This window comes from Lissotriton helveticus, chromosome 3_1 (assembly GCF_964261635.1).
Source record: "Lissotriton helveticus chromosome 3_1, aLisHel1.1, whole genome shotgun sequence".
In the NCBI taxonomy this organism is placed as follows: Eukaryota; Metazoa; Chordata; class Amphibia; order Caudata; family Salamandridae; genus Lissotriton; species Lissotriton helveticus.
Window position 1 is genome coordinate 984,991,993 of NC_136061.1, and position 288,358 is coordinate 985,280,350.

Genomic DNA, 288,358 nt, shown 5'->3' on the forward strand with positions numbered 1-288,358 from the left:
TAACTCAAATTGAAACATCAGAGAGAATACGGGAAATTGACCGTATTAATTTGGAAAAATCACTTTCTGTAGTGGACAATGGGTTAATGACTCTGTCCTCCAGAATATACTCTTTGGACAGCATTGTCTTCAGCAATCGACATAATATCGCAAGACTTACTGTTGTTACAACACGGTCAGTCTCAATTGCGTTCTATTGTACAACTTGGCTGGACGTTAAAAAATCTGCGTTCAGGCTATGTACCTTGGCGTTTAATCAACACAACGTCACTGTTCAATATCTTTAACCTTACTGATAAACAAATCAGTATGGCACAGAAGGGTGCTGATTATACAATCCTAAGCATTGAGAAACTCAAGAGATTACCATTGACAATGTCAGAACGACCTGTCAGTGAATGGATAATACATGGAATAATTAATATTCCAATATCTACTTTCAGGTTTCAATATTGCCAAAAATATATACAGGCTGGCATGTACGAAAAATTGGGTAAAGGGTACATTAAGTCAACATGGAACTTGCCCTATTCACAGGCTTGTGTCAGTAATAAAGGCCGGAAAGTGTTTCTTTGTGGCAATAATTGTGCCATGTCACTAAGCGGTACACTTCTGTGTAATGGTATTAGTTTACACGGAGCCTGTGAAGGGTCCTCAAATAACCTTTCATGTCACCAGCTAGGCACACCTGCGACACAAATAGAACCATTCTTTAGGAGACTATCGAACGGGAGTTACATTATAATCGTAGACCGCAGATGTTGTAGCTTGGTGCCCGGAATAGCTTATCTCATAACTACGACTGCGAAGGTTATGTGCTGTGAACGAGTATTGTTCCCCAGCGCAATGCCAGACAGGGAGGCAAGGTTATGGCCGAATTTGAAAATTGCTTCCATTAGAGTTGATACTTTAAGCAGAATGAAAACAGTGCTCCTTCAGACGCCGACCAGGCTCACGTCATCAAAAGAAACGTATGATCTCCAAGTTGCAAGGACAACGGCAGAGATTCATTCATTGTTATCAACTAATTCCCCCATACATTTCGCAGAAATCCTGAATGAAATCTTAAATATTTCTGATACCAGTGGAGTCTCAAATGTATTTAAGACAGTGTTTTCGGGGGCTTTAACACCATTTAAAGCCATTCTGGGTATTTTTCCGGACTTTGTCCATTCCATCTTTGGTGGACTTCCTCTCCTTTTGGGACTAGTGGCAGGAATCCTATTTTTGATTCTGTTATTTCGCTATGGCAAACCATGTCACAGACAAAACACCTGCGACAAGGGAAGAAACAATCCTAGCCATTGGATACCGGGACCGGATATCTAAAATCCTTGGAATGTCCCGGCTTAGAGACCTAAACATGACTTGGTTTCTTTCATTTAGACCAATGTGGCAAAGCTGTGTTTTACCTGTATTAAGGTGCATGCTATGCGGAGAAGAATGCGTGTTAGACACCTGTCTGACGCTACAATCGGATGCGCCAATGGATGCAGAAACTTTGTTGGGTCCGGTCACGGCTCATGCATTGTGCTGTCCCCTGCGGCTACCAATCCTGATGACGGCATTCGTGGAGACTTCACCACTACGATTGAGGGGTAGTGAGGTTCAAGATGAAAGCAGCATTGATCAGGTACGACCTTCTGTCAGCTATGCTGATCAAAACATCAATGAAGGCAATCATGCTCATGAATGCATGGTAACATCTTTTTCCGAGTTAATGGAACTTTCGCAGGAAGCTGTTGACAGTTTTTTCGAGAGTCTAAATGATATGATGTTCTCACCAGAGCAGAAATAATGACTTTTGAGCAGGCTAGCACACGGCGTTCCCAACACCCTGAATTTGGCCTTCAACTTTGATAATAAAGTATCATGAACAATTTTTTCCAGTTTACGGACAGCGGAACATAATTTTTTCAGCGGCCCCAAAATATTTTGCAGTTTTTCGGGACACTTATCTTCTGCTTAAAGTAGAAACTATTCTTAGGGAACTAAATTTCTATTTTAGGAACTTTAGAGACATTAGCTGCCCTCTGGCATATTCATAAATATTTTATTTTGTGATGAAATGGTCTCGCATTTTTTTCTTCTGTATTAAGAGCCATTTCATGTGTTATTTTTCAATATTTTATTAATGATGTATGAATATGCGTGATTAATTTAAAAATTTTCTACTGCTTGAGTGCATATAATGCATATATTTATCTTTTAGTATACTTCATGGTTTCAAAATGCATATGAATGTATTTTGGGGTGGTACGGTATACACATGCTCTACTAGTATATTTACTATGCCTAGATTTGTAAATATGGACATAGTCTGCGTGGAGTGGGTGTGATGTATTCCTATAGGTTCTGTATCGATCCCCCTATTCCTGACCCTGTTCTGGTTAATAATTAACTAGCAGCCGTCCCACGGTACAAAAAACCGTTATCTGATTAAGCCACACCACGGCACAGGAACGCGTTATCTGATTAGGTCATAACGCTTGCCATCTAATTAGGCAAGCACTATTCCTCCAGCCCCTGATAAGGCATACGGAGTTCTCAAAACAAATCAAACCTATGACAACCTGGGAAAATCCCTGCGGCCATTGTTTTGATTTCACCGAGAACTTCAGCAAAAGAATGTGCGAACAAGCCCGTTCGTATGACATCCTTATTGACGTATCCATGTCCATCCTTACGTCAATCTCTGCACCTTACAGGTATAAATATTACCGACATTGCCTTAAGCAAACACACGCGGTGGTGACGAGATCGGAGCAGCGAGACGTGCTGAGGTGCCCAGCAGAGAGCGAAGCCCACACGCGCTGCCCCGCCTTCCTGACGCGCTGAGAACGAGACACTGCTTTTCTCCTACCGAGAAATCCAGCTCCGGCGCTTCCAAGCAGCCCTCGCAGGCAGCTGGAATATCAAGACCAGAGACGAGAGATACCAGCCCTCAATCATTCTAGACCTCAGGTACAGAACTGAACAACCCCTTGCAGAGAATTCTTGAGTCAGTCCCTTGGCAAAACAAACTTAACTTAAACTGCTACTTATCTACTCCCGCCCACGTATTAGGCCTAGGTCAGGTACACTGGGGTAGGCGTGGTTAGAAGCACCAGTTGAGTACGATTAGTCAAATGTATATATGTATGTATCTATTTTATCAGTTTTGGCTTAGAAACCATATCAATGCTTCTGCAGTATTTTATACTCCTGCTTTTATTGTATGCACTTTACTTAACCATAAGTATCGCAATAATATCGATTCATTTCTCTTGTACGAGAAAAGAGACTGATCAATAAATACCATCTTTTATTGAACACGCCCGTCTCTTCCTTTTCTCTACAATCTGGTGAAACTAAGAATGCACGTACTGACTGAGTGAAATAAGTTGTCTTTTGTTTTCACACGACTCTAGAGATACACTCTTGATTAGGGGAGAGCAAAGTTGTCATGTTCTATGGTTGTCAGAAACTAAATCCCTTCTTGTCTATCCAGGGAGGTTAAACTCCTCCTTGCCTATTCGAGAAAGTTTCTAGTGAACTCTGAGCTAGCTGGCAAAACCAAAAACTTTAAGTCTAATATCGTCAGTAGAAGACCTAGTTAACCTCTGCCCTAGGTCTATACTATTGAAGATATTATTCCAATGCGCAGAGCCTATTGGGATAATAGGAACTACACTACAGGGTTTTCTTTGAGCCCTATGGGTGTTGCACGCCTGCTAAGCACAGACTCGTAGCATATGTTTTTTTTAGCTATGCCCTTAATTATATTGGCCACGTCCCTTTGAGAGACCCCCCAGTTTTTTCATTCCACTGAAAGCCCTGCTTGCATGTGTTTGTGGTAGCTAATTGTACATTTTAAAGTCTTGCCTGAAAGCAGAGCCGTGGCCTTACCTTGGGGGATCCATAGAAAGAGCTTTAAAAAGAGGCACTGAGGGAGGCGGCTGCTCTGCCCACGCATTGATCTTTTCTCTACCAGCTTTTGATTGGCAGGAAGTATCATTCACTCCAAGAGTGTTTGTATTGCTCTTTCCACTTTGTGGGAAAGCTTAAGAGCAATCTGGTAGTCCTGAAAGTAGAGTTGGTGGCAAGCCAATGATCAAGACTTATCTGTGTATTAAGAAATGTTACGAAAATGCAATATCCATTTCGGATTTATTGTTATAAACGTTTACTAAAGCAGAAGGCCTTGTGTCGTTTTTGCTTTTGGTTACCTCCTCTGATAGACCCTGTTGGTAGAAGCTTTGACTGAGCTAATCATTGTAAAAATTCTATATTGTTTTGCCAAGTGCAATTGCGTACATATGTGTTTTTATGACTATGCCTGGTGGTTAGCTTGTGGGAAAACTAATGCTCAATACAGGTGTCCTATTTTGGTTATGGTGATAAAGGCTATATGCCTGACTGGTCCATTGGGAAAATATGTAACGTGCTATAGGTCGAATGTTGATCATGAAAAGTTATGAAAAGATAGTAGTGCCGACATCTTTATTGTGAAAAGCATATGCTAAAGCCAATAGGTTAGTAAGGAGTAGATGAATATTACACTATGTTAAAGGCCGTAGAGAGGTATTTTGTGACATGGTAGTTTGCAGATTACAATAGTAGTCCAATGTTTTGGTATTGGTTACCCCCCTGACAAACCATGCTGCTAGAAGTTTTGCAATGATAGAATCCGTGTTTAGCCCTATTAGTAGTAACATTGACTGTATACCTTATAGCTGCCTTGAGGGAAAGGTTATGCTCCTACCGGTGGCAGAAGTTGCTTCTGTTGATTGAATCATTGGGCAAAGTTATGTCAGATGGCATAGGTTTGACCTGTTAAATATAGCAAGTTATGCCAAAGGGACTCGTGCTGACTTGTGTATTGAGAAAAGTGTACGTTAAAGCCAATAGGTTTTTAAGTGTGGGCCGTGACATTATGTATTTTACCATTCCCAGATTACTGGCTGCTGCTGTGCTTAATTTGTTTACTTATTTTTTTATTGCAAACATGTGCCCACCTTCTTGAGACACCAGCATGTTTTCTACTTTCTTTTAATATATTTTGCATAAACTTGTTGAAATTGTGCTTATGTTTCATTGTGGCTCAGTGAGTAGGTGAACGCAAGAATGAGTCTGGGTGTGGCTGAACGGGTGCATTAGAGCAGGATTAATAACCGTGCATGTATCATGAGATATTAGGTGCCTTAAATTACCAATCAGTGAAGAGGTTCTTTGAGTTAAAGCCAGATCTGCTACATTGACGGTGCTAGTTGAATGTATGACGTTACAACGAATTCCGTTGCAACGCATGCCTTTACCACGCATGCGTTACAACGGAATTCGTTTACCAGGCATTACATTTACCACAATTACTAGCGTGGTGACGTCATACGTCATTTAGAGAAAGCGGAAGTTTATTTTCCGTTTTCTCTTAAACGACGCTGATACCAGACGTGACTTCAGATGAGTTTCTTTTTGGGGGGGGGGGGAGACCCCCCCAAGCCCCCCCTTTTTTTTTTTCTTTTCTTTTTACCTTTACCACATATACCTTTACTACAAACCTCGTAGTAAAGGTATGCGTGGTAAAGGCTTTCGTGTTAACCACGCATGCGTTGTACTGCATGCGTGGTTAACGATTTCGTTGTAAAGGCTTCGTTGTAATGGCCGTTTCCCTGCTAGTTTAGGTTCGGCATTGCAACTACCTTTTAGTTTTTAATACAAATATACACCAACTATGCACACATTTAGTCTGCCCTGTTCATCCATTGGTCTACTGTAGTGCTATTCACATTTTGTTTACGGCCATCATAGCATACATTGTGGGACACAGGGTCAGCCCACTTCACCCATTGGCTTACCTGACGTTGAGTGATTGCATTCTGCTGTTGCACAATGTGAACACAAGCACAATAAGTAATCCCTTCCTAGTACTGGAGTTACTGGTGCAATGTCTGCTTTTACATCAAAAAATATATACTGAATTTTAGACAATGTTTGTGTTCCTTGGACCTGCAACTGGACCACTCTTGTGTCAATTGTCATAAAAACAACATTCACAAACTACGTAAGCTAAATGATCAGCAGCCAGTGCCAGTTCTATTGTCCTTGCCAATGCTTATTTTTTATATTGTTTGTAAATGAAGGAAAATGTATCTTTAATGTTGCTTAACTAGATAAATAATGTATACACGTAGCGAAATGTGTGTTACGTCTGGTTAAAAAATTGTTTCATCTGTCTGCTAGAACGTGTAATGGTGGAACAAGAATTCAAAGAGGGGCTTTCAGTGTTGATTTGATCAGTTGTTCATTTTCTATTGTGCTTTTGCCTCCACGAGGAGGATGACGTAGTAGTCCTTTCCATGATGGCACTATGGAGTTTCTCTGACACACATACTATCTTATCTCTCTCTGTCACCTCAAGGGACATCCACAGCTTTCACAAAAGGACTGACCACCGCTGCCAGAAATGTGGGACCAACCGCAGTGATTAGAGTTATATTGATAGAAGGGACCCATGGAGAGACCACATGTCCCACCATGGCAAGAGCCTGAGCACTGGCCCTTGATGTAACATCAACAGCAGTGACAACCTCTGAACTTTCTGGTCTGATGAGGTCTTGGCTGCAAGTGTGCTATGAGAACTGACTGGGGTGGGACAAACTCAATGACAAGCCGCGCACACCAGGGTGCATCACTAGAGAAGCCACACTGGCAATAAGTAACTGAGCATCAATTGAATGCTTAGCAAAGACCAAGTTAGTGACTACAGCAAACATCACAATAGGGACAATAGCATAGAAAACAGTTGTCGGCACAGCAGCAACAACAGTTCCATCACAGTTGAGACCAAAACAGCACCCGCTGCAATGAAAACAGGGAATTACAGTAGGGACGACAACAGCCTCACAAATGGCCTGCAAGCTAGGGACAACAGCAGTAACGACAGATGTAACAAATGAGAAAAGCGAAAAAGTGAGTTGTCTGAATTTGTTTTGATTTATTCAAAGTTTAATCCATTAATCTGTGCATAGATAAATATGCAATCGATCATAATAAAAATACATCTTAAAGTACGAAAACCATAATAGGTATACAGTGCCCTCAGAACATTGCCACACCGCCCATATATAATGTGCCACTCCATAGTGCTCTAGAATAATAATTGAATCGTTAGACTATAATAACGGCTGACCATAAAATGACGGTCTAAGTTTCTTGAAAACTAATAATTGCACTTTTCCTGCGATCTGTGTAATATGGACAGAAAAATAAGTGTATCTGGCCCTTCTTAGAATATTCATCACACCAGTGGGGGTATCACATTTTCATTTGAACTTGCCTTAAACCATTTGTTGTAACCTATCTAGACAAAATTTAATAAACAATGATCTCAAGTGTCGTTTGGCATTGTCGAGATATGCTTCACTGTAATCCTGTAAATATTCATGCAGTACGGATTGCAGCAGTACATTACTATCTTAAAGGTGTCAGCAAATGAAGCTTCTAGCAGGCAGAACCCAATAAAGATTCAGTCAGGTAAGCAAGAATGAATTTACTCAGATGTCTAACTCTTTGAACAGGAGCAAAGTAAGACATCTAGTCTCACGAGAGTGGAAAAGGGCATCCAAATCTAACTAGGCAGCCATGCATTATTACAGCCTACAATTCTCAACAAACTGCAACACTCCCAGTGGGTCTCAGGCAGAGGGGACCAATCAGGATTGAGCATTTCATAATATCAGAGGGCCAACCCTCTTCCCAGCTGTCAAGCAATGGAAGCTTACAGCTGCATGGCCTTCAAGAGATATCTTGTAGCAGGAGTTTACATTGCGGTCATCTTGTCCCAGGCGCAGGTGTGATATTCACTCTCAGTGGAACATATACTGATAACATTTCTCACAGAAACCAAACCACCTGTATCATTTAATTTGTTCAACTACTGTAGCATGGCTCCAGTAACGAGAGAAAGAGACCGAGAACACAGCAGCCAAAAGTAACATTGTATATCCGCATGAGTCATTTAAACTGAGGCCTACGTGAACCATGGCTAAATTAGGGTGACCATTGCTAACTATAATCGATGTTATCATGAAAATCACACTATGGGTTTATGTGAAGCAAATTAGTATATATTTAGTGATAGGGCATCACTGCTGTGAAACATGCTTGCTCTATGCCTCCAATGTCTGTGCCATGTTTTTCATTATCCAAGCCTGCAGTGCAGTGCCATGGCTTTGCATAAAATAGGCTGTGCTCTATTGTGTATTTCTGTGTCCGACATTGGCACTTTAAAGCCAGAACTATTGGTTTTACGAAACCTACTTACTTAGGCTTGAGTTGTGTTTTAGGCTATAAACGATTGAAGAGGCTTCCTGTGCTAAAGTGACATGCATATTTGAATTTAAAAAACACGAATGTCGTAACACTTGTCGGAGTGAAAAGTAAATAATGTGGGTGGGCAGAAAGCCATGTGCGCACGTGTGCCTTTTGAAAAAAATATTCACAGAGAAATGGCCATCTCACACACTTTTACCTCTTGTCGTCCTTTTCACAACTTCCTACTGTCCCACGAGGGTGTATGGAGTTCCCTACCATAGTTTAGAAAGGGGGCTCCTTTCTCCTTAGCCAGAGGCTGGGTGGTAAAACTGCTCGCCGAACTGTAAATGTGAAAGACTTTTGTGCTTTGCAGTTAGTTAAAGAACAACTGCAGGAAACAAACCCGCATTAACAGCAAGTTTAATGTTTAAAAACATACACCCAGCACCTATTGTTCAGTCATTAAAAGCAGTTAAAAATGTATTTTACAAGTTCCACATGTCCGTTTAAAAATATTGTCACTTTCAGCCATTTCTAAGCTCAGCTGCACCTGTGCTTATGATTTTTAAAAAGTAAAACCTAAATGTTCTTTCAGTATTTCTTTGAGATTATTTTTGTTAAACAGGCCCTTGACCTTTTTAAGTACGGATTATTAAAAGGATGTAATTTCCAGTGTCCTAATCTATGTTCACTGTAGGGTGTGCGTGTGTGCCCCCCGCACCCTATTGTTTGCAGGCGCATAGGGCCTCTGAAGGAGCGCTCATGAAGAGACTTCCCCAGTTTTTAGGTCTCGTGCCTAGCATTGCGCTCGCGCGCAACACCTCTTGTACGGGTTTCAGAGAGCTACCCACACACTCGTGTGTGTGGTTTTGCTTTCCCCGTCTGCCATTGGCTTTTGCATGCTTTTTTTTTTTTTTAAACTGCACACGATTGGGCAAAGGTGGGCGCATGTCCTGCCTTTGCTCTCCCAGTCCCCTCTGTGTCTAGGACGCGCATCAGCGTGTGGCACAGACAGGCTACCTCGCTCCTCTGTGGTGCACGTGCACCACTGGTTTAGGGAGCTCACCCACGGCCACAGACTGAAGAAAAACAAGCATTGGCATTGCCAATAGGTCTCGCTTGTGGGACCTTATAAGTATTTAGTTTTGCAGCACAATATCCTTGTTGCACCAATGATATTGTGCTGCAAAACTAAATACTGATAAGGTCCCACAAGCGAGACCTATTGGCAATGCCAATGCTTGTACTTTTAATTACTGCTCTAAACCGCGTCATGGCAGTTTTAAAAAATAGAAAATGGTAAAATAAGAAAGAAAAAGAGAAATGCATAGAAGCATAAAAAGACAAAAGAGAAAAATATATGAGAAGATAAGAGAAATAAAAGAAAATTAAGGAACAAAAAAAAGAAATTAAACAGTGAGAGCAAAAAAGGACAAGGAAATGACGAGCAACGTGATGAGAAAGGGAGGGGGAAGACAAGAAAACGATGGGAAGCGAGCAAAGCCATTAAACACATGAGGAGGAGGAGCCAAGACAGCGACTGTGATGGCCGCTTGAGTCCGCGGCCCTTCTCCTCCCGCCTGGATATCCTGTAATTGATCCTGGACCTATTTCACACTCCCGCGTCGGTGAGGACGCCCGGTCACAGGTCGCGTGATCCCGAGGTCTCCCCCAGCCATACACCCGGAGAAACATCCATTTGCATCTTGCGGCCTGCAATGGCGTCGGACCCGGGACTGTGCGTTATAGATGGGGCCGGGTACTGAGTGAACAACAGCGGTCACCCGTGCCGGGGAGGAGTCGGTCAGCTGGAGCAATGAGATGATCGGCTTGCTTCTTGCCGAGGACAGCTAGCACAACTAGCGGAGCGGATCAGAGTATGCCCGGCGTGGTAATTTTGAGGGATTGTGTAATTATGTGCCTAATTGCAAGTGAGCCGATCGGATGCTGTCGGCCGCCCGGCCCGCTTTTGGCGGGCCGCTCCCGAATTTTCGCATGAACTGCTCCCTTTCACGGATGGCTCGCACCGGATGCTGCCAATTCGGCATTTATTGATACTGCCCTTACAGAATTGCTGCAGTACTATGGAGCCTGATGTGCCTTTGTTTGAGGCTCGGTCCCACACGTTAGTGGAGCGGCTTGCTGACCAACTCGATAATGTGGAGTGTAACACCCGAAGTGCTGGCTTGCAGCAAGGAGGGAAGTGCATGGACATGAGAAGCGTGGAAGTGTTTGCACATGGAGTTGGATTAACGTGTCGTGACCTTCTAGCGGCTCTTAGTGCCCTACACTCCGCCCTGGAACGTGGCACCCAAGCATTGGGGAATACATTGGATGCCATGGTGTCTACCTTGAGACTTTCGATACCAGACCGTCTTCAGGCTCACGATGACCTGCCTGGTTCTGTACCCGTGAGGAGCGTGATGGTTGCCCCTGTGAACATTGCAACATCGGAGGTCCCGGTTCGTGTGGTAACTTGTGCGCAGGCTTCCGGATGTTCGGACTGCTCGGTGGGACTAACACTGGATCCAGAGGTGGCCATATCGTTCTACGCTATGCTCCCGCAGACCCTAGTGCTGCCTCAGATGCTGTCGGACATTTTGTTTCTCCTCTCCCTCTCGGATATTGTGCATGTGACCTGGAAGATACGCTTCGGAGCGGTATTGGGATTGTTGGACTGCCATGCTGATGACTGTGTGTTCAGATATGTCGCCTCATTGTGTGTGGACTGCAGTCTGGGCTAGATTTGAGGCTCCGTTCCCTCGCAATATTCGTTATGGGAATGGGTCGACTGCGGTTGGACTCCGTTGGTGCATTAGATCGCACGGGACAGGGTTGAGGTCGTGTCCTGGATTGCTGGAGTTTGATTTCCTGGTGACTATGTGGGACATGCCTTCTGTTTATTGAAATGATGGTCGCCCGGGTGCTGATTTGAAGGGCTGGGGATCGGATGGGTGTGGTGGCTGGGGGCCAGTATAATAATTCTCTCTCCTCCTCCATTTTCTTTCTCTTTTGTCTTACTAAATTTCGGGTTCCATTTAGGGCGGCGGGCACACTGCTGGGGGGGTAGGCCATGGCCTTCTGCAGGGGTGCGGGGTGGGGGGTTGGAGGGGGGGGTTCTTTCTATCTTTTTGTTTCCTCCTTGGTTCTATGGCCCTTTCTCTTTATTCTTTTCTGCGTTATCGTTTCACAGGGTTCCTGTAGTGTACTCAGTTTTTGTGGGGTGGGACATCGGTTTATCACGTATAGTGATTGTAATGATGGCTACTTTGTATTGTTTACTTCGCCCTTCACTCCCACTTTAATTGTTATGCTGGATGCCGTTATACATTCTGATGGCCAGCTGTAGGTCCTGAAACGATCGCTTGGCATTGATCCTGTACTCTCTAGAAACCTTTAAAAAAGAAACCGCTTTCATCCTGGTATCGTTATGGTACGGTCACTATCCTGAGCTACAATAGGGCAATTGGAAGACGGACTGTTGCATGCTTATGGCTTTATTGATTTGCTTGCCCGTGATTGTAACTGCTTTATGTACAATAAAGGTTTAAAAAAAAAAAACACATGATACAAACGGTGCGAGGAGGTGGCTCAACATCTAACGCTGCTGCCTTTGGTGCAGGAAAACAGGGTTCAATCCTCGGGGTGGGCTGCATCATTCCAGTGCCTTTTCATAATGAATAAACTAAACGTAAATAAGTAAACAGCGTCGGGTAAGGGCAAGAAGCTGGCAAATGTGGAAATGCAAGCCGGGAAACTGAAAGTATGGCCGGCCACCGGCCAGCCATGAATAATTAGGGGAGGAGAAGCCGCAGAGCACACGCTGGGCGAAGCCCTTTGATGTGCTGTGCAGCGGCCGTTAAAAAAAATGCAATTAGGAGGGAGGGAGGCTGATGCGCGTGCTTGTTTGATCACGTGATTCACGTGAACTTAAACAAAACCGCAGCGCAAGAAGCCCTTGGTTTCACAAGGATTTCGAGCACTTGAATTCTCGCTCCGCTCGATGCGCTTGCGCGCATCGATATGTCGCAAGACCTAAAAAGAGTGAAAGACTGGTAAAACAAAGAGGGACACTCACCACGAGGAACGCAGCAGTCCCTGGGAGCCACGCTGGCTTATCACCGCCCCAGCGCAGTGGGTGCAGCAGAATACAGTACAGGAGTAGCCCCCCACGGGTCCCAGCAAGCGCGAGGTCCACAGCGTTAGGAGCCCACACAGGCTCGCGAGCTGGAAGAACAAGGCACTGCCACCTAGTGGCCAATTGTGAAATTGCACCTGCAAATCACAATAAACCCTGTAACAGGACTAGAGCAAGCCCAAGGCTGCCAAAGCACCTAACATGCCCAAGGACAAATGAGCAGCAGATCAAGGTATCTGCATAGTTCAAGGAGGACACGCAACAGTGGGCAGTTTCGAGATCGGACCGCAGGTGCCAGATAACACACAGCAGCACTAAACTGGCACAGCAACGCCAAGCAGCTGCGCAAGACTGGCGCACAGACACCACACAGAGAAAAATGCCACGACACCGACAAGGGAGTGTGCAGGAGTGCGCCAGGAGCGCAAGGACTATACACAGGTACCCGGACTAGCATAGCACTGCGATGCGCAGAAAGGCGCAAGGAGTGAAGGAACTCCAGACAACCTAAGAAGATAGGAGGCGATGGCGCAAGAAGCGTGCCAGAAGCACAAGAACGCGACAGAACCACAGAAACGCGCTTGAAGTCCCAGAAGCGCGTCAAAGAGTGCTGCAACCCCACGCAGGAAATTCCAAAGGGTCGCAACCAAAAACATAAAGAAGAAGCAAGACCAGAAGAACGTCAATGGAGTGGTGACACAACCCTCCAAGAAGCAACACTCCAGAAGCACCTACGCCACGCCGGAAAAGAACACGGCGATGCCTGGTGGCCACAGGCCATCGCTGCAGCAGTATGGCGAAAGTAGGAACAACCCCCTCATGAACAGACGATGGTTCTGAAACCCGGCACCAGGAAGTGCAAAGCCGCATGACACAAATGCGCAGCAGTGCGGACCGAACTAGCACAAAGGAGCAAGTCACAAGGGAACACCCGAAGAGCGCACCCAGTTGCGCACCAAAGCAAGGCAAACTGCGACGCAAAGAAAATGGTTGCGCAGACAACCCGCAGCATGCAAGACTCAACACAAGAGCAACCTGACCACTCAGCCTGGTCACAAAGCACGAATCTGACCAGCCAGATGGTCGCACCACAAAGCCTACCTGCTGGACATCGGCAGAAGGGACCAGAACGAGGTCCAAGAAGCTCAGCACCACGAATCCTACATGAAGGACATCGGCAGAAGGGACCAGCACGAGGTCCAAGAAGCTCAGCACCACGAAGCCTACCTGCCGGACATCGGCGGAAGGGACCTGCACGAGGTCCAAGAAGTTCAGCCAAGGCGCGGTCCGTGAACATGGACCAACGAACTTCAACACCACAAAATAACGGAAGCGACGGAAAGAAGATGTGAAGGTTGCGACGCTAACCCTGGGAGTTGAGTAACAAGAAGACAGTGTCCTAGGACTAGGACAAGACCAGGAGAACTAGTGCAGAGTGCGTGTGCTGCATGGGGAATCTTGGTCAGGGAAGATGAAAGAAGAACAGGCCAGGTTACGTCACGAGAAGGAGAGTGGCCACTGCCACTAAGAAAAGAAGGAAGAAGAAATCAGAATGGCACGCTGCCACTGCAAGAACAAGGAAGGAGAAATCAGTGGCACGCTGCCACTGCAAGAAGAAGCCGCTCCTGTGGAAAGAAGGAAGGTGACAGGCACTGGAATACCTGAGTGCGTTGGAGAACAAGGTGACGAGCACTGTAACATCTGAGTGCATTGGAAGACCAGGCCTGGCAAGAACACTGGCAGCGCAGACCGAAGACCGCTACCTACGAGCCATCCACATGGCGATCGCAGAAGAGAGCAAGCTAGACTGTTGGCGATACCTACCTCTGGGTTGAGCGGAAGATTGAATGGCGAGACTGCTCACTCCTCCAGAAGCCGAGGAACTGACCACCTCACACCAGCCCGTAGCAACCCAGTCCCGCACGGGAGACCGATCTACAGAAGCACGTCTGCAGGACCCACGGGGATGAAAGCTTCGTGAGCAAGGAAAAGAGTCGACAACCCAACCTTCAGTTGGAACTAGGACACAATGGTGAGGCTCGTGGAGCGCCCTGCTCACGGCCCGAAGGCTATGGTAGAGCAACACGACCGAAAACACCAGTCCAGTGGAAACCTGGCTAAGAGGTCCTCCCGGACATCTTGTGGCAGAAGAAAACCGGCGAGAGGGGCATCCTAGTGAGAGGGATGTTTGCACCTACTCTATTCACCTGCCAAGAAACACACCGAAGCCTGCCCGGAAACATCACGCACCCAGCATGGAGAAAAGAAGCCAGAAGACAGACAACACCCATGTCATCCATCTCTCTTTAACTATTCATAGTCACCAAGAGAGCAAAGCAAAAGGCAGGGCTGAGAAAAACATCCAGATGGCACAGACAAAGAATGAACTCTCCGAACAACTGCGAACTGTGCCACAGAGAACTGTTTGGTCCTGAATGCAAGAACTATACTGCCTGCGGCTTGCAAGCAGCCAAAGAGACCCGTTTGAAAACACAAGTCCAATGTTATATTTCTGTGTTTTCTTTCCCCCACAGGTTTTTGGACTTTCTCCGTTTGGTTTAATTTTTAACCAATTTTGGGAGGGTGACACAGGCTAAATAAAAGAGGCCGAGTCCACGTGCTCTGGGCCAGTTGCACCATGCATCCAGTGTGTTCGTGTCGCAGCCTTTATTAGCATGAGGGCCTAGGGCCCACAAGACTTTACAGAGCTGATGAACCAAGTTCGAATCTCGCCAGCGCTCAACATCCTGTTATTCTGGGCAGATCGCTTAATCTTCCGAGGATACAAAAACAATTTAACTGATGCTCATGTAAAATTTTCCAATGCCTTGCCCTAAATAAAAACAGCAGAAAAATGCATAGCATGGGAAAATCAAAGCATTAGAATGAGTTAAGACAAATCGATGCATTTTTAGTGGCTGATTTGTTCAAAGTTAAACCTGCTAAAATCATAGCTTCCCTGCTTAACTTTTGCAATCTTGGACAAATATTTTATTGTACCAAAACTCATTTTTCTTCACTGTTGCATATGAAATTCCTTTCAAATATGTGACTTCAGAATACCAGCTGTGCTAGTGGTTCGTGTTTAAAAACAATGGGCCTCATTTACAATATTTTGACGCACGGCAGCGCAGCAAGCCTTCCTGATGCACTGCCGTGCATTAAAAAAAGGGCAGGAATGTGCCATGTCTACAAGATACGTAGCATTCCTGAACTTTTACCCTTTGCTGGCGCACAATGGGCTGTCATGCGCCAATGCAGAAACCCTTGTGCAATGGAGCAGGGGTGTCTGCATTGTAGGCGTGATTGTTTTTGTGCAGGAAGGGACATCTTCTTGCATGCAAATGATCATGAGGAGTTTTCCTCTTTCTATGTGTGCTGCAGAGTGCAGCACACATAGAAAAAGTAGGAGAAATAAAGGTATTTATCCTTGTTGCGCCTCCTTTACGCCTTACCTGGGAAGGCATAGGAATCTGATGCATTGCCAGGTTTATGAAAACCTTGTAAATCTGAGAATGCGTCCGGTTCCATGGACGTTGTCTGGGAACATCCACCGCAACGCCCATGGAACCGCCGTTTCACGCAGAGTAATGTATGAAAGGGGGCCTTTTTTTACAAAGCCATAAAACCTGCGCAGGGTTAAAGGGTGAATGATCTCACCTCTGACAAATACCACTAATCCTGGTAGCACACTCTCTTGGTTAGTGAGTTGTCTCGTGTCTTTGACGCACATGACGTTGAATGCAGTGTACAGAGACCATTCACTGCAGCACACAGGGGAATACAATTAGAAGGAACATCGGTCCTAATTTGTGAATTGCTTATGATAATTAGCGCCCTACTATTTTCCTTTGGACTTCCATCTTGAATTAGAATATTTACAGCAAATTTCTCTGGATTTTCCTTTAAAAAAGAATCAATTGCCCTTCAGACAAAAAGACTTGGGTATTTGGCATCAAGTTATATGCTAAATTAATAACCGGCATGGTAACCAAGCGAGATTAATACTTATTGAGCACTAGGATAAGAGCCAGTTAAAGCTCAACCCCTAACCCTGGCTCTGGCTCAGCTTGAGTCCTCTTTGTCTTCCGAGCCCAAAACGAGCCGAACTTTAATTTGGCTTCTGCCAACCACCCATGCTCTACCAACATCGTATTCCTATGTATTTGTCAATCACCGTTATGTCCCCTGTAAAGCGCTCTGATACCCGGGTCTTGTACGCGATATACAAAACTAAATAAAATAAAGAAATAACTATCAAAAACAAAGTATAAAGCTTTGGTGTTCATTTTCATATAGAGAGAGAAGTAGCCATCTAGTGGTTGAATTGCATAATGAGAAACCATAAAACTTGAGACCAATTCTGGCTTCCAACTATGCCTAAAACGTGTGATCCTGGGTAAATATTTGATTTACAGAGTCTACTGTCTCCATTGTCACATATTGTACCTTCCAATACATGAGTTCAGGGTGTGCGCTATACCAAAATTATCTGATGTATTAAGGTGGAATGCTTCTGCATGTGAATGAAAAACCTTTTTAAGTTTAAAGATGCTATTCTAATTTCTCATGCTTGCCAAGTGATTTAGATGCCAACTATTTTCAGAGGTTGGCTTGTGCACAGACTCTTGGAGCCCAGCCAGACTGTTGGCGCGGCACGGCTCTACCTTTTAATCTGTTGGTTCCCCCACCTCTAGGTTCAGGTGTGAAAAGTCAGTTTATCTTTATTACATCCATATTTAGGCTCTTTAGAATGGTGTTTAGGCTTTCACAGTCAAGGTCTTAACCAATTGGAATTGAAGGTTGCTTCAATAACCTGTGGGGGAGGTGATGGCTCCTAACAGATGAGACAAAGCATACCCAAGATGTGGACCAGGGAGTCCAAATGATCTGAGAGGGGGGTGGAGGTCTGGATTGAAGGAGACTTGCAGGGACATAGATTAGTAAGTGAGATTCGGTGTGTGCGAGTATAAAATGCCGAACTAAACAAGCATTGCAACACCAACATGTCTTGCCTATGTGAGAGCTATTTATTTTGCCAATGTATTTTACCCATGATGTAGAGTAGTGTGGCTGCTGTGTAGCATGGCTAAAACTTAGAAAAAAAAGTGATGTTATCTGGCCAGTGCTGACCGCATTATAGTGCTTTTTACCATGGTGTCTGGGAGTGCACAGCATGGACAACGAGGATATGGGCAACACGGGCAAAGGAGGGTGGGAGTGAAGAAGCAAGATGGATAAAGCAACATGGACAAAGAAGCAGAAGAAAGAAAGAAACACAAGAATAGCAGTGCAAGCAGCAGAAGGACACTAATTGAAATATAGTAATCGTTACTTGCTTCATGCTCCACAAAAGACGAGGAAGAGAAACTGGCATGTGCTGGCCAATTAGGAGGCAAAAAATAAGAGTGACAATGAAGCCAATGAATGATAAGCTATGTGCGGGGTAGAAGCGCTTTGTAGTAAATAATCTCTCTCGCAAGTGACTGCGTATGTGGGCTGTCTTAGGCAAGACCTAAAAATCAGTGGGCCAGAGGGCGAACGTTTGAGGTGACCAAGGTTCAGGGTCAACTGCTCCCATGAGGAGCAGGGGTGAGTACGGATTAGGTGAGCCTATGGAGCTGAATTAAAGTTTAACATACAGGTACTTTGTTGCAACAGTGATGGATTACTTGGCTGTCCAACTCGAGGCCCGCACGCCTGATTTTGAGATGGGCAGATCACAAATTTTACCCTGGTGGAGTAAAATGTACTCCAAGTGTAAATGTTCCTTTCTTTGGTCAAAGCAGTAGGTGCCAAGGGAATTAAGCCAACCAACTGGTGGCAGTGAGATGACTTTTTTTATTTTTTATACTTTGCCCACTAATGCCAGGTATATCTTGGCGGCGAGGGTCAGTAAAAAAGCAAAATGCCCCCACACCATTGAGGGAAAAAAAAACTGGAGTGGTGGTTGGTCATTCATTCATTAGTTTTTTATTTTTCAATTAAAAAAACAAACTGCCTCTTTGGGAGTTTGTTTTTGAAAAATAAAATTCTTCAGGAACGTTTGGCAGCCAGCTGTCATGTTTGACAGAGTTTTCCTTTAACCTTTTCCTACATTGACATTAACTTCCATGAGGGTAGTTTCGCCCATGCATAAAGATGTCTGCCGGACATCTCTAAATTTGGCAGGTGGAGTACAGGCAAGAAAGTTCTCTGCAACCTTGTCTGTGTTTATTCTGTCTGCTAAATCCAAAATCGGACCATCTACTCCATTTGTTTCATCACCTTTTGGGTTTTTGATTCAGTAGTATGCCTGAATCTGAGACAGACGCAGCTTTCCAAGCCTACTAATGACAATGTTTGTGAATTCTAAAAAGCAGTACTTTTTTGACAAACTGATCACTACCCGGCATGTTTACAAAGTAGTGGCGCAACGCATTGCGTCACCTGAAGAGAGCAGAATGGCACCATATCTTCAAAGAAAGAAATAGTGCAGTTCTGCTCCCTCCTTGGGCTGGCACACTTTGGTCTGCTTTGCAGTAAAGCAGGCAACATCGCACCATAGTGCATAGGTGTTTGTGTTATGGCGAGGATAGTTTGCGGTAGAAAGGTGTACCTTCCTGCACAAAAACTAAGCTTGAAAGCTTTTTCAGCTTTGTATGTGTGGTGCAGAATGGAGAACATCTACAAAGAGGAAATAATGAGGAGAAATTAAGATATTTCTCTGTTACACCAGCCTCGGGCAGGCGCACCATTTTGGTGCAAACCTAGATCTACAACTCTTTGTAAATATGGGTCTGCTTCAAATCCATGTTGGATGCAAAGGAATGCCCATGCACCAACTATGGAACGCCTACCTGATGTAAATACTGCGAGGCAGCACGATGTGTTGGATTACTTTTTGTTAGATAACAAAGCAAATCGAAATTTGCGTGGCTTAGTAAATACCCCAAAAACTTGTCGGGCTGTGTCAAAGTGGCGCAACGTGGATGCTAAATCTTTGCAAATCTGAGGCTATGCAAATTTGGGTTTACGTCATGGGTGGAACTTGGGAACGCCCATTCACCACCCATAGAATGCATGCCTGATGCAAAGCAATGCCAAGGTAGCGCAGTGCACTGCATTGAGTTAATTTTGTTTACAATGCCTTTCAAATCAACATTTGCGTGACTTTGTAAATACCAAAAAAGATTTTGCATCTGGGCTCTGTCAAAATATTGATGCACTTCCAGGCAGGATGGGGCCAGAGTGAGTAGCACAGAGTACAGTCCCTAAACCACCTGCTGCTCAGGCCTGGCAAGGTCCAGAGGTGAGCTCCGGTGATATGCGAGGCATGCCAAACCCTTGGGACATCCTGAGACGCTGGAAACCCTGTGAGTTCAACACACAGCCCTAGATGTAGCAGCCATGAGAGGGAACCCGTTGAAGTGGAGCAGGAAACAAGGGACCATCCTCGGCTGCTGAGGAGAGCACCAGGGCTGCGCTCCTGAAACTCTAGCAATGGTGAGAATTAGAGGCTTAGTGTGTGCTCTCCTCATCCTAGGATGAAAGTGGCCACCGATAAGCAGCTGTAGAGACTTCCCCTAATCCACCTTTGCTTGGTGAAACACTGCTTTGAGCTTCCGCATTGCCTGGCACATGCTGAATCCCTCTGGACACATTGACACGCCGCATGGGTCTGTGTGTAACTACCACACAGCCCCCAGCACAGCTGTTGTGAAACACACAGGGTTGCAGAGGAGGGACTGCAAAGGAAACCAGCATTAAACATGCTGTAGGTCTCACAATTGTTTGAGTTGGATCTATGGGCATTGTAAATGACGACAATGTATCTTTATCCATGTGTTATGGATTGTATGTATATGTTGTGTAGTGGAATTATGTGGTTGGATTTGGTTGGTTAGTTGTGGAATTGTGTTGCTTGTAATAGTGTGATGTGGAGTTTGTGTCCTGGAATTCTGTGGCATGGTGTGCAGTGGATTTTTGTGCTATAGAGCATACTGGCATTATGTAGAATGGGATTGTGTTTTATGGAGGGTAATTATGTAGAATGTATTTTGTATTGTGGAGTGGTATGTAGTGGAGTTGAATTGTGTTGGGCTGCTCAATTTTGTGGCATGCTATGGAATTGTGTGTTGTGGATTGGATGTATGTGGTGTGTTGTGTAATTGTGTGGAGTTGAATTATGTGGTGGGGTTTGGAAATGTTTGGCGTTGCGAACAACCACCTGGGTAACCAAGAAACGACCCAGCGTATACCTAAAATATACGCCTGCTGCTTTGAGTTGCTTTTAGCAGAGTGCACCATGGTCAGAGCACATATTTGGACCTAAGCATATCACTTACACATGCACAAAGATCCACGGATTGTGGTGTACCTGTAGTACTTGTCCACTCAATTATTTTAATCTTTGTAATATTTTTGCCAAAGTTCCTTGCATTTGCATGGTTGCATAAATAATATTAATTTAAATGATGGCAAGCTTATTATAGCTAGGCCTATACTTTTTATCAATGCTTATGGGAATTTCAACTGGTTTTGTGAAAGTCTAAATCTGACCATGGACAAAATTGTCTGTTAACCACCATAAGAATATCTTTTAGGTTTCCCTGCTTCAAGTGATCGTTTGTAAACATTGTGGTTTATGAAATCCTTTCACTTTCTGTCAACTAAATATGAAAAATTTGGGTGGGGGTGTCGCTACTTTGCAGAATTCAGGCACAACTGTTTCAAGCAAGGTCACAGCTTCAATAATAAACAAGCCGCTGGGACACGATGCACTCGGCAATCCATGCGCTCAGCTAGCAACAATACACGCACTAGGAATAGATGCATTTACGCTCTCCCAAGAATGTCCTCTGTAGAAATGTATACACTAAAGGTAAAAGTCACAACAAGTGCAGCACTTTATCCGTTTATAGATTACATATATGCATCATTTGCACATTGGAGCAGACAAAAACCTAAGTGCTGAAAACAAACTAAATAAAAACATAAGCGCTGAACTATTTCATTATTTAAAGGCTCTGTTAAAGACATTTAAGTAATGTCCTGAGCTGCGGATTAATCTCCCTGTGTCTACAAAAAATATGAATGTCATTGTGCAGTCGGAGCTGCCTACTTGGGAGCTCGGCTTATGTGTTTGAATCTCTGCATTTGTTCAACATCCTTTGAATGATCGTGGGCACATCGCTTAATATTCCCCCTTGCTGTCCTAAAAAGCGCACTTTTTTTTTCTTCAAGCATCAATATGGGAGGGGTGGTGGGGGGTCAACAAGCACTATTGAGCGAGGGGTGGGGGTGGAGGGCACAGATATAAAGTGGGCAGGCAAATGGGAAGTAAAAAAAATGCTTGAGCAGAGGCAGGCAGGTAAACACAAGCCCAATCCCCCTTAAAAGGAAGCCCAAACCGATATCCTACCAAAAAAGCCCAACAGACAGTGGATATCAAAGTGCAAAAAGCCTTAAAAAAAATAGAATCAACTGGGCGGGAGACAGCAATAACACAACTGTGGCATTAAGAGGAGGTGGGAGGAAGAATGCTATATTTAAATGTAAGCAGCTAGGGCACTGAAGCTAAACACAAACAGTAACGGAGCAGGAAACCTAGGAAAAAATAATCTCCCAAAGAACATGAAGAACCATAGAGAGAAAGGAGGGACAAAGAGGCAGGACTGACCACTAGCAATCGAGTATTTTTAAAGGACACAGACATAGACAAATGAAAAGCAAAGGCAAGTAGGGGGATGGGCTTGAAGCCCACAGACTGATTACAGCAGGTCTTGAATAGACCACGCAGTCTAGCCCGACCTAAAAACAAATGTGGTAGATAAGGAGAGCACCTGGGTTGCACTTTAGAAAATTGAGGAGCAGTGAACTTCATAGGCTTGGTGTGCACATGCCTGATTTCGAGTGGAATGTGCGGAGGATAAAACACACAAGCGATAAAGAGATGCAACAGCACCAGAATCATGGAGCCCCCTCTATCCTGTGCCATCCTGATGTTATCTGTCACAGAGAGGAGCACTGATTCGGTGCTGTAGTTGGATCTGAAACCTGATTGTGTGTGGTCAAGCCCTCCCGATGCCTCAATGAAATTAGACAACTGGGTATTCACATGCTTCGCGGTCAGCTTGCTCAAGTATGGCAGAAGGGAAATTGGGCGGAGGTTGGATAGGTCTGTCCATAGTGAGGCCGAGTTCTTGCGAATAGGGTTAACTACAACTCTTTTCCATTCTTGGGGTACCCGACCTTCCCTAAGAGAAAGGTTTGTTACTGTTTGAATCGTAGAGCCAAGTAGGTTGCCTAGAGAAGCAACCATTTTGGCAGGCAGGAAATCTAGATGAGACCCTGCTTTAATATGACTTGTCAAAGAGTTGATGTCATCTTGACTAATCTCCGGAAAAACAGTGAATGTGGGTATAGGTATGCCACTATTATGTGAGCTTGATCATGGAGGAGTGCTAGTGGCATTACCCTTGTGGTTAGCTGCTTTTATGATTTTTTCATAGATCTACTCTATTTTGTTTTAAAAAAAAAAAAAGGAAATATCATCGCACAGGGATTGAGAGAAATCATCTGGACTCAAGCAGGCTATGGGTTTCACAAAAGTCTGTAGAATCCTGTAGAGTTCTTTGGAGGAATTGCCTGCCTCTGCCATCTGAAGTAAGACAACTCCTCCTAGCCAGCCTAATATTTTTATGGTATGAGGACAAGGCATCAGCATATTCTTTCCTACTTTCCTCTGTGTGGTTCTTCCGCCAAACTTTTTCCAGTTTCCTACATCCCTGTTTCTCCAACCTAAGTTGTTCAGTGTACCAAATCTCCTGCTTAGATATGGGATGCTGTTTATGCAGTTTCATAGGGGCCAACAAGTCAACCGCCTCTAAAAGGGTAGTGTTAAACTTGGATAAAGCAGAATCCACATTGTCCATAGCTAAAATAGTAGGTTCTAGCCACACTTTCTGTAGGTAATCCAGTGTCAGCTTGTGCCATTGTCTACGCCACTGGGGAAGAACAGGCTGTTTATTAGGTTTGTCCAGGCCAAGAAGGAAAAATTCCACCAAGTAGTGGTCAGAACTAGAATCAGGCAGCCAGGTTGATCTATGGCCTGCCAAGATCCACCCACACAAGCCTCTCCTCAGGAACCTTCATTGGCTCCCAGTTGCCCAGCGCAGCCTTTTCAAACTTGGCTGCCTAAATCACAGAGCCCTTTCCTCTCAGGGGCCCTCCTTCATCTCCTCTCTTTTACATCAAAATGTTTCCCAACGTGCCCTTCGCTCCTTCAACTACAATCTTCTCACCCCCTGCTCCTTCAGGAGTAAGAAACAAGGAGGTCTGCGATTCTCCACCCAGGCTCCTCTCCTTTGGAACTTCCTCCCCCCTCCACTCCGCCTTCTCCCTTCCTACGCTCACTTCAGGAAATCACTTAAAACCTGGCTCTTCTCGTTAGCTCACAACTAGTTTGCCTGTTATGTACCGCACTGCCCTCCCACTCCAGCGCCAATAAACCGTAGGTGAACGTGCGCTCTACAAGTCCCATATATCATATCATATCAGTACTCTGGCGTGTGGAGTTTAGGGTGAGATCTGCCTGGAAGACTCCTAGCTGCAACGCTAAGTGGTTGACAAAGGCATAGACTTGGACTCTGGTGCGGTGCATGGCCGTAGCATTTGCACAGGTACACCTCAACAGCCATTCGGTTCAGGTGAAGGCACCAGTGTTGAGAAGGGCCAAGACCAGATTACCTTGAATGTCCACCTGGCACATTGGGGTCGGCTATGAGAAGTTGGCCTGGTATATGATGTTCACTATTCTAGTGAGCACCTTGCACCAGTCCAAACAACCCTTATGGTGATGGTTGTAAAGTCAACCTTATAGACCGGCTATCCTAGGGGTAGCATGGACAAAAGCAGTCTTAGGCTAAACTCAAGAGGGCATGTGAAGCCAGCTGTTTTACCATATGCAAACCTTTTAATACCAAATGAAAGGACACCACACAGGTTATATATTCAAAATATATATGTATTTATTTCTAAATCAATCCCCTGAACTCTTCATGAGCACAGGAGCACAAGCGCATAACAAGTAACTTAATATAACATACAAAAGTTGCACAAATATGGATAGGCCCTGGTGGCCCGTAAAACCATATACTAAAATAATGGTATAAGAACCACGTCACGAACAATGGTAAGGCCTAGGGCCTTGGGAATCGCTGGGGCTACACTGGACTAACATTAGTTAGGGAGCAGGAGGCCCACGGGATGCGGGTGCAGTGTCTAAATGCACACGCGTGCACACATAGAAGTCAATGGGTGCGTAAAGTTAGAAAGTTAAAGTTTTAGAAGTCTTCCGACTGGACTAGAAACTAACCACTTGAAACTAGGACACTAGGAGTGTAAACCTTTACAAGAGCACCGCAGTACTCTCGTTACCTCACCCACAGGAAGCGGGTGCATAGGTGTCAAAGTGTCGGGTTTCGTTGTGGAGTTCTATGGAGCCTTGGAGAAAAGATGCTGCAGGCGACCAGGAGAGAAGTCTGTTGGATCCAAGGGCGGATCGAGGATGAAGAGTACCTGAAAGCAGAGGGGACAGAGTCTGGGTCACAAGCCAGTGACCAGGACGGAACCAGGCGATGTCGGGATGCGATCAGGTGCTGTCGTGAAGCTTGTCTCCACTGCCACGTGGACCAGGAGGTGTCGACGATGACCAGGAGCTGGGCACGGACTGTCCCACGAAGGCTCTCGCTGTCGGCGGTGTCGGTTCTCGATTCGGAATCAACAGGCCTTGGCAAATGCAACCCACACAGGAATCGAAGATGGCTCTGGATCAGACCAGCAAGGTCTGATGGGCTGCTCCTTTTCAGGGGAGCAAGGGCCAGTCTGGAGCAACCAGACCAGCATTGGAAATTCAAGGTTTTGTCATTGAGGCCAACTAGCCAACGGGCAAGTGACCGGACAGACGCGTCGAGCAGGAAAATGCAAAAGGGCCCCACGCAGCACTCGGTGAGTGTGGAGAGGTGATCTTCGGTGCAGTTGGTGCTCGGGGCTGGGGCTTCTCAATACCTAATGCACAACTTTGCGGGTGCCTCTGAAGTTGCACGGCAAGCAATTCGCTGGCTTTCCAAGATGGCCGGTCCCACGTCTCTCTTCGCCTCCACGGGTCTCAGCTTTGCTGTGGCTGTGGATCGGGCTGATGGATGTCTGCAAGTCCGGGTCTTGTCAGGCTCTGTTGTTCGAGCTCCGGCGGGAGCAACGACAAAGCAAACCATTGAGCGCTTGATGGTGCCTGCTTGCACAGGGTGGTCACTCCTTGACCACAAGGGAGATTCTTCAGTCTTCTACGTCGAGTAGGATGTCGAAGGATCCAGAGTTTCGTATCAGTTTCAGTCAGGATTATCTGCTAGGTCCCTCCTATGGGTGGGACCCAGGAAGGGGGTGGTTACACCCCTTTCCCTTTGTCCAGTTTCGCGCCAGAGTCGGGTCTGGAGTGCCCCAGCACCGGTTTGAACTGGCCTATCGATGGGACACCTTGTGTGCCCCAGGCAGTCTCGTTTCATTCAGCCCTCCCTGCCCCAATACACTATCTCCTGTCTGGGGTGGTGCTAGCACCTCCCTGTGACAGGAAACCTATTGTCCAAGCCTCCCTCGCTGGAAGGACTCCCAGCAGCAGGAGGTCCGACTTGTGTCTGTGACAGCAGCATCCATTTTGTGATGCTGAGGCTCTGGTTAACTTTAACCGGGATTAATGGAAGCAACAGGTCTTCTCCCTCTAAAAGGGTGGAATGCTACCCACGTCGCCAGCATTGGCGAGGGGGTAGTATTCCAAAGCGTATGACACCTTACACAACATGTTTTGATAAAGCCAAACCAAAGTTGGCATCTGACCGCGAGGTACATAATGCATTTAAGAGTATATGGTATGGCAATATCCTAGAACCGCTATAAGGACATGGTTCCGAAAGCTGCAGACAGGCTCAGCTCATGCTAGAGCACCATCTCACATAAAACCAAGCACTATGCCTTCAGGATTGTTAAGGCCTGCCATAGGAGTGACTTATAGGTGTATATGTGTCTAGATATAAGGTTAGACATAGGTATACTATATCTAAGCAAGGGGTGATTACACGACCTTGCCCCAGCTGAATGATCAGCCAATTGTCAGTTTGGATGGCCAGCTAGGGGTGGCAAAAGATATGCCGCAGCCCCTGGTAGGCCTTGGGTGCACCTATGCCCTGGGTACCTATAGTACACTGTACAGGGACTGAGTGACCCAAATCCCAATTGATGATGTACCTAAAGTACATGGTGTGAAATTTAGAGCGAGAACAGCAGGGCTGTGGGTCTGATTAGCAGGCCCACAGCCACATTAAGTCGAAAACCAGTGAAGCAAAAAGCAAAAAATGGGGTGACCATAGGAAAGCAGACCCTACTCATCTACATCGACTAGTGTGCTCTGCGGAGAGAGGCAATGGCTCTGACTACATGGACGACTTCAGCGTCTTCATGATCATCCATGACACTGTCTTCTGGAACAGGAGACTGAGATTCCACCATGCTGACTGTTTTTTTCACAGTGGATGGCTGTCGTTTCGAGGAGGAGGACTGGCACAATTTAGAGATGTGGTTGAACTTGCAGCTGGCGCTGCAAGATTTTCCCATGGCAGGAGCCACCTGTCTGGGCCGAGACTAGAACCACAGGAGTCGAAGATGGACCCAATGCCCTCCTAGCAGTCCGTCACCCAAAGCAATTGATTCCTTCTGGGCAGCACACTAGCACAGGGGAAAGGGGAAGTGGAAAGAAAAAGCGACAAACTGGTCTGGATTGTAGGCGATGAACACACGGTTGGATCAGTCGAGCTGGTACAATTCAGTATGTTGTGCCTGTATGAACGATAAGAACTTTTAAGCATGCATACAACACAATTTGGTTATTACTACTATTTTGGGATGATCTATAGAAACTTGTTCACCTAATTTTCACCAGGTTTTTGCTTCTCTCTATATTGGTGGTATTACATTAAGGTTTCTGCATCTACAGAGAGAGTACAATACTGTAAACAAGACCTCAAAATTTTAAGAACTCTTCTATGTATTTTTTTATGCTAGTCTTTCCATTACCTCTAATGAAATGAAACTCTTATTGATGGCATTCAACGAAATTGATTGTTGTAGAGTTAGTACGGTGTCTTATTAATATAGTCTCTATCAAAGAACCATAACAACAATAGACCACATTATTTTGTGGTGTATTTAACCAAGGGCAAATAGTTGGGTAGCGCAAATTGGTGTCACTGACACCTCTTACCACCGCAACGCCAGGAACTAATTACAAACTGCAGTTGAACTCTACAAACGTTTCTTGGCACACTCGTCCAATATTCTTATGAGGAGATTCATTGTCCCACGTTGCGCATGCGTGTTGAAATATCCTGAACACCGTAGAGGCTTGTTATTTCACCTCAGACAAACAGTCTCTTAGAGATGTTTCAGTAACCAAAATTGTATCGAATGCACTAAGTATCGTGAACAACTGAAAAGCGTAACTATCCTAGTCACGCTGACAGTTGAAGTACACAGTTCATTATCTAAACAGGCACGTTAAGCACCTACTCGGCGCGCGCTTCAAAAGTCTAGAATGCTGACTACACTCCCTGATGGTGTCAGCGTCAGCCATTTTGGATTTCTGCAACACCAAATACATCTCTTTAAAAAAAGTTTAGAAACCCTTAGTTTGTTCTTTTTGTGGTGACGTTTAAAACAAGTGTTTTCCTTTTATTTTACTCTCAGCAGTTTGTGTGAAGTCAGACAGATCGTGACAGTACCTCCCTCCAAAGGAGTCGTCTTCTCTTTTGGTTTTGATGGCTAATTTTTGTGGAAATGTTTTAATAGTCTGGGGGCGTGGACATTCTGAGATGGTTCCCATGGTTGTTCCTCTGGGCCAAACCCTTTCCATTCCACTAGATAGTACAACTTCCCTCTGGTCCATTTTGAATCCAATATTTTGCTAACTTCGAATTCCTCACCTGACTCGACTAACAGTGGTACAGGGGTCTTTTTTAATCTCACATGAGGAGGTTTTTTTTTTATAATAGTGAGACCTGAAAAGCGGGATGAATTTTTAGCTGTTTTGGGAGTTGTAATTTGACCACTTCTGGATTGATTTTTTTTGTTTATCTTAAAGGGACCAATAAATCTAGGTTGAAATGTCCTATTCCCTTTTAATTTCAAGTGTTTAGTAGACAGCCAAACGCGGTCTCCAATTTCATAATCAGGGCCTACTCTTCTTCTTCTTTTTTTTTTTTATTTTTTTTTATCAGCTTGCTTTTTGTACTACTCCTTGGCCTTTTGTAAATTTTCCTGAGCCTTTTTATGTGAATGTTCTAGTTGCAGTAATAACTGATTGAACACTGGTGCTGTTTCATCTTTTTTTCCTGTCATTAAACTAGGATGTCTTCCAAAGTTTAAATAAAACGGTGTGTAACCTGTTGAATCATGTTTTGCGTTATTATACGCAAACTCAGCAGTCCATAATAAATCCGACCAGTCTCCCTCCTGTTCCAACAAATGGAATCTCAGGTACTACTTCAATTCTTGATCGACTCTTTCAGTCTGACCGTCGGTTTCAGGATGGAAACTGGTAGAATACTGTGTGTCCACTCCCAATCCCTGCATGTATTTTTTCCGGGATTTGAACACAAATTGGGTTCCCCTATGAGGGACAAGAATTTGTGGAACTCCATGAGACCGAATGACATGTTGATTGAACAACTGAATCAACTGTAAGGCCGTAGGAACAGATACTAGGGGAACAAAGTGACTCATTTTAGAAAATGTCTACTAGAACTAAGATAGTTGAGTAACCATGACTGGGCAAAAAGTCTACTATCAGATCTAGGGACACAGTGTGCCATGGGTGTGGTGCGTTGGGAAGGGGTTGTAATAACCCTTGTGGGGCTTGTCTGTTTGGCTTTCCCTTTATGCAGAGTTCACAGGATGAGACAAACTGAGCTACATGACCCGCTATATCAGGCCACCAAAAATATCTTTTGATTAGACTTAGTCTTTTTTTTATGCCTTTGTGACCTGCCAATGGGTCATCATGACAGGTAATTAAGGCCACAAAGCGGTACAAAAGGGGGGGTGATGGACGGAGCATCTAAATCAATCAAACACTCACACCCAGTCAACAGATCTGGGTTTAATCCATCACCGTTCTTTAGCCCACTCTGCCACAGCAGTTCAGACATGGCCATATGCAAATCAGTCTGACCCTGTGCCTCATGGGAACAGTCCAGCCCGAACTGCCAAGTCATGCCTTTCCTGGACCAGATAAAAGCTTCCTAGGTCCGGTTTCTGGCATTACAGCAGTCTCCATATGTGGGAAGGGTATGCCCAGACGTGGGTCCCGTGCTCACTAAGCCACTGGAGTCCAGCTATCCTGGCTGAAGACGGCTGATAGCCAGAAACCGGTCCTAGGATGCTTGATTCCGGTCCAGGGAAGACATGGCTTGGCAGTTCGGGCTATACTGTTCCCATGAGGCACAGGGTCAAGACTGATTACGAGTGAGTGTGGTGTGTTGTGTTGGTCCTGAGGCGGAAGCCGGGACAGTGCTTAAAAAATTTGCCGCTTGACTAGAAAAGCCTTCTATAGTTTTTTAACGCGCACTTAGAATTTGTATCTTGAAGAATCGCACCTTTTAAAAATCATACTTTGTATATTTGCTACTTACAATTCAGGCCGCCGCTGAGTGAGAGCGGATCCTGTCCCCCCCCCCCCCCCCCCCTCCAGAAATCGTCCGAGCCTTCGGCTCTCCCGCCGCATTTGCAGTTCCGGGCCCGCCATCTTGGGTGAGGAACTCGATCACCTGTGCTAGGCCCCTCCCACCCCGAGGCCCTCGCCACTACAAAAGAACACCTATTAACACCATTTCCCCACTGATTACGAGTGAGTGTGGTGTGTTGTGTTGGTCCTGAGGCGGAAGCCGGGACCGTGCTTAAAAACTTTGCCGCTTGACTAGAAAAGCCTTCTATTGTTTTTTAACGCACACTTAGAATTTGTATCTTGAAGAATCGCACCTTTTAAAAATCATACTTTGTATATTTGCTACTTACAATTCAGGCCGCCGCTGAGAGAGCGGATCCTGTCCACCCCCTCCAGAAATCGACAGAGCCTTCGGCTCTCCCGCCGCATTTGCAGTTCTGGGCCCGCCATCTTGGGTGAGGAACTTGATCACCTGTGCTAGGCCCCTCCCACCCCGAGGCCCTCGCCACTACAAAATGATTCCCCTTCCCAGGAGGCGCAGCGGACGGGCGCAGCGCCAAAGGCGCCCCAAAGGCAAGCCCGTCTGCGCCCGTCCGTGACCAACTGGGACCAGGGGCCACGACCGCTGGCCAAAATACCCCCACCCATTACTCCTCCTGCGCGTTACATCAACTACGAGGCTACACCAATGATCTTTGCCTTGCATCATGGGATCCTACCACAAAACTCTTCTACTGCCCACACTGTAAGTATCAGAGCCACCCAACCACACCCCCCCCCCTCGTACCGCATGCTTCTGCTGAACTGCAGATCTCTTCCTAAACATGTCGTAGAAATATCCCTGTTGATCTCGGACAAAGATCCCGACGCCATTTTCCTCATGGAGACATGGCTCCAAACTGACTCCGACCCCGATGTCATTGATGCACTCCCTGCAGAATACCAAATACTTCGAGTTGATCGCTCTTCTGGAAGAGGCGGCGGCATAGCCATCATTTATAAAGATTGCTACACCTGCCGCTCCTCTCCAACTAACCTATCCAGCTGCGAACACCTTACTTTCTCGCTGGACTTCTCCCCCACCTGCACATTCTCAGGGAACTCTTATTTACCGACCACCCGGCACCCCGACCAACTTTATAAACCAACTCACACCAGAGGCAGCCAGTGGTATCTGCTCCTCACCTAATTACACCTTATTAGGTCACCTAAATGTGCACTTGGACGACCCCCTGGACTCGGCAGCCGCCGAATTATGCAATAATCTACTGGCATTAGATCTCTCCCAGCTAGTACTGCAACACACCCACGAAAAAGGTCATTTATTGGACCCAATCTTTAGTAACTGTACCCATCTCACAGTTGGTCCACCCTTCCCCCTCCCATGGACGGACCACTTTTTGATCTCATTTTGTTGGGCGCTGTCAGAATCTCGCCCTACACCACCCCCCGCCCCAAGCAGAGACCGCAAATGGTCACAACTCAATACCAACTCATGGACATCCACACTGGAAGCCTCGGTTCCAGAAAATAACCCCGATCCGATTGTCAGCAACGACAACTTTAATAACTGGATCACAACCTCTTTAGACCTTACTATCCCACTCAGGGACATCAAACCCAAAAAGAAACCAATAAATGCACCTTGGTACTCACAAGACCTGCGCACTCTTAAGAAAGAATGCAAAAGACTGGAACGGAAGTGGCGCCTTAATTATTCACACACTAGCAAAATTGAATATCGGGCTTCCATAAAAATCTACAAAATCGACATAAAAAAACTCAATCAACTTTCTTCGAAACTAAGATTAATGAAGCAACATCTAAACCCATGGAAATATATCAGATCGCAAAAAGCTTGCTCAAACTCCCCGACAAGCTACCAGATCCTCTGACCGCACAAACTCGATGCAATGAACAGGCCGATTACTTTTACAACAAAATAGCCACAATCTACTCCTCCTTCCCCCTATCCCCTCACCCCTTATCAGAACAGCAGTACACCATATCAAACCTACCTACCACCCTAGAAACCTTTCCACCTCTGGAGCCCACCAGCCTGGAAACCATAATACTACAGGTAAAGTCTGGATCCCCCAGTGACCCAGACCCAGCTCGTTTCCTCAGAACAATTACCCCCACCATCCTCCCCATCATCCGGAACCTAATCAACAACTCCCTCTCAGCAGGGCTTGTCCCCCTGAAGTGGAAACAAGCTAGAGTTAAAGCCCTCCTGAAAAAACCCAATCTAGACCAGATGAACCCGGGGAACTACCGCCTGATTTCCCTGTTACCGTGGATATCTAAAATCGCGGAAAAACACGTAAATCAATCCCTCACAGAATTCCTGGAAGCGAACAACTCACTGGACACCTCACAGACTGGGTTCCGCCCCATGCACGGAACTGAAACTGCTCTATTAGCAGTAACAGAAGGAGCTAGGAAGATTGTGGATCAGGGCGGCACTGCGGCCATTATCTTATTGGACCTCAGTGCCACCTTCGACACTGTGAATCATGACATCTTACGCCACAGATTGTCAGAACTAGGGATAACCTCCACAGCTGCGGCCTGGCTACAATCTTTTCTATCAGAGAGCTCTTTCCGAGTCTGTGATGGCAATACCACCTCGCCCAGCAAACCACTCAGTTGTGGGGTCCCCCAGGGCTCGTCCTTGAGCCCCACACTGTTTAACATTTATATGCTCCCCCTCGCAGAAATAATACGCCCTTTCGGCGTTCAAGTCGTGTCCTACGCAGATGACACGCAATTGGTGGTTACCCTCACTCACCCCTCATCCTACTCCAGTGATCTTAGAGGATGCATGGAAGCAGTATGTACCTGGATGAGCCAGTCCTACCTGAAGCTGAACGGCGAGAAAACAGAGCTAATGGTGCTGGGTAATTCCCCTCAAAAATCCATTGACTCTATGTGGCCGCCAGCACTAGGTCCAGCACCCCCAGCCAGGGACACCATCAAGAGCCTGGGCATTTGGCTGGACAACGCATTAACCTTCGGCCACCAGGCAACCAAACTATCTGCCACCTGCATGGGCATTCTCAGACTCATCCGAAAGATCCTCCCGCTCCTCCCTCTCAAGGCCAGACAGATCATGGTCCAGGGTCTAATCCTTTCCCGGCTGGACTTCGGAAATGCCCTATACTTAGGAGCCCCTGAATCAACCCTGAAAAAACTGCAAGTAATCCAAAACTGCTCCGCCCGTACTCTCCTGCGCATCCCCCGACGACAATCCGTGAAATCTGAACTAAGAGACCTTCACTGGCTGCCAGTTAAGGACAGTCCATTTCAAAAGCATGTGCATCGCCCACCATGCTTACTGGAGGAAAGGAGCAATCCTGAATCACACCTTGATCACCCCCTACCACCCCAATAGGCAGCTGAGGTCGACCCATGCCTTCCAAGTCATCACTTCCAGATTCAAAAGAGAAAGGAGTGGAGGAAGAATGTTCTCAACAAACGCGGCAAGACTCTGGAACTCCCTTCCGCTCTCCATCCACTCAGAACTTAACATTCTGCACTTCCGGAAAAAACTTAAAACCTTTTTCTTCAGTAGATAACTTCGACCCGCTCTACCCACCTGTATTCTGCTAAAGCGCTAGGACGCCTGCGGGTAGCTATCGCACTATACAAAAACCTATTCCATTCCATTCCATTCCATTTGCATATGGCCATGTCTGAACTGGGGTGGCTTGGTGAGCAAAATAACGATGGATTAAACCCAGATCTGTGACTGGGGGTGAATGTTTTGCCATTGTGCAACATTCCGTCCATTATCTTGTGTGTTTTGCTGTTCACCCTATGTGGGAAGGGTATGCCCAGACGTGGGTCCCGTGCTCACTAAGCCACTGGAGTCAAGCTATCCTGGCTGAAGACGGCTGATAGCCAGAAACCGGTCCCAGGATGCTTGATTCCGGTCCAGGGAAGACATGGCTTGGCAGTTCGGGCTGGACTGTTCCCATGAGGCACAGGGTCAAGACTGATTTGCATATGGCCATGTCTGAACTGGGGTGGCTTGGTGAGCAAAATAACGATGGATTAAACCCAGATCTGTGACTGGGGGTGAATGTTTTGCCATTGTGCAACATTCCGTCCATCTTGTGTGTTTTGAGGTAATTAAGGCCTTCTCTTGTAATTTCTTGGTAGGTAGATACAAGGCCTCTTCAAAATATGGAAGACCTTCTTTGATACTTTTCTTCTCATCGTCTTTAACCCATTCATTGAAATCTAAAAGTAAACAACTGTCTTTGATCTCTTTAGCAAAGTGTTTTAAATGGATAACTCCAACTATTTTGTTCAATGGAATGATTGGTTCGTCTGGAGGAACCCTCACATCTTCGCATACGTTCAATCGGGACAGCTAGTCAGCCTTTACATTCTTTGCTCCTGGTTTGTATGTGATCACAAAGTCAAACTCCGAAGTATAAGGACCATCTCAATTGACAAGGCGTGAGGATTTTTGCTGATTTTAAAAACTGTAAATTTCGATGGTCGGTGAACAGTTACACAATGTTTCTACCCTAGAAGGTAGTGACGCCAATCTTGGAAAGCTTCTTTAACAGCCAACAATTCCTTATCAGCTATCGAATAATTGATCTCCGGTTCTGACAGCTTTCTGGATCGATACGCCACTGGGTGAAGTTGGCCCGTCAGTTTGTTTCTCTGAGACAAAATTCCTCTGGTGGCAAAGTCTGATGAATCAGTTTCCACAAAAAAGGCTTGTTCCAGATTCGCCAGGATTGGTGCGGTGATGAAGGCCTGTTTAAGGAATTGAAATGCTGTCTCCGCATCCTCGGACAATTAGCATTTTTTCACTTTCTTCAAGAGCTGTGTGATAGGAGAAACTCTAGCGGAAACATTAGGAATAAATCTCTGATAAAAATTGGCAAAGCCAAGAAAACTCTGAATTTCCTTCACATTTCTTGGAGATATCCAATCTTGTATACTTTCACCTTAGGGATCCATGGCCACTCCATTTGCCGACAATACGAATCCCAGGAATTCTACCGGCTCTGCATGGAATGAGCATTTCTCTAGTTTGACAAAGTTGATTATCCAATAGTTTTTTAGAACAGCTCGCACATGTTTTACATGGTTTTCCATGCAATCGGAGAAAATCAAGATGTCTTTAATGTTAACAACGTCTACTCTGTCCAGGAATTTGCGTAAGACATCGTTGACAAAATGCTGAGAAAGCAGCTGGAGCATTGCTCAACCTATAAGGCATCACTTGGTATCCGAAAAGACCAAATTTGGTGCGAAAAGCCGTCTTCCACTGGTCACCTTCGGCCACTCACCAAATGATATGCCCCACAGAGGTCGAGTTTGGTGTATACTTTCGCCCCCTTGACTTGGTACAAAAGCTGAGAAATCAAAGGAAGGGGGTAACTGTTTTTAATAGTTACCAAATTCAATGCTCGGTAGTCTATAAAAGGGTGAAGGTTCCATCTTTTTTAGATCTAAAAAATAGTGAGGACAAAACTGGAGACTGATTGTCTAATAAAACCGATTCTCTGATATTCCTCTAAATAATCCTTTAGATGTTCGTTCTCTGCTTCTGTAAGAGCATATATGCGACTGCACGGCAGAATGGCTCCTGGCTCCAAATCGATTTTGAAGTCGTAATCTCGATGTGGTGGAAGGTACTCGGCGTTTAGTTTATCAAAAACACTGGCCATCTCTTAATACTCCTCCGGAACCTCCTTTAGTTCAACTACACACAAGTGATTTGTAAGTTGAGCCAACTCCGTGGCGGGTGATCCCACCAATTTCTTTTTGACACCAGAGAAACAATTTGTCTTACAATGTTCTGAGGTCATTTCAACTGTTCTTTTTTCCCAATCTTGGGGCTGTGCTCGGACAACCAAGGCAATCCCAATATCAATTGAAATTGTGGTGCATCTATTAGATTAAATCTGATGAATTCACGATGACCTTGTAACCCTATTAATTCTAAAGTTTCTGTGTCTTCAGTGATGGGACCAGAAGTGAGATCGGAACCATCTACAGCCTTTACCATCTCCAATTGTTTCTTTTTCAGAGCATGAATTTCAATTTCCTTGGCATATCTTTGATCACAAAAGTTTCCGGTGGCCCCCGAGTCAATCATTACCAACACACCTTTAACTTTCAAAGTTCCAAATGTTACTGTAAAGGACACTACCATGTGTGGTGTGGCTGATTGTAACGTGTTTGCTAATTGTTGTGATCCTTGAATTGACTCTTGACCATTTCCCACCAGGGCAACTCCCTCTACTGGTGGGATCTGTCTTTCAACCCTTGATTAGACTTGGGTTTTTTAGGGCAATCTTTCACGAAATGTCCCGATGCTCCGCAGTACCTGCATATATTTTTTGCTCGTCTTGACTCCTCCTCCTCTTTAGTAAGGGGACCTCGTACCGAATCTATTTTCATAGGCTCTTCTCCAGTAACCACTTCAGTCTTTCAATTTTCTGATTTGTCTCTATCGAATCGAGGGACAAAACCTCGATAATCTTTCTTTTCAGATTTCCTTTCAAAAAGGCGATGCTCGATTTGAAGTACCAGATCAATTAATTCTGATATTTCCTGTGGTCTCTTTGGGATTTGTGCTAATGCGTTTTAAGTTCGTCTTTAAGACCACAATAGAAAATTGCGGAAAGTTTGCTCTCTGGCCAATCCGTTTCTACAATTAATTTGTTAAACTGAGCAATGTAGGCCATAAGGTCATGATTTCCTTGCTTCAAGTCTAACAACTCGTTGTCCGTGGCTTGGTTAGCTGTTCTTCTGTTGCAAATCCTCAAAATCCTTCTTGAAGCGTTCAAAGTCAAATAGCGATGGATCATTGCGCGATTTCATGGGCATAGACCAAGAAGCTGCATCGCCACTCATGTAGGACAGCATGAAAGCAACCTTGGTTTGATCCTCCCTGAACACTGCAGATCTACATAAAAAATTTTGTGAGCATTGCGTGAGAAAGATTGGGCCTTGTGAGGGTCTCCGCTAAATCTTTCGGGTGAAGCTAAAGGAACTATGGGTGCTACTGAGTAGATAACTTGGGTCGCTACCTCTGAAGCTGTACTTCTGTCAGATCCCAATCTGGGTAAGGTGGAAGCTCCTGCAATTAATTCTTCCATCCTTCATCTAATTTGTTGACTTTCTTGTTGAGACCTCTTAACTTTGTCCCTTAAACACCTGTTCTTTTCAGCCGACCTAGTCAACTGGTTTTACAACCCATCTAATACACCTGCTAAAGACTTGAGGTCAAAACACTCCGCCACAGGTGGTACGTCAGGGCACTTCAATCTGTCAGGGCCAAGACCAGAACCACAGGAGTCGAAGATGGACCCAATGCCTTCCTACCAGTCCGTCACCCAAAGCAATTGATTCTTTCTGGGCAGCGCACTAGCACGGTGGAAAGGGGAAGTGGAAAGAAAAAGAGACAGACTGGTCTGTAGGCGATGAACATACAGTTGGATCAGTCGAGTTGGTACAATTCGATATGTTGTGCCTGTATGAACGATAAGAACTTTTAAGCATGTATACAACACAATTTGGTTATTACTATTTTGGGATGATATATAGAACACTTGTTTACCTAATTTTCACCAGGTTTTTGTTTCTCTCGATATTGGTGGTATTACATTAAGGTTTCTGCATCTACAGAGAGAGTACAATACTGTAAACAAGACCTCAAAATTCTAAGAACTCTATGTATTTTTTATGCTAGTCTTTCTATTACCTTTAATGAAATGAACCTCTTATTGATTGCATTCAACGAAATTGATTGTTGTAGAGTTAGTACGGTATCTTATTAATCTAGTCTCTATCAAAGAACCATAACAACAATAGACCACATTAATTTGTGGTGTATTTAACCAAGGGCAAATGGTTGGGTAGCGCAAATTGGTGCCGCTGACACCTCTTACCACCGCAACGCCAGGAACTAATTACAACTGCAATTGAACTCTACAAATGTTTCTCGGCACACTCGCCCGATCTTCTTAAGAGGAGATTCGTTGTCCCACGTTGCGCATGTGTGTTGAAATATCCTGAACACCGTAGAGGCTTGTTAATTTACTGCAGAAAAACAGTCTCTAAGAGATGTTTCAGTAACCAAAATTGTTTCGAATATACTAAGTTGAAAAGCGCAACTATCCTAGTCACGCTGACAGTTGAAGTGCGCAGTTCATTATCTAAACGGGCACATTAAGCACCTGGCTCGGCTCGCGCTTCAAAAGTCTAGACCGCAGACCCCACTCTCTGATGGTGTCAGTGTCAGCCATTTTGGATTTCTGCAACACCAAAATACATCTCTTTAAAAAGAGTTTAGAAACCCTTAGTTTGTTCTTTTCGTGGTGACAGTTTAAAACGAGTTTTTTTTACTCAGCAGTTCGTGTGAAGTCAGACAGACTTCACACGAACCACCACAGGTGCGGCAAGATGCTTCTGATTTGGCAAGGTCTGGCTTTTGTTTGCGTGTTTCCTTGTAAACTGCGTTGACTGGTTCTTCTATAGTGGCTGCTGGTTGGTTTAGGTACATATGGATGGGCTACTTTAAAGATGTAGGCTGCAGCACACGGCAACGGGTATCCAACACACCCTCGAGCAGCAGCATGCTGTAAACAGGAGACTGGCGGTGCAGGTGCATGTGTGGGTAGTGAGGCCCCTCGTTGCCAGTGTAATGGTGCAAGCAGCCGTGGCGGTAAAAGAGTGGAAACAACACAATGTGTGTACTTTGGTGATCTTCTTACTAACCACACCCGTTTCCAGACCAAACAAACACACTTGCGCCCTCTGGGTGACGAGCCTCATCTCCCCACACCCTCCTCAGGCACCCTAACATGGTAATGCCCAATGCATCGCAACACTACTACCCCTTTAGAAAAGGGTGGCTTAGCACTCCCAAGTGTGATTAAATATTACAAAGTGGGCTACATCAGAAAATTGGTAGATTGGTCGATGCGTTAATCGGGGAAAAAAGATGACTTTTCATGGACCGAGCCATCACGGGTAGAGATGATTATGATCTGCCATGGCTACTTGGGTCCCAGAGACCCAGGCTGCTCTACAGCTCAGAAGTAACCAGATTGGACTTGGAGACATGGGGCCACGTATTCACTACACAGGTTCTATCCCATCTAGGAGCATCATATACGCCGATCCATACAAACCCTTAGATCACACTGGACGGACGAGGGGAGATTTAAGGCTTGGAAAAAGGGATCGGTCTCAAGATGTGTGACCTGTTTGATAAGGAGATAATCAAATTCTTTAATTACTAATGTGGAATTTTGGGGTGACTGAAATAGACTCCAATATGCCCTACTACGCCACTGGCTTATGGAAGAGGTGATCAATGAGGCCCAGTTAGACCTCTCACCTTGTTCTAAAAAAAATGCTGGCTGCATATGATACGACAAAAGGCCTGATGGGAACACTATTGACTATTGTTAGAAAAGATGACTGGATCCAAGTGGCCGTGTCAAATAGCGGGGAAAATAGATCTGATGCAGACACACAGGACAAGATCTGTGCCTCTCATTGACACACTCTTCGCAACGATTTTAAAAGCCTGCAACACAGAGAAGCGGAATATAAAATGCACATGAAGTGGTACTTGACATCTAGTAAAAGTAAGACTATCGACCTGAACATATCAGATATGTGGGATAGAAAAGTGCACTTGCCTCCACATCTGATGACCATGCCCCATGCTTCAGCCATTTTGGCAGGACATGGTGAGACACATGAAGTCCTTTTTTTGCGGCCAAATTTCAGAGAGCCCTCAGTGGTATAGCTAAACATGACAAGTGGGCACACTTGGGGGTGGGGGGGGAGAGGGAGGATCGTGGGGAGGGAGGCCACAGTAGTAGGGCACTTTTAGGACATCTTAGGATTGGCCAAAGGCTAATCACACCTTTTTTGGGGGGAAAGGTGGCCTCACCACTGGAGCTATGGTTGTGCAGCCTGTGGCAAATAATGGCCCTGGAGAAGCTGACCTGTTACTTAATGGAAACCGTGTGAAATTAGAAAATATTTAGTCTCCCCTGTTAACCTGCCTCCCCTCCATACCAGTGAGGCACTTTATATCTGGGTATGCACAACCAATAGGGATGGGACCTAATTAAACTCCAAACTGACTAACTTGGGAAGGAGGTCTATTGGAGAAGGCGAGAGACTAACACCACAATGGATGTTAGTTTTCGAAATACAATTCAGCGTCGTGTGAAGAGGGTGATAGAACGGGGGAGGTAATCTGTGTTATTTTTTCTTTTTTCCTTAAGATACTACTCAAAGTACCTTTTGAACGGGGTGCCGGAGAGGCCTTGCATGGCCATTAATGGAAAATGCACCATGCAATGTGATCTATCAAGATGCCTTACAAAATATCAATAGAATTTGATACACAAAAAAAAATTATCATTCTTTGTAAATCTGGGCCTAAATATATTACGTTCCTGATCCCAAAAATGAACCAGTTACAACCTCTTAATGTAACCAGGATGACAAGAAAATACGTCTGACATAGCAGATCTGGCTTGGGCCCCCAGATCCAACTACCAAGCCAAACATGTTGCTATTTTGGGAGTGTCACACCACCCCTGAAGCTACGCCCCTAGAAACTTGCAGACATTGATGGGGTGAGGTATTTTAACATGTGGGAGAGTTTAGAGGATCCGTGGTGTTTTTGCCTTTGACTACCACGGTTTCTACACACTCATGTGCCAAGAACTTTCTTCAATGTTTACATAAAACTTGCACAAACCTTTCCCTTGACATTTGTGCCTCAGGACTCTGACATGTGTCTGCATACACACCCACCCACGTACGTACGTACGTAATATTCTGGGTGTTTTTATTGCTCAAAACACAACAGTGTAAAAAAACTATATTTTACAGGTCGAGAATGTTTTTTCTCGGATAGCCATTATTTCTAGATTATGACCTGTGAGGAGGCTATGTTTCAGTCCGCTTTCCTTTGCTCAAGTTTATTAGTCTGTAAGCATGGCCGTATAAGTGGATAAATACAATCTGAACCCACTCTGCAAAACGTAATCATTGGCAATTCTATAATTGGCACCTTTTTATGAAATCTAACACAAACCTGAACATTTTGGGCCTGAATCATAACGGTTACTTACGCTTTTGAGTAAGTTTACACTTTTGTATTTAGTTTACACTTAGTTCACTACTTTTCAGTTTTCACAAGCTGAGTGTAATTTTCTACTTACTATTATCATTATTATAAATATTTAAAGGAAAATTTAAGTCCAGCACTACAAATGGCCAACCACTGGTACTGCAACACTCTCCCATAGAAAATAATGGAGGTAGGGACTTCAAACAAAACTGCATAGGAAATAAGCTATTTAAAATGTAAATTAATGTTAACAAGAATTTATAAAAATAGTCTATATTTACTATTTAATCATAAAATGTTAATTATTCATTTAAAGTTTTCGAAAACAATGAAAAATTTTATAAGTTATATCTGAATTAATTCTATACATCACTTTTAATGAGTTAATGCACATTATAACATTTTAATGTAAACGTTAGACAAATAATTGTAATTTCCATTAATGAAAGGTTAAATTTACATTTAACAGTGCTGTAGCATTTTTTAATGTTCTTCATTTAAAGTAAACATTTAAATTATAATTGACATTAATAGTAAACATTATAAATATTTATTGATACTTTAAAAAAATCTTTATTTTCTCTGTACGCTACCATGCGGAGACCTTCACCTTGACTGCAGTTTCCCTGTGATAAAGTATAGGGAAAATGAGAAAGAAGATTACCTTGTATTTACTGTAATATTTAACAAATAAAATGTATTTTCATGTTATATATTTAACCCCTTCGGTGCATCGGACTGCCCTCGGCCGTCCGACGTACCAGTGCTCATGTGCTTTGGACGCCCCCAGCTGTCCTTGCACAGGGAATCCCTCTGGTGTGGGAACCAGAGAGATTCCCTCCCCCGCCCCCCCAAACAGGAGGCCAATCCCCAAGCAGGAAACCACCCACTAGCGAGGGGTAAGTGGCCCCTTGGGCATGGGCCTTTGCTCCCCCGAAATTAAATGGGTATCTTCAGTCTTTCTGCCACCCCCAGGGGAGGAGGGGGCGGAAAGTCCACCAGGGGTCTGCCCAAGATGAGAATGCCAATGCCCCCACCCTATCTCCCAAAGAAAACAAAAGACTTTCTGCCCCCCCCCCAGTATTTTTTTATATATACGTAAGGGTGGGGGCTGCCAATGCACCCCCCCAAAAAAATGCTAGTCTTTCTGCCCCTCACTGGGAGACAGAGGGGGCAATAGCCCCTTATGTGCCCCCACCCCGGGGGGCCAGAAAGCCCACTAGCCACCAGGGATTTTATTTTTTCCAAAGTTCGTATGTGGGGGATGCCCAGAATGGCCATGCCAATGCCCCAACCCCCAAAAAAGATGCCAGGCTTTCTGTCCCCACCAGGTGGCAGATGGGGGCAGTAGCCCACTAGGAGCCAGAGATTATGATGTTTTTTTTATATGTAGGGGTGGAGGCTGCCCAGAATGGGCATCCCAATGCCCCCACCCCCCAAATGGCTAGCCAGTCTTTCTGCCCCCTTTGGGGTCATACCTGGGCAATAGTCCCTGATTTCACCCTCTCCAGAGTGGTAGAAAGCCCACTAGGCACTGACTTTTTGTTCGGAATGTGCCTTCATGTGGATTTTGGGTACTAGCTCAGCCGGCACCTATGTAAACATAACAAACCTGTAATTTTTAAAAACTAGACACCAAGGGGAATCCAGAATGGAGGGACTTGTCTGGCTCTCACAAAGTTCTGTTACCCGGAATCCCTTTCAAACCTTGTAAAAAAAACAACACATTTCCTCACATTTCAGTGATGGAAAGTTCTGGAATCTGTGCAGATCTACAAACTTCCACCCACCCAGCATTCCCAGAAAGCTCCCGAGAAAAATGGTACCTCACTTGTTTGGGCAGGCTTACTACCTGTGACAGGAAACGTCCTAAACGCAATATGGACACACCACATTTTTACAGTGAAAACCAACCCTTTTTTTGCAAATTACCTAGCTGTATATTTTGAATCCTAGCTCTGCCGGCACCTAGGGAAACCTAGCAAGCCTATATATTTTTTTTAACTAGACACCCAGGGGAACCCAGGACAGGGTGACTTGTCTGGCTCCCACCAGATTCTGTTACCCAGATTCCCTTGCACACCACAAACTGTAAAAAAACAATCTAACTTTCCTTACATCTCTGTGATAGAAAGTTCTTGAATATGTATGGGTCTACAAAATTTCACCCACCCTGCATTTTCCAAAGTCTTCCGATAAAAATAGTATCTCACTTGTGTGGGTAGACTTAGTGCCCTTAATAGGAAATGGCGCCAAACGCAACATGGCCACACCACATTTTTGCAATGAAAACCTACCCTTTTTTTGCAAATTGCCTGGATGTAGATTGTGAACCCTAGCTCTGTCGGCACCTAGGGAAACCTATCAAACCTATATATCTTTGAAAACTAGACATGGAGGAGAATCCAGGATGGGGTGACTTGTGTGGTTCCGTTACCTAGAATCCCTTGCAAACCTCAAACTTTATAATAAAAAAAACACATTTCCCCCACATTTCTGTGACAAAAATGTTCTGGAATCTGCGTGGGACCATACACTTCCACCCACCTTGCATTCTCCAAAGTCTCCCAATAAAAATGGTACCTAACTCCTGTGGGTGGGTCAAGTACCCGTGACAGGCAAGGGCCCAAAACGTATTGTGGAGACATCAAAATTACCTATCACAAAACTACCTGGTTTTGCAAGGGGGGGCACCTAGGAGTTTGGCCCCGGGCTCAGCAGCCATCAAGGGAAACCTATCAAACCCACACATTTCTAAAAACTAGACACCCTGGGGAGTCCAGTGAGGTATGGCTTGCATGGATCCCCTTCTCTACCCAGAATCCCCTGCAAACCTCAATGTTCAGCAAAATTTGAAGTTTGCAGGGGGTTCCTGGTAGGGAAACGTCAGGGGATCCACACAAGCCATACCTCCCTGGACTCCCCCGGGTCGCTGGTTTTCAGAAATGCGTGGGTTTGGTAGGTTTCCCTAGATGGCTCCCAAGATCGGTACCAAAAACCCAGGTGCCCCCTGCTCCCGCAAAATCAGATTGTTTTGTGATTTTGATGTCTCCACAATACGTTTTGGGCCCTTGCCTGTTCAGGTACTTGACCCACCCACATGAGTGAGGTATCATTTTTATCGGATGACTTTGGGGAATGTCGGGTGGGGGGAATTTTGTGGAGTCACACAGATTCCAGCACTTTCCATCACAAAAATGTGAGAAAAATGTGTTTTATGTGGGTTTTTTTCTACACAAAGTTTGAGGTTTGCAAGGGATTCTGGGCAACAGAACCTGTGGCAGCTATACAAGTCACCCCATCCCGGATTACTCTGGGTGTCTAGTTTAAAAAAAAATGTTTAGGTTTGCTAGGTTTCACTAGGTGCCGGCACAGCCAAGGTTAAAAATCTACATCTAGGCACTTTGCAAAAAAAGTGTCAGTTTTCACTGTAAAAATGTGGTGTGTCCATGTTGCGTTTTGCGCCATTTCCTGTTGCGGGCACTAGGCCTACCCACACAAGTGAAGTATCATTTTTATCTGAAGACTTTGGGTAATGCCGATTGGGTGGAATTTTGTGGATCCACGCAGATTTCAGAACTTTCCACCACAGAAATGTGAGATTTGTTTTTGTTTTTTTACACATTTTGAGGTTTGCACAGGATTTTGTTTAAGGGAACCTGGTAAAAGCCACACAAGTCACCCCATCCTGTATTTCCGTTGAGTCTAGTTTAAATTTGTTTTATAGGTTTGCTAGGTTTCCCTAGGTGCCGGTAGAGCTAGGGTTCAAAATCTACAGCTAGGAACTTGAAAAAAAAAGTCTGTTCACACAAGCGAGGTACCATTTTTATCGGGAGACTTAAGGGAACACAGAATGGTAGAACAACTGTTATTACCTATTGACATTTCTGCTTTCCAAATGTAAAACCATGTGTAAAAAAGAAATCACTTTGAAAAATGTCCTATAATTCACATACCAGTATGAGTACACACAATTTCGGAGATGTGCAGATAGCTACTGTTTCTGAACTCTATCTTTTGTTCCCATTTTAAATACATAGGTGTCTTTCATACCAATTTTTCACTGTTTATATTTTCCCAAATGAATTGCTATATACCCGGTACACAATAAAAAACCATTGCAAGATGCTGCTCAGTTATTGGCTCCGGGATTGTCGGGTTCTTGGTGAACCTACAAGTCCAATATATCCCCACAACGAGAAGGGTCCAGCGGATGTAACGGTATTTGCTTTAAACAATCTGTTATACTTGGAAGACATTACAGGTGAAAATGTTGGCACGAATTACAGTTTTTTCCAACTCATTTCCTATTTTCAACTTTTAGTTTCTATAAATAAACCTTTAAGGATCTACACAAAAGGCCCCTTGCTGAATTTAGAATTGTCTTCTATTTGAAACATATTGCTTTCCATGATCCATTATTGCTTTCATACCCATTTTTACCATTAACTGGAAGGAGGCTGAAAGCACAAAACATAGCAAAAATAGGTTTTGTCCCTGTAAAATGCAAAAAACTGTGTAAAAACTTTGGTTTTCTGACAAAAGTCAGTCTGTCCCTGAAAGCTGGGAAGATGGTGATTTCAGCACTACAAATCCTTTGTTGATACCATTTGCAGGGAAAAAAACAGACGCTTTAATCTTCAGATCTTTTTTTTCTATTTTATCCTCCAAAAACAAAATTTGGCTGTATTTTGACTCATTTCTGGGTCCTCTCCAAGGGAATCGACAAACCCTGGGTACCTTTAACAGACCCATGATTTTGGAAGCAAAGGACGCAAATTTGGTGTGGATACCTTATGTGGTCAAAAAGTTACAGGGGCCTAAGCGCAGACTACCTCAAATTGCTAAAAAGGCTTGGCACGGGGGTGGAGGCCCAGCAGTGAAGGGGTTAAATGTGTTACAGAATTAATAATGCTACAGCACTAATAAATTCATTTTGAGTTAAAACATAATAAATATATTAAATAAAAATTATTTTTAGGAAGTTTAAAATAAAAATGTAATTCCCACCTAAAGAATGTTTTTAATGTGTATTGATTAAGTGATGCACAGAATTGATTTAAATATTACATTTTTTAATTAACTTTTTGTTGAACAATTATTTAATCCAAAATTAGTTATTAAAATATTCAATAATAAATGTACTATATTTATTTTAACTTTATTTATATTTAGCTATTGTAAATTTAATTTAACATGATTTCCTATGAGATTTAATTTTAAGTCCCTGCCTCCATTATTTTGACAGAGAGGGTGGTTCAGTACGAGTTATTGGCAATGTGTTGTGCTGCAGTTACTACTGTATTTTATTGCATTAACTTACACTTGGAGTTGTGAAAAGCAGTAGTAAATTTACTCAGAAGTGTAAGTTTTCCTTGGGAATCAGGCCCTACAATTGCAATGAGGGCCTATTTTTAAGACAAATTACCACTGGTAACCTCGCAGGTAAGGGTGCTCAAAATATCACCAGGGATTCACAATACAATCTCAAGTTGGTGGTGCAGCTAGGTGAGAAAAGAGTGGTTACAAGACTACCCTCAAGAACCACACCTAGGTGTGGACAATTAACATTACACAACGGGAGATCTCACCTGCGCTCCAATATATCTAAATTCAAAGTTAGCCTTGGAGACAGGTTGAATAGAATAATAAATGAAAATGCACATAACACAGTTATAACACCAATGGTGTAACCAAAAGTTACTGGTCACAAAAAGACAGTGTCCATTCCTCAGATCCTGGTTCAAAATCTCCAACACATCCAAAGTAAAAGGGTCCGAAATTATTGTCCACAAACTGTATATTTGATTGCAGAATTCTTATTTATTCTTAATTTCTTTGCTTGATGTATCAAACTTCAGTACATTCAGTCAACAGCCAACACATGTTTCGTCTGGCTTGTCACATTAGCCAATGACTTCATCAGGGATGTATTATAAACATTAGATAAATATATCAATATTCTGTTGTTACTCCAGAGTTATTCTTAGCAACAGAAAATAGGTGAAGAAAGTAAAAGATCACACTAGTACACCCCAGTGATTTATGAGGAATGAAAGAAAGTCTACTACGCCACCAAGGTCATCGGGTCACCATTGTGCACGCCTCATTACCCAAGATCTAGTTCAAATATGACCATAGTCACCTTTCAACGTAAAACAGAAAAACGTCACAGAAGATTCATCTCATCCTCTTGACTAAAAACGACCTTCTTGTCCTTTTGAATAACACAAATACATCAGGTCAATAATTTTTCTAACTTGACTACAATACCCTATCCTATTGTCCTCGCTACATTGTAGCCAAGTCCTAAATCCATCTCTTGCCCATAATAAGGGATCTTTCATATATTACATATATGTATCGTACTCATCTATCATCACTCTTGCACACCAAAAATTAAATCAAATATAATTTCTCCCTAAACTCACCGCTGCTATATATCACCATCACCTCCAATAGATTATAGAAAATGAACGTATAAATCGACTCTTGGTTGCACGCAGAAATAGTATATGTCTGTAGTAAAAATTGCAAATATCAGTCATGTTCCAGTATATCCACCAATATTTACAGTCATTATAATCTTACTGCCATTCAACCTTACCGGGTTTCTTTCTTAAGTTCTGTTTGATATCACATTAGTATAAGCAGTGCAGATGCCTGAGGACCTTTGAATTTACTTTACTCCACTGCTTATACTAATGTGATATCAAACAGAACTTAAGAAAGAAACCCGGTAAGGTTGAATGGCAGTGAGATTATAATGACTGTAAATATTGATTATGCTTGTGCCACTCCTCTAGCCCAGACCACTGTTAGCACTCATCACCCTACAGATCATTGCTATGACTTCTAGTGATGCGTCTCGCAGTCGGAACAATATAGAAAACTCCCTCATGACCTATATTTCTTTCACAGATCAGAAATTAAATTCAGCATGGGCTAACCCACTATATCATAACGACAATGTGATTCAAAGGAAAGACTTTTTATTATTTTATCATTTTGTCATTGTTTATTTGACTTCATTTTTATATATCAAAAAATATATTTTTCTTTACATGTGTTCCTCCTTTTTTTAATATAGAAATATGATTTTCAACATGTACGTACAGGTAGACACAATTATTGTATACAATTTAAATGCAATACATTCTACTATAATTAACCCCTAAATGAATGATCTTAAGAGATTCATACATACTAAATCACAAACATCCACCCTCATACAAATTCATACAACATTCACAAACACATATATCTGGAAAGTGGGAGACAAAAGATTGCAGTCTCCACAACCAATCAGAATGGCTGCGTTCAGCAGAAGCTGAACAGTATTGGTCGACACGCGTATTATCAGCAATATAATACGACCACAGTTGACTTTGACAGTCAGTGTCTTCCTCTGCTGATACACTTTTGTATTGACAGTATAAGTAAGTACCCTAGGATGAATGTATATCCTCAATAGTGGCAGTTATCAACAAACACAGGGTAGTCACAACGTGGAGTTCTGTCTCCCTTTTTGATTGTGGGGTCTCTTAAATTTTTTTGACTGTCCATCAAGGTGGTTGATGCACACCTCTATTTTGTCTGTATCCTTTCAGATTTTTTATCTATTGCTTCCATAGTAAGTATGGGGAGAGATACATTAAACTTTCTTGTTGTGTGCATGGCACAATATTCCTTGTCCCATGGTTTGGGTTTCTCTCCATAGTTCTAACCAAGATTTGAAATGTATGTCCAGTACGAAGGTACAATCTATCAACTTTGTCCTCTGCATGGGCCCTGAATACAATGGGTTTATTCCTTCCAGGTATCCCCTGGGTGTTGTGTTTTCTGGTATCTGGCTAAGGTCCTGAGTGCTACCATCCTTTATACCACTGAAACGCACGTCGACCAATACTGTTCAGATCCTGCTGAACGCAGCCATTCTAATTGGTTGTGGAGACTACAATCTTTTGTCTCCCACTTTTCAGATAAATATATTTGTGAATGTTGTATGAACAAGTAGGAGGGTGGATGTTTGTTTTGTAGTATGTATGAATCTCTTTTGATAATTCGGGGGTTATTTATGGTAAAATGTATTGCATTCAAGTTGTATACAATAATTGTCTATTTGTATGTACATGTTGAAAATATTTTTATATAAAAAAGAGAAATGCAAAAAAAAATTATATATAAAAATGAAGACAAATAAACAATGACAAAATTATAAAAGTCTTTCCTTTGAATCACATTGTCGTTAAGTTATAGTTGGTTAGCCCATGCTGAATTTAATTTCTGATCCGTGAAAGAAATATAGGTCATGAGGGAGTTTTTCTATATTTTTCAATTGCTTTCCCCTCTTCTCCTTGACCTCAAATTATCTCTTACAGAAGGGGTCCCCCATTTTTGCTTAAGCGTCTCGCAGTCAGGCCACTGATGCAATGTCTTGTTCCTCTATTTTCAGGATAGTGGCATTTCTGCTGACACCATTTCAATGAATGATGGTCCAGTGATGAAGCAATGGGAGTTTTAGAGTTCAATTGTAATGGCTCCTCTCTTTGCAGGTGATTGATGCCATCGCCAGTGCCATCTCACAGACAGAGGGTTGCCTCCTGCTGGATGTGGACCCCGGCCCTTCCACTAACCGCACAGTCTACACCTTTGTGGGGTCCCCCCAAGCTGTGGTGGAGGGGGCACTGAACGCAGCGAGGGCAGCATTCCCACTCATAGACATGACTCGTCATTCAGGTAAAGGCCGTTCCTAATGGTGGAGTGTCCATGTGGGTAGCCGTAACATGCCTTGTGTACGTAGGGCTTAATCGAAGGGGGTGGACCAGGAGGAGTGACCATCAGTTGCACAAGTGGATGATAAGCCAAAGGAAAGGAGTGTTCATGGACATGGTGTTTCTAAGCATTTGTTAGTGTGAGCCTAGTAGGAGGGAATTAACTAGTTCATGGTCATCACATGCTCTGGGCTCGTTAATGAGCACCCAAATGAAGGCAGTGTCTCAAAAAAGCAGCCATCACATGCAGCATACATGGTGGTCCAGTTCTATTATATGCACTCGTCCGGTTGGAGAGGGCCTTTGCAATGGATTAAGTGAGTTGATGACTATCCATCACATGTACAGTGTGGTTGAGGGAGTGTCATCGCATGTTCAGGGATAGAATGTGAAAGGTGAACAATTGCTTCTGTATCTCCTCCTCCAGGTGAACACCCGCGGATGGGGGCCCTGGACGTTTGCCCCTTTATACCTGTAAGAAATGTCTCCATGGAGGAGTGCATCTGCTGTGCTAATCGGTTTGGGCAGAAATTGGCATCTGAGCTGGGGGTGCCTGGTGAGTGAACAAGACTGTATTGCTTTGGTAGCGTTTATTGTAGTAACACTAGCTTGCGAATTCTGTATCACTGAAGAGTATGGCCAAGAGAACCCTTACAGATTACGGAATCTGTGATTAATAAGTGTGCACTTTATCCTTCCACCTGCCTATTAGGAGGCTTATTAAGCAGTAGGCATCTACATCTGTATCATTCATAAGACTTCCAGAAGACTCCTTGTCTCTAGGCATACAGTTTCCCAGTATTGGACTTTAAAATATCAACATAATACATACTGGGTGTTGTAGTGTTGATACAACTCAATCAAATAATTGGACGAAATTGTTTGTTCTAAGAAGCACTAGACTGGAATAATGTGTCCCAGATGAGATGCGGCCATCTATTGACCTTGCCCACTCGTGGTCTGTATGTCCAGAGCCTGTAGACTGCCACAGGGACAGATGTATAGGACCTTCGCAGGTACCAATCACTGGCTAGTTGCACTATTTTGGGTTAACAATTTTATGAAGAATCCTGAGTATAGGCTAGTACTGTCGTAGTGGGATAGTTCGTTAGGGTCCTGGAGTGGAGTCAGTAGGATCCCGATTAATGTTTATCCAGGATCCTGGCTGAGGCTGTGCTGGTGCCACAACTCTAGGTGGCAGGCTTTTTTGCAACCTGTGTTCGGTTTTGGCTCTCAACTCATCCAGTTACACTAGCTGAAAGTTTCTATTGGGTGTGCCTTGCTGGCCATTCTCAAGACCTAAGCTTTTGCCTTGAAAATCTCTTGCTTCATTGTCTTATGACCCGGACATGTGTTCAAGTGTATTCACTCTGTTTCCTCAGTTTACTTGTATGGAGAAGCTGCACGACAAGAGAGCCGTAGATCGCTGCCTGCCATCCGATCGGGTGAATACGAGGCCCTTCCGGACAAGGTAGGTTGACTCTTCCAACAAATGGGTTGGCTTGACACAATGGGGCTTAGCCTCTACTGTTTAGTTATGAGGTTGTACATGACAAAAAATATGCTCCTGGCATGCACTGGTGTTCACGTTTAGGCTTTTGTGGTTCTGGGATAGGCCAGAGTCATTAGAAGGGAGAAGAGCCTTACTGATTGCATTTCTGAAGGCTGATCTTCAGTTCTCACTTCCCAATATAAGCCTGGTGGGTTTTCTCTTGCCCCACCTCGCTCTCTTCCAGCTCTTCTGTGCCCAGTTTGAGACTGAGATTTCCATACCTGCACAACAATTACAGTAAGCCTTTGTTTCCGATCCGTTGTTAACCTTAATCACGATGTAAGCGAATATACATATGTAAGAACATTCGCTGGAGTACATAAACAACCATTGACTCACCCAGAAAACTCTACAGCATGGGTTTAAGACGAAAATCCAGTCTATTTACGTTGGACAATTACATTTATTTATTTATTTATTTAAAACATTTGTAGAGCGCGACTGTCACCTGGCAGGTATCCTGGCGCTGGTGGATTACTCCTGAGATATTGGGCGGGGGAGGTGAATAATGGGTGAGCGGTCATTAGGGGGGGGGGTGTGGGAAGAGCCATGTTTTGATTTGCTTCCTAAAGGGAAGGAGGTGTGGGATCTGGCGGATTTCGGCAGGTAGACTGTTCCAGAGCTTGGCCGCAGCCACCCTGAAGGATCTTCCCCCAATCCTGGCTTTCTTGCATCTGGGTATTTTCACAAGGCAGGCGGTTGCGGACCTAAGTGTTCTAGTGGGGATGTACCACGAGAACAGACGTTGAAGAGGTCTAGGTCCTGCACCGTGAAGAGCCTTGAAGACCAAGCAGAGGGCTTTGAAGGCGATGCGTTGCTTCAAAGGAAGCCAATGCAGCTCGGCCAAGGCAGCAGTGGCCGAGGATCTCCTGGTCCAACCCAGAGCCAGTTTGGCTGCTGCCGACTGAACTCGTTGGAGTCTGTCTAACTGTGTCGCAGGGGATTCAAACAGGAGAGCATTGCAGTAGTCAAGGCGACTAAGGATAGTGCACCTGACTATCAATGCTCGTGCTGAGGATGGTAATAAAGGCAGAATTTTACGCAGAGAGCGCATAAGGGCGGAGCAGGTGGCAACTGTTCTTGACACCTGCGTTTCCATGCTCAGTTGCTGGTTTAGCATGACGCCCAAATTGCGAACAGTGGTAACAGGTAGCGGATTGTTGGAGTTTTCCGGGGGCCAGAAATCAGTAGGCAGAGGGCGGGAGATGCGGCTCGCGGGACAGAACAGGACCTCGGTCTTAGAGGAGTTAAACTGGAGAGAGTTCCGATGCAACCAGCCTGCGGTGTCTCTTAGGCAGTTATGGAAGGCTTCAAAGGAGATGGAGTCTTCACCCTCCCAGGAGAAAAGAAGCTGGGTGTCGTCAGCATAGTTTACTGTGGTCATATTGTGTGATTTAATCAAAAGGACCAGAGGCTTCAGGTAAACATTAAAAAGAATTGGACTGATGGAGGAGCCCTGGGGGACACCGTGAGGGACAGGGGAGAAGGCCGATCGGAAAGGGGGAAGGGATACCGCCTGTTTCCTGTTGCTGAGGTAGGAGTGAAACCAGAGCAGAGCCGTACCATCAACACCTGCCTCTCTCAGCCTCTTAAGCAGAAGCCCATGCTGAGCAGGAAGTCGTTATTTGCTAAGTCAGCCTTGGTATTTTAAAGTTTTAAGTATGAATAGCGAATTGGGGGAGAACTAGTCTTGAAGTAGTTCTTAAAATCTTCAAAGCTTATTCAACTTACATATGGCGGTTCCCTTAACGTTTCAAATTTTCGTTCATTTCTTGAGTAATTCTTTAAGGTGAACTTTGGCTTTGGGGCCTCTTGACTTCGTTTTCTTCTCGTGTCCTGCTTCGGACTTTTTTCTAATCAGACGTAGAGATCTGACAGGAGGGGCGTCGAAATTCGATAGGGCCTGGGACTTATCGACTAATTCAAGAGACTGGCTCCTTTCCCTGTGGGATGGATGAATTGAAGGCTTATTTTTTAAACTAAATTCTTTCCCTCTCAGTCTACCCCAGGGCTATGTTGACAGGTTGTCCCTGCCCACACAGTGCCTCATTCCCCTCTTGGTAAAACCTCTGAGACCTTGTTGGTGTAATGTACAAAAGGAAGTCTTTTGTTTTTGGCTTGGAAAACAGTAAAGCCATGTGCAGATATGTTTCCTGTGACCATACAAGGAACAGTGTTTAGAGATGCAGCGAATACTTGGGGGAAACCTTTTCACGGGGCTTGCTCATTGTGGACAATATTGGTGGTAAGGTTGCCGGTGCCCCCCAGCAAGGTTATGAGAGCAGTCACAAAGCTGCCAGTGTTGAGAGAGCTGGTGAGGCTGGGTGTGTGAGCAGCCCAGGTCCTTAAGAGGCTTTGTGCTTAATGTGTGCCTGTGTTTGCCGGTGCTCGTCACCGACTCATTCCTAACCACCTGCATGTATTAATCCGAGTCTATCACATATCGTTGCTGGCTGTCCGATTTTTTTCATCAAACCACAATAGTTGCATGTTATACTTATGAAAAATATTATTAAACTAACACATCCAAGACACCCGTACTACCGGAGCTGACCAGGAAAATGGCTCCCTTGTAAGAGTGCGGTGATATGAAAGCGAATTCTTTCATTCGTTAACCGTGGCAGGGGCTGTGGGTGGTGCTACCTGCAGTGGTCTCCTGCCCTGGGCCATCGCACTGACATTCTTACTAAGTGCTACTTTGATATTCTGGTTGTGTACTCTGTTAAAAGAACGGTTTATTACCAACCTAAGTTTCACAAGGGAATTACTTGCAGACTGAATGTGCTTCTGAGGGAAACTAAGGCTGTTGCTGTCTCTACCCTAGAAACTGCTGCTCTTCAATGAAGGTTGCCGCTCTACTCTATCCATCACTCTGGAATCCCAAGCGCAACCTTCCACTCTTCCCGTGTGAGGTTATCTAGGGAGAGAGCAGTGCCTTACCTGCTATTGGTTGATAATGTGGTTGTGATTCTCAAACTGATAGGCTATCCATGGATTTCTGATCAACTTCAAGGGGTGGTTGGTTAGTGCCGGGGAGATTGCTTCTGCTGTGATTATCCTGGACAGTTAATGTCTTTATTTATTTTTTCTTTTACGTCTCACCAGAGTTGAATGACATTTGTCTGTGCACATTTAAACCAAATGTCCATGAAATAATTTGTATGCCTTTACAACCTGTGCGTTTCAGGGTGCGAGATGAGATTTCGGCAAGAGCAAAGATACTTGGGCCTCGTGACACTTTTTTTTTTTATCTTGTTCCAGCTCAAGAAACCAGAGTGGGCCCCAGATTTTGGACCGAGTACATTTGTTCCTAGCTGGGGAGCCAGTGTCACTGGAGCTCGCAAGTTCCTCATTGCATACAACATCAACCTGCTGTCCACCAAGGAGCTGGCCCACCGCATTGCCCTGGATATACGAGAGCAGGGCAGGGGCAAAGACCAGGTGAGAAAGGGGTGGTGGGACCAGAGTCTGGGAGGTGGCACCCTCTAGCAGTGCTTTTGCGACCCCTGGCCTCAGAGGTGGCTAAAGCAGAACCAAGAACAGAAGGTAGGTTTATTCTGATGAGCATTGTTTACCTTCTGCAGACTCCACTGGGAGATTATACTTGAAGTTAAATACATTCAGAAGTGGAATGGCTCTTTGTAGCACAAATACAAATAAAATAGAAAATAGACATTTTTATATATATATTTTTTTAATTGCGGGCATGCTACATTATTCTGAATACTTGAAAAAAACGTTTTTGAACAGAACGTTCATCTTTATGTTCAACATTTGTGATACTTTCTTACAAGCGATGCTGACTTGACACTTATCAACAAAAGGACTAAATGGAGCCACCAAGATCGTTTCTAGCCCCTACGAATTAGTACTAGGGCTTGACCTTTATTGTCAATCACTACTGTGTCATCAGGATTAAGGCCTTGTAGCCTTATTTCCTAGGATTCAGGGAAGAATCCTGTGATGTCATTGAGACCACTTGCGCTACCCCTGACGTTTTGGTGAATTGGCATTCATGGTTTGAGGATATGCCAATTGCCATCAGAGGGATAGTCTGGCACGGTGATGTAGAAGTATAAGAAGGAGGAGCAAAGTCCAGACGCAGGTACACAAGGGAATGGATGTTCGGGGGAAGAAGCAGGTTGGAGCGTGGTGAGGGAGGCACCCGATGGGAAAGGGAGCCTAAAGTCAAAAGGGGGTAGGACCCGGTTAGGGGTCCTGTACATGTCTGATGGGAAATGAAAACCAAAAGAGGCAGTCAAACATGGATTGAATACTGTAGCGGTCTAGTGTTTCTGTCCCCCTCGGGACAGAACCCCGGAAGCACCACTATACTTTGTAGCCCTATGGCCAGGCGTGGCCAGAGAGGGCTTAAATAAAGAGACCGGAGTCGCTCTGGACTTCCGGTCCATGCCTGCAAGATAACGTGTTGGTGTCTATTATTCCTGCATGCATGTGTGACCCAGCTGCCCTCATTGTGACGTAGAGAAGCGCCCTTACACTGGTGACGAGGGTGGGATGCGAGTGGTTTGCGTTGCGGAAGACAACCCCCTCTGACGAACCAGAGAGCCGCGCCTCACTGAATAACGGCAGTGGCGGCATATCCTGAGACCGCATAAAACACCGCAACAGATGTCAGGTAAGCAGCGCAGAGAAGGCCCGACCTGCACAAGTTACCTGCAGTAACTCCGGTGCCTGTTCGCATCACCAGAAGGCCCGCGGCGTGTCCCTCATCGATCCGCGGCACTACAGCAAGTGCGCGCATGCGCAGTGACACCAAAAACACAGCTCGCTCCAGGAACAGCATGAAGGGAGCGCGCGAACACGTGAATCAGCCGGCACACAGCCCCATACCAAACCTGAGCCAACAAACAATAAACTGCATCCCCATGGCACCTCTGGCATCAATGAGAGTACGCACAGAGAGCAGAAAGACTGACCACAAGCACAAGCTAATACATATTACTAGTGCCAGAGACAGTAGCAAACACTGAGAAAATCGTTAACCGAGATCCAAAAGGGCAAGAACCCTGAGTCAACAAGTATTGGCAAAAACAAGTGAATCAAATCAAGAGTGATCAACAAACACTAGCAAAGGAGAAAGCAAAGGACATCCGAACAAGGGCTTTCACCACAAGACAACGCGCCATGTCAAATCAACCAGCTCCAGCAGCACAACAAGCCGCACCCCCTGCGCAGCCGCCACCACATCCAGTACACTCCCAAATTCACGCGCTACCCCCGTTTAGTGAGCTAATTGACTCATCCACTGTGTCACGATGTGGACGGTATGGGTTGGGCGCCTCAACAACTACTTCGTGGCAACAAGAGAGATGGACGGAGCCGTTAAAAGATCATTACTCCTTCATTTTGCGGGAGATTAAATATACAAATTGTTTGCGCACCTCCCGAACACTGGCGCACCCACTGACTATGATGCAGCAGTCAGAGCATTGAATGCTCATTTTGATCCCCAGCTCAACCCTCACTACGAGTGCTTCAAATTCAGACAAGCCAGACAAAGAGAAGGAGAGACAATGGATGCCTTCCACAATGGATGCCTTCCACTTGCGCCACAGAGAGCTAGTAAGCACATGCACCGAGGATGATCCGACCAAAGAGGTGACGGCGCAACTCATCCAAGGCTGCCGCAACAAGACATTGCGAACACTCCTACTTCGACAGCCATGCATCACCCTAGAAGAAATTCTAATCCTTGCTATGTCGCATGAACTGTCTGACATCCGAGCAACCGCAATAGAGGCCGCATTTACACAACAGACGGATCCAGCTGTCAGCGTAAAACCAGAGCAGGTTCACGCCATCCGAACACCGATCAGAGGTGGGCGAGGAAGGTGGCCCACCAGAACGAAACGACTAACACCGTGCGCATACTGTGGGAAAGAAGAACACAACCCGGATGGATGCCCGGCGAGAGGGAAAACGTGCACCAAGTGTGGCATCCCCAACCATTTCACGAGCGTGTGTCGAGGATACCGAGGCAGAAATAATCCAGGAAAGAAGACACTGATGGGAGCTGTAAGACACCTCTCGCTTGAGGAGTCCTCAACTTCACATTCAACAAAGACGTTCTCTCGCCAACACCCGCGCCTAGACGATTCCTCAACAGAAGACGACGAAGAAGGAGTGACCTGAAGAAAAGATGAATACCGCAGCCGAAGTGCAACATTGAGATTGCTGGATCTTCAGTAACCGGCCTGATCGACATGGGAGCAACTGTTAACGTAATGGGTGTGCAACAATACAAAAACCTCAACCCGAGGCCACCACTCACTCCTTCCAAAATCAGAATCCTAACATATGGAAGTCACAAACCGCTTCCCCTGAAAGGCAAAATGGTGGTTCAGGTAAAATCCTAGGACCAAGAAGTCACAACAACATTTCACGTTGTCGATAGAGAGGCAGATATACTGGTCAGAAGCCATACCGCTGAGGATCTCAATCTGATCGCATTTGCCAACTCAGTGAAAATACTACAGACTGAGGACATACTAGAACTATTCCCCCAACTATTTAAAGGTCTAGGAAACAATCAAGAGACAACCAGTGAAGCTGCACATTGACAGGGCAGTTCAACCCGTAGCATTGAGACACTAACGAATCCCTTTTCATCTCCGGCCACTAGTTGAGCAGGAACTCCTGAAACTAGAACAACAAGGGTTGATTGAGAAGGTAACAGGGCCCACTCCGTGGGTGTCACCCATGGTAATAGCCGAAAAGCCGAAACCACCAGGAATAATTCGGATTTGCATCGACATGAGAATGCCCAATCAGGCCATAAAACGAGAGAGACACTTAACGCCAACAGTTGATGACATTTTAGCTGAGCCCAACGGATCGCAATGGTTCTCGAAGTTAGAATTAAATGCTGGATATCACCAGCTGAAGTTAGCTGAAGAGAGCAGATACATCACTAAATTCTCAACCCATCTCTGACTTCGCAGGTATAAGAGGCTTAATTTTGTAATATCGTCTGCCGCAGAAATATTTCAAAATGCAGTGAGATTTTATCCAGCCTCCAAGGCGTCCTCAATGTAAGCGATGATATTTTGATCCACTCCAAGACAATTGAAGAACACCACTGACGACTCCGAGCTACCTTGCAGCGGCTAGCTGTGCATGGCGTGACCCTTCACAAAGAAAAATCTGAATCTTTCTTAAAACAATTGACTTCTTTGGGTACGTGTTCAGTTCAGAAGGTGTCAAAGTAGACCCCAGAAAGTCTCAGGCAATTCAACTTGCTCCTGCTCCGACCAGCGCGTCCGAAGTAAGAAGCTGCCTAGGGATGGCAACATACTGTGCAAGAGTCATTCCAAACCTAGCAACGATCGCGGAACCTCTGCGAAACCTCACAAAGAAAGAAACACCATGGCAGTGGACATCCGATGAGGAAAGAGCATTTAACCAAATAAAATCAGCCCTATTAGACAGTACCACAATGGCATACTTTGATACTACTCGGCCCACTGAAGTACTGGTTGATGCCAGCTCAGTGGGTTTAGGAGCGTTACTCACCCAAGAGACTGAAACAGGAACCTGGGTCCCGTTAGCCTTTGCGAGCAAATCACTGACCGCAACCGAAGCTCGGTATTTACAGATAGAGCGAGAAGCACTAGCCGTCAAGTGGGCATGCAATCATTTTCACTTATGTGAGCGGCCACCCCTTCCGAATGGTGACAGATCACCAACCAATTCTACCATTGTTCAAAGAGACAGCTCCACACCCACCTCCTAGGATGGAAAGGTGGGCAATACAGTTGCAACATTACCAAATGGAGCTGATATATCGACCTGGTGCAAAGAATCCTGCGGATTTTCTATCTCTCCACCCGGCCGTCACAGCTGAAACAGACGTTGACCAAGAATCAAAAACCGAAGAGTTTGTCAACATGATCTCCCAGTGGTGGTGCCCGCGTGCTCTGTCACTTGAGGTAGTAAAAACACACATGGACACGGGTGTAATTCTCAAGCGCGTAGCCGAGGCCTTGAAGAATGGATCTTGGGAAGGTTTTCTAAAAAATGTCCACGGATGGAATGAGGCTGACAGAACACGCCTAGGAAAATTCTGGAGAGTTTGCGACGAGCTTAGTGCTGCAGAAAATGGCATCATCTTGAGAGACTCATGGGTCGTAATACCGAAAAGCTTACAAGAACAAGCCACAATCCTCGTACATGAAGGACACCAAGGCACTGGGAGAATGAAATCAAGGAGGAGGGAGAAGGTGTGGTTCCCTGATCTAGAAGAGTGTGGACATGGTAGTACGCAACTGTAGGGCTTGCCAGATCACCAGCAGTTCAGAAGCCCCAGCTCAGTAATCACAGAAGATCCGGCTCCGTCGCCTTGGTCGTGGGTGAGCCTTGATTTTGGAAGCTTCCCTGTTTGGAGAGTAACAGTGGCCCTTGTTGATAGTTACACAAAATATCAGATAGTAGAAGTATCACCGTCTACAAGTTTTGCAAACATACAACTGATCCTGGATAAGTAGTTTGCCCTATCCGGACTGCCTCACGTCCTCAAAACAGACAACGGGCCTCCGTTCCAAGGTAACAAATTCAAAGACTTTCTGAAAGGACTAGGAATAAAGCACCACTGAATTACTCCGCAGTGGCCACAAGCTAACGGAGAAGTTGAACGGTTCATGCGCACCATCAATAAAATACTGCGCATTGCAACGGCAGAGGACAAAGATCCGGAAGTAGCCCTTCAACACTTCTGAAGAGAATACAGGAGCACACCCCACTGCATGACGCAACGATCTCCCTGGTCGCTCATGCTGACAGGCAATTGGCGTGACATGCTACCCATGGCTGACAACTGGGCTCCTAATCCCTACAACCCGGCAGGTATACAAGAAAGAAGACGCAATAACGACAAGTTCAGTTGTCGAGGAAGGTCGCGCACACGTTTGATGATCCCAGGGAGTGCTGTGCTAATACAGAACAGGCGGACTGGGGGAGAGTTCCGCACTCCATATGAGCCTAGGCCATGGACTGTAAAGTCAATGAAAGGAACAGCCATCACCGTGGAACGCAATGGGGAAGTGATAACAAGAAACATATCCTGGTTCAAGCAAGTTCCACCAGTGGCTGGAGCACCTCCAGTCACAGAGCCATCACAGAGTGTGGATCTTCAGTTGGACACCTCTGAAGACAATCCTGGTGAATTCTCAGGAGCAAATCCCGCGAGGACATCACCATCCAAGATTACCAGCCCTGAATGCATGGCGAGTGGCAGATGATTGGGGAGTCCTCGACAAGAGCGGGAAGTCTGCCAGCGTCCGTATAACCTCAGACCGAATCCACGGCCCAGCCAGAGACTAGCAGATTTTGCATGTTAAAGTTTGTCATTAATTTTGTTAGAGGACTAATTTGGGATGGGATGTAGCGGTCTAGTGTTTCTGTTCCCCTCGGGACAGAACCCTGGAAGCACCACTACACGTTGTAGTCCAAGGCGTGGCCAGAGAGGGCTTAAATAAAGAGACCGGAGTCACTCAGGACTTCCGGTCCATGCCTCCAAGCTAACGTGTTGATGTCTATTATTCCTGCATGCATGTGTGACCCAGCTGCCCTCATTGTGACGTAGAGAAGCACCCTTACAAATACCATGAGCCGAGGCGGCCGGGACATGAGTGATCATAGACAAAATAGGAGAGGAGATTAGGGAAGTGGGGTGAGAATGGGGCAGGCGACATGTTAGTACTGAGGTGCAGGACTACTGCACAATGTCGAGGAGGGAACTGAACCGGTGGTTCCTCCTTAGGAGTGAAGGAGCGTACACGCCCCCCACTGCTGCAGAAAGAGTGAAAAATAAAATGGTAATAGATTTTATTTTTTACTCTCTGCTGAACTGAGTGCTGCGGCAGGTCCAGTGCACCATTGCTGTTGATTGGCAGCAATGAAGAGTGGCCACTTCAGTTTAAGTGCTCATATAGGTCTGGCCTGCTATCTTACTACGGCCAGCCCGACATGTGCAATTCAAATCTCTCCAACCCAGTTGTTTTAGGTAGGTGGGTTGACGAGCAGGCACAGGCCTCCAGTGCCTTTCGGAGCACTGAGGCAGCCTGCTCCAGCCAATCCAGACTCTTCACTCATGCTGCTTAACTTTGGTAACCTCATTAGAGCAGAGTGTGGATTGGATAAGGTATTGGCTGTGTGATGTCACCTCACGCTTGGAGAAGTCTGGAGCCAGGGACTGGATAGCATCGAGGACCTGCTGCGGTAGAAGGTAAGAAACTTGTATTTCTTCTTTCTTAGAATCTTATTTGTGTTTAAATGTAGTAATTTTTGTGTGTATGGTTTAATATATAAAGTGGTTTACAAATTGAGGCTGAGACTTTTAAACCACACCTATCATTTAGAGTGGATGCAATATCAATAAGTGGTGCTCGGATCTGGAGGATTAGCCTCCTAAACCTCCATATAGGGATATAAATCCCCAAATTATTTTACACAAATGATCAGCACTCACTATGCATTCCTTATGCAACAATTGAACATTCCATATAATCTGAATTAAGTAATGCACTAACTCCATTCATGTTTGTTTAAAAATCTTTCTTCATAGTCCTTTATTAGTGTTCTTCTTTTTCACATATTATCCATCCATGTAGCCAACTCGTTTAATCTCTTCCCAGAGACTTCTTCAGGGCTTTTCAATGTCCTCACACCCGTACTTATTTGTAGATAAACTTTCATAAAAAATGCAAACCCATTTTATTCAATTTTGTCGTTTATTTGTACACTTCCTAGTCGATCGGTTCATTCAGAGAAAGTTATCAGTAAATTTTGTTCTTGCCCATGTTTGCATCAGAATCGAAGTCACTCTTCTTTACATCCAATGCAGTTTCAAATTGATGGCTGGTGTACCATGTTGGATGTAAAGAAGAGTAACTCATTGCTGTTACTAAGACAGATGCAACCCCTATTCCAATGGCTGATGAAGTTTCTCAGTACTTTTGAGTTGAATTCAGGGTGCAGGCAAATTAGTCTCCTAATTCTCAATCCCAGATGGACATTACCAGTTTACTGTTTGGCCTTTGGTTTAAAGAATGCCCCCGTCACCTTCCAAAGGTTGGTGAACAAAGGCCTGGCTGTCCTGGAGTCCTTTAGTGCAGCATATCTTGATTATTTTGCTGTCTATAGCACCACTTAGCAGGATCACTTGCTCCACCATGGTAGGGTCCTTGAGGTTCTGCAGAGAGCTGGACTCGCTATCAAGGCAAGCAAGTGCCTGATAGGACAGGGCTCAGTTGTATCGGGCCACCTTCGAGGTGGAGGCCAAGTTCAACCCTTAGAGCCCAAGATCTAGACTATTCTGGACTGGGAGGCCCCAACAACCCAGGCTCAAGTCAGGGCATTCCTTGGCTTGACTGGGTACTGCAAGAGGTTTGTGAAGGGGTGTGGTACCACGTTGGCACTCCTCACAGAACTGACCTACAAGAAAAAACCCTGGAAAGTAAACTGGACAAAGATGTCCAAATGCTTTTGACACTCTGAAGGAAGCAATGTGCATAGCACCCGTTCTAAAAGTTCCAGATTATGCCAAGCGGTTCATTGTGCAGACAGATGCATCTGGGCATGGGATAGGAGCAGTCCTATCACAGACCAAAGATGCTAGCCAGGACTTGCCTGTTGCTTTTATTTGCAGGAGATTACTCCCCAGAGAACACCATAGGAGTGCCATTGAGAGGGAGGCCTTTGCTGGGGTTTGGTCCTTGAAGAAGCCGAGCCCATACCTGTTTGCTACTCATTCCCTTGTACAAACTGATCACCGGCCTCTTGGATTGCTAATGCAAATGAAAGAAGAAAATCTTAAACTATTGAGGTGGTTCCTCGCCCTACAGGAAATGGACTTTACAGTGGAACTATTGCTTAATTTGTAACAAAAAAACAAGAGTCAGGGCTCATCAGGAGGCCACAGCAGCTTGCACCACACATGTGCCCTAACATGCTGCCAATGATAATAAAAACACAGCTACTAACTGACACACTCCTACAAGTCTGATAATTCAGACTAGTCCAGCCCCCAAAGCGATAAGCATGGCTTGGTTGGCAGGCAATAGTAATTTCTAATGTATACTTCACTAATGTAAAACCATGTCCGCAAACTCACCAATGTCCAAACCAGCCTCGTGGAGCTCAACAGTGTGCCGATCAGATCGTCATGCCGGGAGGTGCAAGACCGATGTCTGTGGAAGTCTGCTTTGATTGTCTTTTCCTCTTGTTTCAAGATCATCCTTGCCAGCTTGAAGAGGAGCTCATTGGAATGGGCCAGTCTTGTTTACCTGCTCATGCACTTGTCAACTCCAATGATGATGTCCCATTCTAGAGGGTCATGAACAATCAAAACTAATGACATGCCCAGGAAATCTGCCAGACTGGCACTGCCCCCTCTTTGGAAAGAACTTTCCTGCAAGTTATTGGAATCAAGGTTATTGACACCATACTCTCCACCACTCTCCAATCAGCTCAAGTCCCTGAATTTAACTTTGCCAAGAGTGATTTTGTTTGATTGAACAATCAGATGCCCTCAGTGGTATACCACTACTTTTGCCTTCTTGGACACCACCTCCCTGAAACCTTCTAGTAGTAGTCCACTTTCAACTCCCGATTAAGTTAATTCCTTCTGCCATGACTGTCAAGACAGCCAACCTCCAAGTGATCCAGAATAATGCGACAGGACTGCTAGTGAGAAAGCACTAGAAGTTCTCTCTCCAACACTGAAATCTCTGATCTAGCTCCATTTTACCTCCTGCGCCACCTCAAAACTACCCAAAAGGCAAGTTACAGCGCCGCAAACCTAGATATGCCAAATACTTCTCTAAAGAAGGGAAGAGCCTTCTCCAGATCCCATGAACCTAAAGTAGAAAGCAGGAGGCCGATACTTTGCAGGTCAAGCATCTTTACTATGAATGCACTCTTAACTGAACCTCTTCAACAACCTCATTACAAAGTTGTCCACCCTGCAACAAAGCCATCCATCTTACGGAAAGATTGACCACCATGCAACCAAGCCAACCACCTTGAAAACAAGCACTTTCACCACCCTCCCCCTTTACTACTCCCGCTACAATGCAGGGAACCTCACAACAAAGCAGACCTCCATGCAACAAGACCAATTACATCAAAACAAAGATATCTATCTTGCAACAAGGATATGTACCACACTGCATAGCTACAGCAAGGATGACCACCTTGCTACAATGTTCACAACCTCTCACCGAAGTCAAAAACTACACCCTCTGACAACTTGTTTTAAAATTCTGACCCATCTTGAACCAGTGCAATAGGAAGACCCATGCTGCATCAGTTTTACATTGAATGAATGAGCAATTTATATAGCGAAAACACATGCCCTAAGGCATCAACACGCTAAATTACATTCATTAACTTATTGCCTAGTCATCCTCCAGGCTACTTCCTGGCCACAATAAGTCTTGCACCCACGTCCCCAGGTAACAAAAGTCACCACAACTTTAGTGACAAACATACAAGAGAAGGGAAACTGGAGAAAAAAGTTAGAATTTCAAAATGAAAGAACAAATGAAAATGCAAATTGTTCCGACTTGATATTAAACAAGAAACGGGAAGACCTCATGCAGTCAGGTTGACTGGATTCTCTATCTTTTACAAGACAATTGCAGGTGGCATTTCTGCAGTGAAAACCACCCTGGTGAGATTGAGAGGCATGATGCCAGTCGCTTTGCTGCTCCACTGGTCTGGTCTCATGCGGTCTGGGATCATTATTCATCAGTCCATTGTAATGATCGTAGATATGATTGTGAGTGTATTAGCTTTCTACCTTTAAAATGCTGGTTGTGATTTTTGGAATGTTGTACTTTTAAGGTCATAGAAGCCGAAATAGAGTTACTGACTGACTAAAAAGAGTCTACGATGCCTCTAACTAACCCCAACCCCAAATGTGCCATCGAATGAGCACAGGGCAAGCTGTGTGGAGACGGCTGGGATTGGCTAGGCAGTGCGACTTCTAAGCTAATCATAGCTCGGCTCATAGTTTGGCCTCCGAACATGGTGGGGACGCGCTCACCAGTTTTTGGCTTTCGCCGTGAGGGGAACAGCTTTCCTCAATTCTATCACCCACTGCCTTCTCTCCTGTCACCGGCCGTGAGGGAAATGGCTAGGTGACTGATTGCCCTGCCAACCGGGTCCTGCCGTAAGGGGAACTGCACCGCAAGGACTCCAAGCCCCAACAGGCATTGCCGGACACCTGCTGAAGGTGTCCTCTAGGTGCCAGGAGGCGCGGTGAATTGAGTTGCCCTCCTGCAGCGCGGGACGCACTCACCAGTTTTAGGCTTTCACCATGAGGGGAATGGCTTCCCTCAATTCTTTCACCCACTGCCTTCCCTCCTGTCACCGGCCGTGAGGGAAACGGCTAGGTGACTGATTGCCCTGCCAACCGGGTCCCGCCGTGAGGGGAATGGCACCGCAAGGACTCCAAGCCCCAGCAGGCATTGCTGGAAGCCTGCTGAGGGCGTCATCGAGGCACCAGGAGGCGTGGTAAATAGAGAGTGGCCCTCCCGCAGCACCAGTGGCATAACGAAACTTGAGGGGGGCCCCCCTGCAATGCACATGGAGGGCCCCCCCCCCCACGGTCTGGCGCACCACCTACCACTTTGCCTCAACACAAAAAAATCTGATCTATTTTGATCTAAAACCTCCAATATTTAATGAAATGCCTCTATTGTTGTGATCAAAGGTCTAATGAGAAAGTGGGAAACCCTCTTAACATATAAGCTACGCCATTTGCAACAATACTGTCAAAAGCAGAATATTTGACTGACGCAGCAATCAAAACAATGCCAAGGAGTGATCCTATCAGGCCCGGACTGGCCGTTGCGGGCACCGGGCAATCCCCCGGTCGGCCGCAAGGGTGGGGGCCGTTTTTGGGCCCAAGGGGGCCGTTTTTGTTACAGGGACGTTTTTGCAGCATAGCTGCAAAATCGGCCCTGTAACAAATTCGGCGGAAAAGCGGCCCTGGTAAAGAGCTCGGTGGCATCCCCCCCTCGCCCAGGGGGAGGAGGGGGGCCGGCCGAGCACTTTGCCAGGGCCGGTTTTGGTTCCCAGTCCGGCCCTGGATCCTATTGTCTCAGGAACTGTGTATGGCTGAAGAACAAAGAACTATGAAGGGTTTGAATTAGAATTTACATTGATGGACAATAACTTGAAACTTTGAAAGACAAACCCAAACCTGCAGTTCCATAAAAACTCGACTGACAAGATATAAAGAGGAAGCAATTTCAATTTCTATCAATGTCTACCATCAGGTCTTTATTAGTGAGCATTACAAAACAGGCAGGAAAACGAGGCGGAGGATGAACTGTTTATATGCTTCAGAACATTGATGCAGATGTTTGTCTGAATTTATCATTTCTGTAGTATCACAATGCTTAATACAAGATTGAAGGCACACGTATTACAGACAAGTGCAAGCAACACCATAAATCACACTGCATGTAGAATAAAAACAAACCATATCAGCAAGTACCTAATGACAGAACCTATACAAACTGTAGTTGGTAAAGCAAAACAAATGTGCAAATACTTCCAAGTGCATAATAAAGCAATCACAAGTCCAGCAATATAGTCAAACAATTCCCCGTTTGGTGTGTGTATAGGGCACATATATTTCCAAGCAACTGGTAAACAAGAACTACTGCACCATACAATAATCAAACCAGTTTACGTTAACAATTCCCTTTTTGAAGGCTCAAATATTTCAAAGTGACTGGCAAAACAGTAACAAGTACAGTAGGCGGCAGCCTACAAAAATTAAAGCACTTTAGTCAACCAATGCTCTTTTGTTTTGTGCACAAAGGTGCAAATATTTCAACGTGTCTGGCAAAATAATAACAAGATCAGCAATCAGCAGCATACATTTAGTCAAACTAATTACCCTTTTGTTTGTGCATGAAGGCATAAATATTTCAAAGTGCCTGGTAAAGCAATAACAATTTAGCAGCATAAACATCAAACGCGTCCAGTCAAACAATGCCCCTCTTATTTGTGCATACAGGTGCGGGAGACCACTTTGCCCATGCCTTAAATCGTCTCTGGATGGCATCTGCCTTTAAAGGATGCAACAATTGCCCATCCAGTAAGGGCAGCTTAAGAGGCAGCAATTGTGACCTGGGGAAAGTAAAGGAGGCCCTGGCAAGAGGCGATCCCAAGGATATGGCTCGACAAACGGGATACGTGGCAGAGCACTTAGAATAGGACATGGAACAGGAGCTGAGAATTTAATGTGCGTTAACCACATGTGCGCGGCGGTTTTCCCCGCTGCGCGCTGAAGTTTTTAAAAACCCGCGGTTCATGACGAGCTCAGCTCATCATGAGCGCACGACAGGTAAAGCTCATGACGAGCTGAGCTCGTCATCGGCGCAGAAGGGGTTAAAGAAAGTGTGAGGGAAGATGGTAACCCATCACGAAATGGTGGGCATATAAATGGAAGTAACAGGGTGGCCAGAGACAGTCCTGCAGGCAAAGGGGCACCAAAACCCACGAACCTAAATAATTTGAAATGATGTCTTGCAACCCCTCACGTTGGTTCGCAACTTGGAAAGGCATGTACATTTTAGTAAGAAGCATCCAAATCTGCTCAAGCGGCACATGATTTCAAACAAATAGTATCTAGTTGTAAGTTTGCTTTTAAAATATGTGCACACGTTTTTTCCAATATTCTCCATTCCCATATAAAAGCACTCCATCTGAGCAAGTCTATATTGAAGTGTTTTAGGATGTTCAGAGTGAAGTTGGACATGATAACGTGGTTAGTTGTTAAAGGGAAAAGTAGGATTCCGACCACTTTCCTTTCTCTTTTGCCGATGAATGCAATAGAATTTTAGAAGGGAGTAAAGCAAACTCTATTAAGTGGTTGGTTATGCAGAGTGATGGACACATCCTTTTTTCCACAGAGAGGTTATTGTGAAGATGAATCCCTGATCTTGATAAATGTAGATAAATATTGCACATTCGGTGAATAATTAAAATCAATACTGGGCGGAGTAAGAGACTTATGTGCCCTCACTTTATACAAACAGTTGTCTACAAAAAATATAAATTTTCGAGCAACTCGTTACTTTCAATATGGTTTACAATGCTGTATTAGCATAGCAGTATGCTTAGAAAAATCAAAGTCCATATTCCACTCCATGAGCGATCACTCGTGGTGTAAAACGCGGGTAGTACCATTTGTAATCGCTGTGAGTACAGGTTGAGCGTAAAAGTGAAGGGCAAGAATGTGGATTGAGTTGTCTGAATGCAGGGTGCATTCCCAGACACTTCAAGTAACTCAGCATGTTATTGATGGCGGTGTAGGGTTTCAGATCAACTATTGATTGCTATTATGGCATTAATAGGGATTGAAGGTGTAGGAATTAAATAATGTGCTGATCCTGCAACAAACTTCCAGTCTCATGATACGGGTTGACAGCTCACTTTTTTGATGTCCCAGACAGGACAAAAATAAGCAGTCACCTAAAGCCGTATTTTAAGCACTTATCTGTGCTTACTTTGAACAGCAAATATACATAGAAAGCACTTTTAATTGTGTTGTAGGGCTACCTGAATGATCCATGACTGATAATTAAAGGAAACAAAGACAGAAAAGTCAAATTTTACAAAAAAGTCAGGCTGAAGGTCCTGGGGGCTGCATTAAAAAAATGGATTTATATCAGAAAGAGTCTTAAAATCCCATACTACACATGCCAGGCTCCTATCTGGGACTCCCCAGACACCCCGGTTTGCCTTAGGGACCATCTCTGTCGGCCACTGAAATCGGCAGGGGTTCAATCTTGGGGTGATCTCCAGAAGGACCCACAGTTGTTGAGCTGGGAATCTCTTTCCAATATAACAGGTGGTACCCTTACTAGATTTAAATATTACCAACTGTCGGGGTGGTGGGCAACCCAGTCTTGGGATCATGAAGAAATGAGCGTAAGATTTGACTCTGTCTCTAGAAAGGGAGGCTGGGAACGGGAAATCTTTCTGGTACTGGGCCATGCTGGAAGATGAAAGACTGGCAACATCCGAAATGGAGCATCTCTGGGGCAATGTTTTTGGCCCCGATTTGCATAACTTAGGCGATATCTGGGGGGGACTCTTTCATTATGTTGCGGGCAGTAGTAAAACCAGCTGCCCTCAAGAGAAACCATCTCTATACGGCCTATAGGGATTATTGGACCCCAGGGAAACTAGCTAAGGTGATAGGGTCAGAATATCATTGCCCTAGATGCAAGTATCTGGCGGCCGTTGACATGCACATGTTTGTAGACTGTCCTAAGACCATCAGCTATTGGCTTGAGGTGAAAATCTTTCTTGAAGATGTTCTCCAGCAACAGGTGGAGGTTAACCCCAGGACAATCTTCGGTTTGACGACAGACTACTCCCTGAAAGATCTAGCAAATTCATCTTTTTTGTTGTAATCCTGGCGGAGAGAGATCTGTAGAGCCTGGAAATCAGCAAAACCCTCCAACGTTTGCAGAATGCCTGTCCCATATCATTTTTACCAGTCAATCAGACATAGCCTGTGATATACGAGCCTGGATAAGATATGGTCTGCCCTTGTGGCCTGGCGCAATAAGTAAAAGCGATCCCATGATTTTGCCCGGGCACTGTTGGCCCTTTTTCTCCTAAGTAACACATGGCCATGGAGCTGTGGTGAACAGGAGCGGACTAAGGAAACAGTTCTGACTTGAGGGAACCCCATCTCATTATCATTATTGGCCCAATACTAGGGTTGGAACGAGCTAGCCAGATGAGGAGTTGGAGGAATCCCTTCAAGAATGCCCAATATGGTGTATGAGGACTAAGAAAAAGATTTTTAAAAAAGTCACATTACAAATGAATGCCCTACACTTTTATTTTATAACCCTATTTAGTGTCAACATGAGGTCTTTCCAGGCTCTTTAAACACACAACTGGCATTTTTCTTTTGGCAACCCTACTTTATATTGCTTTTCATGAAATGCATTCTCAACAGTGATGAGATCACCTGCGATATCATCAATTATTTTATTTGTGATATCTTTATTATCAAGAAAGAGCTGGGGCAAATGTAGGAAATTATGAAGTAGAGGCACAATGTGATTTGCAGGAGGCATTGTGGGTAAAGTGTTTTGGAGGATTACAGAGTAATGCGCTTCAGTGAAGCGCTGGTTGTCATGCCTGAAGGGAACACTGTGTGATGTCTCACTGGAGGACTGGGTGTTGGGAAAGTGGTGTGGAATTTGGGACTGTGCATCAGAAGGGCACTGTGTGTTGTACAGACAGGGGGCATGCACATGGCTGTGTATTACAGAGCAGGTGATGTGCCAAGTGGGGGGGGGGGGGACAAATGCTGATGTTCAGTAACAGTTGTTGGTTAAAGGTTAACTTTAAAGAGGCCTGCAGATGTACTGGGTCAAGCATGAACAACTCATCCATTCCATTTTTTCTTTCCATTCTGTGATTCGGAGTTCTACTCAATTATAAATTAGGGAAAGCAAGTACTACAATACAAAGAAAAATATATGTTAGGGCTGGATAATCTACTGACCCGACAACCGGTACTTTGGAAGATTAAAAAAATGTCAGTCTTCTTTTTTTAATGCATTTCAGTGATTTGTTTTTAGGGTCCGGAATCTAATCATGGCAGAAGATCGTGTTTTAATATGTTGTGTTTTATACAGGCACAGATCTACACATGAAACATTAATGGGCACACATTCGTACATGCACAATTCACATACAAGAATGATTACACACCTGCTTAGGCGCAAAGGGCCCTATGTTTTCTACGACCTCTTTAGACAGTCCTGTTTTTTTGTACAACACTGTTTGGCATAATGGCACTTTCAACCCTTCGCTTATATTCGTAAAAGAAAACTTAAGCCCCCGAATGCAGTAATTTGTTGCTGGAAAAAAAAGGAACTGGCTGATGGTGTAACATGTGAAAGGGGCTACTTGGTACAATAAATTGACAGAAATGAAAAAAATAATACATTACCTCTTCATTGCATTGTTAAATATATTTCTTTTTGGTTTGTTGCTTTAAATATTTGCCTTCGATGCCTACAATATGGCCCAGAATAGTGTTGGAAGTATTAGTTTCCATTATTTTGTTTTACCCTGCTCCTCTTAAACATTTCCATTTCCATAGGCTGAGTTTAAATCATAACGTTTCCTTAGTTCTGCTTCTATGACCTTCTCCTTTTGGAGAACCTTCACATTTGTCAACAGGCTTACAGCCCTGGTTTTATTGGCCGGGGACGATGGGGTGCGTCTTGATTCACCTTAATACTCGTCAACCACGGATTCGCCACTGCTTAATTTATATTAGAATAATATTAATAATAAAGTGGAGTGCACAAAGTATTTCTTTCAGGAGCTAGCCTCTGACGCAGTCAGCAGCTTAGCAAAGAAGTAATGGGCCCATGTGCAAGCAAGGAAAATGCCACCTTTTACTGCAGTTGTGTAGTCAAAAACAGCAATTATCATGGTTCAATGGGCCCCTTGGAGTTCTAAGTCCCGGTGCCACTGTTCCTCCTGCGCAGATGGTAGCTGTGCCCCTGGACTCGGCAGAAGGTTGCCTTTCTTTCACTACTCAAACCCTCCTCTTTTTATTCTTGACATTTTCATTCATGCGATCTTCCTTTTATCACTGTTTTTCTATCATGCTCTTCCTTCTTTCTCCCTTTTCTGACAGACTCTCTCTTGCTCCCACTGAGCATGACAAATAAATGCATTGCTGCCAAGGTTTCAGATTTCCATGTGACATTTTCATAATTTCAGTGCTATTATGTGTGACTTTTCAACGAGTATGAGTGACACTTTATCGCAAGCAAAATAAAACAATGAAGACGAGGGAAATATTAAAATATTACAACCATTTGCGCAACAAGACACTATACTTGCTCCTCAGTGCGCCCCTGTTTCCCTCTGTTGCAGGGGGTGCAATGTCTGGCGGGCATTAGTGCACTGCGACTAGAGGTGGACATCAGGGAAGTTTGAATGGGGGCTTCTGAAGGCTGATAAAGGGCCGTAGGCAGCATTACTGTGCACCCTCAAGCTGAGAGACAGGAAAGACTGACACTGGGACACAGATGTAGTTGAGCACACTCCAATTGAGAGACAGGAAGGTGTAAAGGCATGCATTGACTGACACTTGGTCACAGATACAGTAACAGGCATGTATTTACGGACACTGGGATTTAGTTAGACACCGGGGCATAAAGACATGGGCAGATTGCCCCTACAACTTATTGCAGAAACGCCCCTACAACTTATTGCAGAAACAGGGAAGAAAGGCTCAGGGAACTCGCACTAAAACGCAGGGACATATAAAATGGGGCAGCTTAGTGTAATAGTGTGGGGCCCTAGGCCCACATGGTGGAAGAACTGCGACACTGACACCAGGGGTATAGTGGGTTAGTGAGCCACGAGCACGTGCGCTCGGCTCCTTTTATTGACTGATGTCACGTGCCTCGTGACATCAGTGGTGGGTGGGTGTTTAGTGTAGGCTTACATTGTTAACCCTTAACAGTGTCAGCTATGACACTACATTCCTCCCAAACTTTAATAAAAATTAAGGAAAAGCACAAAGTCCGAGCCTGTGGGAGGAAGTACATAAATATACAGTAATTACAAATTTACAGTGAGTCTCTTCAGCTGCTTGCTTGATGACGGAGATGGAAATTGCTGCTGAGACTATTTCTTCTTGGCTCGACGTCCTGGTTCTCGGTGGGCGTGTTCTTCTTTGCTTGCGCCGTGGACGTGTGGTGGTCAGTCCACGGAGATCTTGCTTTTGAGGATGACGTCAAACAGGATGACCAGAAGTTAGACTTGGATGATGTTGTCTTCAGCTGGTCCGTCGGTTTCTTCACTGTAGGCAGCTTGGCTTCACTTTTCAAAGGGTGGAGTGTTCGAAGGACATTCTTCTCACTAGGACGCCCCTCTCGCGGGTGTTCTCCTGCCACGAGATATCACCGGAGGCCCTTTTACCAGGTTTCCACTGGGCCGGGTATTATTCCACAGCGTTGCTCCAACTCCACAGTCTGCGTGTGAATGGAGGAGTTGATGGGGGTACTACCTCGCAAAGTCCGTAGCTCCACCTGAAGGGTAGTTGTTAACTCTTGCCTTTGCGCACAAGTTCCTCATCTTCCCGGGACGTGCAGGTTAGACGGCGATGGACTCATCTCTCGTGTTGGGACCCTCTGCCACCGGTGTCCCTGAGGCCTTTGCCCCTTGGATCTCCACGGGCTGGTGTGGATTGGTCAGTTCTCCTTGTTCAGGACATCTGAGCTCCCTCAGCTTCCAGACTTCCGCTCAATCCCAAAGGTGGGTGTTGCCAATGGTCCGGCCTGTGCTCTCCTACCGTCCACGGGTCATCGGGGTCTTGTGAATAGGTGCCTGTTCTGTTCTTGGTGCTATCCGTGTTCTCCAGGACGTGCGGGTCACTGTACACGATGTTGTGGTGTCACCTCTTCTTCTTCTTCTTGTAGGTGTGTGGACTTGTTACACCTCTCTTCACCTTTTCCAGAATTTGTTGATGATGGCGTCGTGCCACATAACTTCTTCTTCAGTTCTCTTCTTTATGGCATCGTGCCACTCTTCTCCTTTTCACGACACAGTGCGGTCACCTTTCTTCCTTTGTCTTGCTGACCAGGCTTCTTCAAGCAGCGTGCACTCCGGCTGTTTCCATCTGGTCTTGTCCTGTCTTTAGGACACTGTCTTCTCTCCACTCTTCGGTGACTGGACCTGTCATTACGATCTTCTCTCTTGCCTCCTATGACTTCCAGTTACTCTTGGTGTTGCGTCCGTCTCTCCGGGTCTTCTGATCTCTCGGTACACGGACGTCTTCTGGCAGGACGTATTCATCCTGACTTGGCAGAATTTCTTCTTTCATTTCTGGCGATCATTTTGGGTGATCGGCTTTTGTTTGGGCGCCCCTCTGGCTTGTCGGATCATCCTTTTTCTTGGGCGATCTTCTTTGCTACCAGATGGGGTGGACAGCTTGCTCTTCGTGAGTCTTCTTGCTATCCGCGACCGCTGGGATCGCTATTGGTTCTGCTGCAGTGCTTTTGCGTTGGCGCAGTTTCTCCTGCGCTCTTCGTGTGCTCTGCTTTTCCGGAGGGTTAACTTCACCTCTCCATGGGCCTTCTCCAGTGGATGCACTTCTCGTGCTCGCTTCCGGTGAGGTTCTTTAGCTTCTTGGGGCGTTCACCTTGCTTGGTTGTTTCGCCTCCTTTTGGCTGCGGGGTAACTTTGCGTTACTCTTCCGGTGCACGTCAGTGTGCAGTGTAGTGGCAAGTTCTTGCTTCACTTGGTACCGTCGGGATACATCTTCAGTGTAGCTTTGTTCCTTGCGGTTCATTGGATTCTTTGCCGTTGTCGCTCTTCCACTTGCATGTCGCACTTTTCTTCTTCACACTTGGGTACTTGCCTCGCACGTCTTCTGGTGCTTTGGGTGTGGCTTCCTTACTTTCAGGCGCTGTCTTGTACTGTCCGCGTCCGGGGTCCACTTGCGTTCTTCCAGTCGGTTGCCTTTGGATCTTGCTGCTTGCGGTAAACGTCTTGACTCTTCCTCTCCGTCCAGCGTGAGGTTGTCTTCTGCGATTGCGGTGAGCACCTGTGGCCACAGGCGTCACTACTGCCGTGATGATGGGTCTCCGTCTTCGGCCGCGTCGCTGCAGGCTTGCTTTACCTCTGTCGGCTTTCCCTTGTTGTGTCTTGTGCTTGTTTGGTCCAGTAGTCCTTTCTTTTTTTTTTTTCTTTTTCGTAGCACTTCTTGTCCCTCCATTCTGTTGTGCAGCGAACTGCGGGTCTCGCGTTGTTGCTGCTATTACCTCGTTCCGGTGGGACTTGGCTGCTTTACATGTCCAGCTGTGGCACTAGTGTCAGGCAGGTACAAACGCTTTTCCCCTGTTGCAGATATGCGTTACCTCCTCGCAGGGCTGATTCTCCTGCAATGTGCTTTTGTTTCTGGGTGCAATTCGCGGAATTGCCACACGGTGGCAATGTGTCCTTATTTCCTAACCTGCGAGCCTCGGAAAGTCCTCAGTGCTGCAGGCCTCAATGCTCACACCTCGCACGAACGGGGACTTTCTCTGATGACTGCTACCCGCGGCCATTCACCAGGACCCTCTCAGCTCGTGGGACAACTCCCCCTAATGCGGTGAGCATTTTGCTTTTCCTCTGGGGGCCTGTGTCTTTTCCTTGCTGGCGTCGGACAGAGGAGGCATTTCTGTGGGCTGCGCGCTGCAATACGCTCCTCTTGTGCTTTCGGTGCTCGGGGGACTTTAGAGCACTTTTCTGGTCGGCGCTTTCACAGGTGGGCAAAGTTAGTGGACACAGCGGGTAGGCTCCGCTTACAGCTGATAGGCGCCCGCTGCGGGCGCTTGCCTTTGAAGTCAATTCCCCCACCGCCGCACTTTGCACACGCTGCGCGGCGGGGGACGGCTGCAGGCAGGTGTAATGGTGTGCGGGCCCTAGGCCCACATGCTGTAAGAAGTGCGACACTGACACCAGGGGTATAGTGGGTTAGTGAGCCACGAGCACGTGCGCTCAGCTCCTTTTATTGACTGATGTCACGTGCCTCGTGACATCAGTGGTGGGTGGGTGTTTAGTGTAGGCTTACATTGTTAACCCTTAACAGTGTCAGCTATGACACTACATTCCTCCCAAACTTTAATAAAAATTAAGGAAAAGCACAAAGTCCGAGCCTGTGGGAGGAAGTACATAAATATACAGTAATTACAAATTTACAGTGAGTCTCTACAGCATGTGGGCCTAGGGCCCGCACACCATTACACTTAGCATCACTCCAGGCCTGGCCTCTCTCCCACGTCTGGGACCCGGCCCCAACAGGATATGCATATGTGAGGCCCCAACTGCAACCACAAACAAATGGCTGACCGAAAAACAAAACGCATATTATTGCCAGGCAAAGTGTGGCCTGCCTGACGGTAAAATCAATGTGGATAATAACCTCAGGACGACTCGGGCCTCTCTCTCTGTGACGTGAGGAAATGCCAGTCCCTAAAACCGAGTCTAAATGCCCACCACTTGCAGCTGCAATCACCGACATAAATAAAGCACCAAAACTCGCCTCACTCACTTCAAAAGTGAACGTCCGTTCGTTCCCCAAGGAAACCTCAAAGGACACGCAGGCAACAGTGTCTCCTCTGTGTGTGTGTGTGTGTGTGTGTGTGTGTGTGTGTGTGTGTGTGTGTGTGTGTGTGTGTGTGTGTGTGTGTGTGTGTGTGCTACAGAGCTGATGGGGCCCTGGAACACGAGGGCTGCTGCGAGACCTAAAAATTACGTTTTAATGACCCCATGATGCATCCCACCCCACCCCACCCTCTGAGCCTCCTCTCTCCTCCAACACTCACCTGATGCCTGCCCTGCAGCTCCAGTGGCAGGCGCGAATGGGCGGCAGGAAACAGGACAAGGCAAAATCACTTTTAATTCTGCTGAAATGCGCTTGACAATGGTTACCAGCCCCACGCCCCCACCCTAAAAGAGTGAAGACCCACAGATCACTATTTAATTTGTAAAAGAGGCCACAGCGAGGTGTAATGATGGGGAACCTATCATAAGTTATGTAAGCACTTTACATCCCAAACGGATGTGAAGTGCTTACTGGCTGCACGGCCGCAGACGGGGCCCCTGCGTGGGCCTGTGTTACGCCCCTGCGCAGCACAAGATGCACGCAGGTGTGCCCGGGAAAAGCCTGGGCCAAGGGCGGGCCCGTTAGAGGCCAGAGGAGGCTGGCTGGGCCCCAGGCGGGCAACTAGAGCCAAATTTCGGGTGGGCTGGAAAATATTTGGGGGGGGCTAATTCTTCCAACCACGGACAAAGTGGCTGTAGGAAGGGGTGAACACACTACAAAAGCCTCATTTACAACTAAATGGTCTTTTAAAGACATGTTAATAATCGGGTGCGGCTGCAATTAGGTGCTCGCCAGCTCCGCTCGGGCTGACGGACACAACTGGGGGGGGGGGGGCTGAAGCCCCGCGAGCCCAATGGGTGTTGCGCGCCTGCTGGCCCCCCCCGCTCCCCTCCCCCCCCCTCCAGCGGATTCCACTGGCTCCAGCGTGGCGTAGAAGATAGTGGGTAAGACTTTCAACACTATACCCACCTCTATGGACCCTGCGGCATAGAGTCTGAGACACTAACAGGCATGGTCCAACCCAGTGCTGTTTGACTTTGACGGTGATAGTCAACTATAGTATTGCCCTACCCATTGTTCAGATCGCAGCGGGCCAGATCCACAAAGCTACCAAATCCCCAGTTTTTGGTAGGGTTATGATCAAACGGGGGTCTGTTGTGGAAACGGATTAATGCTCTAATTGTGTTGTTGGGTGATTCCCCCTGGCCCAATCACAGGCTAAACTGGGTGTGGATGGGTTATAGAGACACATGTGGTTACAGTGGTTGACATGAAACATATTTACTTTGGTATCCCATAAATTGAGGGTCAAGGTGTGGTAGCAGAGAGGGGCTGGAGTGCCTAGGGGCAAAATCATGAAAAGTAGAGCTCGATAGTCAACGTATACATTTACTAAAAAGTGCTGCAATTAAATTGGCAAACAGGACAAATGTAACAGTATGTTTTGTCTCCCTTAATTGGTCACACATGGACCGCCTTCTAAAATATCTTAAGGAGCTACGGCACCTGCTGTAAAGATCTTTGTGTGCCCAGCAGTTTTCAGAGATAACTGTAAGATAACTCTGGTGGTTAATGCACATTCTGGGGAGATCTGTATTTTTCGAGTCAGTTTGGACTCACTATAAAGTAGCATGTATAATTAAAGAACCTGCTGCAAAGCACAATGTAGAACATACAGATTTATTATTTACTTTTTTGTGGATAGCACAGTGGGTTGCTGCTTTTGTCCGATCATTTTATTACTTGTACTTCACAAGTTAAAATCCATCCAATACAGCACTATGAGCCATTAACTGGCATCCGGGAGCTGCATGCAAACCGCGAGGCATGGGTTTGGGCCCTTATTTGTTCTCAATCTTGTTATTCTAAGGTTGAGAAATGGTTCCTTTTGGTGATAATAAAGTCTTATTTGTACAGACAAACCTCAACCACTGAGTTAAATTTTAAATTATAAATGTGTGGCTTTTCAGACAAAGCCCTTGTGACATAGAAGGCTTACTACTATGTATGTGAGACACCTACACTCCTCATTGAACAGTTCCTGTATATTGATTTACAAACTTGTACAATTCATTCATCGCTGCGCTATAATGTGTGATGGAAGCACTCTGGCGCTTTATAGTGGGATAAGTAGGGCTATAAAAGTTTTTTTTAAATACATGTTGGTGTTATTTATATTATTTGTGTCATTGCTGAGCGAGAAGCCACTGATATTCTTATAATGTATGATTGTCTCTAACTTAAAGGGATTGACCAAAGTAAAAAAAAAAAACTGCCTTCAAATCATTGTGTCTCATAAGGTCGCCTGAAGTTGATGACAAACTGCGTGCCTTAGTTTTCCTCTGTGCACTGGCATCTAGGTGCTAGGCTGCAAAATTCCCAGGCAGACATCCAGCACCACTCCACCATTACAACTACAGAATGGCTGCTGACCCTTTAAGTGAGGCCTACGTGCTGGGGACCATTTGGAAGTGAAAATGAGAACCCAGTAACGCTCAACAGACACTCGTCCGAAATCAGTGTAAAACAGACAGGTGGTCACACTGTAGGGCTGTCCATTAAGCCCAAGCCATTTTGTGGATATTTACTGTGTCTGTTTTCTTTGTTGACACGGTGACGTGTCATATATGCCTTTTGTTTAGAAATTGCTTGCTGTTTGGGTGCCTTACCCTTTCATATTAACGGTGCTATTTATGAATCATCTTTGCGTTGTCATTTGCTTTACCTTGCTGTCGAATAGTTTTGCCAATGCCTGTCTTATTGTTCCACTCCTTCCCTTAATGTCCATTGCGGCCGCCCTGACCAATGTGTGAACGCGGCAGAAAAAGCTCATTATGTCTAGGTGGCTTGTTTTCGGTGTCTGTTAACATTTTTGCTGCTGGCAGTTCCCTTTTCCTCGATTGTCCTCTTTTGGGATCTTGCCAATGAGATATTCGTTTTTCATGGGCATTTCATATTCAGCGCCCAGATTTACAGTTCTGCCTGATTACTACTCACCTGCGAAGTTGCTGTCAGGTGAATATAGCGCTTATGATACCAAACACATGAGGGGAGGGGTAGTGCTACACAAATGGAGGTAACACGAGCCCTGCTACACATTGGTTAGTTCAGATTATATTCTCCAATAAATTGAATGTACTCTAGCGAGCATCCCACGACATGTTTAAGAATTAGTTCGTTCAGATTCTATTACAGGACCGGAGGCTTCAGATTATGCTTCTCAATCTTTACTGCATAAAACACAGCAGCCAATGAAAATGGATATTTTCATAAAACATTAACAAAATTTCATTTCCCATGAACACACATGAGTATAGGCACGCCCCCACAGTCCATAAGAACCCCTTGCGTGCTCCCATCATCCTCTTTCTTTGCTGCTCACAAGCCAGAGTTAAGTGCACCTTCCCCTGTCCCCTCACTCTGCTTGTTGGTTTGGGGGTGCTTTTGGGACTTTGATTTATGTTACACTGGATTTTAATGCGGGATATTCCGCTTGTGATTGAGGACTCTAGGTGCTATGTAGCTTGTGTGTGTTGTTACACGATCTCTGTTTTCAGGTGTAATTCCGAGTAGCGCTCTGACCTTGTTCTGCGCTCGTTGCTTGGGCGAACGACTCGACTGGGGCTGCTACCGCTGTGGAGCTCGCGCGTGTCTGCGCGATCGATTTAACGGTCTCTGACCGGCGAGGGGCCGCCGCGCATAGCAGTAGAGCCCGGTACCGGCAGCCTGAGGGCGCGCAGGAGCTCCCTCATACGCCTTGACGTTAAGGCCGGGTGGCTCACGGCCGACGCGCCCGCCCAAAAACGCTAATCATTTGGGCTTGTTTTTGGTAGCGTTTTGGGCGGTGCGCCTCGGCGCGATCCCAAGACATACAGGAACGCGCATTTTGCACGTTCTACACACCGGCTTGCTTCTTGCGTGATCGCCAGTTAGTTGGTTGTAAAATTTATAAGGCCCAGAGTGTGCACACGCTCTAGAGATTGTTGGGGCCTGGATCTCTGATCCTAGTGATTACAGCATTGCTGAGGGGGTTTGGGTAACGTGACCAGTTCTTTCTGATATCAGTGTGCTGTGGGCTGACCCCCCCCCCCCCCCATTACCCCCAAGTGTGATCTGCCAAGGTTTATCCCTTGTATTGTTGGTGTATACCTCACCGGAGAATGGGGTTAAGTACCCTGAAGAGGAAGATGCAGATGGGGAGGAGAAGGTTGAAGGGCAGCAGGAGTCTGTCTTGGAAGATAATATTGTAGAAGCTTTGGATGCCTCGGTCCAAGCTTCAGTAAATCGAGCCATGGAGACTAAGGTCCCCCAGACAGTGCAAAAGGCACTCGCTGTGGCCCTACGCCCCATAAGAAAACAGCTGGAAGGTTTTGCTAAACGCCACGGCTATGATAAAAAGAAGCAAAAGCAGGCAAATCCTTCTCCCTCTACAGCAGGTTCGGACGTGCAAAAGCAATGGCCGCATGCTCAGTCCATGGCTTCCTTGCCGGCTCGAGAGGCTTTAGATCAGCCACGTTCTGGCGGTAAGGCAAAGAGTAAACGCCCAATAGTGGTGGACACAGATACCACCACCACCAATACGGATACCAATACAGACACTGACACCTCGGAGGAACAACCTCCCCCTCCTAAGAAGGCCAAAGCTGACCCCAAGACGGCAGAAGACAAGGCTCTCAAAACCTTTAATTTTGATCCATCTGATATAGTTCACCCTCGGTCTTCGGACTGGGTCCCGCCACCGGAGGTCTGAGTACCTTCACGAAAACCTCAGGAAGAGCTTCAACAGGGAAGTCCGCAACCGACTGCGGTCGGAGTGCCCGCGTCCAGATATACCGGACAATGTCGCTGACACTCCGGAGATTGATGCCAGTATGTTAACATTTTTGAAGAAGTTTTCAAGAGACCCCAAACGGGGACTGGACAGGGCTTGGCGAGGCTGTCAGGACAAAATGCTTGATGTTGTTGGTCCCCTAGCGAAGATCTTAGAGATGGCCCTGGCGGCTAAGGAAGGGGCGACACCGGTGGATCCGGACATCTTGGCTGGCTGGGCTCAGCGCGCGATTTGCCTTGTAGGGAACGCTAATTGCGCTGTCTCTTCGGAGAGGCGCAAGTCCTTGTTGCTCAGAATGGACAGCAACTTGACCGAACTTGCGGAAGCAGAGCCAGGTCCCCTGGCTGGTGGTTGTCTCTTTGGAGACCGTTTCGTTAAGGATGTCACCAAATATGTAGGGACTTTCACCGCCTTGGATAAGGCCCAGAGCGGTATCAAACGTGCTCTCACGCAGGGTGTTTTCAACAGGGCCGGGCGAGGCGGGGGTCGCTCGTCAGGCCGAGGATTCCAGAGAGGCTCCCAGAGAGGAGATTTTGGTCGCGGACGTGGGGAGTGGGACTCCACCCGCGGTGGCACCTTCTATCCGTCTCGGAGAGGATTCAACAAAGGACGTTTCCAGTCGGGAAACAACAGAGCAAATTTCAAGGCACACCAGAATTCCAGTGAGTGTAATAGATGTGTCTCATTTTCCATTGGGGGGTCGCACGCAGCATTGTCTTCTGCAGTGGCAGGTGTTGACTCAGGATGCTTGGGTCTTGCAGACCATTCAAGGGTTTCACCTAGACTTCTATTCTCATCCGACGCAAGCGTTCCCCCCGCCACCTCTCCATTTTTCCCAACTAGATCGCAGTTTCATAGAAGTAGAGGTGGCAGACTTGCTGCGGAAGGGCTCGATCGCTCCATGTCAGAGAAGCCCTCGCGGTTTCTCCAGCAATGTCTTTATCGTTCAAAAGAAAGGAGGTGGCAACAGGTTAGTGCTCAACCTCAAATAGTTCAACCAGTACCTGACGTACAATCATTTCAAAATGGAGGGTATTCACATGTTAGCGGATTTGTTACAAGAAGAAGATTGGATGGTCCGACTGGATCTGAAAGATGCATATTTTTCTATTCCGATTTTTCCTCCGCATCGCAGATTCCTGCAGTTTCTTTGGAACGGCCGATGGTACGAGTATTTGGCTCTTCCTTTTGGTCTCTCCTCGGCCCCCTGGTGTTTCACCAAGGTAATGAAACTGGTGGTAGCCTATCTCAGGGAAAGAGGAGTGCGACTGATCATCTACCTAGACGATATCCTGATCATGGCACAGGATCGGTCGGTTTTACAGCAACAACTGACCATGACTACTTCACTACTACAAGGCTTAGGGTTTGTGGTAAATCTGAAGAAATCCATAGTGATCCCGTCTCAGGTGATAGATTTCCTGGGGTTTACGGTCAACTCCCTGACGGCGCAGCTGTGTCTCCCACAGGCGAAGTTGAGGGAGTTGAAGAAAGAGATAATGAAGTTACTGGACAGTCAAGTGGTCACGCTCAGGACGTTGGCCAGAGTTGTGGGGGTACTAGCGTCATCGATCCAAGCGATCTTTCCGGGCCCTCTACATTACAGAGCCCTTCAGCGCCTGAAGATAAGACACATTCAGAAGGGTCTCTCGTATACGGACTCTGTTCCACTCACGGACGAGGTCCGAACCGAGCTTCAGTGGTGGCTGGGCCACGTGGATGCCTGGAACGGCAGGGCGATCTTCGGGTCGCGACCAGACAGTGATCGAGTCAGACGCCAGCAGATGGGGCTGAGGCGCGCGCTGTGGAGATGTTTCCACAGGCAGCAGGTGGTCCTCGCAGGATCTAGAGCTTCACATAAATTGTTTAGAGCTACTGGCGGGATCGTTCGCGGTCCGCACGTTATCCCCAAAGCAGACATCTTGCTGCATCCTCCTGCGTCTGGACAATGTGTCCGCAGTGAGGTATATCAACAAGTTGGGAGGCACGAGGTCGTCTCTTCTAGTCCAAATAGCCAAAGATTTTTGGCATTACTGCCTTCAGAATCAGATATCGGTAATAGTGGAGTACATTCCAGGACAGTCCAACCAGGTAGCGGATTGGAACTCCAGGCATTTGCGGGACTACAGCGACTGGAAGCTGCTTCCCCAAATATTCCTCTGGTTGCGGGCGATTTGGGGTCCATTTCAGACGGACCTGTTCGCCTCCAGATTGACTTACCAGATTCCCCGGTTCTTCAGTTGGAGGCCGGACCCGATGGAGACGGCGACCGATGCATTTCTGCAGGATTGGTCGCAGGGGATCCAGTATGCCTTTCCTCCCTTTTTGTTGATTCCCAGAGTGATGACTCAGGTGATTAGGCAAAAGGCGGAAATAGTCATGGTGACTCCATGGTGGACGTCACAGGCGTGGTTCCCCAAATTGTTGCAGTGGAGCTGCGATCGCCCCCGGTTACTACCGGACTTGAAGTGGCTGTTGCAGGGCCCTCGTCTGGAGCAACACCCGTTGCTGTTGGAGGGCAGGCTAACGCTGATGGCATGGAGGCTTTCCGGGAACAGTGGCAGCTGCCGGGAGTTTTGAGCAAGACTGCCGACTTCATCAAACAGGCATGGGCTCCTTCCACCAGGAAACGATATTCCGCGGCCTGGAAGAACTGGGTGGATTGGTGCGTGGGACAACATCTGGATCCCGTGGGGGCAGAGTTATCCCAAGTTCTGAGTTTTCTGTCAGAAAAAGCGGCCGATGGCCCGGCATATCGCTCGGTCAACAACTTTCGTTCAGCCATCTCGGCGGGGCATGCTCGGGTAGACGGTAGACCAGTAGGCATGCACCCGGTTGTCTGTGAGTTGTTGAAGGGTATCAGGGTAGCCAACCCTCCCAAACCCAAGTATACGGGTTTGTGGGATGTCTCGGTAGTGATTTCATTATTTAACAGATGGCCGGTTAATTCTCTCAGGTCCAGGAAGCAATTGTCGGCAAAACTGGCCATGTTGCTTTGCTTATCGTCTTGCAGAAGGTCTTCGGATGTGAGAGCTCTCGACGTAACAGGTAGAGTGTTTACCCCGGAAGGGGTTTCTTTTCATATCACAGATCGTACTAAAACATTGTCTCGACATATTTCTTATAATTCTTTTCCTGAAAATGAAAAACTGTGTGGTCCAATGTTTGAAGACTTACGAGGAATGTACGAAGGCCTTGCGGCCGCAGGGCTGTTCCCAATTATTGATTGCTATTCAAAAGCCCTTTAGACCGGTGGTGGCTGCCACTATTGCTAGATGGCTTCGCTTCATTATGAAAGAAGCAGGTGTTAATACACAGATTTTTGGTGCTCATTCAGTTAGAGGCGCTATGGCTTCCAAATCATATGGTTTAGGATCAAGTATCCAAGATATCATGCGTTGTGCAGATTGGTCCTCTGAATCAACGTTTAAAACGTTTTATTATAAGCCGGTGGGAGATATTACTTCAGTGGTATTTACTCAGCGTTAAACTAGCATAATCTGAAGCCTCCGGTCCTGTAATAGAATCAAAAATTTGCTAGCATTCGCGACAAGAATTTTCAATTCTATTAAGGACACGGAGGCGAGGATTATCCCACCCGGCTTAATGTACAGTATGTAATACGCTTACCCACCCTTTATGCAATGATTACGGTGGTGTTATTTCCTTTATTGCAGGTTCTGATAAGTCGGATTGATCGACATCGGATGTCAGGATGTTACACCTGAAGCTGTTCTTCCACGTTGGAGGATTGTGAATGTTCAAGTTTTGTTGGACTTGTTTCGCCTCAAAGAAAGAGGATGATGGGAGCACGCAAGGGGTTCTTATGGACGGTGGGGGCGTGCCTATACTCATGTGTGTTCATGGGAAACGAAGTTTTGTTAATGTTTTATGAAAATATCCATTTTCATTGGCTGCTGTGTCTTATGCAGTAAAGATTGAGAAGCATAATCCTCGCCTCCGTGTCCTAAATAGAATTGAAAATTCTTGTCGCGAATGCTAGCAAATTTTTGATTCTGGTCTGCAATAAATCAAATGAACGCTAGAGGGCATCCCACCACTTGTTTAAGAATTTACATCTATGTAGTTTTAGATAAGGGAGGACAAAGGCTCAGTGTTCCTGTGGAACGATGCTCCTGTGAAACTTCAAATTGGAGTTTAACACCTCTCCTCACTCGACTGAAGGCCGAAATTCTACGGCCTGCTAGCGGAGTATTGCAGGCAATGTAGTGGCATGTATATAGCACTTCGTAACCCTGACGAGGCAGCAAAACACTCCGATTCACATCGGTAGTTAGTTACAATCGCTTTAGCAAGAGAGCAAGCCCACGGATTGAAATGATTTTGGCAACACTGCAGATTTATAAAGTTTCCTGATGAACACAATGGCCCGAGCAACCAACACAATAAAAGAATCAAAGTATCCAAAGTTTTCTTCTTCTTTGCAGCTTTATTTTGTTATTTTCTCTCCATTTCAACAATCTTCGGCCGCTGACACGTGTTTTGTCAGAATGATGAGTAAACATCAGACTTCACCAGGGCCTTCCTCAGGAATAATGACTCGTATAGGCCCTGATGAAGTCATATGTTTACTCATCATCCTTACAAAACACGTGCCGACTACTACTACAAAGCACACAGTCAACGCCTCCAGCAGAGAGCGCTCTCTCGCTCTCTCGCTCTCTCGCTCTCTCGCTCTCTCGCTCTCTCGCACTCTCATGCACTCTCATGCACTCTCATGCACTCTCATGCACTCTCATGCACTCTCATGCACTCTCTCATCCTCTCTCGCGCTCTCATGCACGCTCTCTCATCCTCTCTCTCGCACTCTCATGCACTCTCTCATCCTCTCTCTCTCTCTCTCTCTCTCTCTCTCTCTCTCTCTCTCTCTCTCTCTCATGCACTCTCTCTCATCCTCTCTCTCTCTCTCTCTCTCTCATGCACTCTCTCATCCTCTCTCTCTCTCTCTCTCTCTCTCATGCACTCTCTCTCATCCTCTCTCTCTCTCTCATGCACTCTCTCATATCCTCTCTCTCTCATGCACTCTCTCTCATCCTCTCTCATGCACTCTCTCATCCTCTCTCTCGCTCTCATGCACTCTCTCTCTCATGCACTCTCTCTCTCTCTCTCTCATGCTCTCTCTCTCTCTCTCTCTCTCTCTCATGCTCTCTCTCTCTCTCTCTCATGCTCTCTCTCTCTCTCTCTCTCATGTGCTCTCTCTCTCTCTCTCTCTCTCTCTCATGCACTCTCTCTCTCGCTTGGCACTCTCACGGGACAGAGTCCACCACACACACCATTGCACACACTTACAGACACACGATGCCTCCAGCACACACACACGAGAGCCCCATTACATAGAAGGAGAGATCTTACAATTAACCATGCTCCCATTAGTGTAGCTTCACACGGACTTTTAACAAGTGGTAGATCTGATCTTGCACAAAGTGCTAGTTTTCTTATTTGTGGCTAGTTTCTTCTTCGTCCTATCAACCAGACCCCTTTGGTCAGCAACCTACTACCACTTCCTCCATGCTACATCATTTCGTTCCCTGTGTTTCCCCGTATTCTCCCCCTGTGCCCTCCTTTCCACTGCTTTATTCATAAGGCGCTTGGAGGTGACATGACCTGAAAGGAGTGCTAAGCACTAAAGCTTCAACCAGCATCACACTAAGTTTCACTGCATGCCTTGTCGCAGCGTAGCCAGTGTGTCATGGGTCCTTGAGCAATCGAGGAAATGGTCCCCCTGGATGCGGTTTGAATTATAAAATACAGCAATAATCAGGATTAAATGGGCCCCTTGGGCCTCGGTGCCACTGCACCTGCTGCACCAATGGAGGCTTCGTGCCTGGATATCTGTGCACAGGGGTGCCCTTTTGTCTACTAGCCTATGTACATGTGTGGTTGTAGGTGTCTTGGTCAGGGAGTGCAGATTAGTGTATTTTTTGCAGTTTTGTATTGTGCAACTTCGACCCGAAGCTATTGATGCGTTTTACATAAGAACCAGTTACATTACACAATGTCACATTCCTTTTATTTTTCGTCTGTTGCTTTATATGGATATTTTAATGTATTCATCTGTGTCAATGTGTGTGGATCGGGGCAGGCATAGTCTAGACCGAATTTAACGATTGGCTTTTGTCGATACTTGTTTTCTTTACGCTGCGATTACACCAAAAGTAAAGAAATAGAAAAATACATCTTTCTTTACTTTTGGTATAATCGCGGCACCCACTCTTTACTTTTAACGTCCAAAGTAAAGCGTGGGTGCCGCCCTTCTGCAACCAGACCGCTTGCAGCGGATGGTACGCTCGACCTAAAACGTGGTCTCCGAGGCATCGTCCATTAAGGCTGTAATTGCATGAAGCCAAATCAGATTTACTGAATGAATGAAACTAGCACAAACTTAAGATATCGCAAGTAACCTCGGATTACTGAAAATCTCTAAGGCGGCATCCATCCGAGAAAAGGAAGGGTGGCATGGAGGGCACATAGCCAACTCCGGTTTGGACTTCAAGTCAAAATATCATGCAGGCTGACTCACTGTAACCCTGAACAATTTACTCAACTGATACGCCAGCATGGTAGCTCAGTGACCTGAAAAGCCATGCGAAATGCAGTGATCAGCGGGAAGCAAGTTCGAATACTTGGAAACAAGGACAAGGACAAGCACTTCAATGTGTTTAAAGTGGGGAAAAAAGTCCTACTGAATCAGGAAAAAATATCCTCGGTTATCAATAGTGCATAGAAACAACAGAAGTGGGTGTTAAGCACCATATTAAAAAGTTAGGTTTGGGCTATTCTTAAACAGTTGTATGAAAGGGCCAATATAACCAAAGTGACAGCTCTGCTGTCTAAAGGCAATGCCCGTAAGATGTGTGTAACCAGAACCACAGTTCTGATTGAAGCTTGAGATGCAAATATTGAAGTCTGAGTGATATCTCTGATGTGAGAGTTCGGGAGTCTGTGCGTTCCACTGGAACTATTCACAAATGTATCTTTTGGCCATAAACTCATGTTTATAGTTAAAATTCATTGTCTACACCTGCTAGGATTTCACAAAAGGATTGCTGGCAGGTGTAAATGCATTCACTAATCTGTATTTTTCCGGAGGAATGCAGAGAAATCTGCAGTAGTAAATCCCATATGAAGAGTGAGAATTAGGCGTTACAAGGCAGGGTTAGCTTTGTAAGTTTGTGAACAGCCACAAATGTATGTTACTGGCATTCATTAACTCCTGTCCAACTCCTCCCCACCCTAGAAATAGTCAAAGCTACTGCAGCCAAATGGCTGAAGTAAATTCCTTTCAGGAATTAATCACCCCAGAATTGTAGAAGTTGTATGGGAAGGGTTCTCTATAGGGAAAAACAGTTTCCTGTTAAAAGGGGGAAAACAAGCATTTGCAATGCAACAGGTCTCACGTTATTAAAGTTTGAGCTATTGATGTTGCATTATTTAGCAATGCCAATAGCTCAAACTTTAATAATGTGAGGCCTATTACATTGCAAATGCTTGTTTCGATCTAGTGCCTTTTCCTAGGAAAAGTCAGTATTAACATGTACCAATTAGTATTAAAGACCCATTGAGCTAACCATGTCTGTCTCTGACCAAACCGCTCACATCGAACTCCTAAAATCACCCCTCCCCTACAAATCTGTTCCAGCCTGACCGTAGGACCTTTTCTGCCCTCTTTGACATGTCCTGGGTTAACAGCTGCCAAAAGCCTCTTATTCATAAATGTTGTAAGCTCTGACTGCACCACTGACTGTTGTTCCAGTATACATTTGTACACATGTTCTTTAGTAATATGAGCTTATGTATAATGCTCCCAGAATGCTCTTATTTGTAAATATTTGCAGACTTTTGAAAGCAAGTGTGATTATTCTTTGCTTTCACAAAAAATGCAAGTAGGAAAATCTTTGCAGCATTATTTAGTAACATGTTGATGTATGCTAGTATTTCCCAAAAATATTGATAATGGAAAATCAGTTTAAACAGTGTAAATACATTTAAAGAAAACAAAAATAAACAAGCGATGCCAAAGCCAGTAGGTCTGAAATTGGAGATCAGTCTTTTGTTTTTGTCAATGCATGACTTTTTTTAGGCATGGTTTTTGTAAAACCAGATCAGTGTTGGAGCTGCTGGGCCCTCACCATTCTAACTTGCATTGGCAAAAGCAAAAATCGTTTTTGGTCTCAAAGTACACATTGCCACAGGAGTTCTGGGCACTGTACAGAACTACTTTGTGTGTCAATATGCTCCTTGTGAAAGAGCAGAATACTGTCACTCACCTTTCTCATCATCAGAAAATATTTGAGAAGAATTGGTGAAAACCCTTAAACATGCAAGTTAGTAGGTTTGCACAGACTGAAAAGGGCATTCCAACCGTGGAACGATTGCTTACCACTAACTTCAGCCCCAGTATGTGGACCTGCAGAAACGTGGCAACACAAGGGAATTACTAGTATTCAAACCCTACTATGGTATGAACCCTGGCATAATCAGAGATGGTAAATAGAACTCTTATATAATGATATTGCTGCCATTATTTGTTGCCATTATTTGTTGCAGCATTACATGGCACAAAAGGGACAGGTGGATTTTGTTACAGGACAAGTAATATATGAAGCAACCTGCCTTATGGACAAATAGATATTTTATTAACTTCCACACCCCTGTTAATACATCAATTAGGCTAGAAACCAACACAAAATATCTTCTGTGAAATACAGGACAATGTATGCAAATCCAGTCTCCTTTTATACACTATACTTTGTTACTGCTTTACTGTCCGTAGTAGAGTGCAGCCACTTAACATATTTTCTATCATTCATATTCTTACCTTCATTTGAATTTTTCTCTCCTGACGGTTTTTTAAACCCCTTTCTAGTGAGCTTACCATGATTTTCATCTGAGATCCTGTCTTGAGAAATTTTGATTTTTTTTACTCCCAATGTGCGCATACACCCTGAAAGATAAATTCAAAAGGTCTCCTACAAGGGAAAAGTTGTTAGGCAGTGGATAGAATAGGTTTAAAAAAAAAAAGAAAATCTACAGTGATGGACCAGCCAGAGATATCACATATAAAACCAATTTCATTCTCTCATGCACTAACGCACTCCCTTTTTTTTAAATATAAATCAATGAAACAGAGGTCCAGTACTGAAGATCAATACCCTATTCCAATGCAGTGATTCATCCAAGACATAACTACGCATATTTCAGAATTATTCCCTGTGTTCCGGTGCAACCAGCAAATCAGAAGCTTCACTCGCTATATTCTGGGAGGGTTTCTTTTTGTGGGTAAAATCAATACCCCCTACTAGCATAGGGTCTCCTGAAAATGGATTTTATAAAACCCCCAAAGGGTCTAGCCATTTGTCAATATTTATTGATCTAAAGTAACTTGGTTACTTATCAGTCACCTGCTTCACTGCTTCTTATATATGTAGGTACACATACATTATTCTCTAACTCAGGCTCTCCTGTAGTGTATGCCACTTATCAATTAGTGTATTAATACAGAGAATATTTTCAAAAACATTCCCTACAGTCCTGTCTATTTTAAATGCCAGTCAATGCCCCATTTATTAATACTACGTTTTAAATGCACATTTGAAAGACTGAAAGGTCACTTGCAGCAAGGCAAATTAGTTATTTAGCTTACATCTCACTTACCAACTGGTGACATCAGTCCTCCAATGTTCCCACTTTCTGACACCGTTTTGATGGGGAAATACTGGCACCCTCCCAGGAGCAAATGAATGAAACTCACCAGACCTAGCAGGTTTGCTCAGAAACCGAGTGAAATGTATTTATTGGTACCAAAAGCATGCATCATTGCTAATCTGCAAGGAAGAAGTCAGATCTGCCACCTTAGGGGCTCTTAGACCGCTTCTTCCCAGAGTGACAAGTTTCTAGGTGTTATATACAGTATGAAATGCCAGATCAGCGGAACTAGAATAAGGCACAAAGCCAAATATGGCTAACATGGATGTGCAATGCCTGCACCATGCAAATTATAAACCACCAGATATGGGCAGACCAGAAAGGCTGGTCCGACACTGTGTAAGCAACTTGCACAACAAGAATAAGAAATCATGTAGTCAGGACAAGCAAGGTGACCTCTAAGGGGGTACAGAATAGCTTGTTCAGTCAAGGTCAGATAGGAAGCCCTTTTGAGCTCCAGGCCTCATGTTTCTTCAGTTCAAAAAAGAATTTTATTGATCAGAAGGGTGTCCATACAGAATACAAAAACAAAACGGAGCATAAGCAATGAACAATCAAGTAAGCAGTAGAGCAACATTAATATTTAAAATGGGCTTTAAGACCAGGTAAATGAGAACACATTTATAAATAAGAGAAGGTAAAATATTAATGGAACATTTCAAAATATTAGAGAAAAATGAGGAACGTCAAGGGTGATTAAGGGGATTTTGAGACTTCTTGTTGGACAGGCTGTAAATGAAATAAACGATTAGCACATATATCTAGGTATAGCGTAATGGGAAGCCATAGATCCATACGTTTCTTTGCCATATGAATGGGAAAAACAAAAGCAGTGTTCAATCTATGATTATAACCAACATTGTACCACCGTGCTCTAAAAGAAACATTCAAGAAGTTTATCCAATTAGCTGTGATCTGTTGGAATGCAACTGCTAATAATAAGTCAATAATTTTAACATTAAGTTTGATGTTCTCCCAGCAGGAAGAGAGGCTGCCTAGGAAAATGAGTGACAGAAAAAGGAATTTGAGTGTGGAAAATAGTGTTTATTTGGGACCATACTTGTTTCCAGAAATTGTGAACAGTCAGACATGAGAATAGCATATGAAATAGAGTAGCGTTAGGGAGGAGCAAGTCCAACAGAGATCTTGAATAGTGAAACATTTCTTATTTAAGTTGTGTGGTGTGAAAAGAAGTCTGTAATAAATGAAGAATAGGGATTGTGTAATACTAGCTGCTCTGGATGATGTGCGAATTTTGGTCCATATCTTATTCCACAAAGATGTTGGCCAAGCCGTGGCAAAGTCACATTCCCATTGCTCTTCCACTTCAGATTTTGACCTAATAGAATCTACATTATGAAGGTATTTGTAAATAGTGGAAGCTTTAGATGTGGTTCACAAAAAGGAATGAAGTTGTGAGGTGGAATTAAGAGGTAGAGGAGAAGCACGAGAAGTTAAGAATCGAGTATGGGTATCCATTACCGCCTCTTTAAGCAGAAGGTACTTGCGCGCAAAAGAAGCAGGTAAGTTGAAAGATTGGCTAAGTGTTGAGAAAGGTATGAGAGTAGAATGCGAGAATAGTTGGGAAATCCAGAGTAAACCTTTTTGCCTCCCGGTCTTCCAAAAGAAGGGTTTATTGTTAATTAGCAAGTTCTTATTGTGCCAAATGGTGGAGTTAAGAAAATCAGTTGCTGTGTTGAGAGGAGCAGGGGTGAAGGACAAAAGCAATTTGGCGGCGAACTTATGTATGGGATTGGATAATGTGTGTGGTTTACGGGAGAAAGAAAGATATTCAGCAAAGGAGAAGGGAGAAAGTGAAAGGTGTTCAAGCGTCACCCATAGAGGACAAGAATCTATGGGATCCTGTAACCAGAAGGAAGCTTGTCATAAAAGAAATGCTTTTAGATAAGCTGGGAAATCTGGAAAATTAACCCCGACCTCCGACTTGGGACGTATCCACCCGAGAATGGACATCCGAGGTTTTTTGCCATTCCAAAGAAAGGTAGAAAGGATGGAATTAATCCTCCTGAAAAATGTTGTGGGAATAGGGACTGGAATATTGGAAATAATATAAATGATTATGGGGGATAACATTTTAATGGTGTTGAGGCGACCCCACCATGACCGGTAAAGAGGGCGCCATCTGGTTGTCAAATCCGATATCTTCTGAATACATTTGTTGAGACAAAGTGAAACTGTCTGAAATTGAGGAGGTAACATGTAATCCTAGGTACTTGATATGGGTAGGACTCAAAGTGAAATTAGAAGCACTAAAATCAGGCTTGAAAGTACATTTTGTTAAGGGTAAAATCTCGCACTTGTCATTGTTTAGTTTGTATCCAGAAATGTTGGAGTATTCACGTACCTCTTCTAAGAAGGCAGGTATAGAAGCAACGGGATTAGACATAAAAAGTAAAATGTCGGCGTAGGCGGCAAGTTTGATGTGGGAATGTGGCGTTTGAAAACCGTGGATGTTAGGATTTTGGAGTAGTTTAGAAAGAAAAGGTTCCAAAGCCAAATTAAAGAGAAAAGGGGAAAGGGGACATCCTTGACGAATGCCTCTACCTAGTTCAAAAAAAGAAGATGCTAAGCCATTAGCACAAACCGCCGCACGTGGGTTGGAATAAAGAAGGGAAATTAAAGAGAAATTTAGGTACGAAATCAAACCATTTGAGGGCAGAAAATAGGTAAGTCCATTCAACACTATCAAATGCTTTTTCGGCGTCCAATGCAAACGCTGCAAAGGGAGATTGGAAACCAGAGGATTTGGACAGAACATTAAACAAGAGTCTAGTGTGGTCTGTTATAAAACGTCCTTTAACAAATCCGGACTGCTCCATACCTAATAAGTCTGGCAGATATAGATCTAATCTGGCTGCAAGTGATTTGGCGAAAATGTTATAGTCTATGTTAACTAGAGAAATGGGTCTATAATTTTTACAATATAGAGTCTTTCCCTTCCTTGGTTATAAGACAAATGTGAGCGTCGGAGAAGGAGCCGGAGGAACTACCTAATGTAACAAATGAGTCTATAAGGGAATGGATCTTTGGTAATAATAAGTTAGAAAAATGGAGATAAAATTCAACCGTGAAACCATCTGGTCCCGGGGCTTTATCTTTTTTAAGGTGTTGAAGTGCAGTGAGTAATACTTGCTGGGATATGTCCTATTCCAAAGAAGTTAAATCCATAGGAAAATTTTGAGGTTGCTGTATGCCAGAGAAGAAATGCGATAGGGATTGGGAGGAGGGTTGAGTGTCAGAAGAGTAAAGAGCTTTGTAAAAGACAGAAAATTCAATTAAAATGTCAACATCTTTATGTTTAAGATCAGAGTTATCATCATAAATAGATTCAATATTCAACTTGTTATGCTTAACTTTCAAATAATTAGCCATGATTTTTCCCAGCCTTATTTTTGCCCCTGTAAAATTTTGCACTGGACTTTAACAGATATAAAGAAGCGTCTTCTGTGGACTTTTTTTAAATTGCACCTTAGCATCAACAAGGGCTGTCAAACATTCATGGGAATGTGAAGTATAATAGGAGTGCTCCAATCTCTTAATCTTCTGCAGAAGATCTACAGTAAATTTGCGGCAATTTTCAGTTTTTTTGCGACAAAGCCAATTATTAAATCTCTCGCTGCAGCTTTGAAGGCATCCCAAATGGTATGCTTGGGTATCAAATGAATATCATTAAGCTAAAAAAACTCATCAAAAAAAGTAATAAAAGAAGTGGTAAACTTCGGATCTAAAAGAAGGGCATTATTAAAACGCCATCTACTTGGTCCCGCAATTTGAGGTAAAATATCGATGTTGATCGAGACAGGAGCATGATCCGATAGCAGAATGGGGCCAATTTCTGCGTTAGTGAGTTTGTGCAATGACAAAAATATAGTCAATCCTTGACTGAGAATGATGGGAGGGAGAGTAAAAAGTAAACTCTTTAGTAGTGGGATTGCAGAGGCGCCAAGCATTATTGAGCTTGTGTTGTGTAACTGCTTGAACAAAACGTTTGTGGGGTTTGTTGGGAATAAAAAGTTTTAGAGTGTATCAATAAAGGGATCAAGAGGTTGATTACAATCTCCTGCTAGAATGAAATTATCATCCATAAAATTGGTGATGTGTGTAGCCACCATGTGCCAAAAATTGGGGTCACCACCTGTGGGAGCATATACGTTGAGGAGAGAGATTGGAACACCCCTGATAGATAGTTTAACATATAACCATCTACCATCTGTGTCTGATTCTTGGGTTACTAAAGAATAGGTAAGGGATTTTTGGCATAAAATTACCACTCCATTACGTTTACCATCACCAGGAGAGTAAAAAACTTCTCCTACCCAGCCTCTCCTAAGTTTCAGAGATTCAACGTCTGAGAGATGAGCATCTTGCAAGAATGCAAAATCAACATTAAGTTTGGCTAGGTGAGAGAGAATTCTCTGTCTCTTGATGGGAGAATTCAGACCCTTAATGTTCCAGGTAACAACTTTTAACGACATGCAATATGATAATCAAATGTAACAAAATCACAAAGATAACCAACAATAAAAAGCCCAAAATAAAAAGAGCCGAAAACAAAATAACTATTGTAGCAGAAAGAAAGTGAGAAGAGATAAGAAAGTACCATAATACATAAGATATGATGAAGTAGAATATAAAAATCAGAAGAGATATGAATTAAGAAATAGTAGAGAATTGTGAAGAAATAAGAAACTGATCGTGAACGAGTGGGAAAGTCGATAGGGAAAAGAAAATAATGGAGAAGAAGAGAGAAGAGTGAGTAATGACAACTACTAAGAAGGAGTAACTAGAAGGAAAATAGAGAAGTAGGAAAACATGTAAGGAGACTAATATGTGAAACACGTGGAAGAAAAACATACCTACAACAAGGGGAAGGCGAGGGTACAGAATCAGGAACAAAAAGAGGAGGGGGTGGAACCACATGGAGCAGGCGGAACTCCCAGGGTCAGCAAGGCGCACAATCTGGAAGGAGACCACGGGACGAGGGTTCTTAATCTACGGAGACAAGAGGGTAACTGTGAGGAATAATATCAGAATATGAACCAACAATACTAGAAATCACGATGATATAAAGAAGAACATGAGAAACAGCAACTATATTATAAGTACTTCAAAAGTGGTCACAGAGCGCGGAGAACATAGAAATTGAGAACAAGAAGTGAAGAACATGCTCAAAGGAGCAAGATTAGAAAGAGTCACATAAAGAAACAAAGAAACTCAGGTAGGTAAGGAAGAAGAGGGACCAGAAAGATCCATGTCGGACGTCCTGCAGGAGTTCAGGAAACTTTCAAGACTCACAGGATCCTCGTACGTTGTTGTTTTATTATTGTATGTGACTTTAAAGAGACCGGATGAAAAAGTCCATATCTAGCACCTATGTATCGAAGATCAGCTCTCATGTCCAGAAAAGCTTTACGTCGGTTCGCTGTAGCTTTGGCGTAGTCCTGCGCGAAGAACAAAGAGGAACCTGACCACGTAATCCACGGAGAGGCTTTAACCGCTAATAGGACCTTCAAGAGATCTGTGTATTCCAAAAAATACAGAATAACTCCTCTCGGTCGTGACGAAGTTGAAGTTGAGGAAGGGACCTGACTTAGTCTGTGAGCAACTTGAATATTGATTCCAACAATAAAAGTGTCCAAGGGAAAATCAAAAATAACAGAAAGGAGCAACGGTATCAAACAAATACACGACCCCACTCAGGTGTGTCTGGAAAGCCCTCACTCACCAACCTGGTCGGTGACATGCCTCATCATTGGGCTCCACTGGAGAGGCCGAGTGCCTCCCCAGTGTGCTTCAACGCCAGGATTACTGCGGAGCAGGTTTTTTTTGTGAATAGACGTGTAGTGGGTGATTTAAAGTGATAGTGATGGTTAAAAATGTCTGTTGTGTATCAAAAAGAGATTTAATGTTTGATCACTCGGACATGTTAAAATTAAGTGTGGGAAATTAGGCCAAATAAAGTGTTTGGTTACTTCCCTAGTCAGTCAACATGTTTCTGCCTTAAAACAGTGTAATTTTACCAAGCATTCATCAGGACAAAAGTGGACTAAACCCTGGCGGTATGGACACACTACGGTCCACCCTCACCTAGGGACATGAAAGTAAAAGAGGTGTAAAAAGTGCAAAAGAATGGAGGACCAGCCTCCTGGAGTATGTTTGGGAGACCTCAAAGTTAGTGTAATGTGCACTTGAATCTTCGGGATCCGGTTGTCTAGGGCAGAAGCAGGTTTCCAGTGGGTGCCTGGCGTCGAGGGCCGTGTGCCAATTACGCCACCACCCCCCTTCCGAGATCCATGGTGTACTTTCTTCTCACCATTCAAGTGCACATTACACTAACTTTGAGGTCTCCCAAACGGGGAGTACTCCAGGAGGCTGGTCCTCCGTTCTTTTGCACTTTTTACACCTCTTTTACTTTACTTTTTGTTACGCCACTGTCACCAATACAGCCGTTCTAAGTAACACTGGATGGTGGAGTTAAAGGTTGGGCTTAGTCTGCCAGCAGGCTATCGTAGGTGGTGGTCCATTCATTACAGGGTCCCTGCTATCCGAACGCCAGGGAAGTTTGCCCAATTTTAGATGGGTTTCCTGATGCAGACTCCTGTCATGATCTACAACATCGGGCTCACTCATCGTTCAGTTTTGACAAAAGTGCATCCACTGCTCCTTCTCGTTTCTGTTTTAAAACATTGAACAAAGCGACAAGGCAGTATTTCAAAAACAGATGTAACTACGAAGAGCACATTTTGATAATAAATTTTTATTAGTAGACCATAGCAATCTTAAGAGGTATTGCATAGCTTCATACACACTGCGACCCCAATTCCATCACAGTCTCTCTCTCTCTCAATGAGTCAGTCTCTCTCTCTGTCATTCAGTCTCTCTGTCAGTTAGTCTGTCAGTCTCTCTCTCCCTGTCAGTCTGTCAGTCATTCATTCTCTCTCTCTGTGAGTCTCTCTATCTCTCTTTTTGTCTGTCAGTCAGTCTCTCTGTCAGTCTCTCGCTCTGTCAGTTTCTCAGCCAGTCAGTCTCTCCGTCAGTAATTTTCAGACTCTGAGTCAGTCACTCTACTCTCTCTCCACTCTCTCTCTCCCTCTCTCTCTCTCTCTCTCCATTCTCTCTCTCAACTCTGTCCACTCTCCCTCCACTGTCTCTCCCTCCACTGTCTCTCCCTCCCCTGTGTCTCCCTCCACTGTCTCTCCCTCCACGGTCCCTCCCTCCGCTGTCTCTCTCCTCTCTCTCTCCACTCTCTCTACTCTCTCCCCACTCTCCACTGTCTCTCTCTCCACTGCCTCACTCTACTCTCTCTCTGCTGTCTCTCTCTACTCTCCCTTCTCTCTCTCTACTCTCTCTAATCTCTCTACTCCACTCTCGCCACTCTCTCTCTCGCCACACTCTCTCGCTCGCCACTCTCTCTCACAAAGTAGTGTGCGTTGCCATGGGCGTCTGCAGAAATGTTTCCGGGGGGGGGGCACATTTTTTACTTCATCAGCATCCCCCGTGCACCCTTCTCCCCCTTGCACCCTTCTGCCCCTCCCCCTTCTCCCCCTCCCCCTTGCACCCTTCTCCCCCTCCCCCTTGCACCCTTCTCCCCCTCCCCCTTGCACCCTTCTCCCCCTCCCCCTTGCACCCTTCTCCCCCTCCCCCTTGCACCCTTCTCCCCTCCCCCTTGCACCCTTCTCCCCCTCAACCTTGCACCCTTCTCCCCCTCAACCTTGCACCCTTCTCCCCCTCCCCCTTGCACCCTTCTCCCCCTCCCCCTTGCACCCTTCTCCCCCTCCCCCTCCCCCTTGCACCCTTCTCCTTCTCCCCCTTGCACCCTTCTCCCCCTTGCACCCTTCTCCCCCTTGCACCCTTCTCCCCCTTGCACCCTTCTCCCCCTCCCCCTTACACCCTTTTCTGCCTTGCACCCTTCTCCCCTCTGCCTTGCACCCTTCTCCCCTCTGCCTTGCACCCTTCTCTGCCCCCCATTGCCCCCCCCAGGGACGTCCACATGGTGCTTCTAACAAGGGTGCTTACCTGAGGGCACCGTTTTGCCTCCTCATCCCTTCTCATATGAGCTTTGCCCTGGAGAATGCTCTCTGGGGGCCCCCACTCCCACCCTTGTCAGGGTCCCGAGCAGTGCTCTGTGCTGCCTCCTGCTCTCTCTGAGCCCCCACCCCTGTCCTTGTCAGGGCCCCGAGCAGTGCTCTGTGCTGCCTCCTCTCTCTCTGGGGCCCCCAGGCCCTGTCCTTGTCGGGGTCCTGAGCAGTGCTCTGTGCTGCCTCCTCTCTCTCTCTGGGGCCCCCAGCCTTCTCAGGGTCTCGAGCAGTGCTCTGTGCTGCCTCCTACTCTCTGGGGCCCCCAGCCCCCCCTCTCCTTGTCAGGGTCCCTGCTCTGTGCTGCCTCCTCTCTCTCTGGGGGCCCCCAGCCCCCTCTGTCCTTGTCAGTGTCCTGAGCCGTGCTCTGTGCTGCCTCCTCTCTCTCTGGGCCCCCAGGCCCTGTCCTTGCCAGGGTCCTGAGCAGTGCTCTGTGCTGCCTCCTCTCTCTCTCTGGGGCCCCCAGCCTTCTCAGGGTCTCGAGCAGTGCTCTGTGCTGCCTCCTACTCTCTGGGGCCCCCACCCCCACCCTGTCCTTGTCTCTTCTCAGAGGAACAGAGCCCTGTGGGGAATGCTGTCTCTGGGCCCCCACCCCATCCTCTTTCTGGCTTGGCACCTCTGACTGAAGAGAAACAATGTATGTTGATACTTTGTTTGGGGCCCATCGGGGGAGAGGGGGGAGGAGGCAAAAGCACCGACCAGAGACTCAAATTTAGGTGTGATAAAGGCCGCTTTATTGGAAGCAGGTGCACATTATACAATGAAAAACCATTGGCCTGCGCCGTACAAAACTATACCTCACTAAATATGCAATTTCCTGACAAAACCCCCCACCCCCTCCCCTAACCGGTTCCCCCATCCACAAACCGTAACCAATTAGCAGAAATGGCTAAATCCTTTATTCTGCTTGACCTACCCCCCGCTAATCCAACAACAGATCTCCTACACTTCCCCCATATATTAGGAAGAACCGCCACTCGAAAGGCGTGCTAACGGCTTTCGACCCCCACCCCCCCGTAGGACTCCTGCCCTTCCGGAAAACTGCGCCCCAATGTCCCGCTCCAGTGCCTCCCTCAAGTGTAGCACTTAACTCCATTCGTACCCACAAGTGAACCCCAACCCCTGCAAATTCACTGCCCCGTACCTCAGCTCTGGGTGCTCCCTCCGTTCCACCTTCTATCTCCCCCGAAACCTACACTTCCTAGGAAATTCCCTATGGGCCCTATCTATGGCCGCTGGCCTTTCAGCCCCCCTATCACCCACCTGGGACCGAACTCTGACCAAATGACCTGACACCCCCGCCTGCCTGCGCAGTATCTCTAACAGATCCCCCTTCACTTCTTTAACCCAACGCTAACACTTTGCACTGTACCAAGCCCACGTCAGGCACGCTCTCCCCTATTCCACTGCACACAAAGCCTGCCACAACGCCTGCCAACTCATGCCCCTTTTTCTTGCCGCTGACAATGACACAACCTGATGTCCGACTCCAACCACTGATCCCGGTGCTGGACCCAGGCCCCTTTTCCGCCTGCTTTACAAATGAGCGTGCACCAACATAACTCTCCAGCGCTGCTGCAGTTGGCCCCTACCCTGCACCTGAAAAGACACACATGTGAGAGGCGAGAAATGTCCTTCATGTACGTACCCTTCCCACCCCTGCAGCCTGACAGCTGCCCGCTAACAGTCGGGCCTCCAGGGCCCGCGGCCGTCCCCAACCTTGACGCGCTGCCTCCGTTGCCGCCCCCACTCAGAAGTAATGCCTCCGTAACACCCTCTGGTCCTCACCCATACCATAGGGCGAGCCGCAGGACCCCTAACCTTGTGCCGCATACACTCTGCCACCTCCTTCTCGACCAAACCCCCGCCCCACCTACCAGCAGCTGCGTCCCCCCATTCCCCCGCCAACTGCGAATCGTCCCCACGAAAACCCCCCGTCTATCAACTTCCACCCGGACCGCAAGACCCGCTCCTGTGGCAGCCGCCTATCCCGCTGCCCCCACTGCTCCCACCGCCGCGATTCCTCCCGTGTCCGCTCACCATGGAAATGCCCCAAGAACACCTGTCCCAAACCAATCCCCCTTTACTCCCCACCAACCACGTACTCGAGGATGCTGCTGCGCCAAATCGTACCACGTCAGACCCAAACGACAACGTGGCCGTCCCTTTGGCCTCCGGCAGGCGTGCTTCCATGGCCATGGAGTCGAGCTCTCTACCAAGGAATGGCAGCACCGAACTGGTACCGTGTGTCTTCTCTGGCGCTCGGGGCACCCCCAGGTAAGCCGCAGGCCCGGAAAACCGTCCAGCTCCGCTGGCAGTCCGTCGAAACCCGGCCGTCCCACCAGCAAGAAGTCAACCAGATAGTGCGTCACCGACGAGAGCCTGTCCGCCAGGAAAAAACCCACTGCAAAATTCACCGGATGGCGCAACCAGCGCACCCAAATTTTAACAACCCATGGGCAGTGCTGTCGCCCCCATGACAACCTTGCCGCCCCCTCGTCCTCTGCCAGGCGTGCTTCCATGGCCCGGAGTCGAGCTCTATACCAACAAGGACAGCACCGTACTGGGACCGTACATCTTCTCTGGCGCCAGGGGCGCCCCCAGGCAAACCACGAGGCCCATAACTGACCAGCAACCGCCGGCAGTCCGCTGAACCCGGCCGTCCCGCCAGCAAGAAGTCCTCCAAAACGTTCGTCTGTCTCAGAGCCTGTCCGCCAGGAAAAAGCCCATTGCAACAAGGAACTGAAACGCCCAAAACGCGCACGCGAAATCGAACCCCCATGCTATGAACCCCCACAAACCGGGTCCCCACTGACCAGTGACCCCCCGGATGCCTCCGAACCACCAGGACGCCAACCTAACTTCGCACTTTGCTCCAACAACCTTCACCCACCGCCGCCGGGCGCCTCCGCGCCATGTCCTTGATTTGTATACGACACCCCCGGGAGCTCCGCCGCCAAAGTCACCGACCGACTTACCCCCCCCCCCCCCGACCCCGCACGCTGCTGGGACAACCGAGACTGACCGGGCTCCCTCCTGAGCCCCCCCCGATAGGGGAAACACTCAGAACCCCGCCGCGCGGCTCCAAGCAAAAGAGGGGGGGGAACCCCCATCCCTGCCCCGCTCTCCTCCTTCCACACCTGCCCCGCGCTGGCCCTGTGATTGCATTGACGGCTCAACTCCTCCACCCTCACTGGCGATGAGCCTATGTCCAGAACCTTAGCCCCCTTTCCCCCCTCCCCTTTCCCCCCCCTGGCACCTCCTCCATACCGCGCCATTCCCCGGTGCCCCCCAGGATCCCCGGTATCCGCACCAACCGACAGCCGAGGCTTACTCAAACCACTCCCCTGCACCGCACCATCCTTACCTGGCGTCAAGGCCGGCGTCCACTGGATCCCGCCGCCTAACCAGCGGAGGCGGGGGGGGGCCGTCACACTCGGCGCTCCTTGCCGCGGGCATACCTGAAACACACTACCAACACCGTTACTTTGCTCCCCCCCTTTCCGCATCTCCCCCTCCTCCTCCGAATCCTCCACATAGGTCACTTGCCCCATGGCCTCACCCCTTATCCGCATCTCCCCCTCCTCTTCAGTATCCTCCACAAGTTCCAACGGCCCATGGCCTCCTGCCCAGCACTGGGCCCATCCCTTCCCCTTTCTCTTGTAACACTGTTTGCTACCCCTCACATTTTGTTTGCTTTAGATACTTGCACCAGTGCCACCATGGCCTACGTAATGCTTGTTCCTGACCCTGTATTGCAGTACTATACCTCTACTGGTCTTTGTACGTTTTGTAACCTGCACACATACCACTTCTTACTCCTGTAATGCACCGATTGCTACCTCATGTATTTTGTTGCGCACTATTGTCACCTTTGACCCATGTAACCCAACGTTTGCTTTTGCAATTTGTTCATGTGTCATTGTTTCCTCCTGTATCAGTACTGGTCCTATTGTGAAGCGCTCTGACACCTTCGGGTAAAGCCTGCGCTATATAAAATTGCATAAATAAATAAACTCGTCCCCCAACCCCCCCTGCATGGCTCCGTCCTACTCCACCCTGCCACCTACTGACACAACCACATCAAATCCCCCGATCCAAGTCCTCTCTCCTCTCGCCTCCTCCTCCACGCCTCCTTACTGTCTCCCCCCACTGGTGCAATCATGGATGGACCAGCCGAATCTGAGAGACGACACACCCATCAATGTCGACAGCGCAAAACCCTGGAGTCCCAATCGGCACCCATCACAATCCACCCCCCCCCCTATGACTACCATTGCCAAGCCTGCTCGACACCAACTGTCCCCTCTTAGTGGGTTCCCCTCCCTCGAAGCCCTTCCAAAATTAAATCATGCCCCATTATTACCTGCCAGCCAACCCTTTTGTATAGAAAATTCCTTGTCCCACCAACTATGGAAGTGCCGTTCCAGTGGGTACTCGTGGTCCGTGATACCGCCACAAGTGCAGTACCACTCAGCCCCCGTTATTGGGACTCTTGCTAACATGCACACGTCACAGGTCCAGTGTAACACCCCGTTTGACCCCCCCTACATTTGCTCGTTTCCAATACCTTCACAGGCGCCACCATGCACCCCCGCCCCACGTAACTCTCCCTCTTGTGTTCGAGTGTCCTCCATTAACTGCAGTATAACCTCTACCAGCACATCGCTTTTGTAACCCGCACACATGCCACTATCCCTCCTGTGACGCACCGATTGCTACCTCCTGTATTTCGTTTGCACACCCTTGTCACTTATGCCTCATGTACTGTAACCTTGCTTAAGCAATTCATTCACTGGTAATGCTCCTGTATCCGGTCTGGTCTTATTATAAAATGCATAAATAAATAAATAATAATCCACATATGATTAACAGTCGTATGCCTTCCTCCCCAACCCCCGGCGGCCGTCCTGACCCTTCGGGGTGGGAGTGGCGGGGGTGCACCGCCCCGCTACCACTCGCAGTCCAAGAATGGTCCCTCGTGGGAGCACGACCGCCCGTACCAGGCAGAGCCGGCCCATCCCCTCGGTCGAGTGGAGCCGCATGCTGCTCTCCCGAGCGCCTATCTCAGTGTCCCTGCCCAGAACAAGAGGTGTGGTACAGCATGCCGGGGAACCAACCCCCCTACACCCGCCCCCCCGAAAGCCCCAACCCCCTGCCGAAACCCCCCCTCCGCGCTCGCTGTGCCTCCAAACCCCCCCCCGCACCTGCTCAACCTCTGTTCTCTGCCGGACACCCTCCCCCCACTGAAAGGCCTCCCCCCACCCAGGCCCTCCCGCTTCCCCCACTCGCCCCGCACCCCTCCCCTCAACCCCCCCCCCCCATCGCACACTTGCCGCAGAACACTTCCCCGCCAGCCCCACCACCCTCCCAGCTCTCAACTCCTGACCCCCCCCCCGCCCGCATAGACGGAGACTCGCGAGGGCCCCACCATGCTCACCTCCCCCTCGGGTATACCCCCCCACACCACTCTGCCCCCCGTGTAAAACCAACTACTGAGATTCTCACATGACATGCCGTTTACGAACACTTCGTCACGCAGCAAGAAAATGGGGCTGATAAGGCTGTCCGACATCGCTCTGAGGTCACACATTGCAATATACAATCCACGTGTTTAAAATGGCATACATATGCCATACGGACACAACGAAATAGTTCGCACTTCCCCTTGCAAATAGCGTTTAATCCAATGCTAGCCCCTTGAATCCCTGATACTTGGGAGCCGCCTGGGTTCCACCCACGTTCGGTCGTGTCATCAACTTTAATCTTTGCCAAGGATAGGAAGACGAAATGAAGGATTGGCGGCCCAAATGTCAAGACTTGCTTGAGGAATGGAAGTAGAGACAGGCTCGCTGCGCGCCAGGCGATCTTAATGTACCAGTGCACAGGACTGCACTGCCGGTGCCATGCCGCCCCCTACCGGAGAGCAGCCAACCCGTCTCTCCGCCCGATGCCATGGCCACGGAACCGCAATGGCAAAACTCGTTGCTTTAGCATAGTGTTTGCGAGTTCTAAACTGCACTGGTGTGTAAGCGCGTGCTCTGCCTACTTCATACATGTACTGAATTGTGTTTGCAGAGAGATAATCTGAAAGCGTGTGAAAGGGCGAGATTTTGATCGATACCTTATATCTATTGATCCAAACCTCGTTCTGGTCGACTGAACCTTTGTTGCCTGTCTGTGAGGAAAGAAAGTGCACCTATTTCCAAATTAGTTCACCCAATAAAGGACTCTGCTCCCAAAGATCACAAACAACTTCTAGCTTTCAAAAGTTTATTGTAAAGATATGATAAGCTGCAAATACAGGCATCTCAGAATGAGATTCACGAGATACACAGGTCCAATTACATACATGTGCTCTCGGAAAGCCCTCAAACGAGCAACAGAAATCACTAACACAAGTTCTAAGAATAATAAAGCTATCAGCATAGACGCATATCTCTCCTTCATTTAGGTTGGAGGAAAACGCACAGGTTAGGCTGTCCCTGCCCTGCTCTAGATGGTATCCCTACTTAACCAAGTCCCAACCTAACAAAGGTGTCAGCAGTGAATGACCCCCAAGGGAAGTCACCCACTCTAAGTCTCTTGGTGAAAACCTATAGTTCTCCAGTCATGACCCCTCTCTGCCTACCCATCCGCTCTCTAAAGGGTCCTCAGGTATCTGCTCTAACTCCACCCAGGGGTGCTGTCCCTAATACAAAACAGTCAACAACATTTGAGACGCCCCTCACGTGATGTAGCTTCTGGCTTTTTCCATGATGCTTTGTATTGGGCCTCATACGTTAGAGTTGACCTTGCTTCTCAGACTCTTCTCCGGCCCGCTGATACCCCTCAAACATTCCGGAACCCTCCTCCATGTCTGGGCCGTCTACTGAACAGACCTCTATTCATTCATTTATAATTGGATCCCCCCTTTCCCTTTGCAGACAGATATCTGCAGCCAAGAACCCAACTCTCATAGACTTCCAAAAAGGCTTGCAACATTTCTCAGCCCAGACATGTACGTGTAAATCAACGTTAAAACATTTCAGGCCTACAATATTTCTCATAATGATTATAGCATTCAACTTCTTCATTAATTAAAGCATGTTAATACTCTTATTCTATTATTCAGTAAACATTTTTATAAATCCTGGCCCATTAATGCAATGACCAGAATATTAATACAATCTGTGTCGTGAAAAGAAACACCTTCCCTTTCCCTCCAACTCTGGCCCTGAGGCCTACCACATTCTGCGTTTAACCACCTACCATCTTACATTTTAACAGTTACACGACATGGATTCAGGAATATCACATCTAATAAAATCATATAGTGTCACACATTCTGTATTAGTTCCACTTCTACTTAAATCTCTACATTAGCTATACATTAGAATATAATTGCATATACTATTAGCACTCATGGCATTTCTCCTCATGATTTGTGCTTACTACAGGTAAGTGTGATGCACTCATACATTTAGATCAGTTTGCGCTCTCTCAGTTCCCCCCTTTGATGACCTCTCGGGGTCATCACTAACATTTAAACTGCAGTTATTGCTGGCATTCTCTGCGCTTCCAGAGCCCTCAGGCTCCTGTACTGATTATCTTGTATGGCAGCCAATCTCTGCAGCTGCTCTCTTTGGGCCCTTTCTGACCTTCTTGCTCTGTACCATTTGAATACCCTCACCAATCCCCACAATATAATCCCACAGATCAATATTATGATGATAGGCTTTAGGATATACCAAACAAAGCTTTTGCCTAAGGTGGAAAACCACCCTCCAACTGTACTCATTCCGTGGCCCACCTTTTCCCAGACATTTTCTCTACTCAAGTCTTCGATCTCCTTGTGAATATTAGTTATGTTCCTAATAACTTTCTCAAGGGGCTTCGAATTGTCTGGAATGTAAGTGCAGCATTCCTGGACCTTCAAAGCCTTACAGACTCCGCCCTCTTTTGCTAATAGGACATCTAACGCAAGACGGTTTTGAAGAACCATAGCCCTTATCGATTGCATCTCTCCTTCTACCAGCATTAAGGACTGAGCAGTGCTGGCAGACAACCTGTCGACAACTGTTGCCAGTCGTCTAATTTTAACATCATTAAGGATTACTCCCAAAAGAGGGAACATGGCTCCAAAGACATCTCCAACCATTTCTGCATCTCCTACATCTCTCCTTCCCCTCGAAGATGTCTTGCCCTCAATGATCACTAAGTCTTGTGCATGATATATTTTGGGGAAGACAATTGCTAGGTAACATGATCCATACCAGTTGTCAGGTAGTCTCACGTAGGCATTTCTTCCACATACAAAATACACATTTGGAATCACTTGCATTCCCTTCAGGAAATCTTTAGTATAGTACTCTATATTGAAAGCATGTTCACAGTCTACTTCTCCAACGTATACATTTTCATAATACGTTTTGGCTCGGTGAAGACATAGCTTTCCTCTCTGCGTTTTATCTAAAGCTATTGGACCACTACTACCCTTTCTCTTGTGTGCCTTCTCTTCCTCGGTCCAATCTGTTTTCCATTGTCCTGATTTTTTCAAAATCTTTTGTCTCCTGTAACGATCATCCACCTGCCCTATGAACTTCTTCTCGACTTCTGACACCTTGCATGTCAGGTTATTTCTACGGGCATGTGAAGTATCTAAGGTAATCCAAGGAATGAAGAACTTAGCCAATCTGTCTTCACTCTTCCAGTAATCCCATTTGTTCATCTGCTTATAATTTGGGACTTCTGGCAACACTGAATCATAATTGGAGAAATAGTATTCAAAGCTATCTCTCTCATAAAATATACTAAGCAATAAGCTACATGTAATGCCATATGTCAGCGGGAGGTGATGATATCGAATTCCTTCATCTACAGATGCCGGCAACTGCATGCAGACGTAGCAATCCTTAACCTCCATGGCATCCACGTATTCATATAAGAGTTTAGCATAAGCATTTGACCTAAAGTCTCCTTGGGACTCATCTACGTGTAACCTGCGGGCTTCTGCAGCCAATAACGCTTTCTCTTGAGTGTTTTCCCTTTTCTCACCAGCAACAGTAGGTGTAAGCGTTTCTACAGATTTCACATCAGTTACCTTTACCTCTTCCTCATGTCCCTTTACATAAGAAATTGTTACCACTAAAGCTATTAATATTATCACTCCTACTATTAGTGTACCTATCATACATTTAGCTCTGCGGTTCTGGGTGCCGGCCTCCATTTCGTCAGACAATATGGCTCTCTCTCTTATCTTTGCAAAAAGTTCTTTTCCTCTCGTTCCTTTACAGTCTCTTTTTAATCCTTTTGTCTTTAGAATCCACACAACTGGAGGCTGACAACCTTCTTCGCAAAAGTCCTTTAACAGTTCAAAAAGACAACCCTAGCCCTTCTCCATCAACTCAAGGGAAATTCCCTATATTCTCTGCTTCCTGGGCGCTAGGTAATCTTCTTTCTCTGCTTGCTCTATTTACAAAGTCCTTTAACAGTCTACTATCAGGTTTGTGGTTGCAGCTTCAATAGCATAGTTCAGTATTTCCAAACGAAGATTGTGCTCTTCATGTGTTGTTATCGTTGTACCAAAGTCGGGGAATTGCAATTCTGAAAGGAACATGTGTTTTAACTTGCTGAGGCGGGGAGGTCTGGGGAGCATGAATGTTAGTGACCCTTCTTGTTCGACACCGGGTACCAACAGTCGTATTTCCACGGTGATAATGGGCTCAGAACTGGACACCACCACCGCTCGGATCCTCCCTGTCTCCGGTTTCACAGACATTTGTCGCCAGATATGTCCACTCAGGTGTGGAGTATCTTCTGTTAGGCACACGCACTCTTCTTGACCTTCTTCGGTCCGGTGCTTCAGCGCCCTGAGCACCTTCTTCTGGGTCTGAGTCTTCGGATATCGGAGGAAGGGTTAACTCTGGAGTTGACCTCAGGCTAGAGCTCCTTCTTTGCGGCCAATTAGCTTCTCCACGTGCCCTTCTACTCCTTCTCCTTCTTGTCTGTTCTCGCTCTCTCTCAGACCTGTCAGGGTCTGACTCGTACTCCCAGCTACTTTCTCCTTCTGTAGCGTCTTCTGTTTCGCTGTTGTACTGACCGTCCTCAGCTTGGTCAGACTCGTTCCCTGCTTCCGCTGGCACCTCTACAGCTTGGCTAGCCCCCTCTATGGCTTCTCGGTCCTCTGCTGGACGTCTATCCGAGAGAGGAGCTGTTTCTTCCAGAGGTGCTGGAACCCTTCGCGTATGTGACGCGTGGATCCAATTGGGCAGGCCTCCCACCTTCACAGCTGTGTTCGTGATCAGGATGATCTGGAAGGGCCCACGCCAACGAATATCCAAGCAGCTTCTCCTCACATGTTTTTTCACCAGGACCCAGTCCCCAGGGTACAGGTCATGGCACGGGCCCTGGCACGCTGGAACCTCGGCAGCCTGCACCTGAAGGGACACAGAACGAATGGCGTCAGACAGCCCCTTACAATAGTCCAGGATCATATCATCTGTGATATTTAACAGTGCAGTAGCTGGGACGGATGGCAGCCTCATTGCTCTCCCCATTAACACCTCATGTGGTGACAACCCTGTCCTTCTGTCTGGGGTACTACGAAGGCTCATGAGAACCAATGGCAGGGCGTCAGGCCAACTCAGGGTCGTTGAGGAACAAACTTTGGCTATTCTGGCCTTGATCGTGCCATTGATCTGCTCCACAATTCCTGAGGCTTCTGGTCGGTAACTGCAATGCAACTTCTGGTCAATATTTAGCGCTACACAAACCATCTTCACAAGCTCGCTGTTAAAATGTGTTCCCCTATCTGATTCCAAAAAGGCCGGCACCCCGAAGCGCGGAATGATTTCCCTAAGCAGTAACTTGGCCACTGTGAGGGTGTCGCACCTACGTGTAGGGTATGCCTCAACCCATCTGGAGAACACACAAACAACCACCAGGACATAGCGGAGGCGGTTGCACCTTGGCATTTCAATGAAATCTATCTGCATTCGATTGAATGGACCTCCAGACCTTCCTATGTGACTTAGTGCAACTGGTGTTCTTTTCCCTACGTTCAGCTGCTGGCAGGTCACACAACGCTGGCACACTGCTTCTGCTGCTATTCTAAACTTAGGATTGTACCAAGTTTGTCTAAACACTCTCAGCATAGCATCTCTCCCTAAGTGTACGGGACCATGTATGAGTCTAGCCATTGGACTCACCATCTCATTGGGCAACACTGCTCCGCCGTCTGCTGAGACCCAAAAATGGGTCTCACCCATTACACATCCTGCCTTTTCCCATGTTTCTTTTTCAGAATCAGGAGCGTTTTCTTGCATGGTTGACAGTTCATCCCAAGTATCAACAGTTTCCAGTATCATGGCTAATTCAGTTCTTACATTTATTCCACCCACTCCCACCTCTGTGAAAGAGTAACCTTGCTCCGCGCAATACCGCGCAACTTCATCAGCATATCTATTGCCTTTCGAAACAAAGTCCTCATTTCTGGTATGTGCGGTGCACTTTACAACTGCGATACTTGCTGGGCATTGCAATGCCTCTAACAACAGGCGCACAAACTCTCCATTGCGAATGGGAGAGCCTGAAGAGGTCATGAAGCCTCTTTGAGACCATAACTGCCCGTAATCATGAACTACCCCATACCCATATTGGCTGTCGGTGTATATGGTGACTCGAATTTGATTGCTTGCCAAGCAAGCACGTGTCAGGGCAATAATCTCGGCTACCTGAGCGGAGTGTACTCCTTCCAGGCACCCAGCTTCCACAACTCCAGTAATTGTACAAACAGCATAAGCTGCTCTCAACTGCCCAACTTCGTCTCTTACACATGAACCATCGACAAAGAAAATTTCGTCTGGGTCAGTCAGTGGCTCATCTACGATGTCGGGTCTGGGTTTGGTGCATAGTTCAGTCACATCGAGACAGTCATGGTCTGTACATTCATCATCATCCTCGATATCATTTGGAAGTGGCATCAAGGTGGCAGGGTTCAAAACAGAGCATCTCTTGAGGGTCACATTCTCTGCAGCAAGAATAACTTGCTCATAGCGCGTGAGCCTGCTGTTGGTCAGATGCTGTGTTTTGGTCCTGGTCATCAACAGTTCAACAGAATGGGGCACGCACACCTCTAACGGGTGCCCCATGACGATATTTTCACATCTCTCAATGCTGACACCCGTTGCAGCAACGGATTTGAGACATCCGGGCAACGCTGCGGCTACTGGGTCTAGAGTAGCCGAGAAATAAGCAACTGGTCTACGGGCATTCCCATGGATTTGGACCAACACAGACAACGCACAACCTTCTCTCTCACAACAGTAAAGAAAAAATTGTTTATTGTAATCAGGCATTCCCAATGCCGGAGCACGACACAGGTCCTCTCGCAGCTGTAAGAACGCCATCAAACAGTCTTTGTCCCATGGTACCGGATCACTCACCTCTTTGTGCGTCAGTTTTTGCAAGGGCTTTGCTTTCAGTGAAAAGTTCACGATCCACTGTCGGCAATAACCCACCATCCCTAGGAACATCCTGACCTCTCTCTGTGTTTTAGGCGCATTCATTTTCATGATCGCCTCTATCCTGTCTGGTGACACCTTTCGTTTGCCTTTCTCTATTCTGTGTCCCAAGTACTGCACCTCTGTCAAGCAGTACTGCAATTTTCCCGGGGACACCTTGTGCCCATTGGCAGCTAGGTGATTTAACAAAGCAATGGAGTCCTCCCTGCAAGCTTCTTCTGTTTCTGACGCCACAAGAAGGTCGTCTATGTACTGGACCAGAACTGACTTCTGGGGCAGCACTAGACTTTCAAGATTTTTCTTCAAAAGCTGGTTAAAGATCGATGGACTCTCTGTATACCCCTGAGGGATACGACACCATGTTAGGACGCGATTTTCCAGCTTAAATGCGAAAAGAAAATGGCTTTCTTCGTCCAGAGGGATCGAAAAGAAAGCCTGACAAAGATCGATCACTGTGAACCACTCTGCTTGGAATGGAATCTGAAACAGTATCACTGATGGATTCGGTACCACTGGACAACACGAAACGACTATGTTATTAATCTTTCGAAGGTCCTGCACTATCCGAAATTTCCCATTTGGCTTCTGCAGACCCATAATCGGGGAGTTGCATGGACTACCCACGATTTCTTTCAGTATTCCCTGTTTAATCATGGACTCGATCACGGGTTTTATACCTGCAATCGTTTCTGGAGTCAATTTATATTGGGGTGTTCTTGGGAACTCAGCATGCGGTTTCACTACAATTTTCACTGGGTCCACCCCTTTGACCAAACCTATCTCTTCCCCAGTGAAATCCCATACTTCTGGTGCCACTGTCTCTCTCAAGTCCCAAGGGAGCTCATCTACTGTCAAAGTAGGGTACAGCTCCACGCATATTCTTGAGTTTGCAACTTTGAAATCTGCGTCATCATCATTGGTCAATACCTCCACTCCCTGAGGTGTACAATATATAGTACAATTCAATTTACACAACAGGTCTCTCCCTAGCAGACACACAGGGCTTGAATCGCAAACCACAAATTGGTGCTCATCGCTGTACTTCCCTATTTTCACCTGCACCGGTTCTGTCAATTGGCTGGTTATTCTCCTATTGGCGACCCCTACCACTTGTATGGTCTCTCCAGACATGGGCAGGTCTGGAACTGCAGCTGATCTGATCGTGGATCTAGTGGCTCCTGTGTCCACCAGAAATGTCGTAGGGCACCCTGCTACTTCTGCTTCAACATAGGGTCCCCTCTGGTCCACCTCCAAGGCTGCCCCGAGGGTGCAGTCTTCTCTTTCCACTCTCTGTCCGGTTAATGGGTCCACATAATAGCACTCTTCCCCTTCCACAAACAGGGGCATTTGTCTATAGGTCTTACCCATACTCCCTACTCGAGGAGGTTGCGGGAACTGGGCTCGGGGAGGAGCCCCCCCCCCTTTGAGCACCTTTCCTTGGTATGGCGTTACCCCTCTTGTAGGCGCGCTTTGGACCTCTTCTTCCTCCATCTCTTGCTCTCCTATCTCTACATTGTAGGGGCACTCGCGTTTCCAATGCCCCACCTCGTTGCACTGGTGGCACCTAGTCGTTTTCTTCAAGGCAGCTATATCTATTCTGGGTCTAAAGGTGGAACTCTCCTCATTGCCCTTGTTCTGACTGTACTGCTTCTTTCCTCCTGTACCTGTTCCTTGCTGCTGTTGCTGTTGTCCCCCCTTCCCTGCTGCCTGCATCTGTACCACCATCAACTTTTCTTTTAGTTTCTTAGCCTTAGAGTCTATCTCATCACAGCAGTACCTGGCATATCTCAGTATTTCATCTAGGGGTTTAGTTTGCCAACAAATCGAGTGTTGCTGAATCATTAAACTAATATCCGGTCTCAGTCCCAGGACGAACTTGGACACGAATTGCCCTATGTCTTTTGGATCCATTACATCCAAGCCGCTATACTGTTTAAACGCCTTCAGCAATCTCTCGTAATATTCGTGAACTGTCTCTTTGGGTTCCTGTCTTGTTCGGTCTATTCTGACCCAATCTATGTCTTGCATTGGCACTTTCTCTTTCAGCCAAGTCATCACCCTCTCGAATTTTGCCATCACAATCTCGGACGGCCCATTAGTCTTAGCATCTCTCTCTGGCTCCGTTGTGGGCCACTCAGCGCTAACCTTGCATGCTGTCCACAGATCTCCTGGTACTACAATGTCAAACAGCGTGTTCAGATCTATCCAAAGGACCTTTGAGATTTTTACAAATCTCTCCACTTGCTTGTACCACTCCACTGGGTTTTCACGTAATTTGGGGAAAGAGGTGGTAAAAGCAGCTAAATCTCCCCTACTCCAAGGGACATGGACATAGTTCCCATTTGCAACTTCACGCAAAGGGTAAGCTTCTATTCCCTGCTGTCCTGGTGTCATACCAAGCGTGCTTCTCCTGCCGGTCCCTTTCTTGGACCACCTCTCTTCCCACTTATCTAGTGCCCTCCATGTCCTTATTCCAGCGATCAGTTCCCTTATGTGCGTTTTCAGCCCAATCGTTCTCCTCTCATCTAGGTCTCGATCTGTATAATGTAGCCTGTGGTTACCCTGTAATGCTTTGGTTCTTGACAAGTCCACCATATATTTGCCTGCTAGTTCGACTAACTTCTCATGGACTGCTCTCGCTTTTCGAGTAATGTCCTTTGCCATATACAGTATTTCATCCTGTTCATACATTTCCATTCTTTCCAAAGGCAGGGTACCATCTACCATGTCATCCAGGTCTGACCTTAAACTGGTGACATCGAGTCTCTTGGCTTTTATCTCAGCTCGCAATATGTCTTTCGAAGGGGGCTCACTGGTCTCCCTACCATCCCAACTTCGAGCTCTACGTTTGGGCTCGGGAGAGTTAATGGGTGCCCTCCCTTGCTCCCATCTCTCCAGGTCCCATGCTCGGCCATCCGATCTTGGAAGGTGATGGAACACGGGCCTGTTACCCCCACTCTTTCTCTGCCCACACTCTTCTTCTTCTCTCCTCTCACCGCACACCTCTCTGTTATTTTCCCTCTGCTCTCTACTCTCTCTTTGCCTAGTATCGCTCAGTATCTGATACGATCCTTCCTGGTTCCCCATATTCCCTGGGCTGCGCTCATTTCCGTCATCACAGGGTCTATGGTGCGACCTCTCACAACTCCCATTCAGTTCTCTGGTGCCAGGCACACAGTGTGGACACTTAAAGCTGTTTCTGTACTCTTGTGCTCTCCTCTCCCCTTCACTGAGTATTGGGCGCGCCACCCCTCCACTCCCGGGGCCCCCGTTTTCCAGGTCTGTTCTATCTCCACTCCGGGCCCAATGGGTGACTCCCCTACTCTCTCTCTCTCTACAGTCCCACTCCGGGCTGCTCTCCCCAGCCCCGCAGTGAGTCCGAGCTCGGCTGTCCTGACTTTCCCTTTCAGCTTCTGCAGCTATGATGCACTTTTGAGCCTTCACTGCCTCATCCCACTGCTTCATGTACTCATTTAGCTCTTGAAAGGATTTTCGTCCCGATCCCCTCAGATCCATTGGCCATCTAGGGCCCCCAGGATCTCCTCCTGGGTCCCCTGCTGTGTGCATCGGGGTGCTCCACTCTCTGGGTATCGGCATCTGACTTGGGGAATTGGTCGTATCGTTCCTTCTTGCCTTCTCTGCTCTTTCTCTGTCCTTCCGTACCCGTTCTTCCCCTCTTGCTCTCTCTTGGTCATATATCGATATTATAGGACCTATGGTAACAGGTACCTGTAGTGCATCTGGTAATGGGTAGGATGTGGCGCTTTCCGTTTCCGGCGCTCTTTGTACCACAAACCTCCCGACTACCTGTTGCACCTGACTAGGCTGGGACAGCTCTTTCTTTGGCTCAGGATCCCACTCTGAACTGGGAAGCGGTCTATGCTCTCCTGCATTGCCCCCCTTGTCTCCTTCTGTATGCTCGACCTCTCCCCCTGCTCTATTATACGGGGGTGGCCTGTCTGTCAATAATCTGTTTATCAGGCTGTCCTCTGTTTCGCTCTCATCATCTTCTTCTAGGGGACTTTTATTTACGGGCACCTCTAACACTGGGTACAGTTTATTTATTTCCATGTTATGCACTCTCCATCTCTTAGCATCCGCATCCCACCTGGCATCCTGCACTGCCCTTACCGATCGTTTCACCCTTTCTTGTCGTCTGTTCATATTCTTTTCATGCGCTGCCCTAATCCATGCATCAAGAGCTTCAAACTGGGTTGGTCTAGGTAAGGGTCTCATTGAGGTCATGACTGATTTTAATCGATGTAACACCTCTAATCTGAACGTCCCGTACTTCGGGAACGTCAGTTCCTCATTTCCTTCAGTAATCTTACTCCACTCTGATATCCAAAGGATCGTATGCAGCCCAACATTCACTGCCATATAACGAGCTGGCGTACCCTCCGGCGGGGCTTCTTCCCCTTCATACGATCCCCGCTTCTCTTTTTTAAACACCGCTTTCAGCCATTTAAAACACTTCATAATTATGCGCACAATATCCAGCCTCGCTACTCTGTTTACTTCCTGATGACAATCCACCAATCCTGTCGCGGCTTTGCTAGCTTGGCCTATCGCAGCGCGGTCTTTCTCCGGTCGGCCAATCACGTCGCGACCCTGTCTGACGTCTTTGCTAGCTGGCCTATCACAGCGCGGTCTTTCTCCGGTCGGCCAATCACTGCGCGACACTTTCTGACGTCACTTTTCTCCGCTTCGCAGCAGCACCCCTCCTTTCTCAACTCGTCTCCCGGTTATGCATGCGTCCCATTCATACACCGAAAAATGACTACTTCCGACCAAGCGGTCACTTCTCTCGACTGTACGTCCACAGTCTATCTGTAATTGTCAACACAACTGACGAAATGTCTATCGTCTCTCTGATAGGTTGCTTACACACACAGTAACTTCCGACCAGCGTCCGTTACTCACGCACTCACTCTTACGGTCCCCCTATCTCGGTCCTTCGGGTGATCAATGGTACCTCATGACCCCCTTCACACTAGTTGACAATTACTCTGGGTGTCCGATACACCCGAACCACTTAAGCTCTCCTTGAACTTAAGATTTCCACCGGTTGCGCGCGCTCACAACCTGTTCCACAGTCACTCTACAGACATTCAACTCCGCCAGACATTACAACATAGATACAATACAAAACACCGCAATCTAACACGCATAACCCTTTATACTCACTCTCGACCGATACTGCTGCCTTTTCTGTCTCACGTCATCCGGATCTTCTTCAGCGGGCTGTTCTTCCGATCATCGATCTCTAGGGGCCTTGGGGTAAGCTAACCTGGCCTAGGTCACCGTCCTCAAGAAGGCAACCATCCTCTATAGCTACCAACTGAAAGGGCGAGATTTTGATCGATACCTTATATCTATTGATCCAAACCTCGTTCTGGTCGACTGAACCTTTGTTGCCTGTCTGTGAGGAAAGAAAGTGCACCTATTTCCAAATTAGTTCACCCAATAAAGGACTCTGCTCCCAAAGATCACAAACAACTTCTAGCTTTCAAAAGTTTATTGTAAAGATATGATAAGCTGCAAATACAGGCATCTCAGAATGAGATTCACGAGATACACAGGTCCAATTACATACATGTGCTCTCGGAAAGCCCTCAAACGAGCAACAGAAATCACTAACACAAGTTCTAAGAATAATAAAGCTATCAGCATAGACGCATATCTCTCCTTCATTTAGGTTGGAGGAAAACGCACAGGTTAGGCTGTCCCTGCCCTGCTCTAGATGGTATCCCTACTTAACCAAGTCCCAACCTAACAAAGGTGTCAGCAGTGAATGACCCCCAAGGGAAGTCACCCACTCTAAGTCTCTTGGTGAAAACCTATAGTTCTCCAGTCATGACCCCTCTCTGCCTACCCATCCGCTCTCTAAAGGGTCCTCAGGTATCTGCTCTAACTCCACCCAGGGGTGCTGTCCCTAATACAAAACAGTCAACAACATTTGAGACGCCCCTTGCGAGACGCCCCTCACGTGATGTAGCTTCTGGCTTTTTCCATGATGCTTTGTATTGGGCCTCATACGTTAGAGTTGACCTTGCTTCTCAGACTCTTCTCCGGCCCGCTGATACCCCTCAAACATTCCGGAACCCTCCTCCATGTCTGGGCCGTCTACTGAACAGACCTCTATTCATTCATTTATAATTGGATCCCCCCTTTCCCTTTGCAGACAGATATCTGCAGCCAAGAACCCAACTCTCATAGACTTCCAAAAAGGCTTGCAACATTTCTCAGCCCAGACATGTACGTGTAAATCAACGTTAAAACATTTCAGGCCTACAATATTTCTCATAATGATTATAGCATTCAACTTCTTCATTAATTAAAGCATGTTAATACTCTTATTCTATTATTCAGTAAACATTTTTATAAATCCTGGCCCATTAATGCAATGACCAGAATATTAATACAATCTGTGTCGTGAAAAGAAACACCTTCCCTTTCCCTCCAACTCTGGCCCTGAGGCCTACCACATTCTGCGTTTAACCACCTACCATCTTACATTTTAACAGTTACACGACATGGATTCAGGAATATCACATCTAATAAAATCATATAGTGTCACACATTCTGTATTAGTTCCACTTCTACTTAAATCTCTACATTAGCTATACATTAGAATATAATTGCATATACTATTAGCACTCATGGCATTTCTCCTCATGATTTGTGCTTACTACAGGTAAGTGTGATGCACTCATACATTTAGATCAGTTTGCGCTCTCTCACGTGTATATATTAATTGAATAAAAAACCGCTCATGCCGTTTCTCCAGAGCCAGGGCCCTCCCAGACGACGTAACCGAGGCCGAGCCCCCCAGCATCTAATCCATTCCGCCGCAGTCGACTGGAGCCACCATTAACCGCACACCCCGGCCACAAACATCACCACCGCGCCTCCCCCCGCACGAACACAACGCCGCAAGACCTACACCTCTCATGCTCAATAAATGCACAATTATCGTGCAGTAACCTTACGGCCGAAAATAATCGCCAAATGAATTACCTCCGCCACACCCCCGCCCAGCTGCTGTCACCAGCCACCAAATGGTGGCCTGTGACTCAATGTCCGGTTTTATAGGGAACAGCCCAAAACCAGCCCAAGGCTACCAAGTAGCCCAACCCCAGCCCACGTACGGTGCTGGCACTACCCCCCCCCCTCCCCCGGCCCCAAAACCTCCCGGGGGTGGCAGACCTCCCGCTGGTAGGCCGCCCCCCCAATGCCCTATTCTCTTCAGTCAGAGGGAGGGGCGAGGGGCTCAGAGCAGGCTGCAGACAGGCTGCACCTGTTTTCAAGGGAGAGAGGCTTGCTTTAGCGTAAGCCTCTCTCGTAGCTCTCACTGAAGAGCTGAGGGGGGGGGGGCGGGCCCCCTTCATTTACTGAAGAGAGTGGGGCCCCCCGCACTGCGGGGGCGTTTGTTACGCCCCTGGGGAGAAAAACACATCTGGAAGACGGACCGTCATGAAAGGAGAAGGCGAGGATCTGGAAGAGTGAGATGAGGGGCCAATGAGCATCTGGTAGTAAATTAAAGAGCCGTGGGGTAGATTTAAGTCTGCCAGCCTCGGTATTAGCGCATTAACGCTTAATTGTTCCGGCCCATGGCTTCTGAGCAATGCTTCGGGCACCAACACACTTTCTTTTACAAAATAAGCTCTGCCAAGGGAAAAATGACTGGCACTTCCTCTGCTGGCTGCATCTCGATGTGTAACTCCAACAAATGATGGATGGAGTGCTGAGTCATTCAACATTATCCCCCAGTCAAGAGATCTGGGTTAAATTCATGTTCTTTTGCCCACTATGCCACCCGTTTGGACCCAGCCATATGCAAATCAGTCTTGAACATGTGCCTCATGGGAACAGTCCAGACCGAACTGCCAAGCCAGGTCCTCCCTGGACCGGAAACCAGCATCCCTGGACCGGCTTCAGGGTATGTCATTGTTCATCAGCCAGGCTAGCTTGAATTCAGTGACCCAGTGAGCAAAGAACCAAACTCCGGGCATACCCATCCCATCTAGGGCGAAAAGTGTAACTGCAACAAATGATGGACCCAGCCATATACAAATCGGTCTTGATCCTGTGCCTCATTGGAACAGTCCAGGCTGAACTGCCAAGCCAGGTCTTCCCTGAATCGGAAACAAGCATCCTGGGACCAGTTTCATGGTATGTCGCCCTTCATCAGCCAGGCCAACTTAAATCTAGTGGCAGAGTGAGCAGGGGGCATCTCGATAACATTGTGTCCCGACACAAGCTAGAACATAAACAGAGCCATGATCTTTTAGGACACACAAATGAAATAAACAGGTTGTCTGGACATGGGAAACCCTGGGACTTGAAATGCAGTAACACCGAGTTGAAGGCTCCGTCACATTCTCGCATCTTGCTCATGATATTATCCTTTTAGCCAACTAAAATCAAACAGTGGAATAACGACCCTTCGTTAGATATTGAAATGTCAGTGGGAAAATATTGCCCTGATGTCATATGCAATTTAGGGGCAGATATTATTGTGGTAGTTGAGCATGGATTTTCCACTGCAGCACTGATGGGGTAGCCACTGTGCTACAAGTCTATACTAATAGCAGAAAGAAATGTTGATGATGTTGGATTTCTGATTTATCAAAATGGCATTCTGATGCAAAATGTGATTCTGGCCTTTAATTGAACCAGGTGCTACCATGAGTTTTTTTTTTTGGATATGTTGGCTTTCGCCACCATTCATGCCTCTGAATTCTGCTGCCTTTCTGCATATTTATAAGGGGACTGTCAGGATCTATACATTGCAACTTACGATTCATCTGACTGACCACTGGACTACTACATTGATAATATTATAATTTTTGTATTAAACATATTCCTAGTTCAACATGGCACGTTTTACCTGCTTCTTATAGGACAGGAATGTCAAGAAGCTGTTATCCTAATTCTCGGCCCTCTTTGTCCTTTCCACAGCCTGGACGTCTGAAGAAGGTGCAGGGTATTGGCTGGTATTTGGATGAAGTCAATCTCGCTCAGATTTCCACCAATCTGCTGGACTTTGAGATCACTCCTCTGCATGCAGTCTACGAGGAGGTCTGCAAGGATGCAAAGGTAATCGCCCCACTGGGAGAGGGTCTGGGATAAGGCACTGAAGGCATAGAGCAGCTGGCCAAACACGATCATTCAGTCATTGAGTGGGCTGGTTACACTGACCATGCACCTGTGGAGAGGGAGAAATTAGCTGCTGCATGTTGTCTGAACGTAGGTATTGTTTGCAGCATGCATTTGCTGACTGGTGAATCCTGTACAGTAGCGAGAAATCTCCTGCGGCGTGGGAGAACTTTGTGAGGAACTGATCCTTACCAGTATGGATTAATTTAAGGAATCTACTACAGCATAGATGCAGAGGCGCAGAAGAGGTTCAGTAGGATTCGGATCTGCCATAGACCATTCTGCACCAATACACTTGTGGACTGCTTTTATCAGTGGACTTGGACGCACACTCAGTCTTGCCAATGCTCAGCGATGCAACATAGGGTCAAGGATGATCTGTGTAGGTACCCCCTTATTGACTAGTACCGAGCACCTAAAGAACAATGCACTAGAATGCTTCCAGGAGGAATTCGCAGGTTACAGCTATTGACCTTAGCAACACATTAGTGATGAATGGTCATGCAGTCAGGATGTCAGGGCTTCCATGGTTCTACTCATGTTTGCTGGATTCTCACTTTAGGTATTGTCAGGTCAGTTTCCTATCTTTGTCCAGTATCCGTGGTAAGCAGTTCATCTTGGTTATTGTGGATGATGCCATCGTATAAAGGTAGTAAACTTAACCTAACCCTCACTACAAGTCACAGCGGAGCCTTTGCTGTGTTAGGTGTGGGATTCAATGCAAGTCTCTCAGGTTATGGCTGTCCATTCCGAGTTACTCCCTCTGTATGTATTTGGTGTGCCTAACATACCAAGCATTGTTTTTGATTCTCAGGTCACTTGCGTTCTTGTATGATCTACCTGTCAGATACTGACCAGCTAGAATTAGAAGAGATTTAGCCAACTTTTTTGATTTTGTCTACACCAGTGACACTCACAGTGCAGCCCAGGGGCAGCATGCGGCCCCCTGATCAACAGCAGCACTGGGCTGCTGTTCATTCCACTCAGCGCTGATATTAAAACAATGTTTACAGGCAAGCCTTTATTTAAAGGTTAATTGGAGCTAAAGAAAGGTAGTAATTAGGTTGTCTTGCACAACTTAACTTTAGGAACACCTTCGTTTTCAAAGTAATCTTGCAGCAAACATTTAAAAATATGATCAGGTTTCTTCAAAAGTGCAAAACGGGTAATTTCATTAACATGCAGAACCATTTCCCCTTAGCACATTGAGAAGTGTTTTTTTTTTAAGTTCTAGTTTTAATTATTAATTTAGAAGCTTCCATTCTTCGCCCACACTGACAACAATGCCAATCGTGAACTAAGAGGTAAGTCAGTTGTTTTGTGCACACTTTGGGTGGGCCCCTATTTTACATGAACATTATAGTTTATTAAAACATCCTGAAGTCCTGTATTTTGAGGTCCTGTTATATGTAATAATCCAATAAAAAGGAAACTATTTTCTAGGATCACACAATTTTGAAAAGTGGGGAATTGAGGATTACTCCCAGGTTTTGATTTCACACTGTGCAATTTAGATACTAAAGTAATTTGCTTCACTTCCCCTATACTCACCTTACAATCAATTTCCTCCCCTCCCCAAGGATCTCCACCCTGCTGGTATTGGTGAGGCCCTCGTTCAGATCACTGTCCAAACTTTGGACCCGTGGGAAAATGTTTGTGAGTACCCATGGTCTACGCGAAGGAACCAAGGAGAACCCATAGTTTATCACATTCAGACTGTCAGCAAGGTAACCTTCTGTGCTCTATTAGGGAGGTCGTGAGGACGTCTTTTGAAGAGGGGCTTAGGTTTCCCTATGCTTAGATCTTTAGGCAGAGCTTGGAATATCATATGACTTCCCATGCCACACATCTGAGGTCAGATAACCAAAGTGTACGGAGTATAGTAAAGCACTGGAAAGTAGACGCTCTTTTAAAGTTTTCACAAGTACATCGCAAGCGCTGTGCAGACAATTCCTTGTAAACAAAAAAAGCCTAAAACTGACTTGGAGCTCACCCATTACTCACTATTCGGTATTATTGGTTGGCTTCAACATCAATCTAGTGTCCTTGCTTCTTATTGATTGGCGGCTCCAGCTTCCTACTGGAGATTTGTTTGTCCTGGCCCTATACGAACAGTGTCGGTGCTTAATTTGAAAGGTAGTTGCTGGTGGGGGTCATCAACACTCATTTTTGGGCATTGGCACTTATTTTTCCTCTTCTGACTTTCAAGAGAGAGAGACACACAAACTGGAAAAAAGAAAGACCGAAAACCCATCAAAAAGGGGGAAAGTAGGAAACGGCAAGAGGGATATAGGCAGAGAGTGTCTGCTGAGGAACTGAAGAGGACTTGTGGATTTAAGACAACGGATCCTTGGTATTCAGCGCACCATTTTTTAATAGCCCTGGCCCGGTCTTCTGAACAGAGCTTGGGGCACCGGCACTCCTTTTACAAAAGCACTGTCCAGAATTCTTGCAATGGGAAGAAGAGTCTTAGTTCAATGTTTAACATGTACACGAAACATGGAGTTGATTTGGTAGATCTTAACTTTTCAAGAATGAAACAAGGTTGGACTTGGGTTGTACAATACACTATTTCAGCATTTCGAATGTTCTGATTGTACATTGTGCTTTTAGTTTTTGTTCGTAAGGGTCCAGCACAATTTCAGAATAAATGTGCATTTTGAAATCTGTATGGATTTTCGTCCTGTGTATTTATTTATCCTCTGTGATTTCAGAATTGTGCAATCTTTTTATTCCATATTCTAATAAACCTTAAGAATTACCTCTGGCCAAGGGATCAAGGAAGTTTGAAATTAAGAAAGCAACAGCATGGAAAGCATCCCCTACCCCCCCCCCCCCATTGCATTCCTCAATGGAAATGGTTCTGATAGAACATGACCATTGAATACATGTTATTGTGCATGATCTCTAGCAGCCTCTGCACCACAAGGTTCACGGTCTGCGCCACCCAGAACTCCTGTTTGAGGCCACGAGAAAGCCTTGTCTGCGTAGGCGACTTTACTGAACATAGGTACGTTTAGAAGATCTTGGTGGTCAGAGAGAAGGGCATGGTTGGGGAATATAGAAGAGAATTTTGAGATTTTCATTAAATAGCTTTGTGGAATATAACCAAGCTTGAGCTCTTGATAGGAATCTAGTTTAATAGTTTCAATATTAAATAAATGTGTGCATGCCTCGGTAGAGTGGTAATGAGCTGGGCCACCGCATTCTGCACTAATTATGTTTGGTGCAAAAGGCTCTCTAGGTTCGCCTGATAGACTGCATTGCTCTAGTACAGTCTTGATTGGATCAAGGCAGTAGTAACAGGAATGAGAAAATGTTCCTCCAAGATCTGAGACGTTTAAGGTTCCAGAACCATGTTTTAGCGACATTCACCAGCAGAGTTATTAATGAGAGGGTGAAATCTATATGGATCCTTCGTTATGAACCGATGCTGAAGGTGTCAGAAAGAGGTCATTGACAAAGGCCAGTCCAAAGAGTTAAGTGGAGCTTAAGACCGCCCAAGAAGAAGTCAATATGAGTTTATAGTATGATAGACCAACAACCTTAAGATTAAATCTATCAACCAACCATTGAGTGACAAACAGTCCTATGAATGAGACTGTCACCTGGAGAATGTTGCAGGACCACTGACCGTTCTGATGATCATTATGGTCAGGAAATGTCGATTTATGTGGTTCCTCATTGGGTACTGTTTAGTTTCTAACCACTAAAATTAGAATACGTGCTAAGTCTCCACAACTGTACTGCTCTTATTTGCAGTCTTGCAGAGCTAGAATGTCATGGTCCCTAGTGCAAGGAAGAGAAAAGGTCCCCTGGCTGCTGCTTGACTTGTAAAATAGAGCTATAATCCAGTTTCAGTGGGCTCTTGTGGGCTCTGCTGCCACTGCACCTGCTGCACCAGTGGAAGCTACGCACCCTAGTGACATCTCCCTCTTTCTTTTCTATTTCATTACAAATCTCTTTAGTCCTAGTTTGTTGTCAGCTGTGTGCTCGGGGCAGGAGTTTCTGTATTTTCTTGAGTTGCTCATTTAGTCTACTTCTGCCCTGCCTTTTCTCCACCTTTCCATTCGCACCCTCATCCTGTCTTGATTCTTCTCTCCTCCAGTAGCAGCGTTGCAACACAGTTAGCATGACAAATGTTGTCACATACTCTAATGACTGTGCAGGGTGTGGTATTTACACTATCGGGTTGCTTTCTAGCTCTGCCGGTTCTTTCTCTTATGTTCTCAGGGTGCAGTAGCCTCCAGGAATCCCCATTCATAACTCTCCACCTTTCAGTCGGTCTTAGTGCACCAGTGTGTGTAGGCCATTCTCTGCTTGCACTTGCTCACCTCTGTGCAGGCTGTGTGGTACAATGAGGGTGGCACCTCCTGTCTGTCACACACCTGTCCACTGATTCAGCTTCTCCTTCAGCAGGAAGCCAGTGCTGAGCTACTCTAAGCTGGTGAATATCAGTGAGAACCTTTCTTATAGAATCACCAACATTTATTAATCCACTGTGGATATCTTGCCTTACTGTGGGGAATGTGCATCTGCTAATGCGCATAACGTTATTCTGGATTGTTGTGTTTTGGGGGAGTACTGAGCTAGTAGCTGCTGTCAGGATGGGGGCACAGCTGGTGCTGTATGATTAAAGTTATTAACCGCTTATCTTCTCATTAGTGGCTATGATGGGGCACCAGTGTTTCTATCCACGTTTGTTTGTGGTGGTGACCAGTTTGGAGCAGTGTGTCCACACTGCAGATGGAGCATCGGCCAGCCAATGATGTGTGTGGTCTCTGTGGTGGTCCGAGACTTATAACGACATAGGTGGAATCCTCTTAGGAGAAGGTACTCCTGTAGCCCTCAACTTATCAATATTTTTTGAAGTGCGTCATTCGATGCTCCGTGCATGTCATTGTTAGACTGCGTCTGTGGTGATGCCATTTCAAGTCCTATTTCCTGCTGAATCATACCTGTTTGCAACCGCACTATACAGCATCAACCTGGTCACCATCCTGAGCACATTGTTTGTTGAGCGTAACCAGGCCCATTCCTACAGAAAGATCATCAGATGGGGGCCATCTTGAGTGCACATTTATCGTGTTCACAACCAGCAGGAGTGGTTCCTCCATGAGCGCGTAGGTGCGTTGCCCCAACAACTAAATTGCCCCCAATAGCCCCAGAGATGAAAAATAAATAAAGAAAATTAATTTATTACCATTTTATTTTTCATCCCTCCTGTCCTGAACCAAGGGTCAGGATGAGGTGGGGTTTGCACAGTGACAGGAGCAGGGAGGAGCTTGGGCTACCTGGGCACTTTTCAAAGTGCGTATGCCCCTTTGGCCGGCCGTCTTGCTACGGCCAGCCAGGCATGCACCCTTTTAAATCTCTAACCCAGCTGTCTTAAGACAGCCAGTTTATTTATTTTATTTATTTATTTTTGACATTTGTACAGCGCTCTGTTACCCGTAGGTGTCCTGGCGCTAAGTGTTACTCCTGAGATAGAGGCAGGTTAGGGAATCAGTTGGTAAACGGTCATGTCTTTAATGCTCTTCTAAAGGCCATGAGGTCCGTCAATTTTCTGAGAGCGTGGGGCAAGGCATTCCAAGCTCTGGCTGCGCCCAGCACAAAGCTTCTGCCTCCCCACCGTATCCTCTTAAAACGAGGGATCACAATCAACCCCATATCGGCTGATCTAAGATTTCTCGTCGGACGGTACCAACAAAAGTGTTGCTGAAAGAATAAAGGTCCCTTGCCTTGTAAGGACTTAAAAACTAGGCATAGGGCTTTGAAAATAATTCTTTCGCATTGGAAGCCAGTGCAACTTGACCAGCTCCTGAGACACAGACAAATTTAGGGATCCCCAAAATAAGCCTTGCCGCCGCATTTTGGAGTACCTGCAATTTGTTAAGTACCCCCTGTTGGGCACCAAGGAATAAACCATTGCAATAATCCAACTTTGCCATGACCAGCGTTGTAACCACTGTTTTCCTGTCACTGTCGGGGATGAATGGAAGGATCTTGCGAATGGATTTAAGCAGGTAGGCCACCGAAGAAGATAAAGCACTGACCTGAGGACGAAAGGTAAGTTGATCGTCGATCAACACCCCTAGATTTTTTACCTTCGCTACTGGGGTGGGGGCATTGCCCATCTGGTCTGGCCACCAGCTTGGGCTCCAGAAGTTGGTGTTTGAACCAAACACTATAACTTCGGTTTTAGCCGAGTTCAATTTAAGGCAGTTAACTGCCATCCAGTTCCCAACCGCCAGCATGCACTCCTGGAAATTCCTAGCTGCCACTTCTTCCCTCCCTGGTAATACCGACACCACAATCTGGGTGTCGTCAGCATAAGATGTGAGATCAAACCCTTGTTCCCGACTTATTGGCGCCAGTGAGCTAACGTAAACGTTAAACAACGTAGGGCTCCAGGACGAGCCCTGAGGCACTCCGCAGGGCAGGATAAAGGGTTTTGACTCATAGTCTCCAAAGGCCACCTTCTGGACTCTGCCGGACAGGAAGGCTTTAAGTGTCTCAAGCGCTTTCCCTTGAACTCCGCGGGCCTTCAAACGGTCAAGTAGAATCCCATGGTGGACCGTATCGAAGGCCGCGGAGAGGTCCAGCAGCACCAGGGCTGCCCTCCCTCCCGCATCGGCCACCGCTCTGATCTCCTCAGTTGTTTTAATGAGGGCGGATTCCTTACTATGGTAAGGTCTAAAACCATGTTGAGAGGGGTCCAAAGATTGAGTGGCAGCCAGGAAGGCTCTTAGTTGGGCGTTCAGCGCCTTTTCTATTAGTTTAGCTGGTAGTGGGAGCCTTGCAATTGGGCGATAGCTATTTGGGTCCCTAATATCCAGGTTAGGTTTCTTTAATAGTGGCAAAATTGATGCTTGTTTCCAACAAGCTGGAAAACCTCCTGTCCCAAGCATCATGTTGAAAACGGTCACCAGCGATGAAACTATCAAATCTGGGGCCATTTTCATCACAGCCACCGGACATGGGTCTGACAGAGCACCTGACTTTGCCAGTAACAATAGTCGCCTAATTTCATCGCCATTTACTGGTGAAAAGCTATCAAGGTTATGTCCTGAGGATGACTGCATAACAATTTCTGGGGTGGTCACCTGGCTATTCAGTCTCTCCTGTCTAGAGAAGGCTTTGAAAATCGTCTCCACCTTACTTTGAAAGAATCTGGCAAGATCTTCACATAGTTCAGAACTTGCGGGAACGGCCGCAGGGGCCGGATCTGCCAAGTCTGCCACCGTTGTAAGTAATTACTTCGCCGAGTTCTTAGCCAAGTTTATACGGTTGGTGTAGAACTCTTGTTTAGCCTTCCCCACCATTTTTTATATGTTAGGAGACTTAGTTTCAGACGACTTCTGTCACTTTCCCTATATTCCTTCCGCCAGACCCTTTCCAATTTTTTACATTCCAGCTTGTGGTTTCTTAGATCCTCCGAGAACCACGGCGCTTAAGGCTGTGCTCTGGTCAGGAGGCGTAGCTTGGGTGGGGCGAGAAAATTGCACGCTTTATCAATCCAACTAGTATGGGCAAGCGCCGCCGCTTCCACCTCTAATGGAAGGGGCTCCTTTGAGGAAAGCAAGTAGTCTTCCAGTGCTCTACCCTCAATTTTATTCCAGGCCCTACACACCCTGGCCATTTTAGATGGGCACCCCCCACTTTGGGATTTAGGCACAGAGATGACACATAGCAGTGCCCTATGATCCGACCAGGTGAGTGGTAAGGATTTAGTAAAGCCCAGAGTGGGGTGATTCGAAAAAATCCCATCCAGGGTATGGCCGACCTTATGTGTAGGACCACTAACCAGTTGTTTAAGCTGGGCCCCATCCATCAGGTCAATAAGAGCATTGGTGTCTGCATCCGTGGGGTTTTCTAAATGGAAGTTAAAATCTCCCAAGACCGTAAAGTCCTTGGAGCACAGTCCCTCCTCCAGAATTCTACCTACAGATTTCAGGAAAATGTTTTTAATACCCGGGGGTCTATAAACTAAGCATCCATTAAATGAATGATGGTTGCCTAAAGTAAAGTTAAAAGCTACCGCTTCACAGCCATCCACAATCAATGGATGAAAGAGCGTTAAGAGAATCATGATAAATAACTGCCAGACCTCCGCCTTTCCTCAGTGGCCGGTCTCTCGTAAAAGTAAGGTAACCAGGGGGAGTGGCTTTAACTAGGTCCGGGCCGGAAGCAGCGTCCGTCCAGGATTCAGTCACAAAAGCGATTTTAATATTTTCTTCCTGAATTAACAGCGCACACTCCAAACTGTGTTTTACCAATGATCTAGCATTCACCAGGAGGCACTCAAAGGTAGATTCCACAGTTTTATGATTTCCTCGATCTGCTCTGGATGTGACCTTAATGGGGGACATTAATACCGCAGGGATCGCTCTTGTGCAGCCTAAGCAAGCATGTGGGCTTAAGGGTTGGTCCTTATTCAGATTTAGGACAACACAGCTAGGTTGTCTCCCTGGTCCCATTAAGTCTCGCAATGTTTCTGGACTATATGTCACTCTCTGTAGATCTCTCCTGGTGCAACCGGCAGAGTGCGTGGCCCTAGGCCCGGGCCTAGCTCGGACGGGCGCAGCCGGGCTTTCCTTTGGCTTGCCTTCGGCGCGCCGCCGGCGGTCGCGTCATCGCGACCTTTATGCACCAGGGGGCAGGGTAGGAGAAAGACTGGACTGCTCGGCCTTGGCCCAACCCAAGATGGCGGCCGTCCGGCGAGCGTCCGATCGCAGTTCCCCTCCCTGTCTCCACCCTTGAAGCTAGGCTAGGGGCTAGAAGCTCGTGACTCAGCCTGCCCCTCCTGCCAGGAAGTCGGTGTTAAAACGAAGGGGTCAATTGATAAAATCGGGAATTTATAAAAAACGGGGTAAGTTGATGCAAATACCTCCGTTATATAGGCGCAGCACACCGGACCTAAAATAACACAATAACCGATATTAAAACTCGACACAGAGTGCAAATTCACTGATGTTTCCCTAGCTCCCGGCTCACGCCTCAGGAGCACTACAGTTTAGAGCAGGTGCAAGGCTCCAGTGTCCTCCGGAGTGGCGAGAGAGGCCCCTCCCTCCAATCCTGGTGCTGCTCTGCTGGTGAGAGCAGCACCGGGATTGGTTAAGGCAGCTGGGTGGGGCCCGCGTTGGACTACAGGAGTAGGATGATATATTTTGCGGAGGAGGCTGTGTTGAAGGTAAGTGAGTTTTCAATGTTTTTTTTACCCACCACCCATTTGCCCACCCCACCACCCCTCATAAATGCCAGCCACGACTGCATACCAGTTGCATTAAATAGTGTATATTTATCCTGGCAATCGGTGACCAGTACACAAGTTACGTTTTGTTTTCTGTTCACTGTACAACTGTTGTGTACACAAGTGAGGTGAGTGTAACGGCATCTTCTTTTGCCTGTACTTTATTTTGTTGGGCAGCAATTCCTCCCGTGTGCTTATGGATAGGATTGTGGCACCTGCTCCATTTATGTCCCGTCCATGATATTCCACCTTTGAGCTGGGAGCAATGACGTGAAGCTTTTGAAGCTGATTTAGAGGCCATTGATGGAGTCACTTTTATGTCTAAGAAGAAAAAAGGGTCTTCTGATTTCCAATTTAGGTTCAGAAGGCAGGACTATTTCGTGAATGTGCACGCTGACAATAATGACTATGCCAGCAAACGATGAGCGTGCTTCACTTTTGAAAACCCTGGACAAGAGAATTAACCCTAAGAAAAATGTGAGGTCACAGTTTGCAGTAGTCTGTAGATTTTGACGCAGCCTTGAGAATGCCGGCTATTGCATGCAATTACATACTCGAGGAAGAGATCATTAGAGATAAACCGTTAGATAAAACTAACAATGAAAAGATACAGGAGAGACACCTAACAATGAAAAGATACAGGAGAGACACCTAACAATGAAAAGATACAGGAGAGACACCTATCTACTGAAGACCCTGATCTAGAAACCACTCTTACTAGAAATATTAAACATTCAGAGACGTGTCTGTGGGTAAAATGGGTCAAACCAGTGTCTAGAATTGTAGAGAAGTGTAAAACTATCATGGACGTTGGGAGGGTTCAAAAGCGTCCTGACACTTGTTAGTCTGAAAGCGTTCAAGACAAAAATGTGTGTTTTTGGTGTGGGAACAAGATTCATATTTGCTATTCAAAGGCGTGTCCAGCTCTCAATGTTTCGTTATTCAAGAGTGGCAAGTACGGTAATTTTGTGGGCTTGTGCGGAGCTGCTGTCCAACCCAATCTTAATAGTGAAAGCACGGTAAAAGGGCTGGATGATGTGTGCACTGATGGGAAAACGTTGCCCTGATGGGTTTAAGCCTGAACAAATGCGAAGTAGTGGAAGTAACACCTGTAAGGGTTAGATCCTCATTTTTGTTCTGGTAACATGAAGGGTCAAAATGTTTCTAGGTCGCCCTTCACGTCAATCGGTGAGGAGGAGTTGTGAGGCTGGCGAAGGTACTATTTTTAAGTACCAACATTAAAACTTTTATGTATGGAGGCAAGAGTTGAAGTTGTGGGCAAGTTTGAAACTGAGCTGAAGTTTGAGGATCGTGTTGTCATGAATACTGTGGATGTTGCCAAGAATGGTTCTAATTTGTTGGGTTGGGACGATCAAGGTGAATGGAGTATGGTTTTAGATCTCGGATCAAGTGATTTACAGGAACATTATGCTGACTGAGGGGTGCATTGTGTGCCCCAAATTTAAAAATTTGTTAAAACATGTGAACTGGAGGAACATGGGTAGGTGCAGGATTACCCTGAGGTTTTCACAGAAACTTGAAAAGTTGAGGGGTTTTCAACATCACACCGCCTTGAAGGAGGGTGCTCGTCCCGGTTGTTCATGAACCAAGGTGCGTGCCCTTAAACTTCAGGAAGGATCTAAAGTCTGAGTTGAAGGAACTTTCTCGTTTAGGGATTATTGAACCTACTGACCATTCCGAGTGATGTAGCTGATCACAACCAAAAGCTGGGTGCAGTCTTGGATATCATCCAGAACAGTGGGTTGACTCTCAAAGTGTACAAATGCAAATTTATGCAGAGTGGTGTGGACTTCTTGGGTCATCTGTTTCTGGTTGCGGTCTTTAATCCAAGATGAACCTTTTGTTACCAGTGGGGAAGGCATCTGCTCCAGCAAACGCAGAACAACTTTTTTTCTGGAGCTTTAAGAATATTATGCTTAATTTGTAAATAATGTTGCTGCCAACACTGCTGTACTACGCATGCTTTTGAAGAAAAAACAAGTATAACTGAAATAGAGGTGCCTGCTTATCACCTCAAGCAGTTTGACACCAAAGATGTATCATTATGATTGCAAGAAATATAGGTTTGAATGCAATGTTACAGAAAAAAGCAGCAGGAAATGAGGAAATCATTGCTTTTGACTTTAGATTTCTACGTGGGGCTGAGGGTGCTTATTCTACCATTGAGAAGGAGTCTGATGGAATGTGGTGGGATATTCAACATGTCAAGAATTTTGCGTGGGGTAGTAAATTTGTTTTGTGTACTAATCATAAACCCTTAGTTGATCTGTTAATTATCAAGGTGGTGCAAGGGCAACGCCGCAAGTTGGCAAGTGGCAGTATTGTTTACTAGAGTTTCAGTACAAAGCGTAATATGTGAGCTCAATTAATTTTGCAGCTGCTTGTCCCTTCATGTTACCATTGAAGGTGGATAAGGACATTGAGATGGTGTGCACCATAGTGCTATTGGGCAGATTAACCAGAACGTTTTGGCTGAGGATGGATGGAGGAATTGTTGAAAGATATGATAAGGGAGGTCATTTTTTTTTTTATGGTCCGCATTGGCCAAGGATGAAGCAGGTACCTGACGATCTGACTCGTTTTAGACATGTTGCTGAAGAGTTGCCAGTTATTAATGGCCTGTTAAGACGCTAAGGTCATGCCACAGAGCATAGGAGCGGCATATTGGAATCCATGTCATAAAGCGTTATATACAGTGAGGATTTTGGGTGGTCCGGTGTTGATGAAGCCTTTGAACATAATATAAGAGATTGCAACTTGTGTGTTTTGAGTGACGAGATGCAGGTGACTGTACCATCGCCGGGGTCTCCTCTAGTATACTTTCGATTCGATGGAACAAGTCGGCCTTGTAAATTATGGGACCTTTCGGAGGGTTTAGAGGACCTCGCAAGTATGCCCTGGCATTGTTGGATTATTTATCCAATTGTCTCGAAGTCAAATTTGTCAATGTCATTACATGCAAAGTTATTTATTTTTCTCTGCGAGGTATTCAACAGGATTTTTCTTAAGAAATTGTAACAGGTAATTGCACCCTATCCGTTTCCTTATGGATGAAGGAGTTCTTAAGCAGTGTTGGTATCAGGCATGCCAAGACATCTTTATATCATCCCTGCAGCAATATTCTGGTTGAGAGGTTTAACGGAGTAGTTAAAAATTAATTTTAATTGACACTTATGAGGGAAGTTGTGTACAGAACACAATCGTATGTCCGCATGGGTGTGTCTCCCTTCTCAATGCTGAGGGGATGGGTCCGAAGCCGGTAGATGTGTATAGGTTGGGCAATGGGGTGGATGTGTGGAATTCTCTGCAGATTAAATATGTGGATAAAAGGTCTGGAAGGGTGTTTACTGAAGGTTGGCGATTTTGTTGGAGTCAAGAAACTGGTTTCCACTCCGAAAGAGTCGGCACACCTAAATGAGTCCAGGAGGCGAGAGGACATAGAGTGGTGTTGGACGATAGTAGAATGTGGAAGACGGTTGTGGTGTCTGTGGTTCTGGAGTCCAAATCTTCTTTTGTGTACAGTAAGCTTAGTGTTGATGGGCTTACTCCTCCACAGTCCGGTCTAAAAAAGGATGTTCTCAGGCGAAATCCTGTACATGGCCATAATCCCTGCACATTATAAGCAATGCATCATGCGAAGTGGTAAGTGCATGCATTGCTTTGTTTTTCTATAGTGGTGTTGGTTTGTTTTGACATGTTTTGTCTGTTTACATGTTGTATGCCAACATAGCATAGTCTGTTTGTTGGCTTTTTTTGAGCAGGAAAGGAGATATGTAGGGAATGTTCATCTGCAATGCACGCAATGTCATTCTGGAATGTTGTGAGTGGGGGATTCCTGCGCTGCCAGTTGATGCAAAGACAGGGTTGTGTATAATTTAAACTGTTAACCACCTACCTGGCTTATCGTCTCATTACTTACATTAGCCTACTGAAGGGAGAGTGGCTGATGGAATGTTCTTTGGATGCTGTCTCTAGGTAGAGATCTGGAGAAATGAATGAAAGGAACATTAACTGAAAAGTTCCGCGGACAGACCTTTCTCAGTGCTTTGTTGCCGGTGGCGTGGGTTCTTCACATGTATCCAAATCCACCTGTTTTGTACCCAAGTACCTTCTTGACCAGACATATAAAAGTGCCCTTTTATAGGTGTGCAGAGTTCCCAACATTTTATCTTGTTTATTGTTCTCTTTGGACTTTAAAGCGCACGATTGTCACCCAGATCACAAGTGTGCCTTGTGAAACTTTTGCATGCCTTCTTAATGGGGACACAGTTGGGAGACCACTCCACACCAGGTCATTGGGATTCTATCTCAAGTTCTTAATTTTTCACAAATAATTTTTATCTGATGTCTTAGTCTAATTAGTTCAATGGAAGCACAAATAAGGCTATAAAATCCATTATCCAGGAGGCTGACACAGAAGTCTTTTGGGAACAGCTTCTGTAATGACTAACAAGAAGGAGATCACCCACACAACTCTGGCATCTTAATGAGCTGCAATTCGTCACTAGAGTTGATTCATACCAGACTTTTTGGTGTTGCGTCTGAGGACTTGACCAATGTTTCTACCCGGCAACACTTTTCATTACACATTCTGCTTATCCACAACTTTCTCTCCTAGCAGGGCATGAAGAGCCTGGTGTGTTGTGTGGTCTTCTGGAGCTAATGTTTTGCCTTCACAGTGAAGGCCTCTCTGAAACATTTCCTCCCTGAACCCAAAGCCTCATCTATGGAGATACATGCTCTTAATATGGTGCACCTTCTTGCGTCTGTCGGAGTAAGATTTGTTTTACTTGTTTTTGTGTAACTCGAAGACCAGAAGGAACATACTTCCTCAGCCTGGCATCCTTGTAGTGGTATCTTACTTTTTATTTGTGTGTTGCATATTTGCATAATGTATTAAAAAGTGGAAGAGTGGGATGACGAGGAGCTATTGAGTTATGAGGTGGAAACTGGAAGGTTACGGATAAAGCTGGAGGTTGGCGGTGGTGACAAGGAAAACCCTTGCAAAGATGGAGATGAAGGGCGCAGGAGGGGTGATGAGTGCATTGGCAATGATTGAATGGCGGGTGGAAACGGAGCGAGATGCATGTGAGCGGACCGGCAGGAGCAGTGTGTAAAGGGCTAGAATTATAAAGTACTACCTCATGCAGTTCACTGCACATATTGGAGTGGAGGGAAAAGTATACAGCCAATAGCAAAAGGTAAATGATGAATGCTCCACTGGGCTGAATCAATTTGTGATTGACAAAAGTTCAAGCCAATATGTAAAATGGGCTAGTCGAAGTAATCCTACTACCATTTCTTTGACTACTATTGCTTTGTGTTTTGGGTTTTCTCTCCACACACCAGCCCATTCCTCCTTAATCTTTCTTGCCAAGCATTTTCCCAAAGCACTTGATGTTTCCATTTTTGCTTTGAGGAATCCTCCCTTAGTATTTTCTACATCCATTAGGCTGACCCCATTGTTTTGAGGTGTGTTCCGAAAACCTTTCTGGCGATGCCAGATCTCTGTAGGCTTCTACTTGATCTTTTGGATACATAGCCCAGTTGCCGAGTTCCATGTATTACCATCTGTCTGTTTCTTCCAATTTAAATTTGGTCTTTCATTGAGTAAACGTTGTAGCGTGTGTTTTATGGAAGAAATCAAAGTCATGCATTCTATAGTCTGCTTCTTTTAAACCTGTTACTTAGGAGGCTGGGGGTGAGGTGTGTTACTGTGGATTCATATGAAATGCGGTGGTGAAATGGTGAGGGCCCTTTCTGCATGAGTTTGTCCTAGACTACAAGTATGTTTTGGCTGGTGTTGAGAGGTATGTATTGCTCGGTCTTTGATCTTTGGCTAACCAAGGCAGTTCCTAAAAGCACCAACCCATACTGGTACAATCCATACATAGTATTTTATTATTATTAATTATTTTGTGACATTCCATCTTCTTGCATTCAGCTATCATTCTAATGCGGGTCGCATGGAAATATTGTGGCACTCTGCTTTCTCTGGGTTCCTTCAACAGCTATTTTTATTTCGTGCTCGACCACCAACCTGTATAAAATGTAGTACTTTCCATTGGACTGTGAGGTTCTGTAATTCTCGAGGAGTCTGACTCCATTTTGTTCTGTGCCACCATTTTGTGTTGCCCTCACGTAGGCCTGTAAAGGTAGCCTGGCGAACAAAGTGGCCTGGCCTTCTTAGTTCATATATACATTAACTAGGTTTCTTTTTGACTCTGAAATGAACTGTAAGAAACTGACCTCTTTACCTGAAACTGACCTCGCAAAGCCAATTTCCCTGATCGATCTGTGTCTGAGATTGCCAATCAATGTTCAGGACATCGTTAACTTTTTAGTTTCCTTGCACATGCCTTATCTTGTTCAGCATCTGTTACTGTTTCTTTTTTTATGTTTCTTCATTACATGGGTTATGCTTTCAATTATAGGTTTGTCCGGCTTGTGGAGATTGAATTTGGGACATTCCTAATAATTAACTTTTGGGTTGGGATACTGTAAATTGAGTTTTTGCTATGTGATACTTAGTTTGAAAAATGTATCTTATTGGCTAGAATTTTGTGCAGTGGGTGTAGATTTATAATGTGAATATTGGGTATAAAAGGAGACGTCTCGCCTTAGTAAAATGAGCAGTCTCCTGAGAATTTACACCATGAAGTATTTCTAGGACCACTGTTACTAGCTGCAGCTAATAAACTTGGTCTCTGATGCCATCCAAAAGTATTCTGTGTCTTTGAATACCAAGACAGGTGAACTCGAAGATCTTAGGCGTGCCCCTGACGCCGCTGGGCTAAACCCCGGTTCTTCAACTGTACCTAGTTTCCTACAAAGGTAATGCTACTGGTAAGGCCTGAAATAGGTAAAGCACTACTTATTGGTAGAAAATGGGTTTTAAACACATTTGCCCTGCCTATTCAGGAGATGTTTCTTTTTTTACATTCGCTAAGGTCCTCAAGAATGTGATTACTGGTGACTGGCTAGTAACCTGATGCCACTCCTGCTAAGTTAATTGAGACAAAGCAAACACAAGGAGATTATGGACGGAGTGCTAAAACTTTTCAGACACGCAGTTCGGGCTGGACTGTTCCCATTGGGCACAGGGTCAAGACTGATTTGCATATGGTTGGGTTCAAACTGGAATGGCATGGGGAGCATAAAAACGACAGATTTAGACCTAGATCTCTGTACTGGGGTGAATGTATGACATTGTTATGCATTCTGTCCATCAATTGTTCTTTTTGCAAATTAATTGAGAGGCATATTCTTAGGAATGTTATCAAGTTTGATGCCCACGGAGAACAGCTCGTATCGCTTATTCATCTGTTGACATCATCTGCAAGAGTAAGAGGCAGCATCATTGATCTCTGCTTGGTAATTTTATATTGGGGCACTTTTTCAAATTGCCCCACAACTGCTAGAATACAGTCCACTGGGTCCGTCAGGGTGGGCATGATTTCACCTCCAAGAGGTATATGTTAAGCTCCTCTGATCCACAAAGAATTCCTTTCATCTCTGCCCTCAAGCAATTTGTGTGCCAGTGGTTCCACCAATAAAGCGAACCAGAGCGGTGACAAGGGTCTTTGACTGGTCTATCTTTCGAAGCTAAATTGCTCAGATCTTCTATCATTTACCCTGACTCTTCTGATGAGTCTCTTATAGCTAACAAGCATCACATTTTTCATATTGGGAGCTAAGAAAATACAATCAAATAATTCCTTCAAAACATTCCTGCAGACTCTGTCAAACACTCTCTCTGCATCAAGGCTCATTGAAATCGAAGGTATATTGTATAGTTGTTTTTCCCTCCAGAGTTATCTGAGGCTTATGTTTCTTCGATAAAACTCACTTGTCGGACTCATTGAGGTAAGGCATCCAGCTATGTAATTTTTTTGTAAGAGTATTCATAAACATTTCTACTTTTGTGTTCAAAAGGGCAATCGTCGTCTGAGACTCGTTCTGCTGAGGATTTCCCTGGCTTCAAAATGTGGATGTCATCCTTCTTCATGGTGGAGAGACCTGTTGGATAGTGTAAAGGGATTGAAAAATTCACATGGGTGGCCTTTAATTTGAGGGAATGTTTTGTGAAAATATAGTTTTTTCCATCTGGTCTTGGTGTCTTCTATATATTTATTCCTTGAATGGTTGTGGCTAGTTCTAATACCTTGATTAGTTGAAGTACTCTGCACATTCTGTAGGATACGCTTATGGGCAACTATGTGGATGTTTTGATCTCGTTGGTGTTCTCCTGTCCCTGTGTGTATCGGTTCTTATAAAAGGTACTGAGCGCCTCATGCTTCTCCCTCTCCTTAACTACCCAGGCCCCAATTTCTCTCCAACTTTCTCTGTGTAGGTTTTCATTCATTGTGCCTGTAGTCTTTTCGGCGAGTGGGTTCCAATCTTGTTGCTTTTTTTGTAAAATAGTCGGCTTAGGTTCAGAATTATCGGCTCTATCGGAGATTAAGCTGCTATTTTATAACTGCAGTTTGACACCAGGTCTGTCTCATTCAATGCTGTTTAGGCATTCAGCATATTTTAATTCCTCCATAATCGTTGTTTCTTGTAGTTTGATTCGTGTACACATCTAGCAGAGAGAGATTGCTTTTGAATGCATCCCAATAGATGGGCGTAGAGGTATCTGCAACCGTGTTGTATGCAGAGTACTTTTCTATACCAATCACCATTTCAGACTTATTTGCTGGTTTTGGAAGTAGAGTATTGTTCATTCTCCAGTTGCAACTTCTCGAGGGCCTCTTGTATTTATGCCGTTCAATCTGAACAAGGGCATAATCTGAGATTTGATCTAGGATATATCAGTCATGCAGTGAGTGTAGAAGTAATAGTGTATAGAGTATGTCCAGTGTATGTGTGAATGAAATGTGTAGCCTTTGCTGTCAGGATGGATCATCCTCCAAGTATCTATTAAGCCCCACTCAAGAAGTTTATTCTGTGTCTTCTTGGAGGCCATTTTAGATCAACCTTCTACTATTTTGATTTCTTCAACAGTGGATCCTAGTCCATACTAAAATCCCTACCTAAGAGGGTTTCCCCTTGGGCCCCTGTCATTAATTTCTCAACAGTAGTGAGTAAAAATCTGTCTGCATTGTATTGTATTGGCATATCATGAATGGGTCTTGATTAAGTATATATCTCTCCATATGCAATGCCTTGTGTTTGTGGTGTTGTCGGAAGCCCTTCGGAGGGCCACAAGGCACGCAGGAGCTACTTGACCCAACGGTGGGAATTGAGGCCTCTTTTACTCCTGATGTTCTAGGGCTCACCCTACTTTGGAGCCTGAGCAACTGGGCTAAGAACCCCTTCTGCACTTGACTCTCAGTAGTAGATGAGAATGAACAGTCTAGGGCTCCCTGGGAACTGGGGGTGGGGCGGTGCAGATACAGATTAGTGAACATGGCTCCTAACTCTAAGAGCTCTCTGGCGCAATAAATCAATGCCCAGCCAAATACTACTTTTTATAGCGGAAAAGTATTTTATTTCTACCTGCTCATGCAAAGTAAAGTTACAAAATTCACAAACATAATTTCCCCCCTTGAGGTTGGGGGCTCTAGTGTTTCATTGGCATGTCCCTGTTCCACATGTTCCTCGCATTGTGATCTGGTATATTCACCATTCACTGGTTGTTGCATCCAGAAAAATGCTGACTATTAGGTCTTTAACTCTTTAACTCAATAGTCTACTCTGACTCTTCAGTTACAGTCAAAGTGTCTTAGCGTTGCAGCACTCCTTAGCAACTAGTCTCCCGAGGCCCTTCACAACTCTTATCCATTCTGGCAGAGAGGAAGCGTACAGCATCTTGGAAAATGCCCAATCCACAGGCCTTCTCCACATCTCCAGTACTTCACCGGTTAGCTGGCAGCAAGTGAGTGACACAGAAGCATTCAGCAGGCGCAAGCTCTCCTCTGAGCCTATGCGGCCGTGCTGCTGCAGCGAACGTATGATTTTCATGCTCCTTCTGCAGGGCTAGGGTCCACACTCTTCAAAGCGGGGGGGCTGTGTCGTGGCGATGCTCAAGATCTCGATCCCGTTGAGTCGGAGATACTTCCACAGCGTCTTCACTGGGTCTGGTGCAGTCCTCGTTGCTCATAGTGACTTAGAGGTTACTGCTGCTCATAATTCCTAGTCTTCTGCCCGAACCACATGGCACAATGACCCTCCTGGCATAAGGGGTTGCTGCGCCACTGTCACAAAAGGCTTCAGTCCTTACCACATGGTAGTCCTTACCACAGCTGCCCCTCCCGGCATACAGGGTCGAAGCTATCGCATTGCACAGAATTTGGCCCTTCTCTGTAAGGCAGTCTCTTCCACAGTGGCACCTCCTGTCAAATGGGGTTGCTGCAACAGTGCTGCACAGGCTTCCACTCTCACTGCATGACAATCTTTACACAACTTTCTTCACGGCAGCCCTGTCTGACAAATGGGGTCACAGAGTCAAGTCCGCACATGGGTAACGACCTGATCAGTGCATCATCTGTCTCCTCGCACCTTGCACCAGGAGTTCCTTTAACATGGCTCCCCACTGGATCACACTCCCTCCAACGCTGTCTTCCTCACAGGGCACACTGGTCTTCAAAAGCAGCCAGGTGCTGGCGAGTCATGCTCTAAAGCCAGTGTTCTTGGTTTCCCTGGGTAAAGTCCCCTCACCCAGCAGGGAGACTAGCAGGATTTGGCCCTCAGTCCTGGTCAGACAGAAGTCTTGCGGAGCTTCCCCTCCTCACACACTGTCTAGCCGCTTGGGATGACAAGTTTTGTGGTCTCCACCTCCCCTTATAGTCCATGTGCAGACACCAAATGTGATTTTGGGTCTGGGTCTTTGAAGCTTGATGTTGGACGTTCTGTTTCTTTTGAAGTGCATACTTCTCCTGTACCTCTTGAAAAGCCATCTATCACAGCAGTAGAGACTCCAAAACGGATAGTCACACAACATCGGTTACGGGAGTGGCTAGAGTTCATACCTGGATGTCCGCAACGGTGATATGTGCATCAAAAGGTTACTCTCTGGATCCCTGCCCCACTCTTTGATTCCCTTGTCATCCTCCTCTCCTTTCTTAAATGCTTCCAGGCACCGTCCTTGCTATTTCTCACTGAATCAAACAGCACCCTATATAGTTTACCTGGGGCTCGCTTTCCCTCCTCCACTGTATCTCGCCCAACTCACAGGAATGTGGCAATACAAGAATCTGTGGGGATTACTCTACCTCCACAAACCTTTACTATGCAAGCCTGGGACTCCCAAAGTGGAACCCAAGGTCTTCCATTTAATGTACCATTACAGGCACACGGTACACACACTAACCAGCACTTTTACCTTCATGTATTGTGCCACCACAGACACGCACACATTCTGTGTGCATTGCATAACACCATACCCTTCATGGTCTGTACTCCACGCAGGTACACATATACCCAGCACATGCATGCATGCACTGCACAGCGCTACATAGTTCATGTACTGTATCGCAGGTAAACATACACCTAGTACATGCACTCACATTTTTCCTGCATGGTCATTGTACGTGATTTCAGGGTGGAGATGATTAGAGGAAGACGTTGGTTAAAGGTTTCCTGTACATTTAACCTTATTCATACCAACTTTTATTCTCTGACCACATGTAATTTCTCATTTTGGCCATTCCACATTTCAGTTCTTCTCCGAGTTGAGGGCCCCTCTCTCCGACTTTTCAATCGCTGCTTAAAAATCAGCACTGCAGAAATTTAAGTCTCTTTTCATGAAGGAGGAAGGCATGTTTGCCGGCGGGTTTATACATACTGGTGCCCTGGCTGGTTTCGGAGTTTGGCTGAGATTTGTTTAGTGGGATCTTTATTACTGAGTGGGCTACGTCCTGACATGTGATGAAGTTGATTTGTCTACTACTGTGACGTTGCTTGCAAGTTTGAAACCATGGTCGCTCCTGTGGGGTCCATGTCTGGCCTTTGCATGCAGGAATGCCATCATGACATGGGGAGTATCCTTTCGGTCCCTACATGTGCCAAAATGTGCATGACCCGTCCTCCCCCTACCCCCACCCAGCCCCATCTCAATTAAGCCAGGGAATGTCCTTTTTAGGGAGGTGCTCAATTCCCAGGAATTATTGTCTCATTTTTGCTTCGGGAGTTTATCACAAATGCCTAACAGTTGGCTGCCACTTTGTTCCTCGAAGGTGAGTTTGTACAGATGTCTATTGTGTTGCCTCCTCTATGTATTATTGAGCTTTTCATTGTTGATATTGACATTCGCTACCCTACCTCAGTGGAGTTGGCAACTTTATTCTGCTCCTGCTTGATTCTGTGTTGCATGTTGTCACAGGCTAACTGTGCTTTATGTTCATTGCCCCGGAGGCCTTGTGTGTCGTGCTGGTCGTGCGGTTAGGGAAATGGATAATGGATCCCAGTCTTAGCCGGTTTCATACAATCTGTTACGAGCCAGCCTCAAACACAGAGTCCTCCTTGGATTCTACACCTACTTGTATGTGAGAGTTGTGCCCACCATTTTGGAACACCCACGTGCGCCTCCATGTACTACTGAACCTGTGGTCCAGCGGCGCCTCATATCAATCCAATCTCCGGTGCCTTCTCGGAATATGCTGATCTGACTGTGCAGTTATGAACCTCCGCAAGTAGTTAATGGGTTCGATTCTCACCCGATCAGGGAGTCGAGGAGTGGAGCTGCAGGCTTGGACGGTCTGCTCACCTCCCCCTTGGCGGGAAGTCTCAGTGATTGTTGTTTATGGTTTAGTTGCTCTACAATTCACACCCAACATCCAGTTATGCATTCCAGTGATTTCCTCCAGATTAATCCAGAAATATCCACACCGTACCCTTGAGCCTTCCATTTTTGTTTCGAGAAAAAGATTACTATGGGTCATTAAAACTCTGTGGATTCACTCTGTCCACGCAGCCTGACGTTCTTGATGTCTGTATCCGTTCTCACTTGTAGACCTATGAGGTTTACTATGGGGGATTGATGGAAAGGAATATTTCCAGTCTTTTCAATCTTTTAGCAACTATACTTGAACACACTCTCCCATAAGTAGCTGATGCAAGTGATTCCCAAACAATGGTAAATAGGTTTCTATTCCTTTTTACTAGGGTACTCATTCAGAAAAGGGGACTAGAGACACCATTTGGGGCGGTGCGGCTACTTTGTTTCCCTAATAGTGTTATGTCTGATTGGTGTGCACCTTGGCCTGCCCTTCCTCTGACCTCTGAAATAACTGTTGGTTGGAGATCTTGCCCGCAGTCACTGGAAACATGACAAAATGTGTTTACTTTGCTCCACCCACTTTTCCCTCGGTATGCGGGTCATGATTTATTCTATGTGTATGGTAAAATCCTCTTAACTGCTCCTCAACAGAACTGTATGTTGCTCATCTGAAATGTCTGCCCTCTGTCTGACCATTGCTTCTAAGTCTCTGGCTTTGAAATCGAAGTTCTGTAGAGATCTCTGTACAGCCTCCAGACCATTTTATTTCTTCCTGTATTCATGGTGGTAGCGAAATAAACACATGCCTTCCTTTTTTTTTTAACCTGTGTTGTCTATTTTAAGTGTTTATTGCATATGGGATCATGTGACACTCTAGTGCTAGACTTTTAGCCTTCGCCAGAAGTATAATAACGTCCTAAAGTGAGTGTAAAGAGGGGTGCGGTATGAGTTGCAGAGGAGAGCATTGGGGTTTTACTTGCAGCCCATGATGACCACTGAAGGAAGCCACTGCCATGAGCGTGTTTCAAAATGCATGTACATCAGTTCCTTTCTGGGTGCTCTAAACTGCCCCCTTGCTGCCTCCTTGAGGCATTGAGAATTTTAGGAAAGATGCCATTGACGGGGTTGAAGAATCTCTGAAGCATCGGTGTTGCACTGAAAAGTGAAGAATGTCTTCTAAACCCCGTAATGATACCCATCATCCGTTTTCTAGCATTCACAATCCTTTCCTTGTGACCTGTTTGTGAGGCCCTTTGTGTGGAATGGGCCTCGTTTCATGACTGTGCTCTGCAGAGTTCTGAATGCTTGGAGGGCTTATTGGCAAGCAGGGGTACTCTTGGACGCTTTCTTCTTGACCAGGGCCTTAACAGCACCATTGGAAGGGTATTTTACCAAATTCACGCCTTTCCAGTGAATCTTGTTTATGTTCACTGTCCATCAGTCTAGGCTCTCTAGGGAGATTTATTGTGATATGAACTTTATTGATGCTTCTAAATCTGCCGAGCCCCACATGTTCTCTGCATCTTGGTCCTCTTTAATTCTGTCTTCTCTCCACAGGACCTGGACCTGCCGGTGGTCGGCTCGCAGCTGGTGGGTCTCGTTCCCTTGAAGGCCCTCCTCGACTCCGCAGAGTATTATATCCAAAAGGAGAATCTCTTCATTCTGGAGGAGGAGCACAAGATACGACTGGTAAACCGATTAGGCGGGAGGGTTGGGGGTGCGTGTGGATCTAATGAGTGAGATCTGGTGGAATACCAGGAACTGTCAGGAGTGTAGGGGTTGTGGAAGACTGTGACCTGAGGTGGAAGGAGAAGGTCATTTAGTGGTGGTAGATATACTCTGTATTGTAAAGGGAATACATGTGAATAAAAGCTTGTCTTGTCAATAGAGGGGGCAAGCAAGGTTGGTTTGGAAATACGAAGGTTGAAGAACCAACTTTCCTTATTTTATTATTTAAATGGAGATGTATCATATTTGGTAATGACGTCAATTCTATGATGCAAGTTCCAACTCTCTTGACTAGTTGGCTGGTGCTTTGGCACTTATAACCAAGTCAGACCCCTGCTTTGGCTCTCCCTATGAATTTGCTGGGTCGCCCATCTCTGCTGATTACCCTAGTTTAGTGTGTCTGTCACTTTGAGAAGGCTTTGTTTGGTGACACATTGTCAAATCTTCAGTGGACAGTGGTGCCTGGGCCATAAAGGCTGGAGTGCAGGAACACCAGAGCCTGTAGGGGGCGATGTTAAACATTGGCTAGGCCAGGGAGTAACAGTATTTGCCTCCATTTGCACAGGTTTAGGACGGTCAAAAGGCACCACCTGCACGTAGAAGGATGCTGTTGTGAACTCTGTGTCTACGCGACTGTATCCCTTATCTGAAATTGTTTGGAAACTCGTGTGACCCATGTGACTTTCCTCTGGCCCTGATACATTTTACATCTGTCACCCAATAAGATTCTCTGTGGTACCCTTTAACACTGTTGTATACAAGATCTGTAGTTTGCTCAGTTATGCCCTGCACACGCCTCTGTGGCCCTTAACTGCAGCCCTCGCCCTGTGTGCTGTGGTTGGTCCCTGCTGTTATTTATTGTACCCCCTCAGGTACAACTGAGACTGTGGCCGTCCCTTCTGCACAACCAGAACACATTTGCTGTCTCGTGTTCTACCCACAAGAGTTCTTGTTTAATTGCCCTTCGCTTTCCTACCCTGGCTTCCCCTGCCAATGTTTCTATTTTATTTTAATATTCCTCGCTGGCTCTGTAGGATTTCATACCTTACACCAATACAACCATATGAAATGTATTGCATCTTACATGACCCAGTGAGGTTCGCTGCTTCCCCTCTATATGTCCTTGTTGAGGTTTGAACCGAGTCTGTCCTTCTAGAACCTTTTCTCTTCCTTTGCAGGTCATTAGCCGGCTGGGACTGGACTCCCTCGCTCCCTTTAACCCCAAAGAGCGGATTATTGAGTAAGATGTTGTCTTCTATTATTGATGATCTATATGTTTTAACTCGTATCTTTCAGTCATCACAGCATGGAAGGATCACCATGATATACAGAAGTAGTGCTGGTGAAGGTAACGATGACAGTACTTATCTGAGTCACTAAGGGTCTAGCCTCGTAGTGCATTGTTCCACAAACAACATTCAAGCTGTTTTTTTTTTCTTTGTTGAAAAATTATTTTACGGGTTAGCAAAGCACCAAATCCAGCCTTGACTCTTTGTGACACAGCACTGTTCTCCTACCCCACACGTTTCTAGTCTGTCTTCTTGTGGATAAACACGATGCTCTCCTGGCTGTGGGGGCAGTAAGTACCATGTGTAGGGTCGCGGTGGGAGCCTGTAGGTCTTCCTCTGCTTTGGGATCTTCTCAGCCCAGCAGTCTAATAGTGGTCAAACTCTGTGTTCTCTAACTTCAAGTGGTCCTTCACATTCATAATTGAAGCAATGATGCAGTGCTGGGAGTTTACATATGAATTGTTGGATTCCCTCTGTTCAGCTGCTAAAGACCCAGAGTAGGAATTATTTTGTAAGCTGCCTGTTATGATTCCTCCACTCAAGCCACCCTGGATGGCATGGCCTCCGTTCTCTTCTCCGTAGTGGACACCGAGGCTTCAACGCCATCAACCATTTATGAAGGTTCTCCATCAAAGCCATGAGAGCCATTCTGCCTACTGAGACTGATGTGTTCAGTGGTTCTCTTCTCCTTGGGTTCGCCAAGAGCAACATGTCCGCCAGTACGGAAGCATTGCCTCAATAAAGTGTTGTTCCCTTGTAGAACCAGTTGTGTTTAGTTTCCAATAGCCATACCTCAATGGTAACCATGCCATTACAGCACCTCCACTCACATTCTGTGGCTCTCATGCCCACTTGAAGTGGATGGACTAGTGTGCCCTTGGCAACCACAGGGAAGATAAATTCACCCAGAGGCAGCTAATTCATTTAACCCAGTTGCAGAAATGAAGAGACCAGCCTGCATCAGCTGCTTCCACTACAGATCTGTGGCTTGCAAGGCTCTCGCCAGCCTCGCTCCTTTGCCATTGGTGCCTCATCCCTTTGTCCTTCTGGACTCCTCAAACGGACAGGAAGTGGGTACAGCCACTGTCTTAGATCCTTCCCTGCTGCCCTGTTGGGAAGGATCTTCAAATCGCTGCCTTATCCACTGTGGCTCTAATAAATTCCCTTTTCTATCACAAGGAGCAGCAACACTTAACCTCTAACAAATGCTGCTGCACCTGTAGAGTCCTTTGGAATGGCGCATTCCTTTGCTGAAGCCATCAGCGCGGTGAAGCGCAGGGGAGATCTGGTTCGCCCACTGCTCTTGTGATGGCCTTCCTTGTATACTTAAGTGCACTCCTAGAGCCAAAACCTGTCCCATCAGAGTGGACACTTCTTGTAGATTCACCTCCCCATCTGTGCTCCCCATGCCCCACCCTTTGAAGGCCCTGAACAGTGCCACACATGAGTTGTGGAGAGGATTGCTGGATATAGCACTCAACAGTGAGCTCCAAGATTGACGACTATGGCGAGTCTTTCATAGCCTGAGATGGCTTACCTTCTAATACAAACTGAGATTGAATGTCCACGTTGTAATATGGATAGAAAACCGAGTGCCGCTCGTAGCAGTAGGAACCTTTGCTGTGGGACGAGTCTTGCCAGCGCCAGGGACTGCGAGGATTAGCAGCCCATTTTACTCACACCTGTGTCCTCTTCCCGGATTGCTCCCACCCTACTCTTTCCTGTCCTCTTCCTGGATTGCTCCCGCCCTCTGCCTGCACCTGAAAACTGCTTGCGGGTGCCGCTCGCAGCAGTAGGAGCCTTTGCTGTGGGACGAGTCTTGCCAGCGCCAGGGACTGCGAGGACCAGCAGACCATTTTACTCACACCTGTGTCCTCTTCCCGGATTGCTCCCACCCTACTCTTTCCTGTGAAGCCCGGGCCAAGGGTGGGCCTGTTTTAGCCCATCCTAGACCGAGAGAGACCGGGCCATCCCTCTTTCGTTTGCTGTAGCACACACCCCCATTGCCTGGGCTTGTTGTAAGTACTCTGTGGGTGAAGATTTCTATTAGTAGCATGGCAGCTCGTGAAATGAACAAAACTTTGGCAGCGAGAGGTCATCTAACAGGAACTCTGGACAACTTCATAACTAGAGCCAACTCGGTTATTGATCAGGGGATAACTATTATGGATCGTCGGGTGTCGTAAGATCTTGCCATGGCTAAACGTTCTACAATGGGCCATTTTGCTAACGCCCGTACACCTGAGCGCGATAGTCGCGCCAACATAACTCTTGTCCCAGTAACTGTACACACCCCACCCTCTTCTCAGGAGCATGAGCATAATACACCAATTGCTCGCTCACAAACACCGGAGGCCTTAATGATCGACGATGCTCTAATTCCGGTTAGTTCTCCTGAGAAATCAAGTACCTGGAATCTCCGGGAGAGACATGTGGGCGCAAAACCAAAGAGAAAGCGCGCCGCCACGACTGCTAGTGGCGGTAGGAAGTCAAAACTTGCAAAAGGGTCGGGTGATAGTGACATAACATCTATAAACAAGGGGTGTAATGCTTTGACTGATTTGACCAGCCATGGCCCTCTACCATTAACTGTATTGAACCCTGGGTCAACTCTCGCAGATGTGGCTCAGCTTACCGGTGGTACAATGGTGAGGACCACCTGCTTATAAAACTGGGTGCCTTATTGAAATCTTCCCTTGGACCGATAGAAGAGAGACTTGGGCGAATCGAGCATCAGCTCTCCCAGCTTAAACTAGTCACACGGGGTACTGTAGCCAATACAAAGTCAAATGGTCCACGACTGGGTAATGTCCAAATGAATTCTGTGCTTGATGGGTCTGTAATACATAATCTAATATTGTAGATGCCCTGCCCGTACTCCCTAACAACCCAAGAAGGAGCATTACAGCAACTACAGTAAAACCAAAGGAGAACGGGCGGATCCCACTTGTGGCAGCATCTCAGGGGGCCCCTAGAATTGATTTACCGCCTGGAACTAGCCCATATCTGGTAGTATTGACAGGGATTCCTGAAATAAGTAATCCAGCCCAGGAATCGTTTTTGTCTTTAAAAAACAAAGTGACCCACTGGCTTAATAATAATAGACCACTACCCTCTCATATTACTAGTGAAATATTGATGGTACGTAGGCTCTCCTGGGTGGGCCATAGCCCTAAAACTACTACAGGTGACTGTGTGTTGGTAAATTTTGGGGATCCTCATACCGTGGCGCATATTTGTAACTGGAGCTATAACACCGGGACAACTATTCAATCCCTCCCTTTGTCATTTTTCTATCCTTCTAATGAACTATCAGATCGTGAAGGTGAATGGTCCTTGGTAACGCATCGTGGTGGGGGAAGGCTGGAGAGGGGTTGGTGTGGGCGACCAACCGCTCAGCCATTTACCCACCCACAACAGGTTTAGCAGCTTGGAAATGGTGGATTGACTACAGCATAATAAGGTGGATACCTTGTGCTTCACCCGAAACATGAGCTTTGCAAAATCGGATGGAGTTTTGGAGTAGAGTATCAGCAGACCATCTAGTACGTCCACAGATCATCATATTCACATCCAGGTGCCTAATACGGTAATGGGCATTGAGGTATTGGGGAGTACAGTGCTGCCCTATATAGCGCTGTCCCCCGATCCAGTCACTTGCGAAGGAGTGTCTGTGGGTAGTGATGCCATCGCAAACAATGCTATTGCATTGAAGTCTATGACAATACTATCGTAGAATGTGGCAGGTCTAACGCATAAACTAAATTGCACAGAGTGGGGGTCCCTGGTGGATCAATACGATATTTGTCTCTCAAGAGACTTGGGCCAGGGATGAACATTTCAGAGTGGGATTTGCCACATACCATGTACCTGCTAGGTGGGGAGGGAAAGGACGACCGTCAGGTGGCCTTACCATCTGGATTGCTCTTCATCTGGGTTGCATGGCAGAGAATTTGGTCATATATTCTGAAGACGTTCAGTGTATAGTTCTCAAATTCTTTCATACTAGCTATTGTGAATGTATACTCACGCCCAGTTAGTCTGGCTTCCGAGTCGACCACTATTGATGACTTATCCCATTTCCTGAATACACTGTCCAGTGATTGCCACCTTTTGGTGGTTGGAGATGTGAACTGTCACTATGAGCCCCTCTTGGGAATGAGCGAGGGTGCCCTCATGGGCGAGGATGATTATTGGGCTATTCCACCTTGCCAATCCCCACGTCCCAAGTCATGGTCTCCTTTGGCGATCCAGATCATGGCCCTCACTTTAAACAATTCTTTAAGGGCCTGTAACGGGCGTACACCGTCCGATACTCCATCGATTTGTACTTTCAACAATAGGGGCCAAGAATCTCGTCTTGACTACATCATGGTTGAAACAAGGATGTGGTCCAAGGTTATTGATTTTAGGGTAATCCCTAGGGCTGACCGTGACCACAATGCATTATGCCTGGAAATGGTCTTTCCGAGGACGATGGAAATTCCACCTCCAGGTATGAATGATCGGGTGATGGGTTGACCCTTTTAAACAATAGACATAGAGTAAAATGGGGTAAAATAGTACAATCCCGAGATGAACTATATTATATAATATAGTCCTCCCTCGATTATTGGAGGTTGAGGCTTTAATTACCCAAGTGCCAATCTCAGATTTCAACTGAACACTAAGGTCCATCCACTCGGATTTGGTCTTTAGTCTAGCAGAGGTTTTCAATCCCCAGGTTCCCATGAGGAGGAAAAGAGCAACAGTTTCATCCTGGTACAACTCCGCCTGTAGAAAGGCTAAGTCCGAGCTGATTATGGCGGTCAAGTCTGGGAGTAACAAACCCAAAATCCGTGAACTGAGACTGCATTACAAAGAGCTAATGGGTAATGCAAAAAAAGATTGGGACTTGGACAGGTGGTCTAATTTAACCACTGCTTTGGATTCAAGGGATGCACGCAGATTTTGGTCATTAGTTAGCGCAGGCTCTGGGGAACCAAAATCAGCAATAGAACCTAATATTGATCCATCAGTGTGGGAAGCACATTTCAAAGTTTTATACTCAGAGGACCCTGCAACGGGTATGTCGGCACCTGTAGTTTTAAACGACCAGCTCGAGGCCCTAGAGTTCACTTTGGGGGAGGTGTCTCACGCGATAGGCAAACTTGCAGTGGGAAAGGCTCCGGGACTTGATAAACTCCCTGGGGACCTTTTCAGGCATCAACCAGGGATTTGGGGCCCCTACCTGCTCATCGTTTTTAACACCTTGCGTGCGGTACCGATTTCCCCCCGGTGCTGGACATTTCAGAACAGGGTGTGGTCGTGACGGAACCATTCCGTCATCAGCACAGCTCAACCGTGACTGACTGAATGGTTCCGTCACAAGCATCGAAGGGGTTAATGCAATCCTGAGAGGCATGGAGGTACCCTGTACTTGGCTGGGAGCGGAGATGGTCCCGATTTACAAGAAGGGTTCTCCTCTGCTCCCAGCCAATTACAGGCCCATCAGCCTCATTGACGTCCCGCAATTTTTTTTTGCATGGCTCGTTTTGTATCGCCTGCTGGCATGGATGGAGGAACACGAAGTTCTAAGTCCTTTTCAAGCAGGGTTCAGGAGGAACAAGTCTACCATGGACCAGATCTTTCGCCTAATACTACTGTACTGGAAAATGGCAAAGATCAAGGGTGGCAGCCTCTACATGGTGTTCGTGGACCTCCGGTCCGCGTTTGACTTAGTGCCACGTGGTAAACTCTGGGGGGGGTTCTCCAGGAACTAGGCATTCCGTCGCAAATCTTGTATGTGTTGATGAGGCTACACGAGGGGAATTTTTCCCAGGTTAGATGCGGTAGGAATGGGGCGTTGTCGTCAAGGTTCCCAGTTGGCAGAGGGGTGAGGCAGGGCTGCGTCCTGGCACCGACCCTGTTTTGCCTCTACGTTAATGGTGTAATTTCACCCTTGGATAACGTCCCCAATAACGATGCGCCAAGTTTGGCAGGCAGGAGGGTTCCGGCGATTATGTTTGCTGATGATGCGCTCCTGCTTTCCAAGTCTCCCATGGGGATTCAACGCATACTGAATGGCTTTGGGGATTTCTGTTGAAGCCGTGGTCTTGAGATAAATGCCGATAAAACAAAATTTATGATATTTAATCCCCGGCATCCACCCGTCCAAGTCCGACCCTGGGTAGTGTGAGGTTGGAAAGGGTCACGACTTTTCAGTATCTTGGAGTCCCACTTCATGAAAATCTCTTAGGGACCCGAACAGGTTAAATCTCAACTGAAATTGTCACAGCTGGCGGGTGGTATTCTCAAAGTCTTCAATACATAGACATAAAAGCCAGTGAGCCCAGCCCTGGAGATTTATAAGACCCAAGCAAGGGCTGCAGCTCTCTATGGTGGGGAGCTGTGGGGGCATTCTTGTGGGTCAGCAATTGCTAAAATAGAAACAAAATGTATCAGGCAGTTGCTGACACTCCCTCAAAGTACCCCCCCACTCCTCCCCTTAAGGTTAGATTTGGGACTAGGACCAATAGAAGATGAGCTAGCATTAAAGCCCCTCCAGTTTTGGTGTAGGTTATGGTCCATGACAGATCTGCTATATTATAGGCAGGAGATTAAGCAGATACTAAGCTATAATAGTGCAGGAAAAATTCCCTGGATGGCATTTATAAAATATGAATTCCTAAGATTAGGTCTACCTGCTTTATGGGACAACCCGGAAAGGGGCTGTGGCGAGGTTTCGCGCAAGTCACTTACTCGGATTTTTAAAGATAAGAAATTGAATTCTGTTATCTGTGCCTCTAATGCTGGTACTCTGACTAATTCTTTTTTTAGCTTTCAAAAATTCTTACTCTTTTGATAATTTTATGGATGTTGTTTTCCCGATTTTAGCTAGGAAACTTTTCATACAATGGAGATATGGCACTTTAGATCTAAAAGCTTTTACTAGTAATTGGTAAGCCTCTACCAGCAAATCATGCCCACATTAAATCCAGGAAGTATTGGCTGGTACCAATCTGTAGGAACCTAGGTTTTAAACATTGTTTACCTGCTTTTAGAATTCTTAAGACTGACACATCAAGTTCTATTGTATTTGCACTTTCTAAGTATTTGTTAGCCATGTGGTCAAAGCGGTGTCAATTAATTGATATTGAATATTAAGGACTAAATACTTTGAATCTATTTTTATTGCAAAGATGTCTAATATGTTTCCATGGATTTTATTTTGTTAATGCAAGTGAACTCTGTATATAACTTCTTTTATCATGTTTTATTCTGTACTCGTTTATGGCCAGAATGGCCGAAATAAAGAATTTTTGAATTGAATTGATAGAAAACCATATCTCTTCAAAGACCTGAACGTGTGATCCAACTTTCCAAAGGCAAACATGAATTTATCTTGTTAACCTCCTAATCTGACTAATGGCCAGAGGTCCACATAGAAAGTGGTGCTCTATAGATGATAGGGCACCCCACATTGGTAATGATTGCATTACTACAATTTTCTCCTTTTGAACACACATAATTTAGGGCAACAATTGTTCCTGAAAAGCAGGATTCAATTAGTTGGGTACATGGAGTTACGGGGAATTCTAGAGGAGTGTCCTTGTAACCATCTATCGGTGCTCATGTGATGCCAAGCTCCACCAGAGAATCTCCATCATCTGTTATTTATTCCAGTAATATGATGGTCTATCAACTGTCCAAGCCTTGATTCCAGATCATTTTCCCATCTCAAGAACTGAATTCACAGGGATTGCTATGAAAATTGACAAATTGTAAAGAAAGAACTTTCCTTTGGCTGATGACTTCACTCTTCACTCTTGCAGGTACATGGTCCAGGATGATGCATCTAACGCCAGCTTAATATCCTGTTCCCTTCGTGCCTTTGTGGCACATGTTGGTGCTCGGTCTCCTGCTCCTGGAGGAGGGTCAGTGGCTGCGGCTGTATCCGCCATGGTATGTCTGGTCAATGGGACACTTCTCTTGTTTACATCATCTAATCAGTCTACTTTAGACTGTGCAGGACTACTTCTAGTAAACCTGAAGGGTTGGTGGTTGAACAGGTTTAAGTGAAGCAGGATGTGGAGAGGTCCCTCACGGGCACCAGAAATCACAAGTACAGTTTGGGACTGGGATGAAAAGCATAGTTTCTTGTTTTGATGGGTCTGGTAAGCACATACGTTAACAAAGAATGCTGGTTTTGAAGTGATGCCTCAACGTTTCACTTGTGAGTTGTCTCTGAATGGTGAATAAACAGTTAATTTTTAGATGACTGAGACCGCAGAAGCAGGCACCTTTCGCAAGCATCTCACGCTCTTGTGGCTGCTGGAAATCCGCCCCAGTAAAATCTGGCACTGCTTTCATTCTAAGGAAACCTGAAGACCATAGTACAGTTCCTTCTACTGCCGACATCTAAACATTAAGGCAATTTCCTGTTGAGTGACCCTTGGTACAAATTCTCATGGCAGAGGGGGTTAGTTTTGCCACATTAGCCCCAAAGAACAGATTGTCAGGCAGAATGTGAGGCAATATCTTACTCAAGCTTTCAAGGCATAGCTTTTGGAGGTGTTACCAAAGGAAACCATCGTCATGGAAGTATCACTAGGAGAAAACTAACCAATGCAGTGCAATGGTAACAATAACAGGACTCACCATAAAAACGAGCGTAAAGCTCTTATAGCGCAATCGTAAAGAGCAATGGTCCATCAATGACATCCTCTGTGTAGAAATAGGATGGGGAGGTCCTCTTCTCTTCCAAACCCATTGTCCAGAAATCTGAAGGATCTTTTTCAAGAGGACGTTTAACAGGGTTCTGCCCATCTTTGTGTAAATGTCAAGGACTCTCTTGAAAATCGCTGCTCCTTGAGGGGGGAGGTTAGTACTGAGTACTCTGTACGTCCTTGACCTTGAATCCCCTAGGGATACCGACGTAAGTTGCTTTGCATAGAAGATATTCCATTATAAGATGGCTTGTTTTCAGAACGGTTTGAATAGAAAAACCCATCCAACCTTGCAGTATCTCTGGTAGTCTTGGCATGAGTAAGTTAGAGGTCTGGTACCAGCTTGAATGCTTCACACGTGTAGCGATACAACAACCACTCTGGTTGAGGAGGTGGCCATTTTGTATCGATGGAACGTCCTTGTGAAATTATCTCCTGAGCTTTGTATTCAATGCTATATTTATCTGCTTCAATAGGAATTTAGTTCCACAGACCAATTCATTTTAATGAAAATGGAGGTTGACTATTGTATGACTACCCAAACACAGGCTTCTAAATAGCATGTTCACGTCTGAGGAAAGAGGATGAATCACAAAATTGGTAGACATGAAAGGAGGCATTACCTGCAAGGGAATGGAGTAAACTCTAAGTCCTGACGCTCCTCCAAATGACCCCATTTTTAGTCTCTTTAAAGCACCTCAAAGACTACATTAACCAAGTCATGGGTACACACCAACATTTTCTCAGTGGCCGCAAATTTGGTCTGTAATGTGATTGAGGGCTGCACTGATACCAGCAAGGTGGTGGTCGGGTTCTGGGGAGGGTTTTGTGGTAAGGTGGGTGTGAGGGAAGCTAGGCGTATACATGAAGTGTCTGATGTGCACAATGTGAAATCAAAAACTTGAGATTAATCCCGACTTCTCCACTTAACCATATTGTGTGATCCTAGGCAACTATTTTATTTCACTTTCTTCACTTTTTTCTTCTTCATTATCACATATGAGGATCTCTAAATACATGACTTCAGGATGAGAGCTGTACAAAGCCTTCTCCAGTGTTTGAGTTAATAACCTATATGTGGTCCATGTGTAATATGCACATGACAACTCGCTTGCCTCTTCAGAAACTATTGGCATTTTTATCAGGCTGTAGGGGACAATGAATGTTTCTGAATGCATGTTTATAAAATTATCAGTTACAAAAAATACTTTTCAATGAACTGATAATCTGATGTACTAAGGTGAAACGATTCTGCTTATTAATGAATTATTAACCGACTTTATCATACTTTCACTGCAAGATGTCTTTATAGATGGTGTTCCTAAAGTTAAAGGGTTTAGGGCACCCTTGTTACTGCCTTTCTTTAATGTCAACCTTTGAACAAATGCTTCCTGGTTTATTTAGCAAATGTTTTATGTTAGTGTTGGGTCATGTAAACATTAGGCCAGTGCTGTTCTTGACCAGGGGGTCGCATGTAAAGGTCAGGAGGGACGCATGCGGCCCCCGGGCCTTACTTTGGGTATCACTGAACCAAGTGATGAACTCTGAAGGGTCCATGTACACAGTGACCGTGTTCCAACAGCTCCTGTGCAGAACTGGCAAGTCTCCAATACTACAGTGAGTCAGACCTTGACACCATGTCTTGGAAAGTGCACAACCCACTGATAGGGTTATGCATATGGGTTGCCAAAACAAAGTGCTGCTCCTCTGTGATTTGAAGTGAAGATGGGGAGAAAGGTCCAACTTTGACCCAGGGGAGTCAGCAGATGGTGAGTGCAAGAATCTGGAAAAGGTAGTGGCCATTTGAGATGAGGTGCACTCTTTTGTGGTTACAGCTGAGGTTGGAGCGAGGCCCACCAGTGACCCAACTAGGGAATTGGCATGAGCTCCATTATGTCTGTTGACCATACATATGGCCTGGTGCTCTGAGAATATAGTCTATAGAGATAGGCATGTCCGAGTGGCTGCAATTAGAAGCCTGAAATATGTGATCAATACACCGGGCATCTGAGATGACTTGGAGCAATACTACAACCGGTCAGTTCCCTCACCTTAATGGAGGCGATACTCAGCCCACCTGACCACATGGGCATAGACAATAGGGTAGGCAAACGTCTACAAATAGCAGGTACCCTTCAGGAAAGCTACCTGGGTGAGTCCAACCTCCGAGATATGGTGATAACGTTCTGAGACGGGGACCGCATTTATAATGTCTGCATCTTTGTAGCAGAAGAAAGACCATATTGGTTACCTGGGAATGAGATCAGTTTCCTCACCTTGGCAGGGCAGTAGCGCCCTTAGCTAGGTGAAATTTTCAGATTCGTTTCATATGACTGTGCCAAGAGAACGGAACACCACCAATGGATCCTTGAGTAAGGATGGCAAGCAAGGGAGCACATCCCGAACCCTCTGTAAAAAGGAACGCTTTCTCAAAAAGTCTAGTAGAAAGTTTCCAAAACTTACCCCGCTGGCTGCATTCCATAAAACAAACCTCAATGCTTGAAATATGTACAGAGTTTTCTTAGCAATCTCAAAAGCAAAATAGGATCTTTCACATAAGAATTCAAGACATGTTTTAAAGACTTGAAGGGATATCTGACCTCTCAGGGTGCTATATTAGATGATCTAGAAAAAGAAAGTTGAAGACCGCTCAAAGGAGTAAGCCCAAAGGTACAGACTCCTTTAGGGACCACAGTACCAGAATATCAACCTGCAACCAAGGCTTAAAGGCTTGGAAGACAAATCCCTCAGAAGTAACATGCATAATAATGGTCTGACGCAGGTTTTGGAAAAAGATATTCAAAGCTGTGTATCAGATCGAATGCATCAGGTCTGTAATGCTGTCCTTAGGGGTGATATGCCCTCAGACTTACAAGAGTACGTTTTTAAATGAGCAGCTGCAGCACAGGGTTATTTCATGTCCTAAGGTGAAGGGTGCATTTATTTCAGGATCTGGTAGCCTCCAAATTCAGAAGGTGGAATGGCCTATTGCCGACTTAAAGGGCACAGATAATTCCATATCAATGCGGAGACTCATTCGGCCTATTCTTTAAATGGCAGGGGGGAAAGGATGATTGTCAAATCACTAGGTAAGGCAACAAAAACTTCTTGGAGTAAGATGTTTTGTGTATTGCTAATCCATTGCCACAGCTTCTAATTTGGCAAAGAATGGGACCCCACTGAAAGAACAAGGAACCACCATTTGCCGCAGCCAGGGTGAACCTGCTTCAGCGTCTGAGATAGGTGTGTAGGAAAAGAGGATTCCTGTGAAACCAAGGGTTCACCCTTACTAGCAAGAGAATAGCTTAGTGTCTCCTTGCAGCTGTTTGCTCATCAGACTGGCAAACTTGAGGTATAATGGGGTTGAGTCGATTGGCTGGGCGGTGGTTGACCTAGTTAGTACTCAAAGGCAATAGGATCATGTTTCTGGTAGGTGTAACCTAGCATTCCCGACTTGCTGAATTAAAAAATATTATTCGTTATTTATTGTTTGGAAAGGGGATTGTTCCCTTAGTTATGACAACAGTCCCATGGACATGAGATGGTTCGTTCATCTGTTTTAAAAGTAAAATAATGTTTATCTCTGACACTCTTGACAGTTGAGGATCTTCTCTTCAAGCACTGACTTATTGCACAGCTTGGTTAGCTTACAGGTGCCAAGTAGTGATATGTTGAAACTCCTTAGTTTTAATGTGAAAGGCCTTAACACACCTGCTAAGAGTGTAGTTTTACCGAATGATACACAAATCATAGTGTGAGATATGCTTACTACAAGAAGCCCCCTTATTAAAGAAAAACAAAAGTCTGAATTCTAAATGGTTTCCATCAGGTCCTATCCGGATAGGAGGAGTGGCAATACTAAGAACGAATAGCCGTCGACACGAGGTTCTGAAGGTTGAATCCAAACTCTCGTACTGGAATTGGGATCACATACGTCTACAATGACTAGACTAGTCAGCAGGTTGTGGAGTTTGAAACATCAAGAGGTACAGAAATACTGGTGAACTGATGAGGTTAAGAGGGACTCTGGATTGTGGGTTGAGGCCATTCTTACTGTTAATTTGCATTTCATTTAATAATTGAACCATTGATATGTGATCTTTAATCACTGGATAGAGCATTAGGCACCATTGTTGACTTTTTGTCGACTTGTTCTTGTATCTAAAACTCAATAAAAATATTTCATTCTAAACCGTGGTAGATGTACTACCTTAATTTCATTTCCAATTCATACCAATGGGTGTCTCATCAAGCTGTAAGTGCTCTAGCGACATCAACCAACTCCAAACTCCTCCGTTGCTCTACCACGTGATTTCGTTGATTAAGTGTTTCTCGGATCACAGAATAGGGTTAATCTTAATCCACGTCCACTGAGGAGTCCCACCCGCTGGTGAGTGTAGTGTGCATTCGGTTTTATGCTCCTACCTTTAACCACCATCCTTTGCAGAGTGAGCCACAGGAGCAGTGCTAAATGTCTCCAAAATAATTCTGCATTCCTTTGGATTGTAAATTGGGAAACCGCAACACACTGTGAAAGCAGAGAAATAATTCAAATGTTTCTAAAGGGGCAGGTCTAGAACATGCATCTTTCCCTATTCCACTACCGACAGTACTGATGATCGTTTGAGCTGTACTTGTTCCTGCTATTCATGTACTCTTTTAATTTCCAGAACACCAATTTTAAGGAAAATGTTGGCATAGTTTGGCATAAATTCTGTCAAACTATAAGGAGTTCCTGGAGCAAAAATGTTTACTTTAACCAGTCAGTGAACTGGCAAGTGTGTAAAGCACTGTCGAGTCTTGGATCATGTGCTGGGGATCTTTTCTGTGAATCAGAAGTTCTTGTGGGCTAATGGGAGGGTTTAGCTAACACGCGAGTGCAAGAATCTTCCATTCCAACCTTGCCTTAGCGGATCCAAGTGGAGTTACAGCAAGAGACTCCCTTTTGCAAGCTACTTGCACCCCCATGCATGGTAGCTGAATAAACGAAGAGGGGACAGCTGGTGATGGGAACTAGTAGAGGACACCTTCAGTTTGAGACCTATTATTTTGGAGATCACCTTTGCTAGTTAAGTGGATGCCTAGTGGAGCCCGGATGTGAACCATGGTTATACAGAAAGCTTAATAAAATAATTGCAAAAGACTTAACGTTTATCCACAGCATTTGCTGTTTTCGAGGTATGATCTCTTGCATGGTATTTTGTACTTCAGCCTAATTTTCTGTGGTGTTTTAGTCGGTTTATGTATTTTCATTGACCCAAAGTCGGCTAAAGATGCCAGACCCCGTAGTCTGTAAATGTGTGTGCTTCATAAAAGCAACAAAGTCCAAGTAAAACTTAGATTACTATCCCAAACATACAAGCTTTTTCCTGCAACATATGTTAACATTTTGATAGCATGTACAACCATGGTTTTGTATTGTTGGCATTTTATAGTATATACAACCAATACCAGGGTTTTGTAATGTTGGCGTTTTATAGCATTTACAACAATTATCATGGTTTTGTATTGTTGGCATTTTTGTAGCATTTACAACAATTATCATGGTTTTGTACCACTTAAGTTTGGATACCGTCTTGTGTGGAATTTGGTATTGTTCGTTTTTGGTATTTGGTTGTGACAGGTAAGTAACGTTGGATTAATGTTTAGTTTATGGGTGGTTTGTGAGAAGTGTGGCTCAATGGTTAGAGCGGCAGACCCTGATGCAGAGGTCTAGCCCAGGACCAGGGTTCAATTCCCCGCCTCGGCGGGTCTTGGGCTCAAAATTCCACGGACTTGATAATTCTCGCCTCGGTGCCTATTCCAATCATGGAGTCCCACTCTGCAACTCTGGGCAATAGCTTGCTTAATCTCCACAACGGCCCCCACAACGCTAAGGATGCCTGGCTTCACCTTGGGGGTGCCCAGGAGTGGACACCTCACAGGGAAAGCCAGGATGGGTTCCACAGCGGTATTCGTACAAGCGCCTTGAGACCCTTGCGGGTGAGTAGTGCGCTATATAAGTATCAATTTACATTTACATTACATTTTGTGTTAGTAAGCTTGAAAGTAAACTGAATTTGATATTGGAATATTTTGTTTTGTCGTGTTTGTGTGGTAGGCTCTGCAAAATAACTTTTAGATTTTTTTGTTTGGATTTAGTGATCGGTTTATTGCACGGCAGCTATAAATGTATTTCTATAAATGTTACATTACGTATGTGAGGGTCTAGTATATTTGTGCTTGCTGTCTGTGTGGTTCTAGGGTGACTGTTGTGGTGTGAAAGTGCTGTTGGCTTGGCAGCATTGAACCAATTATCTGACCTTTGTATCATGCTGTGCACACAAAGGAGTAAGGTTTCTGGTTAAGTTGTAATGTCAGAAGATGATCATTTTTAACTGCCTGGAATGATGTATGGTGTTAATGTTAAGTGAAGAGTACTGTTATCTACCCAGAGATGGTCACCTTATGGGATATTGGAGGTGGGGTGATTGCATGTGATATGGAATGTGCTAATTAGGAGGATATGAGGGGGTTTGGATTTGAGGGATGTGCCCATCCTAAAAAAACTCTAAATTCTCTAAACCGGAGCTGCTATATACGTATGCATGATGTTAGGGAGATACGCATAAAAGGTTATTAGTCAGTGCTGTGAGGGGGAAGGGAGATATTAATGGCAGGCAAACAGTGTGCAACATTGTAGTTCTAAATTTAACATTACCAGGCGAAAAGTAGTGAAAGGAATCCTCTAAGAACAGAGGAGGATTTGGAAAGGACATTGCCTAGTACATGACATTCACATTTAGCATGGACAATCCTAGAACGCCTACCAGAGGAATGGTACAACCCATGCCCCATTTAATATCTTGGTTCCGGAGTAGTGGGTCTTGAGTTTTGCTTTGTCTCTGTAGTTAGTGTGAACCTGGGATTGATAGCAGGTAAAGTGCATAGAGGTTGTAGTTATTTGGTTAGGGTCAAGGCATTAATAAAAGCTATAAACACTCTGTAAATAGCCTGACATTGGTTAACCTCCTTTAGACCGTGGTGCATTCTGTGAAAGGAAACCAGATGTGTGGACCAGCCTTCCAGGGAGAGATGCTGAAGATCCATGTCCCTCCCCCGCCCCTCAGACTAACAAAATGGAGAATGACACTGAAGCTGGAATTCAAAATAACAAGTTTATTTACTCATGAGTGAGACCACGTCCATACAACATCCTTAAGTGTTCCAGGAGGTAGGGACTTGAATACACAGACCATGGTGCTTATATACTGAGTTTTCTGCACTGGTAAGCATGTGGATACAAATAGAAGGTACAGGCCTACACAGGAATAGTTACCAACAAACATGGGGAGATGGGAAATCACTGTCAGCAAAGTGGGAGGGGGAGCAGGAGTCCTTATGGCAGCACTGAGAGATTGACAGTTGCGTCTGAGACCAGATGTTCTGGCAGCTAAAAACTCTTTAGCATGCATATTGCTTTTAGCGGAGTCAGGAAGTCAACTAAAATAGGCAGCACAGGCAGGGAAAAAGACTAGCAGCAGAATATGGGAGGATTACATAGCTAACCAAATGGATGCCACAGACAAGATGGCTTCAGCTAATGCTAACAGAAATTATTCCAGGTTTCAACACATTGCCCTTGTGAGTTCCCCTTTCACCTTTCTTGAACTTGGGCCCACGCTTCTCAAGGGTGAAACAAGGACACCTGAGATATTGGATTTGCTTCTATATATTGTGAAGTTCAGCCTGACCATGTATTGTCAAGCACTAGCATGTCTCTAACCAATCATTGACCCCTCAACTGAAGAGGGAGGAGCTCACACTTTGTCCTAGGTGTGAGTTTTTACTTCGAATAACATTTCGAATAGCCCCTTGCCTCATTTACGTTTTAAGCGTCTGTTGCTTTTGGCTTCATGGGGGTTACATGTGCTTCCTATAGAATGTCCTCCCTGTCCCTAGGAATGATGTCTTATTGGTGACTTGTGTGTTACAAGGAGGAGGACAGCAACATTCTTGTGATAGGGTGGGTCTGGGGAAAGTCCTTGTGGCCAGGTGTTTCCTTAACCGCATGCGTGCGGCCGCTATTTTCGTGCTGTGCGGCTTTTTGCGAAAAGCCGCGTTACATGACTAGCTGAGCTCGTCATGAGCATGCGAGCGGCGCAACTCATGACGAGCTCAGCTCGTCATGCGCATGGAAGGGGTTAAGGCAGTTTGTTGGCAACCAGGCATGTTGCATTGAGATAGTGTTGGTGGTTGTGAGTTGCCCTAAAATAGTGACAGTGCTGTACAGAAGTAGTGTCCTGTTGATTGCAGATAAGGTGTTGGCATTTTGCTGCATGGATGTTTCGTGTAAAACAGTGAATGTTTTACTATGGGTTAGTACATCTGAAGATTGGGTTGGCCTGGCACTGCTAATGTTTTTAATGCATCCTAGGAGTCTCCTCACGAGTGACGTATATATAGTGTAGGTTTATCTGTTGTGCAAATAAGTGATGTCTGCTTCCTGATGCTCAGTTGAGCAGACCAGTGCTCTAATTTATTTATTTATTTATCTAAACTTGTATTGCGCACAGCTACCCTCAATGGGTTTCCCTGCGCTAATTATGTGCTCAGGATGTCCCTACAGTCTTCTCTAGTAGGTGCAAAAGCTGTAGTTGTACTTCTGTGCACATGGATTGTTTCTCTCCAATAATGATTCTGTTCTTGAATGGTTTTGTAAATAGAAATGCTGTTGAATGAGTTTGTTCTGAAAGATAGGCCCCTGTGTTCGGTCACGCTTTGATGTCATCCTTGGTTTATTTTATATCTGTGTCCAAGCCTGTAGAAACAGAATGACGATTCTTCAGGCTAAAGGTGTAGAAAGAAAATCGAGATTTAAAAAAGACGAGAAAGCTATTACCATGTATTATTTCTATTTTTCGGCAGCACTGAAAGCACCATTAGAACACTGGGTAGATACACGATGGGTATAGAATGCTCCAGATCATATAGCACCTGGTCCTCCATTTTCTTTTTATTTTGATTGCTGCCAAAGACAAATGACATGCATCTCCCTCACCATTCAAATGGGCTTCATCCTCCATTTGCTCCATCACTGTTCCTCTAGTAATAAACATTAGGAAAAGATGCACCACAATCCATTTTAAAAGTTAAACTATTGAAATTCATCAAACTAGTTCAAAACATTCCAACTTCTTAGCACACCTTCCCTCCTTGCCCTAAATAAAATCTTGATTCAGCTTACACCTCTAGCTCGAAGAATCCGTATTTTATGGTAAGAAAAGAGGCTAGGATTATGCATGTGTAAGGCTTTAGAGCAAAGCCTGACACATGCTCTCCTGGTTTGAAAGAAAACTTACTAAAACCACTGTGCTTTGCCAGTCAGCAGCCATTAATTAATATGTGCTCCATTTTCCTCCTGCAAAGTTAACCTTACTAGCCATTGCAGCTATGTGAATGTGCCTTGATCTTAGACATATGGCTTTAATTCATCTAGCAGTGGTAGCTGTAGATGCTGCTTCAAACGACTAACTATAACCAATCAATAATTTGAATAACTCCTGTTCGTCTATTATCTTGCACTTCACTCTTTTAAACATCTCACCACACACACAATTGTGGATGATTACTAAAACATGGATACAGCATGGACTCAGACATCATTTTCATTCTCTTACATATTCTTTTTTTTTTTTATTTATTTTTTAAACACTCCATCCTTTTATAATACCTGCTACTCATCTCGGGTATCCTCGCATCTGAGACTCTCCTGAAGGAAATCTGTCAAAGTACCTTCCACATCAATTACCCCAAGGCTAAACACCTATTCCTAGGCCAAAGCAAAGATGAGGTTGACATCTCAAATTGACTCATACCTAGAAAGCAGAAGACTGTAAAGGGGCTTAATCTTAATGACCCTACAAATCAAGACACCTACCAATAGTCACACAATTCAAAAGAGAATGAACTGCAGCAACAGCCGACCTATGGCAATTAAGTATTCTGTAGCACAAAATATACATGTATTTTTCTTCCTAAAAATTGGCTACCGTGATTTCTTTTGCCTCCGTCGGATCCAAATCCTTCTTCAAGCACGAACAAGAACATACAATTTAGGTACCGCCTGTGTCTCTTACTAGTTTCAGAGGGCAGTGACTCACTGAGGAGCAACACAGTCTATCCTAAAAGATCTTTAAATTATCCCGATCTTCCAAGATTCTCCAAACAAGAAGGTTAAGAACACCTGACTCCACTAAAGGATGCTCTTCCCTTACCATATCTACCAACAACCCTTTGTTACCAAAATCAGGAGTGGTTCTTCTATAGCCAACTCAATTGCTTTTGGAAACCAAGCTTGTGCCACAATAGTCACTAGAAACGCACAGCAAACTTGTCTGGTTACCTAGCAATAACATCCTCTGAATCATTGCAAATGGGGGAAATGTATAACCTTTCAGCGACCCACAAATCCAATCCTCATTGAATTACATCCACTATCATCGCTCCCGGGTATGGGGCCGTATTACAGAATGTGGCGCATTTTTCTTGTTAGCGCCAGGGGCACCTTTTAAAAGGTGTGCTTAGCGCTAACAAGGAGTGTGCAGAGTTGGTTTGGATACGCTGCCCCCAGAGCAGCTACAAAGCTCTGCTGCCCTGCGGTCAGTACATTCAAGTGAAATACGAACCAGCTTTGAAGTCGCTCCATGTTTCACTGTGCAGACTGCAACCTGCTTGCACTTTTAAGGTGGATTAGAGATCCCCTTTTGGGTGCAGTGAGATACTGCCTTTGCCTACAAAGGGATGTCTGGGGGGGGGGGTTCATGCAACACCCTTTACCCTCTCGAGAGGGCTGCAATCAAGGAGCGCACTGACAGTGCGCCACCTTTTAGGACGGCTTCTTTGCCTCTGTGCCCATGTCTATAATTCGGCTCAGACTGAGGCAAAGGGATTCCCTCATGTGCATAGGACCACACCCCAAGGAAAATAAGGGAGTACAAGTTCAGGTGAGAGCACACGTGCACAGAAAAGACTGCACAAGCGTCTGCGGCCCTTTCTGTAATACCAAAGTGCCCCGGGGGACACGCAAAGCAGGCCCACATGGCATTGCGCCCCAGGGGCACTTTCCATAATACGGCTCCAGGAAGCCATATGAAATACTTTTCCAACTGGTGTATCACGTGTGAAGTAAAAATGTCCTCCTGCAACAGACCCTGAATCTCCAGAATTTTCTGAATATTATCTCTGTTCAACATTCAATTCCCTGTAATCCACTATATGATGCACATTCAAATCTATCTCATTGTCTTTTCTTGGCAAATACTGTCCTCTAAAATCCACTTTGTGCTCTTGACAAAATTGACACACCTTTTGCCACCTCCGATAGCTTACTTGCCCTGCTTTGTCCCAACCTGTTTTTATTGGACACCTCGGTCACATTGTTCATCCTTAACAAACATGAACAATTCTGAAACTGACTTCTGGACCTCTGAAGAGCAAAAAAACCTCCAGTCATTTACAAGAGATCAATCTGTTCTCCTCTTTCCTCCTGTGTCTTGTTTTAACCACCTTGCTTTCCACCCTGCAATGCTCGTGTGAGTCTCCAAAACGAAATCTGGACTGTCCCAAAAGTGGCATACCCGCTCAATACCTCTACATTCCCCAATCACTAGAACTCCTGTTTTATGTCCTCTGTGATCAACATCTTGTCGCCATACCATAGACCCCTAGCTAAACCTGCATTCTTCAAACACTGCAGAGCTATGTAATCCGGTGTGGTCTGTGCAGGTAAGAACCGTGGGGTGGTGGGGCCAGGTTGGGGCGATTCGACAGACTACGACGAGGGAAAATTAAATAATGAATCCCCCTTCCCCCCCCCCCCCTCCCCCCCCCCCCCCTCCGGTCGTTATCTGTCGAATCCCCCCCAGCCCCACTGCTCTTACCTGCACAGGCCACTCCTGTCTGTACATAGCCCATGGTACACTGCTTGAACTGAAGAGAACAACCCACTCACTCATGCCAAATCTCAACAAATGTCAGGTATGCTATTTGATCATTTTACCTCGCTCTCTGGCAAATGCAGTTGCACTTTTACTACCCTGAAACCCAGGAACTCTAAACTCTGAGTTGGAACCAAATTAGTTTTTTCCATGTTCAGCATATTCCTAAATCCTCAAATATTCTGTCAAAGTTGAACACCAATACCTTCACATCCTGTCACATCAAGAAAAGGTTGTGTAAATATATTATTAGTCGTTCCCCCTAATCGGCCACTGGCCTGAACACCTTAGTAAAACACGGCAGTGCTTAAGACAGACCAAACAGCAGCAACTGGAGCTTATAGAATTGTCCTTTCCATCTAAATTACATGTATTCTGTCTCTCCTGTGCAGTAGGACTTGTGAATGAAGTATCTTCTAGATCTAGCTGCACCTATCCATTCTCCATCCTGAAGCCAATCCCTTAGGTGTATACACTCCAATTTGAAATGATGTTGCAGATGAATTTATTACAGGACCTCACCTTCTGTCTATCTTCCACAAAAACAATGTGCTCACATACCCTCTGTGCCCGTCTCCAAATTACACTGTTGCACCTTTCTCTAACAACTGTTCTATCCTCGTTGTCCACTGAGTGCTTCAACTCTTGAAACACCAGCTCCCTTTGCTTTTCTGTCCTTCTAGGATTTATTACAAGCTCTATCTTGAACCATGGAACAGTTTGCAAAACCTAAGGATTCTCGGAGTATTTACAAATGCACTGGAAAATGTCTCAATCTGCCTCCCACTTTTCCATGCAAAAAAAACTAAAGTATCCGTAGTCACCTTGAACTGCTCCTAACTGCTGTCTTTGACCTGTTGAGGCACTATTCCTTCTGCCTCTGCCTTTCCGAGGGAAAAATCCTGAGCGATTTTGGATGTCTCAATATGCACCTTCTGCCTAACCATATTTACCATACTAGGTCCTAAAATAACCTCAGCCGAGAGGCTGCCCTTTCATCTCGGTGCTGCCAGAAAAACAACTTCCTCTAAACACTTCCTTCATTGACAACTATACCTTCACCATGGCAGCGAAAGCCACAACATCTGTTCCTAATGACTTTACCATTACTCCATCAAATGGGAGCCCTGTTGCTTCCTTGCTATATATTCTTTGCCACGTCGCCCCCATTTGTGACCGATTTTCATCAAAATAGATATACGCTTTTCTGGTATTAGGCCAGCATTTACATTTCCTAATAAACACATTTCTCTTGGACAACATTCTCAAAAGTGTAAAATTCACCTTCTCGTCTTTGAGATGCATGCTAGAGGCACCAAAACACCAACGAGGTCATCCTGACATTAAGGGATCACGCCAATCCGGTCTAGGATCTCCTCCTACCTTAATGTTTTCAGGACACAACTCCTGTTAAATGTCACATAACTGGTCGTGGCACGTGGTCTGTCTTTGCCCCGCCCTTATGTCACAGCGCAGACGTAAACTGAAAATGGAGTGGAACAGGTTGGGTATTCGGACCTGCAGACTGGCAATTATTGCAGCCCTGAGCCCCGAAAATACAGCTTTAAACATAGGACTTACAACCTACATACGCTTTGCATACCGCAATTTTTCGCAGCAATCGGAAGGGCCTGTCAATGCCGCTCTCTTTCAAGCAATAGTTTAACTTAAACTGCACTCCACTTCTAAGCTGCTAAAAGAGTTTACTATCTGATAGCACTTTTATTATAACCCGCTGCTATTGACTTGTTTGCTGCTGCTTTTTATCTGTTCTTATTTTTATCATTATCCGTAGTAATTTGCTGATCAGGCTGTTTTTATAAGCCCAATATTGCTAACGGTCAGTATCATAGTCCTCTCCTGTTTTAATGTTACGCTGACCCTGTTCCGCATATAATGTTTTTTTTTAAACTACTTATATGTATTAGAAGCCGCATAACGCAATTTGGAAGATTTTTACTAATCAGTGCTGGTTAAATGGATTTTTGTTTTTTCTTAACAACGTGTATTGCTGTCGGAACCATTGAGGTGCTCTTTTAAGGATATTTTATACCCAAATAAAGATTATTATTATTATTACATGACTTCCTTTAAACACTTTCTTCATTGACGGCTATACCTTAACCATGGCAGCGAAAGCCAGAACATCTGTTCCTAATGACTTTACCATTACTTCATCAAATTGGAGCCCTGTTGCTTCCTTGCTATATTCTTTGCCACGTCACCCCCATTTGTGACTGATTTTCATCAAAATAGATATACGCTTTTCTGGGATTAGGCCAGCATTTACATTTCCTAATAAACACACATTTCTCTTGGACAACATTCTGAAAAGTGTAAAATTCACCTTCTCGTCTTTGAGATGCATGCTAGAGGCACCAAAACACCAACGAGGTCATCCTGACATTAAGGGATCACGCCAATCCGGTCTAGGATCTGCTCCTACCTTAAATAATGATTTCAGGACACAACTTCCGTTAAATGTCACATAACTGGTCCACAAACCCAGTCAAAACAACCATAACTAAGAAATAAACGAGAAAGAAGCTTAAAAAATAATTAAGTACAGAGTGACAAACAAGAAGTCGACGAAGGAAAGGGACCTTAAATGAGACTGGAGTGTTTGTTTTCTTTTGTGTGTGCACACTCCTTGTTTTAATGTTCTAGTGGTGTTTAAGTGCTGTAGAGTAGTAAATAAAAGTAATGTCTAATGCAGGCCTCCTGCTATAAAATCCTTTATTCCCACGTTTAGGCCTCCCGTAAACCTATATATGGGGATGCTCAATGGAGTGAAGTTTATTTCTAAGCTGTCTGGAATTTGGGGGGGGGGGGGGGAAGTACAGGCTAGGAGGCTGTTTCTTGGTGGTGACCTGCTGCCCCCTGGGCTCTGTTTTGCAGCTGCTATGTATAGTAGCCCTGGTATGTATCTCTTTGCATTGGTTGGTGGCTCCTCCAAGGATGGTGAATGCCCAGAATGGGTCAAACAGACCATTAACTGAAGTGACTTTCGATGTCGCACTGCAGGGGGCGGCGCTCGGCTCCATGGTGGGACAGATGACTTATGGAAAACGACAGTTCGAGGACCTGGATCAAGTCATGAGATCGTTAATCCCACCCTTCCACCACGGCATGAAGGAGCTCCTGGCCATGGTGGATGCGGACTCCAACGCCTTCAGTAGTTACATGGTAAGTGACGCAACCAAGCCTACCCCTCCCCACTTATTTATACTGGACTTCCTCACAAAGGGGGCAGTGCATACGCAACTGTTGCCCGCCTCTGCCAGTGCCCTTCCATAGGCTGGCTCCTTCCCATCTGTCGCTGCTGTAGTCAGAAAAACAGATGGCACAAAGAGCATGAGGCTGTAACTTGGACTCTGTTCGACAGTCCGCCCGTAACATTTATCAGAAATTGTTATGTGAGAAGTAGGAAGCTGAGGGACAAGAGTGGGTGGTAAATGAGATGGAAGGAATAGCCCCTACCCTCCATCACAGAAGAGGGACCATATCTGGTACAAAGGCAGAGTGGGGGGAAGGTGAGGGGGGATTTCCCTGCTGGAACCTTCCTTGATGCAGTGTCTCTGTGGAGAAAAGTAATCATTGTCCTTAAACAAAAATTATAGCTGTAAAGCTTCCTGTTAAAAAAAAATAAAAAATAAAAAAATTCATTTTTAGATGGCGCAGAGTGCCTCATCCACACATCTGTGCTTCCAGCTCTGCAGTGTAATTGAGTTTTAAATACTAGCTCATGGTTATTGCACTGAACTATATTCCGGAATCAGGTGGATAGTGTCAGTCGAAAATTGCCGCCAAATCCTCTTTCACTTTCCTTCTAATTTGACAGGGAAATGGTGGCGGAAGCATTGAAGTGGAAACCCTTACTTTTTGTCACAAACCGTCACTTGATGCATCTTTGTACTGCTTTTGTACAACCCACAGGCCGTTTTAGTTGGTGTGCTTATTCAGAGCAAGGTAATCCTTGACATTTGACGTAAACATATTGACTATTTCAGTGATGCGCACACTTTGAATCGTTTAATCCCATTTTAATCTGTGGAACACTGCTAATTCTGGAATAGGTCAGAACTCCAAGCACATGTTATGCTTCTCTGCAACAGACAAACCAACACACACCCAGTACAACACACCATCAAAACATACTCCAATATCACCCCAAAATAGTACATTGCTCATCTGTTCATCACAAAATCAGGGAACCTGCATGGCACCTCTCACTCGCGGTGACTTCTGGAGCAGGGGGGCGCATGACTCTTCCCCAATAATGGACCCTCTGCATGAAATAAGGACAATTCATCCTTATATTCCATCACTTTCCATCCACAAGTTTTACTACGGCCTGTCTGACCACAATCCGTTTAGGCTCAGTATAGCTTGAATTATCTTTCAGTAAATTTCCAGGCAACTTCACCCAATCATCTGTCTTCTTCTTACCCCCTTCTCCATGACTTGCCACCGACTCCAAGCACTTCATCTGTGCAGGCTTCCTTGTGTTGGACACATCTTTGATCTTGTCTGCTGGGTACCCTGACCTACCCATCCAAGGCATGACTATTTTGGATCTGGGAATATTCAAACAAAGGGTGACACTCCAGTATCTGCATTAGGGGGGTTGATACGCACATCCCACAATTGCCCCCTCCACTCTACCAGACAGTCTAGATGATTAGCCATTGATAGCTGTAAATTGTCCTTGATTAACCTATTATGCTTCTCAACAAGACCATTGTCCTAGGATAGCACAAAGGTTTCATATATCTCAGACATAGGGACTCAAAATAAGCATCAAATTCCAATGAGGTCACCCGTCTCCCATTATCTGTCACCATTTGTTCTGGGACACCATCCCTAGAAAACTAGATAGCCAAAAACTCAATCACACAGGCACTTGTGACTAAGCTAACAAAACATTCAATGAATGAGAAACATATTCTACAACTACCATTCCAAACTTAGGCACATCCCTTCCGATGGTAATGTGACCGATGATATCTAACGCAAGCTTAACCCAAGTCTTGTCCGGAACTGGCACAACATCACTGGACTGGGAACAGGGATTTTTTTACTAATTGCGCAGGATATAATAATAATCCAACATATTCCCTCAAACTCTTTTCGCAGCCCTCATTCCAATGCGATCATCAAGAGCCAAACTAACAACTTTATGTAATTTCACTGGCCCCACTAGCAATTTGGTATGCATCAAGTAACCTTCTTGTAGGGACAGTTCAATAGCCACACGCCGGTAGGCCATTACTTCATCCTCTAAGTTCTTAGACAAAGACCCTTCCCCAAAAATATACTCCTTCCCTCTCCTTTCTTGATCACTTTACCTTAATCCTGAACTATACAAAAAAATGATGGATTGAATGCTTGAATTAATCTCAGCCCCTGGTAATTACTCTGGACTGCATCTCAGTCCATTGTTATTTTGCACACCATGCCACCTCAGCCTGACCCACCTTTATCTAAATAAGTATTGATCTTACGCCAATGGGAACAGTCCAGCCCGAACTGCCAGGCCAGGTCCTTCTTGAACCCAAACACAAGCAACCGAGGACTGAGTTCACCCTTGTTAGGGCTCAGGGATGTGGTAAGGCCAAATGCATTTTGGGGGGCCCTGTTCGAAACAGCTTTGATTTTATGATCCAGTTTCAGCTCTTTAATGCCTTTTTGGTCAAATTCTAAATGTGTGTATATCTGATATTCAGGGATAGTGATGTGTGTTTTCAGTATTGTAACACAGCAGCAGCTCACTAATATTACTGCAAATAATCTGTCACATCCTCCCATTTCTCATATGTGAGGTCCTGGATTGATCTAAAAGAAACCTTTTATATGGATGTTGTATGAAACAAATGCATTTTGTCTGCAAAATGTCTGTAATAGATGCAAACATCAAAGATGAATGATAGAAATGATTTATTTACAACAATCTGTTTCAAAATTATTTAAGGTCATCAGGGCAAGACTCTCTGCAGAACATAGCTGTCTCTATCAGGGGGCCCCTGAAAGTCTTGGCCTCTGGGCGAGAGCCCACTTTGCACATGCCTTAAAACGTCTGTTAGGGCTCATCAGCCATGTATAGCTTAGTTCCAGTGGCACATGGTGCAATGGGAGCCCCATCTGGGCATACCTATCCTACTCAGGGTGCCACACTGAACTGTTCAGAAAACTGTTGGGTAGAATGCTTGGATTAATCTCAGCCACTGGTAACTTCTAGTGACTGCACCTCAGTCCATTGTTATTTTGCACACCATGCCGCCTCACTTTGGACCCAGCCATATGCAAATCCGTTTTGACCCTGCTCTAATTGAAAGTCTAGTCCATGCTGCCAGGCCAGGTCCTCCCTAAAATGGAACTCAAGCAACCCTAGACCTGCCTTTCTTCCTCCATGGCACCATCCCAATCTGCTTTGATTATGGTACCTACAATAGACTCCTTTAGGGAGCACACTACAACTTGACCCTCAGCAGTATGCTGGTCCCCAAAATCACAAATTGGCAAACCATTTTTAGAGATGTTGCCCACCCCCGCAGTATATAGCCCTTGTAGCCACTTAGCTATTCCAGGGGTAAATTAACCAGCGCTTTTGCTGGTATACCAATCAATGAGAAGTTTATGAAGGAGCCTGGTGTTAAATTCCAAACACCACAAGTAACTCTTAAAATGGTTCATGCCCGCCACAAAACAATGCCTCCCTCTCAATGATTGAGTATGCGGCTTCAGCCCTCTTCAAAATGTGAAAGCCACCAACTCATCCTTCTCGTTCCTGCATTGAAGTAATATGCCACCTAAACCATGCTGGATTGGTATTCATCACTACCAACCGAGGGTCACACATATTGAATGATTTAAGTTAAGAGGAATGGCATGAGCAACATCCTTGACCAGCTGAAATGCCTTCACAGTCCTTGCCCCACACAAACTTCTCGTTCTTAAGAAGTTTCTGTATGTTGTATGCCTTTTCTGAACAGCTAGGAATAGATCTTGAATTAAACTAAGTAATGCTTAGAAACCACTCCAACTGGTCCTTGGCACCATATGCAATGAAATCAGTAATAACCTTAACTAAACTCTCTCTTGGTTAGATGTGGGTCCGTGCTCACCATGTCACTGGAGTCAAGCTAGCCTGGCTGATGAGGGGTGCGACCCTGAAACCGATCCCAGGATGATTGTTCCCGTCTAGGAAGGGCCTGGCCTGGCAGTTCCAGCTGGCCTGTTCCCATGGGGGGGCAGGGTCAGACTGATTTGCAGAAGGCTGGGTCTAAACTGGAGTGGCACAGTGTGCAAAAAACTATGGATTTTGGCCCAGATCTTTGTACTGGGGTGAATGTTTGACATTGTTTTGGCATTTCGTCCATCTGTTCTGTTAGCATCAGCCATAGATAAAGGTATACATTTAAACCTAGATGCCCCTTTAGGGAGGACACCACATTAAATGTCAGGAATTGTAGGAAAGTGGAATATTATGTGGTATTGTTCTTTGACTTTATATGTAATATTATCACAATGCCTCAAAGATGATCCTTGGTTTCAACAACTATTCCTTAACTCAGTCCTGGTTGTGTGCATACGCAATTGACATGACTTGAAAGACATTCAACACCAATTTATAAGAATAGAGCTCATTTTTATATAAAAATAAACACCAAAACTAACTTTGTATCCTGCATATAACCAGAATTATGGATTTTTAAGGCAGAAAATAAATGCATTAAGGACTGCAGCCATTTAACATTGCGGTCAATGGGAAGATCTGCTTGTGACAAACAGTCACTTAGGTGTAGAGTTCCTTTCCACCCTCGTAGCATAGAGGTCTTTTGGGGCCCAGGACCAGGTTTCAACAGTCAGAGTATTTTATTGTGCTTGGGGAGTCCGGGTGCAGAGGTAATGTCTGAGCTGTCAGTGGGCTTTAAAACTGGAGTTTTAATATTGAGGTCAATAGGAAAAGTTGCTCAGTGCCAAATGGTCACTTTGGGGTCAAGTTACTTTCTACCCTCGCAAGGTAGAGGTCTTTGGGGTCCCAGGACCAAGGTTCAACAGCCGGTTCACTTCTACCTTGATCAGTGAGCCCGTGTGCAGAGGTAGGTTTGGCTTTCAATCCACTTGAATCTGGTCATGTCAATACTGTTTTTTCCATATGGACATTTTAAGAAAACATTGGTTCTCACAGGGCCAGGTCGGTCTCCATAAAACAAGAGCAGTTAGGTTTAAAGCAGTGTTAATCAATATGCCGGTACCAAAGGGCATATAAAGGCAAATAATGCCTGCATTGATTAACACTGCTTTAAACCTGACTGCTCTTGTTTTTTGGGACCGATCTGGCCCTGTAAGAACCAATGTTTTCTTAAAATACTAATAACCACCCCCAGGTTCGAATATTGGGGTTCCCCTGTTTTCTCATTACATTTTCCATATGGACGACGCAGTCAAGAAGGTGATGCAGGTACACCAGAGCCCGATTTTTACTAACATCGGTCGCTGTTCCTGGGAGCCTGTCTCTTAATGCAGAGTTGACAAACTGGGTCAGTCACCATCCTGGTGACAACAGCCTTGGTAATGGTAATCAAAAATAACTTTGGCTGCTGTAGGTCAATGGGAGAGAGGTAATGGCTCAAGACTTCATGGCAAGCTGGCCTAAAACTCCCAGAGTGCACTGCACCACTTTTCTTTGGGCGATGTCCCGGCAGGCCCAGTGACTAGCGCTTCAGCACATAGTTCTACCTCCAACTTACAGAGGACTAGTTCTACCCATCCAGGGGAGTCTGAGACTGCTTCGGACTCCCACATGGGTCCCTCTGCCAGGGAGTGCTGATTCTTGGCCATGGACAAAAGTCGCTCACGGAGTTCCAAGCAGTGTTGCCACAGGGATCCAGTATCCCTCTTACTTTGTTAGCTGGGCAAAGTCTTGTTGACAGGAAAATGGTCATCTCTCTGGCCTTCCTTGAAGTATGTCGATCAGATCTGTGGTGCTGGTGTCAGGGGTGTCCCTTACATGCTGGATTTAAGGGAGTTAGGGGTTTGGGAGCTGGAGCCAATAGGCAGCTACTCCCTACTGCTAATCCGCCCCTAGGTGATCACAACTGGTGGTGTGGGTCACTTTTCCTACCCAGAATCCACCATTTCTGCCCTCCTAAAGATGGCATTATTCCATTTTAGGTGTACAGGTTGACTGACAACCCTTAGAGGTGTAACCAGCCGTCTTGGAGGTGCACTACTCCTGCATATATAAATTTCCAGCCTTGCCCCAGTCCAACACACCTGAAGGCAAGAAGCCAAGGGGAGGGAGGGCGGCGGGGTTTGTCTTCCATGAGAGACAGCCTTCTTGCATATGAGATGCGGTAAGAGCTTTTAAAACTTGCTGCACTGATGTCTCCCTTCACTAGTCTACTCAAGGGGAGGGGAGTGTGACCTCCTTCCTGCCTAAGCCTTTATTCTACCTCCTGGGGACATGCATACTACCTGGTGAGAGGTTAGAACTCTGTCTTGGCAGCAGCTGGGGCGGGGAGATCCGGGCCTGCCAGCCAAAGTACATGTCTGTTGGGGTAAGCAGGAGTGCAAACTCTAAGGTAGTCACCTGGGTGCATGCCAGCCATCCCTTGACACAAGGGGAGAGAAGGCAAGTTGTTTAACACCAAACTAGACATATTTAGGTGTTTCCATAAGGGAGCTAGCAACCAGCCTGGTGACCAACAAGCCTTGGTTGCAGTAATGGTAACCTGGGTATCCCTTGTTCTCCTATGCATCGCCGATCACTTGCAGTGCACTTTAATGGTAAAGTCATTATGATGACATGTAAGCTTGCACTCACATGTCGAAGACCCTTAATATACTGTATCCTACTTCCTGGGCTCAAGATGCCTGCTCTAGGGGTGACTAACGTATACTAAATGCAGTGCTGGGGTTTTGTGAAACATGGGGAGGACAAAGTCGTATTGGAACAGTGAACACTGTTTCTGCAGTCTGCAATGGCAGGGCTGCTGTCATCAGAGGACCGGTTGCTACGCTCGGGGTTGCGGTGTGTTTGGGCTTACCTTGGCCTGATCAAAACCGTGGTTACATCTTTCCATGACTAATATGAATTATCCAATAATCCCTAAAAAGAAAGGATCTTCTTAGATATTTTTATAAGAATTTGATGAATGTCTAATCATGCAGCATCTATAAATTTGAAAATTACACGTTACATTCAGCCCTGAAGAAGTCCGGTGACGGACGAAACGCGTTGGCTCTTTGGCTATCAGCGATTATTTTAAGGAAAATGAAAAACTGAATAAAGGAAAGAATATTGAAGATACAAAGTCTCTTGTTTATATATCCATTGGGAAAACGACCATGACAATGTTATTTAACTAATACGGAGATTTTTTGTAAACTGCATATGTAAACTCGAAGGGTGCTGTCCATTTTCTAGAGTCTGGTTGGCCAAGGAAGTAGGGTTTCCCATCTTCCTTGTTTAGGGTTTGTATAGGGATTACATTCCCGGTTCTAGCACCTTCGCCTTGGACTTAGTCACGGTACTTAAATAGTGGTGCAAACGTTTTGCCTTAATCCCTAAATAAAATTTCTTCTCTGCTGTCATTAGTTTACCTGGGTCACTCAGGGTGGCACAACCGGGAAACGACCTTTACAACGACTCATTCACCACCAAGGGTCTGAACTACGACTCCTTAACAACGACTGAACTTGAATCACGAGTCTTTTAACCACTAATGCATTTACAACTACCTCTGGCCAGTAGATGGCACTCTTGGATTGTATATGAAAGATGTATTACTATTGCTATGCCTTTACTACGAAATTGAAGTATTTTACAGGTACATACATACCCATTACCCATACAGAAGTGTGTATGGAAGTGTGTATGTAGGTGCAGAGTAGTAATATCGACGTAGAAATATCGTCTGACATTAATATCTCAGCAGAAATATCGAGTGGAACAAATATCGACAACAAAAATAGTTTGACCAGAATATCGACTGACAGGTAAGTAATATCAATAACAATAATATAGTTGTAATAAATATAGTTTACAAAAATATAGTTTACAAAAATATCGATTTATTAATAATGTTATGTATTTTAGTGTTTTAAATGAGAATTGTTTGTGATTTTATTATGTTTTGGAATTGTATTAGTTATTAATGTTTTTTATGTTTAATTTTGTGTTAATTCCGTAGCGGGTTGTGGGTTTATAGGGGAATAAGGTGGGAAGCAATTTAATTATATAAAATTAATTGATTAATTCATGTGTTAATTAATAGTTTAATAATTAATTTCAATTAGTCAATTAATAATTAATTATGTTAATTGTTTAATTAATTTTAGGTGTGTTGGGGAGTGCATACGTGTAAATGGTGTGAAGGGTGGTAATTTATTATCAATTAATAATTTTTAAATTAATTGCCATTAATTAATTATTAATTGTAAATGTGTAATTAATTTTAGGTGTTGTGGTGTTTTTAAGTGTATATGGTGTGAAAGCTGGTAATTAATTAATTAGAAAAAACATCAATTTCATTAATTAATTAGTAAATATTAAATGTAATTGTGTAATTAATTTTAGGTGTGTAGTGGATATTTTAGTTTTAAATAATGTGTAATTAATGTTTTATTATCTTTGTTAATAATAATATATTTAAATGTATATATTAATTATGTTTATATTGAAAATTAAATTTAAAACCATTTTTGATAGTTTTTTTTATTGTTTTGTGTTCCAGCGCTTTCCTTACTATTGTACTCTCTGGAGTGGGATTAGTCCTTCTTACCCCAACGCTATCCAACGCTTTCCCTACTGTTGCACTCTCTGGAGTGGGAATACTAATGTTTTACCCCTACGCTATCCAACGCTTTCCCTACTGTTGCACTCTTTGGAGTGGGAATAGTCATTTTTACCCCTACGCTATCCAACGTTTTCCCTACTGTTCACTCTCTGGAGTGGGAATAGTAATCTTTACTCCTACGCTATCCAACGCTTTCCCTACTGTTGCACTTACTGGAGTGGGAATAGTAATTTTTACCCCTACGCTATCCAACGTTTTCCCTAATGTTGCACTCACTAGAGTGGGAATAGTCATTTTTACCCCTATGCTTTCCCTACTGTTGTACCCTTTGGAGTGGGAATAGTAATTTTTACCCCTGCGCTATCCAACGCTTTCTCTACTGTTTCACTGTCTGGAGTGGGAATAGTAATTTTTACCCCTACGCTATCCAGCGCTTTCCCTACTGTTGCACCCTTTGGAGTGGGAATAGTAATTTTTATCCCTATGCTATCCAGCGCTTTCCCTACTGTTGCACCCTTTGGAGTGGGAATAGTAATTTTTACCCTTACACTATCCAACGCTTTCCCTACTGTTGCACTCACTGGAGTGGGAATAGTAATTTTTACCCCTACGCTATCCAACGTTTTCCCTAATGTTGCACTCTCCGGAGTGGGAATAGTAATTTTTACCCCTTCGCTATCAAATGTTTTCACTACTAATGTTTGTATTTTGTTATTAAATGTATGTATTATTATTTTTTAATACTTTAATGTGTTAATTAAATATAGAATATTATTTTGTATTCAAAATGTTTTATGTTTATTTTATTTTCATATAATTAAAGTTTATAAATTAAAGATAATAATAAAATGTAATTAAGAAAATATATGTATATGTACACATTTATTGTGTTTATATTCATTAAATTAAGTTGATTTGTTATAATTAAAATTTAAATGTTTAATTTATTTTGTTAATGTTAATATTATTTAATTTAAGTTATATTATTTTTTAAAGTCGATATTTTTTACATCTATATATTTTACATCTATATTTTTGAGTCGATATTGTTGTACTTACCTGTTTAAGTATAGGGATTCGATATTTTTGTAGTATATTTTTACATCTATATTTTTGTAAACTATATTTTTGTTATCGATATTTAAACATGGAACCGTGTATGTGTGCATGTGTGTGTGTATGTAAATAATAATACTGAGTTTTATAGAGCGCAACAGCTACCTCCATAGGAAGTGTCCCGGCGCTGGTGTGAGCAGTGCGAATCATAGTGCAAAAAAGACGAAGTTAGTGCCTAAAAAGCCATGTTTTCAGTAGACTTCTGAAGCAGGGTTCAGAGGGTGCTTGCTGGATTTCCTGTGGCAGGGCATTCCAGAGCAATGCCGTACTAGCGGAAAAAGCTCTGCCGCCCAAACGCGCCCTTTTCACTCGAGGGACTTGGAGATGGACCTTAAAGCTAGACCTTAGAAGTCTGACCTGAGAGTATCTAGGCAGTCGTTTTTTTAGATAATTCGGGCATGTCCCATAGAGAGCTCTATAGGCCAAGGTAAGCGCCTTGAATTTTATGCGACTTGCCACAGGTAGCCAATGCAGCATACGTAGGTGAGGAGAGATGTGATGTCTGAAAGGGACCTGCCCGAGTAATCTGTATGTGTGTGTATATATATATGTGTGTGTATATATATGTGTATGCATGTATGTGTATGTATGTATGTATGTGTGTGTGTGTATATATATAATATATATATATATATATATATATATATATGTGTGTGTATATATGTGTGTGTGTGTATATATGTATATATAGCTATAGCAGGCTAGTTTCTCCGTCAGCTCCCCCTCACTCGCGACCGGGTGCTATTTATATTATTTATTTATTTATAATAACCAGTAAAATAAATACATTAATGGGGTAAAGGCATAGTAGTTGTAAAAGATAGTTGTTGTTAAAACTTTAGTGGTTTAGACTAAGTAGTGGTTAAGGAGTAGTTATTGCATCATATAACTGGCACAACCAGTGCTATAAACCCAGAGTGTCCATTTACCAAACCTGCCCTGGTTACCACAGGTACCACTTACCAGGGACTTATAAGGGAGATAAGCTATTGTAAATTGGGGATGTGAATTAAACATGTCACTTAGGGGGAAAGAACACTGGCACTGGAGCCCGGTTAGAAGGCTTCAGTGCACTGTCTAAGTCGAAAACCAGCATCTAGCAGTTCAAATGGGGGCACAAAGTTGGGGGGCGGGGGGTGGCATCTGCAAACAGTCCTGTTTCTTACCGGAATCCCCAAGTAATGCAATCTGATGATAGGCCATGGCCAGATCTAATGCAGAGAGATCCTTAACGTCCTTGAAAGAGCTTAGCATCTCAGAAATATTTGGCAGTGGGTGACCAGCTACCCATATGATGACATTTAGATCTGTCAGAGCTATACACATCCTTAAAGCCCAATTGGCCCTGCGTGCTAACATAACTGGGATTAACAAATCGAAACTCTCAATTGCTTATATTGTATCCCGTTTGCACAACATTTCAAATCCACTCATCCGCTTGAACCCAAGGGAACTCTCTTCAAGTTGGGAACAATAGGGCATCATTAGTGATTCTGGATTGTGGTTTGATTGTGTGTTGTGCTGCGGGGGGTGTTCATGTGTGTTTTGTCTGTCCAAATGAGGGGGAAGGTGTATGGGTTCTTCACTCTAGTGTAGTGGAATCTTGGGTGTGGATTCCATGTAGAATGTTATCGGTTGTGTTGTTGGAACTTACCAGATGGGAGTCTGTTGCTCCTGGTCATTATGCCTGCCATACCTTAACTCAATAAAGGAGTAAAAATATATGGCAATTGGCACTTCCTTTCAATATTCTTCGTGTTTCTTTCCTCTGCAGGCTGCAATGAAGCTACCCCGATCCACAGTTGAGGAGAAAGCCAGGTCGGTACTATTAAGTCTTTGATTTTTTTTTTTCTTCAAAGCACAATATTGCTTTCAATTAAGGAGCTTTCATATCCTATATAACTAAACAATCTAATGCATAAGCAGGTTAAGTAGCCTGGGTGAACATCAGATCTCAAGCTATTACTACCTCGATACACTAACCCCCATACTCGCAGCATACAGGGAATCTGATTTCACGTAGCAGTTTTTAATTCCATAACCATAGAATGCATGCTAAATGTTCAAACGTTTTGAAGCATATTTAGGATGGGGAGGAGTATAATCTTGTTTCAGTATAGTCCGGCTTGACCTTTATCCCTTAGTGCGCAAGCAGGTCTTCAGCAATAGGTTTGTTTTTTGCCAGATGGCTGCTATGTGGTATTGCTTAACTTAATCTTCTGCTCCTCTTACCTGATCCGACTCACCTGCCAAGAACATCTTGTTACATATTGCTCATACTTTACATTTCCCTCACTTAAATTTCCCCATTGCTTAACCATTGCATGTAATAGAATGTTTGATGTCACACTAGAATGTTAAGTACCTGACTGCTCTAGGTAGAGACAGTTGATGGCAGACAGGCTGAGCGAAAGAAGATCTGCTCCCGGTGGGACCTTCTCCCTTACTTCTACTTACCTTACTTTTATCTATTATAACCAATAAATATCAACTTAATAATACCAACGTCTACTGGATCTAATTACATGAATAAGTACCATATATACATTGCAACAATGGCGACGAGGACAAGCGAAAAAGAACTACGTGTGCAGAAATTACTTTTAAAACATGGAATTGAAGAAATGGAAAATGAGAACTTTAAAAGAAGACAAACAACGCTTTTGATGCCCCACCGGTGTCATGTCACATCAGACAGCCTACAGGAAACATCTACAAAGGTATGTTTCAAGCGTTGTACTTTGAAATTTAAATTGGCAGATTTATTAACAAAAGCATCAAGAATTCAAAATATGACGAGTGTCAGGGTAGAACGATATAGAACTTAAATATATTTCATACCGCTATGTTCAGAGCCAAACTTGAATGACTGTATAGTTTGAAGGAGAGAAGATATAAACCTTCCAGCAATCTAAAATAAATAATTATAATTCAAGAACAAGGAAGAGAATTTTGAAAAATTATTTGAGACAGCTGCTTTCAAATTGTCTAAAGCTAGTAAAGATGGATGTGACAGAAATCTAAAAAATTCAAAAATGAGTTACAGCTATGAAGCAAGTGAGAGGCGATTTTGAGGAAAGAACGCTGTTTATAGACTAATTCCCTGCAGATGTATGTGCAAGCGACGAGCAGTATTAAGGAGGTGATTAAATGCTAACGCGCTCAACTTGACAGAGCATTTCATGTGAGACTCCGATTATTTCATGTGGAGCGCTGACACTCACCGTCCTGTTTGAAGATGACAGTTTAAATGTCGGTTGGTTCGCAGCCGTCCTTGTCCTTTCCCTGCTTCAGCCTAAATGATGACGTATTCAGAGAACTCCGAGGAGATGGCGATATGAAGCTCTCCTCGCGCTCTGATTCAGACGTCAGCCGATGAGTCACCGCTGATGAGTCACCGCATCTACTGAAGCGCATTTCCGTCAAAACATCGAGCAAAAAACGAAACGGACAGCGTGAAATTACTACAAGATGCCGTCATTGATCAAATACCTCTAAATACTTTACTTCTGAAGTAATCTGCCAAAAGCTTTCAATTATTCAACATTTCTGACCAAATACTTTACTATTGAAATTAATTACCATCGTATTCGTCTTCAAGTCACAGCGATTGACGCGCTATTAAAAAAAAAAAAAAATTTAAACCCTGCAAGTACCTGAGATATTTTCATTCATATTTCAAGAGACAAGGTACTGTTAATATTCAAACCTCGAAATTCATTACCATTGATATGACAACGGTGACTACTTTTATTATTTTAAATTATTATTTTCCATCAGTCACTTTTATATATAAACATTAATCTACATGTTGCGTTCTAATAATTTAAGGAACAGTTATGTATTACAATAGAGAAATTAGTTTATTGATTTATTTAAATTCTTAATGACTCAATTAATTATATACAGCTTGAATAGTTAAATACTGAAATTGATGAATTAATTTATTTATATTATGTTCTTTAATGCTTAAATTTAAGAGTTTAATGAGTCCTGACAAAGTTTGGATTTATTAATATTAATGAACCACATTAGTGCTAAATTAATTTGAGGCGTTCATTAAGTGTTGAGATTTATTATACTAATTTTGATGAACCACTTATTTAATAGTGCTCTAATTTAGATAGAGGAGTTCACGTTGTACTGTAAAAAGTCTACGTTTATTGCTTGAACTTTGAGGAGTTCACATTTACTGCGAAGAGTCTACAATCTACATTTATTACTTGAACTTTGAGGAGTTCAATGTTGGTGTATATTTTCTTAAACTTAGAGGAGTTCAATACCATACATTGAGGAGCCACATCAGTGCTCGTTTTGAGGTGCTCCATTAGTTTGATATAAACTCTGAGGAGTTCAATTGTTCTATTGTTTTGGAGAGCAATAGTTGCTAAATGTCTTGATATGGACTCTGAGGAGTTCCATTTTGCAATATTATTAAAGCCACAAGTTATTCTATTGGCCATTATGAACCACGAAAGTGCTCTATATTAAGAGGTGTTCATATTGTATTTAATTTCTTGTGAAGAGCCGCAAGTTACTCTATCTGGCTCTCATGTTTTTTAATTATCTAACCCATCCATCCCATTCTTATGGATATTATGGTGTTTTTATTCCACATTTTCCATTCCAGTGGATTTTATTAAGTTATACTTGTGATCCTTATTTTCATTCTAGTGGATACAATTTTTTTCTCTTTAGAAAAGGGATGGGACCTTTAGATTAGGAAGATCATTAAATATAAAAGTGGAATCCTTCTTGCATTTCAACAGTTAATTAAGAATGCTATGTAATGTGTTCATTTAGTCATCATATTTTAAAATGAAAATGCAATCCACCTTATTGTTCAATTATTCATTATTGTTCAATTATTATATTTTTATGAATGCAATGCAATTTATTCCATCATCATTATTTGTTGTTTTATAAGGAAGGGGGATGTGTTACATATTGCTCATACTTTACATTTCCCTCACTTAAATTTCCCCATTGCTTAACCATTGCATGTAATAGAATGTTTGATGTCACACTAGAATGTTAAGTACCTGACTGCTCTAGGTAGAGACAGTTGATGGCAGACAGGCTGAGCGAAAGAAGATCTGCTCCCGGTGGGACCTTCTCCCTTACTTCTACTTACCTTACTTTTATCTATTATAACCAATAAATACCAACTTAATAATACCAACGTCTACTGGATCTAATTACATGAATAAGTACCATATATACATTGCAACACATCTCTTCAATGTCTCTACCTGCTCTTGTAAAGTCACTGTTTACTCTTACACCCTGTAGCCTCATCCTTCACAGAAATGCCATAGTTCTCCGGTATGTGAGAAATATCCACTTTTGTCTCTGTTGGCTTCTTTACTCTTGAGATTCACGCTGACGCTGACTGTAAAATGCTTTCCTGAATGTGGGCCTTGTGAATTCTGATCTTGGAGGCAGATCCATTCAATTTCACTTTGTAGTTCTGGTAAGTAAAATTCTTCAGGATTTGGCCACAGCAGGAGTTCTGAGGTGTGCATGTATGGGAGGTAAAGGTAGGTAGAACTCTCCTCACAAGGCTTTTATTCTAGGAGAAAGGCAAGTAGGCCTCTCTTCAGGAAGAAACTTGTGCAAGACACAGCTTTCCTTCAGTTCTGCCCCCAGAAGCAAGAATGAATCCATTACTGTTTGGTAAGCCTCATTACCCCGATAAGGTCCTCCTTGTCCCAGTCATAGCCAAGTGAGGCGGTCACTGCCCTGCTCTGCCCCCGACCGGTTATGCGCACACTAGCCTCTTCTCCATTTTTATGTAAAAACTTAAAGGTTTCTCCCTCCAACATTCCTGTAAGCTCCTCCCTCCAACATTCCTGTACGCTCCTCCCTCCAACATTCCTGTAAGTGACAAGTCAAAAACAGGTATAAAACTACAAGGAACGGAGACAGGAGCTGTGACTGGACAAAGAGGGCCTTAATTGGTGAAATTAAGTTTACCAGTAATTAATGTGTTCATTATTCAATTCAATATATTTATTAAAGATTTGGAACTCCTAGGAGGTCCACATAAAATGCATACATAATATTACAAATAAAACAAACACATAACAAGCATATTCCACAAAGCATCATAAAATTATCAAGAGCCTGCCTTCGATTAGCTAAATTTCAATAAGTAGAAACAAACAATATTGTCAGAAAGCCCAGATCATACAGTACTTGAGATTTTCCACATTACAACTCCTAGGATGTACAATGGGCATTATAAAAGCTGACAGTTCATTTAATAAAAAAAAAAGTTCCATTTCAACTAGAGAATCAATTTAAAATTAGAAGCAAAATAAAAACATGGGCATAAACAGACCTGTGCAAAAGGCAATTCAGTAGCAGCCAGCTCACAAGAAAAATACCTCCTGAATCCCACTGCATATAAGTTTTAACAACAGAACATAGTGGGAAGCAAAAGCAACCTAACCCTAATTAAGAGAAAAATGGCAGTTAATAGCTGCCTATCAATGTGCAAAATACTAATTAATAAAACTAAAATACTGATGCTTTACAGATGGAGAGGCCAGCTAAAAGGCTAGCTAAGAGGATAACCACCCATTTGAAAAGTGTGCTAAAAAGGCAAGAGAAATAAAAAATATATATATATTTTTTTTATAGTCCCACTGCTTCGTTTTTTGTCCAAAATTGAGTCTCTGGTTGATGCTACATTTTATACACAATCTTGTAAGAACATTGTTACAGGGTTAAAATATATACATGAATTCCTTAAAATAATTAAATAATTTTACGCACACTGCTTCGTTTTTAGGACAAAAGAGATAATCTTGAGCTGATGTTACGTTTTTAACGGAGTTTTGTAAAAACATCAGACTAAGCCAACGATAACGGCTCAATGCCAATGCTGGACATACAAACAAAACATGGTCCAGAGTCTGGGTGCTCAGCGTACACAAATTACAAATGTTCCCATTGTTTGGATTCTGAGACCAGGTTGCTTTAAGGTCATTTAAGGGCAGAAGATTCATGCAACGTAAAATAAGTAAGCGTCGAATGCCGTGTTTTAAGTTCCAAAATAAATATTTTTGTGCAATTCTCTGAGTTTGTCCTAATTATTAGTTTTAATCTTTCTTTAGAGTTACGGGATTGAATGTCTCTATCAAAACTAATTCTGCCACTCAGTTTTTAGGAGAGACTTAAATCCTAATGATGGAAGGGTAAGCACTGATTCTTCTTGTATACTAAAGACTTGTAGTGCCAAAGAGAAATCACGGTGAAAGGAGTAGTTACCTGCCTTAACATCAAAGATTTCATGGCATAGGACACCTCTTAGTTAATCAGGCTCACTATCTTTTAGCTGATCACCCCAACGTAGAACCCTGGATAAGCCTTGAGTTTAGGAGTTTATCAAATTAAATTCCAATGTGATTGCTGCTGTTGGCTTGGCTGTTCGGGATGGACTGTTCCCATGAGGCACAAGGTGAGACTGATTTGCAAATGGCCATGTCTGAACTGGGGTGGTGGAGTGAGCTAAAGAATGGTGATGGATTAAACCCAGATAAGTTGACTGTGGGGGCAGTGTTTGATTTGCTCAAACGCTCCATCCATCATCCCCTTTGGTATCGCTCTATTTACAGGAAGCGCCGGTCGGCTTAGAACTATATAGTCTTCGGAGGACCAGTTCTTGGTTATCCAAGTCTCTTGGAGACAGATTATATCGGGTTTCTGCTCTTTCAAGAATAGAAGTTTGTTTTTATTTGTGCTAAGGCCGGCTGTGTTCCAGGATATCACATTAATATCCTTGCTAGGAAGAATTTCACATTTTAGGCCTAAGGGTCCATTTGAATTAAGAGCACCTGCAACCCAGCTCCATTTCTTATCCTCCTCCTCTACGGGGAGCACTTGTTGAATATTTATTTCGGTATGGAGCAAAACCCTCATGCCATTTTTACCAAGAAAGACATGCAAAGTACTTTCTTTCGCCGGAAATGGTGTTCCTCTTCCGGAGGATTATACGGCAATATTAGCAGCTTAATCTGGGACACTTTTTTTAAAGATAGCTCCACCTCAGGAATTATAACGTCAATGCCGCAATGTCGTAATTTATCGCAATTTATCGCTATGTACCAAAATCAGGTGGGAGATTGCTTTGGATGAGAATGTAACTCTTGCAAGCCTGAGTTTATTATATTTTTGTACCTCCACCAGAGCTAAATCATTACTTTTAATCATCCGCAGGCTCACTATTTCAGCAAAGCAACCCAACAAAAAAGACCTGTTCATATATAATTCATAGTAAAAAATAAACGAAAAATCCAGGCTATATGGGGCAGGCTGGAAATTATTATCAGAGCTGGATGCCTCAGAGATGATGTTGTTGGAGCTATAAATAACATTGGTACCTAGAGAGGAAGCAAACAGAGAAGCATTAGGGTTCAATGTACTCTAAACCATAGGAGAAGCATTTGTATCTATGATATCGCATCTTTGGTCGAATTGATAGATTTAATAGGAACACATAAGTTCAGAGAGGGAGAGCAAGAACCCAATAAATTACACTCTTATGATACGTCTTCGGCACATTTAAATCCAGCTTTGGACATGTAATATGGATAAGTTTGGGATTGAATCGTAACTGTTTGGATATTTTTTTGTTTATCCTTTGTCGTTTTTCCCTTTTTCCCTTCTTTTGTCTTGCGTGCGATGCTACTTTTGTTCTTAAAGACTTTTCATTACTCCCTCCTAGGACCTCCTCGGACCTCCTCGTCCCAGACATAACCAACTGTCGAATTCCCAAACAATAAAGAACGTTGTACATCATGCTTTGAAGCACATTGTTAATTTATTAAAGTCTACAATTAATTAATTGCTGCTTTCCCCACACTAAATGGCAAAATTATCAGTGGATTAACTGAGAATATCTAAAAAATAATGATTAACAAAAGTGCTGTGGGATTACCAGGTGGCAGCTCTGCATATTTTTTAAATTGATCCTCCCTCCTCACTTCTGCCCAGGTAGTAGAAACCGATCTAGTCAAGCTACCTTGAATCTGAGATGAGCGATCCTTCGCCAATGATTTGTAAGCCTGACAAATAGTGTGCGGAACCCATCTGCTCAAGGTGGATGTAACCATCTTTTTGCCCTTATCGACGATTCCAAAGATAATAAAAAGCGAATCTGAAAGCCGAAATTCCTTAGTGTATTGTAAATTAACCTGTAAGGGTCTTCTCACAACTAACATTGAAGAAATTGTTAATCTTTTCTTGCAACTACCTCCTGTTGGAAATGAAATTTTGTATTCACTGTTGGAATGAATTTGGGATCTGCCTGCAAAATCAATCTATTTGGAACGATCTTTAAATATAGATGATAAAAACCTAGTGCCAACAATTCCTCTCACCTCCTAGCCAATGTTATGGCCAATGTAAAAGGCTATTTTGATTGTTTGAAACTCTCGAACCGGCAGATATGACGTGGTTCTCAGACCGTTGTAAACCTTTTAGAGCTGTAGGTAAATGCCAATTAGGAATGATGACCTGTACAACTGTTTTTCACAGTCAAAAACTTTTAAACAAATGTTCAACCAATGGGTTAATCTGATCTAACTCACCCCAGAACTTCTAAATGCTTTTATTGCTGCCGATTTCACTGCCAAGGTGGCGTGGGCTAGCTCTTTCAAAAAACCCTCCGCAAAAATTCCAGGATCTGAAAGGCATCTCCCAACACCAGATCTGTACCTGTAACTGAACTCCGTTTAGCAAATACACCCCAATTTTTCTTATAGGAAGAAAGTATAGACTGTTTTGAAAGAGTTGAATCTACTTATCTACTTGGCTAGAACAATCCATAGTCTCTGAAGTTAACCTCTCAAGTGCTATGTTGTCAACTTTAGTTGTTAAAGCTGTAGGTGCTGCAACTTTGGGAATTGTAGAGGTGATGGAATGAACGGAAGATTGACAACCCTGGAGAGGTTTAGTAATAAAGGAAACCAGAGGTGTTTTTGCTAATATGGGGCAATCGCCATCATCTCTACCCTCTCCTCCAGAGTCTTCGGAAGCACCATCGGGAGGGGGGAAATAGGTGGAAAGCCATTTAAGAGACCTTGAAGGGATTAAGAACATCCGCCGGGGGAGGAGCCAAGCTCGCGTCCGAGATGGCCGCGTTTTAGCTCGGCTCCGTTCGCCTGCCTGTTTTTATCATCTATCCTGCCGTTATCCTGCCCCGGGAAGCCCTTTTTGCTGTGCTGTAGTGCTAAGACGCCTTGCAGGCACTCACCTTTTGCTCCGGTGGTCCTGGGTGCCATGGATCCTGTGCGGCGCTCCCGCTCGCTTCGGGGCCTCCGGGGTGGGCTGGCCTGGACCTTCTCGGCGGCGACGGGACGGAGCACGATGATCGGCCCTTGATGGCGCAGTGGACGTGGTCGTGGAGGCCGTTGTGCGTGTAGGCCGGCTGTGCTTGCTGGCCGGCTCCAGTGGGCCGGGGGCCTTGGGTGAAGGCGCTGCCTTCCATTGACGGGGCTACTCGTACATCTGGCTTGCTCCCCCTTTGTTCTCCAGTCCGGCCATTTTGATTTCCTCCGCCCGGACTCGGAGAACGGGACCGGCGGCACTGGTGGAGCCGGCGATTCCCCATCTTCTGGTGGCCCCCCTTCCTGCCCCGGGGTGCCCTGCCGCCGGTCGGCTGGTCTTCATTTGCCTCGCTGCTGCCCCGACGGAGGTTGACGGCCGCCGCGGCCTCGCCGGGCTTCCAAGATGGCGGCCGACCCTGAGTGTCTCAGCTGGGCCTGGACGAGCGCTGGAGGCCCGCCGCATGGCCCGGGTGCTGGATACTGTAAAGGTTTTCCTACACTTAAGGATATCCTGGACGCCCTGCACTCCTGGCGAGCTTCTGTGGCTGCACCCGTCTTCACCCTGGAGGTGGATCCTCTCTTCGGGCCGTTCGGGCTCCCAAAACCGGGTGTGGCTTCACCGTTGCAGGGTGCGGCTGGAACTATCCTAGGAAATATGGCCCCGGCGACAGCCGCGTCTGTGGGTGTGCGGAGTTCCGTTGCCCTTCATCGTCCTGTGCTGTCTCCTTTGCCGCGGGTCCGGGGGCCGAATTCCGTCTGGCCTGGACTCGATGACTCTTCCTGCCTCTTTTCGCCTCGACTGACCGGCCATGGCTCCTGTGCCAACCCAGCTGGGTCGGCCTCTCTTGAACTGTCCCTGAAACTGTGCCTGCATTGTGTGCGATGTTCTATGACTTTCCTGGATCTTCCGTGTTTTACTCCACGCGTCTTATCTGGACTGCCGTCTGATCTCCCTGTTCTATGCCTTCGGTTCTTCGCGGTCTGGTTCTTAGTGGATCGGACGGCTACAACTTTGGACAAACAAGGACAGGGCTGATACAAATTTGCCTCTGTGTGCGGTAGTCTTGTACTGGTTTGGATGAGCGGCATGTAACGGTATGATTATGTGTGACTTTATGGTGCTCCTGGAGTGTATCCTGATAATTTTTGACTTCCCGAGGGCTCTGCCCTTCTTCTCAGGCGGGTGGGTGGGTGCAGATAATACTGTCCCTTGGCCCTCTCCCATGTGTGTCTTCTTCCCTTTTTCCCTTCCCCGTTTTTGTCTTCTGTTTCCGTCTTGTCTTTGCTCTTCAATATTTCGGGTTCTAATTAGGGAGACAGGCACGCTGCTGGGGGGTAGGCCATAGCCTTCTGCAGGGGTGCAGGGTGGGCTTGAGTGGTGGGTGGGGGGGTCTGTCACTTTGGGGGGTCTTTCCCCCCCCCCTTTTTTTCTCCCCCTTTTTTTGTTTTATGGCTCTTGAGTATTCGCTTTTTCGGGACTCTATCTCGTCATGTGTCCCCCTGGGGTGTTTCTGATGCATTGACCTTCCGGTCGTATTGTGATTATGGCTCGCTATGTGTTCTGTCATCGACCTTTAATGGGTGCCGTGTACCGGTTTCTGTTTTCCTGCTTTGTCGCCGGGGGGCGCGTGGTTGGGTAGGAGTCCCTTCCTTTTTCCTTTTTCTTCCTTCCCCTCCCTCTTTATGGGGGATTTCCTTCCTTTCGTTGGGGTACGTATCGTATTGCTTTTTACGATGGGGGTTTTTTACTTATGTTTGTTAAGTCGGGTTGTTGCTGTGGTGGGTGGGTGCTGGACGGCGAACGCCATTGCCTCTCCTTGTGGTACTCCAATTGTGCTTGTATTTATCGATATGTTTACTTCGTGTTGGCTTTATCCTGTATTTTTATGATCGCCGGATCGCGGCTCACCACGGCCCCTCCCTTGGTGTTTTACTCACTGCCCGTCATGATCCTGTACTCCCCGTTCCCGTAAAAGAAAATCAACCTTCCAATATCCTGTCCCTGCTGATTGCTTTATGGCTTTTGGTGTATCTCCTGTGTTCTTGCTGTCATATCCTGTGGACAAATTTGTATTGCTAATTATGCTTTTGCTATGTGGTGGCCAGCCCGTTGGGTTGTAGGCCCGTATTTGTGAGCACTCTTTGTACAATAAAGGTTTTAAAAAAAAAAAAAAAAAAAAAAAACATCCGCTGCTCTTCCAGGGGGAATATCCTTTACGACGCGGATGTTACCCCACAGTACTGTTACGACGCATCTTTTACAACGCACGTCGTAACCACGACTTGCGCTGGAGGGCGCTTTAAGATGAGGAATAGTAGATTTACTATTCCAACACCTTCCCTACAGTACGTAGGCTGGTGTTGGAATAGTAAATTAAACTATTCCTAAGTCCGCACCCCTACAGCGCAAGTCGTGGTAACGACTTGCGTTGTAAAAGACGTGTTGTAACGGTACGCGTGGTAATACCACGTGTTGTACCGTCGTACATCCCTCTTCCAGTGGCTTAAATTAATTTGAGCATTTCATCCATCACTTTGTTGCAGTTGATGCACAAATTGTGACCGGTATGCCCAGACATGGGTTGTGTGCTCTCTGAGTCATTGGAATCAAGCAAAAGACACACAAAGGATGGATGGAATGCAGAACAAATCAAAACAATCACCCCACTCGAGATCTTGGTCAAATTCATTGTTCTTTTGCTCGCCATGCTACCCCAGTTTAGACCAAGCCATATGCAAATCAGTCTTGACCCTGGTCCTCATGTGTACATGTCTAGCCCAAACTGCCAAGCCAGGTTCTCCCTGGACCAGAAACAAGCATCCTGGGCCTGGTTTCAGGGTTTCACCCCTCATCAGCTAGGCTAGCTTGAATCCAGTGGCACAAGACCTACCTGGCTGACGATCCCTTATCAGAGTGAAACTGGTCCAAGGTTACTTGTATTCTGATTCAGGGAGGACCTGTCTTGGAGTTTTAGCTAAATTGTTACCAAGAGGTGATGGGTAAAGGCTGATTTGTACATGGTTGGATCCAAACTGTTTGGCATGGTGGGCGAAATACGATGATTGGGATGTGGCCCTAACGATTGCTAGTGGCTGAGATTAATTCAATCATTCCATCCATCACCTTGTTGTTGGTATTGCAGTATGAAAAATGTACCTACAATGTGTCAGTAAGGCACCATCACACTGACAAACCCACTTGAACTCACTCACACATACACACCCAAACATGCGAACGCAAACCCACCAAGCATGTGTTCACTTTCATACAAGCCGTTCCAGATGCTTTTTAGCTTGCCTTTTGCAAGATTGCGCCATAGTAGTCGCTCTGATTTTCATTTTTCTCGCCCTGCGCATGCTCACCAAAAATAATACAAAGGCTGCAATAAGAGCCAATGCTACTTGGCAATGCGTAGGGCTGCTCAGTCTGGAGGAGGTTGTGGGTACACATTGCCATTCCGATTCTTGCATCTTCCTCTCAGGTGAATATGGAAAGGATCAGGGAAGAGGGCGGAGGGTGTTGTGTGAGGGTGCTAATGGTTCTTCCTTGGACACAGTAATAGGAGATCCCCGACTGCCAGGCTGATGTGAGCCAGCAGTCCCTGATTTGGTGGGTGGTGCCCGATCTGTGAGATTATGCAGGAGATGCACACAGTTGGATTACAGCCTCTCTCTCATGTCCATAGCTGCGTTGAATGAGCAAGCACCAGAGCAGACTATTTCTGGGTGCAGTCTGCCAGTTGATACCTGGGTCTGCTGAGCTCAGGCAAAAAGTGGGCAGGAGCATGCCTGCATCACTAGGGCAATGGCTGATTTTGAGCAAAAGAAGGGGGTTCCCCAATGGGTATTTTTAAGGATATAGGCAGGCCATAGGGGGGAGACAACTGTGAATAGAACAAAAGAAAGCACTCTGCCTAGGGATATAATGGCCCTAGCTAGATGGTCCAAACAATATATAAGGGGTGATTAGCCTAGGAGCTGACACTGCACACAAACACAAGGTCAATCCAAATAAGCTCAAGAGAACATATTAGAAATATATATATTTTTTTATTTCTTTTAAATATATTCTTTTAGGATTAAGGTAACAAAAGTATAAAAAGGTAAATTGTACACGTGATACTTTTAGAGCATAAAAAAAGACATACACTGATAGGGGGAGAGGAAAAGATGGGGAAATGTATACTATATTAAGACCTACCCAGTAACAACCATACTTCAAACATACTGTGGCTGATTTTGATCCTGCATGTGCTATTATGGGCAAAACGGGGTCGGACAGTCAGTGCCCGATGGGCTGGGCTGACAGTGACAAGTCGGTGCATGGGCCAGTATTTGAATGTTTATGGGCCTGCTTTATGGTCTGCTGGGTCAGGTTTAGTAGTTTTCAAATTCACTAATAGGGGCACTGTTAATGTTGTGCCCGGGCCTGTTTTTTGTCCCAGTCAGACCAGCTGGGCCAGCAGTACATGGTTGAGGCACATTTAATATGGCCTCTTGATGCAGCTCCTTCCTAACTTTGAGTCCGTGATCTGCAAGCACTTACAGTAGATAGATCTTTGATTTAAGTTCACAAAGACTAGAAGTCTAGAGTACACACCCAGACACCCAGTTTTTCTCCCAAATGCATCATCGTATTTTGAACTTAAAGTATTTAACTTTAGTCATTGATAAACCATGTTCTGGCAGATAAAGTAGTACATGGTCTACGCTAGATGTTAAACATGCATGACATTGACAGAACCAAACCCTTTTGCAAACTAAAACAGTTGTTTTCTTTGCACCAGCACAACTGTAAAGCACCAAGCACACATCTCCCCTATCTTGAGGGCATGACACTGGTTACTGGTTGTCAGAAGATCCAGTTTCAAGCTGCCTTGTACCACACACAAAGCAATACATAGAAAAGACCACTCTTGATCAAAAAGAAAATCAAGAAATACATACAACAAAGGAACCTATGCCCAATGGCTGCTCGCCTTAACGTTAAAAAAAAAAAAAAAAAACATGGTTGGAACATCTTTCTCTATTCAAGTAGCCAAACTTTGGAACTCGCTACCCATACATCTAAGATGCTCAGACAACCACCTTAACTCCCAAAAATTAGTCACGAGCTAGCTCTTCCCCACATGACAACTAAACTCACAACACAACAGTGTTCAGGGTCAACTATGCTGCTCATGGCATAGATATAAAGTTGTCGTTATACATGAGTCATTGTACATTGAACTGTGCTTCATATTATAAGTAGATACATTTATATAAGGGAAAAATGCATATTACACCACAAGATACATGTGTGTATAGGAAAATGTCATAATTGCTGCTTCTATGTACATATAGGTGCGTATATAGCAATTTATGCCCTCTACCAAAACATTAGGAAATGTCATTAAAAGATTTGCCTGCTTCACTACAAGATAAATGTGCTCATCCGATCTTGTATATATGGTGCACCTACGCACATATGAGTAATTATATAGTAGCTTTCTCTCTAACCAGTAAAACCTACCAGGTCGTGATGTGCATATATGCATGTATAGAATAAGTTCAGTTTTCTTGCAACAAAAAATCACCCTTTCAACTTTTGTCCCATCCCTTCTCTTCCTCACTCGTCTCAAACCTTTCCGACTACTATGAACCCCCAAACTTCCTTTTTGTACTTCCCCCTTCTTTTTTTACCATGTAACCCACCTATCAGACACATACAACAACTAAGTACAAAAACAACTTTCTATTTCCTCTCTGAATTCCATTCCCATCATCTTATCCCTACTCTAAACTCTACTAAACACAAGAAAACAAGAGCACATACCTAACGCAACTAATGCAAAACATAAAAAGAATCTACTAACTATTAACCTCTAATCTTGGGTTCCAGAGTAGCATGCTTCTTGATGCAAAGTTCTTCAATGCCTGGTCATTGGTACTAAACATTATATAGATTCCATTTACAATTACAAAGTCAGGTTGCACGAAGAATTATGCGACTGTTCTTGGCCATGTGGCTGCAAGATGATTGTGTCTGTGAAAATCGAGTTAAATAGCAAATGTTTGTGCAAGAAGGCTGCAATTGATGGGTAATTCCAGGCAGCCATATGACTTTCCATGATCACCGGATTGGGACGGTTTCTGCAGGATGGACTATTAACTTTCCTGGTCCTGTCAAATAAGTGTTGGTGTTGATCACCGACAAGTGCAGCTACAAAATATACTCTTTACGCAAGGAAGTCCCTGACAACCATGAATGCAATTCCCATTGGGATAAATGGGTTCCCCCCCACTTACGTTTCTTAGCCAGGGCTGCTGTAGCATCCAGGACATTCTTCAATTACTGTGTGTTGGGCTGTGCTGGAGATGGGGCCTCACTGACTGCCTCGTAAAAACTTTGGGACGTGTGATCCTGAGTGTTTCTTGGAGGGGGCCAGAGACGTAACTAAAAAAAAGAACAAAAGATTCTGCAACTATTGTGTTGCCTTTCTCTTTAAGGTAAGTACATGTAAAGAAAAAACAACTAAGTCTTGAGTCTCGGCAATGACGGTGAACATCCTGCGATTATGGCCAAATCCCTTAATCTCACCGTGCCTAACCAAAAAAAAAATACCAAAAAAATGAAGGTTTCCTCATGTAATACAACTGGTGCTATGTAAAGCGCTCTGATACCTGATTCGGGTCAAGTTTGCGCTATATAAAACTCTGTAAAAAAATTAAATGGTGTTTTTCTCTGGCAGCAGCACAGATGGGAGAAGGGCAGTCCTTAACCTACACAGGGTTTTAGCTCTGTCTTGACGGTGCAAATGCCATTTGACCTTTTAACCTACACTAATCTTATTCTACGATTCTTTGATTCCACACAAATACACATCCATTACCATGCTATTTACTTAATATGCTTCACTTTACCTTACAACATTCCTTTAACATAAGACCGGTTGGCATTGCCAGTGCTTGTTTGTCAGTGTAAGCAGTGCCCAATACAAATGCCTCACTTAAAGGGCGACCAATTCTCCTTTTCGTTCATCTTGGCTGAACAGTCTGGAGCCCAACACCTTCAAGATGAAGCTACTAATAAAAAAAAAAGACGTTCAGTTTGTTGTGCTGAAGGGATGACCTATAACTGGGAGCCAGGTGTTCTACTTTTACAAGCTTTGTAGGAAAGTGATATGCGAGTACCTTAAAAATTCAAATGTACCAATAACCACTTATATAGCACATACAATATGTGGTTTTTACTACCAAAATAAATAATTGACCCTAGAATAAAGAAAGATTGAGGAAAAACTGAAAAGCTGTAAAGGAAAGTTGTGTATTATGTATTCAATGCGTTTGTACGAGTTTATAATTATGTTGAAAAATATTTAGAATCCGTAGCTTGAATGGTTTGTAAGTAAACATGAATGGGCTCCCTACCTACTTAACCTATAATCTTGAGAGATCTGTAACTAAACAGGGAGCAATCCTAGATTTTTTTTTTTTTTTTTAGAACTCACCTGCCAACCTAGTTGGTGACATCCTTCATCATTGGGTTTCTACCTCGGTCGCCAAATGCATCCAGGGTGTGCTGAAATGCCTGATTACATCAGAGCTCGGTGTTTTGTGTGTGTGGTGTAAGTGATTTAAAATTGACTCTGAGTGCCTACCTCAAATGGTATTTTAATAGTGGCGACCCTGGACACATTTTAAAAACAGTGGTGGATACCTGTGAGATTGTCTTGATCGTGTGTATCCTTAATTATACGAAACTAGGTTGGTGAGTGAGGGTTCTTTAAAAAGGGCAAAGCTAGGGTTCCTCCTGTTTTTCCTTGGGATCTTAAGTTCCAGACCTCTCAAGGTTATCGGTTACGTAGGTAGTGAGCTATTTCTCGTCTGGTTTATTTGTGTATAGCTACAGAGTGCAAACGAGTTCCCTTTCTTCTCTCTCTTTTGTTGTTTATATTGTGAGTAAATATGACCTCCTAAATGAGTCGCTTTGCCAGGGGTCGTCTCGTATTGTTTGACTGCCAGAACTGCACATTTGAGTGGCTTTTCCTTTGCCTTGCAGCCGTGAAGCCGCGATGCAGGAGGGGCTGAAGAAAGCCATTGCAGTGCCTTTGTCACTGGCACAGAAGGTCAACAGCCTCTGGCCCCCATTGCAGGAAATGGCCAAACATGGCAATATCTCCTGTAGATCTGACATACAGGTACTCGTCAGATACTGCAGGGGAAGGGTAATAATTGCGGATGCTCTTTATGGGTTTCCTGGGATCTGAGAGCCACCTTAAAACCTGGAGACATGAATAAAGACTGCACATATTCTATTTAGCACCAGGAGTGGTTGATTACCACTGTAGATCATTTATTGAATATTTATGTGGGTAATGATTGCAGATCGCCGACCCAGTGCTTGATTTGTCAAAGTAATCAAGTGCCTGGATCCAAAGCTTTCACCACTTTCTTCTTCTTCTTTTTTTTTTTTTATCGCCCCTTTGGGTGTTCATTTTAATCTGTTCTTTTCCCTTTATCACTGTTTTTCCATCTTCCTCTTTTCAATGATCTGCCTTTCTCTAGGTTGACAAAGTTTGATCAGAAAAATGTTGTCCCTGTCTCCAAAAGGCAACTGCCGGCACAAATTAAACACTGGTCTCCTTTGAGATAACATGATTAAGACTGCGGTAACCCTTCTGATATTTGGGAGTCAAGGACAATGGTGAGGAGAGGGCAATACATTTTAGAGCAGCAAGCTTGATGACATGTATGTATATCCTACTATGCAATCTGAGTGGGAAGATTCCTTTTGGTTGTATACCCCCAATACCTGAATTTAGGGGAAGGGATAATACATGTGCAAATCTTCTCTCCCCACGGTTTCAGATTGGTAACCAACACTAAGACCCTTGCCTAGTATGGTAAACGGTGAGATTCCATGTAACAAAACACCTCCCTACAGATTGTTATAGAGGAGTAACAATCCACACTTAAATGCCCAGAGACTTTAACATATTCACTCCACAATAAATAACTTGGGCCCATTGATTTTATCATAACTTTCCATAATAAACAGATCTAGCTTGTAGTGTTGGTCATTGGTTTACCAACATTACCAACAACGCTAGGGTGGGATGAGCATAAGCTTTTACACATAAGGATTAGATAATAATCAACACTAAAGTAATCTAATTATCTATAAGAAGCAGTTTATTAGAATTACAGTGGCATTTGTTTGACCTTAAAGGCCAAGCTCCACCTATCACAGTGGTGTGTGTGACTGAAAGCTCAAACACAATAGCTTTGCTTGATAAAGAACCTGACTGCAGCAGCCTCAAAATCCCCCCCCCCCTTAACCTTCTCATAAATGCAAGGTTGAAGTCTCAGGAACAAACTATCTTAAACTGGACCCTACCTTACCTCACAGTTTGCATTAACAGTATGGAAAAATCTGTGACTTTCTTCCAAGAAAGTGTCTGGATATCATCAAAGTACCTGAAAATGGGGCTTTTACTACTAGCCAAGGTCTTACAATTGGTTCTTGCACCACTCAAGGCAGTAATCGCCACCTTAGGAAAATGACCATCACCGCCATAAGCGTTAATCTCAATTGCTGCTTCCAGCGAAGGGTGAGATTCAAACTATGGAGCCTTCCTTTCCAGGCTATCCCACATAACCACTCCTCCCCACCCAGTATCAGAACGGAGGCCCTCTCCTAACCTTCAGGAAGCATCCAAAAATCAGAGCTTGTAGGTCATGGATTAGTTCAGAAAGTGATCTGTCTCAAAATGTTCAAACAAATTGTTATCCCCTGACTGCAGCCTGTTGCTGCTGGCAAATTCCTGCATCTCTTCAGAAATCTGTGTCTCTATCCTTGCAAAATACCCTCCTACAAGGCTCCCATTTTCTGAGTACCATTGTTTTAATATTTTATTGAATCACGTGCATTTCTGCCTTCTGTGTGAAAGTGACCCATTATCATAGGGTATAGGTGCAGTACATAGGACGTTAAACAATACTAGGGTCGTAAATCTAACATTATGAGCAGTCCCTTCTTTACCACAGTTTGTACTCCTTCATTACTCCATGGATTCCCAATAACATTTTTCTTTGCCGAAGGTGGCAGCGAAAGCTCTGGAGACTGGTGTGTTCGGGGCCTACTTCAATGTGCTGATTAACCTGAAGGACATAACAGACGAAAACTTTAAGGCACAGGTGAGTAAGGCGGGCAGTCGGGCCAGTACTGGATTCCTATTGGTCAATGCTCCAAAGTGTGGTTGCGGCAGTGTCTGATCTAGGTGGTGCATCTCCGCTTTACACATTTCCTGGTCAAATTTAAAGGAAATGTATTCTGTGTACTAACACTGCAAGATAAATAGCAGCTTGTAGATGCAACAAGTTTGTGACAGGAAACATTTTTGGGTCCTGTGATTGTTTCCGAGCATCTCGACAAATGGTAACTCTTTGGGGAGCCTGACAACGTTGAAACTAATCAGAAGTTTTGACCTGTAACTTCTTTCTGTGCACCCAGTAAAAGTTCCGAGGGAAGTAAATGAAACTTGATCGGGTCTCGCCCAATAGTAAAGTTTGTTTAAAAAAAAATATGTTTTAAATCACACCATGATTGTACCAAAGCCATACCCGTAAACACTTACACATACTCAAAGTGTCTCCATCGCCATGACCCTTAGACATCATGTTGTATTCAGCGGAAGGTTGTAAGACTCCCTCCCTATTTCGAGTACTGCTAATCGAACTACTCAGAATTTGAAATGTAAGAAAGGTCACAAACTTGGCCAGACACCTGTGTGCGCACTCCTTCCCATCCATGGCTATTACCAACCCTACGTTTGGCAGAAGGGTGCAAGGCCTTCCACCACTTTTGAACACCCTGAATCAGAAGTATCATCAACAAAAGGTACAACTGAAACACAATGTATACATAATGTGTAGTGAAGCGAGGATGATTTGACCACTAGGCATGGACAAACTGAAGCTGGGTTTGTCCCTACCTACTGATCGGGTGGAAGCACTTAAAAGATTGGTAGATGAAACGAGTAAAAAATTATGTTTCTACTTTGATGTAGGAACTTCTGGTAGAACTGTTTCCACATATTTACTGTAGTTGAACATATTTAAAATTACATGTTTCAACATTCTCGGTGTTCATCTCCCATTCAGTAGTAGTTGCCATACACAAAGGATATTCCCTTCCTAGGCAGTGCCACTAGTTTGTCTGAAAGAATCTCCAAAATATGCAAATAATAAATAATTAAATGAAAATCTGTAGCAAATTCCCTTTGGTCTTAAAATATCTTACCTCACCCTGCTTTTTTAAAATCTTTTAGAAATAAATGAGTGAGTATAAATGTGGAAGGACTATGAAAAATGAGGGTAATAATAAATTGGAGATAATGGTTTTAGTTTGAGAAACATGGTTAAAGCACTTGTTAAATTATAATCAATAATGTAAAAAAATAAACACAAATTGAGCCTGACGGTAATCCTTTGGATATTCTGAGACCGAGATGATTTGATCACTCCCCTGACGTTATCCTCTATTTGTATTCTCTTTTGACAATAGCTTTCAGTGAGTAGAAACATGTACTCTGGATGCCAGGGACCGGGAATCTTTGCTGGGAAGGACCGAGAGTGTCCTCTTGAGATTTTGATGCCAAACATTAAGAATCCGTGCTTGGGAGGCCATTGAGTGGGAAATAAAACTCTGGGAGCCAGAGATCAGGATCTCTTTCTTGGGAGGCAAGAACCTTGAGGCCAGAGAGCCAGTCTGCTTAGGGCGTGTGGGATACTTCTGGGTATCTTTAGCTGTTAGTATTGGCAAGTGAACTGGAAGCTCTGTGGGCCCTCGGTGCTTTCTTCTGACCATAGTGTCCCCAGTAACCACCACTGAGGGAGCGAAGCATGTTTTTGGGATGTGGTGATTGTGAGGCCAGGTTCTCTCTCATGAAGCTTTCTTTATGCTACAGTTTCAGGCGTGACTGAATGTCAATGAGTGGCCTTCACTTGGTAAAACCTTGATTGAAGGATGATACTTTCCTCACCAATGCTGTTGGACAGTTTCACAGTAACAACCGGCCTACATGTACTGTCCTGTTAAAACAATTGACAAAAGGATATCTCTGCTGTTTGGAAATGTCTCACCTGCTGAAGAAGAAAAACACATTCCCAATGGCTATTTAACTTCGCTTTGCCTTCTGTTTTTTTTTTTTTTATTTAGATGAAGGAGCAAGTGTCTAGTCTGTTGGAGGAGGCCAAGCGGAGTTCTGCTGCAGTGCTTGAAGCAGCTGAGTCCAGGGGGCATTGAAGGAAAAGCCATGCTTGATGCTGCTGGACTGTGCGGTCAAACTGAACGGTTTCCTGCCAATAAAGAATGTCTTCTGCACATGCTGGTGTCACTCTGAATATTCTGCCTTTAGTCTTTTATTGTCTGCTTGGTGTTCGAGTCCTATGAAGGTTCTCTCCTGAAAGGTGTTCCAAATCCAAATTGTTGAGGCAGATGGAAGGAGAACATGTTGGAAGAAAAGTCCTGGTTTGATCATTTCATGGTCTTCCTATCTGGGCTGAATTATCAGACGTGGAAAGACCAGAGGTTCAGTCCTATCTTTCTCACTTGACCAAATCGGGATTTACTTTTAGCATCCATGTGGTTTAATCAAGCACAGGCGGTAAAAGAACAAAATGTTCTCTTTGCTTCATTCTCAGAAAACCTTTCATATTTATGTATGTGTTGGGGATGCAGTTGAGATGAGCCTCTTCAATGTTGATCTCGTTAAATGATGGTCAGTCATCTGATCCGCTCAGCGTCCCCGTATCCTTCAATTCCCCCACTTTATGACTAGGTTTCAAAACAGTTTTGGGAGAAAAAGCATGAGGAATATTAGTGACCTTGCAAAAATTCCTTTTGCCCTCTTGGAAAATAACATTAACATACAAAATCTAAATGTTGTCGTTGGCAATATTTGTAAAGTATACGATCGCTAAAATTTCAGGACACTAATACTGCTAACAGGCCTGAAACCCAACCCAAGTACTTTGAAGGTATTTGCTTTGGACTAATGAAGTTGTTTTAATTATTCATGGAAGACTCGAGTTATCAGCCTGATAAATCTCCCTCAGACTTTGAATGCTCACCAACAAGACATTACCAAAATTAAAGATCTTAGTTGTATGGCTGAGGTGTGACTTAACTTTTTTCTAAGAAAAGGTGAAACTTCAGGTAAATAACCTTGTACTCCAAGTCCAGTCATTTAAACAGCATTTGCTGTGTTGCTGAAAGCATTTGCTGGTGAGAACTGATGAGTCACGTTTGTTTTCCTTGAGTCCCACAAGGACATTTGCTGTAGCATTTGTAACTTGTAGCTGCAAGACAGAGGACTGGTAGAAACCCCAAAAACACTTTTTTTTTGTTGTTGTAATTTTTATTTATTTAAACAACCGTCAGCGAGGTACAAGTAATCTTTCAACAAGCACAGTTAAGTACATTATCATCATGAGCAGGTTAGGAATTGCAATCACCAAATGGAGAAACCGAGTCATTTAAAGTAGATGGATATCAAAGAGCAACAAGATACATTGCAAGCATTCAACAGTACTATGATTAACAATGGCAAAGCATTCTGTTCATTTCGACGCAAGCAACACAAAGGGAGGGAATTTACACATCCGGTTTCACATCTACAGAAGAAAGGCACATCTGGAAAACATACAAAGTGGGTGGGCTTATGAGTCAGCAGCGACAGGGTGTTCCAACAAATATGACTGCAGCTGGCCCCATATGTCTCGGGGTCATGAGGAACTGGGGAGCAATTCAGCGTATGTGCAAATTTGTTCTTGCCAAAGGATCATATCATCCAGCCCCTCCTTAAATTTAGGTGCACGGCCGCGACCCCACCTGCAGGCCACGCAGTGCTTAGCCAAAACAAGACAAAAGGACACAAACTTTCTGTATGTAACAGGAATGTGTGCAGTATACCCTAGAAGCGTAATAAGTGGTGATCTGGGAATAGATGTGGAAGTCATGGAGTCCAGGGACTCGAGAACTTGGTGCCAGTAGTCATACACCCCAGGGCATGTCCACGCTAGATGTAGGAAATCTACTTGTTCTGCCCGACATCTAGCACATCTATCTGATTGACGCAGGCCATACCTATGTAGCCGCGCAGGGGTATAGTAGCTACACTGGAGAATTCTGTAATGGATGATACGCAGCCTACTATTCAGGCTAAGAGGCAGCCTAAGGAAAGATGAGTTTCAATGTTCTGAGATGAAAGAAGCAGCTGACTGAGTTTAGTAACCACTTCTCATTCATGAGGATCCCTTGATTTTCACAGCACGCATCAACCAGTAAATGGAAGGCAAATTCTTGCATCCCAGTATGTTGTAAACTGAATGCCCATTTTGGGGAAGTTAAATTTCATGAAATCATTGGCCAACATTTGGTTGTTGACAGTTTATTTGGCGGTAAAGAGTTTGCAAAATGGTTGATTGGTGATACATCACTTCAACCAAATCAGAGTTGACATTATAGTCTCGTTGGCTCAAACTATGGCAAGGAAGCAGACTCTAACCAACAGCTGATGCTCCCAAAAGCTTCACCAATACGAAGATAAACTGCACCAAAACTATAGAGTAGAGTCTGTGAACTGTAAAAGTCACACCTGCAGATCTATCATGAAGACATTAATGTGAGGAAATGAGAACACTGGCAAAGAGTCGCTCGTGATTCAGCCAGGCCACCGGTTAATTCCCTCAAATCATTTGGAATCTAAAACCGCTTTGGTGTTAGATGCTGCATCCCAAGAAATGTACAACTTAATCTCTTCTCGCTTTCATGTAAAATTCAGTTTAAAAAGGAGTTCACATCAGGTGACTTTAAACTTGAAGAACCTATTCATATTTCTGAAAGGAAAACGCTATATTGAATCGTGTTAAATAGAATATGATCCTACCCCAAGTTTGTTTTCTTCTGCAATTTGTTTCTTTTTTCTCCGCAGAATTCCCTATTCATAAATGGTTCACAAGGTGAATATTTGGGCACCTTTTGCTGATTGTTTACACGTAGGAAATGAGCGGCCCACAGTATCTTTGGAAGAAGACTAATCTCTGCTCTATTCCCCGATTCCTGTTTGAGCCAAACTGACTGAGCTTCCAGTCACAGACGGGCTCTAATCCTTATACAGTAGGTCACTGTCCAGTGATGTGCAAAATACGGCCCGGGGGCAGCATGCGGCCCTCCTGACCTTTACTTGTGGCCCCTGGGCAACAGTGCTGCTGTATACTGGACTCAGCGCTAACATTATAAACAAGCATTTACAATGCAACGGTCTCGCCTTTGTAAAAGTTAGAGCTATTGGCATTGTAAATGACAAATTTTGTATTTGTGTTGGTTTTGAAAACAGATAAATAGCTTAATCTCTCACAAATGCGAGACCTCTTGCATTTGCACACAGAGCCACAGACACACACACACACACACACAGAGCCACCCACACAGTCATTCACATAGATCCACCCACACACACAGAGCCACCCTCACACACACAGAGCCACCTACACAGAGCCACCCTCACACAGACAGAGCCACCCACACATAGAGCCACCTACAAAAAAAGCTATCCACACAGAGCAGGGCACAGGCACTTCCATGAAGTGTCAACTTATGCCGGTGGGGTGAGGGAGTGTGTGGGGGGCTGCACCCCAGCCCCTGGCTCCAGGCTGGAGGGATGGGTCTTCCATGAAGTGTTAACTTATGCCGGTGGGGCAAGGGAGTGTGAGAGGAGAGACTGGTAGGGGGTTCGCCCCCGGCTCCAGACTGGAGGGGGGGGGTCTTCCAATTCAAGGAGTGTCCATGTGTGCCGGAGGGGAAGCTGGCGGGTGTGGGGAGAGGGCAGGGTTAAGGTAGTTATGGGCGAGAAGGAGGGCTTCAGTGTGAGTGACAGAAGGTATGACGAGTGAGGGCTTTGTAGGTATTGAAGGAGGGATCAAAGGTGAGCAGTGATGTGTGGGTGACAGGAAGGCTGGAGAGGGGAGACAGTGGTGAACCTGTCGCACCCCGGGCCCGAGATCTCAAGGGGGAGGGGTGGGTTGGGAGTGTCAGCAGGGGGGGGGGGGGGGCACCGACTAGAGAAATGAGGGGGGCACTGTTTCACGCAATGTGGGACGTTTTTTTATGTCGTTTAAACCTACTGTTTGTATTTATAGCTGGAAACAGATAACCGATCCCTGCAGACCTTTAAGACTCTAATCACTGCAGTACCACTAATATACATCATAAATCCAGCCGCGAAGAGCTCACTGCTGCAGGCATCCACGACACCTTAATACTTTGGCCCTCATTACACCATTCTTGCGGCCTCTGCTACTCCATCCCCGCAACGCCCCAAAAAACCGACCCTGGGGCCGCAATCGTAACAACTCAGCACATGCAGACAACAACAACCCAGCTGGCGTAGCCCCATCAACACTCAGCAGTTCGATATCCACACCTAGTCCAGTACTCCCAGGCCCCATATACAACTCAGCACCGCAGCCTTTAATAAGCCTTCCATGCAGCCTTCAAATTGCCAGTGTTGCAGCCCTTAAATTGCAGCACGGCACTCACAATAACATGACGGCGGAGCTGCAGCTCTCCAATAAAAACACCTTAGTTATTCCCCAGCCCAGAAGCTTCACAATATCTCCAGGGTTGTGCTGACCAGTATGCCAACACTGCAGACCCCAAAACCTCAGCACTGTCCCTCTTTCTTTTCCAGTCACACTGTCCTGTCAATACACCAACACTGCATGAGATACCCAATATCACTTGCAATACTTGGGAAGGCTTCGGGCAACAGCACTACAGCCCCCACCCCATGACATCAGACTCCAAAACACAGCACATCCACCATGCCCCTTCAATGCTGCCCAGCATTGCAGTCTTCCAGAGGCCCAGGCCCCAAGTGACCAGCACTACAACCCCTCATGACCCATCACCGAAGTCCCCCTGTGACCCTGTGCCCGTTATCCAGTAATCCAGTAATGTGGCCCTCAAAACCCATTCCGGCACCCCCGACCTTCAGAACACTTATTGCTACCCTCCTGTCTCACTGTACCTGCATGCTGCCCATTATGGTTTCCCCCTCGCTCTGCCTCCTCTTGCCTCCCTGTCCTTCCTCCTCCTCTTCCTCTGGTTCCCGTTTTGTTCCTCGAAGAAAAAGCTGCAGAGTCTCCGCCATCATCTCCAGACAACGGGGTGCGTGGGCGGGCCCGAGACACGGGAAACTAACGGAACTTGCCCGATCGCAGAAGGTTGAGCACCAGAGAATCAACCAAAAATGCCCGACTGCGCGGTTCTAAGAACCAATTCGTACTAGGCCGTAAACCAACAAATCAACCAAAATCGGCTCGACCGCGTTGGTCCCAGAACCAGAGAGTCAACCACAACACAGTTGTCGTTGACCTAATAGTGATAGAATCCACGAGAACCGATAAATTAAAGGGAACAGGGCCGCGTGGGGCAGAAAACTACAAACTATGCAGCCACGCAACCCTATGAGAATAAACCAAAAAAAAAGAAACGGAATGGCGCGAGGTAAACAACCAAAGATTTGAAGAACAGAGAACGACCGACTGCACGGGATCTCAAATATAATTTTTAATCAACCCAATTAGCTTTTAGGACCGGAGGTTCTGATCATGGTTCTCTCTTTACTCTGATTTACAGCAGCCAATTACAACCAAGAAAACTTAAAACTACATTTCGAGGGGGGGGGAACAAAAACAACTCTTGCCCAAGCGGCAAGAGTTGTAGTGATCTGCGAGGAGGGTGGTGGGAACAAAGACAAGGACCGCGGGAGGGGGGGGACAGACAGCGGGAAGGTGGACGGACAGCGGGAAGGTGGACGGACAGCGGGAAGGTGGTCAGGATACAACCACGCGGGACAGGGACGAGGTTAACAGTGAAGAAAAACATTGGTTTAAAAAAAAAAAAAAAGTAAACGCCCACAACTTCATGACGGAAAAAAGGGGCGTAGTTTAAAAAAAAAAGACCGGAACGCCCACGAATCTGCTCCGAGAATGATTGCCACATCTCTTCCAATGGCTAGCCTCCATTTATGGAGCTAGCCAATGGAAGAGAGAGGCGGGTTAATCCCCCATACTGGAGATCAAAAAATTTCGCCTGCGCGACACTGCTGTGCAGTGAACGCCAGGCGAAACCTAAAAATGTTAAATAAACGGCAAGCATTTATTTAAAAGTTAATTTCCGTTAAAGGCTGTACATTCACCCCGGGTTGTCCAGTTCCACATCGTGCAATTTAGTTCAGCCACTAGATGTACATGCTTCGCCTCCCCTACACCCACTTTACACCCACCCCCCTTCCACCGTCCTGCTTGCATTAGAGCGGCCATTAGTAACACCAAAGATCAAACATTTCTAGACCCCGGGAAAATGTTTTTGGGAACCCATGCTGTAGACCATGCGCTTTAGAAGTGGTCAGGGCCGGACTGGCCGTAGCGGGCACCGGGCAATCCCCTGGTGCGCCGCACAGGTGGGGGGCCGGTTTTGGGCCCCTGGGGGCCGTTTTTGTTACAGGGCCGTTTTTGCAGCATAGCTGTAAAATTGGCCCTGTAACAAAAGTGGCCGAAAACCGGCCCCGGCAAAGAGCTCGGCGGCACCCACAACCCCCCGAGGGGATGAGAGGGGCTGGCCAGGGCCGGTTTTGGTTCCCAGTCCGGCCCTGGAAGTGGTAGGATGCCGTCGCTGAGGATAGTCCTCTTTACAAATGCACATAACATATCGTGGGATATCTCAAAGAGATATGATAGTTCCTTCCTTAGGCAAGACTGCTCATCATCAGCATTGTGATTAATACCCAAACGTTGATCGGGAATTGTTTCTGATGTAGAACCCACGGAAAAGCACATTGGAACCATTTGTAGGGGAATACTGTTACACCTTGTTCTTTAATCGGTTCCTAAAATAGTTTTTGCTGATATGGCTTAGAAAGACATTTACCAGAATATTAAATATATTAATGCTGCTGTACCCGCTGTATTCCAAATGTACCTCATGTAACTATGAAGCGCTCTGATACCAAAGGGTCACGTTCGCGCTATATAAAACTATGAATACATTTTTTTTTAAAATATGGACAACTTGCTGACATTTAAGAACAAACTTTATTATGCGACGCGATGAACAATCGGCCCCTAGATATCATTGAATTGTGGGAAGTTATTCACAAATGTTCTTCTATATGTACATCGATTACGTAGGAAAATTGCGTTCTCATTTGTAAACGGGCTATTTTAGCCTTTCCTCCCATATCTGCATTGTAGAACCATATAAGAAACTGGCCATAGATATTCTAAAACAACTGAGACATCAATGTAATTGGGTGACATGTCCTTTAGGCAAACAGTACCAAGGTCGCGGCTGTCAGTACAACCACACTCTATGACCTACACCGACTAGCTCACCTTCTGACACCAAGTACTATTTTACAAGCTGTCTCATAGAAGCCAAGCCATCATAAACCAATATGGACAATCACGTTGGCCTGCAGTAGCGCTGTCCAGCAGGCTACCGCCCTCCCACCGCTCTGCTACAATGCGCAACCTGAAGCGTGCTGAAATGGAAACATCTAATCAAAATACCTTGGTTTTTAATCAGTTATAACTTCAAATAAATAACTATATATATATATCGTCGTTCTCCTTCAGTGAGTGGCATCACACATTGAATTGGGCCACAAATCCACTTGGATACTACATTTAAGATATGAATAGCAATGTGTGATGCCACTCACTGAAGGAGAACGACTAGCACCACAATTACCAGTAGGCCGTTGTCTTGGCCACGCCCACCTTCTTTGTTCTTGGTGTATCTGTGGCCAATGGAGGAGCAGGAGCTGCAATCCGGGTAACTTCTTTCATGCTTTCTTCGGCCAGCATGGATGCCGCGTGTATCTCCAAGTTATTGCCAATGCGGTGTTTTTTGTGGCTCATTGTCTATTATTGCATCCATGTTAAAACCCCACTTCTATGGTGCCAGGCACCTTCCATTACCTCTCAAATGGGCTGCCACTCTCCCGATCCTGTGTTCTTCAGTCATTCATTACAGCCGCATGATGATATCAAGGCGTTCTCGCTGGTACCATTTAAATAAACGGAATATATATATATATACACACACACACACACACACACACACACACACACACAGCTGACCAGTTTAGGAGTCGGATGTACTCCTACTTCAAACAAACTTGTGTGTTACAAACATGAATACAAAGCCTCTGTTGATGTGCCACAGTGTACATGCAGCAAGCACCAGACACATACATTGGCCAGATTTTTGTGGATGCACGGCTGTTTGATCGGGAGGACAACTAAGTACCAAAGCTAAATCACTGTCCATTTATATAGAAAAAACTGGAACTTGGAGCTCTATTCTATTTCCCTTTTCTTTCTTCCTTCCCATTTTTTGTCATCTAAGCACAATGAAAGATTGGGCATCTGAAGCCTGCAAGATCACTTCCTAAATACTAATGACCGTCAATTCACCACAAGACCGGGGGTAGCAGAATTTGACTTTTACGTTCACTCGCAAACACACATGCATACACCCACACCCACAATCACACCTACACCCACAATCTCGCACATATGCACACTCACCTGCATGCATGCACACAACCTATATTTAAAATCATTTTTATTTACCTCTGCTGCCAGGGAGAATCATATTCAGGCTAATTGTACTCCATTTTTATTACACTAATAGTGAGTAATATGTTATTATTCCCTATTAGTGTAATAAAAAGAATTGACAAAAACAAGGAGATTGGATACCCAACCTATGTCTATAAGGACGAGCTGCTACTGTGTTCCTGGCACTGATTTTGCTACCTCTGAGGACAAGGCCCGCAGCTGCTACCCCTAAATGACGTTCATGTTATGCCTAAAACCCATATTTTTCATATTAAGAGAGGGTCATCATATTTTCAATGAGATCTCAAGGCATGTTTATGAGAGACATCAGCCTGGGCTCACTGCCTTGCTCTGTTCTTTTTAAAATGTTGTTTCTGATATGTTTATATGCAAGTAGCATGATGATTGGCAGTCTAGTGTCTAAAGTAAGCCCGCCATCTGTGGGATAAATGTGAGTGAGTGGCTCTGAACCGATGCCTGCATAAGTGGGGTATACAAAAGCTGTGAACAATTAATGGTGTAGTTTAAGTATTACCAGAGTTTGTGTATGTTGCCAGCTGTAAACCTGTTCACCCCTGACTTGATCTTCTTAGCAAAGATCTAGTCTTCCAAACACCTTTCAATCCATTGATACAAGTTTGTCATTTGCTTCTTTCTTCCCAGCAGGCCCTGCCTCCCCATCTTAATCTTAACAGTTTTCGTTGACTCAACAGATCCCTCAGGGTTCTACAAGATGCTCTTCTATTTTTTACTATGCACAACTCTTAGCGTTTCAGGCTTGGGGAAAAATGCTGCAACCGTTTTTTGCTTTGGAAATTTTTTCTTGACAGTGTAGGAAGGTGGAGTATTATGCTCTGATGCTGGTTAGGCTTCACCATGCAATACTCTCACAATACCCCAAAGATGGTCCTTGGATTCACAATAATAAACCCTTAGCTCAGTCCTGGTAGAGTGGCAAAGAGCAGCCAGGCTTTACTATAGGAACATGTGTAAAACATTTTAGAGTATCAACATGGACAATAAGTAATTGTCACTACTTGAAAAATCAGACATGAGTCTTTCTTGTGCTTCTCCCTCTCCGACTAGTGTATCCGCTTTACCATCCTACTTATTTGAGTACTTCCAGTGCTCACTTTTAGGGAGCTATTTTTTTGGGGTTAAGCACACCATTAGAGTGTGTTTTCCAGCTTTCTCCTTACCACGTTTTTCTCCCCTCCCCGCAACATGCCCTGTGTTCTGTGTGCTCGACCTTTCTCTCTTTCATTGCGGCTTGCTCTTTATCTCCTGTGTACTCCTCCATCTGACCCTCTACACACAGAGTTCCTCTGCCCCCTCACTGTTCAATGCCCATTGGGCTGAAAGGTCTTTAGTACTGAAACGTCCGCCAAGAGGATTTTTTATTCTTCCAAAAAAATAATATAGCACTATCCAAATAATCCAACTTTCCTGCAACAATATATAGTCATGTTGCGCATTTGGGAGTATTCGTGGTAATTCTGAATTAAACCAAGATTGTGAATAATACTATAATCCGTGTTAGTGAAACTCATCACTCTTCACTGTTCTACAGTTGCCTTATTGTGCCACCAGAAGTGACAATAGACTGTCACATTGAAGCTAGGAGCTGCAAATGTGGCCTCTTTTCCCCGGGCCAAGGGCAGGCAGACTGTGCTGCAGGCACAAGTACTTTTTTGCCCATGGCGCCGAATATCCTTGCCCCATTCCTGCCTGTGCCCATTGCAACCTTCAGTTTTGTTGGAAATGTCATAGCATGTTGTTTCTTTTTTTTTTAACCTATTTTTTTATAATTCATTTAGAACTAGTGGAAAAAAACATTTGGCAGTCAACAGTCCAGCCCAAACTGCCAGGCCCTCCCTTGACTGGAAACAAGCCTTCTGGGATTGGTTTGGGGTATTACTGCACGTCAGCCAAGCTAGCTTGAATCGAGTGCACAACAAGCAAGGGCCCCACGTCTGGGAATATCCTTGGCCACTTAGGGCAAACCTAGCAAACACAACAAGATGATGGATGGAGTGCTGAAACTGTTCAACCACTCACCCCCAGGTACAGGTCTGGGTTTAATCCATCATTCTTTTGCTCAGTATGCCACCCCAGTTTGGTGCTAGCCATATGCAAATCACTCTTGACCCTGTTCCCTCATGGCAGTTTGGACCCAGCCATATTTTGACCCTGTTCCCCATGGGAACAGTCCAGTCCGAACAGGAGTGGTGTGGCGAGCAATATAACAATGGATTAAACCCAGATCTGTGACTGGGGGGGTGATTGTTTGACAATGTTCAACATTCTGTCCATCATCCTTTTGAGTGGCTCTAGCTACATTTCGCATCTAGCTTAGTGGTATTTTTGGGGAACGCGCCCTCTGGCCAAACGTGTTTTATTGGGGCCAATTTCCTCCTACCTGTTTTTGGTGCAACTGTATATCTGTGGGTACCCTAGGTGTGTGTTTGTTATTGTGTTAAAAGACACTCCATCTGGGACCAGTCACTCGATAACCATGGGTTAGGGGTTGCATGTCTTATCTGACCACATATCTCTGACTCTGGGTTGATGGGGAGGTCACCTTGGGTGAATCAGACCGCAATGATACAAGTTTGTTAGAACTCCTACAAATAATGTGGCAGCCATCAATATTATTTTGACTAACCGTTTCAATATTGTGCGTATAGTTTTCATAGAGTACATTGATATTTTCTTTACTGATATTGACATTGTTCTGCATGTCTTGATCATGACTTACATTGACATTGTTTCTACTGGTATTGACATTTTTATGGGCGCGTTCTATTTGCCTTAACCTGAGTTCAGTTTTATATTGCATATAGGAGAGTTCCATCACACCTGCATCTCCATAGACACTCAACCAGTATGATTTTAGCCATATGTACAAGTTGTGTGCACATAAATTAGATATGATGGAGAATTTCTAACTGGACCACCCTGAACATCTCTTGTATTGCTACCTCCAAAGGATGGTTACATGCTTCTTTCCAATCCACATCTTTCACTGCCCCAGCATTCTTTTCTCATTGGTTTTTCAAGCTCCCTAGCATATTTGTGTTAGACAGATTGTCTTTGGTGTTGCTTTAGTGAGTAGTAGTTTGGAAAAGTCTTTTATATCTGGCAGTGCCCCCTTAAGAAGCTCTATTGTGTAGGCTCTAATGTCTTTTCCTTCTCTTCCTTCCGGAATACCTAGGAGTCTGACATTATTCCTCCTCTGCCTGTTCTCAAAATCTTCAAGCTTCCATAACACATCACTGTTAGTTTTTTCCTGATCTTGCCTAAATTCCTTCCAACCTTTCATTTTGTCTTCCAGATTCCCTGTTCTTTCTTCAACTTCCGTAAGTCTCCCTGCCAATTCTGTACATGCCTTACTTACTTCCCGAAGGGAGGTTTGTATTTTTTTACTTTCTTGCCTGGCTCTCTGACTCTCTACCCTCGCCTCAGTTTGGATTTGTTTGAGCATTGAGAAAATCATTTCAAGCCCCTTAGGTGAGTCTTGGCCTCGGGAATGTGACTGATTATGAGTCTGGGTGTGGATCTGGGTCTGAATTTCAGATTGCCCTTGCCTTACCCCCTCCTCATTCATCCGTGAAGGGCCCGTGGTTTTGTCTAGACCACCAGTACCCTCTTTGTACATCTGAGATGTGGCTGCGTAATCCCAGTCTAACCTTTTTGCAACGCTAATAGCAGCTGGGCTTATAGACCCTTTCGCTCTTCTCCTTTTTTTGGTCAGTACTTTTGATTTACGTTTTAAAACTATATCTTGAATAGAGCCTGATGTGGTGGTAGACCCTATTTCTAACCCTGACACTGTCTGGTCGCTCCCCGAATCTACAATAGAGGGACCCAACTCACCTCCCCCAACCGCACCCACCTCCTCTCCTTCCTCTTCACCCTCATTGACAGAAAAAAAGCATTCATCACTAGGAGAGCCAGTTATGGTTGTCAATGCCTTAGGGTCGCTGGCAATCATATCCTTCATATTATTAACACCAATATCACCATTGCCGATATCATTACCATCGCCATCTCCGTTACCGCCCCCTTTTCCAGCCCCCCCTCCATCCAAATGGGTGCTTCTACTACCCTCTTGGTTACTTTTCCCTATTACGGATAGGTTGGTAACATTCAAATTATGAATATTGAGGCTACTTTCCCCCTCCCTTATCGCCTCATTTAATGCCTCTGTTAGAGTCAATATATTGGCTGCTTCTGCTCCGGGAGGTAAAGCGCTCTCCTCAGCATTATATATGGCTCTGTCATCTTTCGCACTTCCAATAACCTTATCAGTAACAGTGAGCACACCGCCCTCTTTTGCGCATCCTCTTATGTCCTTCTCCGAAAAGTTCTCTTCCCTCTCCTGAAGTAGACTTCCTTGTGATATTTCAGTATTTTTATATGCTTTTTTATTCAAAGTAATCATGTTTTCTGTTTCTGTCTCTGTCAAAACACAGGGTATCAACAGGGTACTATCTGCCCCTTTCATAGGGGCGCCGTGGTCAGGGTCGGGGGTCACATTCAAGTACAGGATCCGGATCACATACCCTTTCTGGCTGGACTATGGCCACATTAGTATCAAACGCCACAGAACTCGTAGCGGTAACAGGGAAAAAGGCCTCTAAAACTAACGGCTGCCTCAAGCTCCCTTGTTCTGTTAATTTTTCTTTATTTCCTTTGGTCATCACAGCCCCTTTACTTTTCTCTTTTTTCTTCGCTTTCTCTCCCACACAGCTGCCAGCCTCCTTACTTCTTACAGCACTCCTTCCTTGCTCGGCAGCACCAACCTCCTCCTGGGTCCGTATCAGTTTTTTTGCGCGGAGGTTTGCTGCCGGCGCATCAGACTCACTCCATGCTGCTTTCTCCTCCCGCAAAGCCTTCGAAATCTTTGGCGCCATTACACGCCAAGCAACTGACAGCGCTGCTGCTGCCAAACTCTGCTGCCGAAAACGCCGCTGCCGCCGTGACTGCCAAAACTGCTCCCTCCAGGAATCCGCTTTCACCATCAGCTGACGAGCATTGTCCAATGCACGGGTCAGCACTGTAACTGCCGCCGGGAAGGTTAGTGCCTCCGTCAATGCCTGTGTGAGCAACCACATCGGCCGGCTTTCTCCTCGTTTCTATACTTTCTCTTTTAAAATCCGCCGCAGCTGCCGCCAGTGCACAATGTAAGTGCAAATGCAGTCCGATGATATTTTACATTTCTGCCGATCGGTCACCTCATTGCTCTACCCCGGAACAGGGAGCGGCAGGGAGCACGTCCTCCACCTACAGACTGTCAGCGGCCATCTTGCCCCTGGGATTGGGAGTCAGAAATTCAACGTGCCCACAGATTCCCATTTGTACAAAGGAAGGGGGCTGGTTCAAGTAAACCCAGAGCGATTCTAATATATGTGGGCAATTATCTGTTGAGAGAAGAGATTATGGCGAAAGCAAGGCCACAGACAAAATGTAGATATCAGGAGGTAGAATTTTTCGCCAGACCAGACTTTTGCCACACGACGGTAGAGCGTAGGTGGAGATTGCGGGAACTAATAACTCCGTTCCAGAGAATTGGCTGTGAGGCATACCTACTGTACCCTAGTAGATTGAAGGTGGTAAGAGACGGTCAATTTAAAATTTTCCATTCGGAAATTAGGGCAGCTGAATTTCTGGAATGGCTGAAAGAAAAGAATTCGCACACCCATTCACAATCCCAAGCACACGCCGATAGCGAACTGGTGGTAGATCTACTGACAAAAAGATAGTAGGATCTAGGGTATAGTCTTGAGAAGCTGAAGCAGGAATAGAGCAGTTTAGCATTCAGATGTACATAATTTGTAGAAAGATGTAGAATGATAGTAATAAATTGCACAGCTTTTTTTCTGCCAATGGACAGTAGACAACAGGTGCGGGGGGGGCAGGGGGGCACGAGATCCAAGCAGACACAGCTGTCACATATAGGTCCTGCGGACCTATTTGCCTGTAGGGGGGGTGGGTCAGCCGGGGTGGGGTTTAGGGGTGGGGGGCACAGGGGGGGCAAGGAACACAGAGGAATTTGGAAATATAGTAAACAAGAGACACTATGGAATAAGAAGAATAATAAAATGGAAGAAATATCTGTGAGGTATAATGCCGTGGCAACAAAGTGTGTTAAGTTTTTTTTGTATAAATTGATTACATTTATGGCTATATTTGTTAAAAACCCAGGATGAGTACTCGTATTATGACATGGAATGTATGTGGTCTTAATGACAGGGTAAAAAGGCAGAAGGCGGCAGCCTTGATCAAACAATTAAGATTGGATTTTTTAATATTGCAGGAAACACATATACAGGTATCTGAAATTAGGCTTTTAGATCAGTTAGGGCTGACGGTTATAGCACACTCTAGGCAGGGCACTAGGAATAGGGGGGTTGCTGTGATGGCAAAACAAAGAAATATATGTACTAGAAAAAAATGGGAGGATGTATGGGGAAGATGGGCTCTAGTAGAGTGTATGGTTGGAGAAACTTGGGTCACTCTGGGGTCTATCTATGGGTCTACAGGGGATGATCCGGAGATTTTTGAAGACATTGACATAGAGTTGTCAACCTGGGCACCCTTTATACTGATAGGGGCGATTTTAACATTAATGGAGCAGGAGGCTTGGGTTTGGGGTTAGGACCTCCAGTTAAATACAAAGGGAGGAAGAGAAGAGTTTTTAAAGCAGTTTATAACCTAGCTAGGAATAATGGACTATTAGATGTATGGGATACTCTTAACCCGGGACAAGATGGTTACACATACTATTCGTCGCCTCATAGGATAAGTGTTAGATTGGATTATTTTTTAATTAGTACCCAACGCACGGAGGGGGCAGAGATTGAAAGAATACCAAGGCTCTTTTCGGATCATAACCCTCTTATCGTCACCTTGAAAGGTATGAAAGCGGTAGGGAAGGCTTCCGAGTGGACATTCGAAAGGGCATTGCTCGTGGAGGATGCATACATCCAGCATATGAAGAAATGGATAGTTGAGTTCTTGAATATAAATAGACAAACAGCATCGGCTGGGATAGTGTGGGATTGTTTTAAGGCCGGAGTAAGGGGTGAGACTATTAGCTTTGGGGCTAGAAAAAGGAAAGAGGAAAAAGAAAGATCCGAGCGAATAAAGAGGGAGTTGTTGTTGGCAGAGGAGGAACTAACCAATAGGACAGACCAAACTGATAATGGAGACCCAACGGATCCCGCATATATGAAACTTGTAAAATTAAGAACGGCAGCAGAAGAGTACATAGCAGAAAGGGCTGCGAAACAATATACAGTGAATAGAGCGAACTGCTATGAGTTGAGCTATGAGTTGAATGAAAGGGTCGGTAAAATGCTAGCAGCTAGAACCAGACAGAAGACATCTCTCAGCGAGATAAAAGCAATAAAAGATATCTCAGGGATGATGGTAACTAATGTACAAGAAATAAGGGAAGTCTTCAGAAGTTTTTATACGAAGCTTTACTCTGAGAGTCAAATAAAAGATCATGAAGATATAATGGAGTATCTGAATGACTACGAGGGGGGACAGCTGGATGAAACAGAGAAACAGAGGATAGACACTTTGGTAGAACTAGAGGAAGTAAAAGCAGCTATGAAGAGTTTACCATCAGGAAAGGCTGCTGGCCCAGACAAAATCCCGTTAGAATTTTATAAGGTTTTTTGGGAGGAGTTGGCAGGAGATATGCTGTATACTTTTAAGCAGGCACAGAAGGGATGCTCAATACCAAATACCTGGTCTGAGGCTGAAATAGTGGTTATTCTCAAAAAAGGAAAAATACCGACTGACCCAGGGTCATACAGACCAATTACCCTTATGAATACAGATACAAAGACTTATTCAAAGGTACTGGCAATTAGATTTGCCAGTGTAATAACACCGTTAGTTACTACTACTCAGCACGGCTTTATTCCAGGGCGTGGGACCACGCATCATGTAAGGAAATTAATTACCCTTATGGACATGACGGAGGTTAATGGGGATCCATTTGCGGTATTATTACTGGATGCTGAAAAGGCTTTCGACCGTGTGTCATGGGTATATCTATGGAGCGTTCTGGAAAAAGTGGGATTTGGCAGCGGCTTTTTGACAGCCATAAAGACACTATATAGAGACCCGAGCGCTGCAATTAGAATCAATGCGGGGCTAACGGACAAAGTAAAAAGTGATAGGGGCACAAGGCAGGGGTGTCCTTGCTCCCCGTTGTTGTTTGCTATATATTTAGATCCGCTAATTAGAAAATTGGAGTTAAATAGACATATCCCCCCAATTGTCACACTCAGGGGGGAGTGCAAGATCCTGGCGTACGCTGATGATGTGGCGGTTATAACATCTTCACCCACGGAGGCTATAAGATATGTGGAAGAAGAGGCAAAAGAATTTGGGAAAGTGTCTGGGTACTCCTTGAACACTGGAAAAACACAAATTATAAAAAACAACAAGGCTCTATGTCAGGATTCTAGGGTGGCACTGACAGGAACATATTTGGGAATAACTATAACCTCAGCTCTAGAAAAAGTAGTAGAACTAAATATTGATCCTGTCATACAGAAAGTAGGGGGTGAGCTCGATAGATTGAATAATTTCCATCTTACTTTGGTTGGAAGAGTAAATATTATAAAAATGCTAATTATGCCAAAATTTCTATACCTTTTTCGAACAATCCCCCTATGGTTCGATAATGTCTGGTTTAAAAAGATTGAGAACATGATTAACAAGTTCATATGGTCCAAAGGCAAGACTAGAAGGGCGGCGAGATTCTTGGCACTTCCACGTGAAAGAGGAGGTTGGGCACTACCAGATATTAAGCTTTATTATTGGGCTGCTGCTCTACAGTATATGATAGGATTAATAGGTGGAGCCGAAGAAGAAGGAGAGGATCATCTGGGGTCATTAGCAATATATGGTATTTTGATGGGTGAAGAAACCAAGAATATCTTTTTGAAAAATTTTGACACAGCATATTTTAAAAGAACACGCTTTAAGACTATGTTTGGAGCTTATAAGTTATGGAAGGCGTTTATGAAAAAATTTGGTTTGGGTAAATTCAATAGGTATACGAGGATATACGATAATATGGCATTTCCGCGAGATATATTTTCTGATTCAACATATAGAGAGTGGTTTCGAAATGGAGTAATAAAAATGGGGGACATTATGGGGACACAAGGGATGAAACAATTTGGAATAATACAGAAAAAATGTAATTTGCCAAGAAGTCATTTTTTTAAATACTTACAAGTGAGAAGTTTCCTACAAAATAAAAGAGGGGGGACGAGAGGATTTGAAAAAAACAATATATTAGAATTGATAGAGAGTGGAGTAGATTGCACTATTAAAAGGTTCTATGCAGAGTTAAACGAGCATAGATCAGATGACATGGCCAAATGGGGGGAAACTTGGTCAGCGAAGTTGGGTATAGAACAAGAATGTTTTAAAGACTCATTAGACTTAGGGATAAATATTTTGTGTTCTGCATCACTACAGGCACAGCAATACAAGACTTTGTACTGGCTTTACTATACCCCGGCTAAATTAGCACAATGGGGAGCGACAACTGGTATATATTGTCCCAGGTGTACGAGTGCAAATGCGGATGCCATTCATATGTTTGCAACATGTCCAAACTTAGTCATATTACTTAAGGAAATTGAAATGTTCTTACAAAGGGCATTAAAAGTAGCTGCTAATTTAACACCTGTGACTATATTATTAGGGACAGATGGTAGTAATGGAGATGAAGCAGGGAAATATTGTATCTTCATCGCTATGGCAGTGTATAGACTATGTATAACATCTGCTTGGTTAGATCAAACGGTACCATCATTCCAGCAATGGTTAGCCAGGCTGTTGAGTATACATAATTTAGAAAGAGCAATCTACTCAAGAAGGGGGAAAAACTCGAGGAAACTTGGCTTGAAAATATGGGAGGCCATAACGAAATGGAAGGAAGAAGGATGATGTATATAGAAAATGTATCTAAACTGCATTTGTATATAAATTGTATATAATTTGTATATAATCGATATTATCTAGTGTATACTCATTGCATAAAAGGATATTAAATCAATATATAAGTTTTAGGATATTGAGCTAATTTTAATTGTGACTGATGTTATATTTTGTTTTGAAGAATAAGTTCTACTTTACTTTGTCTGGTATATGGAGATGTACTGTATGAATATTCCATGGCTATGTTGTACTGTTTATCTGTTCCACGCCCCCTCTGTGTTCCAGAGGGTGGTAAATATATAAAAATCCTTCAATAAAAAGAATTTAAAAAAAAAGTAGTTTGGAAAAGTCGATATGTAAGCGGAGAAGTATCTTGGATGGTTATCCACCCTATTGCAAGGTTTGTATTTTTAATATATATATATATATATATATATATATATATATATATATATACACACACACATACCCTTTTAGGCTTAGAGTACCACATAAATTATGCAAAATAGAAGCAAGGAACTCTGGGTCGGTCTGAAGTTTAGGTGGAGAGCAGCTCAGGTTAGGGCATCCTACAACACCAGTTATTTATACATGTATATAAGATATCTCCCACTGCTGGTTGGCAGTCAGTAGTTATAGGTAGGACCTAGTTTCCATTGGAAAAACTTTTTTGACATTCCTATATCTTTGGCGCCGGTTGACGAATAGTCACACAGTTTTTCACAAAGCATCCTGTACTCCATCTAGTTGTGCATGGAATGCTCAGGGGGTGATCTGTCAAGCAGGGGTGAAACAAAAGGGGGGGGTTACAAAGAAAGTGTTTCCCATAGGGATTTTGAACACAATAGCCCAACCTGCTGGATGGATTTACACCAAATGTGGCAGAAAGCTAGCTCTTGGTCCAGAAAGAGTGCTTTTTGGTTTTTTTGTAACCGCAACCGAGATCTGCTTACATTCTTCTGTATAGACCAGGTGCAGAAAGATGAGAGGTGGAGACTAAAATAAAAAATAAATACGTAGCTGGGAGCCTAAATATATAATAGAGCTACAAACTAAAGTCTCCCAAGGTCTAAATAATGAAGAGGAATTGTGGGTCCACATAGGCCATAGAGGCAATAGATTCCTGGGGCTAGAGCTCCCTAACCCTTGGAGTATAATAACCTTTTGTCAAAATGATTGGGATTGTTCTTGGTAGATATTTCTTGTTACATTATGTTCATGCAAAACAATGCAGTATTGTTTATACCATGGGATCCAATACACCACATAGCCCATTCAGGGCTTAATTGAGGAGTTGATTGATGACAAATGTAATTAAAATGTATATTTAATATATGGGGGGCAATGTGATTATGAATTTGAATGATGGCATTTTACCACATGGATTGAAATATCATTTTGCTATAGGTTATTGTTATTAGGAATATGGATCCTCTCCCTGGCACCCCCTATTCCATCATGGAAACTGTAATTGAGACCAATGCAATTGAAAATTTACATTTGATGCAAGGGGGATATTGTGATTATGAATTGGGATGAAGGCATTGTAGCACTTTCGATTACGATACATATTTTGCAATAATTGTTATTGTAATAATGGATCCCCTCCCGCTTATCTCCCCCTTTGCCATCATTATTGAAATTGACGAATCACTATGAAATTTTCCAAATAACATCCCGTACTCCAGACAAGGTAGCGAAGCGCTCTGTCACAGGAGTGCGCTGTGCGTTTACCCGTTTTTAATAGCTTTTTCGTGTACTAAATTGCGCTGCATGTAGAAAGCTGGGCTTTTTAAAATCCCTCTTACCCTCACTTTAAACTGTGTCCCCCACCGCCGCTTGGCGGGCTTGGTTTCCGGGGTGGGCGCCATCGCCGAGAGGGGCAGAGCAGCTTCCTTTGCCAGCGCTCGACTGCGCATGTGTCAGCGAGGGGACGCCTACTAAAGGCGAGTCCCGGCCGCTTTCCAGCAGACAAGGTAGCGAAGCGCTCTGTCACAGGAGTGCGCTGTGCGTTTACCCGTTTTTAATAGCTTTTTCGTGTACTAAATTGCGCTGCATGTAGAAAGCTGGGCTTTTTAAAATCCCTCTTACCCTCACTTTAAACTGTGTCCCCCACCGCCGCTTGGCGGGCTTGGTTTCCGGGGTGGGCGCCATCGCCGAGAGGGGCAGAGCAGCTTCCTTTGCCAGCGCTCGACTGCGCATGTGTCAGCGAGGGGACGCCTACTAAAGGCGAGTCCCGGCCGCTTTCCAGCAGACAAGGTAGCGAAGCGCTCTGTCACAGGAGTGCGCTGTGCGTTTACCCGTTTTTAATAGCTTTTTTGTGTACTAAATTGCGCTGCATGTAGAAAGCTGGGCTTTTTAAAATCCCTCTTACCCTCACTTTAAACTGTGTCCCCCACCGCCGCTTGGCGGGCTTGGTTTCTGGGGTGGGCGCCATCGCCGAGAGGGGCAGAGCAGCTTCCTTTGCCAGCGCTCGACTGCGCATGTGTCAGCGAGGGGACGCCTACTAAATGCTCCTCCCTACCGTAGCGGGATTGCGGAGCGGGCGCGTCCTCGCGTGGCCGGAGTCGTGCCAGAGTCCTGCCCGTCTGCGCCCGTCCGCGGCAGGACGTGGCTGGACTCTGGGCCCCCTCCTGGTCGTTCCCTTGTATATTATGTTGTGCTATACCAGAGATAGTCTGGCTGCCATCAACCGGCCCTGGGTCACCTGTACGGCATCTCGGGTTGATCCCTTATGCGGTCCGTTTGCGTGTGGGTGCGGATGTTTTAGTTTGTCTGCCCCCGTAAGTAGGAACTGCAGGGAGGCCCCCCGTGCGGCTATTAGCCCACAGCCTTTTATCAGCCTATGGAATTTAAATGCCAGGTCGCTTGTTAAGCATCATCTAGATATTCATGATCTGCTAGATGAGGAGTTGCCTGATCTATTCTGTGTGACGGAGACCTGGCTGCAGGATGCCGACACGGCCATAGTTAATCTGGCCTTCCCGTCGGAATACTCGGTATTCACTTTAAACCGAGCTTCTAGAGGCGGAGGAATAGCTCTTGCTGTTAAATCCTGCTATTCTTGTACGTGGCATGGGCAAAAAATTCCGGGTTGTGAAAGTGCACTGTTCAAGGTAGCTATTACATCAAACTTCACCCTGTCGGGTCTATTGATTTATCGACCCCCGGGGAGTGAAGTAGCCTTTAGAGCGGCGCTACCTGATGCCATTAGTAATCTGGCTACGGGTTGCGCCAATTTCTCTATCATTGGAGATTTAAATCTGCACTTCGACAATTCTACCAGTCCCTCGGTGTCCAGTTTCGTGGCAGACCTTGAGGCGCTCCAGCTGAATCAGCTGGTGACACAGCCCACCCATTCAGGGGGTCATACCCTAGATCCATTTTTTACGAATCTGACGGAAGCCTGCATTACCAGCTATACACCCCTAGCATGGACCGATCATCATTTGATACAGATCCATTGCCCTACTCTGGCTATTCTACCTAAGCCAGTGGTGTGCACGATCCCAAGACGCCGCTGGAATAAACTTAAGCTGGATGAGTTTTTCCACCTTCTATCGGCTGACCCATTTGACATCATGGGATCACCGGATCAGGTGTATGACAGGTTTTGTAAGTGGGTGTCCAGGGCTCTGGACACTCTTATTCCCTTGGTAGGCCGTAAATCTGGAGCCGGTAAGGCCAGCCCCTGGTATGACGATTCACTGCGGGCACTGAAGGTCTCTTGTAGGCGTGCGGAGCGGTCCTGGCGTAAAGCCTATAATAGCACGAAGAAAGCTCTCTACCTGTCTACTGTGAAAGTGTATCACCGGGCGGTATGTAGAGCGCGTGCCGCATTTTATGCTGCACAATTCAGGATTAGCTCGAACCCGGCTAAGGCTATTTTCAAGGCACTGAAAGACCTTACTGCCAAAAAGGTAACAACGACGTACCAGAGCTCGGTGGAGCACTGTGAAAAATTGGCAGAGTTCTTCCTGGAAAAAGTGAATGCCATTTATCGGGCCTTTCCTTCGGCCACTCCCTCGGCTAATCCATCTCCTAAGCCGTTACCATCTGAGGGATTGCATTCTTTGCCTATTTTAACAGCTGATAGTCTAGTCACATTGGCTCGTCAAGTGAAGTCTGGGTCCCCAGAGGATCCACTTTGCCCAGATGTGCTCAAGGACCTGGCGGTACATGATATCTCACCGCTTTGTTCTTTGATCAACTCGTCATTAACATCTGGCGAGGTTCCACTGAGGTGGAAGCGAGCCATGGTTCGGCCAATCCTTAAGAAACCCAGTCTGGACGGCAGCAAGCCTGAGAGCTATCGGCCGATTTCACTCTTGCCGTGGCCGGCTAAGGTGACGGAGGCACATGTAAATGCTGTCCTCTCGGAACATCTCCGCCGCGCAGATTTCCTCGACGCTACGCAGAATGGGTTTAGGGCTGGTCATAGCACGGAGACGGCTCTGCTTTACATGGTGGAGCATCTTCGCTCCGTGCTTGACGCGGGACAAACGGCAGCGCTTGTGCTATTAGATCTCAGCGCTGCCTTTGACACCGTCTCGCACCCAATCCTTCTGCGGCGCCTAGAGGAGGCTGGGGTCACCGGTATCGCTCTCCAGTGGTTTCGGTCGTTTCTAGCCAACCGGGCCTTTAGCGTGACCGTCCCACCGTATCAGTCCACATTCCATCCGTTGAACCTGGGGGTCCCCCAAGGCTCCTCGCTGAGCCCTACGTTATTTAATCTGTACGTAAGGCCGCTAGCTGAGGTTGTCAGGCAATGGGGTATGACGATGGTGTCATACGCCGATGACACCCAGCTAGCGGTCACGATCAGCGGGGATGCCGAAGTCGATGCTCCCAGGTTTCAACAAGGACTGCGGGCGGTCGCCAGCTGGATGACGTCCAACTGTCTCCAGCTGAATGCTAGTAAGACCGAGGTCATGGTTTTTGGCAGTCGGCCGGATCTATGGGGAGAGAGATGGTGGCCTGGGGATTTGGGTCCTGCTCCCATCCCAGTCGCCGAGCTCAAGAACCTCGGGGTCTGGCTGGACCCTTCCCTTACGTTTGTGTGCCATACCAAACGCACGGCTGCATGCTGTTTTGGCATCCTGCGCGGGCTCCGTCCAGTGCTGAAGTTCTTCGATGCCTCCACCAGACAACTCATGATCCAAGCCACTGTCACCTCTAGGCTGGATTATGCGAGTTCCTTACTGGTTGGTCTGAATCAGGCAGAGATCGGGCGCTTACAGAGGGTACAGAACGCCGCAGCTAGAGCGGTGGTAGGCCTCCCCAGATTCTGTCCTACCTCTGGTACCTTGCGGTCACTGCATTGGCTCCCGGTGGCTCAGCGGATCCAGTTTAAGGTCCTCTGTGTCGCGTATAAAATTCTGAAAGGGTCCCCAGCAACGATTCTCATGGCCCTCCTCGCCCATTACACCCCAGCTCGACCTTTAAGATCTGCAGACCTAGAACTAGCTGTGGTGCCGCGTTTCAAGCGGAGTAGAGCTGGAGGACGCTCCTTTCGAGTGCGAGCGGCGGCCCTGTGGAACTCTCTGCCCCTGGCGATTCGTGCTATGAGGGATCTGATCTCCTTTCGCCGTGCGGTGAAAACCTTTTTATTCCCTTAGTTGTTTATTCTGTCTTTTTTGTTTAGTTGTGTTGTGCAGCTGCCTTGTCGGGCGCCAGGACGCTCCTTAGCTGGAGCATCTGTGCGCCAAATAAAAAACGCATAACATAACTCCATCTAATTGTGCATGGAAGGTTTTGGGGTGATATGTCAAGTAGGAGCTGAGAAAAAAAAGGGGGAGGGGTAAAAAAAGTGTTTCCCATGTTAATTCTCATAGGGGTTTTGAATACGACAACAGCCGAACTGCTGGACGGATTTACATCAAATTTGGCATGTAGCTAGCTCTTGACCTGAAAGAGTGTTTTTTGTTGTTTGGTGTAAATCAGTTCAGTAGGTTGAGTTATTAAAAGAAAAACAAATTTGCATATCTAGGGATGCGACCCCTTCTGATCTCGTGCAGAGATCTGATTGGCTGCCAACACTTCAACCAGGAAGTATTGGCATCCATCTGGGGACTTCGACTCCGCCAAGTCCCAAAGGAAAAAGACGGGGGCAGGGTAGGAATATCCTGAGCCCCGATCTCAGGTGCTGTGGTCCCCCAAGGCCAAAGAGCAGGAGACTGGGAGCCAGCTTGGATCGCGGGGGCATTAAGGCTTTCAAAGCACACTGGGTCATCAAAGTGCACTGGGTGCCCTGGGTGGGGCCAGGGCACCCATGTACATGTGGCTGGGCCCCAGGGAATATTGGCCTGGAGAAGGGGGGAGGAGCTTAGCAGAAAAGGCAAAACAGAGGGCAGATAAGCAGACACGGCAAAACAGATCAGAAGATTGCAAGACACAGGGCAGAAAAAGAAGCAGTGAAGGCAAAACGGAGGGAAGAAAACCCAATCCGAAAAGGTAAAACAGAGGGCAGAAAAATTAGCAGGAAAGCAAAACAGAGCAGGAAGTGTGCAGAGGAGGCACAAACAGAGGGCAGCAGGTAGACAGACAGAAAAGAGTAGCGGACAGTGGCCACGCTGGACAGGAGACTGTTGCAGGGGGAGCCAGGACTAGGGCCTGCTTTTTTTTTTCTCTTCAGAAACTAAACCTCATTAGAAAACACTTACATATATAAACATATCAGGTTCCCCAACTGAAGCTTCACTTCTGTAAAGGACAAATGATCTTGACTGCCTGGTTTTGACTAAAGCAAAGAAAGTGTTTTTTCTTGGTAATTCCTTATTGAAAGACAATATGACATGCTTTGTGGAAGTGATTGCATTGTTTATCTATTCGAGTGCAATGTGTAGTTATGTTATATAAATGTATAAAGTGCACAGCTACTCCGCATAGTGTCCTGGCACTAGGCATCGGAAGAATCGGACCGGCTGTGGGTTTAGCTGTTAAAAAGGCAGGTTTTGAGCATCCTATTGAACATATTGAGGCTGTGTATAAGTTACAGAGAGTCTATTCCAGAAGAATGATCCTAGATAGGAACAAAATCTCCCACCGATTCTGAGGCGACCAATGCGGGCATCTTTGCCAGGAATGCCAAGGAAGAGCGGAGGGTGCGAGCAGGGGTGTATGTGCTAGTTCTCTTCTAGAGATAGGATGCCCCCGTCCCATGAAGGGCCTTGTGCATGAGGACCATGGCCTTAAAAACCACCCTGTAGTGACTGTGACAACTGATGTCTTTCTTTTCCTTACCTGGTAAGAGCAATGTCCACGGTTCTCCCTTTAAATGACTACAAATATACAAATGTGTAAAATCACCTGAAGCTGCACCCGTTTGGCCCCACCCTGTCCACCCTAGTAGTATACAATGGTCTTCCTGCCTTTTGCCAGGATGATAGGCAGCTTACCAAAAGGTACCCCAGTGCTTTTCCTGTCGATTTTGGTGACCTATTCTTGATGCTGAGGATTTAGAGGACATCTCCACAAAACAAAGAAGCACTTATATAGTTGGGTGGTAGTACCCTTGTTTGGTAGAGATTTACCTTGTACTCTCGTCGTCTCCTCTATAGGAAGATTCATTTTCTCACAAATTTCTTGATAATGACGCACGGGGAACAATCACATTGCCAAAATGCACACAAGATCACTGGTGACATTTCCTAGTGCTCCATTATGCATCTGTAGTGTAGAAAGCGTACAGGGCATTTACCCAAGGAGGTAGCACTTACTAATTAACTAGTAGAAAGTACTCCACTTGGGTAAATATTTTGTGCAAAACTGTGGACTCTTTTTGGACAAAAGGACAGGTGTGGTTCTGTTGTTGCCCAGTCACTGACACATCCTCACAGACACTTAGAAATCCACTCACCCAATGACAGACCTACTCAGATACTGATACACCCACTCACAGACCCACTCACATGCATATCCACCCACAGACACCCTCACACTCATGCACCCACTTACAGAACTACTCACTGTTACACCCATTCAGAGACCTAATCAGAGACTCATGCACTGACTCACAGACCCACTCAGAGACTCGCATACTCATGCACTCACAGACCCACTCACAGACATATCCACCCACAGACACCCTCACACTCATGCAATCACTTACAGAACTACTCCCTGTCACACCCACTCAGAGACCTAATCAGAGACTCATGCACTGACTCACAGACCCACTCAGAGACTCGCACACTCAGTCATACTCATGCACTCACAGACTGAATCACATGCATGGAGGCACTCACAAATCCACTCGGACACTCCTGTACCCACTTAGACACTCACACAGCCACTCTCACACCCATTGAGACACTTAGGCAGCCAGACCCACTCATGCACCCACTCACATGCCCATTGAGACACACACTCACTCAACCACTGAGACACACATGCACTCACCCACCACTCAAAGGTTAGAGTTAGGAAATACAATTTAAAAACTGTAGAAATTAACATTCCTATAACCTTTGGTTTTTGAGTGAGAGTTAGGCTCAGGTTTCCTGCAATTCCAGTTACCTGAGCTAACCATAAACTTATACCCCTGCAATGCACTGCTTATGACCTCACATATTACATCACTCATGACATGGTCAGTGGCATCAATGTTGACATCATCAACAGAACCACTCTCACACCCTATACAAAGTCTCATACACCTACGTACACACCCACACATACCCATTCACATACCAATACAAGAACTCACCCATACAGCTACTCATACAACCAGCCACTCACCCATACAGCTACTCACACAGCCACACACCCATACAGCTACTCACACACCCACGTATTCACCTATGCAGCCACTGACCCAACCACTCACTCATCCATACAACCTCTCAACACAGCCCCTCAATCATCCATACAAGCACTCACAAGCTCACACACTCACTTATATACCCATTCACACATCGGTACAAGCACTCCCACATCTGCTCACTTACCCATATAACACTCACACAGACATTTGCTCTCCAATATAGCCACTCTGACACCTTCCCACTTTTTTTCTGTTTAAATTTCTTTATTGGGAATTTAACTTTTCATGGTACATTGTTATACATTTGTACTAATACATGGTGTCAGGAGTAAACATGCTGTCAGACGATATCGGTGTATTGTGGAACATCCATCCTATCCTATAACATATATTTCGAGTAAAAGACAGCAAAATTACATGGATATTACATCTCTAGTGGACTAGTGCAAGTGTTGGTAGGCTGACTAGTGCTTGCTGCCTGTAAGACACCTTCTCACTTAACCAAACACCCACTCAAACAGCCGCTCACTCACCCATGCAGCCACTTACACACCCAGTTGCTCACTCATGCAGCCATTCACTCCCCCATACAGCCATTCACTCCCCCATACAGTCACTCACTCCCCCATACAGTCACTCACTCCCCCATACAGTCACTCACACAACCATTCACCCACCCATAAAGTCACTCACACAGCCACCTACCCACTCACCCCTACAGCCTCTCACTCGCCCCTACAGCCTCTCACTCGCCCCTACAGCCTCTCACTCGCCCCCACAGCCTCTCACTCGCCCCCACAGCCTCTCACTCGCCCCACAGCCTCTCACTCGCCCCCACAGCCTCTCACTCGCCCCCACAGCCACTCACTCGCCCCCACAGCCACTCACTCGCCCCCACAGCCACTCACTCGCCCCCACAGCCACTCACTCGCCCCCACAGCCACTCACTCGCCCCCCGCAGCCACTCACTCGCCCCCCCGCAGCCACTCACTCGCCCCCCCGCAGCCACTCACTCGCCCCCCCGCAGCCACTCACTCGCCCCCCCGCAGCCACTCACTCGCCCCCCCGCAGCCACTCACTCGCCCCCCCGCAGCCACTCACTCGCCCCCCCGCAGCCACTCACTCGCCCCCCCGCAGCCACTCACTCGCCCCCCCGCAGCCACTCATTCGCCCCCCGCAGCCACTCATTCGCCCCCCACAGCCACTCATTCGCCCCCCACAGCCACTCATTCGCCCCCCACAGCCACTCACTCGCCCCCCACAGCCACTCACTCGCCCCCAAAGCCTCTCACTTAACCACACAGCTACTGTAGGGGCGAGTGAGAGGCTGTAGCACACAGCTACTCACACACCCACTTATATACCCATACAGCCCCTCACATACCCAGTCACACACAGATGCACAAAGTTACTCACATAATATAGCTTAGAAGTAGTATCCCCCATTAGTAGTACACCTAGTACATTCATTTAACTTTTGTAGTGGCTTAGTATATATGTTTATTAAACTGTTTGGATGATGTCATCAGTGATATCAATGATGTCACTGACCAGGTCATGCGGGATGTAATATGTGAGGTCATAAGCAGTGCATTTCTGGGGTGTAAGTTATAGTTGGCTCGGGAAACTAGAACTGCTGAATTTCACAGGATCTGTATGAGTGAAATCTGAGTCGAACTATAATGTCTTTGTAACCTTCGTTTTCCCCCAGTGAATTTCTGTTTTTTTTTTCAATTCTGTTTCTTAACTATAAGATCCCTGTAACCTTTAGGTTTTTTTTTCTTTTCAGTGACTGTCTAACGTTTTTGTTTAAAGTTATTTGCTAACTATAATGTCCCTTTCACTTATGTTGTTTTTTTGGGGTAAATTTCTAGGAGTTTTTAATGTTATTTCCTAACTATAATGTGCCTTGGTATTTTTCAGTGTGTGTAAATATTTTTTTTCTCATTGAAAAAAACAAACGTTACAGGGACATTATAGTTAGGCTCATATTTTAGTGTTTTGTTGACCAATGTAACATAATCTGGATCAATGAGTGCACTGTGCCATACCATATAGTCATTTTGCTGGTACGTTTGGGGAAAAATGATAACCTCAGTATTTAGTGCCACGCAAGGTGCGTCCCCCCTCTTTATGCATTAGTGTTATTGTGCTCATGCATGACCATACTTAAGTCTGGTGGCACACACACCATCAATCTAGCCTCCTCAATAATACACAAGATATATGCTACCATTTTACTAGAATCGCCCACACATTTCAGAAAAAAACGAATTTGATCTCGGGGCCTTTCCTCCCTTATATAATGACTTATTGTAATAATATTACTTCACCTTCACATCCGCTTGGTAGTTTGGTCTGCCCTGTTCCCATGATGCACTGGGCCAGGGACAGACTAATTTGCATATAGCCAGGTTCTGAGCTGGGATGGGGCAGTGAGATAAATAACGGTGATGGATCAAGCCCTGATCTTTGGACTGGGTAAGAGTGGTCTGCTTAATTCAGACACTCTGTTCATCACCACCCCCTTTTCTGTATCGTTTTTGGCCACTATAGGTGTGGCAGGGTATACTCAGACATGAGTCCCTTTCTCACTGCTCCATCAGGATTCAAGCAAGCCGGGCCGAAGAGGCTGAAATGCCAGAAACCGGTCCCCGGTAGCTTGTCTCCTTTCTGGTGAAGAATTGGCTTGGTAGTTTGGTCTGCCCTGTTCCCATGATGCACTGGGCCAGGGACAGACTAATTTGCATATAGCCAGGTTCTGAGCTGGGATGGGGCAGTGAGATAAATAACGGTGATGGATCAAGCCCTGATCTTTGGACTGGGTAAGAGTGATCTGCTTAATTCAGACACTCTGTTCATCACCACCCCCTTTTCTGTATCGTTTTTGGCCACTATAGGTGTGGCAGGGTATACTCAGACATGAGTCCCTTTCTCACTGCTCCATCAGGATTCAAGCAAGCCGGGCCGAAGAGGCTGAAATGCCAGAAACCGGTCCCCGGTAGCTTGTCTCCTTTCTGGTGAAGAATTGGCTTGGTAGTTTGGTCTGCCCTGTTCCCATGATGCACTGGGCCAGGGACAGACTAATTTGCATATAGCCAGGTTCTGAGCTGGGATGGGGCAGTGAGATAAATAACGGTGATGGATCAAGCCCTGATCTTTGGACTGGGTAAGAGTGGTCTGCTTAATTCAGACACTCTGTTCATCACCACCCCCTTTTCTGTATCGTTTTTGGCCACTATAGGTGTGGCAGGGTATACTCAGACATGAGTCCCTTTCTCACTGCTCCATCAGGATTCAAGCAAGCTGGGCCGAAGAGGCTGAAATGCCAGAAACCGGTCCCCGGTAGCTTGTCTCCTTTCTGGTGAAGAATTGGCTTGGTAGTTTGGTCTGCCCTGTTCCCATGATGCACTGGGCCAGGGACAGACTAATTTGCATATAGCCAGGTTCTGAGCTGGGATGGGGCAGTGAGATAAATAACGGTGATGGATCAAGCCCTGATCTTTGGACTGGGTAAGAGTGGTCTGCTTAATTCAGACACTCTGTTCATCACCACCCCCTTTTCTGTATCGTACTATGCATTATGGGCCATTCTATTTAGTTCTATAGTGCTGCTATATTTTAGGAAGTATAAAGTGCACTTTCAGTAGCAATAGAAGCAAGAGAAATACAATACAAGACAGCAAGTAGGTCAACAAGAGAGGTGGGAAAGTCACTCAGGATGATTAGTAAAAACAGCCAGTAAAGGTAGAGTCGGGACAGGTAGGCTTTTAGCACTTTCCTGACGGTGAGCCGATTGGATTTGGGTCCAAAGAGATAGAGAGTGGAAGGGAGTTCTAGAAGCTAGACACAGCACCAGTGAAGGACTGTTAGTACCAAAAGAAGTGTTCAAGGCTGGCCAATACACCCCTTACTTTAAACATTTCCATTTTTGAATCTCAATGTCTCACTTGCTTTACCACCATCCTTTACAGCCCATCTGTATGCCATCCATAACCGACACAAACACACATCAGAATTAATTGATCAGATCATAGTCGTACTCCTGCAGTCGAATGGTTGTTTTTTTTAAATAGCACTTTCATGGTGATTTCAACATTGAATGGGGCATTCCTAAATGCGTATCATTCACCACCCTTGTGGGCTTTTTACACATCCACAATCTTGTCCGACAGTGATACCAGCTGAGGAAAGATTCTGTATCTTATTGTTGCAGATTCGGGAATGGTAGAATACTCGATCTTCTCAATACCAACTAGACACATCATTTAACTTGATGGAATGCTTGCCGTTTTCGATGTGAACTGATTAGAACAGTTTTGTTTTCTGATCTTTACCACACTATCTTTCCTTGAGCGCCAAATAAGAAAAAATGTATTCTGTCCTAGGAATCTAACAAGTAAGTAATCTAACAGCTAACATGATAAAACACATCGTCAATGACTGAACAGGAACTACAGACCATCCACGAAGAAGGCAAACATATCTGTATTCTGATCATAGCACCATGACCTACTAAAGATTGCCTCAAACAAATGCACCATCACAAGACCCACCAGGAATGTCCCACGGAGAATGGTGGGCCCTGTGCAGCAGAGAGTGAAAACATATTTCTTTGTTTTTTTTTTGCCTACTTCTATGCACAGGCCATCATGGGGAAGATGATGGAGACAGAGAAAGGACCCCAGAGAGACATAGAAAAACACAGAAAGAGTGATAGAGAGAAAGAAACAAAGCTCCCATAGATCTCTAAAGCGTAAATATGTTTTCCTAAGATTTTTTCTTCCTATTGAGTAGCGATGGGAGAGCACAATGGAAAAGAGGTCTAGGAGAAAGGAATTGAGGACACAAAATAAAAATAGTGTGAAAGGAGCCGTTTTCATTGGAGTGGACTTTATGAAGAAACTAAAAATGTGCTGCACAGTCTTACCGTGCTTTATGAGCAGCTGGCCGTAAGCATTTGACCATCGGGCAAGAAGGGCAGGAATGCATAAAAGAATGGGAAGGAGTAGAGGGCAGGAGAGAGCAAGTGATAGAAAGAGGAAAAATTTAGGGGTGACAGGTCACAGTGGTAAGAATGACCGGGATTTAGAATTAAGGTTCTAAGTAGGTACTTGTACTCGACCAAAAGTATCCCAGGGAGGAAACCGCCTGCGTACTTACTCCATGGTGTCCACAGTCGGACCTTGCATAAGAGTGTCCTGCTTAGATTCAGCGGTATGCCCACATCTGAAATTGGAGAGGGGTCGTTGAGGATTTCTGTGAAGAGTCACACAATCCAGTTAAAACAATAATCAACTTGCAAACACTACGCCACCCGGAAGTCAGCACCGGCCACACAGTCCTAGAGCCGGCCCTGCATGAGCGAAGATGCAACAGTGATTAAAATGCTGCATTTAACACTGCGTGAGTGCGACTCATAAACGTGAGGCTTAGCTGTGCAGTGCCTACATCTAAAATACAAGTTGTGACACACAATAAAAAAAAAAGGCTAACCTTAGCGGAAGAGCTATGTTATATGCAAAGGTGCGGCCAATTGATATATTGACAAACCTGTGCAGTTTCAAAGTCAACTCATTTCCAACCTCGACTTAGACAAGGATGTCCTTGAGGCTTCTTAAAGGGGACGTACACGCATGCGTTCAGTAGCACCACGGTTACGAAGTGGAAACCACTGATGTTGCAGAAGGAACTATTAGCTGGTCAGAGCTCCGGTGCTGTCCAGGGAAAGGTGAGATGCTGTGCCACATAAGGGGGCTTGTCGGATCTCCAGTGCTGCCCAGATGAAGATGAAATGCTGTGCTACATAAGGGGGCTTGTCGGTTCTCCAGTGCTGTCCCGAGAAAGGTGAGATGCTGTTTGTCACATCTCCAGTGCTGCCCACAGAAAGTTGAAATTGTGTGAAACATAAGGGGGCTTGTCAGATCTCCAGTGCTGTCCACAGAAAGGTGAAATCATGTGCCACATAAGGGGGCTTGTCAGATGTCAAGTGCTGCCCACAAGAATGGTGAAATGCTGTGCCACATAAGGGGGCTTGTCGGATCTCCAGTGCTGTCCCGAGAAAGGTGAGATGCTGTGCCAAATAAGGCGGCTTTTAAGATCACCGGTGCTGTCTCGAGAAAGGTGAGATGTGGTGCCACATAAGGGGGCTTGTCAGATCGCAAGTGCTGGCCACAGGAAGGTGAAATGCTGTGCTACATAAGGGTTTTTTTCAGATCTCAAGTGCTGCCCAGAGAAAGGTGAAATGCTGTGCCATATAAGACACCACAAATGTGGGAACTGCGTGGCCTGTCCCGCTACTATAGAAGGAAGTTCATTTGAACATAATGGAGTTAAATGGAGACATGAAAGTTTCACAAATTGTAAGACTAAGAACGTCATTTATGCAGTGGTATGCCCTTGCAATAAAATATATATCGGAAAGACAAGCCAACAGATTAATGTGAGAATCACACAGCATAAATCTCGAATTAGGAGAAAAGTCCTGATAGCGCCTATGGTAGAACACTTTTTAGCTGTAGAGCACAGCGAAAATGAACTGTGTTGGACAGTTCTTGCATGGATTGACCCAAAATCTACATGTATTGAGACCGCTCTACTGCGGAAAGAGGCATACTTAATTACGAAATTCGATAGCATCAACCAGGGCCTCAACTGCATGAGCGAGCTAAATAGAGCTTAGAAGTCTCATGAGCTGTAATCAAATATATGGCGCTGCTGTCAGCTTCAGGGCTTTTGTCTCTCTAATAAAGTATAAATGGGATCAATATCGATATGTTGGAAAACACAACCGACTTGTGAAATTGAAATGGTTACTTTGGACAAACAAATTGAAATACATGACTTCTATGAACTACATCTCCCAGAAGTCATTGTGAATGCAATTTAATCATCCCCTCCCGTGATTGGTCAGAAACGCATCACGTGACACTGATGCACCATCACATGACGTGTGAATCTGCTCGGCGAGTTGCTAGCAACAATGGAGGCAGATCCCCACTTGAAACCTTGAGCCTGAAGCTTTATTAGGTGAGCAACACACATTGTGCACTTGCATCTAAGTGCTTCCAGCCAAAAACGATTTTTGCAAATCCTTTACATTTTTGCCCCTGCAGCCACAAACTATATTTAAAGAGAGTGAAGGACTCTCAATTGTCACAACACTTCCCCTGTGGGGCCACGCCCTTGGGCCCCCCTCTCCGAGTAAGTAAATAACTTGCGCTCAGTTGTCACGTTTCAAACTTATATAAACAGACACCGCGAAATCGCATGTATTATTTCTCTTGCAGAAGTAAAGACCTGCAATTGCTGTCTATTGCTTACAAATCGTCTTGGCCACACAATATTGAAAACCAGGTAACCCTTTTCCCTCCTTCCCCCTATACATAGCGATCAGAAAAAAGAATTACGCCCCATGAGCTAAATCATTTATAATGTACTTTATTGCAGATTGGCAACCACTGCTTGTTACATATTGCTGATGGACACATCAAACCGTCATAATGCAGGTATGTGACCACTAACTTGTTCAGTTAGAGAAAGAATTAGGGTTTGGGGAAGCGCCTTTTAAAAAAAAACTCAAACCCTTCTCCCCCCTTTTTTGTCACAAACAGTCTGTTCATGAGAAAGACTAACCCAGCCCTGATGAGAGTGCGGCAATTGATTTAACCGGCACTCGAAACGCGTCGGCAGACAAAGGAACTCAACTCCTTGGTTAAATATTGCAAATACATCCCCTTATGTCCCTGATATCTCAGAGGAATTGATTTATCCTAAATATAAGGGTGCTAGTTGTCTAATTTATCATTTTGTATGACAACTTTGTATTTCGTATTGTGTATATATTGATTGTTCTTTGTGACATTTCATTTGTTTGTATTGATATTTGATTATTATGAGTTTATTTGTAATTGTATGTCAAAACACATTTTCACGTTGTTCATTTTCACTGTGTAAGTACTAATGTGGTATTTAGTTTAGTTGACTATGTGTTCTTTTTGTGATCAAAGATATTAATTTAAAAAAAATAATGAAATAAAAGGCAGAAATTACTGCTAAGGTAAACGTATTAGTTTGCATTCATCTTACTTCATATGAATAAGTGTTGTGAAGTCACTAGAGGCATAGGTAATTTTTTTCTTATGTAGTATAACTGGCCCTACCTACCCTCTAATCCTTTGGGCCAAACCCCTCCTTTTTTTGACAATATAAGAAGGCTTATCTGATCTCAAGTGCTGACCAGATAAAGGTGAAATCCTGTGCCACATAAGGGGGCTTGTCAGATCTCATGTGCTGCCCAGAGAACGGTGAAATGCTCTGCCATATAAGGGGGCTTGTCAGATCTCAAGTGTTGCCCACAGAAAGGTGAAATGATGTGCCACATAAGGGGGCTTGTCAGATCTCCAGTGCTGTCCCGAGAAAGGGGAGATGCGGTGCCACATAACGGGGTTTGTCAGATCTCAAGTGCTGTCCAGATAAAGTTGAAATGCTGTGCCACATAAGGGGGCTTGTCAGATCTCCAGTGCTGTCCCAAGAAAGGTGAGATGCAGTGCCACATAAGGGGGCTTGTCAGATCTCAAGGGCTGCCCAGTGAAAGGTGAAAAGCTGTGCTACATTAAACTTGAGAGAGTCCATGATTTGTATATGGGTGACTGCCTCCAGGGACTCTCGAAGAAACCGGCGGTATATTACCATTGTGTAAACATAGCAGCCTGGCCTGGCTGACACACAGCAACGTGTTCTTATGTTGGTTTGATGTGTTGTGTCATCAAGAGGAGCAGGTTGTAGATAATAACCTGGACAGGTGGAATACATCTGCCATTACAGACCCGCTTCTTTGTGCTAAAGGCTTCCTCCTCTGCTTGAAGCGCTTGTGGTTTTGGCTGCTAGCCTCTAGGAGCTACATGCCTGATTTTGCCGCCATGTGGATTCCTTTATGTATTGTTTCTTCTTTGGCGCATATAAAACCTAACTTGGGCAATCGATTTCGAAGAAGGCCCACCCGTGTATAGCTTTTAATGTGCCGAGGGGCAGCACGCAAAAGGCTTTTAGTTTCTGGGGCAGACGTTTAATCGAATGGTTTCTCCACTTCACATAATATCAAAGCACATATGATGCGCAGACCTTTCTGTAGACCCAAAGAGGCGGCACCGCCTCTTCACACCAGTTTTATTCCATACCACCATCACTGACACCAAAGAATTAGAGCCGGACACAACACCTGAAATGGTAAATGTGCCCGTAGCTTGTGACTGGCGCTCTTCAAAAGTTTTAAAGTGATTTACTGAGCTAAGCTCCCGCTCCCGAGGTATATGAGACAGTTCTAGGTCACCGGTTCGCTCCTGCAGATGAATCAATAGCGCACTTTTTTAAGTAGCACTATGAACGACAAATATATTATACCAAGCGCTATGAAATGCACAGAATCATACGCTGAGAACTTCATTCATTTTAAACGAATACAGAAAAAAAAACACATTTTAATTTCACGTGAAAGGTCTGTGCTTTCTCAGCAGCATCAAAAGCAGAATCCTGTGAATGCAACATTTATGGTATCACAGGCCCTCCAGTGTGACGTCACGAGGTCCAGGGTACCTGCGCGGGGGAGGTCTCCGCCTCAGTAAAGGGAATAGGGGAGACCACTGTTGGGGAAGAATGTCGGGTAAGATTAATCTTCTTTCAGGTTCATCAAAGGATCATTTTTGTGGCTAAATTAGTTGGAATTTCTCAAGAAAATGCAATAAGCCTGTGCCTGCCTGCTCCCCCTGTTAAACTGAAAAACATGGCATCACCCAAAGGAATGATGCATGAAGACACTTGAAATACCTCCATTGTGACGTATCTTTGGTGTAAAAGGCTGGTAACCAGGCAGCACAGCTGCAGCATTGCGCTCAGGGACACGGGACGAGGAGGACCGCAGCTGGCAACGGGAGCTAGGGACAGTGAGATACCGAACTTCGAAGTTGCGGGGGCTTAGGAGGCTTAAAAAAGGAAGAGGGAAGGGGTGGGTGTAAAGGGGCAAGGTGAGTAAATAAACCAAACAAAAAGTGAACTGTAAACTGAACTTGAAACAAAACTGGAAACTGACTTGATACTGACTTGAAATTTCAAACTCCTCCCCTTCAATTCCCTTGCTTTCATTTACCTACCGTTCCCCTTTTTCCACTTCCATAATTTTCGATCAATTTCCCTGCCCTTTACCTTTCTGTCTCCTCTCCTCTCCCTTCCAATCCTTTTGTAGCCACCTTCACCTCCCTTTTTTAGAAGCTTTCTCCTCCTTTATTCACTCATTTCGATCCTTCCTTTCCTCATCTCCTCGTTTCAGCTTGATTTATTTTCTTTTTATCCACTCTTTTCTCAGCTCATCTCTTCTTTTGGCTACTCTTTTCTTCCTCTTCCCTTCCTTATCGTTCTGCTCCCCTTCTTTTCACTTACCAATTTACCTATCCCTTCTAACCTCTCCGCTTATATTTCCTACCCCTTCCCTTCCATCTTCCTTTCAATTCCTTTCCCTCGTTCTCTTCATTCCATTACCTTTCTCTTCCCTTACTTGCTCCCCTGGCTCTCCTCTTCTGTCCACCTTTATACCCTATTCCCTTTCACTAATTCATTTTCCCTAGCTCTTCTATCCTCTCCCTTTTTGTCCTCCCTTCCTTTCCTAATCTCCTCCCATCAGTTCCTTTCCCTTTGCTGCAATTCCCCCTCTCCCTCCCTTCCCTTCCCTATCTTCTCATTTCGTCCCTTCCCATCTCCCTATCTCTCCTGCACTCTCCTTTAACCGACATTCCCCTGCAGTGCCACCTGTCTCCTCTCCTCGCTTTCCTTGCCTCTCACATCCCTTTCCATTTCCCTTTTCCTTACTTTTCTATTTCTCCTCCTCGCTCTTATCCCTTATCACTTTCCATTCCCTTTCCCTCCAATATTTTCTTCCATACATTTTCTGTCCTTTTTCCTCTCCTTTCCTTTACCCTTCCAACCCTTCTCTCTCACCCACTCCCCCTATGTCCCCTATTTACTTCTCTTCTATCACCTTCCCTTTCCTTCTCTTCCATTCCCCTCTTTTTCACTCTTCCAACCCTCTCCTTCCAGACGCTCTTCCTCTTCCCTTTTCCTTCCTCGCCTTCTCTTCCTCTGCACCAACCCTTTCCCTCTACTTCCCTCCTCTCCTTCATTCCCCTTTCCTTCCTTCCCTTTACCCTTACCTGTACTCTTCAGTCCCCTCCCGCTACCTCCCTCCCCTACTCTTCCTTCTAACAATGCAACCCCTTCCAATACCCTTCCTCCTCTTTAACCTAGCATCCCCCACCCCACCCTTCCCTTTTCCCTTCTCTCTAACCCTGTAACAACTCCTCTCCTTCCCCTTCCCTTGCAACCCCTACCCTCCTTCCCCTTTAACCTGGTAAACCCTTCCATTATCCACTCCCCTTTCCTTCTCATCCCCTCCAGTTCCCTCATCCCCCCCCCCATTCTGGTTTGCTTCTCACTAACATTGCAAGCCTTCCTCTTCTCTCTCTCCTCTACACTTGCAACTCCTCTACACACCTTCCCTTCTTTTCCCCTCCCCTTCCCGCTAACATTGCAAGCCCTCCCCTCTACTCTTGCACGCCCTACCCTTACCTCCCCTCCTCCACTCACCTTCCCATCCCTCTCTTGCTCTCCTTCCCTTCCCTTTCATCTTCACATCTCTTCCCCACCTTTCCCCTCACCGTTCCATTCCTAATACCCTTCCTACCCCTCCTCTTCTCTTTCTCTTCTTCCGACTCCCTTCCCTCTACCCTTCAATCACCTCCCTTCATTTCGCTTCCCCACTCCTCTTCCCTTTTCTTCCCTCTAAACATGCAACTTCTCCTCTACCCTCCTCTCCACTCTCACCTTGAAACCTCTCTTCCTCCCCTCTAACTTTGCAACCCCTTCTTTTTCCCACCCCTCCTACACTCTTGTTCCCTTCTATTCCCTCTAACTTTACAACCCCTCCCCTTCTTCCCCTTTACCCTTGCACACCCCTCACCTCCTCCTCTTTCCTTCCCTCTCTCTTCCCTCCCGCCCCTTCCCCTTTCGTTCACTCACACTTCCTTTCCAACACCTCCCCTTCTCTCCTTCCCTTTCCCATTACCTGTAACCAGCCCCCTGCCCTTTCATCCCCTCCCCTTCTCTCCCTCCCCAACTCCCATCCACCCTCTACCCATGCAACCCCCTTCTCTCCTTCTACCCCACTGTTGCAGCCCCTCCCCTCCCCTCGCCTCCCCACTCTACTTCACTTCGCTTCACTTCACTTCACTTCCTTTCCTTTCCCCTCCTTTTCCAACCCCATCCATCACCTCTCCCTTCCCTTCCATTCCCTCGACCCTTCCAATCTCCCTCTCCCCTCTTCCCTTTCAACTATCCTTCTTTTCCAACTCCTTCCCTTTCCTCCCCTCTTTGCTTGCTACCCTTCTCTTCTCTTCCCCTTCCCTTCCCTCTTCTCCATACCCTCCCCTTCCATTCTTTCCCACCCCTTCCTTTCTCTTTTGTTCTTTCCCATCCCTTCTCCTCCCTTCATTATTTTCCCCTCCCTTTGCTCCTTCCCTCTAACACTGCAATACCTTCCCTACCCTACCCCTTTCTCTCTAACATTGCAATGCCATCCCTCCCCTCATCTTTGCAGCCCCTCCCCTTACTTCCCCATTCTCAACTCCTCTTCCCTTCAGATACCCTCCCTTTCTCATTTTCTCCTCCCCACTCTCTTCATTTCCCTCTTCTCATCTCTTTTCTTCCCCTTTCCTCCTCCACTCACCTTTCCTCTACCTTTCCAACCCCTGCCCCTCTCTACTTCCCTTATTCCTTCCATTTTCATTTTCTCTTCCCTATTCCCCTCCCCTTCCATTCTTTTCCCTTCCCTCTAACCTTACAACCACTCCCCTCCTCCCTTTTCATCCCTCTAACCTCACAACACTTTCTCTTCCACACACCACTCCACTTTCCATCCAATTGCCTTTCCTCCCTCTTTTCCCATCCTCCACTCTACTCCCCTTTCCCTTCCTCCCTCTAAGCTTCTCCTTTCCCCTTCCCCTGCCCCTTCCACAGCCTCCCTTCCCTCCCTCCCCTTCTCTACAACCCCTCCTCTCTTCTTTCATCCCCCATCTCCTCCCCTTCCCTCCGCTCTATTATATTCCTTTTCTTTCCCTTCCGTAGAACTTTGCAAATCCTCCCCTTCCCCCCACCCTCTACCCTTGCAACATCTCCCCATCTACTCCCTTCCCTCTCATTTCCCTCCCATCCCTTTCTCCCTTTCCTTCCCCCTTTCATTTCTTGCTCTTCCCCATACCCTTTCATCCGCTCCCCATCTCTCCCTCCCATTCTCAACTCCCTTCCCTCTCGAGCCTTCCAATCTCTTCCCTCACTTCCCTCACCTCTACCTATGCAACCCTTCCCTCGCCTCCCCCACTCCCCTTTACTTCCTTTCCCATCCTCTCATTTCCACATCCCCCACACCTCACCCCTTTCCTTCCCTCATCTCCTCCCCTTCCCTTGCCTCAACCCCTCCAAAACCTCCTCCCACTCCCCTTCAAAACCACTTCCCCACTCCCCCTTCCCTTCCTCCCCCTCTCTCCCCTTCTTTCCCTCCCCTTCCTTTAGCTTCCCTTCTCTCCTTTCCCATCCTTTTGTTTCCCTTCATGTTCCTTCCCTTCTTCATTCCATCCCCTTCCCTCCCCACTCCCTATAGCAAACACGGACCTTCACTTTCTTACTCTCCCCTTCCCCTTCCCCTCCCCTTTATCCTTCCCTACCTTTACCTTGACCACCCCCTTCCCCCTGTTCTTTCATCCCTTTCCCCTTCTCTCCCTCCCCAACTCCCTTCCCCTTCTACCCGTGCAACCCCTTCTCTCCTTTCACGTACCATTGCAACCACTCCCCTTCCCTCGCCTCCCCATCCTCCTTTCCCAACCCCAACCCCATCCCTCATCTCTCCTCTCCCTTCCCTTCCATCTACCCTTCCCTCCTTCGCCTCTAACCTGGCAAACCCTTCCGTTCTCCACTACCTTTCCTTCTCATCCCCTTTCCTTCTCATCCTCTCCCCTTCCCTCCCTCCCCTCCCCATTTCAGTTTACTTCCCCCTAACATTGCAAGCCTTCCTCTTCCCTTCCCCCTCTACACTTGCAACTCCTCTACATGCCGTCCCTTCTCCCTTCCCTTCTTTTTCCCTCCCCTCCCCTTCCCGCCAATCTTGCAAGCCCTCCCCTCTACTCTTGTAACCCCCCCTTGCCTCCCCACTTACCTTTTCTTCCTATACCATCCTGTTTCCTCTCTCCCCTTCTCCCCTTCCCTTTCATCTTCACATCTCTTCCCCACTTTTCCTTTCACCCTTCCCTTCCATTCCTACTACCCTTCCAACCCCCTCCTCTTCTCTCTTCTTCCCACTCCCCTCTACCCTTCAATCCCCTCACCTTCATTTCTCTTCCCCACTCCACTTCCCTTTTCTTCCCTCTAAACATGCAACCTCTGCTCTACCATCCTCTCCACTCTCACCTTGAAACCTCTCTTCCTCCCCTCTAACTTTGCAACCCCTTCATTTCCCTCTCCTCCTACACTCCCTTTCCCTTCCATTCCTTCTAAATTTACAACCACTCCCCTTCCCTCCTTCCCCTCTACCCTTGCAAACCCTCCCCTCACCTCCTCCTACAACTCCTCTTTCTTTCCCTCTTCCCTTCCACCCCTCCCCTTTCCTCCACTCACACTTCCCTTTACTACCTTTCCGACAAATCCTCTTCTCTCCTTCCCTTTCCCCTTCCCTGTAACCAAATGAAATGAAATGAAACTTTATTGTATAGTTAATGAAAACCATTACAAAGTATATATACGGCAGTTTACTAAAACATAAAAGATTTGCACTGCTATGTGTGCCATAAAAAGTTATAAATAAGTGTCTTTCGAGTTAAAATAATAAACATTTTTCAGATTCAAGACTTTGCGAGAGTTCTCTGTTTTTTCTCGAAATTGTCAATAAATTTGACTGCTCTGCAGATGAGTTGCGGATCTACTGAGCACAGGATTAGTATGATTGCCGACCGGCAGGTACGTGTTCCATATTCCTTAAATTTGGTTTTTAACCAGCTCCGACGTTCCTGGATCAGGTCCGGGCAGATACAGATCAGATGGATAAAGTCTTGTCTTCCTGCACCACATAGACCGCATCCATCACATTTTTGGGGCTTCCACTTTGGTGATTCAGCATTTGTTGGGAGGCTACCCAGTCTTAAATTGAGGTATTTCCGTTTGATGACAGGTGAAAATGCAAGGTCTAGGTAGGCTGCCGGTGCTGGTTTTTTGTATGATTGAATTGTCATCCAGGCATGGGACCGACGACTGAAAGTTAGTTTATCGTCGAGCAGTGAATGCCTGTTGGCGGCCTTCTTTACCAGCTGTTTGAAGGAGAGTACTGGAATCTTGGATTCCCAAAGTGCAATCAAGTCGGTTAATTCTAATGAAGATTTGAGGTACTTGGCGTAGTAAGAGTTAGTACTTTTACTAATTGTTGTCCACAAGGCACGATGTAGCGCAATCTCTTGGTTCATCCAAACATCGTACCAAAATTTTATCGTCTCGTACTTTTTCAGCAGCACTTGGGATTGCAAGCCAAATTCAAGTCTTAATTGTGCGGGTGATGCATTGCTAGGTAGCGCAAATACACGTTTGTGGATTTTAGTTTGAATATTGTCCAGGAGTTGTGCACTCTTCCCATGATGTAGGATGCTCCCGTAAGCTATAGTTGGGAGTAGCTTTGCTTTCATTGTTGTTAATAGGGGGGAGACCAGGGGGCCTTTGAGTTCTGTTGCCAAGCTATTGAAAGCGTGCAATAGGACCGTGCCCTTTTTTACCATGCTGTTGAAATGCATGGTAAAGTTAAGACGCTTGTCTAGTAGTATCCCAAGGTATTTGTAGCTCTCAATCGCTTCCAGCTTGACATTGTCTATGGTGAAGGTTGGTTGTGCTTTGTGGCGTCGGGATATAATCATAGTCTTTGTTTTTGTGCTGTTTATTGCTAGCAAGTTCTGTTTAGTGTAGCGGGTCAGTTCCTGTAGTAGACGTTTCAAGCCTATTCTTGTCTGGCTTAATAGGACCACGTCGTCGGCATAGGACAGGTGTGTTATGCAGAGATTCCCTAGCCGCGGTGGATGCGCATTGGTCTGGTCAAGGCTTTCTGTTAAATCCGCCATGAATAAGTTAAAGAGGTGGGGGGCCAGCACACAGCCTTGTTTTAATCCATCAGAGGTGTTGATTTTTCGAGTTAGCCTCTGTCCATTGTCGATCTTTACCTGCATCCAGGTGTTACTATACAGGTCAATGATCGGCGTTAGGATTAAGTCTGGCAGGCCCTGCTGCTTCAGTTTGGCCCATAGTAATTTCCTGTTCACACGGTCGAAGGCCGCCATAAAGTCGACGAAACAGGTGTAAAGTTCCTGGTGGTTTTGTAGACTTTTTTCACCAATCATGTATAACGCCATTGCATTTACCATGGTACCTGTCCCGCGACGAAACCCAGTCTGGTTTAGCGGGATTTTGTTATTCATGTCCGACCATTGTGTTAAATCAGCTAGCACCAGTGATGCGTAGTATTTAGCTTCCGCATCAATCAGGGCTATTAAGCGGTAATTAGTTGGATTTTTGCGGTCTCCGCCTTTATAGATGGGGTTGATGATGGCGCCCCTCCAACTTTCCGGGACCCGACCTGAGTTGCTAATTGACCGAAAGAGGGTGTTAAATTTGCGTGCCCAGAACTTGGGGTTCTCTTTGTAGATTGCCTGCGGAATACCATTTGGCCCCGGCGCACACTCTTGCTTGCCGTTCCTGATTATTTGTAGTATTCGGCATTCGTCCTCAGTCCGTATTGATAGACCCATGTCTTCCTGGCTGATGGTCATGCCATTGGCGCTAGGGGCAATCGTACTTTCCTGGTTCGTAGTACTTGATGTTTCAGATGCAGTTGTTGACATTATTATCTGTTTTGTGGTTAACTTTATTGAAAATGTATCGACTATATGTTGGGCCCAATCGTTTTCAGCGATGCATGTCATACTTACAGGTTGCACTGCTCTGTTAATGGAATTGACTTGCATCCAGAAAGCCCTGGAATCTGATTTTTTTATGTTATGCAACAATTTAGCCCAAAAGTCGTTAGTTTTTTTCATTTTTTCCAGCCAGACCAGCTTCTTGTATTGTGTCCTTGTTGATCGGACTTCTTGCCAAATGCTTGGGTTTGCCCTTTGTACCTGCGCTCGTCTTGTGAGCTTCTGAAGGTGTTTCTTCATGGAGAGTGCAGTTTTTGTAAGTTCAAAATCGGTCTTAGGATAGATCTTCCTTTTAGCATTACTACTGGATCTTGGTAGTCGTTCTAGGAAGGCAGACCAGATTTCTGAGCATAGGTCCTTGTCTGCAGTGGATATTTTGAGTAATTTCTTAGCGTCTGACGCTATATGAGGTAGGGTGTTGCTCGTCCATCTTAGCCGCTTCAGGTTGATTGTTGAAATTATACCTGGTATGGTTGGTGCCTTAACGTATCTGGAAGAGCACGGTTTCATCTCGATGTGTTGCATTGAGTGATCACTGTCTAGTGAGCAGATTATTTGAAATTTTTTGACTAGACTCAGCAGGGGTAGTGTTACTATTGTATAGTCAAGGATGGAGGTTGCGTTGTGGCCTATGTAGTTGGCGGCTGGGGGTTTGTCGTGTATGGTTCTTCCGTTTATTACCCGCAGGCCAAGGCGTTCAAGGTCCCACATCAGCTGCCTACCCACTTTGTCTGTCGTCTTGGCCGATATAATCACCTGGGGTTCGACATCCCACTGTTCATTTGCTACAGCGATGTTATCCTCGTCTTCTGGTTGGTGTAAAAGGTTGGTGTTGAAATCACCTGTAACAATGATTTCCCAGCTTGAATGTTCAAGGCGGGTGTTAGTTACCACATTAACCAGACTGTGGAAGAGGTCCCTTTTGGCCGATTTTTTCGGGTGGGCATATAAATTAATTAAGATGATTGTTCTCGTCTTGCTTTTAACTATACGTTCCAGTTTAATGATTTGCATGTCCGGTACTGAAATGTCCATTTGCGAGGCGCTGATCTTCAGTGCAGTAGTAATGTATATTGATAGTCCTCCCCTTGCGCGCCCATGGCGCTGGGGACGCGTCGCGCTTTCATGGAAACATAGTCTTCCTGGTATATCAATTGGCTCCATTGACCACGTTTCCTGCAGTGCGATGATGTCATTATTGGTCCCAGGTGGCTGTTTTTCTACTGTGGTTTAGGATGTTTTTCGCTCCTGCGATGTTCCAGGAGAGCAACTTTATTGGGGTTCCTTTAGTCTCACTTGCCTCGCATTGGGTTCAGTTATCGTTGACGCCCGATGTCTGTTTCCAATGATTGTTAGTGGGGGTTTCGGGCCCCCTGGCGCCCTGCAGTACTGAATGAGTGATTCTGCTTTTACCGTCATCTCTTTTCCCAGTAACCAGTCTCCTCCTACCCTTCCATTCACTGAAACCAGTCCCCTCCTGCCCTTACATTACCCCTCTCCTTCACAGTCACTTTCTCCACTTCCCTTCTTCCCCCTTTCCCCTTTTTCCTCCCCTTCCTTTAGCATCCCTTCTCTCCTTCCCCTTTTGTTTCTCTTCACGTTCCTTCCCTTCATCCCCTCCCCTCCCCTCACCGCTCCCCTTTCCTTAGCAAACCCTGCCCTTCCACTCCCTTCCTTCTTCATTTCCTCTTTCCTTTCCTTCCCTTCCCTCATTTCCCCTTCCCTCTACCCAATACTTCCCTCTACCCTTCCCTTTATTTCCCTCTACCATCCCCTTTTCCATGCCCTTTCATCCCCCTCACCTTCTCTTCCTCCCCAACTCCCTTACCCCCCCTACCCTTCCAACCCCCTTCTCTCCTTCCACTTTACCGGTCTCTCCTCCCACTCCCCTTTCCTTTCCTTTTCTCTTGCGCTCTCTTTGCCTTTCCTCCACTCACACTTCCCTCTACCTTTCCAATGTTTCCCCTTCTGTCCTCCTTCCCTTTCTTTCCTTCTCCCCTTCCTTGCATCCTTTCCCCTCCTCCTCTTCTATTCCCTCTAACCTTGCAACTCTCTTCTTTCATCCCCTCTTTCATTTCATTTCCCTTCCCATCCCATCTCCTTCCTTCCCTCCCTCGCCTCCCCTCTCTCAAACTCATTTTCTTCCCTATTCTCTTTCCCTTGCCTCTATCCCTCCAAATCCTCCTCTTCTATATCTCCCCATATCCCCCTCTTCTTCCCCTCCCCTTCTTGCACTTCTCCTTCCCTCCCCCTTCTTTCTCTCCTTCTCTTCCTCCCTTCCTCCCCCTTATCTCATTCCCCTTTTCCTTTCACTACACTTCCCTTCCTCAATCCATCCCCTACCCTTCCTTCCCCACTCCCATTCCCTCTTCTCATTTCTTCCCACCATTCCCATTTCCCTCGCTTGCCATTCTTGCTACCCTTCCTACCCCTCACCCTCTCTCTATCTCTCGCCCTTCCCTTCCCACCTTGCAACCCATCTCCTTTCCTCCTTTCCCTCTATGCTTGTAACCCCTCCCATCCATCCTCCTCCTGTTCTGTTTTTTTCCTCTACCTTTCCAGCCCCTCCCGTTCTCGCTGCTGAGGAAGTTCGAGGCCCTCCACCACCCGCAGGCTACCACCTGCGCCTCATCCCTGGTGGCCAGTGGTAGGCCGTTGGTAGGTTTGTTCATCCTCCGCTTATTGCTTTTATTGCATTGCCTGTATTTTCATTGTTGTGTCTACCCTGACTTTCCTTCCATCCTTCCCTTTCTTTCATCCCTTCTCTTCTCTCCATTCATTTCCTCTTTTCTTTCTTACTTCTCCATCTCTCTTCTTCCATTCTACACCTTCCTTTTCCTTTATTTTCCCATCATTCCTTTCTTCTCTTCCTCTTCTATTCTCTCTCCTTTTTCCCTACACCATCTCCCCTCTCCTCTCCTCTCCCCTTCCCACACTATCTTTTCTATCCTTTCCCTTTCTCCTCTTCCCTTCTCTATCTGTCCCCCCTTCCCTTGCCTTCCATTGCCTTCCCTTGCCTTCCCTTCCCTATGTCTCCTTTCCATCTCACCCCTTCCACTTCCTTCCCTAACTTCCTTTACCTTCTCTTTCCCTTTCTCCTCCATTCCTTTCCTTCACCTCCTCTTCATTCCCCAGTCCTCAGCTCCCCTCCCCTTCTTCCCTCCTCTCCTCTCTTGACCCTACCAGGTAGGTTGCTCCCCCTCCGCACAGCACCGCCTGTGTCTCCCTGCCCCAGCTGCCGCTGCTGAGGAAGTTCGAGGCCCTCCACCACCCACAGGCTACCACCTGCCCCTCATCCCTGGTGGCCAGTGGTAGGCCGTAGGTAGGTTTGTTCATCCTCCGCTTATTGCTTTTATAGTATTGCCTGTATTTTCATTGTTGTGTCTGTGACTGCTGCTGTCTGTCTTCCCCCGCTTGAAGAACTGGGATTTCAAGTACCCAGCGACGCCAGGGACACGCCCAAAGTCCTCTGGGTGTTCCCTTGCCTTGGTATACAGAGACACGGAATACTTCTAGGTGGCATCCGAGATCAAATTTATTAGCTGTAGCTAGTAGCAGAAATCCCAGCAATACAACACGGTGTACAACTCAAGAAACTGCTCAATTTTACTAAGGCGAGACATCCCTATTTATACACAAAAAGGTACATTTAAAATGCACGCCCCTGCACCAAAATTCAACCAATAGAAAATACATGACATCACATAGCATCATATAGTAAAGCTCATTTTACAGTGTCCCAACCCACAAGTTAATATTTAGGCATATCTAAATAATAATCTGGAAGGCCCGGACAAACCCTTAATTGAAAGCGTAACCCATGAAATGAAGAAACAGTAAAGAAAGTAGTTTCAGATAATGTGCAAGATAACAGAAACGTAAAGAAACTTAAAAGTTAACAAATGTCTTGAATGGTGATTGGGAAAGTGGATAACGATCTTGCAGGGAAATTGGCTTGGCAGGGTCAATTCCAGGTGAAAGGCCAGCTTCTGAAATTAACTCCAGCGCACGAAGGAAACCTTAGTTAATGTACACATGACCCACAAAAGGTCAGACTGCTTTGCTCGCAGACTAACTTCTGAGGCCTACGTAAAAGGCAACACCAGATGGCAGTCACAACGCATGTCAAAAACCCATGTTTAGAAAAGAAAGTCGTGTACTCTAAAAGCACGCAAAATCACAGAACCTCAGCCCCTCCTTTTGCCATCACGTAGGCAATAGCCTAAACTCATGTCAATCTGAATCTAGGTCTATATCTATTCTCATCAGGTCATCAAGGTGTTGCTGTAACATCATCTTATTATCCTTCACTTCTCTCAGGACTGGTCTTCTCACACAGATCATAGCACAAAGACTACAAATGGCGGGACCACACTGGATGCATAAACAACACGAGAAAAGGATAGCTAACGCCATACCAAGGAACATCAGAATCTTCAATCCCCATTTGGACAACAATTCCCATAACCATCCCATCAACGACCAGTCTCCTTCGTCCACATGAATAGACTCAGAGATCTTATGTAGTCTAGAGATGGCTTGGTACACTGTTGGGGCATTATCTGGTATGAAAACGCAGCAACTAGATCTAATCAATTTGCATACCCCACCTCTATCTGCAAGTATAATATCTAAAACAAAACGGTTCTGTAATGTCATAAGGCGATCCGCTTGAAGCTCAGCTGTAATATTGCTACGGGCACCTGCAGTCTCATTTATAGTGGCCCAACCACGCTCGTAAGCTGACGAATATTCCTACTATTAGCCATAGGACCCCAAAAGGGTAGGAAACCCTTAAAGAAGTCTCCAGCTTCTTGTGCGACAGTATCTTTCGCATCGATTACACCTCTACCATATCTTGTCTTATGGTAATCGGAAACAGCAGTGTATGTAGGGGGAAGCAAAAATGCCACATAACATGTGCCGGAAAAATCAGATGGCAACCATGTGTATGCTCTATCATAACAGACAAAATGCGGGCCTTTAGCTGGCACGAACGGAGGAGATTCCTGGGACGTATAAACGTATGTGTGAACACACACACTCTTATCAAGCTGAGCTCTCGGATTCTGACCATTACCTTGCAAACAAAGATGACCTCGGTGGGGTATAATCCAAATAGGAGGAGACCTTCGCTGCCTTTCTTTCTCCGTCAAGCTAACACTATATGTCGTCTTATTCCAACCAACATATGCTCGTACCTCATCTTTAGGGATAGCATTATACGCGTCAATATCTCTAATCATATCGAATATTCCCCGTATCAAAGCATTCTTGCTCACGTTATCGTTAACAGAACGCACTGGAGAGGCTTCGTTCGCATAGATAAACATCGATTGGAGTGCCCAAACTGACCCGTTAGGTGAAAAAGGCAAAACCAAATATGGCATTCCCTTGTCTGTAGTATGTGGCATAAGACCACACACCCAACAATTCGTGGTATTTATGACTAGCTGATGCTGATGCAACATCTGTATAAACGAATTATTCACAAATTCTGATCTTCGTGTCTGTTCAGGTAACGTATGAAACTCATGTGGAGATGCACTAGAAAAAGAAAGAGTAGGTTGGGAGGTAGATGTAAGCGGCAATTGTGTGACATAGAAAATCCAACCCACACAAGCTAACGTAATATTCACAAGCATAAGGAAACACATTATTAAAAAACATTTGCTACGAACCAATGTACACATTTTCATTTTGAAACCACTTTTCTCAACACCTTTCTCAGACCCAAAAGACTCCATCCTCTAACCGTGCTGTTCGCGGCGGCTGGGTGTTCCGTGCTAAGGAATGCGTCTGTCAGTCCAGGGAACGCCCTGAGACCAACCAGAACCTCGACCTTGTGTCTTCGGCTTGCACTCCCAAGTCTTTACACCGCGACCCTACAGCTCAGTCCGGATAGTGACTCGAAAAAGCAAAAAAAAGTCTCTTGATCTGACGAGGTGTAATTCACTATATATAAAATTCCACTTTCAACTTTATTTGTCCATATGTACAGTCTTTCGCGGTCTTAGATCGTAGCGTTTTTTATTAGGTACAGTTGGATCCTTAAATAAAAGTTCCGGATTGGTGGTGTCAATCTTTAGATGAGGAGGCACAGCAGTTTGCAGAACATCATCATCCTCGCGTTCTGACCGTGTCCATGTCAAATGAGCATCACTATATAGAACAAATCTATGAGTTTTTTCACGTTCAGAATCGGCTATACCTCCCCTCACCCACTTGTCATATGGTAAGGGCAATGGAACTTTTTTATAGTGGGTTTCATGCACCCAGTTCTTCTTGCCAGCTACTCTAACAGCAATTCGAGTCTCTAACAAAACTAAATGCGGTCCAGTCCACCTCGGCTCCAAATTTTTTGTTCGTTGAAAATTCTTCGTGAGAATATAATCGCCTGGTTGAATTGTGTGTCCTGGATCCGCAGTTGCTGTCGGTACACTGTCATACCCTGTTGGTGGAGAACACGTAATTTAGCAGTCAAGTCATGTAAGTAATCCACCAACATAGGGTACTCAATACTGCTGTATTCTTTAGGACGAGGCACACCCCAAACATTTGCAGGACGACGAAACACGATTTCATACGGACTAAGTCCCACTCGAGAATGCACAGTCGTCCTTGTTCACAAAAGAGCCAACAGCAAGGCATCCGGCCATGTAAGACCAGTGCTCGCTTGTACCTTAGCTAATTTCAGCTTCAAGGTACCATTGTAACATTCAACAAGTCCAGCAGACTGGGGGTGATTCGCTGCATGGAACTTTTGATTTATTCCCAATCCAGCACACACTTTCTTCATGATTTGACCCACAAATTCACTCCCATTGTCCGACCATACAATTCTCGGTAAACCATACCTAGGGAAGTACTCTCTCAGCAAAACCTTGGCTGTAGACAAGGCAGTATTATCTTTTAGGGGATAGGCCTCTATCCACCTGGAAAAGGCACAAACAACCACAAGGACATACTTCAAATTATTGCATCTCTCCATGTGAATGTAGTCTAACTGTATCACTTCAAACGGATACGTTGGAGGAGCAAAATGACCAGCTGGAGTTGGAGTTCCCTTACCAGGATTATACTTCAGACAAATCATACAATGTTTAACCACGTTCTCTGCACATTTCGGAATTCCAGCATTCTGCCAAACTGGAGCCAACAACTTGCATATTCCCTTTGAACTTATGTGAGCCATTCCATGAGCCATTGTAACCACTGGGAGCACATACGCATCAGGCAACAACCATCGCTGGTGTTCTGACAACTCAACCCAACAACCTGTCGAATCCAACATACGCGTAGTTTCTCTCCAAACACTCACTTCTTTCTCAGTCGCTTCAGCCTGAATCGTTTTCACACTTTCTATTGTGTCTTCACACATTCCACCAGCCATAACCCAATTAGCTGGGCCTGCAACATACATATGGCTCATCATGTCTTTCGCCGTTTCCTTCGCAACTTCATCTGCAAACGCATTCCCTCGACCAACATCGTCCACAACTTTCTTATGCGCACTACACTTCACAATTGCAATCTGCTTTGGGAGAGTGAGAGATTCCAAAAGTTCATTCACCAACTGTCCATGCTGTATTTTTGTCCCATGCGAAGTAAGGAACCCACGCTCTCTCCACAAACGCCCAAAACTATGGGCAACACCAAACGCATACTGGCTATCGGTGTACACATTCACTCGCTTTCCTTCCGACAACACGCACGCTCTAGTCAGTGCAATCAACTCTGCTGCTTGGGCAGAATTCTGTGGTATGCGTGCTGTCTCAACAACTGTATGTAAAGTTGTAATAGCATACGCTGCAGTCGTTTCACCATTCGGAAGCTTAAAACACAAACCATCTACCCATAGGGTACCATCAACATCCGTAAGGGGAGTATCCCTTAGATCGACTCTAGCTTTCGTTTCTTCCTCTGTACGAAGAAAACAATCATGCTGTTCCTCAGAATCCGTCTCTATAGAGATCGGTAACAACGTAGCTGGATTCAGCATATTACATCGTTTAATGTGAACATGACTAGCCAACAATGTCAACTCGTAACCTGACAGACGTGCACTAGTAAGGTGCTGTGTCTTAGTCCTGTTCAATAAGGTATCCACTGCATGTGGGACCATCACAATCAACGTATTGTCCAATACCAAACCAGCAGACTGTAGAATAGAAACAGCCGCTGCAGCTGTAGCTCTCAGATAACTCGGCAACGCCTTAGCAACTGGGTCTAACTTTGCTGAAAAATACGCGCATGGACGCTGCTTGTCTCCAAATGGTTGTGTCAACACTGACAAGGCACAACCTTCTCTCTCGTGCACGTACAACGTGAAAGGCTTACTATAGTCTGGAGTACCCAACACAGGAGCCGAACACAATGTATCGCGTAGTTCAGAAAAACTTTTCTGACATTCGTCAGACCAAGGAAGAGGATGCGGAGTATCTTTCAGAGTCAATGCCAACAGAGGTTTCGCTAGCAAGGAAAAATTGGGGATCCACTGTCTACAATATGATGTAATACCTAAAAAGGCACGCACTTCTCTCGGTGTGGATGGTATATTCATTTGCCCAATCGCTTGAATTCGTTCTGGGGTCAATCTCCTTCCCTCCTTCGACAAGAGATGACCTAAGTAGGTCACTTCTTGGCGACAATATTGCAACTTTGAAGGTGACACTTTATGATGAAGGTCAGACAAATACCGCAACAAAGAAAGAGTAGCCTCTTTACAAATCTTTTCATCATCAGCAGTAACCAACAAATCATCGACGTACTGAATAAGAGTAGCACCAACAGGTAACACAAAACCGTCATGCTGAGTTTTCAACGCTTGACTATAGATGGAGGGAGTTTCACAATAACCTTGGGGAGCTCTCTTAAACCGGAAGCTTCGGCCTCCTAATGAGAAGCCAAAAATATCCCTACTCTCCTCAGCAATAGGAATACTGAAGAAAGCATTCTTCAAATCGATGATAGAAAACCAAGCAGCCGAAGCAGGAATCAAAGTCAACAAAGCAGTGATATCAGGTACCACAGGAAACTGTGGCACTACTATCTTATTGACATCTGAAAGGTCGATCACAAACCTGTACACAGGTGGCTGAGAAGCATCAGTACGTTTAAGAACAGGCAAAACAAGACTGTTACAAACATTACCTCTCGTTTCCTCAACTACACCCTTCTCAACCAGATCATAGACAATCGCTAAAAGAGCTCTCTCACCATCGCTCGAAATCTTGTATTGGGGAATACGAGGTAGCCTAACATTTGACTTAAGGGTAACAACATACGGAGGAATCTGCAAAAGACCAACATCATTTGGACCTGTAGCCCAAAGTGTATCAGGAAGCGAACGCAATTCCGGAGGCAAACAATCCTTAGACAAATACATTGGAGAAATCACTTTCTTACCAAGGGTAAGTTGTACTCCCGAAGGAGAGCAATGCAATGTCGCATACAATCTTTTCAGCAAGTCCAAACCCAACAGATTCTCACCACAACCAGTCGTTAAAATAAGTGGAGCTTCCAATTCACAAGGGCCAATGGTAAGGGACAAAGGACTAGAAACCGGATTACGAACTGGGGCGCCTGAAAATCCTACTGAAACATTGGTCAAGCCAGACAAAGGTGCGCCAGGAAGTTTAGAGTGCATAATAGAACTCTTCATCGCACCAGTATCCAAAAGAAAAGGTTCTACCACACCTGATGTAATCACTTCAACATAAGGTCCACTCTGGTCTACTGGAACTGACACTACTGCCTCTCTTTGTCCTTGGCTGTCCTAGTTATCATTATAACCAGAACTCTCACCTTCGACATAGTAATTCTCAACATAATACTGGGCAGACTGACCACTTGGAACATTCTGTCTGTCAAAATAATTCACAGAATTCTGTAGGGAAGAGGAACGCTCATTCTGAGGGATCACACCACGTCCCCTACCCCTAGGAGCTTGCTTAAAACTACTACGACCTCTCTGACCAGATACATCATTCGCACGCTGTAACAAAGCCGGGCACCTATTCTTGTAATGACCTTCCTCTCTGCAATAAGCACACTGATTAGGGCCAGGAAAGAATCGCTGAACATAAGGCTCAGGCTTCTGTAACAATCTCTGAAATTGTGGAAGTTGCTGAAACTGAGGCTGATTCTGACGAGGCGGATAAGCTTGCTGCAAAAAAACTTTCGTCTTTAACTCTTTAGTTTTATTCTCCACTTTATCCTTCTCATCTTTATCCCTATTCTCGTAATATTGTGCAGTAGCCAATATCTGGGCCGACGAAGAGACAGCCCATGAACTCTCAGAGTCCTTTAACTTATTAGAAAGCTCGGGAATCAAATTAAAGACAAATTTATCCACAAACAACCTTTGACCACCCTCCGTACTCATATCCTGACCACTATGATCAATAAACGTCTCTTCAAACCTAGTGAAGAAATCAAATACACTCTCGTCTCTCTTCTGCTTACATGCTGCTAACTTATCCCAATTCACTCGTAAAGCAGGCATCATCGTTTTCATCAGATTAATAATTCTACCTTGTAATTCTGAAACTAGAGGTTCAGGTTTAGCACCTCCCTCCTGTCTACCATCTGCGGCAACAATATTTGCCGAGGTATCACCTAATTCAGCAGCATGATTCTCATGACCAATCTTCGCCCACAAAGGTTGGGGGACTACATTACCCATCAACATAGCGATGTCAGCTAAATTCATAATACACCCTTCAACTGTCTGGGACAACTCCTTGTAATAACCAGCAGGATTCTTACGAGGGTCAGGTAAGGTCTGCTTAAGAGCCAAGACCTCTGCTCTCTTCCAAGGGACATGTACCCATATTCGCTGAAAATGCAGCAGAATAACTGGATTAGCGTTTGGGTCCCCTTCCTTCCAAATTGGGGGAACTTCTCTCATTGGATACTGTCTCGCTTTTCTTCTAACAGAAGAATCAGGTTCGTACAATGTCTGAGGCGGAAGGCTAGATCTAAAAGCCTGTATCGTCTCTACGGCGTCTGTAATATCAGATTCTACTATCATCCCTTTAGCAAAATCCGACTGAACATCAAGTAGTTCCTGCGGGATCAAACCCAAATCATTATCTTCCCATTCCTGACGCAAAAACATACACATCACATTAAAAACATACCTTTGCTTAGGCGGCTCCCACTGAAAGAAAACATCCATAACCGCTGGCAAACTATACCTTGAGGCATTTATAATCCATTTACGAGCCAACAAATCCAACACAGCCCGTTCCTCAGAACCAAGAAGCTGACTACGACTCTGCTTACGCTCCGAAACAGGGGTCATATTCAGTGACCCAAACAATGGTGACAACAAATTAGAAACCTTTTCTGTCATTCGTTTTCGAACAGAAGGAGAAGAAGCAGACATAAGAACAGGAGAATAAGTATTTTGAGGCAAAGAAGGTGTAGGGACAAGAACAGTAGAAATCGAAGATGCAGAAGCAGAAGGCAAAGGAGTTTGAGGCAAAGCTGGTAGCAAGGCTGGCGACCCCAGAATGGGTTGCGCAGGAGGAGGCAAAACCATCTGTGGAGCACCGGGTGGCTGAACAACAGCAGGAGGTTGAACAACAAAGAGTGGAACAACCGGGGATAATAGAGGCGCAGTAGCACCCTGCACATAGGGTGGTGGCAATCTCAGTAAATGAGAGATCAAAGGATCTTTTTCAAGGTCTTCAATCACTTTTGGAGGAGAAGACGGCAAGGCCGGATAACATTTATCTATGGCATACAACGCTGTCTATCTAAAACTTTACTCGCACGCTCTTCTCCATCTTCCTTAAACTGTCTAGCAGCTTGTAGTACTGACATATTCTTATCTTTCCTATCTCTCTTTGCTTGTTTAATTTCTCTCTGTTTGGCTTCTTTACGCCAAAGGCGGAAAGAGTCAAACAATGCCGGATGGGCTTTCTTCTTAAATAGCTTAACTTCTAGATTGTCTAAAATCTCTGTTTCAAAACTACCATGTGGGGGCCATTGCAAAACACCATCCTTTTTAGTGTAGTGGACCCATACTTCATTATAAGTAATGGGACCTACTCCGTGTTTAGAATAGAGCTCATAAGTCGGAGTTCCAACCGGAGGTATCGGACATGAATCCTCCAATCGGGAATCCCTGTTACTACCACAAACAAACCAATTACCAAATTTACCAAGACCAGGCATCTTGCTCAGTAGTCTGGTTTCAAACTTCAAAGGAATCAAAAAATGATACACTCGTAAATATACAAGCCCTTCGGCTTTGGGTACTGCAGCAACCAAATCAAAACCAAGGAACCAGACAAAGTTGTGGGAGCGACCCACTTATACTTAACCAAATATCTGTCACGCCACCAGAAGACCGTCTATCGTCTCGCTTTACAAACATCAATCGGAGGGTCCAAGACAAGGCGACAGTCAGGGCAGCAGTCCTTCGTAGCCGTTGGAAAGCGGGAAGCCTTGCAGAAAAGACCTTCGGTCCACGTCGAGATGCAGGGGTCGATGAAGTGGGGACCCTCCTCCAGAGTTTCCTCACGTAGCTCCTCGCAATCTACGGGCTTGGACCGGTACCACTGAAGTCGTCCCACGTTAGCCGCGCCAACTGAAGAACTGGGATTTCAGGTACCCAGCGGCGCCAGGGACATGCCCAAAGTCCTCTGGGTTCCCTTGCCTTGGTATACAGAGACACGGAATACTTCTAGGTGGCGTCAGAGATCAAATTTATTAGCTGCAGCTAGTAGCAGAAATCCCAGCAATACAACACGGTGTACAACTCAAGAAACTGCTCAATTTTACTAAGGCGAGACATCCCTATTTATACACAAAAAGGTTCATTTAAAATGCACGCCCCTGTACCAAAATTCAACCAATAGAAAATACATGACATCACACAGCATCATATAGTAAAGCTCATTTTACAGTGTCCCAACCCACAAGTTAATATTTAGGCATATCTAAATAATAATCTGGAAGGCCCGGACAAACCCTTAATTGAAAGAGTAACCCATGAAATGAAGAAACAGTAAAGAAAGTAGTTTCAGATAATGTGCAAGTGTCGCGACGTCAATGGAATGTACCACTAACCTCTGAAAGATGTCAGCAGGAACGATGGATAGATGTCTAGTCCCCCTCTTCTCCGGAAAGCACAATACACAGTGTAGGGGTAACACAACTATGCATGAATGCCTCCCAGGGAAAAAGGGGAAAGGGGTAAACAATAAAGGATGTTCCGAAGGGCTTCTGGGAATTGTATAAACGCCGTCCACCCACTCTCTCGCCAGTGTCTATGAACCCCCGGTGTATTCTGCAGGTTAAGAAAGAAGAAGAACCAACATTAGACTCCCAGTACTGCGCAGGAAGCACGTTCACAGATGTTCACTAACTGACAGGTACTAACTGTAGAGGTGTATAGAAGCGCTTGTGATGCCCTCAGGAAAACAAACAGGAACCAGTACTTCGTGAAGAGGGACCACGCCTTCTCAGGAGCAGCCTGACAACTGGCGTCTAAGGTTTTCAAAAGGTCGGCAAAATCAGCAAGGAAAGGATAAACAAACAAAATCAGCAAGGGTTGTCTTCGGATTGTGCGCACCGGTACCGGCACGCCTGGAATGCACAACAGGAACCCCCAGAAAAGATGCAGTGGCGGAGACGGCAACGCGCTCCTGCGCGGGTCTCACAAACGCCACCTGACTAAAGCCAGAAGGAAGTCCAAAGAAAAGTACAGCGGCGGAGACGGCAACGCGCTCCTGCGCGGGTCTCGCAAACGCCACTAGCAGAAGCGAGGGCGCCCGTCTTATAAATGCGGGGACTCGCGAAATGGTTCTAGCACCAAACACAGTGTCGGGGAATGCGGGGAAAGCAGAATCCGTTCTGCTCGAAAGGGCAAAAAAGTACCTGGATACTCGCTCCGGCTACACCAGCAAGGCTCCGTCCTGAACACCATCAAAGTCTTGATTGACAAGCCCCGAGCCGTTACCTCGGAAGGCTTTTGTCAATCCAACGCTTCCGTTTCCGTGGCTGCATGGTCTCTGGGGAATGTAGTCCCGCAATCGCCTGGCTCCCTCCAATGGCGATATGCGGGTACTACATCTTCTGATCACCGCTCTCCGTCTCTTCCTGACCCCAACGCCCCAGGTAGGCGCTACAGAGCCCCCTCCCAAGGACCGACGTCCCGGCGGTCTACCAGGCTTGCCAGGGTGAGTAGCGTGAAACCGGTCCACCAACAGAGGGCAATGCAAATTGGCCACAGGTTCCCATGTCCTGTCCTCAACCCCATACCCCTTCCAAGACACCAAGTACTGCAACCTCCCACGGGACAAACGGGAATCCAGAATCTCCTCCACCTCGTACTCCTCATCCCCATCCAGATCAACGGGGCCAGGGCGAGAGGGGAGACGCATACCCACCCGACAGGGACGAAGCAGGGACACATGGAACACGGGGTGGAGCCGCCAAGAAGGAGGGAGGGACAAACGGACAGCCACAGGGTTGATGATCCCCTCAATCCCATAGGGCCCTATGAACTTGGGAGCCAGCTTACCCTTCCCTTTCAGACGCAGGTTCTTGGTGGATAACCAGACCTTATCCCCCACCTTGTAATCGGGTTCAGGGACCCGCTTCCGATCAGCACATCGTTTTTGGGTGGCCTGGGACAGGGCCAACTGGTTCCTAGCGTCTATCAATACCGCCCTGAGATGAGCATGATGCTCCTGAATGGAAGGGTGCATGGAGGTGACTGGCCACTCGAAAGGGAGCATATCAGGATGGTACCCATAGGAACAAAAGAAGGGCGAGCACCCTAATGTGGAGTGTTCAGCGTTATTGTAGGCGAATTCCGCCATCCATACCAGAGGAAACCAGTCACCCGCGTTCTGCAAGGTGAAGCACCGTAAGTATTGTTCCAGGGACTGGTTAAGCCTCTCGGTTTTGCCATCTGTCTGGGGATGGAAACTGGTCGATAGCCGAGCTTCCATATGTAATGCTTGACAGAGAGCCTTCCAAAAACGAGAGGTAAATTGAGATCCCCTGTCGGTGATTAGGACTCTAGGTATACCATGAGCTCTCACAACATGCTGGAGAAACACCAAGGCCAACTCAGAAGAGGTAGGCAGTTTTTTCAAGGGAATGAAATGACCCATTTTCGTCAAATGATCAATCAAGACAAGAATCGTGGTATAGGACTCACAAGGGGGCAGTTCAACAATAAAATCCATTGATACTGTATGCCAAGGTGAAGGAGGAATAGGAATGGGACGTAGTAATCCCACGGGCTTGGAATGACTGGATTTACTCTGAGCGCAAACAGCACATTTCTGTACGTAGTCTTTGGAATCTTTTCGCAGTGAAGGCCACCAAAAGGAACGTTCGATGTTAGCGATGGTCTTGTATTCACCCAGATGGCCTCCCAACGTAGAATCATGACACCAAAGCATAACCTGTTCCTGGAGTGTGCTCAAGGGTATAAACAAAGCATGATAATGGTACAGGAGATCGTCCTTGGAGCTTCTATGTTCCGGTTCTTCCTGAATCCATGCCTCGCCATCTATTCCTGACACTGCTACTTTGACGTCTTCCAAAAAATCCTGCGATACCACAAAGGCCAGCGTCGATTCCGGAAAAGCCGAGGGAGACAGGATGGTAGGTGGCTCCGTATCGGTCTTCTGAAGAGGTCCTATGAGGTCCTCCCTACGGGATAGAGCGTCGGCCTTGCCGTTTTGGGGTCCCGGTCTGTACTTTATGATAAAATCATAGTCCGAGAAAAAGAGCGACCATCGTAGCTGCCTGGGAGTCAGCGCTCTTGCCGTTTTCAGAAACAGCAGATTCCTGTGATCTGTATACATTTCGACTGTATGAAGAGCCCCTAACAGATAATGCCTCCATTCTTCACATGCCCGTTTGATGGCCAGCAGTTCTTTGTCTGTGATGGAGTAGTTCACCTCACAGGGTGTGAGTTTGCTGGAATAAAAGGCCACGGGATGCATTTGACCCGTATCAGGATGTCGCTGGGACAACACCCCACCCACAGCATACTGTGAGGCGTCAGTCTCCACCACAAACGGCAGATTGGGATCCGGATGTCGCAAAATAGGAGCTTGAGTGAAACGTTTCAATGTTTCAAAGGCTTGATTCGCTTCGGAAGTCCATTCAAAGGGTACGTTCTTTCTCAGGAGTCTGGATATAGGAGTGATGATGCGAGAGAAATCCCTGATAAACCGCCTGTAGTAATTAGCAAACCCAAGGAAGCTTTGTACGGCCTTAACATGGGAAGGAGCTACCCACTGGGTGATTGCTTCTACTTTGCTCAGGTCCATTTGGAACCCCTGGGCGTTAATGACATACCCCAAAAAGGCCACCTCGCCTACATGAAAAAGACATTTGTCCAGTTTGGCGAACAGGGAATGGACCCGAAGACGATCGAGGACTGTCTTCACGTGGCCGATGTGTTCTGAGATGTTCCGGGAATAGACCAGTATACCGTCAATATACACGATGCAGATGGTTTCCAACAGCCCTCTCAATACCTCATCCATGAAATACTGAAAGGCCGCAGGGGCGTTGCATAGTCCGAAAGGCATCACCTGATATTCGAACAAACCGAACTTCGTGCGGAAGGCGGTTTTCCATTCATCACCGGGCTTCACGCGTACCAGGTGATAGGCACCACGCAGATCCAATTTGGTGAATACCTGGGCTCCTCGCAGCTGGTCCAAAAGGACGGGTATGAGGGGCAACGGGTATCTATTTTTTACGGTCACTTTGTTGATAGCTCTGTAGTCTATGCACGTTCGGAGTTCATCGCAGTCTTTTTTCGTTATAAAAAAAAAGAGGAGAGGAAGCAGGGGAGGTTGAATGGCGAATAAACCCCGAAGCAAGGTGTTCTTCCAGGTAGGTCTTCAAATATCGTGTCTTGGGCTCGGTGAGGGCATAGACTCGACTGCAGGGAATATCCGCTCCAGGAACGAGGTCGATACGACAATCGTAAGGTCTGTGTGGTGGTAACCTTGTTGCCTTCCTCTTGTCGAAGACATCCTGGTATGACGAATATTCACTGGGAAGCAGGGTAGCACAGCAATACTTTTCGGCCACGCATCCTTGGGCCAGAAGAGTAGACTGCGTTTCTTCGGTTGTTTCTGGAGGGCAACAATGTTCACGACAGTACTGGGAAGTCAAAGACACCGAGCGTGCAGCCCATTTCACTACTGGATCATGTAATGTCAACCAAGGCATTCCAAGAATGAGGCGAAACTGGGGAGCGTCTATGATGTCGAAATGTATGATCTCCTGGTGGTTCTCACCTATGTGCATGGTAAGGGGTATTGTGTGATAACGAACAGGGCCAGAGGTCAGGGCCTTTCCATCCACGGCTTTCACCATTTCAGGGATCCTTTTCTTCTCATAGGGAATGCCCATTCTCCGAGCATACTGTTGATCTATAAAATTCCCTGTAGCCCCCGAATCCAAGAGGGCAGACACTGTAAGCGATATGTCCTCGGCAAGTATCAAAGACACTGTGATATTCATATGAGCCACTGCCGACTGCATGGTATTGGCAAGATATAACGGGATCCTTTCTTCCTCTTCCAAACCCAAGACGGAGACCCCGTCCGTACTTGGGCTCTTTAGTTTTCCGACTCCTGGGTTACTGCTACTTGTTTCCGGGGACCCGGACTAGGAATGGACGTTTTTCCTCTCGCTCGGCACTCTCGGATGAAATGGCCACTTTTCCCACAATAGTGACACAGCTTTTGCAAGCGTCTTTTCTCTCTTTCCTCAGGAGTTAAAGGACCCCTCACCCCTCCGATTTGCATGGGCTCTACTCCCGTCCCGGTCTTGATGTAATCCTCTGGAGGAGGGCGAGGCTTCGGAAAATATGAACGTACTTCTCCTCTGTTCTTGTCCCCTTTTCTATCTTGCACTCTGTGATCAAGCTGTACCGCAAGGTCTATCATTTCGTCGCATGTCTTGGGTAGTTGTACAACCTGGGAGAGCACGTCCTTCAACTCCCCCCGTAATCCTTGGTAAAACAAAGAGGTGCGTTTCTCAGGGGGCCATTCTGTTTCCACAATCAGCCGATTAAAGGTGGTGATGTAGGTCAACAGATCTTGTGATCCTTGACGGAGAGTCATTAGTTCGCGATCCAGAGACAGCATGTGTGTTTTCCGATCGAACAGTTTTCTCATTTCGCTGCAGAAATCCTGGAAATTGTGTAGCACTGGGTAATTCCTTTCCATCAGTGGAATAGTCCAGCTGGCAGCGTTTCCACCCATGTAGGACATCATAAATGACGTTTTGGATGCATCATCCACAAAAACGGTTGGTTTGCAGAGAAAATGGAGTCTACATTGATTTAAAAAGGTCTCAAATTTCTTGGTGTCCCCATAGAATCGCTCAGGAGGTGCTAATGGTATACCTGGATTTTGAATGACATGGACTGTAGGGCCGGGACCTAAAGGAGAGGGAGTAGAGGGTTGAGAGGCAAAGAACCCACCTCCCATAGAAGCCCCATCCGGATTTTGATTAGGGGGAGGAAGTGTTCCCTCTCTGATATAACTCCTTCCTTTTCGAGATATGCCCGCCACCTCCCGTCTTAACGAACTCACTTCTGTTCGGAGGTCCACATTCTCTTGTCTTGTGGCATGAACCTCCTGCTGGAGAGTAGTTATACTCTCCAATAAGGAAGTTAACACAGTATTAGTATCCATCGCTCGGGCTGACGAATTTCGTGGGCTTGTCAATCTGTCGCGACGTCAATGGAATGTACCACTAACCTCTGAAAGATGTCAGCAGGAACGATGGATAGATGTCTAGTCCCCCTCTTCTCCGGAAAGCACAATACACAGTGTAGGGGTAACACAACTATGCATGAATGCCTCCCAGGGAAAAAGGGGAAAGGGGTAAACAATAAAGGATGTTCCGAAGGGCTTCTGGGAATTGTATAAACGCCGTCCACCCACTCTCTCGCCAGTGTCTATGAACCCCCGGTGTATTCTGCAGGTAAAGAAAGAAGAAGAACCAACATTAGACTCCCAGTACTGCGCAGGAAGCACGTTCACAGATGTTCACTAACTGACAGGTACTAACTGTAGAGGTGTATAGAAGCGCTTGTGATGCCCTCAGGAAAACAAACAGGAACCAGTACTTCGTGAAGAGGGACCACGCCTTCTCAGGAGCAGCCTGACAACTGGCGTCTAAGGTTTTCAAAAGGTCGGCAAAATCAGCAAGGAAAGGATAAACAAACAAAATCAGCAAGGGTTGTCTTCGGATTGTGCGCACCGGTACCGGCACGCCTGGAATGCACAACAGGAACCCCCAGAAAAGATGCAGTGGCGGAGATGGCAACGCGCTCCTGCGCGGGTCTCACAAACGCCACCTGACTAAAGCCAGAAGGAAGTCCAAAGAAAAGTACAGCGGCGGAGACGGCAACGCGCTCCTGCGCGGGTCTCGCAAACGCCACTAGCAGAAGCGAGGGCGCCCGTCTTATAAATGCGGGGACTCGCGAAATGGTTCTAGCACCAAACACAGTGTCGGGGAATGCGGGGAAAGCAGAATCCGTTCTGCTCGAAAGGGCAAAAAAGTACCTGGATACTCGCTCCGGCTACACCAGCAAGGCTCCGTCCTGAACACCATCAAAGTCTTGATTGACAAGCCCCGAGCCGTTACCTCGGAAGGCTTTTGTCAATCCAACGCTTCCGTTTCCGTGGCTGCATGGTCTCTGGGGAATGTAGTCCCGCAATCGCCTGGCTCCCTCCAATGGCGATATGCGGGTACTACATCTTCTGATCACCGCTCTCCGTCTCTTCCTGACCCCAACGCCCCAGGTAGGCGCTACAGCAAGATAACAGAAACGTAAAGAAACTTAAAAGTTAACAAATGTCTTGAATGGTGATTGGGAAAGTGGATAACGATGTTGCAGGGAAATTGGCTTGGCAGGGTCAATTCCAGGTGAAAGGCCAGCTTCTGAAATTAACTCCAGCGCACAAAGGAAACCTTAGTTAATGTACACATGACCCACAAAAGGTCAGACTGCTTTGCTCGCAGACTAACTTCTGGGGCCTACGTAAAAGGCAACACCAGATGGCAATCACGACGCATGGCAAAAACCCATGTTTAGAAAAGAAAGTTGTGCACTTTAAAAGCACGCAAAATCACAGAACCTCACGCTGCCTGTACGTGGTCCGTGCCCCTTTTTCTTCCCTCTGTTCCCCTCACTGTCCCCGTGCTCTCTCTGCCCGGTCTTTCCTTCTGTACCCCTCGCAGCCCCCGTGTCCCTAACCGGTTTTCCCTTCTGTTCCCCTCGCTGCCCCCTTGCCTCTCTGCCCGTTCTGCCTTCTGTTCTTAGCTGCCCCTGTATTTCTGTATTTTGCTTCTGTGCTATTCGTTTTTCCGGTATTTCTGTGCCTCTTTTGCCTTCTGTTCCACTTGTTTTTGTGCCCTTCTGCCCTCTGTTCCACTTGTTTTTTGTGTGCCCTTCTGCCCTCTGTGCCACTCGTTCTTCCCTCGTTTTTTGTGCCCTTCTGCCTTCTGTTCCACTCGTTTTTTTTGCCCTTCTAACCTCTGTTCCACTTGTTTTTTTGTGCCCTTCTGCCCTCTGTGCCACTCGTGTTTCCCTTGTCTTTGTGCCCCTTTTGCCTTCTGTTTCACTCGTTTTTTGTGCCCTTCTGCCCTCTGTTCCACTCGTTGTTTTGTGCCCTTCTGCCCTCTGTGCCACTCATTTTCCCCTTGTTTTTGTGCCCCTTTAGCCTTCTGTTCCACTCGTTTTTGTGCCCTTCTGTCCTCTGTTCCACTCGTTTTTTGTGCCCTTCGGTCCTATGTGCCACTCGTTTTTCCCTCATTTCTGTGCCCCTTTTTCTTTCTGTAACCTTTGTTGTCCCTCACTGCCCTCGCCCACTTTCTCATACCTTTGATGTACAATCCGTTCAATTACTGTATATCATTTGAGTACAGCATTGCCTATGCCAATCTTGTGTTCACCGTATTATTTTAACATGAGTCATCACGTGATCAGTAGCTTCCAGTTTCAATGGTTACGAAACCAGTGTTGGCAATATTTGTATCCCATTTGGGTTTCACTTTATCCTATTTTTCGATACGTTAGGTTGATTGCATTTTGATTTTCTATCATTTCAAGAAACCCCATGTCTCAATCTGCAATATTCTGAAAACTTTATTATTCTTTTTGATATTTGCGATCATGTGATCGGAACCCCATCCAATAGCTAAGCCGCTTTTTAGTTGCTATGGCTACCAGGCTCACGTAGATAGATCGAAATCTGACCAATTGTTGTTTTAACCATTCAGTTCGTTAGGTTAAGCTTTTCTAACATTACCCCCTTTTTTACTCAACAGCGCGGTATTTTTTCGCTATAACGTTGTTTTTGCTCGATAACCTACGGGCGCCAAGTTATACCACGTGACCCATTTAACAATACAAGAAGCCTTGCGATTGGTTTCACATTTACCCATCCGATCCCGTACCCGGAAAGGAACGAGCACAACGCGTTGCTTGCAGTAAGTTCTACACCCCGCCGTCCTTATTTTTTGTTTTACATTAGCCGTATACATTAGATGCTGCCATTGTTTGGTACTTTTCCGTAGCTTTTGGGTAACCGCACTATGCGTTCCTTAATTAACTTTCTAGCATTTTACCGGTTTGGTTATATTTCATCGCTAGTACCCATTCTGCATATACTAGACGGTACGACTAAGTATCACGCCATTTTCGGCTCTCTCGAGCAATCTCACACTCACATTTTGCTGGCCTGAATCTCATGTTTAACCCGGTAAAGAGTGTGCACACCCACCGAAATGCTTTGAAAATGTTTTTGTGTTTATGGCAACTGCCGTGATACATGTACATCGCCCTGTAGCGACATTATTGTTTCTTAGTTAATACTTTTGCAATATGTATGTACTTGGTGTTTTTCTGAATGCTAAGGTCCTGTATGTTTTTCATTTTTCACATCCCCTGATGAAGGGTTATACCTTTAACCCGAAATGCATTGGGCATATTATAAGCAACATAATATTCACGACTAGAATGAATTAACTCTAATACCTCGAACAGGAGGATAAGAAATGAACAAATAAAAGAATTTATGATTTCACAAGACCAAAGACTCATGAATTCATGAAATTGACGAAAAAATCGTAACCTGTACACGATGAGTGAGTGAAGAAACTCCCTTGTTTCATGTAAAAGGATCACGATCACACATTGTACACAACCACTCGTTGTTCCCTCATTTTTTGTGCCCATCTGCCCTCTGTTCCACTTGTTTTTTTGTGCCCTTCTGCCCTCTGTGCCACTCGTTTTTCCCTCATTTTTGTGCCCCTTTAGCCTTCTGTTCCACTCGTTTTTGTGCCCTTCTGTCCTCTGTTCCACTAGTTTTTTGTGCCCTTCTATCCTATGTGCCACTCGTTTTTCCCTCATTTCTGTGCCCCTTTTTAGGTCGAGGGACCTATAAGCTGCGAAGCAGCTTCCGGTCCGGAGATCTTATGTCGTATAGTAGGGCAGTTTAGACCCGCCTCTCAGCTCCGTTCGCTTCCATTGGCTGGCTTTCTAAACAGAGGCCAGCCATTGGAAGAGAAGTGAGTCACTCCAAACAAGCCCCGTCTTTTTCGGATTCGGGGGCGTAAGTTTTGCTGTTCTTTAGCTCGTGACGTCGTCCGTCACTCAGCAAAACACGCCCCCGAATTTGAAAAATTCCGGAAGCTTGGGGCCGCCATTTTGCTGAGTCTACCGAGGAGGTAAGTTTATCGTGCGTGCCTTCCTCGTCGCGCAGTGAGCAGGGACCGCTTCCCTCTTTGGCTGTCTCCAGTGGGAGTGGCCCTCCGCCTCCAGCAGCGCCTGCGGGCGCTTCTTTCCAGACTATTCACAGAAGTGGAAGTGAGATTGGGCGCTGAGGAAATGTGACGGGCGGGGAAGGGAAGGGGAGTGGAGTGGTGCCGGCAGATGTCTTGGGTGCAGTCGTTGCTACTCGGGTGTGGGAACGCCGACAAGTGGGGAGGCTGCCCGCCCGGAGGTGAGTTCAAAGACAAGGGTCTCGCACGGGTCCGGGGCAACAAAGTTAACCGGTGCGGTCCCTGCCCGCATGCCTGGGTTTCCTTCAGTTTAATCCGGGGCAGGCTGCCGGGTGTGAGCCGCCAGCAGCCTTACTTTACCGTTTTTTTTTCTGTATAATTGTGTTGTGGAACACACCTCATCACAAGATTACCGGATGACTCGGTGTCATTAGGGACACCATGTTCCTTCCAGTCATGCTATCTTCCCCCTTTACAAGACATTTTCTTCAGGTTTTAGCCTTATTGTCTACTTGAAATAATCTCAAACGACAACTCTCCCCTCCCCCCGGCATTTTTCGGTGAAAAATGTACTTTTCACTCGCTCTCGAAGCCTACCTTGTATTTAGGTAGCGCTTAAAAACCGGCGTTTGGTGAACTGCATTGCCCGAGTCTGTACTGCCTCTCGTGGAATATGAGGCGCCGGGATCCGGGGCAGTGTTTGCTTAAGATCACACAGTTTGATCAAGAGGAGCGAAGTCCTTGGTTTCACAGTCGAGAGTTGCGGTAGTAGTAGGAGCGCTGTGTCAGGTGTAGGGTTGCGTCCTTGTGTTCTGCGGGCGCAACGTGGGGTGGCTCAGTTTTAGAAACTGAACAGGGCAAGTTCCAAAAAAAGAGGGGGGCTAACCAAGTTAAGTAGTATGAATGATAGTGACATCATGGCGCGTGACAACGCACGTGGCATCACAACCCATGACCTCGCAGGAAGTGATAGCACAAGAAGTGATATCAGATCTTAAGACCTCACACATGTTTTGCATGTCTATCATGAGTCCATTTGAGCGCATTACATTATTTGACAAATTAGATTTTCTGATGGAGTTGTGCCTAAAAGGTAACATAACCCCTGCGCAAAATCTTGGCCTCAATTTATATATATTTTTTTAACTCTGCTAGAAAGAAATTGGCAACAAGTAGCAAGTGGCAGTATATCTATTCTGCTTAATTGGTTACAAAGTCTGCATTTTAAAATATATTATGGGGCTAAGGCATCTGCTGCATAGATCTATGTGCTCAGTAAATCTCAAGGAAGAATAATAACGGTAAGATAATTTGTAGGTTCATGCACTTGCTGTAGAGACCTGTTTTTTGCCAAGTCCCAGTTTTGAATCAAATTACCACAGAAGGTTAATATGTCTCCTGTAAAGCACATTATGTGACACGTAGATGATGCATTATATTGTATGTAGATGGGTAAGTGCGTCACTGCTTTTAACACTGAGATCCTTTTTTACTTGCAGTTTATACATTGTAATCCTTCTAATGTAGTACAGGGAGCTATGAAAGACATGGCTCCTACTCCTTGTAACCCCTATCGTTTTATGTTATTTATCCTGTAAAATGAATTTAGACATGTTAAGATTTATTGTCAATGTATAACGTTCGTGTGTGAAGTAAAGCGTTTAGACACTCTGGATTGGGATGAGTAGCGCTATAAAAGAAATAAAACAAAATAGTGGTATTTAAATTGTAATTTGTGTAAATACTGGGACGGACCAACACATCCTGCATTCTTGCAATGCATACATTCAGTCTTTATATATAGGGATTGAACAAAGTCAAAACTATGGCCTCTCTTAAGGATCTGTGAAGTAATAGTTAGATGTGTGGCTTTGTTTCCCTTCCCTTGCATTTGCAGCTAGGTGTGAGGTTTCAGGTTGCTCCCAGCCAGGGTACACCATCAAAAGGAGGCCTGGCCTTTGTTTTGGGCTCAAATGGAGTTCAAAATAACAAAGTCCTCCCCCCACCACCACCTGCACATTTCTGCTCGGAGCTAAAACAGACAAGGCGCAGGTGCTGCTGGATGCATCTTGGTGTCTGAGTATTTTACAGGGACCAGTTCAGCACATTCCTGTTTGGCGGGGGAGACGGCGTCCACCCTGTGAAAAGAGTGGGTGGACTCAGTGTCCCCCCTGACTTGTGCCCTTTTGGTGAATAAAGCCTTAATTGCATTGGAGTAACAATAGCACATTTATATAGCATTTAGTTCCCCTTATAAACACATTGATCTAGTTTTATTACTGTAAGGGATGTTTGTCATTTACCCTGTTACCACATTCCATTGTGGCCTTGTCTTTGGGGATGCACAGGCGCCTGACAGCAGTGGTTGTGAGAGCCCCCTGAGGGCTACACTGAAAGTGCTCTCCCACCCCGATATGAAAATCCTATATTTTTTTTGTCAAATGTCGTCCATGTGCGAACGTTCGTGTCTTATAGACTCAGCGAGTTCTGATGCTTAAAAGGAGTCTTATTTCCATACGATGCGCGTGCGCCTCCTCTAACCCCATGTCAGAGTCGACGTTTCTCTCCAACATCACCATTGTGTCTGAAATGCGTCGCATCTTGTCACGCTAACCCCAAATCAAAGAAGGCACAATGGGGGGTTGGGGGGGGCAGCCGACCGCAGGGAGGTCCCCCCCCCGGCGATTTGGGAGGGGCTGTGGGGGGGGAGGTTAGAGGCAGGAGAATCGGCCATTTTGGGGTTTGGGCTTTTTCTAGTTGGTAGCCCAAAAGGAGGCCAAGCATAAATGCTTTGGGCTCCTGCTCCCAGCCACCATTTTAGGTTTGGTGACCTGGTGGCTGGGAGCTTAGGCAGGAATTTTGTGTGATGTGGTAACGGTTTTCGCGATATTTTATATTGACAGTAGCGTAAATATTCGGGTGTGGACTTACTTTTGGTGATGGAGGATTATCGTGTGGTGGAAGCTCTTTGTCTGCTCTCTGATGCAGGAAGACTGGACCTGGTTATCAGTGGGGGGCCGGCGCGCCCACCGCGCCAGGCCTCTGCCGGCGTCGCGGCTGCTGTGGCAGCTTGCTCATCCTCTCGGAAGCGCAGGGCGACTCCGGTAAGTGAAAGGGGCCGGTCCCGTACTGGGAAAACGGCCCCTTCAGCTGCAGCGCGTGTTGGGGGCGTGGAGGCTCCTGGCCTGTTGCGTGACCCTCCACGTGTGGTAGCGGAGGTCGCGTTGTTGTCCCCGGCAACAGTGCGCATTGGTGAAGAGGCCCGCTTGGCGGAGCGTGTGACCGAGTTTGAGGCCTCCCTGAATGCTGGTGGCAGGCGCGGGGGCCGGAAAGTGAGCAAGAAGCGCTCCGCTTCGCTCTCTGCATTGGAGCGTTGTCCGGAGCCCGGAGCGGTTGCTCCTTCGCGTTTGGCGCGAAGGGGCTCTGTGCATTTGGGGGAGGGGCGGGGCAGCTGGGAAGCGGGCGGGGAGCCTATCATTGCTTTTTCAACGCCTCGGGGCATGTTATGGCGAGCGATCAGGTTGGGGGCAATGCAGACAGAGAAATGGTGGAGCTAGGGAGAATTGGTGAGGCAGTGTCTTCGAATGTACAAAGTGGACAGTTTGGTTGTTCCTGAGCTGGGGGAGGGGCGGGGATTTGTGGAGGAGGGAGGAGAACTAGGAAATAATTTTCTCGCAGCTCCTGTTGTCAGTGGTTCTAGTTTGTTGGATAATTTGACAGGGCATGCATCTATTGGCCCAGGAGGGGGGGGAGAGGGGGTTAATATGGTATTTGCCCCTCCTGGTGATTATATAGACGTTGAGCAGCATTTTGAGGTGGAGGATGGTGGGAATTTGGTTGTTGTAGGGCACATGGGCAGTCCCTTGCTATTCTTTACACTGGCTTCTTTGAGGGGAGGAGTGCACTCAGTGGGGGGAAGCTCCAGGGGAGATGGTGAATGGGCTCAAGTGGAGGGGGGAGGGTTTTTTCAGGAGGGTTTTTTTTCTGATGTTGGTGCAGGGCAGGTTGAAGGGAGTTTTTTCTTGTGATAGTGGGCCAGTCGGGAGGCAGCAGGGGGAGAGTGTTATTGCTTGTGTGGGCAGGAGTTTCGGTCAGGATTCAGCGGTATTGGGATCTTGGTTGGTTCGGAATGATGTTGATGAAGGGGGACCATATCTACCTGTGGCGTGTACGGACAGGACGGTGCAGTCAGGACGTATAAGAAGGCGGTCAGCGGGCCCGGTGGTGTCTAGTTGGTAGGGGCTGGTTTCAGTTTTTTCTACTAGGGGTCCCAGCCCATCAGTCCAAACTTTTTCCTTTCAGGATTCAGATCAGCGCGGTGCAGCAGACTCGGTAGGGCACGGTTCGGCCCAGCTGCGCCGAGGTGAAGGGAGGACAGAGCCTTGCGCGGCACTTTCCGTACCGCCGAGGGACCCTGTCGCGGTCAGTGTACGAAGGTCCGGCGCGACCTCGCTGACCCCAACGAATAGCAGGTATAGGTGGTCTACCTTACTGTCGGCTATGGAGCTTCAGAGTCAACGCTTGGGGGAGTACCGGCGGGTACAGTCGGCTCCCTCGCCAAAGTAACGTCAAGTGTACATGAAGGACAGCATTGTTGATGCGGGTTTTGGTAGCACCCGTGAGGTTGCATTTGATAATGAGGGGCTTCAGGTGGTGGAGCCGAGTTTGCTTGTTTATGATGAAGACAGCCCCGAGGAGGGGGATTTGCAGGTTATGGAGGGGGGAGGGCCCTCTCACGCTTCTCATAGTGTTTTACAGGTTGCAGGAGTGGCACAGCAGCCAAGGAACAGACGAGAGCGCGGCCCCTTGGTGAGGGCTCCTCGGACAAGGGAAAGAGTGGAATCACGGCAGTCGGAGTCGGCTAGACCAGCCTTTTTAGAGCCAGGTGAGGAAGCTCATACACTAGCCAAACCGAAAATGGTGTCTGTGGGGACTGGGGAGGTGGGGGTCGGGGGGAGTTGGAGGGTAGATTGCTGAAAGGTAAATATGTCACGGACACAGGAGTGGGCACCGAGGCTGTAAATGTGGCTTTGGACACTAAGGCGGAGAGCGGAACTACTACGGATAAAGTAAAGGGGGTTAAAGAGCCATTTGATAGTAAAGGATTGACAATTAAAAGCTGCCTTACATGGGGGTAACTAAGACGTTGGGTGCTCATTTAATGTTGGCAACCAAGGAGTGTATATGGAAGGGTGAATATGTTGACATATGAAACTCCTGCACAGAGAGGCCAGGTCTAAGGAAGGTCTAAGGAGGAGGAGTATGAATTGGCTAAATGCCCTAAGGTGCCGCTGACTATTGAAAATTGGGCAGCAGCGTTCTTAATATAGGCAAGCGTTTGTTGTCAGAACCTCCCGGAGCACAGCGTGTCTATCTTTGCATATATGGATGTGATGCGGAAAGCGCAGATTACTGGAGGAGGTTATTGCATGGGCTCCATACGTTGAGGAGTTTAGGGCTCGGGTGGCATGGGACCGAGAAGCAAAGTGGGGGGAGTTAGATACAGATTTATGGCAGCATAATATAGGAGCGCTGCAGGCGGCAAAACCATTTTTACAGCTAGCGGATTGCCTTTAATTTACCGGCCCCTTTTCAGGGGAAGCCCACCCGGGGTGGGGTGGGCAGCGGAGCGGTTACACAGTCTGGAATGGGCACATGTTGGGACTTCAATTAAGGATTATGCACTAGGGAGTATTGCAGGTACAGACATGAATGCTCCAACTGTAGTAAGCACCATCCCCTGGTTAAATGTTGGGGGCCTAAATCACAAGGTAATCAGCAAGGGAATCAGACAGGTGCTGGAATATCTGGCCCCCCACAGCAATTACAAAGGGTTCAGGGAGGTAGAGGGGCGCAGGGATCTGGGCCAAAGGGCTCCTACGCCAGTTGGGCTGTCAAAGCTTGAACAGGCACTTCAAGGGTATGAGAATGTAGGAGTGAGACAGTAGCTTTTTGAAGGTTTTCAATATGGATTTCATTTAGGTTATCTGGGGCCAAGGCAGAGAGGTGGGCAGATAACTGGAAGTCAGCGCCCGAACATAGTAGGGTGGTGCGAGAAAAACTGAGCAAAGAAGTGCATGGAGGAAGGATGGCAGGCCCTTTTTGATGATTGGCCGATCCAGAACTTGATAATATCACTTATTGGAGTGGTGCCCAAGAAAGAGCAAGGGCAGTACTGGCTAATTCAGCATTTGTCGGGGTCTGAAGGGGGTCTTCGGTGAATGATTTCACTGATGAGGAGGCTGCCTCGGTTTTCATATTCCTCAGTTGACGTGGCGCAAGTGCAGAGATGGCAAAATGTGATATCAAGTTTGCGTGTTGGTTGCTTCCAGTCCATCCAGATGATTGGGATCTTCTGAGTATCCATTTCATTGGGCAGGGCTTTGGCTGGTCAGCATTTGCCTCACCACCGTGTCTGCTTGTCAGCAGGAGTGAAAGAGGATTTGCGTATGTGGTCCTTTTTTCTTACTTCATTTAATGGTGTGCCCTTGTTCATGGAAGACGATGTGCAGTGGGTTGGGCAAATGTGTTCGGATGCAGCGGGCAGTGACGATTTTGGCCTTTATTGGCGAGGCAGGTGGTCTGCAGAAAAGTGGGGAGATTCCGTGGGCTGGCAAAGGAGGCGGACAGGACAGTGACCCCAATGCAGGAACACTTGTGGTATGTAGGCAACGTGGGGTATTACAACTGGTGGTAGGTTCTTTGTTTATGTCTACGCGAGATGCATATTCCTTGGCATGGAAGGACTTTTGAGCGCCTGGGCATGTAGGCGAGTTGAAGCCTGGCGTCGTTCTGAAGATGTAGTACAGTTCATTTTGGATCTGATAGAGAGAGGCCTGTCTCGAGTGACCATTTCAGGGAAGCTAACAGGTGTATCTTTTATGGGGACACTCTTTTGGCTCTATTCTCCTTCTGCTGGCGAGGTCGGGAAGAGAATGCTTGACGGTTGGGCCAGGGAGCGTGGAGGTTTTTCAGTTGTCTCGTTCTCCCCTCTCGTGGCAGAATTTGACTCGTTTGTTAGACGTTTTACTCTTGGTTTGCAGGGGTGACTGTGAAGCTTGTTTGTTTGCTGCTCTGACAGCATCTTTCGAGTCTCGGAGTTATTAGGTATCCAAGCAAAAAGGGGATTTCTTGGCCAGAAGTGTTTTTCTCAGAACAAGTTGTGCACATTTGGCTTTCTAGTTCTAAACCTGATCAGAAAAGGATGAGGAAAGGGGTTTGGTTAGAAGCAAGGTCTCCTAAGGTTCCGTGTCCATTGCATTTGGCTCGTCCTGGAAGCCATTGTCGGAGGGGTCCGAGTGCGATCCGGTTTTTCAGTACATTAATGGGGCGCCAATAATACCATACCAACTACGCATGGTGTTGCGAAAGGCTTTGCAGAAGTTTGGGTTGGGAGGGGTGTAATATGGAACTCATTCTTTTAGATTTGGAGCAGCGACTGCAGGGCATAATAGGGGTTAGTATCAAGGGGAAATCATGCCGTTAGTGCGTTGGACGTCAAATTGTTTTCAGCATTACGTGCGGGGCAACGCGGGGGAGGCGCATGCGTCATCCTCTTTGCTTTGAGATTCATTGTCTTTTTCTCGTTACAGGTTCTGTGGCTGGGCCCCAGTCTAAGAAGTGTCGGTTTGGATAATGGGGCATTCGTTCATCAAATGGGCCCAGGCTCAGGCAGCCCAAAGTTCTGTTTGAAAAATGTTGTTTTTTTTTAATGACCAAATGTTTACTATTGTGTGGAAGGGTAAAGGGGGTATGCTTTGGAAGGAACTCATTCCATGTTGAATAAGACGGTGATGGGCATATGTCTGGATATTTTATTGATACACTTGGGTGAGAACGATCTTTGTGGTGTTATAGGTGGGGTCCTACTGCGGTCTATGGAGAGGGACTTGACTTTACTTAAGGAACAATCGTCTGGTTGCCATGTGCTATGGACTGAATTAGTGCCTTACAGGGTAGGGGGCGGGCGGTGAACCCCACAGAGATTGACAGGGCTCGGAAGGAGGTGCACTTAGATTTCTAGGTTTTGCCGTTAGTTGGGTTTCGGGAGAATGCCACACAGGGATATCCGTTTTGACTCAGTTGAATTCTTCCGGGTTGATGGTGTGCATTTATCCAGGCTTGGAGTGGTTTTTTACTGGCTGGAGGTCAGGGAGTTTGGTTCAGATGCCTGCATGTTCAGCAGTGATGTTTTTTAGAATATTTCCTACTGGGGGGGCAGAAAGGGGGGTAGTTTTCTCCCCCGCCTTTCTGGGTGGCGGGGTCTAGTTGTTTTTGGGCAGTTTTGGCAGAGGTTTGTTGATTAATGGGCAAGTTGTGTTATCGACAGGGAAAGGATAGGTTGGTCGTTTTTAGTTCGGATTACACGTTTTGGGGGATTGACAGATGTGAAGGGGCAGGCATGGGAGTTGGTTAACAGAGGGCTTGTATTTATAGGTTATAATGGTTGATACGGTGATGTAATGTTTTTGTAATGTTGAAATGTATTGTATGGGTGGGGGAGGGGTCATGAACTTTTAGGGGCGGGGTTAGGGATGTTACGTATTTAGTGAGGTTTAGTTTTGGAAGGCTTATTGCCAAGGTTGATTTAATATGTGATGTGCACCTGTTCCAATAAAAGCGGCCTTTTCCACATATTCCTTGTCGTGGTCTGCTTCACCCCCCCTCACCCCTCCCTCCCAAGGGGGTTTGGGGGGGGGCAGCCGACCGCAGGGAGGTCCCACCCCCAGGCGATTTGGGAGGGGCTGTGGGGGGGGGTTAGAGGCAGGAGAATCGGCCATTTTAGGGTTTGGGCTTTTTCTAGTTGGTAGCCCAAAAGGAGCCCAAGCATAAATGCTTTGGGCTCCAGCTCCCAGCCACCATTTTAGGTTTGGTGACCTGGTGGCTGGGAGCTTAGGCAGGAATTTTTTTCCCTCCCTCCCTCCCATTTACTGTTACATTTTTTCCTTCCTTTTTCAGTTTATAGGCCTTCTTTCTTTACTTTTTGTATATTTTTTGTATGTTCTTATCTTGGTTGGTTTCGTTGGAACAGGGGAGCAGGGGTTGTTTGCTGTATTCTGTCGCTTGGAGCAGGTGCCGTACGGGGTCTAGTTGTTTTTGGGCAGTTTTGGCAGAGGTTTGTTGATTAATGGGCAAGTTGTGTTATCGACAGGGAAAGGATAGGTTGGTCGTTTTTAGTTCGGATTACACGTTTTGGGGGATTGACAGATGTGAAGGGGCAGGCATGGGAGTTGTTTAAAAGAGGCCTTGTATTCATAGGTTATAATGGTTGATACGGTGATGTAATGTTGAAATGTATTGTATGGGTGGGGGAGGGGTCATGAACTTTTAGGGGCGGGGGCGGGGTTAGGGATGTTACGTATTTAGTGAGGTTTAGTTTTGGAAGGCTTATTGCCAAGGTTGATTTAATATGTGATGCGCACCTGTTCCAATAAAAGCGGCCTTTTCCACATATTCCTTGTCGTGGTCTGCTTCACCCCCCCTCACCCCTCCCTCCCAAAGTTCACCCTCGTGCATCTTACACAACACCAACGTTTCTCAGTCATCAAGAGCCGGGTGTTGTGAAAAGTTGCACGTTCACGTTACTATGGTTGAGGCTGTCCCACCGTTTCATCCTTCCGAGGTTGATGACATTGCCATGTGTTCAGTTTGATAATTTGTAAAAACGAATAATAAATAGGCAGGTGGTGTTACATAAAATGTTTTCTTTTTAAATGACACAAGATAAGGTCGTTTGTACAAGCACTTTCACTGTAATATATACACACACACAATGAGTGGATAAAAAGGTTGCATCCGCCTGCAGCAGACATGTGACCCTAACAAGTCACAGATCCATCTGACAAGCAGCTAGGAAGACGATGACAGTGCTGTTTGTGCTCCCCCACTGACGGATCGGGGAGCCCGTTCCCAGCTGTGGATCAATCATTTTGGAATCTGAAATAAATGTATTTTGGAGCAGCTCAAGTCCCACTCATATTCGATTATGGAGGTATTTAGAGCTTTTCGGAAACAAGCTCGTTGTCATTGGAACTGTTTGCATGTTGTCGCTGTAATGCGCCCTCTGCTGGCGTCGCGTCGCAGATGTGGCTGTCTGGCTTCGGCGCTTCTACCTTTCCACGGGAGGTCATGCCGGCACAGTCACATGCCCTACCTCTGGTGTTGCTCTGGGTGGGGTTCCGTGTTCTTCTCCGGCCTGGGGCTGTTTCCAAGGGTTTCTCCCCTCCTCTTTTGCCGGAGTTAGCATTAATGTTGCGAACTTCAACCCCCAGCCCGGGGCGGGTTCGGCTAGCGCCAGCATGTGCTTTCTTGGTAAGCCTTTATGTGGCCTGACATCTGTCGGGCCACGTGAAACCCGAGATAGAAGCCGGCGCTGACCCACGCCTTGTCGTGACCGTGGGGGCGGGGGCTCAGCTGTTCTTGGCCCCTGTCCCTAGAAAAAGAGGCCCCGAGGGAAGCTGCTTTTGGAAAATAACCAGTTGGTTGAGTGTTTGTGTTTGTATATCAGCGGCAGTACCCATGTAATTACCAAAAATAGCCCGGGTCAGTCAGTTCTGGGTCCACAATAGCCCTTTTCTTGGCCGGCCAGTTCTGGCTCCTCTCCCTCACTCCCCCCCCTTAGTTCGACCGACCGAGGGGTGCGCACGAGAGAGGACTGTGACATCACCTCTTGCTGTGTACCTTTTTTTAAATATTTATTTATTTTATGCGTTTTTTATATAGCTCGGACTTTACCCGAAGGTGTCAGAGCGCTTCACAATAGGAACAGTACTGATACATGAGGAGAAAATTACAAGTGAACAACTTACAAAAGCAAACGTTAAGATACTTGAGGCAAAAGTGACAATTGTGAGCAAACAAAATACAAGAGGTAGCAAACGGTGCATTTCAGGATGAAAAAGTGACATGTGTGCAGGTTACACAAACCTACTAAGTACACATAGAGGTATAGTACTGCAATAAATGGCCCGTGCTCCCCTGTAGGTCGAGTGTTGCCAAGGCAAGGATTCAGTTTAAAAATAAATTGTATTCAACCACAGTTCTGGAGTTTTACCGAATTCAATCCATTTTATTTCGATGCTCATACTCTGAGGCGACACTTGTGGGGTTATTACCTGTATAGTCTGTCTCTATTCCTTCCTTACCGCTCGAATGTTTAAATTTTTTTCATAACCGTAGTAAATCCGTTAGATTGGGTTGACTGTGTGGCGCGCTTTATTAAAACTACAGTTCAGGAGGCGACTGTGGAACATGGTGAACTGTCCAGAATGTGTGATCCTTGGCAGATCATTTACTCTCCCCTCAACCTTTCACATGATACGCGAAATAGGCTGATGACGAGTATTAAGGGAATTGGAACCGAATAAGTGTGCAACTGGTGTCTTTCCATTGCACCCGTAGTTTATGATTTTTAATTAATATATTGTATCAATCGGCGTTTTGAGATCGGAAAGAGTGTATGGTGGGGGGGAGTAGTTAATGTGGAGTGCTGTCAGTGGGGGTGGAGCAACGTTTAAAGTCTTACCGTAACTTTTTAGGTCGAAGGACCTATAAGCTGCGAAGCAGCTTCCGGTCCGGAGATCTTATGTTGTATAGTAGGGCAGTTTAGACCCGCCTCTCAGCTTCGTTCGCTTCCATTGGCTGGCTTCCTAAACAGAGGCCAGCCATTGGAAGAGAAGTGAGTCACTCCAAACAAGCCCTGTCTTTTTCGGATTCGGGGGCGTAAGTTTTGCTGTTCTTTAGCTCGTGACATCGTCCGTCACTCAGGACAGCAAAACACGCCCCCGAATTCGAAAAATTCCGGAAGCTTGGGGCCGGCATTTTGCTGCGTCTACCGAGGAGGTAAGTTTATCGTGCATGCCTTCCTCGTCGCGCTCTCGCCTCCCCCGGGCCCCCACCCCTCCCTCCCTCTCTAGCGGCCATGTGCAGGAGAGCCTCCACGCCGTAGTGCGAGCTGTGACTGGCTCGAGACCCCTCTCTGCACCTCCCTCCAGGGGGGGCACGGCTCTGCACAGCCACAGCTGGGTCTGCTGCCAGCCTGGTCCCACTCGTCCCACTGCTCACACCGGGAAGGAAGGGGCAGAAAAGGGGTCAACCCATCTCTTCACCTTTCACCTGACTGCAGCTCCGGTCTGCAGAGAAGATGCTGCCCGGGAAGGTGGCCCTGCGCGTCCTATTGCAGTTCCTGCTGCAGTTAACGCCAGTCTTCGAGGCGCTCCTGACGTACCAAGGTAAGAGAGAGGGGTGTGTTTCACGCTCGTGGCCGCTTTGTGACAAACTGTGGGTTCCATCTGTGGGAGAGAGGGGTGTGTTTCACGCTCGTGGCCGCTTTGTGACAGACTGTGGGTTCCATCTGTGGGAATGTAAATGCATGCATTGAACGCACTTTGTTCCGTTTTATGCTTCGATCCCGGGGCGCCCCTGCCCTGTAGTGGCGCAGCTCTGGCTTTCATTAGAGCAGTCTGCACAACACCCTCGAAAAATGCCTGCTCAGCAGTTCACGTCTACTGGCACGTATGGCACCCACTGGGAACACTTCTTTTCAACAGTAGCAGCACACACATGATGCTTACACAACTGCTCCCTTCTTTCAGAGCATCCGAGGCCGATGTACCCCACCGCAGACGTCCCCCAAAGTCAGCAGGGCCCACTTGGTATTTTCTTCTATACTCACAGACACAACAAAGAGGCGTGCTTTTAGATGCAGATCACCCACCTACAGTCACCCATGACGCAGACTGACGGACATGGACACTTACACATTCATTCACATGGACCGACAAACATACAATCACACATGCAAACACATCAACACATATTCAGGCGCATTAACACGGTTCAACATGCATATATGCAGATATGTATGCAGACAACTCACAGAGGCACATTTACACATAAACAGCACACATGCACACAGTCACAGACAACACACTTACCGGCAAACACACACAGACAGATGGACTGGGGAGAAGATGGGCTGACAGAAGGCTAGAGAGATGGGTGACATACATACTGTGCCGGTCTGTGCCGTACTCCCTGTCAACAGACCTACAATCAGACATGCATCGTACCAGACAGAAATGTGTGTTCCTATTCACATGGGCCAACACACAGACCATCACTCGTGAACCACAGTCCGTCAGATGCACAGGCACCTACGAACACAGGTCAACAGGCATACAGGTACGCGTTCAAACGTACCGGAGTGCACAGACCAACAGGCAGAAAGCATGCTTGTGCCCATCTATATGTACAGAGGCACATCATACACACACGGGACAGGATGGACTGGACTCCTGGGCTATCTGGCAGTGCAGGAAGCGCCAGACTGACAGGTTCTAACGCCCAGAGACCGGCTGCACGCCTCTGCAGGAATAGGTGCGTGCGTGTGCCTTTGCCTTCCTTCGTGCAGTGAGTTTGTATTTACAAACAAGTGAGTTCTGCACTGGTGGGGTGTAGAAGGGTGTCACGGAGATCTCTCCATATGGAAAAACACACATTTAAAAAGCAGATGATTCGGGTTCCTGCTTCAAACTGTGGCAGCGTTGGCTGGTATGAAAGTGTGGGTAGCTTCTTTCCATGTATGTGCGTCACGGGCGCGCTGCATCTCCTCTCCGAGCCCGGGGCGCCCCTGCCCTGTAGTGGCGCAGCTCTGGCTTTCATTAGAGCAGTCTGCACAACACCCTCGAAAAATGCCTGCTCAGCAGTTCACGTCTACTGGCACGTATGGCACCCGCTGGGAACACTTCTTTTCAACAGTAGCAGCACACACATGATGCTTACACAACTGCACTGTGGTCGGTTTCGTGTGCTCAGTGCCTGTTGCCAATTGGAATCTCTCCAGTGAGTGACTTGAACATGATGCTATGTTGTGTTATTTTGTGCATTGGTGTGCACGAAGTGTGCGTCATTGTGTGAGCGCGAGTGTCACTCAATGGTTTCCATATCCTGCTCTCGAAGAGATGTCATTTGTTCCTATGTGATTAAGTGTGGCCGTCATGCAAATTTAAGCACTTTGTGACCTCGTGATGGGTATGCGGCAGTATATAAATAATACTTTTGGAGTACCCCAAAGGCACCTTGGGACTCACAAGAGGTAAAAGTGCTATACGTATACCAATATAATACAATTGTGCAAGGCTAACGTGAAGTTCACTGCCTAGCCATAAGAGGTCTTTTGAGGACTAAAGGGTTAGGGAAGTAAGTAGGTTTGGCCATTTTGCTACCAAGCCCATTAAAAAACACGTAATGACGCACGGGCAGAGGCCAACGAAACCAACGGTTCGAGAGTGCAGAAACTTCACCAGCGGCGGCCGGAGAAAATCATGACAAGGAGCTGGAGGAGGGACCGGAAGCCGACGAACAATGTCCTGAAATATGAGTTCTTTATTGGCACAGTCGTATCCACAGGTGACCACGAGAGGTGAAAGGACTGCCGTTGAACTATGAACAAGAAGAGCAGACTGTGACTGATGGGGTCACTAGTACCACGGAACACTTACCCCGCAAGCAAGTACATTGGGGGGAAATGGGAGCAGGCACTCTGCTAAGTTGGGGGAGCGGGCGGTTCTATGTCCGTATAGCAGGGAGGCAGGGAGGGGGGATGGGCGGGGGGGTTGTTTGCCAAGTTCTATTGTTCTCTTTTAAGTCTCATGTTTTTCCTAGGGTTATATGTACACACCACCACAGGACACTTACTCTGGAACCAGTGCACACTGCTGGGTCTTCCACGCCAGCACGGGCGGGGCTACCTGGTACGCCTGGTATTCTCAATAGGCCACCTAGCTCGACAGGGGGAGGGTTTTGTAACCGCTCTAGGCACTACTCGGTACGATAGTTGGTATTGGACCCCTGACCGAGTTTCTTATTCAGGGACACTACCGCCCCGGCACTTAGTGCACAGTGTTTGTTCGTTAGTTAGGTCCGAAGTCCCAATAGTCACAGGTTCCTGTATAGGCTGACTCTGCACGCTGGCGCAGGACTCTCTCTGTATTGCCTCTACACAGGGCCAGGCACTCTTCATCACCACAGTCAAGGCTTCCCATACTCAATGTTGCTGGACCCCGGTCCGAAGGCTATATCCAAAGTTCCTGACACACAAGAGCACCTACATTCATGGCTGACCAAGACCTTTTAACGCCTCGCCCACACTCACAACCGCTGGTAACTGCCCCGCTTACTATCATCTCCTGGAATGTCAATGGGCTGGGCCACAAAATTAAACAGGGCTTGGTCCTCCAATTCCTTAAGAGAAAGGCCCCGACAATAGTATTGCTCCAGGAGACACATCTGGTGGGAACAACCTGTCAGGCCCTTAACCGCTGGGGGTTTAAAATGGTCACACACGCAGAGTTCTCCTCGGGTTCACGCGGGGTTGGTATCCTGGTTTCCAAAAATGCACCCCTACTTATCAAGCACACATGGGCCGACGACCAGGGACGCTTTGCAGCGATCAGTTGCCAATGGGAGGGACGGCCATATAATATACTAACAGTATACATCCCCCCTGCGTTACATCAAGGAGCCTTCCAAGACCTGGGTAACTTACTGCTTAGACTCCCAGAGGGGGAACTAATTATTGGTGGGGACTTCAATGCGGTGCCAGACGCTGCTGTGGATCGACAGCCTCCTCGAGAGGCTACCAGAGCAGAACACCTGTTCCGAGAATTCTTAGATGCGTTGGGACTGTTAGATGTATGGAGACTCAAACATCCCCGGGATCGACATTACACATTTATTTCGGGAGTACATGGTAGTCTTTCCCGGCTGGACTACTTACTGACACTAGCCGTTCCCCCAGAAAAGATTGCATCCATAGAACATCTACCGCGAGGGATCTCTGACCATTCCCCAGTGCTACTCACCTACACAGTGCACTCCACCAGACGACAACAAATTTATCCGATCTATCCTGGATATCTTAAAAATCGTACCATTGCTAAAGCGCTCAAAACAGCTACCATGAATTACTTCGAAGACAATGTGGGCTCGGTCGAATCACCGTCGATTCTATGGGAGGCATACAAAACGGTGGTCAGGGGACAAGCCATTTCCACTATCGCTAGGCATAAAAGGGCACAGAAGGCAACCATAGAATCGCTCGAAACAGCGGTCCTGACCGCGGAGTTGGCACACGCCTCTGACCCCACGGAGGACACAGCACACACGCTGACGCTAGCTTCCCAGGAATTCAGATCGTACGCAGAGGACATGACAAAGACAAGGTTAACTGACACGTTACACAGGGTCTATGAATTAGGAGATAAGACTGGGAAAATGCTTGCATGGATTGAAAGGAAGGAAAGGGCGAGTAGGTGGATAGCCGCATTGACACTCTCAGACGGTACTTGCACAACCTCTCCCCCTGACATAGTGGAGGAACTGGCTTCCTACTATGAATCAGTGTATACAGCACGTGCGGAAGTGTCAGAAGACGACTGCACACAATTCCTACATGACATTCCTCTCTCCACACTCTCGCAGGAAGATGCGCAATCCCTAGAGGATGACCTGACGGGGGAGGAGTTGGGGATGGCCCTGGCAGCCCTAAACACCGGAAAGGCGATGGGACCCAACGGTCTACCGATCGAACTATATAGGACAATGTCATCGACCCTTACTCAACATATGCTTCCCATGTACGCTGACTGCTTGGGACGAGGCTCCCTCTCGCCGGATCAGAGGTTGGCCACTATTGTCACTATACACAAGCCTGGTAAGCCACCTGACCTGACATCCTCATACCGGCCGATCTCACTAATGAACGCAGATGCAAAAGTGCTAGCGAAACTCCTGGCTCTACGTCTACAACCTCACCTCACAACTCTGGTACACCCAGACCAATCGGGCTTTATGCCTGGGCGTAATACCTCCCTTAATTTGCGGAGACTAAACGGAATATTACACCGCATTCCCTCACTCCGGGAAGATGCCGCAATTCTTTCATTAGACGCTACCATGGCGTTCGATCTTGTGGAGTGGCCGTTCCTTTTTGCGGTGCTCAAGAAGATGGGCTTTGGCCCTAACTTCTGTGGCTGGGTTAGGCTCCTTTATACAGCACCCTTGGCACAGATCATTGCGAATGGGCACACGTCACGCGTGATTACATTGGGTCGCGGCACCCGCCAGGGCTGCCCCCTGTCCCCACTATTATTCGCCCTCATACTTGAGCCGCTAGCGGTGAAAATCCGTATGGATCCACAGATCCGAGGCATCTCGTGGGGAGAGGGCTGGGAAGACCGCATCTCCCTCTATGCTGATGACGTGCTGCTATATTTGACGTCTCCAACCCCGTCCCTAGCGACGCTAATGGCCATACTTAAGACCTATGGTGACGTCTCCGGGTATACCATTAACTGGGCCAAGTCGCTCTTGTATGTATTGCGCGGTTCGACGCCCATGCTACCCCATGACTGCACCTTGCAAACGGTATCCAGAGGGTTTAAATATCTCGGGATATACGTCACCCCACAGGAGACAGTCTTTATGGAAGAAAACCTACTGAAACCTCTACAGAGGCTAAAGTCGGATGTGAAGCACTGGCGTTCCCTTCCTTTGACTTTACTGGGCAGGGCGGCCCTCTTTAAAATGCTCTCACTCCCAAGACTCCTCTATGCATTACAAAACACCCCATTTCCGGTCCCTCTCACATATCTGAAGTCGATCGATGCTGAGATCGCCGCGCTCTTATGGGACGGTAAACCGGCCCGTATAGCACAGGCTAAATTGTCACGTAGTTGGTATGACGGGGGCATTGCCTTGCCGAACGTCAAGCTATACTACTGGGCGGCTCAACTTATGGTGGTAAACCAATGGCTGCATGCCCCGCAACAGGATCCGGCCTACGCTCTTGACAGGACCGTTCTCCCCCCAGACAAACTTATGAAGGCACTATACTCAGACAAACGCCGGCACACACTCACGGGCCCTACGGCCCACACAATCAAGATCTGGCACACTGCACAGAGAGCTCTAGGATGGGAGGGAGTCCTTACGCTAGCCACACCACTCTGGGATACCCCCAGACTTGGCACGCTGTCGAATTCGAAAGGTTTCAGGCAATGGGATCTAATTGGCATTTTGACAATCGGAGACCTATGGATAAGGGGGGAGGTTATTTCATTCCCAGCCCTACGAGAGAAGTATGGAATGGGGGAAAACGAACACTATAGATATACACAAATCAAACACGCCTTGCAGGGAGCCATCCCGTCTGACTCAATCCTTGCCGCATCCTCCCCCCTGGAGGATAGACTCCTCACTGACCACTTAGATAAGAAGGCGATCTGCCTCACATACCGGAAGCTCGTCAATAATCTCCCTGACCCCACGGTAGTCCTCCGCAGTAGATGGGAGGTGGATCTGGGAGACATAGCTGATGAGGACTGGTTACATGCACTGGCCTCACCCAGAGAGACCACCATACCTTCACGACTGAAACTGGTACAATTAAAAATACTACATAGAGTGTACTATTCACGTACTCTACTGCACAAACTGGGGCGCACCCCGGAACCTACCTGCCTCAGAGGTTGTGGATCCCCAGGGACTTTTTATCATATATTATGGGATTGCCCCAAAATACAATCATATTGGGAGGAAGTGTTGTTGGAGATATCGGAGGCGACGGGGGTTGTGTTGCAGAATGAACCTAAGTGTTGTATACTGAACATTTGGTCACCTACTGATATGAACAAGGGATTGCAACTCTGGGCGACACTGGGTATGGCCATTGCAAAGCGTAACATTGCTAGGAGATGGGGATCTGGTGTGAAACCCTCATGTACTCGATGGTGTAATGATATGGACTCAGCAATGGTAGCGGAAAGGGCAGTATATGTGCATAGAGGGTGCCCTAAGAAATGGTCAAGAATATGGAATAATTGGAACGAATATCGAGGGAACCTATGTGAGCCCCCGGAGGAACTGCTAGAACCTGATGATGACCCGTAGAGGGAGTGATACAGCGTCTTTGCTCTATGATAGCACACTT

General features: G+C 45.6%; 1 protein-coding gene across 1 annotated transcript; it reads left to right on the plus strand.

Annotated features, from left to right (window-relative positions):
• The first annotated feature begins 49,909 nt into the window (after nucleotides 1-49,909).
• Nucleotides 49,910-202,471, plus strand: FTCD (formimidoyltransferase cyclodeaminase). The gene is made up of 13 exons (XM_078681446.1): nucleotides 49,910-50,061; nucleotides 50,524-50,652; nucleotides 51,479-51,567; nucleotides 54,910-55,089; nucleotides 120,955-121,092; nucleotides 144,705-144,836; nucleotides 146,054-146,115; nucleotides 153,979-154,108; nucleotides 169,875-170,036; nucleotides 181,545-181,588; nucleotides 198,146-198,284; nucleotides 200,188-200,283; nucleotides 202,307-202,471. The coding sequence occupies exons 1-13, from the start codon at nucleotides 50,046-50,048 to the stop codon at nucleotides 202,391-202,393; spliced, it is 1,404 nt and encodes a 467-aa protein (XP_078537572.1). The 5' UTR covers nucleotides 49,910-50,045; the 3' UTR covers nucleotides 202,394-202,471.
• Nucleotides 202,472-288,358: the final 85,887 nt, after the last annotated feature.

What these genes read in the sequence shown, in the direction of transcription:
- FTCD (XM_078681446.1), top strand. An exon ending in AGGTCTGCAAGGATGCAAAG is followed by an intron (nt 121,093 to 144,704) that starts GTAATCGCCCCA and finishes TTCTCTCCACAG; the next exon opens with GACCTGGACCTGCCGGTGGT. An exon ending in CCTGTAGATCTGACATACAG is followed by an intron (nt 198,285 to 200,187) that starts GTACTCGTCAGA and finishes TCTTTGCCGAAG; the next exon opens with GTGGCAGCGAAAGCTCTGGA.